Genomic DNA, 288358 nt, shown 5'->3' on the forward strand with positions numbered 1-288358 from the left:
GAAAGAAGGCACGGTGGGTTTGCAGTACCCAGACCCCACTGTGACCGCCACGCAAAGTACGAGATAGCAAATAGAAAGCGACAAGGTCAAGGGAAAGAGATAACAAGTGGCAAGAGGCCACCACAACCAGCTCAGAGGAGCAAGAAGATCAGAGCTGGCACAAATCATCAAGTGAGGATGCAGTGGAAACACTATCATTCTCGAGTGGGTCCCAAGAGGGCAAGACTTCCAAGAAAAGGAATAGGGCGGAAGTACAGGGGGTGAATGGGGATGAGTTTGATACAGACTTGCTTATTCACCCCAGATCCTCAGAGTGGGAGCCTCCAGCAAAGATTGTGGCTTACTTAGAAAAGAGACTTTGAATGCCACTGTCCAAAGAGGCCAGGAATAAACTAAGAGCAGAATGTCCCAGGCCACATCTATCAGAGGGGGTAGCAGACACTCCCGAGATTGACGAGAGGATGCTCACATTTATGGGGCAATACACCAAAGATGTCAGAAAGGGCCTGGACAGATAGTGGAGGTTGTGCCAGGATGAGATATTAGATGTGGTGGGTCCACTGACAAGGATCCTTTAGCTAGTAGAGGAGGCGAAACAGAAGGGAGAGACAATAGATCTATTTTGGCAGGTAGGACGCAGAGGGCCATATGCCTTTTACGCAAAGCAAACAGCACCAACATGGCAGAGAGAAGATCTATTCTTGTGAAGATAGACCCAAAGTTGAGTGATTTGGTGACTTCAGAGGCTGCAGCAGCAGCCAAGGGAAAACTGTTTGAGGGCCCATTTCTAAAAGAGACGACAAAGCTCTGGATAAAGCCCAAGCATCACTTAAGAAGGTATTTGACAGGCAGGTTTCTGGGTGGACTGACAAAGGCAGACGCCGCTCAGTCAGCCGTTACTCCTCCATCAGGCCTTACAACGCAAATTGGAGAGACCAAGAGGACCGTAAACCCAATACTTTCTTCCCCTCACAGGGAAGAGGTAGGGGAAGAGGCTGGCGACAGGCTGCAAGGCAGCAGCATAACAATGCAGGTGAGTGTAAAAGCAGCGCAGCAAATTCTGCTAACAAGTGCAGAGATCCCTGTGGTAGGCAGAAGGGTAGCACAGTGCATAGAGAGTTGAAGTGAAATGTCTGGAGATCCATGGATTCTGGACACAGCCCAGGGTTTTCATTTAGATTTCTATAAAGAACCAGTCCAGTCGGGTCTCCCAAGACCAATTATGTTCAGCAAAGGAAACCAACAACTGCTAGATGCAGAAATCAGAGAGCCAGGGTGGAAGAAATCCATTGCACAAGCGTCAGATGCCACAGACGGGTTTATAAGCAATATGTTCCTAGTAAAAGGCAGACGCAAGCTGAGGCCAGTGATGAATCTCAGGGAATTTAATGGTTTCATAGTTCACACACTTCAAGATGGAAGTAATCCATCTCCTAAGAGACTTGCCTGCAGCAGGGAGACTGGCTAGCTAGGGTAGACTTCAGAGATGCGCATCTGACAGTACCTATTGCAACAGAACATCAAACGTTCCTGCGATTTATCTAGCGAGGACAGACGTGGACGTTCACAAGTCTGCCTTTCGGACTAGCATTAGCTCCCTGGTGTTTCACCAAGCTGATGAAGTTGATAGTCAGTCAGCTAAGGGAACAAGGTATTCGACTCATTATATACCTGGATGACATATATCTGATGTGTCAAGACATGGCACTGCTTCAGAAATAAGTGTCAGTTGCGACAGCTGTGATTACTAGTAAATTGGGCATTTCAGTTAAGTCCAGAGCAGTCTATTTAATTCCTGGGATTTGTGGAAGACACGACACAGGGTAATCTCAATTTACTATTGGACAAGATAAACAGGATTAAAAAAAAGAGATCAAGACGACCCTGACAAGGGAAGTGATATCTCTGAGGCAGTTGGCCAAACTGGTGGGTTGACTGGCATCCTCAATCCAGGCTACATTGCCCCGGCCTCTCCATTAAAGAGCCTTACAGCGGTTCAATATTCAGCATCTCAGAAGGGGCCTGTCTAACAAACAGAGGATTCCGATATCAAGAAGCGACGTCGGACTTGGAGTGGTGGTTCCACCATATGGAGGCGTGGAACGGGAAAGCCATATTTGGGTCCTCCCTCAACCTAGTAATAGAGTCAGATGCCAGACAGTGGGGCTGGGAAGCATGATCCGGGGAAATGGTAATGGGAGGAAGATGGTTGGGACAGGAGCTTGATCTTCTCATCAACTGCCAAGAATTACTAGCGAATTCCTTTGTAGTGAAATGCTGAACCCAGGAGAGAGTTTGATGTTGTGTGCTCCTCAAGAGGGACAACGTGTCCTCGGCCAGATATATCAACTGACTGGGCAGAACGAGGACCAGAATGCTTGCTGAGCATTTTTGGCATTTATACCTACAAAGGAAGGTCACAGTGATGGCAGAATACCTGCCAGGGATACAGGACGAAGTAGCGCACTGGAATTTCGAGGGATTGCAGGGATGTCAGCGATTGGCAACTGAACTCAGAGGTATTCCAGGAACTGATGGGGTCCCTGTCAGACAGATCTATTTGCATCAAGGCTGAACAAACAGCTGCCTCATTTCCTCAGTTGGAGATCTGAGGCAGAGGCGTTGGATGCGTTCCTCCAGTCCTGGTGGCCATACAGACAATATAAGTGTCTCCCAATCACAATGATTCTGAGGACTCAGTTGAGAAGGTAAAGAGTCTCTCTGGTTTTGATAACGCCAGACTGGAAGTGGCAAGCATGGTTCCCAAGACTTTTGGAGATGGCATGGGACAAGTTGATCGCTCTGCCGAGGCGGGATGGGATTGTGCTGGGCCAGCAGGGGAGAGCCATCCCTTGGTGCACTCAGGCAACCTGAACTTAATAGTGTGACTGATTTACGGGGATCCTGGGTTATGCCAGGTCTTTCAGGAGAAGCTGAACGCATCATCGAGGTGTTGCAAACTCCAGGAACCAGGAATGCTTACAAATCAGCGTGGGCACAGTGGCATAGCTAGTGTCTGGAGAGGAATATGCATCCCACTCGAACAGATGTGGTTCACGCAGTGAATTTCCTGGCGCAGTTGGCGGCACAAGAAAAGGCCTATAGGACAATTAATTGGGCACACTCTGGAATACAGTGGGGCACCCGCATGTCGAGGGAAATTAGGAGAACATCCCTTGGTATGTACGCTGCTGAGAGGCATGAAGGGTTTGAAGCCAAATACACCAAAGTCCACACAGCTATTGGATGTGACTGAGGTGTTAAGGCTTTTTAGAGATTGGCCAGACAATGCAGTACTTTCCAGAAAAGCCCCATTGGCTAAGGTGACAATGGTGCTATGTCTAGTATCTTGCAAAAGAGTATCGGACGTGACAGTGTTAGAGATTACTAGAAAAACGGTGTTCCCAACAGTGGTTACATTCTCTGTCTCTAAGAGGACAAAGACAGGTTTAAGGATAGTGTCCTATGCATCCTTCCCAGATCAGCCAAAACTTTGTCCAGTCAGATGTCTGGCTGCTTACGAGGCCATGACAGAACACCTTAGACCTGCAGGTGAGTCTCAGCTGCTCATAGCATTATGTAAACCTTATGTGGCAGTAACACCGGCTTCCCTGGGGGGATGGTGTATGCAGGAAGCGGCTATTGATGTGGACATCTATGGTGCACACCCAGTGTGGGGGGGCTATTGCCTCTAAAGCATACAACGTAGGTGATCGGCTGGAGGATATTCTGAAAACAGTTGACTGGTCGAAGGAGTCGACTTTTAAAATTTTTTATTTTAGAATAATTGAACAGATTTAAACATTGGTGGTAAGTAAGCTTTGAACAAGCTCCTCTGAGCCTCCGATCTTGACATAGAATTCTGATTTCCAACACTAACGTTATAGACAGTCATAATTCTATTAAAGACACGGAGGTGAAGGATTATCCCACCCTTGCAGTCGTCAATATAGTCATAATTGTTTGTTTGTTTACTTATTTCTAATGCGCACCAAACCCGTAGGTAACAGGGCGCAGCAGTAAGAAGGTACAAAGCTTACAAGGTTACAAATATGTGCAAGCTACAGAATAGTACATAGAAACACAGAATAAATTACAAATAATATTTACAGGCGATGTTACATTATTCAACTATTGTTCTAAGAATGCAGGTAATGTTATTATGTGATATACTGTAATGTGGTGATTTTTGGCTCAATTGCCCACCGAGTGAAGGTCACTTCTTAAGACATTGGGCCTCATTACGAGTCACCCGTAATGGAAATAACGGTGGCTGTAAATCCGCCGCCACCATTGTTTCCATACCGGGTGATCTCGAGTCATGCAGGCGGAGGTGTAATTCCCGCCAGGTCTGACCTGGCGGGTTTAACACCGGCTGCCTGCAGGCGGACGTGGAAACACCGGCACCATCACGAGATGGTGCCGGTGTTTCCATGGTCCCAATTCCCGTTGAGTCCTATAGGACTCAATGGGAATGGGGATTTACCGAATTCCGCCCCTGGAATTCCCAGGTCACCGGGGTTGTAATGCCCCGGTAATTCCGGGAATCACGGAGGCGGAATGGTGATACGAGTCTGGCGGTAACCGAGCCGGAAAAAACGTCAGGTTACCGCCAGACTCGTAATGAGGCCCATTGTTTGCTTTGTAGGTGCAGATTCAGAGAATAAGCCAGCAGGTTTATGAAAAGTGAGAAGTGGAACTCGAAGTTGGGGTCAACTGGTTGGCGCATACGTTAAACAGTCGAAGAGCAGCAAAAGAAAGAGGAGGAAATGACAGGGCATAGAGATGATAAGCACATGAAGGTCAAACGGTTTGGTCGTTGGGGTCTCGTGTCAGTGCACACCAATCATTTAGAGACTACAAAAACACTAAAATATCATAGGATTTGTTGTTTTTTCCATATTAGTTTCGTCATCATGTTATGGTTGTTACTATGCTGCTCGAGAAGAAAGGCGCCAAGCATAATCCTTTGTCTCAATGTCTTTAATAGAATTATAACTTTCTATAATGTTAGTATTGAAAATCAGAATTTTTGTGGGTTTTCTGTTTGGGAAAGCAGTCAGCCTTAATTTAGTAAGGACTATGACGAGTCAGGAGGACTAAGAGTAATGATGATTACTATTCATAATCTAGGATTACTGTGAAAAGGAGCTAAGCAGTGTTCTCACTAGTGCGCCTTAAGCACATGTGCTCATGCAGAGAACTTGCAAGCGGGGGAGGAGTGCATGTGCAAGGCACTATAGCGTGGGACACAGTAGCATCTGTAGCTAGCTTTCTTGGCTTCCTCACCACTAACCATTGAGAAACTAATGTACAGCAGCCCCCAGTCCGCAAATGACAGTTTACTCCTCACCTTCCACAGCTGGTCCAGCGAAGCCTTTACATCCTGTGTGCGTTTGTCCAGCCCCATCAGAGCCCACTTCCACTCTCCTTTGTTAAGGGCCTCCCGGAGTAGGCAGAAACACTTGTCTCCGGCTGAGCTATCCACCAGCTCCTGCATGGACATGGAGTTCGGAATGTTAGATTCCACTACCAGCCTGACAAATTCCTTGGCTTCCATCTCTCCATTCCCAGACTATGCTCAAGATTTCCCAGGAAGTCTGGACAGGTAATTAGTGGCGTTGTTTGCCTTGGCCGTTACACCAAACAGATTCCAACAAGGCAAGCATCCACTGCTCAATCCGAGCAAGTGGCGTCAATGACGATCCCACCATAATTGGTAACAATGGCTTATGGTCTGTCACCGTTCTTCCCAACACCTGGAGCCTGAAGAGCGTACACCCCGAGAGCACCACCAGTGCTCCAGTTCAATTTGGGAATACTACTGCTCTGTCTCCGTCAAGGCTCTGCTTGCGAACGCCACTGGCTGTACGTCACCCTTCGAGTTCTGCTGGGTCAGCACCGCTCCAAGTCCAAAAGGGCTTGCATCCACTACAGCAGGGTTGAAAAATACCATGGTGCTCTCAGCCGTCAAGGCCGTCTTGATCTCTTCAAATGCATTCTTTTCCAGTGGGCTCCACAGCCATTCACACTCTCTCTTCTTCAGATTTCGCTGTGGCTCAGACAGCGTCGCTAAATTCCAGATAAATCCTTAGACAGCGTCGCTAAATTCCAGATAAATCGCCAACAGTATGTCACCATACCGAGGAAGCTACTCACCTCCATGACCGACTTTGGTGGTTTTGTCTCTATGATGTCTCCCACTTTCCTGGGATCCGGCGACACTCCTCCTTGCTGAAATACAAATACAAAGAACTCGATCTTTTCCTTGAAGAATTCACATTTCTCCTTGTGGAGAGTGGTTCCAGTGACTGGATCATCTCTAGTATCTTCTCTAGCCTCTCCATGTGCTCAGTCTCGGACCCAGCAAACACCAAAATGTCATGACTCATGTTAATCACTCCAGCCAGGTCGGCCAGCACCCCGCGTATGATGTTTTGGAAAACCTCTGCAGCCAACAATACACCAAAACTGAGTTGCTTATACTTGAATAAGTGTCATGACCCTTGCCCCTTGCCCCTGGTCCTCACTGGCAAGTCAGCCTTCCAGTTAGGGCCAGGTCAAAGGCCTTAAAACCTCATCCAAGACCCTCTTGGAGTCAGTCCTGGCGCCTTGGCTCATAACCATCATGAAGACCAACAACTTGGGGGGGTTCAGCCAACATGGAGGCACACACATAGCTCAGTTACAAGGAACTGAGCTATGCGGTCTAGTCTTTTGGGTGTGGCAGGCCTGGGACTATTTTACCTGGACTACTTTACCTGAGACTATTTAAACCGCACCCAAACATCAGAACATGCTTTGCGTTATTCTGCTGTAGGCAGCGTAACGCTCACCGTGTCCAGTTCTTTGATGCCAAGGACCTGCAGAGAGAGAAAGAACACTACGAAACTTACCTGGAACAGTATCCATCGCTGACTTCAGTTCCACTCACCTGAAGGTACGAACTCCATCATCGGTCACTGCATGCATCCTAGAATACCATAACATGGAAAGAGGAGAAAGAAAGACAGCATTAGTAAGCGTTTACTCATGTTTGCTCCCGAATGAAGAAAGCCACACAATTCCTACCTGGGTAGTCATCTCCTGGTCAGTATCATTGCTGGAACATTACGGCACTCGGCGAGGAACATTGCAACCTGCAAGGAGAGAAAAGACACAGGTTAGCAATATAAAAGGCGAAACAGCGCCACGCATTACTCACCGGACAGCATTGCGCACACCGCGCTTTCACCTACTGGCCCATGCTCATCTTCAAACTGCACGACAACACCAAAATACCTTTCCATATCTAAAAGGAAAGAAGCAAGACATTATTATTCGAACTAAGAGAAACATAAGTACTGCACATAAAGACTGTAAAGCAGCAAACCTACAGAGTCGCAGCAGGCCTGGATTCCCACAGGGGGGCTTGCACCAGTGAAGTAACTTGGTTGCTGCTCGCCCCCCACATCTACGCGCCCCTGCCACGAGGAGCAGGACGGAGAATCCACCTTTTACAATATTAAGATGAGGAGAAGGCCCAAGGGGGAGGAAGGAGTTGAGGCCAAGGGAGGTGGGAAAACATAAAGACAATCTGGTATTGAATCAAGCTCTCCTATATTGCAGACCCATCTTTAACCAGAGGCCTTACCAAGGGACCGGGAGAGGGGTCGAGAGTGCAAATCATCCAACCAGGGCTGGGTGGCATCCCCGTGGATACCAGGTGAGCGTAACAATAAGCCCTTATGAGTTGTGATCTACCTGGACTTGGGGTGCAGGAGCACCTGATGATAGCTCGCCCAGAAGAACCTTGCCCCTTGTAATTCTGCAATGATGTCATTCAGTGTGGGCGCGAGGTGCCTTTCCCGCTTCATAGCCTTGTTGGGCAGATGCATGTCTACACAGATCTGAACTGACTCCGGCTGTTTCGGCTTCTGTGCCACCACTATAGGTGACACCCACGGAGTTGTCCTCTCTACAGTCTCAATGACGTCCATTTCTACTAGGCATTATATCTCCTTGTCTACCTGGTCCCTAAGATGAAATGGGACCCTCCTGTGCTTAAAGGCCAACGGGCAGATAGATTAATCAATATGCAGTTTCACTGGATCCCCTACCAGCTTTCCGACGTCCACAAACACCTCCTCAAACTTCTGCAGCAACTTGTGAATGTCCTCCATGTACACCCCATATGTGAAGCTGAAAATCTTGAGGGCCTTGGCCGCGGCACAGCTCAGCAGAGTGTCCTTGCTGACATTGGTTATGAAGAATCTCACTTTGATGGTGTTTGGGCCATGATCCACTCTCGAGACAAACGCCCCTTTTAGCGGCAGCGGATGTTTACCACTGAAGGTGAAGATTCTCACTCACCCAGGCCAGAGCTGGCAGGTCTGGCAGCCACTCATAATGTTCCAAGGCCATCACACTCACAGATGCCCCTGTATCTATCAGTACCCGATCTCACATCCATCCACCGACACTGCACATCTCGGCTGCCTCTTCTTCTTGCCTCTGGGGTCACTGAGACTGGAGAGGAAGAACATTTTTCCTCTTCATCAACTGGGTCAGGATCATGGTTCGGCTGGTCCTCTTCTTGATCAGCCTGGCCGAACCTCAGAAATACTCTTTGAGCAGACATGTTGTAACGCTCACCTGATTCCCATGGAGGCGCTGACCCAAACTGGACTGCTACAGTTGCTTCTATGACTGTGATGAGGCGTAGAACACGGAAGACGCTCTGGGCAGGACCTCCGAATATTTACTGTCTGGCTTGTAAGGTGAGTTTTCTTTGCTTTAGTAAAGCCGAGCTCTCCATCCTGCTTCTGGTGCAGGTTGCGTGGAATCCAGTTACGTCACTGGATGATTTCAGTGTTTAGGCTCAGTGTCCTTTTGTGGCTTGTAATAGTCCTTCAGGTGCCGAGGAGCTGTTGGCGACACCACCACTGCTGTGCAAGAAGAGGCTCGTGAGTATAGAATATCTGAGGCCGCTTCTGAAGGAGCACCCTTTTAAAATGTCCTTTTCTGTCTTTCAGGTGCCGAGATGCTGTGGGCGATGCCGCCGCTGTTGCACGTGCGGTGGCACGTAAGTATAACTGAATTGTGGCCGTTTCCAAATGGGCGCCTCTGATAATGTCTTTTCCTTCCTTTCAGGTGCCGAAATGCTGAGGGCGATGCTGCCGCTGCTGCACGTGAAGAAGCGCGTAATTATAACTGAGTTGCGAACCCTTCGGCTCGGACACCACTAACAATGTCTTTTGTCTTCCAGGTGCTGGGGTGCTGCCGAAGCGAAGGCCGCGGTGAACTCCGGTGTGATCACGGATGGATAAGGTAAGCGAGCGCAGCTGCGAGCGTGTTGCCCGTTTTCTAACCTTATGTCTTTATTTGCAGGTTGTCGGAGACTGGACTCTTGTGGCTGAATTCTGGTGAGTAGATGTTCCTGTGCCTTTTCTTCATCCACAGGTTGCTGCTCGAGAAGCTGAGGGTGTGTCTGGACCTAGAATGCAGGAGCCGACTCGGTGAGCGTCCTGCTGCTGTTGCAGAATAACGCGAAGCACGTGAATTCTATCGGGCGTGGTTTAAATAGTGGAGAAGTGCTTTGGTAAGTATTCTTCCGCCAGCCTCACCCAGGTAAGAAAAGAGTTCCAGTGTCAGAGGATTAGCATCAGCCCCACCCAGGTAAGAAAAGTGTTCCTGTAACAGAGGATTGGTCCCTCCCAGCCAGTGGCTGGGACTTCACCCAGCTTGGATTGTTCTAGGTGAGTATGCAGCATGGTCTGCCACAGGTAAGTCCACCCAATCACTACTGCACACTTTAAGAATATGAGCCCGGTGCCCATGGCGCCGGGACTGTGGTTCCTTATGAGCCTGGCGCCAGGACATGGTCCAAAGGGCCCCTGTAGGGGTCAGCTGGAACCGGGGGTGTGGGTGATGAGCCTGCTTCCGGGGACGCTGGGCCAGTCTTGGCTCCTCGGGAGTAGCGCTCATGACACATGTCCATCTTGGCAGGGCCTCTTGTTGTAACGAAAGGCCCCGGGGCTTTGCACATGCGTGCAAAATGATCGACTGCCCCAGTGTCAAGTCTGTTTGTTTGTTTGTTTTATTATTTATAATGCGCGATCATACCCTCAGGTAACAGGGCGCAGCAGTTACATGTATATGCGAAGCTTAGTTACAACAATGAGAATATATACATACACACAGTAATAGCAGGATTATATACAAATATACACATGTGGGTACAATATATGTAAAGAGGTGGAGTACGAAAGACTTAACACCAAATTGCATTTAAGAGCCTACGTTTTCAACCATAGTACAACCTTAGATCGGAAGTTGTGGTAGGGCAGGTCCATTCTAAGAGTAGGGGGTAGGGAATTCCACAATTTAACTGCTTTCACTGCGAAGCTGTTGCCCCCTATGGTGGAGCGTTTAAAGTTAGGGACAGAATGGCAATCTTTGTAAACTGTTCTTGTGGGTCTCAGACTTGAGTCTCAAGACTTGAAGGTTGCGAGGAACAAGAATACCTCGGTCCCTAAGCAACCAACAGCAAGACAGTAAACACTTGCTGTTCGAGGATTAATGCCACAGGTAGTAGAAACAGGATACCCAGGTGGTCTGGATGACTGCTGTCAGGCAAAGGACAGTCACCTACCACGGACCAGTAGATGGAAAGCAGGAATGGTGGGGTAATACCTGTTCCCTCAGTGGGCTAAGAGCAGGGAAGCCAGGGAGGAGAGGGGAGTTGCCACACTGGATGCACCTGAGAAGAATGCTCCTGGAGAGTGGAACTAGGAGCACCAAGATGCCAATAGAAAGTTCCGGTTTCAACTGAGCCAAAGGAGGTAACAGTAGCTTATCCAAAAACAGTCCGTGGTCAAAATCCAGGAGAATCAGAAAGTCCATGCACAGTACTAAAGGGGAAAGCAAAGAAGTCCTTAAGATGTAATCCGAGGGTCGAAGATAGGACAAGGCAACGTGAACGTGGAATCGAACTCCAAACGCTGTCAGCGAACAGCTGAGATGCGCCGTCTGCTGTCCAGGAGATTGTTATATGCTGTGAGGTAGATCACGTGAGTTCTGAGGATGCGTTACGCGTCATGTGAACATTTCTTTGGTTGCTAGGAGCCTGAGGGTTGTTGAGTCCAGTGTCCAATGGAGACGCTGTTTCCAAAAGGGGTGTGGCGGTTGCCACAGCGACACGCAACACTGTGCTGCGGTGAACAGGTGAGCAATTCCGATGCTGTACATTAAAGGCAGCAGGCGCCGTTTTCTGGGATGTGGCGATGATCCGGGCGCCGTGCAAAGTTGGAGCCTGCATGTGCTGTCTATCAGAAGCAGCTCTACTCCTCAGCGTATGCACACGCCAGGGGAGTCGCCATCTGTGGTGATGGCTCCTCTCATAATGTACTCTCCAATGGCTTCCCCAACCCCTCCCAATAGCGGGAAACCTAGCCTGTATATGGAAGTGGGACGTGAATGGGTACGGATACTAATACATGGTCTGGGGCGAGGCCGGGAAAGGTCTCCTGAGCGTGTAGGCATGACACCCAGATCTCCCACACACTTGTCCTTTTGCAGGGCATTCAACCGCATGCGGGAGGCCGTATCCGCACAGCATGCACTGAGCCTGCGTTTCTGGTTTCCTATCTGTTCTAAGGCCCATTCCGCACCGACCGCCGCTGACGCCTTTCTGGCGCCCTATCACGCAGACATGCTCCAGCTTCACCATCTTCATGGCCTTGTCCATTCTGGAAGCCCTCGTGTCCGCCAGCTCATAGGATCACCCCAATTCCAGAATCCACACCAGGGTGAGCCCCAGTTCCCTCAGGATCTGTCGCTGCAATTTTCCTGCGGCCCATCCCTGAATTAACTAATTGCGCACCATCTCATCATTACTGATCCAAGCGCACTTGGCCGGCCACCAGTTGCCCGAGTCTGCCATGGAATGAATCCAGTGAGTCATCATCCTTCTGATTGGCTGCGCACAATATGAACCTCTCGTAATCCAAGTTCACCAACGGGATGAAATGGACCCTCAAAGAGTCCTTGGCCGCCCCATAGGAGTCATCCACGGGCTGCAAAGTCTAAAAAAGCGTCAACACTGCTGGTCCCGCAGCATACAGAAGGATTGTCTTCTTTGCCTGGTCATTCACCTCCCCAACCACTGCGAGATACACCTCTATGCGCTTCAACCACAAGTTACAACTGGGGCTCAGAGCCGCTGGGGCCCCAGATACATCAAATCCTGGAATGGGAGCCAATGCCACTTGCTGACAATGTGCATGGGCCACCGCTGTGGTCCCCTCGGCCGCCACCTGGTCATCCGCTATGCTGGCACAGCACACTACGCGGCAGCGTCACACTGTGCGCACAGGCACACCCAATAAACCGGGGTCCGCAACCCAGTGTGACTGCCTACAGGATCCTTGCAGGAGTGTCTCCAAAGACCAAGCAGCAGGTACAAGGCTTCCAAAAATTCAGGAAGGGGGAGACAAATTTTTTAAAAAATCATAAAACTCCAGAACAGGAGAAAAGAGAATAAAAACTGCTTTTTGAAGTTGTGCACTTCCAAGTGCTCCAAAAATTGTCCTGGAGCCACAACCTCCTTGCTGGTGTGTCGCACCTTCCCCTCGTGTGCCGATACAGCTGCCGAGTGGATTGAGCATTCCATGATACCCACATCAGCTCAGCTGATCCAGTACGTGGGTCCGGGGCGAGTGACCTCCTCGTCGCCATTGTTATAAGGCCTTGCATTGCGGTAGCCCAAGGCACATTCACGGGACTTCCTCATTTATTCCCTGCAATGGACTTGCGTCACTCCGTCACAGACGTAACGTGACCACGTCACTACACTGTAGACTTTTTATTATTATGGAACATTGCCAAGAATCAATACTTGGGCAGCACCACATGCATCTCTGCTTCATTGTACATAACTGTTATATCGGCCTTGCGTCCCGCTACGCGGTGCCGCAAGGCGTCCAAATAAAGGCCCCGCCCCGCGCCGCAGAGGCAGTTCCGGGGTAGGACAGCAACACGAAAGGTGTCCGTGTCTTTACTGCTCCTGCCGGAGCCGCGCAGCGCGGCCCATCCACGCGGGCCTACTCCTCCTGCTTCCCGCCGACGCATCTGCCGGAATCAGGGACCTAACAATAACAAAAGTATTTTGGGGAGGACATTTGTGGTGTCTTCAATTCGGTTTACTTTGCACAAATCTCCCAAAATGATAGTTCCGAATTATTTTTATTAGCAGTGTGCAAGTTTGTGATTATACCTTTTTTAAAGAAGAGAACAATTATAAAGAACTATATTTTGAACGTTCTTCTTGTGCATGGGAGTGGGGTAAAGATGGCTCAACTATTCACGCAGTACTAGCATTTAGCGGGGCACTAGCGTCCTCTACGTGTAACACACAAAAGAACATGGAGCTTATTCAGCATTCTTCAAAGTTTCTCGTTTTAAGGCTTGGCTAATTCTTTTCCTACGGTCTGCTTCTGGAGAACAAGCTATTTGACTAAACAATCTGTTCGTTCATACATTTCTTTTATCGTTGTTTTTATTTCCTAAAAGCAGTCTGCTGTGAATAAAACTTATTTTCAATGCAGAAAGTTACACTATCTAATATCTACCTGTGGATAGGTTAATAGATTACTGGGTAGAAAACGTAATTGGGGCAATTGAGGAAATCCCTTTTTTTTATAAACAATAACTTCCGCAGCAACATCACTGCTGTACATTCAGTACAAACATTCACATTTTGGTTTGGAAGGGGTGCTTATTGCACACCACTCCTTTTCATCAACAAACAACCCTGTTATAAAAGGCAGTTTTTTGGTTTCTCTTTTGATGTAGAAAGGAATGCCACCTCCTTACGAGAAAAAAAAACCCTCTGCCCAGCAACACTGGGAGTGCGTCGGCAGAGGCAGCAGCCAGAGCCATTGGTTATGCAAATGAGGAGAAGGGGAGCGTCTTTCCACCAGAACAAGTCCCCTCCACGCCTCTTTAAAGAGATACTTTCTTTTCCCCCTCCGGTGGTCACCACGAGGGTCTGATCGCCTCCGCGCTGGTAAACCCTGCTACTTCACAAAGTGAAACTGGTTCAACAAACCCCAGCCTGGGACGCTAACCCTCAGTGACGCCAGACTACAAGTCACCCTAACCCCGGGAATCCTGTGGCAGGACTGCACGTGGCTGCAGCAGAGCATTGCCAAACATGTACAGCATCTGGAGGGGACGCTAGCGCGGTGTTAAGATCTTCAAGCAACCCCCCCACCCCCTATGTTAATGAACTCCCAGACTATGATTGATCGCCGGGGGGCTACAGGAGGACGGGGTGTCGCAGCAGGCGCGTGTGGCTGCTGAACGTCCCCTCTCCGCTGCCTGCCTTTCCTAGAAAGCACTATCAGCCTGCAGCAGAAGCCGGCTCCGGCAGCCTGTCACCGAGAGGCCCGTCCCAGGAAGTGCCTTCGTGTTTGTGGCCGCTATACAGAGACTTGTCGGAGTCGTCGAGTAGGGTGGACCGTGAAGCCCGCACGACAATTTACTCTCTCCACTTTTTGCAGCGGAGCCTAGCTGATCTTGGACTCCTGTTCAAAAGAAGTATTTTGGAGCAGTTTCTTTCTACCCTGAGAACAAGAAAATATCCGAGCAGGAAGAAGCTCGTACTGATTAACACTTTATTGGCACCCGTTTTTCTGGATTTTCACGTCGAAGTTAAAAGCAGCCTCTCTCCAAGCATGTAGGCTACAGGACCCAGAACAGTGGATGGCGTGAACTGGTGTGTTTTTTTTCTTCTGTTGCTTTTGCCTTTCGGTCGCTGGGAGTTAACGCTGCCCCAGCACCCTTTTCCGGGGCCTCCTAGAGGGACGGATCGAACGAACGCACGTCTGGGCTGCTCTCTACAGCGCACGGCTGCGGAGACCTGCCCCGTACAGCCTGCGTCATTGCCTCCGAACTCCTCACAGGGCTAGAGAAGCTGTCGTCGGGCCCCAGGAGACACCCCGAAGCCCGGAGCCGCACGGGGGCCCTTCATGGAGCTGCTATGCTGCGAGGCGCAGGCGGTGCGGCGTGCCCGGGCCGACCCCGCGCTACTCCGGGACGAGCGTGTCCTGCATAACCTGCTCAAGATTGAGGAGCTCTACCTGCCCCGCTGCTCCTACTTCAAGTGTGTGCAGAAGGACGTGGAGCCCTACATGCGCAGGATGCTGGCCACATGGATGCTCGAGGTTTGTTCCGAAGGGGGCGGCGGACACCCGCGGCTACAGACCCGACCCTATCCTCTTCCTCCTCCGGGTGTGCCTGTACCGCCCCAACGTGCACGTTTTGTCTCCTCAGGATTGGACATGCCCTTCCGGGCTAACAACTGGTTATGCTTTTCTGACTAGAAACGTTGCTAAAAGTCCCCTATAAGGGAGTGAGTTTGTGTGGGGCTCACTAATTGCACCCCAGGCCTGCAACGCAATGGCCGTGGTACACGTTGTTATGTACTGCGAAGCTACACTGTTTATTAATAAAGTGTGTGTGTGCCCACGTATGCAGGACGTGCTATGTTTCGCCATGTTGATTTGAGGGGGGAGGGTTCCTTGGTGTATTAAGATCTGCGTGTTGTGCCCCTTGGCCTACCTTGAAGCAGCCCCGGGACCTGTGTCGACCCCCTCCCGCGCCCCCCCTTTTCTTCACCGGCAGCCGGCTTGGTGTGTGGGCCAGGCGGCTCTCTTCTCAACGGCCCCTTCCTCCCCGACCCCTCCGACCGCGGTTCTCTGCTGGGCCCCCTCCCCTCTCACCTGCCAGTGAGTGGTACCCCCTCGTGGCCCACAGCCCTAGCTGCATTTTCGTGTGTGGGACGTGCCGCTGCGACGCCCCCCTGATTTTTAACGAATTTTCCAAAGTGAACGTTGACTGGAGTGCACGAGGCGCCCGCGTGCCCGGCCTGGCAGAGCGGCCCCTCGTCGGCTCTTTTCACCCCCACACACCATCCGGGGACTTTTTACAATTGTCGGGAATTGTAGGGAACATAGTTAGGATGCAGCGGGCACAAAAAACAACTCCCCGTGGCCTTTTAATATATTTTAAAATATTTTTTGAAAACCCGACGGAAGAGGGGAAAATGGCTGTCCGTGAATAACGAAATCGAGTCACACGACGGAGCCTCTCTGTTTTGTAACCGGAATTCGTTTGCTACAGCATGAACCCTTTGAGTGCGAGCCGTCTGCCAACCCCTTTCTAGTGCAGTACACATTTTACTTGTCTGTTTTTATCTTCATACCTGTAAGACTCCTTATTTTAACACTACGTCTCTCTCTTCTGCCCCTCGATCCCACAGGTCTGTGAAGAGCAGAAGTGTGAAGAGGAGGTGTTTCCCCTGGCAATGAATTACCTGGATAGGTTTTTAGCTGTGGTGCCCACCAGGAAGTCCCACCTGCAGCTGCTGGGAGCCGTGTGCATGTTTCTGGCATCCAAGTTGAAGGAGACCATTCCCCTCACTGCAGAAAAACTTTGTATATACACTGACAATTCCGTCAGGCCACAGGAGCTGCTGGTAAGCAGCCTTCTTTCACATATAAAATTGTGGACTGTTTTCTTTGGGTATGGTTGCATGGAAATAATGTGCTTTCATGATGTGCGAAAAACGAAATGCAGTTTGCTCGGTGCCTTATTGCACACTATTTGAAAACTCACATAGAAGTTGTGATTATGCAATTTAGTCAATTGCCAAACTGTTATTTCGATAGTTCTCATAGATGTCGGGTTCCTCATTTTACACATGTTTTTTTCCTTTGTGCTTAAAAAAAATCCTTTGTTTTGTTGCCATTCCAGAATATCAATTTAGTCCTGTGCATTTCAATAGTAGTTAAAGTTGGCTCAGCCTTTTACTTTTATAGGACCCTCATTAAAATTGATGTTAGACAGCCAAAATTCCAATTTTGTGACAGTATATATTTTTTCTAGTTGAATCATTTTTTTTCACAGTTAACCCAATTTGTTGGAGGAGTTCCATTAGCCACCCCATACGTATAATACTAGGATGTTTGTGCGTTAGGGACTGGGCATATGCACAGCCCATGCACACAGACATCTTTACTTGGACATCCCACTTTTCACCATAGCCCCCTTTTCTTTACATTTCTGATGGGTTCCTAGTTCTGGGGAGAGGAAACTTGATCTTTGGAATAAGCAACAGATGTGGCTTATTTATCACCCAGTTCAAATCTTGAGGCTTTGCAAATGTGTATGAGTGGTTCCAAACACTTTAATGTTAGGGTGAGTAATGAAATGAGCACCAAGCCCAGTATTCAACCCTTTTATCACTGACAAAATCGTCAAATCTGAAGAAATGTGCTTGGTTGTATGTTTCCAAAATGCTCTTTGATCTTATGCAAAGCGACCAGGACCCTTCGTTTATGCCATTTGTCCTCTTCCACTTTCTGAACAGGGAATTTTAAAAGAGGACAATAGGAGTGTTCCTAACTGTTAATCTTGGAATTATCACCTTCAGTCATAACAAAATATGTATGGTTATTCTAGGTTTTGGTAAACCTGCTTTGCTCAATATGACACATGTAACGTTCCTAGTAGTACAGTATACACTTAAGCAGTTATTATAAACCAACCTTGCAACATATTAAAAAGAACCAGTGCACAACCCAAAACCTCATTTCCTTTTTCATAGATTCTTTTGCTGAAAATACACCCAACTGTTTCTCTCAAAATGCCTTTCTTCGAAAAATGTGTGCTCGTATTAAAAACACTTATCTGTTTCTTCGGTGAGCCAGAAGACACTGTTTAATTTTTCATGCTTGCCATTAATTGATTAGTAGTACTGCTACAGTGTGCACACACTCTAATAATGAACAACACCTAGACAATAACAGCAGTTAAACACCCTGCAACCTGATGTTTTTCTCTGATTGCTTGACTGTCTTCAACGGCTGGGATGGCTTTACCAAAAGCGCCCCCCAGACAATGCGACTCTCACCCACATGGAGAAAAAGGGCACCCACGAGAGCAGCGTTTTATATGCTGTGGCTAGGTACAGCAAGATGTGTGCCATACTATTATATCAATTGATTGGCAAATAACTCCCAACACAACAATAGCGTTAAATGCATACGAGTGGCGAGTTCTCTCAACTGCATACATTGAACGTGACACACTGGCACACATCGTATTCATTTTCATGCAACCCCTTTTCTGCAGAACCTTTTATTTTAAGGATATATTTCAACTCTCGAACACCATTTCTTTTAGATGAATATGATGTCGTTACCTTCTTGCTGTGTATTACGGGACATTAAAAAGTTGTAACGATTGGGGAAAAAGTACATGGGTAGGGGTTTCGGGGGGTGGGGGGGTGGTTGTATTTAACCACTTTTGGCTTGCTAAAATCTAACTTCCTTAGGCTCAGTTTTGAAATGTTTGGGCGGCCATTGCCATCTTGTGGCCGCTTATTGTCTGCAGCACTTCACTTTTGAGCAAATGCATGTCATTTTCTGAATTTGCATTTACTTAAGTGTTAACACAAACATGTTCAACCAAAACACACTTTAACACGATACAAATAGTGATTTATCTTGCAGTAAATTCTTCATATTTATTTATATATGCTGCCCAATTAATGCAATTATTTACTTTTTTTTGCCATTTAAACCTTGACAGATTTTCAATGTTAATGCTGACCCTGACGTGGACATAGTTAAAAAGACACATGCCACACTTTTTGAAACATGATTATTCCCTTACCGGTTGGACCCTCCTGGAGGTAGACACATAAGAACTTATCCTTCATACAGATGTATTTTTCTTTGGTATGTGTTATAATCACATGGCCTTGTTATATGCATTCATTGAGTTAACTGTGTTTCTTTAAGGGTGTACTCCCTGCTGGTTAATTCTGTTTTTCACAGATGCATTGTTCTTGCCTGGTTTATTTAGGGGAGATAATATAGTTCGTTTACACTTAGTTAAACTTGTCTTGTCTACATACATTTTAGATATTCAAATCCATCACTGCGAGTACTTTAGGTTAATGGGACTTGTGTAGCACAGGATCGGCTATTTTTATATTTGTTATGGCCTACTGGCTTCGTGACCTGTGCTAGAGAGTTGTATGGTAAGTTTGTATAGCGCACATTACCCCCACGGCCCTCTTCCTCATTCTAGTACTTGCTCAATTAAGGCCATATGCCATCTTTACTTCAACCACCTCCTTCCTGTAAGGGAGGTTGCTTACCTTCAATCATCCTGTTGTGTTTCCTGCTGAAATCTGAGATTGCTGGAAGGCCTTGTTTATCTTCAAGTCTCCTCTTGTTTCTGATAATTATATTATTCCTCGTTTTCAATCTGATTTCCGATTTATGCACTCTGCTCTTCTCTCAGTTTTAAACTCGCTACTTACAAATCGCTACTCTAAACATTCCTCTATTCTTATTTTACTAGATCTTTCTGCCGCTTTTGATATTGTCGGTCACCAACTCCTTCTAGCCACCCTATCTTTTTTTTGGTTTCTCTGGCTCTGTTCTTTCCTGGTTTAAATCCTACCTATGCCATCGGACTTTCTTGGTCTCTTGGGGTGGGACAACCTCTTATTGCTACTCTCTTGCTCATCTTGTTCCACAAGGGTCAGTCTTGGGGCCTTTCCTTTTTTCCCTTTACACTTCTCCCCTCACTAATATTATCTCTTCTTTTGATATATTTCACAATTTGTACGCTGACGACACCCAGGTTTTTCTGTCTTTCTCCTCCTTTTCTTCTGATATTGACACTCTGCTTTCCTCTTGTTTAACGGCCATCAAATCATGGATGTCCTCTCTTTACTTGACACCACAAAAACTGAATTACTTTTTTTCCCCTCTACTACTACCCCTCCTATTTCTCTGCCTTTATTTCATTTCCCCCCTCTCAACTTTTCTTCGTATCCACTGCTCGCAATCTGGTACTCTACTTTGATTCTGCTTTAGCTTTTAAACATCAAATCTCTATCGCTTCTCGAGCTTGCTGCTATTACCTATTTAACATCAAAAAAGTTTGTTCCTTCTTAACTTTTGACGCAACTAAATTACTCATATCCTCTAATCTTTTCATGTCTCTTCTATTTCTCTTCCGCACTCTTTGGTCATCCGGTGTCTCGACTTGCTCCTCTTAAATCTGTTTTTACTGTTCCTTGCGAACTATGGCGGAAACTAGAGGCCTACATATGGAAGTCCCTTTTAGGTCTGCCAAATGCGATTCCCATAGAAGCGATCAGACGAGAGTTGGGCCTTTTGTCTCTAAACGCCACCGTCAGCGGGGCTGCGCTTGCCCTATTCAGGAAAACCCTAATTAAAGATAGCCTGCCGATCTTTAAAATAATTGGGCAGGAACTTGAATCAACCACTACTAAGTCGGTCCAAAAGTGGGTTTCTCTGCAAAAAACCAAACTGGAAGCCCTACAATGCTCACTCAATGATTTAATAACGAACCCACAAAGAGTAAGTGAAAAACTAAAATTGGAGGACTGGATCACCACCATGGACAAAGCAGCTTCCACCAAGTGCTTAAACCATTTACCTCCAACTTATAACAAATTGAATCGTCCCATGATGTACTGTCTGCGATTTCCAGATAAAAAACTGCGCTCAACTTTCTTGAGGGCTCGCTTAAATCTGCTCCACACCCGTGAAATCTTAGGAAGAAGACTGCAGGCCAGTTCAATTACATGCAGATTGTGTGAAGACCCTGGCTCGGTGGAGAACATCCGCCACCTGCTCTTAAACTGCCCGGCTTTGAACGACATTCGCGCTCCATTTTTGACTCCGCTTTGGCTTGACTCGGTCTTGATCGAGGAGCACACGTGGTGGTGCCGTTTAATATCTGGCGAGAAGCCTCGATGGGCGGTAGCCACGGCCAAAATATTGGAAGCAGCCTTCATTAAAATCGGTGGCTTAGCCAGTGATCTGCCGGTGCAACTCTGAAAACTTCCGTGAAGTTTAGTCGCTAAGCTTTACATTGGCGAACTCTTCTCTTGATTTTCTTTTTGATTTACACCTACTGTATTCATCAACTTCTTTTAAAAATCAATTTTTCCTTTGATTGTACACAAGTAAATAAATAAATAAAATCTGTTTTTAATGCTGTTATTCGGGTGCTCTTTCGTTTGACCTCACGTGAATCCATATCATCTGCACTCCACACTCTGGGTTGGTTTCCTTTTTCAAGCACAGCTCAATTTTTTTTTTTGCTTGATATCCAAATCTCTTAAAGGCCTTACTCATGATATCCATCTTCATTAGTATCATTCTACACTCCTTCTCGTTCTCTTCGTTGTAATACTCAGTTTCGACTGGCAGTTCCAGCCCCTCCTCGTGCACAATCACGCTTTTGTACACTTGCACACCTTGCTCCCTTGCACTGCAATCTCCTTCCTCTTTCTATCCGCTCTATCACCTCTTAGTCTTTATTTCGCAAAGCATTGAAATTGCACCTGACCCAACAGGGCTGATTCTGTGTGTTTTGTGCCTCATGGACACCACTTTAATTATTATATTTTCATCAAACAATGACAGGAGTCAGCCTGCATGTCTGAACTCCTTTATTCCCATATCATAACTGACTCCTTTCCATTCCTTCCCAAGTTCTACCCACAAAACATTCCACATTCTATTCGGCTACAACACCTCCCCCTTGCTTATCATAGAAGATTTAGCCATCCAAGATTCAGCTACAACACCTCCCTCTGGCTTATCATAGTAGTTCACTCTCACCGTCAGTCTGACAGGGTCACCTCTACATTTGTTCAATGAGACGTACATGCTTACGTATAGTCCTTTGAGGGCGCCCACTGCCGGTCAAATAAGGTGGCAAATGTCCAGAGTCTTTAAGGGACAATAGACTAACAGGTTCTTCACTCCTCCTTTCCCCATACAGTTCTCCATTTGAGACATCATGTGACATAAGCCTAACAGGTTCCACATTTCTCCCTGTTTCTTCTTCCAACTCCTCCTGGAACATTGCATGAAAGAGTGAAGCATCTTCTATCTTCCCTGTTACTAGACCATTCTCTCTCACAACAGTTGCTATTGGCCTTTTGACAGCCATGGCTGTTACTGAATCCGGGTCACGACTGGATCCCACCTTCCTTTGTTGTTTTTGCCTGCTGAGTATAAATTCACCTTCATTCACTGATATCTGATCTTCTTCCATTCTCCTCTTGCGATTCATCCAATCCACATTGGCCTGCAGTCTTCCTTCTTCCATGTCCCCCCCCCCCTAACCCCCATTTCCAAAATGCTTTGTGTCCAGATCTTTCCTTTGGTTTGATGTTACTGCTCTGGCACATCTCAGCTGGGACTGACCCATTTTTACATATCCATTCGCACTAGGTTGTTTGCTCTCCTTATCAGGAAATCTCACTATGCCACGCCTCCTCCTTGGTAGCAATTGTGTGCTAGATCTCCATGTTGCTGATACTGGGGTCTCTTCTTTGCACATGATCCAGAAATTATTCCTTTGCCCACATCTCATGCATATCCGACCAAAAGCTGGACATCTACCTCTGTGTGGAAAATCCAATCCACATCTATAGCACTTCTTCTCCAGCTGACTCCTGCCTGTGCCATACCATGCACTGCCGGGTGTACAGATTTGAACATCGAGATTGCCTCTGTCTGTTATCTCTGATACCGTAAATGGTATTAAACTCACTTCTGTTTTCCATCTTGGCTACCTGCCTTTCAGTTCTTTCATACACTCGTGCCAACTCCAGGACTTCCTTTAATGAGAGAGGCACTCTTAGAAGATGTCTTCGAAGTTGTGATGACGTACACCCTTCAATGATTCTCAGCCTAATCGCCTCATCATCGCTAAAGCTTGCAAATTCACAATATTCTGCCCTTCGCTTTAATCGTAATACAAATTGGTCAATTGTTTCATGTGGATTCTGTGTGCACTGATTAAATGCATATCGTTCATAGTCCCGATTGGGAGGGACAACCAAACGTTCACCAATCGCAGCAACCAATTGTTGATAGGTTGTTCTTTCCTGAGCCAGAATGCTCATTACCACATTTCTCACCTCCTTTCCTACCAAATTAACAAATATGCCCATTTTGTTGGAGACATCCCGATTCCCTGCTGCGCTCAAGAAGCCCTCAAACTCCTCCATCCATTATTGCCATCGTTGCCCCTGACTTTCCTGTGTCCCAACTACAAATGGGTCCGGGAAATGTAGATAGTTCACCAGAATCCCCTCATTCTGGACTAATCTTGTATTCCCACTTGTGATATTCAGGAACATGGTTACTCACTTCTGGCACAGTTGCTTCGCTCTTTCTTTCATGAGCAGTAGTTGCCTTTGTTGCTTGATTGCATAATGTTGTTTCCTTTATTGGTCAATATTATTTCATCTGTGCAACTTCCATTTGTCCAGTTCTATCTTGTTTTGTTGCTCTCCCACCAGGATAACCATAAATGAAATGATGATCTCTTTCTGAACAGTGTTACAGTATAAAGTTGCTCAGGCTGTTACAGTATAAGGTTGCTCTATGCACCCGTGTTAGTGCAAATGAGGCGCACCTTACAATTTAACACAATTCTTTTTTTTTTTTTATGCCAATCCCTTGCTGGTTCACCTATGAAGTGTACTGTCAAAGGTCCTACAGCAGCACAATTGTGATTATATACAGGGAGATAGCAGACCTTATGTCACTAGCTCATACGTGTAGCATTCTACTTGTTAACTTTCATGCAGATTCCCAGATTCACCTGCCGTGGTGTGGGCTGTTCACTGGTATCTTTCTTTGCCACCTTAATTTTGTTATATTTTCCGTTCTGCAGCCAGTACGGAAAACAATTTCCCATTGTGGGCACTTCTTGTGTTGTTGCAGTCTATGCCTTACCACTGTGCTCTTTATTCCACACTTTGATTTAATTGAACTTTCATAGTTTCCATTTTGCACTCATGACACATTTTAGTTAATTTCAATGTTTGTTTTATTTAGTTACTGTCTCGATCTTATGTTCCTTATTTGACACTTTGTGCAATCACTCATGAGATGGCAGCATTTTATTCTTTGCTCAATGTCCTTCATTTGGTTGCACTCACACCACATCACTTTCTTTTCAATGCCGTCCTTTAGTTTTGCTTCATAGAGTACCAGCCAGTGACTAACGCCTCCAACAGTCTTAGACCTCGCACACCCGTGAATATCACAGTTCCAGCTTCTCCATTTTTTTTTTTGAAAAATGCATTTCCTGCTGAACAGCCTGTTGACAATCTTCTCCTTCATGTATGCCATATTAGCAAGTCACGCCAGTCAATTCCACACAGCGTTGCTCCTCTGTTCGTACTCTTTCCTTCCTTTTGGCTTCTGTTTCCTTTATCTTTTATTTCTGTCACCTCATTAGCCACTTCCACTGTATTTTTTCAAATAGTTTCACAGGCTACTTTCTCTTGACCATCTCTATAGCTCATCCGTGTTTCAGTGGGTCAATCACTACCTCGTCGCCAATTGTTGTGTGCCTCATGGACACCACTTTAATTATTATATCTTCATCAAATAATGACAGGAGTCAGCCTGCATGTCTGAACTCCTTTATTCCCATATCATATCTGACTCCTCTCCATTCCTTCCCAAGTTCTACCCACCAAACATTCCACATTCTATTCAGCTACAACACTGCATCTAATGTCAATTTTCACCTGCTTAATATTGTACTGTTTTCACTAACTTGCTCTGTAAAATCTTTTTGAATTAAGGCGCTAAACAAATACAAAGGCCTTCTGGGCTTGTGGGGTAAGGTGCCTTACTGGTGTGCCCAGGGGACAGGAAGCAGGATTGATCTCCTACTCCCTGAACAGGGATTTTGTGGGCAGTGGAGGTCAGGGGTAGGGGAGGAACCGAGCCCAGGTAAATTAGATACCCTTCCTGACTTCTAAGCGGTCCAGGGTTGTAGGGTTCAGGTCTCCCTTAGGGGTGCGGCGCCAGCACGGGTGTGGTGTCAATCCCTCATTGTAGGGCCTCTCTTGGTAGAGATGGCTCTGGGGGCTTGCGTGTGTGTCTGCTCCCACCACAATGGACTAGACCGGAAACGCAGGGGTGCTTAGATGCAACAGTGTCTTCTTCCATTCAGGCCCAGTGGGGTGCCAGTTGGGTTCTTCAGAGAACCCTGGCGCAGGGTAAGCAAAGTGGAACCATCATGGCTAGACTGATTGGATACCTTTCTCCTTCCTGGGAACTGTCTAGGATATTGAAGTCTTTACAGAATCCCTCTGTGCCTTTGCATGGCACGTACCTTACATTTCCTAGCTGGAAGATGGCCTTCTTGGAGGCCATCTCTTCAGTTAGGTGACTCGGTGAGCTCTCCTCTGCTCTCCTCATTTGCTGAAATCTCCCGAGGCGATTTTGCACTACAGTGTGACCCGACCTTAAGAACAAAGGTGGTCTCTGCGTGTCATGTCCCAGGAGATGTCATTCCTTCATTGCCGGAGAGCCTTTCCCCCAGACAAAACCATTGCCTTGGCTTATTTAGTAATGATGTAAAGGAAATACTTTTGTATTCCCTGGAAAGAACTGTGTCCTTCAGTAGGCCCGACAGTTATTTACCTTTGGTGCCTGGGGGGAAGGTAGGAAGGGCCTGTTGTTAACCATCGGCTGATGGTTACGGGATACAATCTCAGGATTATTGCCGGGAGGGTTCCACCGCCTCTGGGAATACCAGGATGCTCTACTAGGGGCATGGCAGCTTCTTAGGCTAAGGCGCTGCAGCTTTGGGCATCTGTTGAGCTGCCCATCCTTATGGATTGCACTTACCTGGGCAAAGGGAGGGGGGGAAGCTTGCTTGTCCTGTCTATTACACTGTGTCTGGCTGATTGCTTGCATATGTTTAATATGTTTCACTCGGTGTGCTGCAAGTTGCTTGTGTCTGGTCGCCTAACCAGCTCTTCTTGGGTATGCTTCATTTAGTAAGCACTGGGATGAAGAAGAGGGACGTAGGAGTAATGTCACAATTACATATCGTTAATCTTTATTCACCTAGTCCTACTCTCTCGTCCCAGTGCAGGTGCCTTCCTTCCCCGGTACTGGGGACCTGGATTCGACATGTTGATATGTTAGGGTGACTGAAAAGAAGCAGTCTCCTTTATAGAAAGGAGGGGTTGAAGCAAAAAGATGGAGATGATTTGGAAGGAGATAAGTTCACAGACGGGGAGCCAGTGGGCGGATCTCTTCGCTTCAGAAATATGGTTGTGCTTGCTCAAGGATAGGGTGGCATGGAGAGCATTGCTTTGTAAGGCTTGTAATTTGGACAGTTTTTTTTCTGAGGGGCTGCAGTGTAACATGTTGCAATAGTCTAGCTTCGATAGAACAGCCCATGCGACTGTGAGGCGGTTTTCTGTGAGGAGGTAATGTTTGCAGGCGGTGATGAGCTTCGTGGCGTAGGCCGAGGCAATATGATTGACATGGCGTGTCATGGTCCGGGATGTGTTGAGGTAGAAACCCATTATTTTTGCAGAGGTGGGGCCCGGGATAATGTGGCCATCAATGTTAAAGTAACTGAAGACTACATCAGCTTGGTGAGACGGGCAGAGTATCCAATCAGCAATTGTTCAGTCTTACCGCTTCAGACAAATTGTGTGAGGCCTTCCAGATTTGGGTGGTTTCATATATGCTGTTTACTTTGGCAGTGTCGTGTGTGACTCCCAAAGGGGAATTAGGAGTTGGGTATCCTCTACATAGTTGGTCTAGGTGATACCCAAAGAGTATAGATGGTCGAATGGGGGCCTTAGTGTAAACATTATAGAGGGTGGGAGATGCACAGGAGCCTTGTGGGACACCAGAGGAGATGGGAGTGGGCGAGGCAGCTGCGTCCCCAACAAAGAATCTGGAGGACCTGTTGGCTCTGAGGGCTGTGATCCATTTGGTTGCATTGGAGAAGTGAGCTGACGAGGTGAGGTGGTGGCATAGGGTTTGGTGGTCAACAAGGTCAAACACGGCCAAGAGGTCGAGGAGTAGGAGAGAAAGGTTGCTGGCATGAATGGCATCATCAAATTGTTTTTTAGGTCACCGAGTTCCATGTTTGGGGCAGAAGCCGGATTGTCAGGGGCTCAGGATGTGGTGTGATTCGAGGAATTCCTGGATTCCAAGATGAGCAGCATTGTCAATGATTTTCAGGAGAAACGGGACAGTAGTGACGGGCCAGTAATTGCTGGGAGGGGCTGGGTCGAGGATAGGTTTCTTGAGGGGAGATCCATGACTCTTTGAGGGCAGAAGGTAAAGGAAGAATTGATTATGGCCGTGATGAGGGGCAGTAGGGATTCCTACACATCCCGCACATTCCTTCACGAGGGGAACAGGACAGGAGTCGGTTTGAAGCCTTTGATTAGGGCCGCTACGTCAGAAGTTGAGACTGGGGGAAGTGGGTTTACCATTGGCCTGGGGGGTGGATGGTTTGGCTTCAGCTATGCTGGTGAGTTTCTTGCTGATTTTAGACTGTAGTTGTGTGATTTTTCCAGTGAGTGCATCTTGGATCTGGCTACATCAGAGGTTCTCTTTCACTATGGAGGCAGGAGGGTAGCCGGGGTTTCAAGCTCTCGGAGGATAGCAAAGAGTTCTCTGGGGCTGCAGGAAGCGTTGTAGGTAGAGGTGTTAGCCGAGTGAATAGCGTGTTTGTACTGGAGGGAGATCTTGTTGAAGTGGGCTTTGTTGGTGGTTATAGGGTCTTTCTACCAGGCAGCTTCTGCTGCTTTTGTTTGTGCGAATTGTTCGACGGTCGGTGTTGAACCATGTGTTGCGATGAATAGTGTTTTTAGCTTTTCAGGCTTTGAAGGGTGGCGGGGGGGCTAGAGTGTCAACTGCGTTTTCTAATTGTAGTGGTTCACAGGGGCATGGGTGTCCTGAAGAGGAGGAAGGGGGCGATTGTGTAGGGGACTGAGGTGCAATGGGGTGCTTGCTTTTGCTGTTTTGAGAAGGCAATAATGTGGTGGTCTGACCAAGGGCAGGGCAGATTGGAGGTGATGGAGGCATTGCAGCTATGGTCCAAGAGCCAGTCTAGAACGCGGCCACACATGTGTGGGCTTGAATGTTTTTGGAGCCGCCCAGGGCACTGGTGGATTTAGTAAGTGTAAATTCATCTGGAGTGTCGTTGAAGCCTAAGTTGATGTTGCCCAGGATAATAAGTTGGGTCACAGGATTGAGATAGCGTTGTGGAATGTGACTTGGCTCAAATGGATCATCCTACTTATTTTAAGTAAGGTCCACTTTAAATGGTGCATAGAAGTAGAGTGCATGAAACGGTTCCTATGTCCCAAAGAGGATGGCTCTGTTTTGGCCCCCGTTAGGTTGAAGGGAGCAGGTCTGTCTGTATGAATTGAAATTGGAAATGCAGCTGCTTAGAGGAAGAAGTTCCCCTTGTGCCCCCACACCGGAACATATAATTGGATGTCTTTTGCGTAGGAATCCACTCCCATCGGAAAATCTTTGCGTATGTCAAGCAAGGAGGCAAAACGGACAGTGAATAGGATAGGGTAAAGGGAAACTCCTGCAGAGTAATATGAACATTTGCACTGGATTGGGATTTCTGTGTGGAAGGTATGATCTGATATTGCATTTATAACGTGCCTATACACAAGTGTTTCAAGGCGCGAAGAGGCATGGGAGGGGGAAAAGAGGGGGAAGACAGACCACAATCTTACTAAGCCAGCTGACATTGAGATCACGTGTGCAGGGGAAGGAGGAAGGGGAAAAGTGCAGAGGGGGGGGAGGCAGTGCATGGGGGAGGGGGGCAGTGCATGGGATCGACTTTAAAGATAAATAGAATAAATAAAAGCAATAAAAGGTGCGGCCAGCTGGTGGCAAGTGCAAGGGTGAGTGTAGACATCAGGTGTCAAGTTCTGGTAGGGGACTGTCTTGATGCAGAAAACAGTCCTCAACGCAGGGGTTGCCAGGGAGGCAGTGCAGGTGTGCAACTGGTGGAAGAGGGGACATGGGCCCAAGATCACAGGGTAGGCAGGTGACCAGTGCAGTTTCAGTTTCAGCCAGGAGTTCAGCAGGGGAGAGAAGGAGAGCAAGCAGAAGCCAAGAGGAATGGTTTAACGTGCTTACGGAACCGGAGATGGGTCTCCTCAATTTCCAGGGAGGCTGTTCCAGAGGGAGGCCCCAGCCATAGAGCGAGATCTACCACTAAATCGTTGCTTGGAGAAGCGACTGATCCTGAGGGAGTTGGAGGTGGATGACCGAAGAGCTTGAGAAGGAAGATATTTAGGAAGAGAAAGTTGAAGGTATTGAGGCCCAAGCCCCAGAAGGCCTTGTGGACAATGCAGAGGGATTTGAATGTGTTCCTCGCAGCCACTGGGAACCAGTGCAGAGATTTCCGTCCTGGAGAGATTCGATCCCTGGACTTGAGGCCAAGGACGAGTCTTGCAGTCCTGTTGAGTTGCAGAGGGCGGAGAGTAGAAACGGGCACATTTAGAAAGAGGCTGTTGCAGTAGTCAAGCCTAGAGAGAACCAGAACTCTGGAGACAGTGAGCTTCTGGGGGGAGGAGAGGAAAGGAAGAATACCTCTGAGGAGGTGCAGCTGGTAGTGTAACTTCTTGGAGATGTCAGAGATGTGAGGCGAAAAGGAGAGTGTGGAGTCAAAGATGACCCCAAGGTTTTTAGCCTCACAGGTGGGAGCTGGAAGAGGGCCAAGAGAGGCCGGGCAGAGAGTAACGGGAACGGTGAGAGTGTGTGAGCCGATGAGGAGATTCTCGGCCTTACTGGCATTAAGGCAGAGATCATTTGCGGCACACCACTCCTGGATAGCAGACAAGAGATGAGAAGTGGCGGAAGGGAGCCTGAAAATGAGTTGTCATCCGCATAGCATTGAACGTTGGGGCATAGAGCGGCAATGCGGTGGGCAGAAAGTGCCAGGTATTGGTTGAAAAGCCAGGGAGAGAGGTTGGGCCCCTGGGGAACACCACAGGTAGAGATAGAGGAAAGGAAGGACCCAAGTTTGTGCTGGGAGGGTCGATCATAGAGGAAGTCAGCCAAGCCAGGGCCTGATCAGTGATGTCCAGGTTATCACGGAGACGGTTGAGCAGGATGGCATGGTTGACTGTGTCAAAGGCAGAAGAGCGAAGTAAGATGAGGAGACACGGGGTGTTGGAATCGAGGTTGGAGAGCAGGTCTTTACAGATGTTCAGGAGAGCAGTTTCCATACTTCTGGCAGCTCTGAAGCCAGACTGATGGTCATGGAGACTACCAACCGATTCAGTGTGAAGATTAAGCTGAGAGATGGCCAGCTTTTCCAGGAGTTTGCCCAGATGAGAGAGGGCGATTTTTAGCCGGGCAGGACGGGTCTGCAGAGGGTTTCTTAAAGGGGTGCACAAGGGAGTGCTTCAGGGGGTAAGGGGAGACTCCAATGGCGAAGGAGTGGTTGCAGAAGTCAGCCAGAGCAGGGGCCAAGGTGTAAATGTGGTCCTTGATGGTTTTTGAGGAACAGGGGTGACTTGACGAGTCTTTCATAGATCGGACTCGTCTAGAAACCTCGTCTGGGGAGAACAGGGGAAAGGCAGAGAAGGAGGCAGGGGAGGTGGCCAAAGAAGGGCCAGACGAAGAGCAGGAAGTAGAGGGAGGAGGAGGAGTAGGAAGAGGGGAAGAGAGAGAGGGCAGGAGATGAGCGGGAGGGCGAGCAGAACGAAGTTGATATTAGTGTTGTGTTGATGCATGCAGATTGGGCTGTGTTCATGGTTATAGGTACCATGTGTAGGTCCCAAAAAGGTAATTTGAGGGACTGCTCAAGGGTATCTGGTATAGAGTCTGTGTCGCAGGGGTGCGGCATTGGGTATGTTTTTTGGTATCCTGTCTAGGATTGTGTGGTTACTCGGTCTGATTTCGTGTAGTATATCAGTTGGCTACAATAGCAACATCCTACCAGTTCTATTTTGCAACATGTCGATGGTAGGTCGCTTTTTTTTTTGTTTAAGCTCATAGGGGTTATTGTCATGAGGGCTGGAGGCTGGAAGCTTTGGTCCCAATGGAAGCACCATTAACATACACATTACGGCGCCTCCTGCGCTGTTCTAGTAGTTACGTTTTGTGGCATTCATAACGAGGTTAGCCACGCCCCCTCAGTGCGTTGCAACAATCTTCGTTTCCTCGCTCCACTGAAGCCGTGTACTTCAGTGCTCCTAGCGTTTCCAGCCTCGGATTCTCCTTCCCTCCTGTGTCTCCTTTCCCATCTGATTCTTTCCCACTTTGCCTACCAGACTTTCAGCTCCATTCGTTCCTCTATATTTTTCTGTGTTGCCTTCTGTTTTTTTTTTTCCAGGCTTGCGTTTGGTCTATCCCTATAGCTTTTCTTTTCTACCGGCATCTTTCTGCCATCTTTACCACCTCCTATTTTTTCCCCCTGCTCTCTCTCCTTTGCTTAAGTATTTCACGACATTCGTTTTTCACTCTTATCTCTAAAGGCTCCGGTTTCATCACGGCTCGGTGAGTTTTTTCCGTGGAGATTGGGGGTATCCTTTCTCTTAGTCAGTTTTGTTTCCTTATTCATTTCTTTCCTCTTCTGCTTACGCAATTTCTTCTGTTATACTCGTTTCGCCTGTTTGCTTACCTGAAGCCCCTCCTCCTAAGCTTCCTGTGTCACCAGCTTGCCTTCCATCTGGATACCGAGTGGTTTTTGAATGCTTCAGCTCCTGGTAATACAGTCTGCATACTTGGGAGACTCCTGCCCAGCCTCTGCTTAAGGACATTCTTGGAAATCTCCGGCCCAACCTTTGTTTAAGTACTATTTGCGGAATCTCAACACCAAGACTTCGGACATCCCTCTTCCTTCGGTCTCGGAGTTGAATACTACTGGGGTTTTTTATGCCACTGGCGTTTTCCCCCATATTGGGCTGTAGAGGAATTATTGCAGTTTGTTTCCTAATGGCAACCATTGTGGCGCATTCCCGAAACAGACCCTATCTCTTCTCTAAAAAAGGAATTACCGAAGAGACAACAGAACTATCTGGATCGGAATTATCCTCCAGTGAATCAGACACCGAGATACAGGTGAGCTCCACTCCTGATAGTTATACTGGAGGAAATATTTGCGTCATTAATTCCCCCTCACCCCCTATAACATTCTGATTTGCTTAAAGGTGAACATTATTTCTCTGCTTTGCTTGCAATTTGTTTGGAGGTAATTGAAGATTATCACATTCATGTTTAGAATGATCAGCCTGTTTTGTGAGGAGTGCTGTCAGGGTTCGAAATTAAGAATCATTGAGCTGGAGCTAAAACCAGCTCATGGATATCGGACATCACCCAGTCGACAGGAGCTACCACTATGGAACTAGGAACGAGCACACAACGCACTGCAAATCTAACTTCCACAGGAGAGGCCAACCTTAACATTTTGGCAATTAGGTTTGATCCGTTATTTTTAACATGTCTAATAGGTGTGTCCTAATTCTTCGCTACAGATGGCCCGAAGAGCCAAAAGTAGCTCAAGAGTAGCTCCTGGTAGCTGTTGGCTTCAAGCAACCCAGGCTTTCCTGGGGTACAATCGGGAGCGAAGTGGCTCCCAGCTATTTCGAACCCTGTGCTACGATTATCACTTAATATGAACTGTATTGCTGCCCTTTTGTCATAGAGAAGTAATCGGTGGTTTTTTTGTTTACCTTAATTTTGTCTTGGAATGTCCCCCCTGATGTAGCTTAGTTTAGTACTTTTTGTTGGTGGAAAAGGTTTACTAGTAATTATTTTACAGTATTGGCGAAAACTCCACTCGAGCAGTAAAAAGCTTAATTCTTACTCCTTCTTCCATATGTGAAAATACCTTATGTAGGATTGCTTTTGAGGTTGCCTTTAAAATATGTTAGCAGAACCTGGCCATGTGGGACCATCATTCCTTACACATGGCCCCTAAGCCAGGTTTATGATGGTAGTATTTGGGTATTCATTTTTGCACTCCACAATCCGGTAGTTGCCCATATGGCTAACCTGCCCGGTCTGTACCAACCACAAACAACCTAGAGATTTTCATATCGACATTGGGGTACGTCTGACCTGTAACCATCAACCGCAAAGGTTTCTGCATCTACGTTTCACCACTCCTGCCCTCCTTTCTTGCAAAGCCATGCACAGTGGGGTCAACAGCATTGGTACAACGGCGCTATATAAGACCACTTTACATTCGAGGCTACACACACCTGCAAAGATATACATTACATACAGTGACTATACCGGACCTCTAATGGCATTATAAGGCCTTTTGAGGCTGGACTTTGCATACGACGAGCAGCACCTACAAGTCTTGGTTATAGCGTGGCATATGTTGCTATACTAGGAACATGATGCCATTGTTCTGGTATTTGAGTCTGCCCTTGACATACAATGCCCAATATCTTTGCCAGTGCTTGTTTGGTGGGCAACCTTAACACAATGATGCAAAATGTAAACCCTGGAAAGGCCAATTTGGCCTGTTTCTCTTCAATGGAGGTTGCTGCAGAATTGAAACTAGAGAGTGGTTCCAAAGCAGTGGGGAAGGCTCAGAGAATTCGGGGAACGCAATGTTGAAATAGTCAAATAGTGTGAAAGCATGTTGCACTGATTAACGACTCGTGTCAAACGTTCTTTTAAAGTTGTTAATTTATTTTTAAATGTTTATTTACCCTCCTTCATCCTCCAGGAGTGGGAGCTTGTCGTTTTAGGAAAGTTGAAGTGGAACCTTGCTGCAGTTACTCCGCATGATTTCGTTGAACACATATTAAGAAAGCTGACCCTACCTAAAGACAAGTTGCTTTTGATCCGGAAGCATGCACAAACATTCATTGCTCTTTGTGCCACAGGTATGACAGTATTTGTGTCCGTGCCTCGCTTGTACTTGTGGATGCAACTTGTTGGAAGCTTTCTTTTGGCAGCTAATGGACTTTTTATCGCAATTGGGTAAAGAATAAATATGTACGATTTACATGGTCCATTTGAGTCTAATTAGGCTATGTGAACTAAAAAATATTACTTCGAGTGCCCCAAGTTAGTTGAGTGTGTGGGTGCCTTTGGTAAGGACACCATAGACAACTCTGTAATTTAAAACCAACAACGTTTGAAATGAGGGTTCGTTTGGTTGGGGACACTTTGTATTTGAATTTGAAAAGGGGTATCCAGTGATTTTTGGAACTAAAAATTGTGGTGCAATTGAAAGCATCATAACATGACCGTGCCGCAAAAACATCTATTGGCTTTACCCCAATATGATTATCTCAAAATTGAAACGGCATCGTTGAGCCAAAAGCTACAATTGCATTAACGTATTGTCGAAGTGGTTGTCATAGATGACTTTTTCAAATGAGTTGCTTCAATGTTGATCTAATAAATGCCCAAAGAAGTTATTTTCTGTGCCTCGTTGGGTGTATTTTTACATTGGCATTATCAGCCTGCTGCAAAACCTCTGTTTTTATAGCATGAGTTGCCGGTTTTCCAACTGAACAGTGCTGGATGGAAAAGAGTTTAAATAATTTTCACCACCGACAATTGCTCTAGGCAGCCTTTCTTGCAAGCCATCGTTGTTGGCTGTGTTATAAAGAAGGTGAGATTCTTTATAGGTGAGAAATAGTCAGGTGAGATTTTCTCCCAAAAGAGGCAGTTTACCCCAGAAGTGCTATGGCTTTTCCTTTTTGCATGAGACCACAAGCAACTCCATGCATGTTCAAAATTATTGGGCCTAATCAGTGAGGATTATCTGACAACCCTAAACACAGTAAGTTAGCAACCACATTTGGGCATATCTTTGCCACTTGCGTCAACACGCCCCCTTTTTTAATTTTGGTCCTGTGCGACGTGATGAAGTTGCATGAGAGGGCAGTCTTGATTTCAGTGAGGTTTAAACATTTGGAGCGTTAAGTGTGGTCATATTAATAAATACGTGGGCTCGTTATGCCCTTCAGGTTGCAAGCAAGTGGTGGGCGTAGGGTTGCCTATGAGACTGGTACTGAATTTCTAGTTTGCAAAGTCATCTATCCCTTGTAGTGATTCCGGCAAAGAAGGTACTTAAATGCGTAATTGGTGAGTGGCCACCGCTGCTTCTTCTATTGTCACGTACAGGTAATTACTCTTCTTGGGTTCTGGAATTAATGTGAGTGGGGTGCAAACCTATTAATTAGTGCCTCCGTGATGGGCCCAAACGTGTAACTGGGGAAAAAGACCAAGGCGAGCTAGCCTTCGGTGTGGGCTGTACTCCCTAACATCACAAATTGGTTTTATTAAACGCTGGAATGCAGTTGCTCGTATTGCTTCAAAGCCCGCTTGCTTTCGTAAAAATAGTCAATACTGTTCAATTCCAAAAGATTTCCTTTCGGTTTATTAATTAAATAGTTGCTGCAGATGCTACGATTGCCGATGCATTTTGAACTTTAACCAGTGCTTCATCAGGGCATGATTCAATCATCTGCATCGCTATGGTATTTGAGCTAATGGCTATCCCTGTGCCAAACAGGTGTTGCGGTAACAAGCTTGGTCTTGTGCGGTATGGAAATGCAGCACAGGAGAGATTCTAACTGGCTTGTGCTTCAAGATCCGATCGGGTCCGTCACAGTCTGGGTGAGCCGCGCTGAAAATGTTGTGAAAATGAGGCACGAGTGCGTGGAGGAACCCTTCATTGGACCTGGCATGGTCCAATCTAGGTGGGGTGTCAGCAGAAGCGTTTTCTGGGTAGAAGCGTGGATGTTGAGTGATTGTGTAGAGTTTGTGGGGTTGGCGACAGATCTATGCCCGCTCTTGCCTTCTGGATGGGGTGCTGCCATCACCACTGCCTCCCTGGTGTTTCAGCCACCCTTTCCTGACAAGGGTTTCCTTCAGCTTTCAGGGTTGTGCTTGGCATGTGCCCCACTTGGTGAAGATATTATTTAACTGGAGGGTGGGCCCCTACTGTCTGAGACTGGGGTATAAAGCTAAGACCGAAAGGGGCCTTGTGTCAACAGGAAAATCTGTGTAGTATGACAGTGGGATGAGTTACTGTAGACCGGTTCAATGAATGGCTGTGGAAGGGAGACATTCGATACACTAGGGGTCATTACGACCCTGGCGTTAGGGGGGGTTAATGGGGCCGGCCCCGTTAACCCCCTACCACCTCATTACGAGGTCTCCTCGCAGGACCCGCTAAGGACGCCTGGTTTTACTAGGCGTCCTTAGCGGGTTTCACGAGCAAACCAGCATGCTAACAACGGGCCCGTCATTAACCCGCCCGTTCGCATGCTCCCCATTACCATTGATCCCTATGGGGGCTTGAATGGGGATGGGTTCCTGGAATGGGGAAATACTGGGCCCTCGAAGGTCGGAATGGCCCGGTATTTCCCCATTCCAGGAACCCAGACCCGGTACCCGGAATGGGGGTAGCCATGCCGCAAATAGCGGCATGGCTACCTCCAGGGTCGTAATGACTTAAACCGAGAGTGGTGTCCTTGTGTTGACTCTCAGAAAGGAGAGCTAGAACTCTGTTAATGATGAACACCTAATGTTATGTCCTCCTATTGGCTCTCAAAATAAAGGAGCTATGATGAACTGTGCTGAATCTTTCTTATTTGTGTAAGTTTAATATTTATTCTTTGTAATAAACTCATAATAACTCATTTTATATGCATAAATTGATGCAAAAACTCCTAAAGAGGAAGTTTTGAAATGAAAGCATAGAAGTCAGGGAAATCAAGACAGTATAAGCTAACACTCAAAGCAAAATTATTAGAGAAGCGCAAATTGTACAGCATGGTCTGCACATTTAGTTCGATAACATATTCTGACCAAAACCGCGTCCGTAGACAAAGTTTCTGGTTGAATCTGTAAGGGTTTTCAACTTGTAAAGCGGTAGACTGTCCTCGTGTAAAGCTGTTTTAATTTTCTCAGCATTCCTTGTTCTACTGTTATCAGCCAAAGAGGACAGTCTCACGCTTTTTTTCCATTTGACATGCATTTAAAAAAATTATATAATTTCTCATGGAACGAAGTAGGGCTAACAGAATAGAGAAACAATTTAAAGTAAACTTTCATGAATATCTAATATTCCTGCTGACTTACAGTGATGGTAGCCTAGTTTGATAGCCAATTCCCAATTGTAAAGAGGTTTGGAGAGCAAAGTATATAACTGGAAACCTCCCGCTTTGATGATATGTAATGGACGTGGAGTGTTTACTTTGTCTTTGGTAATTTTATGAGGTGGACTGAAATTGTGTACCTGCAGTCCACTGTGTGCAATTTTGATCCTTTTTGATAGAAGATGTAATTGCAACAAGAAATAGGCAGACCTGGGTTTCCATGTTGATTTTATTTCACTATCAAGAACGGATCGTAAATGTCTCCCACCATGTATTTGCATGGCAGGAGGCATTTACATGGTCTTCCAACTTAACCTCCCAGCTTTGATCTGGGGTGACAATTTAGCAAATTCTTAAGATACAATGCGGTTTATAGTGATAATGTAGAAAATCAAAATGTAGAAAAAAAAATGTCGAATTTTATTTTGACGTTTTTTATTCGAAATGGGGGGGTTCCCCCCACCCCCTTTTTTCTTTTTTTTTACCATTTTTTTTTTTATTCCCGGACCCAAAAATAAATATATAATTTTTTTAAAAAAGGGAATTTGACTTTTTTTTGTTTTTTTCTACGTTTATTTTTCGACATTGTCATTCTACATTTTATTTTCGACATTTTGACTGACCACCATACGATGCATTATCTCTTGCATCAAAATCCGAATACTATACTTGCGGAATTGCATTCAAATTTTCATAGAAGAGCTGGTGGGAATGGCAAAATTGGTGGTTACTATGTGTCCATAAAAAGCCACTAAAATAATGTAGCATAAAAACATGCACAAAACGTTTTGTATACATGCTTTTTAAGCCCTACATTAGCGAAAATGACACCCCATTGTAGCAAAAGAGTACATCTGACTGGATGCTGAATGCATCATGCATAAATGTCACATATTTTAGGGGCATTTGTCTTAAAGATGAAGAACCAAGGCAATCCCTTAACATACACATTCATATCTGTAGTGGCACGCCTATATATACTAATCCTTTTTAATGTAGTGAACAATTGCATACTAAGCAGAATCCTCCAAAATAATGCATCATAAATTAAACTTTTATTCCACGATTGACAACCACTACTTACGATTGTTGCACCTTCCCTTCATTCAGTTGAGTATTTTCCAAGCACACACCTTTTGATATCTGAAATCACCAACATTTCTTCAGTTTGAACAGTGTACGGTAAATGCTGAATCAATGAAACTATCAAAAGCCTAACCTGGGTACGTTCTTCCAGGTGTCGCATAATGGACCTCACAAATGTAATTCTTTTAATTCCTCAAACTTAAAACAAGCTCTTGCAATGTCGGTATGTAAACACTGAAAGTATTAAGTAAAAGGTCGGTTGATAATTGGATTATTAATCCAAGCCGCACAAATGCTTAATTTCATGTGCATTTGTTTTATGAGGGGCGGGGCACTACCATGTAATCTCTGCATCTTCTGCAATATTCTTCTCTGCCATATCTAAATGCCTAGGGCCGTCCCCAGCCTTCCATATTAATCCTCCATATGCCAAACAGGAATGTTTTGAAGTGGTATGCTTCAGATGCCAACAAATAGTTACCATTTTTGTCAATGCTTGATTAACTCCTTATTATAGATTTAGAAACATTTGTTAAGCAAGAATTTTCCACATTTGGCTTTCTTCACACCTTCAACTCAGTCATTTTAACACCATTTTCCGAAACAAATCGTCTAATTTCCATTTACCAAAGATCATGATCTTAGTCTTTCTTTGCATTTTTTCGATCAGTTCGGGAATAAGCAGAGGATGCCACACTCCGATTAACTTCCATTTTATAATTTTCACATCTGCCCTGGAGCCAGGTGGAGAGATGACAACCAACGTTTCCCCTACGAGCCCAGTTGGTCACATCTTTAAGTAGCAAGAACACAGCCGTCTAAGGGAGTGTACAACATGTCGGTTTGTTAGCTACCAGCCTGCAACTCTTGCCACACTCCACTATTTGTCAATGAGTTTCACACAGCTAGTGTCGAACTTTTGCAGCGGGAAGTTAAGAGTAGAGCTTTTGCAATGCTGTCTTCAGGTATGCAGGCAGGAAGGAGGTGAGGGGTAATCGCACAGAGTACAAAAATCACCACTGAAAATTTCTTCATGGCTTTTTAGGAGATGATAAAAAAACTAGAAGAAACCTGGTCCAATTTCCACCAGAGCACTTGGGATTAAAGTAAAATAAAAAAAGAGACCTGGTTACAGCAGTTTTTGGATATCCCAAGTGGTTCACGTCCGTTGAGAGTAAGCATTGCTAGCAAATCCAGTTGACATTTTACAAATGGTTTCCACAGGGGACTATGGAGATGCTAGTCAAGATGACTGCAGTTGTGCTAGTTGGGTAAAAGTGGGCATTTCCCCCTGACCTTAAGCCTTGATCTAGTGCCTTCACGAACCCGGGTATGTGAAGTCAACTGATGGAGAGGATATTGGCAGAAAACAGTTTCCTGTAAGAACCTATAGCCCAGAGGCCCTCTTGTATGGCTTGTATGAAACTGAGGTAGCTGACTGCTCCCATCAGAGGCTTGCCTGCTCCCTCGTGTATAATGCCGAACTCTGCGCAGTCACACCACAGCCATAAGGACTGCTGGCTAATGGAGAGGGCAAGAGGAGCGAGCACACTGTCGGTGCGGGACATCCGGGGTAGAGGACGGCTGACGGGAGCCATTTCAAAACTTAACCCAACGTGAGACACAGCTTGGATGAATGCTACAGGCATACACCCAGTGAGGATTGACGGGTGCCAGTGATGGCTGTTCTTACTATGACCGCATGGTTGCACAGGGCTTGGAAGTAGCCATGATGGTGTCTGGCCCATATTGATAGTTAAATACTGATTAGGCAATCCACGTCACTCATGACCCGTAGAAGTGAATGTTTCCACCGGCAATAAAGGCAATGCTAGAGCTGCTGCACATGGGCATTTCTGCCCCATATGGAAAGGTGTTCTGAGACTGGAAAAGGCTATTTTCTCCTTAAAGTGAACTCTGCTGTATCACAATGGTATTTCAAGCAATATCGGTGCACACCAGTATTGTTCAGCCCTTTTCACTTGATGTTAATTGCGGCTCAGTGGTTTGTTTGCCCGTCATGGAATTTTGCTGGTCAGACGAAGTAAGGATGCCAGAATTTCTGGAAGCGGTGCTAGCCACATGGGACACTGGAGTGAACATGTAAGTTATCTTTGACTAGGCATCCCTGGAAAGGATGTGACTTTCATAAGCAAAACATTGTCCCCTTGCCAAGGTTCTGATCACTGAATGCATCCATTTTGAAAACAGACCATACATGAGTCTAAACGTCTAAATAAGTAAGCATCTGCGGATGGTGATGGCTCTGCCTTAATAGTCACTAAGCTGAACGGACATGGGGCAGGCTTTTCCATGACTGTCTGCTGTGTTTGCTGGAAGGAGGAAAGTGAAAGGATGTGAAGTCTCACCATGTGTTCGTGCTTAATGGTTTAAAAGCACTCCAATCGCTGCATGTGCAGCGAACGTGGGGTGGGCTGTTCCCTGCTGTTCAGCTGTCTGTGGCAGCTGAGCTTCCTGGGTGAAGCTAGTTCATGAATAGCACGTTTATAATAAGGTTGTACTGTGCTCCACGCAGTGGTTCTGAGCAGCACTTTTCTTTGATGTTAACCTGGGCACTTGGCCACTTCTAGTACCATAAACCCATACTTAGCATGTGTCCCATCACCTTCATTATAGCGTTATAGAGAATGTCAGTTTACTCTGTTGGCTTAAAAGGCTGCAGGTTTATTACATTTACACAACAATCGTAATTCAAATCTACTTCATGATTGTCACCACTGCAAAACCCATTTTGTCAAAACAGTTATTCCTGTGTGACGATCAGCAGACTAAATCACACATTCCTTGCTTTGCCCCTTGTTTCCAACCAACTCCAAATGTATTTTCTAGGCCAAAGCTCCCCAATTGAAAATGTTCTCGATCTGCCTGCCCTCTAAGGAGATCCAGGGCTGGAGGATTGCTGTTCATGACTGGGATAACGGAGCTATCTTTCTTTCCTGAAGCCCCCACGCCCCTGGGCATTAGAGGCAGCCTGGGCGTGCGAGAAGCGAAAACCCCTCCTGGTTTTATACCAAGCTCACTTTATAGTCCAACCAGTCGCTTGCATACTACCACACCACAGAGGGGTCTACGCCCATCTATTCCCCCCCCTATGGTAACATATCATGATTCCATACATTTTGTGCTTGTTGGTGCACCCCATCCCCTTCATAATCTTGTTTCTTTAAATTAATCAGCTCGTGGCGGATCTGCGTGAACACCATGCCCTTGTGAAACTTTACCATTGCTCCATTCAGTTTTCTTCGAGACTTCTCGATCGCCTGATGCGACTCAGCCCCTCTCCATAACCTCCCTGGTATAATCTCTGACCACATCATTTCTGTGTCTCCCAGGCAGGCCCCCAAATTGTGCAAGGTTCCCATTGTTTCTCTGAGCAACATTCCTTTCCCAAGGCTTGTTGGGTTGTTGCGTACAAGCAGGACCTCAGGTTTGGGGTACCTCTATAATAGCCTCTCAACATGCTCTTCACGCTGTGCCCATCTCATACCTGGAATTCCCCACCATTCAACCTTGAAGTACTTTGTGATAATTTCCTCCCTTTGTGTTATCCACCTCCCGTCACAAACGAGTGACCCACTACCCACACTTCTTCTGTCTCTTCTAAATATTGGGGAGATGGGAGGGCAGAACAATGAACTCTGTTCAATCACATTTTTTTTTACAGCCTCTCCTACCTTGACTTCAACCCCCAATTCTCTTAATGGCTACCGGGGGCATGCCTGCCGCTGATGTGGCTGCTCCAATCCTAAAGGAGTGGGTGCCAAAGACCCCCTATCAGTCTCGGCGCCAAATCCACCACACCCTTAAACTGAAACGTGCTCAATGCTGAGCGTCTGCGTGTTTTAATAGTGGGGCCCCGTTGCTGCTGCAGGGTCACCTTGTTAAGTATCCCGTGAGGCGGCACACAGGGCAGCATGGTCTGTCCTTCATGCCTTACGGCACTGTTGTCACCTCTCTTTTTCCATGCCATTTGGGTCTGTTTTTGATCTTTGCAGGTGCAGTTGCACTGTTTCGCCTGAAACCTATTCCTTCCCCTTCCTTGTTGCATGGGACCAGCTTGCTGATCCTGAGGGCCAGAAGAATGGCAAGGAAAATGCTGATCCAAACACTGTTGCTTCAAAGCTGTCTCTGCATATTCCTCCCAGCCCTTTGAGCATGACTTGCAGTTTTATGTCTATGGGGTGCCTTGCGTCCTTTCTTGTTTTCCTGCCCATCCCTTCATTGCTATCCTTGCATAATGCTCTTTCGTTGGATCGGTTCTCCCCCCCCCCCCCCCCCCTAACTAATCGCTACCAAATTGTATGCGACCCAGGCTCTGGTCTTGTGATTGCACCAAACCCACCCGATGAATGATCTCACTGGTGCCTTTCTCTGCTCCTCTTACAGTCCTTCCCTGAAATGAACAAACATGTCCCAACAGGCCTTGTACCTATTCGCTGTGTTTGGAGCTAGAGCTTTTTTGACGAGGAAGGTCAAATCTTGCCAATTGCTCCCCACAGCTGATCTCTGAATGGGGTCATCCCCTCGCTGGCATCTGGCCTCGTCTCTCTGAACTTTTCAAACTGTAAACGAGAGTGTGTTGGGCGCTATGTTCCTAACCCCGGGGATGTGCTGAGCCTGCACCTCCATGTTTAATGAGAGTAGGCTTGCTGCCAGTTCCCTAAATAAGCGCAATACTCTACCACTGCTTGTGCGTCCTTTGTTTATCACCTGCACAACCGCTAGGTTGTCCACCCATAAAATCACCCTTTTTGTTGCTAAGCTGGTCCTCCCATAATTGAAAGGCTACTACGATGGTGAACAGTTCCAGCAGCTTGATGTCTGTGACCCCCCCCATGCCAATTATCTGACCATCGATGTGCACACCACTCGATACCCAAAATTACCCCAAAATCTTCCTTGACAGATGCTTTCGCTTCTTGCCCACTGATCTCTCCACAGAAGTTCATTGTTACATTACTCCAGGAACATGTCCCACATTTTAAATTCTCCTTTGTCTATGCCCAGCTGTACATGCTGTGCTGCATGTTTCAATCCTGCTGTTTTGATAGGTATGCTCCCTGCAAACACCCTTCTGGCTGGCATAACCTTTCCTGCGAAATTCAATTTTCCCGCTAATGGCTGTAGTTCCCTCAGCGTTGCTTTGTTCCTGCACCGAAATATACATATTGCTTCCTTTTAGTCTGTGACCTCCACTGTTTTAGTCTTGCCCTCGACCGTATCTATTTCTATCCCCAGAAATGTTAACCTGTGAAAGGGACCTACCGTCTTCCCTTGTGCTAGTGGCACTCCCAGTTACTTAATCAATAGCACAAACTGTTCCATTGGCTCTCTTCACTCCTCTGTACCCTCTTTACCGAAGTCATCTAGATAATGCACCACTCTTGCCCCATTTGCTCTCTGCTTCAGTGCCCATTCCAAGAAGGTGCAACATTTTTCAAACGGTGCACAAGATATCGAACCTCCCATTGGCAGGCATTTATCATAATAGTACCTACCCTCAAATTTGAAACCCAGCAGAGAGCCGCCTTCCTGGCGGCCCTGACCATTTCCACAGCATCGTCAATGATGTGTAGTTTAGCCTACGTAACTCTTCATCCAGGCCATCATTTACTGACTCTCCAACCGGGAATGAGAGGTGGTGGATGAGGCAAAAACTGCCCTTCTTCCTTTTTTCGGTACTATGCCTTGAGGAAAAACCTATACGTTATTCATGGGAGGGACAGAAAATGGGCCAGCTGCTCTCGCTAGTAGCGATTCTTTGTCAATGTTTTGTCTCACAGCTGGTGTTTGTGCTCTTACAGACAAGGTTCTCAGCCTCTCTGGGTCCATTGGTCCCTGAGTAAGGAATATTAAAACCTCTGGAGTATTCTGTTCAATATTATTGTGAGGGCAATCTCCTCGTATTCCCTAACAGGACCTCTTTTTAATAGCACTTGAGTGACTCCTTTTGCTTTGTTCAAGAGGTCTTTCCCGCCCAGTGGTGGTTGTTCTGTGTGCTCCTGAACACTTGGAACATGCTTGTTTAAATCTGCACGTTAAATCTGCACGTTTTGCCAAAAGGTCAAGGTCCTTGTTTGACTTTCAAACATGTTGATTGCTTCCCCTGTTGATAGCTGGACCTATTATTCCAGGAGAAGCGCTCACGAAAGGACCCTTTCTCCTATCACCATATGCCCATGTCTCCTTTCTATAAAAGGGTTTCTCAGACTGTGCTCTGCTCCCAAATTCTTTAGCGGCCACCATTTATTCTATGAAGCCTGTGACATCCACCTCGTCCCAGGCCATCGTGGGTCAAATCTGCAGTTTTAACCTGAACCCCCTATCGTATTTGAGCCATGCATCGCCGCTGTATGTTAAATAGGTATCCTGTGTATATATCTCATAAGTCCATAGTTCTCTAGTGCCCCTAAGGTATTTTTCCACAATGATGGATGCCATCATCCTGCAACCCGCTAGCCAGTTATGTATGGTTTCTTCCTTTACGCTGTGCCTCTCCTTCTCATTATCCTTTTCCGACAACTGTTTTATATCTACACCGTTTGTTCTAGCTCAAGCATGGTAAAAATGTCTATGTACTCTTTCCTTTATGTGAATCGGGATGTGCCAAATCAACGTGTTTCCTTTCGCCCTTAAGGGTGCAAATCCGGCATGCTCCTCCCATAAGCTGTGTCGCTGCTTTTACCCCACCCCTGATACTGGCTGCTGTCTGACATCTGCTGCAGTGTCTGCAGATGTGCAACTTCCAACTGTGCCAATGCACTTCCCAGTTTAGATGTAGTGGTGCTGCCCCCCAGGTTGGCCCTGTTCTTGCCCTCTCCCAATGACGTGTCCCCCTGCTGGTTAACTGTCACTGTGCTTTCCCCTAAGTGATTAAAAGCATTATCATTGTCACACATCAGCTGACCATGCCCCACGCTTGCATATGATAACTTTCATTTGCTCCAAGGAAGCAGGTCCCTCTGCTGCCATAATGGCTGCAGGCGTGCTGGGCTCACGTGGTGGCTGCAGCCTTTTCGTCCCGTTTTATTCCCAGCTTCTTTCTTTTCGTCTGCTTCTGTTTGCTGCATTATTGCCATAGCCTTTGTAGTGAAAGTGTGCCTCATTTTGGCCACTGGCTCTTCTTCCCCCAGCAAAATCAATTAATCCAAATCCTGTTCCTCTGATCCTGGAAAAAAGGAGTGGGGTTTGCATTCATCCTTCTGCTTCTGTCTTCCAAACAGCAGCCACTCGTCAAACACGCCAATTAGCGATGTTCACTTGTCCCCCCCTGAGCTCTCAAAGCAGCTTGATGTCTAGGTTTACTGCCCTCAGGTTTTACAGTTACAAGGGGGAAGTGTTTGTGGATTTTCTTTTCCAAAACGCTGCTGTGATTGTCCTTTTGCTGTAGCTCGATGCTCTGGTTCAACTTCCCTGGGGGGTTTGCGATTTTAAAAAGATGCTGTCCCTGGTACTGGTCCCGGTCAAGGGTCGGGAGTAGGGTCAACTGGAACCGATCCCTGCTGTAGTTGGTACTGGTGACATTTTGTCCTTGGTGCGTTGAGCTAGGACTTCGAGTAAGGGCTCAGAAAGCATAGTTTCCAGCACAGTTTTAGTGATGTCATTTGGGAAGGGCTAGGTAAAGGTTCCTTCTCCTATCAAGCGGTTGGCTAGGATTGAAAATGGTCAACACCACCGGTCCATGTACATGAATGTTGGTTAGAACCAGTTGGGGTGTAGGTTATGATGGCCCCCATGCAGGTTGGCCCAAATTGTCCTCGGACTGAGGGAAAAATTGAGGCAAAATGTGAGAGCTCTCACAGGAGTGCTGAACAGTTGTTTTGGTGGAACAGTAAAAAATGTGAAGAGTCAGAAATTAAAGTTGAATTTTTTTTCTGGCTCTCCGGTACCAATCCCAACAGAAGACAAGGGAGATTCCTTCTGTTTTCGCAGAGAATTTCGTACCTGACTAGCTCTTGAATGGGAGTACTTATGCCTCTTATGAGAGGATTTATGAGATTTCATTGCTACCAAGGAGCTTGCAGCTTAATTGTGGTAGCTGAGGGTAAAACCTTTACTTTCGGTACCAGAAGTTATGTGCAGAAGCCGACTTGGCTTTGTTCGGTACAGGGGAATGGGAATGGACTGAATCAACCCCAGAGACGCAAGCCTCTTTGCGCGTACCTTTGCCTGTTCGCTGTACCGAGGCAATAGAGGGTTTTGCCGGTACCGTTTTCTTTTATCCTGAGTAAATAACTCTTCCGGTACTGGGTGCCTCTTCTTTGACCCTTTCCCCCCTGGAGGTAATAGTGCTTTCCCACACAGAGGTACTTTCAGGTGAATGGGCCCTGGGGGTTTGAGGAGGCAGTCTTCCCTTGGAGACCGACAGCAGTTGCCGAAACTAGTCCCCATCTTACCGATATCATCCTCCCTCCTACTCTGGATGAAGTCCTCGGCCGCCTTCGGTAGCGGTCCCAGCTTGGACATGGAGAGAAGGCAAGTCCGCAGAGACATCGGGTGAATTTCACAGCAAAATATGCAGGTACTCGCTGGGTAATCTATACCCAAACGGCAGACACAGGCATGGTGGGGATCAGCCGCTGAAAAAAATGCTTCCGGCAACGGATGCACTGCTTGAAGCCTGTCGCATATGGCATGTGTAGAGGGAGGCACTACAAATAGAAAAAAATAAAATAAATAACCAATCCCTAGGGAAAAAAGGAATGGACAGCCAAGGGAACGCCCAGAAAAGGGAGTCGCAGCACAGCAAAAAATTCCGACCCGCCCAGTAGGCGGAAAAACAGGAACTGGGTGTGAACAGTTTGCGACGTGAGGGTAAGGTGTGGCCCTGGCGCGCGGAGGGGCGCACGCGTGGCGTAGGCCCTTCCTCTTCTAAAACTCTTAAGTGACAGCTATCTTTTTCAGCCAGTTTTTCTAGCCCGCCTGCTAATGCAGGCATTCCAAACGGAAGCGTACCAACATGTCGCCCTCATTTGTGCGCCCCTGAAGTCATCGCGACTTTGGGGGTGCACAAAATAAAGACTCCCATTACTGCCCTCAAGCAGGTGTCCCCAGCTTACCATTCCGGTAACCTGGGGACAAGAAAGTTGGGGGGGAAAAAAGAAAAGTACCCTGCGGTGTGAGCTCGGCTCACGTTAGTGGGAAGAACTGGCGCTGCAGGGATAGAGGCTGGTGGGGGGTGGGGTCGGGAAGGAGAATGCGGGTCGGGGGATGTGGGCGAAGTCATCTATTTGATCACTGCGCCATGCCATTATTGGCGTCGACATTTATGTCGGCGCAGTTTCGGGCGGCTCATTGATCACATAGATTCTTCCCAATCAATTGTGAAGGAGGGAGAGCCTAGACTAGGAGAACCTGAATCACCATGAAGGTAATTTCTCATATCTTTATGGGTACTTCCCCCTATTTCTCTGTTGCAGAGGGACCTTCAATTGGGGACTCTACACAGAAAACTGGTTAGCCCTCCCTAACTCTTCAACACGCATGTGTTCACACAATTACTTGTATTGCTGTTTTTCACATTTCTAAGTATACCACTGGAGAGAGAAAACAGCTAGATCATCTAGTAAATCTTTTTATTTTGAACATTTTTAAAAAAAGGCAAAAAGATTGTTCAAAAATCCGAACAGAATCATTGACTGGGTGTCAGTACTTATGACTTTTGCAGAACAAAAAAGTATATACAGTATACTACACAGAAAAGACTTAACAGTTTGTACTACTGCCTTGTTGTGATTGGGCTTTTTTTTGTAGCTAAACATACACAACCTGCCATTATTGGAGTATTCTAATGTGTTTTCCTCCCACAGATGAAAACAACACAAATAGTAGTGAAATAAGCTGTACCGGCTAAATCAAATGTAGTTTTTTTTCCTAGAGGGCACTGAATCATTACACCTTAAGATGGGCCTAAATGCAGAGTCTACTCTAAATCTCTTGCTCGTATATCGCACACCATCGTGTAATGTGCAGTTAGCCGAGGCTCTTAGTTCATATATTTTACCACAACTCAAATCTACCTCTAGATTTATTCTTTTAGGTGACTTTGGGCCTCATTACACGGACGGCGGTAAGGGTTTACTGGTATTTTACCGGTAAAACCTTACCGCCTTACTACGAGGTCCCTTTGCGGGTTGGAGAATTTAACGCCTGCTTTTTGCAGGCGTTAAAAACCAACCCGCAAAGGGACCAGGGAGCTAATTACGGTACTGCAATTTTTGTGGTGCCGTAATTAGCACCTTCCCCATTCCCATTATGCCCTATGGTGCAGGAATGGGGAAGGGCAATAGGGGAAGGGGGAATTACCGCCCCACCAACCTTGGAATAGGGCGGTAATTCCCCTTTCCGCCAAGGTGGTGCCGGTATTTTACCGGCATGGACCAAGATGCTAATGGCACCTTGGTCCACCGCCGTCTGTGTAATGAGGCCCTTTAACTATTGGCTGGGCGTCGACTCGGATTGCCTTGTGACCGACTTCAAACAAGCCTTGGATAATTTGGGATTCTCTCAATTAATGCACTCCCCTACACATGCATCTGGTCACACCTTAGACTGGTTATGCGCTCATAACGTTAATTGTAAAAATATTAACGCAAGTCTGTGTCCCTGGTCTGACCATTCTTTAGTGCATTTTACGTTGGACTTACCTTTTCCCATGAAGTTGCCAATCATGCCACTTCAATTGGAAACACAGAATTTAAAAAAGATCACGTTGGCTAACATTGAGCCGTTGTTAAAGGACAGTCTGGCAAACTTTCACACTGAGATGTCTCCACAAGATATGGCTATAGTATTGATAGATAATCTGGCATGTATCTCCGATAAACTAACACCACTGAAATTGAAAAAAATCAAGGTTAATTAGCATAAAAGTAAGGCCTGGTTCACGGATGACCTTAGAACCAAGAAAGCTGAAGTCAGTAAAGCTTACTTTGCTTGGAAAATGGAGCATCACTCAGAGTTACTGGTTAAGTATAAGAACACCGTTCTTGGATATAAAAAGTCGATTCTGGAAGCAAGACTTTCCATAAGTAAAGCTAAATCGAATACAAGGGACATCTTTAAGATATTAAAGGAACAGGAAACTACTCAGGTCCCTCCTGATTCACTAGTTAAAACGAACGAGGAATGGTGCCAAAAGATACAAAAAGGTTTACATAATAAACTTCTTAAAATTAGGGCAACCATGCTTGAAAAAAGGAAATTAACCATTCACACTGGTAGGGCTGTTACTGAAGGTTTCACGCGTGACCCGTCAGTCCCCCAGTTTAACTTCCACTCAATCACGGAAAGTGAGCTGTTAAAAATTATAGAGCACATGAAACCATCACAATGTAGAGGTGATGCCTGCTCCTCTACGATTATAAAAACATGTCCACCGCAGCTCATTAAAGCAGTTTGTAATTTTACAAATGCCTCTCTCAAGGCAAGTAGTGTTCCAAACGAATTAAAAGCAACTATGGTCACCCTTATCTTAAAAAAACCAGGACTGCCAATGGATAACTCGTTAAATTTCTAACGCACCCTTCTTACTTAAGATTTTGGATAGAGTGGCCTACAGTCAAATTGCAGAGCATCTGCATCTTCATTACATTCTTCATCCAAATCAGTCAGGTTTTAGGAAGAAATACGGGACGGAAACTTCTCTACTGGAACTGAAATCCAAATTAATGGGGGAAATGGATAGAAGTGGTCTCTCCTTGATAATCTCTTTTAGATCAATCGGCGGCTTTTGATTTGGTTGAGCACTCGATCCTTATTCCAAGGTTACAGGAGGTGGCTAATCTCTCAGAATCGGCAGCATTGTGGATTGCCTCTTTCTTGGAGAACAGAACAAGTAGGGTCTGCTCAGCTACCGCTGAAGCCAGTCCACTTTCCGTTCTGTATGGGGTCCCACAAGGGGCAAGCTTGTCCCCATGTCTGCATAATTTGTTCATGGCCCCATTCTTCTTTGTTACAGGAGGAGGGGGTCGTGTTCTCTAATTATGCAGACGACACCCAATGTGTCATTAATTTATCAGGACATCACAAAAAGGATGAGGCGGAGGCGAATAGAGTATTTGCCCTTATTGAAAAATGGATGCTGGATAACTTCTTAGCTCTTAATCGCAGCAAGACAGAGCTGCTGATAGTCGGCAGCTCCAAGGCGATTAGTAAGTTAAGTCAAGACTATAGCACCTTTAAACTGGGGGAGGACACCATCACTCCCTTATCAAAAACCAAAATATTAGGAGTCATTCTGGACTCGGCATTGAGCATGAAAGCTCATGTCTCATCAGTGGTGGCAGGGATAGTCTATTGCATCAGACTTCTGGCCCATCTGAGGCCCATGATTTCGCAGGAAAATGCGGAGACTATAGCCAGGGCAATTGTAAGGTGCCAAATTAGACTATTGTTGCAGCCTCCTGCTTGGCATTAATCAAAGTGAGCTGCACAGACTGCAGGTAGCCCAGAATTGGGCGGTTAGAGTAGTGCTCAGACTTCCAAGGCATAGTCATGTAACTGCGGCCAGACGCTCATTACAGTGGCTACCTATTGAAGCCAGGATTAATTTTAGAGTATTAGTTAATCTTTAAATGCCGACTCCAAGTAATGCCGGAATACCTACAACAGTACATAACTGCAAAGAGTAACTCGAGATCTTTGAGATCTGATTTCTCAAACCAAATCATACAGCCAAGATGTAAAACATCAAAGGCGGAAAAGGGAGCATTCAAGGTGAAGGCCCCTTCACTGTGGAATAACCTTCCTACAAGTTTGAGGAGTCCCTCTTCCCGCTTATCTTTTAAGAAGGAATTGAAGACTTTTCTGTTTGTTTGACCTATTGAAAATTCCGGATCTCTCCACTAGGGCTGTATTATCTTATGGGGGATAGCGAAATAACCTCCGTTGAGCCTTATGACCCTTCATCTTAAAGGACGTTCCTCAATTGTTGCTGTATGTCTTTCTGTTGTCTGCGCCTTTATGCCTAAGGGTCACTAGTGCGCATAACAATTGAAATGTAATGTAATGTTTGGCTACAAAAAAAGTCTATTCTGTGTTTTACACATTTTTTGTTCCGCAAATGTCACCAAGTACTAACCCCCAGTCACTGATTCTGTTAGGTTTTTTGAACAATCTTTTTGCCTTTTTTTTAAATGTACAAAATAAGTGACTGTATGATTCGCTGTTTTCTCCCTCCAGTGGTGTGCTTAAAAATGTGATAACCCATTTTCAGTGTAGACCTTTCACAAGAAGGCAGAGATTTTCGTAAACATGCCATGAAGGCATCATTCAGTGTTGCAGACTCTGGGTTCCCCAATATGAATAAGCACCACATTGTTGGGAGACAGTCTTCGTTGAAATGCACTAGTTCCAGACATAATGTGCAGCCATACCCTTAAGTGCTGAAATTTGGCAAGGAAATGGTTACTGATGCAGCTAAAGCGACGGTGCAGTCATGCAACTCTTCCCTATTCCTCTAGCTCTTTATGAGGAACATAATTTGGGACCAGATATTCGTCCACAGCCAAGTTATGTCATCAGTCGCAACAGTACTATTGCCAACAGAAAGCCCCAGTGAGGGGTTACCAAAGCTAAAGGTCTGCATAGAGGCCAATGGGAGAAGGTAACCAACAGCTTAGTTTGCAGCAGAAGCGCGTCTCACTCTCTTCCTGGACTGCCCCTTCTCTGCATCAGCCCCCAAAACCCACCTCTGTATGGCAGGATAAAACATTTGGCTTTGGAATGTAAAATGTTGCTTTGTTCCAATGTGTCCTTCCAACACTGCCTATGAGGGATGCTATAAAAGTTTCATAACACAAGCACTACATCTGCGGCAAGCAATGAGGCACAAAACCACTCATCTGTTCGTGTTCAGCAGTGAAGTCATGCACTTGATGGGGTGGACCAGGTTGCTAAGGAACAGGAGGAGGGCATGTACTCATTTATTTCATTATAACAAAGCTAAAGGCATGAGGCTATTTCTAAGATCACGGGGCTCTCCACAAGTCCATCAGACAACAATTATTTAGAATGATCACATTGGCAGAAATACTCACAGTAGCAAGCCAGATGTTCAGTGCTCCCTAGACTTTGGTTCCTGGTGGTAGAGGACAAGTGGCTAAGGTACTTCCATTTGTATTGCACTCAGTGCTCCTAGTATTCGCCACAGTTCTTGCCCCGGTTACAGTGCTTTTCAAGTTGGGCGCAGAGGCTCATCACCAAACTGCATTTACACTTGACAATCATGCATTGTTTGTGTGATTTACAGTTGGCTCTGCCATGTTGGTTGGTTTTGGGGTCAACTGCTTATGTGGAATGACAGTCCTCTTTGATTTTAAAAGCACCCAACACTGCCAGGTAATTTAAGACAGTTAGCCTGATGTCTTCCTCCATTGTTTTTATTACATTGTACATACTGAAAAGGCGGACACTTCAAGGGGATCTCCACAAAGAACGGGTTCAGGTCACTGGACAGTGGGAGGATGTTCTGCATATTACGTGTGGAAATGTGGCAAGCATTGGTCAGATGGGGACAATCTCACCAGGGACATGCTGTTGCAATGGACAACCGCCATCTGTAGTGTAGGTGACAGACGCATAGCTGGGCGTTTGGGAAGCCTCACTGGCTCTGTAACCCACAGGCCTGTGGTCAGGTGTGGAAAGGAATTTGCACATAAACGTCCTTGAGACGAAAGCTGTAAAATTTGCTTTATGGGATTTCTCATCACAAACATGAGAGAAACCTGTTTTGGCACACAGCCAGTGTCATGGACTAGGTAAACAAATAGTATTTCCCCATTTGATCAATTTTAATTGATCGAATGGTACATCTGGACGAATCAGCCAGTACCAAAAATCGATCACATTGGGCAATCCCTACTGAACCGGTATTGATGGCTTTGAGGGTTTGAGGGGGGTGGCAGGGGTGTGCTCTGCTTCCTACGGATTAGAGGCATGGGACGGGGAAAATTTAAATAGAAAAGCAGATGCTGCGGCGTCAGATCTGACCAGCGTAAGAGGGATGTAACTGATGCTGCAGGGTCAGAAGGAAGCGGATGCGCAAAAGGTACGTGGGGGGAGGGTGGGGATGTATTGTGTGGGGTATAGCTATATGGATTCTGGCCACAGCAAAATTGGTTTTGTGGCAAAATTTACTACAGTCAATTTTGCCGCGGCCAAAATCACACAGATCCAAACAAGAAGGAACAAGGTTAACACTCCAAAGAAGCATAAGATTTGTGAAAAGTGGGCTGCCAAACATCAGATAATGACAATTGAGGAGCCCCAATAAAGGTTAAAGAGCATTTAGGCTGATCACCATAGAAAACACATACGTGGGAACTGAATCACGCCGTAGTGGATTGGCAGTTTCGGCAATGAGGGATGATTAATATAGACCTTCTGTACAACCACAGACTAATTCCTGGCGTTGCGTTGTGATTCTCTCACAAAGGGGTACCTGGGGGGCGGAAGTGTTTTCAATGTACTTGAACAATGAGATTGTTTACACATTCCCTCTGCCACAAGTCCTTCTGGAGTTAAAGACCAGAGCATGCAGGGTTATCTTGATAGCGAGAACGTGATTTAACTGGGTGCTGACAACAGTATTTAAAATTGCATTGTGAAACCTATGCCTTTTCCTCCCCTTACAGGGCTCTCGGATTTGGGTGTGTTTCTCCAGTATCTAAATATCACTGTGATAGTAGTGCCATTCTGTGGTCGACTTCTTAACTAAGCACTCTTCTAGCAACTGCCTACCATTGTTGGAGTGCCTGTCGTGTTATCCAATTGTTCAACTTGTCTTGTCTCTCTGTCTCGTCTGCTTGCACCCCGCCCTGTGTCCTCCCCTAGTATTCTCCCCTACCCTTTCTCTTCTCTCCTCTCCCTACCTACTCTATGGCGCTCTCTCTCCTATCTTTTCTAATTGATTCTCTATTGACTATCCTGCTCTCCTCCGTAAATCTGGTATGAAGTTTTAAAAGGATATCCTTCGCTCCAACACGGGCCTCCCAGTGCCGCCTCTAGGCAAACCTTCACCAACATCCTCTTTGTCGTTCCCCTCGCCAGACCTATGGACTCTTCATATGGTCTGTGCTTTCTCCTGTCTCTTCTTCTCCCATCAATGGTGGCACCTGGTTGGAGGTCCTCCTGGCCTCCTTCCACTCCTCTAAGGTCATCATTAATTTTTACTTGAATGGTACCGTCTTGGTCCAATGCCCTCAGGCCAATCTTCTTCTCCAGCATGGGGTCTGGCATGGATTCACATGCTCATGAATATTCCCCGTCGTCAGGCTGGGAATCCTCGGTAAAGAAAAAACCAGTATCAGTTTCGTTTCTGATCTGTCTTTCGTAGTAATAACCAATCACTGGTCTCTGCGTCATACTGACCACAGCCAATGACTGCCCTCTACCTAAGCACCGCCTCTGGCAGCCATCTTCAGATTTTTACCGCACGTTCATGTGTTGGGATCCTCGTGCTATTGCTCTCGAGCGTTAGTGCTATTTTTCGCGCTTTTTCACAAAAAACTTCGATTCTTTCGGTCAAAAGAGCCTCAAGCTCCACCGATCCTACATCCGATCAACGGGGACCCGTGTCGGATTCATCTGTGCCCCTCAAGGGTGAAGATTTCGTCGAGCTACACTTCGGAGGACTCCAGAAGCTTCTCAGGCCAGGTCTCGGAGATGGCCCAGGAGAAGGGAAGCTCGACGCCCGGAAAGCTGTTCAGGGTCTGCCCTGGATGCCAGCTGCAGAACGTCTTCAAGGAGGACGAACACTCTTTCTGCCTTTACTGCCTTCATGAGGACAAGACGCACGTGGAGAAGGACTGTGCGTTTTGCGGCAACATGTCGGAACGGACCATGAAGGACCGCCATCAACGTCTCGCCAACTGGCTGGAGGGTAAGAGCCCGTCTGGCGAGAAGAAGAAGAAATCCGAGCGGTCTTCTAAGACCTTTGAGGGCGCCCCAGCGACGGGGGCCCAACATAAGGCCAAGCACCGCGAGTCCGCTGGCACCGGGAGCGCCGAACGGTCGGGCTCTACGGGCGCCAGGCAGGGCGCACCCTCCCCGGCACCATCAACCACGAGCCAACGCTCTGGGTCGGGTAAGAGGAAGGCCGAGCACCCGGCGAAGCTCCTGGAGAGGCCCCGGTCGAGCTCTAAGGCAGAGGAGGAGCGTGGCAGTGTCCCCTCCCTCAAGGATAAGGCGGTGAGCGCACCTAAGGTGGTGAAGGCCTTGATCCATCCGACCAAGCCCTCTATCGAAACGGTCGCGGCGGCCCTGGCTCAGCCTGTGGTGGCTGCACCAGTGGTGGCGACCTCAGGGCCCAGAATCTCCCTGCCTCCTCGGAGGGAGTCTTCCTTTGTGCCCATCGATAGGACCCCCGTGAAACCCTCCGTGGGGAAGAAGAAGGGGGGGCAGGGCGTCGTCGTAGATTCGGCCTCAACCTCAGAAGAGGAGCTGATCGAGGTCTTAAGCCACGGCCTAGGCGTGGAAGAAGGCCAGCCCGTCGGAATGGACCCCGACGCAGGTGACGACGACGACATCGTCGAGGATACCGACGGGGCCCCTGCTCGCCCGTCGGATTCCCCTCTGCCAGCGCCGCAAGACAACTCGGCGGCCATTTTGTTGGCCATACAGTCCTTATGCTCCGAGATAAGGACGAGGCTACCGTTACCGACGGAGGAACCTCTCCCGTCGGGGGATCCAGAACCGGGACCTTCTGGTGTTCCCCCTACCAAGAAAAGAAGGATCCATCCACCACCTCCTTTTCAACCGTCGCGCCCCGTCCAGCCCTCCTCCCCGTCCACCCGAGGGGATGATACGGGGACTGACACAGCAGCGACGGGTACGGACGACGAGGCATACGACGAGGATTTTCCGTCGTCGCCTCCCACCAGGGCTTCTCCGCCCGACGAGATCGGATCTTTCCACTCCATGATCTCCAGGGCTTCCGAGCTTTTCCAACTCTGCCCTGAAGAGAAGAAAAAGGAAGGCTTCCTTTATCAGCGGCGCGAGGCCAAGAGGAAGACGGTCCTCGCAGTGCCTCTGTTGGACGACATTTGGGATGAGGGCCTTTCCCTCCTCAAGAACCCTTCCACGACGCCAGCTAGAAGAGACCGGTACGAGAAAAAGTACCGGGTCCCGGACACGGCCCCCCTATGCCTCCGGGCGCAGCCTACCCCGGACTCCGTCGTCTCCGCGGCAGCCAGGAAGAAAGCGGGGGGGGGGTGCGGCCTCCACATCGACTTCCCCGCCGGACGGCGAGGGAAAGAAATTGGATGCTATGGGACGTAGAGTCATCTCGTCGGCAGCGACGACGATTAAAGCGGCCAACGCCTTGGCTATCGTGGCCCGCTACGACAGGGAGCTCTGGTACAAGATAGCTCCCCTGCTGGATTTTCTGCCGGACGACAAGAGGGCGGAGGCCCTTGAGATCCTGCAGGAAGGTGAGGTGGCTTCGGACCACGCCATCACCGTGGCGACGGACATTGCCGACACTGGGTTCCGCCAGCTGGGCAACGGCGTTTGCCTTCGACGTCGTGGATGGCTCAAAGCTACGGACTTTCGGCAGGACGTCCAGACCAGAGTCCTGGACATGCCCTTCGACGGGAACAACCTGTTTGGGAAGACAGTGGACGATTCCCTTCAGGCCATCAAGGCGGATACTGAGACGGCCCGGGCCCTTGGAGTCCTGCAGCAACGACGGACGCCCTTTCGGAGCGGCGGAGGCAAGGGCGCCTCCAAAGGTTCCGGCGGCGGTTTCGCTTCCTACCGTCAAGCGGCCCGCTCGTCGTCGCAAGAGGCCTACAGAGGACGAGGCAAGTCTAGCGGACCCCGCCGTCGTCGCCAAGGAGGTCAAGGCGGCAAGGCCGCGTCCAAGCAGGATTGAACCGGCCGTGGGGTCGGGCCCCCACCGAAGCACCCCGGTGGGAGGCCGGCTGGCGGGCTTCGTCAGCGTGTGGGAGTCCATCTCCACCGACCGTTGGGTGCTGGACGCCCTGGCCCGGGGCCACGCGCTCGAGTTTCAAAGAAGGTGCCCGCGCGTCCCCCCCGTGGCCAGGAAAGAACTTCACGTCCCTCAACTTCTCCTGGAGGTAAAGGCGATGCTCAGAAAGGGCGCCATCGAACTCGTCCCAAAGAGGCTTCGGGGCTCCGGAGTCTACTCGCGATACTTCCTCGTGAAGAAGAAGACGGGAGGATGGCGCCCCATCCTAGACCTGCGACGTCTGAACAAGTTCATCAAGGCGCAGAAGTTCCGGATGGTCACCCTCCAGCACGTCCTGGGTCAGCTGGAGGAAGGAGACTTCCTATCGTCGTTGGATTTGGAGGATGCCTACTTCCACATTCCCATCCTAAAGGGGCACCGAAAATTCCTCAGATTCGTGGTCCAAGGGCGTCATTACCAGTTCAAAGCCCTTCCCTTCGGACTACGGTCGGCACCCAGGGTTTTCACCAAGTGCCTCGCACCGGGGGCGGCGCAGCTGCGCCGCGAGGGGATTCACGTCTACCCCTACCTGGACGACTGGCTCATCCGCGCCAAGACGAGGGAGCTCGCCGTGGTCCACACGGCAAGGACCGTCCAACTCCTCACGGACCTGGGATTCTCCGTGAACTACGCCAAATCCCACCTGGTGCCCGCGCAAGTCGCACTGTTTCTGGGAGCGAGGCTCGACAGTGTCCCTTCTGGCCTCCCCGTCGGAGGAGAGGACCAGGACCATCTTGGGCAAGGTGCAACGGATGTTGGTGGCCGACGCGGCCAAAGTGAGGTCCATCAAGTCCCTCCTCGGGATGATGTCTTCCTGCATCTACCTCATTCCCATGTGCAGGCTCCGGATGCGCCTGTTGCAAGAATTCCCGGATGCGCGCTGGATCCAGACGACGGGCAGCTTCGAGGAAAGGATCAAGCTCGACGAGAGTTTCCGACGAGCGATACGGTGGTGGGGCACCCGCGCGCATCTGACGGCGGGCATGGACTTCCAGACCCCAGCCCACCAGGAGACTGTGACCACGGATGCCTCCCTGGAAGGGTGGGGAGCGCACACCGAAAATCTGCACGCAAGGGGACTCTGGCTCCCGACGGAGAAGTCCCTGCATATCAACGTCCTGGAGCGCCGTGCAGTGTTTTGGGCCCTCAGGTCCTTCCTTCCGTCCCTCAAGGGCAAGGTGGTGAGGATCTTCACCGACAACACCACCACCATGTTTTACATCAGGAAACAGGGCGGAACCAGGTCCCCAGCGCTGTCCAAGGAGGCGCAGGACCTGTGGCATTGGGCCGTCGCCCAAGGGATTTTTCTGGTGCCGTTTCATCTGGCAGGGATAAAAAACACCATCGCCGACTCACTCAGCAGGGAGCTGCGCTCGTGCCACGAGTGGGAACTACGGCAGGATCTGGTGGATCGCCTCTTCCGACGGTGGGGCACACCCCAGATCGACCTGTTCGCGACGGCGACGAACACCAAGTGCCGGAGGTTCGCCAGCAGGTTTCCCCAGACGAGGAGCATGGGCGATGCTTTCTCGTTCCCCTGGGAGGGCCTGTTCCTCTACGCGTTCCCTCCCTTGCCTCTGCTAATCCGGCTCGTCAACCAGCTCAAGAGGTCACGGTTCAGGATGATCCTCGTCGCACCTGCGTGGCCGAGGCAGATATGGTTCCCGGACCTTCTGGACTTGTCAGCGTCCCCGCCGATCAAGCTGCCGGCGGACGCGGATCTACTCTCCAGGGAAGGAGGCGCCATCCTCCACCACGACCCGAAGTCGCTGAACTTGCAGGCCTGGCTCCTGCAGCGCTAGAGTTTGGAGGATACGACATACCGGCCGATTGCAGAGAGGTTCTTGCAAAGGCCAGGGCGTCCTCGACTCTTAAATGCTACGGACACAAATGGAAGAGGTTCTCTGTCTGGTGCCACGCACAGAAGATTAACCCTCTACGGATTACGGCTCCCCAAGTACTGCCGTACCTGCTGACGCTGGCCAAAGCTGGTCTGGCACACGCGTCCATCAAGATTCATCTTGCTGCGATCTCCCGATACACCAGAACCACGGGGCGGACGTCCTTGTGGTCTCATCGTCTGGTGAAAGAGTTCATGAAGGGACTGTTCAGATCGTTCCCGCCGGTGAAGGCTCCGGCCCCGGCGTGGGAGCTCAACGTGGTGCTGACCAAGCTCATGGGACCTCCGTTCGAGCCTCTGCACTCGGCCCCGTTGTCGTGGAAAACAGCTTTTCTTGTGGCCATCACCTCCGCACGACGAGTGGGAGAGATCCAGGCCCTTTCCTGCAAGGCCCCGTACTTGACTTTCCACGACACGAGGGTAGTGCTCAGGACGCACCCCTCCTTCATGCCCAAGGTACCGTCGGACTTCCATCTCAACGAACCCTTGGTGTTACCTGTGTTCTTCCCGTCGCCTTCATCGCCGGCTGAGAGGACTTTGCACTCGCTGGATGTAGCTAGAGCGCTGAAGTTCTACGTGGACCGCACGAAGGGTTTTCGGAAGACGTCACAACTCTTTGTGAACTTTGGACCTGTCAATCAGGGGAAGGCTCTCTCGAAGGCTTCCATCTCCAGATGGCTCTCCGGCTGTATCATGTGCTGTCACCGGTTGGCAAACCGACCGCTGCCTGGCCGTCCGAGAGCCCATTCCACCAGAGCGATCGCAGCTACCACGGCGTTCCTATCTGGTGTGCCCCTGCTGGACATATGCAGGGCTGCTACGTGGAGGTCGACGCACACCTTCACGAAATTCTACTGCGTCGGCCGGGATTCCAGGGAGGAGTCCAGGGTCGGCCAAGCAGTGCTGCGCAACCTGTTCGCCTGAGGTGAGCCTGGTGAGGAGGTAAGATGCTTAATGTTGAGTTGATGTGATGCTTAATGTTGAGCCTTTGCCACCTCCCGTGGTTGTGCATGTGTGTACTGCTATGTATTCCTTATTCATGAGCATGTGAATCCATGCCAGACCCCATGCTGGAGAAGGAACAAGTTACTTACCTGTAACTGTTGTTCTCCAGCATGGGTCTGGCATGGATTCACATGCGAACCCTCCCGCCTACCCCTCTGCGGCTCTTCACTTGGTCATACTGCCACTTCACGTGCTTCCAAATCTGAAGATGGCTGCCAGAGGCGGTGCTTAGGTAGAGGGCAGTCATTGGCTGTGGTCAGTATGACGCAGAGACCAGTGATTGGTTATTACTACGAAAGACAGATCAGAAACGAAACTGATACTGGTTTTTTCTTTACCGAGGATTCCCAGCCTGACGACGGGGAATATTCATGAGCATGTGAATCCATGCCAGACCCATGCTGGAGAACAACAGTTACAGGTAAGTAACTTGTTCCTTCTCTTTGATTGATAGATGCTTCCCACGCCTCATCAATTTCCTTCCTTCCCCTGCTGTCCCCTCTTCCCTCCAAGGCTTCCTTGTCTTCCCCTGTTGTCTCCTCCTTGGCTACCATGCCCTCTCTTCCTTCCTCTTCTACACCTCCGCAGGGCGTACCTCTGATTTGCACCCCCTCCTCTGAAGTCTTTCAAGGACGGCAACCATCGTCATATTGCCACTCTTCACTGTTGCTCAACTGTCAAACATTCCTCTGTCCTCTCCTCCTTCTTCTCCTCTCTCTCTCTCCCTCCTTCTTCTCCTCTCTCTCTCTCTCTCTCTCTCTGTCTCTGTCTCTGTCTCTGTCTCTGTCTCTGTCTCTCTCTCTCTGTCCCCCCCCTCCTCCTTCTTCTCCTCTCTCTCTCCTCTCCCCAGGCTAAGCCAATTCCAGCACTGCCACCCACCTTCTCGGTTATCTGACCCATTTAGCGTGTGTCAGTTGAGGCTTTCACCACCACCTTCTTCCCCCTTTGGCTGACTCACACCCTGACACAGCCCTTTTGATGCTCCACTCTGCTATATCTGATACTCTCAATGTTCTTGCCCCTGTCATGAGGATCCGCCTGAAGCCCAAAGCCAAGTGCAATTGGGCGTTGCAACCTCAATACCTTTTAACTCTCGCTTCCTAAATATCTTCCTTCTCGAGCTCTTCGCTCATCCATTTCCACTCCCTCAGGGTCAGTCGCTTCTCCAAGCAACGAGTTGGTGGTAGATCTTTCTTAGGCTGGGGCCTCCCTCTGGAAGAACCTCCCTGCCTCCCTGAAACTTGAGGAGAACCATCTCCGGTTCCGGCAGCACCTCAAAACCTTCCTCTTTGCTTCTGCTTTCTCTCTTCCTCTCCCCTGCTGAATTCCTGGCTGAAACTGTACTGGTTACCTGGCCACCCTCTGATCTCGTGCCCAGGGCCCTTCCCCTGCCAGTTACACACCTGCACTGGACTGTTTTCTGTATCCCTACAGTCCCCCACCAACACTTGACACATGCTGTCTGCACTTACCCTTGCACTTGCCACCAGCTGACCCTATTTCTTATTGTTTTTATTTATTCTATTACCCCATTTACTGCACTGTCCCCACCCCCTCCCACTCCACACTTTTCCTACCCCTCCCCATCCCCCCTTGCACTTGCGTGATCTGAATGACACTTGGCCTAGTAGGATTGTTGTCTTTGTCTTCCCTCTGTTCCCCCTCCCTTCCTGCGTCGTGCCTTGAAACACTTGTGTATAGGCGCGTTATAAATGCCATATCATCATACCCACCAACATAAGATGGTGCAGTCCTCCACCTCAGTCCAGCCTCCCTCCATTTAGCCACCTACCCTGTGAGGTACCACAGTATGGTCTCCTATTTTTTAAAGTGCTTGGAAATGTTGATTTACTTAAGAGAAGACTACCATCATAACAAGCTTCCAAAAGTGTAGAAGGTTCTGCTTTTGGGTAGTGCTGTGAATTTGATCCCACCTCCAATGGAGTGGGGGCGGTGGGTACAGCACTCTTCGGTAAGGGTTCACCTGGTGGTAGCATCACAATACAAAAGCATGAGCAAAGTAGCTTTTTGTTCAACCCAATTTTCATGGATTCCAAGAGGCTTAGTGTTCTGTCTGACCTATTTCAAATTACCAAGGCCTGACGGTCTTGCATCCCATCTTAGTATTGCGTTAAATCTGTGGACTTGTTCAGGAAACTCTGTTCTGTTTAGCATTGTAATATTCAAGCTTTCATGAACATATAAGGCCTGCTTTGTTTGCATGTTTATTTTTAAAACCTGACCTACAAGCCGCTGCCTTGTTGAATATCAAACAGCCATTGCGCCTTTTACCAAATAGAATCTTCTCCAGCATTGGGTCTGGCATGGATTCGCATGCTCATGAATATTCCCCGTCAGACTGGGAATCCTCAGTAAAAGAAAAAACACTTTCACTTTCGTTTTATAAACTGTCTTACTCCTAAGAAGCAATCACTGAGCTCTGGGTCATACTGCCCCCAGCCAAAGACTGCCCTCTCCCTAAACCCCTCCTCTGGCAGCCATCTTCAGATTTTTACCGCACATTCAATTGTTGGGAGTCCTCGCATTTTGCTCTTCGAGCTTTCTGCGGTTTTTCTGTGCTTTTTCGGTAGGAAAACAGTTTTGTTCAATCGAGCCTGTGTGCTCCATCGCATATTCATTTAACAGGGACCCGTTTTTCGGATTTTTTTAATTTTTATTATTTTTTTATTTTTTTCCCCCCCAACACCCCTCAAGGGCTTAAATCGAGTGTTTCTTATTGGAGGCTTCTAGAGGACCATCAGGCCTACACCGTGCTGGATCATGTCAGAGGAGACGGTCAGGGCTTCCCTCTTCAAGCTCTGCGCCAGCTGGGGATTCCGGAATGTTTTCATGCAAGCATTCCCAGCGCCTATACTGTCTACACCCGATGCACCAGGAGGAAGATTGTGAGATTTGCTGTGGCTTCTCCAAGCGCACGATGAAGGACTGGCACGCCCATCTGGCAACGTGGCTCAAGGCTAAGGTCTCTACCCCAGTTGCACCGCAGGGACAGGCCTAGTTGGGATCCAGCCAACCTGAACAGGCTTCTGAGTCCTTTGAGGGTGCTCTTCCTTTGGGGCCCAAGACTAGGCCAAGCACTGCGAGTCCGCTTCCATCAGGGTAACCACGCAAGCGGGTCCCGTGACAGTCTGGGTGTGCTCATCGTCTCCATCCGCCACAATCTCCAGCCATCGCTCCAGTTCTTTGTTCAGAAGGAAGCCAGCTACCCCGGAAAAGCTGCGGGAGAAGCCAGAGAAGGCCAGGCAGGACAAGGGAAGCTCCTGGTGATCCAGGCCAAGACCTCTTCGATCAAGATGCTTGCGGCCGCCCTCTCGCCCAGAGTGGCCCTTCCTCCCAGGCAGGAGGCTTAGGCCAGGCCAGCGGAGAAGACTCAGAAAAGAGGATGCCGGACCTCAGCCCAAGGCCGACCCCCTCAGGACCCAAACAAGTGGAAGAGCTACAGGGCACGAACATTTCATCGTTTGAGGGAGATGTTATTTCTGTCCACACCATCCCAGAGGAGATGGGTGACGACGAGAACGTCGGGGAGTCACCCTCCAGATGCAGCAACAAAGATGACGGGGCAGGGGGTGACTACTCACTCAGGTGACGTGTCGGATTCAGAAGAGGGTGCCGATGGCACTGCCAGCAGCTCCAACGGCAGGGACCGTGTTGTCAGCGGGGCCACCCACGAAGAAGAGGAGGCACCTTACGCCTCTGCTCCAGCCGTCGCTGCCTTCACCCCCCCACCCCCTGGGGGACGGACACTGCGACAACTGACACAGCCACAACGGTGGACTCTCTCTGTCACCGAGGGCGTCTCATCCATATGAAGTGGGATCTTTAAATTTCATGAATGCCCGCAGCGTCTGATCTTTTTCAGCTCACCCCGGAGGAGAAGTAAAACTAGGGTTTCCCGTACTACTGCCGGGAGGCGAGAGGATGACCATTCTGTCGATTCAACTCCTGGATGACGTATGGGATGAGGAGCTGGGGCTCCTGAAGAACCTCTCCTCAGCACTGGCTAAGAGATCCGCTTGAAGAAGTATCAGGTGCCTGAGTCAGCACCCAAGTGTCTGCTGTCGCAGCCTTTGCCAGACTCAGTGGTTTCAGCTGCGGCAAGGAAGAAGTCGTCCAAACCCGTCGCCATCTGTTCCCCCAGACGGCGAGGGGAAGAAGCTGGATGCTGTGAAACTGAAGGTTATTTACTCTGTGGCGAGGACGGTCAAGGCGACCAACGCCCTAGCGATCATGGCCAGGTTTGTTCGTACAAGAGCTTTGGTACAAGATGGCCCTGATCCTGGATTTCCTCCCAGGGTACAAGCTGGTAGAGGCAATAGATCTTCAGGAAGGTGAGGTGGCGTCGGACCACGCCATCACCGTGGCCCTGGACATTGTGGCAGGGGGTTCCGCCAGATGGGTAACAGAATTTGCCTTTGTCGTCGTGGCTGGCTGAAGGCCACCAACTTGACAAGACGTCCAGACGAGGGTCTTGGAAATGCCGTTCGGAGACAACCTCTTCGGCAAGGTAGTTGACAAGTTTCTCCAGGCCATCAAGACGGAGACAGCCCGTGCCCTTGGCACACTGCAGCAACATCGCCTGTCCTTTTGCCCATCAGGAGGAAAGTTGGGGAGGTCTTTGAGAGAGTTTTGGCCGTGGATCGTCCTCTTACCGCCAGCCCTCCCGCTCCATGACCCAGGAAGCCTACAGGGGTTGTTCCAAGGCCTTCAGATGTGGCCGCCGCCGTCGTCAAGGCTACCAGAGCAGTGCGATGGTCACCAAGCAGGACTGAATCTGCCAAGACGTTGGGCCTCCACACTTGCACCCTGGTGGGAGGGCGGCTGGCGAACTTCGTCAGTGTGTGGGAAAACATCTCCACTGATTGATGGGTGCTGGACTCTCTCGCCCACGGACACACTTTGGAGTTTCAGCAAAGGTGTCCTCGAATACCACCAGTGGCCTGGCAGGAACACATCCATCAGCTGCTGCTGGAGGTGCGGGCACTGTTATGAAAAGGGGATATAAATCTGGCTCCGAAGCGACTGCGGGGCTCCTGAATTTACTTGAGATACTTTCTGGTAATCAAGAAGAGCGGGGGCCGGATGCTTATCTTTAACCTACGACGACTCAAGTACATCATGTCCCAAAAATTCAGGATGCTCATGTTGCAGCACGTGCTCTGCCAATTGAAGGAGGGAGACTTTCTGTTGCTGTTGGAACTGGAGGACATGTACTTCCACGTCCCCATTCACTCAAAACATTGCAAGTTCCTGTGCTTCGTCGTACAAGGGCAGCACTATCAGTTCAAGGCTCTCCCTTTCGGACTGATGTCGGTCCCCAGAGTCTTTACGAAGTGCCTGGCTCCGGTGGCGGCCCTTCTACGGCTACAGGGGATTCATGTATACACTTACCTCGACGACTGGCTCATCCAGGCCAAGTCGAAGGAAATCTCTGTTGATTACACAGAGAAGACCATCCGGCTGCTGACAGAACCGGGGTTCTATGTGAACTATGCAAGATCCTGCTTAACTGCATCTCAGAACGCACTGTTCCTGGGATCCAAACTCAACAAGTGTCCTGTCTAGCGGCTCCGTCCGAGGAGCAGAGAACGGCCATTTTGGGCAAGGTGCAATGGCTGTTGGCACTTAAGATCGCCACAGTGAGGACCATCAAGTCGCTGCTCAGCACGATGTTGTGCATCTACCTGGTCTAACTCTGCAGGTTGCGGATTGGACTACTTCAGGAGTTCCCGGACGCCCGTTGGATCCAAGTGTCCAGAAGTTTCAAAGATAGGATCGTCCTCGATGAGGATTTCCATCGGGCGATAAGGTGGTGGGGCGTGTGCTCCCAAATCGCCGGGGGCACAGACTTCCAGAGCCCTTCATACCAGGAGACGGTCATAACAGACGCTTCCCTGAAAGGGTGGGGAGCACACACCGGTCATCTACCATGCCGGAGGAGAAGGCGCTACACATCACGTACAGGAACTACGGGCTGTGTTTTAGGCCCTCAAATCATTTCTTCCGTCCCTCAAGGGCAAGGTGGTGAGGGTCTTCACGGACAATACCACCTCAATGTTTTCCATCCGGAAGCAGGGGGGCACCGGATCCCTGGCACTCTACAGGGAGGCGCAGGAGCTGTGGCACTGGGCCGTCGCCCAGGTGATGTTCCACCTAGCAGGGATCAAGTACACCGTTGCCGACTCCCTCAGCAGGGATCTGCACACTTGTCACGAGTGGTAGCTCTGCCAGGATTAAGTGGACAACCTTTTTCTCAGTTGGGGCAGACCCCAGATCTATTTGTTTGCGATGGCGATGAACACCAAGTGCTGGAGGTTCGCCAGCAGGCTTCCCCAGCCGGGGAGCATGGGGGACACATTTGCCTTCCCTTGGGAAGGCCCGTTCTTGTATGCGTTCCCTCCGCTGCTGCTACTACGAGTCATCAATCCACTCAGACGGTACCGGTGCAGGATGATCCTCGTTGGGCCATCGTGGCCGTGGCAGATCTGGTATCCGGACCTTCTCAGCTTGTCGGTGTCCCCACTGGTCAAGCTGCCAGTGATCATGGATCTTCTCGCCAGGGAAGGAGGTTCAATCCTGCACCACGACCCAGGATTGCTGAACCTCAGGGCCTGGTTCCTGCAGCCTTAAGAGTTGGTTACAAGCTGCCTGCGTACTACAATGAAGTCCTTGCCAAGGCCAGGGCTTCGTCAGCCAAAGTGCTACGTACTCCCTCCCCTCCTCCCCCCAAGTCCTGTTATCGTTGGCTTAATCGGGGCTGGCTCACGCCTCCATCAAAGTGCACCTGGCAGCTATTTCCCGCTACATCAGATCTCCGGGACAATCTTCTCTCTGGTCACACCGTCTAGTGAAGGAGTTCACCAAAGGACTAATCCGTTCTTTCCTGCCGGTGAAGGTGCCTGCCCCGGCATGGGAACTCAACGTGGTGCTAACTTGGCTCATGGGTGTGGGGGGAGGACCGTGGGTGGGGGCCCATTCAAGCCGATGTCTTGGAAGACTGCTTTCCTCGTGGCCATCACCTCTGCCAGGAGGGTAGGTGACAACCAGGCCCTGTCCTGTATGCTGCCTTACTTAACTTTCCCCGAGACAAGGGTCGTACTACGGACGCACCCATCCTTCATGCCCAGGGTTTAGTCTGAATTTAATTTCAACAAGCCCTTGGTGTTACCTGTGTTTTTTCTTTCCGATGCCTTTTTTGCCGGCTGAGAGGACTTTGCACTTGATAGATGTGAGCGCTGAAGTTTTATGTGGTCTGCACGAAGAGTTTCCGAAAGACTTCGAGGCTTTTTGTGAACTTTTGTCCTCTGAAGCATGGGAAGGCCCTGTTCCAGGCTTCCTTTTCCAAGTGGCTCTCCGGCTGCATCACCCATTGTCACCTGTTGGCAAACCGACCGCTGCCCGGCCGTCCGCGAGCCCATTCTACCAGAGCTATCGCTGCTACGATGGCTGCTGGACATCTGCAGGGCTGCTTCGTGGAGGTCCACTCACATCTTCACAAAATTCTACTGCGTCGACAGGGATTCCAGAGAGGAGTCCAGAGTCTGCCATGCAGTGCTACGCAACCTGTTCGCTTGAAGATGAGCCTCCCGTGGTTGTATGTACTGCTTTGGATTCTTTATTCATGAGCATGTGAATCCATGCCAGACCCCATGCTGGAGAAGGAGCAAGTTACTTACCTGTAACTGTTGTTCTCCAGCATGAGTCTGTGGTGGATTCACATGCGAACCCTCCCTCCTGCCCCTCTGCAGCTCTTCTTGGTCGTACTACCACTTTATGTGCTACCAAATCTGAAGATCCCTGCCAGAGGAGGGGTTTAGGGTGAGGGCAGTCATTTGCTGGGGTCAGTATGAGCCAGAGCTCAGTGATTGGTTTTCAGGAGAAAGAAAGTTTATAAACTGTCTTTCTCCTAAAAACCAAAGTGAAACTGTTTTTCTTTTACCGATTTATTCCCAGCCTGACAGAGAATATTCATGACTCCATGCCAGACCCATGCTGGAGAACAGTTACAGGTAGGTAACTTGTTCCATCTTGAATTTTAAAGCATTCATTTTTAGGTGTCTGTTCTCCAGCATGGGGTCTGGCATGGATTCACATGCTCATGAATATTCCCAGTCTTCAGCCGGGAATCCTCGGTAAAAGAAAAGTTTCACTTTAACGTACAAACTCTTTCTCCTATAAACCAATCACTGAGCTCTGGGCCATACTGCCCCAGCCAACGATGGCTCCCTAAGCCCATCCTATGGCAGCCATCTTTAGATTTTTACCGCACATTCAAGTTTTGGGAGTCCTCGTGTTTAGCTCCCAGAATTTTTCTATGTTTTTACGCTTTTTCAATAAGTTTCCATTTTTGTCATCTAGAGCCTATGTGCTCTTTCGTCTCTTTGACCGGCAATCAGGGATCTGTTTGTCAGTGTCTTCAATGTCCCTCAAGGGCAAGAATCGTCGGGAGTTTCATCCAAGAGTCCAGAAGGCCATTGGGCCTGCACCGTACGCCCAACCATGTCGTCGGAGAAGGAGGGAGGCTCCCTCTTCAAGCGCTGCTCCAACTGCGGATTGAGACTGTGTTTGTGGAAGACCAACGCTCCCAGTGCTTTGTCTCCATCCGGACCACAGGGAAGCAGATTGTGAGATTTGCCTTTGTTTCTCCAAGCGCACCATCAAGGATCGTCACAGTAGGTTGGCGGCGTGGCTCAACACCAAGGCCTCTACCCCATGTGGCAAGCAGGGGCTTGCTTCGCCCAGGACCGGCTGGTCTGAGTCATTTTAGGGCGCTCCATCCATGGGGGGGGGGCCCAAGAGAAGGCCAAGCACGGCAAGTCCGTTTCTGTCGGTCGCCTCACATGTAGTTCCCACGACGAGCAGGGCCCGCTCGTCTTCACTATCTGCCTACTTCTCCAGCATGGGGTCTGGCATGGATTCACATGCTCATGAATATTCCCCGTCGTCAGGCCGGGAATCCTCGGTATAGAAAAAATCAGTATCAGTTTCGTTTCTGATCTGTCTTTCTTAATAGTAACCAATCACTGGTCTCTGGGTCATACTGCCCCCAGCCAATGACTGCCCTCTCCCTAAGCCCCGGCTCTGGCAGCCATCCTCAGATTTGGTAGCACGTAAAGTGGCAGTATGACCAAGTGAAGAGCTGCAGAGGAGTAGGTGGGAGGGTTCGCATGTGAATCCATGCCAGATCCATGCTGGAGGTAAGTAACTTGTTCCTTCTCCAGCATGGGGTCTGGCATGGATTCACATGCTCATGAATATAAGAATACATAGCAGTATACACCTGCGCAACCACGGGAGGTGGCAACAGGCTCAACATTAAGCAATACAAAAAACTCATTAAGAATCTCTTACCTCCTCACCAGGCTCACCTTAAGCGAACAGGTTGCGCAGCACTGCTTGGCCGACCCTGGACTCCTCCCTGGAGTCCCGATCGACGCAGTAGAATCTCGTGAAGGTGTGCGTCGACCTCCACGTCGCAGCCCTGCAGATGTCGAGCAGGGGCACACCAGATAGGAACGCCGTGGTAGCAGTGATCGCTCTGGTCGAGTGGGCTCTCGGACGGCCGGGCAGCGGTCGGTTTGCCAACCGGTGACAGTGCGTGATGCAGCCGGAGAGCCATCTGGAAATGGAAGCCTTCGAGAGAGCCTTCCCTTGATTCACAGGTCTAAAGTTTACAAACAGCTGTGATGTCCTCCGGAAACTCTTCGTGCGGTCCACGTAGAACTTCAGCGCTCTAGCTACGTCCAGCGAGTGCAGAGTCCTCTTAGCCAGCGACGAAGGCGACGGGAAGAAAACTGGCAACACTAAGGGTTCGTTGAGGTGGAAGTCCGAAGGCACCTTGGGCATGAAGGAGGGGTGCGTCCTCAGCACCACCCTCGTGTCGTGAAAAGTCAAGTATGGTGGCTTGCAAGATAGGGCCTGGATCTCTCCCACTCGTCGTGCGGAGGTGATGGCCACGAGAAATGCCGCCTTCCACGACAAACTTCAACGGTGCCGAATGCATAGGCTCAAATGGGGCCTCCCATGAGCCTGGTCAGCACCACGTTGAGCTCCCACGCCGCGGCAGGGGCCTTCACCGGCGGGAATGATCGGAACAATCCTTTCATAAATTCCTTCACCAGCCGGTGAGACCACAAGGACGCCCGTCCTGTAGTTCTGGGGTATCGTGAGATGGCGGCCAGATGTATCTTGATGGAAGCGTGAGCTAGTCCAGCCTTGGCCAATGAAAGTAGGTACGGCAATACTTGAGGGGCCGTAATCCGCAGAGGGTTAATCTTCTGTACACGGCACCAGACAGAGAACCTCTTCCATTTATGTCCGTAGCACTTGAGAGTTGCGGACGCCCTGGCCTTTGCAAGAACCTCTCTGCAGTCGGCTGGGATGTCGTACCCTCCAAACTCTAGTGCTGCAGGAGCCAGGCCTGCAAGTTCAGCGACTCTGGGTTGTGATGAAGAATGGCGCCGCCTCCTCTGGAGAGAAGATCCGCGTCCGACGGCAGCTTGACTGGTGTGGACGCTGAATCCATGCCAGACCCATGCTGGAGAACAACAGTTACAGGTAAGTAACTTGTTCCATCTCCAGTCATCACTCCAGCTCCTCCTCGAAGAGTAAATTGGCTAACCCTGGTAAGCTGCGGGAGAAGCCGGAGAAGACCAAGGTGCAGGGTAAGGTGTCTGACCTGTCCCTGAAGGCTCAGGTGGTCCAGGCAAAGTCATCCTCGGTTATCGAACTGGTGGCATCCGCCTTCTTGAAGGAGAAAGTAGCTGACCCAGTCCAGGGCACCCCGACAGCTCCCAGAGTGGCCAACCGCCCGACGGGGGAGGCCTCGGCCAAGCTGGTGGAGAAAAGGCCAGAGAAGAGGATGCCATCCCTAAGCCGGAGAACGACCAGTCAGGATGCAAGAAAGGTGGGGGGGGGGAAGTATACCTCAACCATGCTCAGGCCATGGATATTTCTTCCTCGGAAAGTCTCAGAGGACATGGGGAACGACAACAGCGGAAACGCAGAAGACGATGACGGCTGATGCTGAGGGGGATGACGATAGCAGGAATGCCAACGTGGACGCTGGGCCCAGCAAGCCCCCAAACACACCTCCCAGGGACGTATCGCAGGACCTCCTTTCTACTCTCCACACACTGGTGTCGGAGATCAGGAGGATGCTGCTGGCCCCAGTGGCACCGGGCCTGCTGCTGGCGAAGAAGAGAAAACTGCAACCTATGCCGCCTCATGAACTGCCGCACATTCCACCCACCCCCCTCTCTAGGGATATGGGGACGGGACACTGCGACTACTGACAGACTAAGTGGGGTCGTTCCACTCCATGGTCGCGCGTGTCTGAGCTCTTCCATCTGACGCCAGAAGAGACCAAGAAGGAAGGTTTCCTTTACCAATGCCATGAAACCAAGAGGAAGACCATTCTAGCGGTGCCTCTCCTGGATGATGTTTGGGATGAGGGCCTGGCGCTGATGAGTAACCCAGCCTCAGCCCTGGCGAAGAGCGACAGACTGGCAAAGTACTGGGTGGCGTAGTCTGCGCCCAAGTGCCTACAGTCGCAGCCATCCCTACACTCGGTGGTCTCTGCTGCTGCGAGGAAGATGTCTTCTAATCCCTCATCTTCAGCCTTCATTCTACTGGACAGGGAGGGGAAGAAGTTGGACGCCATTGGTAAGAAAGTGATATACTTGGCAACTACTTTCAAGGCAATGAATGCACTTGCGATCCTGGCCAGATACGACAGGGAGCTGTGGTATAAAATGGGCCCCGCTGCTGGAATTTCTCCTGGACAACAAACTGGTCAAGGCGCTTGAGATCCTCCAGGAGGGCTAGGTGGCATCGGACCATGCCATCACCGTGGCCCTGGACATCGCGGACATGGGGTTCCGACAGATGGGGAACAGTGTCTGCCTCCGTCATCATGGCTGGTTGAAAGCCACCAACTTTCCAGGAAGTCCAGACGAGGGTTCTAGACATGCCCTTCGATGGGGACAATCTCTTTGGGAAGGCTGTCGACATCGTTGCAAGCCACTAAGACGACACAGACGACAGACGGCCCGGGCCCTTGGCACACTTCAGCAACATCGTCCTTCCATTCGTGCCTCAGCAGGGAAATCCAGCAGGTCGTCTAAGGATTTCGGCAGTGGATCATCTTCGTACCACAAGCCCTCCCGTTCCACGACCCAGGAGGCCTACAAGGGCCGTTGCAAAGGCTTTCAGAGGTGGCCGTTGTCACTCCCAAGATGGCATGCAGGCCCCGAAGCAAGATTGAACCGGCAGAGACGTTGGGTGGCCCCCGCCCCCATTGCATCCCAGTGGGAGGCTGGCTGGCGGGCTCCGTCAGCGAGTTGGAAAATATAGCCACTCTTGCCCACGCACACACAGCTGAATTGTCTGCGGATACCAGCGGTGGCTCGGCAGGAGCAGCACATCCCTCGGCTCCTGCAGGAAGTAACGGGCCATGTTAGAAAAGAGGGCGATGGAGACTCTGAGGCACCGGTGTCTACTCCAGATACTTGGTAAAGATGATGATTGGGGGCTAGAGGCCCATTCTAGTCCTGCGGCCCCTCAACAAAATCCCCCAAGTCCCAAAAATTCAGAATGGTCACGTTGCAGCACGTTCTCGGCCAACTGGAGGGAGGAGACTTCTTGAAGTCGCTGGACCTGGAGGACGCGTACTTCCAAGTCCCGATTCACGAGAAGCATTGGAAGTTGCTGTGCTTCGTTGTACAGGGAAGCCACTACCAGTTCAAGGCCCTTCCCTGCGGACTGAATTCGGCACCCAGGGTGTTCATGAAGTGCCTGGTGCCAGTGGCGGCCCATCTGCATCTAAAAAAGGCATACTTGAGTACCCGTACCTGGACGACCGGCTCATCCGTGCCAAGTCCAGGGATGTAGCCGTCGAACACACAGGATTGTCCGGCTGCTGACAGATCTGCACAATGCAGTCTCCTGCCTGGCAGCCTCCTCAGAAGAGAAGATGGCGGTCATGCTGGGCAAGGTGCAACGGCTGTTGGCCCTGAAGACCTCCACGGTGCGGACCATCAAGTCGCTGCTCGGCATGATGTTGTCGTGCATTTACCTGATTTGACTGTGCAGGTTGCGGATGCGACCCCTGCAGGAATTCGTGGACACTCAGTGGATCCAGGTGTCCGGAAGCTTTGCAGACAAGATTGTTCTCGACGAGGAGCAGATGAGACGCGGGCACATCTCAGTCACACTGCGCCAAGAGAGTGCAATATGGGCATGTTACAAGTAATTAAGAAGAGATATAATAAGTCCAACAGATTTATTCACGAAATAGCCTGACACGTGTTTCAAGTCTTAACTGACTCTTCATCCGAGGCTAAACATAATGACGATACAAAATGATAAACAGAATGTGCACCATTAAATAAGTAATTACAATTGCAAAACCATTCATTGTACAATTGAAACCAAAGTAGGAGGTATAAAGCACAGGAGCAGAAAAAGAAAGGATGTTGGTAGATAATTATGTAATTTATCATGATATCAGATATATAAAAAAAAACAAATGGTAAAGAATAAAGAAACAATACCACATTCGGATGATGTTGGATTGGATGGGAATTCCATGGAGCCAAAACACGAAGTACAGGGGGAACAAAGCAAACAAAAGTGCAATAGTTAACATACATCCATGAGAATTACTGTATCAGCGCATTCAAAGAAGCAAAGCTGACCATTAAAACCCAATAATGGAGGCTTGTTGATTGTATGTATGAGCCCTTTTCAATTGAGAACAAAATAAAGAAACCAAAAAGAAAGTACCTTAGATTAGAGATGGGACCTAAAAATTGGATATATGTGGGACAGTGCCAAGACACCTCTCTGAAAAAGTAAAGAAGAGAAAAAATAATATATGAAGATATGCCAAAAGTGTAATTGAATGAGCGAGAAAGTAATTAAGGATGGAAATGTACCTCAAGGCTTCGCAATTGCCGAAGTTCTGTAAAAGGCACAAAAAGATCTAATCGTGAGGGAATATCAGAACAATTATAACGTACCTATTAAGTTTTGAATTGACAACGTTAATGGAAACTAATTCCGCGCGATCAAACAACACTAATTAGTTAACTGGTAAGGATGAGGGTCATGAGTAAGTTAACTGATAAGGATGAGGGTCATGAGTAACTTGATTACAAAGTGCTAATTATCAGAAAAGCAGAGGGGCCGTAGAAAAACATCTTACCAGGAAGGCATGTAAGTGAAAGTGAACAGAAGGAAACGGCCCGGGCCGCGAGAATAGAAGTAGGACTATATAGAAAGAGCCTCAGAGGAGGAGAAATGATTGAATAGTCCAGAGCCTCAGACTCCCTCGTCATCTAATCTTGATAATGTTACTCCCTCTGTTTCTATTTCACATGACGCTGATCAAGATGATTTAGTGGACTCTGAATCCACTCCTTCGGTTCCAAGAGGCCAATCGCCTTTTTTGGAGCAGCTCAGGCGCATCAAAAAGGGGAATCGAATTGCAGCAGCAAAAAAAAGTGTGTTTTCAAACGCCAGTTTGAAATTAAAACATGACTTTCAAGTTCAAAAAGTAAAACGGCACCACCTAGTGGTCAAAAAATAAGTTTCTAATACGTTTGTTTGCATGTTGCAATGCATTAGATATATTTAATTATTTAGTAAAAAAAGCAAATTTATATATATTTAAAAATGTTAACTGACTTCATATATATTTAAAAAATGATAAACTACATGTATATAAAAAAACGTTTTAAATTAAACAAATATGTTCAACAATAAGTATGTCAAATAAAATACATTAAATGCAAAAATAAGTGTATGTCATTATTACATTTCGAACAATTTCGAATATATATCGACCCTTTGACCAATCGACCCTATTGTTTTTCGAGACAATGTAGTCGATCCCTTTGCATTCGATCCTTTTACAGTCGATACTTTAAGTGGACACCGTGTCAGGCTATTTCGTGAATAAATCCGTTGGAGTTAAGATTATATCTCTTCTTAATTACTTGTAACACATGCCCATATTGCACTCTTTTGGCGCAGTGTGACTGAGATTTGCCTGCGTTTCATCTGTATCTACAACAGAGGGACTGTACTTGGCAGTACTCCCACACCTCTCAAACACCTGCAGCCTTTGTGCTTACTGATCATTCATTTATACAAGCGCTGTGGTCTGACTTTTTCTGCCAAACTCGTGTCTTTCTTGACGAGGAGTTCCATCGAGCGAAAGCGTGGTGGGGCATGCGCTTCAACATCGCCAGAGGCACGGGAGCCCACGCCGGACGTCTCCACGCCAGAGGCCTGTGGCTGCCTGAGGAGAGGGATTTTCCACGTCAATGTCCTGGAGCTCTGGGTAGTGTGCTAGGCCCTCAAGTCGTTCCTCTCTCCCTTTCCCTCAAGGGCAAGGTGGTGAGGGTCTTCACAGACAATACTACCACACTGTTATACATCAGGAAGAAGGGGAGAACCAGATCCCCAGCGCTCTCCGGAGAGGCGCCGGACTTGTGGCAATGGGGCATCGCCCAGGAAATGTTCCTCATTCCTTTCCACCTGCGGGGGTCATGAACACCATTGTCTCCTCCATCAGCAAGGAGCTGCGCTCTTGCCACGAGTGGGAGCTTCGACAGGATCAAGTGGACAGCCACTTCCTCAGATGAGCAGACCCCAGATTGATCTGTTTGCAACGGCGTCTAATTCCAAATGTCAGAAATTCGCCAGCAGGTTCTACCAGCCGGCGGCCATGGGGGACGCAGTTTCCTTCCCATGCGAAGGCCTGTTCCTGTACACGTTCCCTCTGTACACTCTCCTACTACGAGTCCTTAATCAACTGAAAGGTGCCGATGCAGGATGATCCTGATTAGGTACCCGGACCTTCTCGGCCTGTCAGCGTCGCCTCCGGTCAAACTGCCAGTGGTCCCGGATCTTCTCACCGGAAAAGGAGGCGCAATCGTTTCGCTACGTGGTGCCGGTTGCAGAAGATCACCTGTCTGAGGATCGCTGCCCTGCAGAATCTCCCGTACTTGTTATCCTTGGCCAGGCTGGCGAACGCCTCTTTCAATGTGCATTTGACGGCTATCTTCTGCTACACCAGGTCTCCAGAAAGATCTTCTCTTTGGTCTCACTGTCTCATTAAGGAGTTCCTCAAAGGGCTGTTTCGATCTTTCCTGCTGGAGAAGGCTCCTGCCCCGGCGTGGGAACTCAATGTGGTGCTGATTAGTCTCATGTGGGGGGGCCTTCGGGCCTATGCATCAGGCCCCTTTCGTTTTCTAGTGGAAAACTGTATTCCTTGTGGCCATCGCCTCTGCCAGGAGGGTGGGTGAGATCCAGGCTCTATCCTGCAAACTGCCATATCTTTCCACTAGGCGTAGGGTGGTGCTGCGGACGCACCCCTCTTTCATGCCGAAGGTTCCGTCGGAATTCCACCTCAACGAGCCTTTGGTGTTACCTGTGTTTTTCCTGAAGCCTTTGTCACGGGCTGAAAGGGGCTTGCACTCGCTGGACATTGCTCGTGTCCCGAAGTTCTGAAAACTTTGTGCGTGCCACGTAGAAGACTTCTCAACTGTTCGTGAGCTTTAGTCCTGTGAACCATCCAATCCAGGGCTTCCATCTCAAAGTGGCTCTCCGGCTGCATCACGCACTGTCATCAGTTGGCAAACTGAACGCTGCCCGGCTGTCAGAACCCACTCCACCAGAGCGATCGCTGCAATGACGGCATTCCTGTCTGGTGTACCCCTGCAGTGATTCCAGGGAGTCCAATGTCGGCCAAGCAGTGCTACACAACCTGTTCGTTTGAGGTGAGCCTATTCCAGAGGTAAGAGTTAATTGCTTCTGTTGAGCCCTGCCACCTCACATGGTTATGTAATGTTGTACTGCTATGTATTTGTTATTCGTGAGCATGTGACTCCATGCCAGACCCAAAGCTGCAAAATGAACAAGTTACTTGTCTGCAGCTATTCTCCAGCATTGTATGGCATGGATTCTCATGCAAACCCTCCCTTCACCTCTGCGGTTCTTCTTGATCATACTTCCCCTTTATGTGTTTACCAAATCTGAAGATGACTTCCAGAGGAGGGGCTTAGTGACAGGGTTGCCATTGGCTGGGGGCAATATGACCCAGAGGACAGTGATTGGTTTAGAGGAGAAATACAGTTTGTAAGTGAAACTGTTTTTCTTTTACCGAGGATTCCCGGCATGACGACGGGGAATATTCACGAGCATTACAAACTCATGCTTGAGAACAATAGTTCTGTGCTGTGGTTTGTACCCCATTACAACATTTCAGGGGAGCAGGGATTGCGGGGTTGTCCCCCGCTCCTCTTAAATGGTATAATGGATTTGGGGTTTGCGGGGGTATCCCCTGCATCCTTTACATGGATTGCGGCGTCAAAACCACACCATTTTTGCCGCGATATTTTGTGTTCACGGCCATTTTTGCCACAATTTTAACACATGGAACCCTTTTATACTTTGCCAGTATATTTATTGGAACATTTCCTCTGTCGGGTTATTTTTCTGGTGTTCATTACTTTTTAAAAGTTCAGTGCTGTTTGTTTTGCGCACTTTCTTCTAAGGAGAAGGTCAATGAACTACATTTGTATATTTCACTTTAAGATATATTTTCACTTAACTGTGCATAACTTCATGGGTCTCAGCTTTTGATTTTCAGTATGGGGGCAAAAGTACGACTGTTATTCTTGCAGCCGGTCCCTTTTTTTTTTTTTTTAACCTTTTCAGTGCTGCTTAAATGCAGTTGGCTGAGGTTGTGTGATGTATCGCAGCAATCACCAAGAGACCAGCCATAAAACAGGCTTGTAGCAGGCTGCTTAACCAATGTTTGTGAACCTCTGCAAGTAATGTAATCCCACTGCGCTTTGCCTAAAAACAATGAGTTCTCAAAGTCTGCAATATTTTATACATACATGATACACTGTCAAAACAGGTATCAGTTTGTGATTGACGAACATCTTTGAGTGATGGGTAGCAAATGTTTTAAAATATTGAGTGGCTGTGCCCACTGGACATGGCCGGGCCATGGCTAGTGGTCTGGTAGGTATTAGGACAGTGGGCACAGCCGAAGACTGTGGCCTACTGGCCATGTGCGGAAAAAAATCTATGGAATAATAAAAGCCTTGAAATGCAAGGAAAACACTTTAGTTGCAGGGACGTTAAGGTGGACAATACATTGTAACAAAACCTTTTGAAATTCACTGAAAAAAACTTCAATTGTAGGGACCTTGAGGTGAGAACTTAATGCAACAAAACCCGTGAAATGCAGCTAAAGCCACCTTAACTTCGTCACTCTTACGCGCACCATGACCACAACAATGATGACCTCAATGGTGACATCACTAATGACCTCTATGACATACACAGAGGTCCATGTATTAAAAATTGGATGCCATTTAAAGATTATTTTGTACAATGTGTGCAATTTTAACATGTTAATTTACAAAAGAGACACAGAAATAACATCTATATACATGTTTTCAAGCTAATGTTTCATTTTAAAACTTCATTTCATATTTAGAGTAATAATCACTTTCTTTTTAATACCCATGTATGCAAATTGTTCAAATATATCCTAATACTTAGTAGTTCCTTGTTTGAAAGCACTTCTCATGTCATTTAGAAAATGATACGGGTACACATTTTTCCTACAATTAAACCATTGAGTATTTGTAAATAATTAAGTTTGAACATGTGCCGGTTTCTATTTATTTCTACTAATTTCTTTTGTATATGTGTATACAGGTTATATTATAGTGAACATGTCTTGGATATATTTTGCACAAATGGAACTTTCTAAGCAGTGTACTATTTTATAATTCAGATATCATCTTTTACCAACGTACTGCAAAGGCAAGCTTCACTAGTAGTGATATGATGCATGTGTAGCTGTTTACTGTTTTATACAAGATACACCTAGTTATTAACTGTTCTTAAAGGCTAATATCACATCTGTAGAAAAGTAAGAGTGGACTAAATATGGGCAAATATGTAGTGATCTTAAGTCCGATGCCATTAGTTAAATAATCATTGATGTCATATATGATGCGATTAGCGATGTTACCAGTGCAGTCATAGGCTGCACAACAGTGGGCGTAGTTAAGGTGGCTTTAGCTGAATTTCGCAGGTTTTATTGCATTACACTCTCACCTTTACGTCCCTGCAACTGTTTTTTCCTTTACGTCCCTGCAACTGTTTTTTCCTTGAATATATATAAACTCCAATTCTGCAGAGGCCCCAAAGTGGCACTTGCTTTCTATGATCAAATCTGGTAAACTATAATTACCTCTGACTGGCCTTCCTTTTTAGCATTATAAAAATGGAGTCATGTATGAAGACTGGATAGTGAAATTACATGTGAGGGATTGTGCGATTTGGCTTTTTGTCTTGGCAATATCTGATGGATGGACTATCTTGTGTCCTAAATCTTATTTGACTTGGTTAAATCCTCGTAAGAGATCTTTTGTAAAATAAATATTTGAAAAGGTTGCCTTTATGTTCTGTGACTGTTATATTGCATCAAACTGGTCATGTAAATGCTACTGTTGTACGGATGCTCTTCATTCGGAAGTTCACGTTATGCCATGAATATAGTAGGGTTAAGAAACTGATTTTACCATGCATGGTTTTAAATGATTACAACAGTGCTCCGGGCACAATGATATTTTAAAAAAATGGCAAATCAAGCCAAAGTGTGTTTAGCAATTGCTCGTTACTTGGATTGTGTATGGTATCTACGATCAATATTTTTGTACGAACCATTATTGAACTGATATTAGGGCACATTTTGATTCAACTTTTATTGATGTAATTGCACTTCGTTTATTTGAAATGTCCTGTGATTTTCTTTCTTTTTTTAAAAAATTGTATACGTGAGATTTTAATTTGTTTAAACCAGAATGCAATATTTTGGAATAAAATGGGGGTAAGGGGAGCAATTCAAATGGTTCTTTATACAAGGTTGTCTATAACAGTGTTTCCGAGGTTTACACACCGTTTGGGCAGCCTTGCTTGTCCATAGTGTCTTGCTTGGACACTGAATTCCTTCTTCATTAATATTTCTTGGTCTTTGACATGTATCGCACAGTGGCCAGTGCATGGTTTTAATTAATCTGCCGCTTTATGGGAAGTCAGTCCAGTGTTTGGGCTTATTAGTTCCTATGTTTGTTCTTTATAGTAGTCTTGCTGCATCTTTCTTATGCTCTCTAGAGGCTAAAGGTTCCTACCTATGTTAAGGCTATTTGGTGTAATCCAACCTTGATCGTATTAGCACACTTTATTACATTTATATAGCGCACGCAGCCCACGGGCATTGAGGCGCTGTTACTCGCAAAAGCTTAGTTACAGAGTTGGTAGCAGTTGTAAGACACTTTGCGAATCAGTACATAAAATACATTAGTACAGTTTTATGCAATGGGTCGGGTTAGTCATTTATAGCTGATCGAGGGGACCTTATGTAAAGAGAATAGTTTTGATCGCTTAACGGAAGGAGGTGAGGGAAGCCCAATGCCCAGTGGGCACAAGGGTTCTGTGCTTGAAAGACCGATCAGAAATGATAGTGTAGAACCTGTATGGAACAAGCAATGGTTTGATTTGTAGTTTCAGAAAGAGGACATAGTTAATAATCCAGAAAATGATGTAATTAGTTTGGTAATGGTTCCTATCTCATCTGACCAAGGGAAATTGAAGGGATGCAGGATCTTGGTCTGGCCGATCGTACGGCCCGATTACGAGTTTGCTTGTATTAGCAGTGTTAATACCGACTCAAATTAATTACATTGAACACCAGCCATAATGATAACTTGCTACCTAATATTGTGGTTTTATTACTTCCCATACCAAAGTCCTAATAGACTTAATTGAGGAGTGTTGTATTACTGCATGCAGTAATACCACCTTCATCATTACCTCAATTGTGAGTGAAGATGTTACTGCCATTCAGAAGGAAGTGGTTTTCATGCTATATGGGTTTCCGAAACTGTAGTCTGGAGTTGAAAAACCAGCTGAATTTAAAAATTCTGTTTGTGATACGGCCATATTCCTAATGGGATATTTAATTTAAAAACGGCGAACTCATAATCGAGCCGTAACTCGGCAAACTCAGTTATCACATGTAGTAATTACGGGGTCCCCAGAAATGTCCACATGATTGCATGCCAGACCTTTCTGTCGATTCTCCATTTTGATGTCCCATACGACTCTGTGGGGCCCATCAATAACTGCATGCAGTGTTTACTGCATGCAGCACTGCTTTTGTGTGGAGGTAGCTACTCCTCCACACAAAAACAATAAGTGAGAGTTTCAGAAAATAAGCTTGGAATTTGGCTCAGGGGTAAATGAAAATGACTAGATGTTCCACTACTGACAAACTGTTTTATCAGGCCCATAGTCTTTTCTTTGTCACCCAATAGTCGATTAGGGTTAAGATCTTCTTGAGATCCAGTTGGCGCATTGTTGCGTTTTTTGCAAGTTTGCATACAGTTATGAGTGTTCTGTCACAGATTACGTTAATGACTCCCAGATACCGAAATGCGGTTCAATGGGTCCCGCATCCCTAACTTGGGGGTACCTACCACCAGGTTTGAAGTTAAAGACTGGCCTTTCGAGCAAAGCTGGCGGAGAGAAGGGTGCGAATGGCTGCTTGTCCCAGATTTAAGTTTTTCAGTTCATTCACTGCTGCCCAATGTTCCAGACTTGTTCTCATGTGGACCAATACATTGCACATGTAGAAGGAAGGATTTATTTTGCCATGAGCACTTGCGTCGTTACAATGAGTAACATGTTCCTTCCCACAATCTGCCACATGCTCTTAAATATTCTGTCTTCAGGCTGGGAATCCTTGCTAGATTGTACAGCAGGGTTACTTTACAGATAACAAACATTACAGACTTTGGTCCTCCAACCACCTGAAAGCTTCATCCCCTTATTTTCCTCATACATTCAATATCTTAGTTGAGTAACTCCACTCTAAATTTTAAGGTCTACATTTTATTTCATTTACCAGATAAGGGCTTTCATAGTGAAGGGATTTAAGAAAGGGTAAACTTGCACCCTGCTCTCGAGGGAACGGTTGGCCTCTTGGTTATTGTGTGGAGAGTTTTTGGTTAAATTACTTTTACCTACTGGACTTTACAGATATAAGTTACTAACACTGAGGAACGAGCCGTAAAGAAATCTCTCAAGGAGGTACACTTTGGACCATTTATAAAATGTTTGCATGCAGTATAGACTTGAGTGCCTCTATCCTGATCACTACATGCACAGTAGACTGGACGGAGAATGGGAAGGTTACTACCTCAGGAGAATTGGACGGAGAATGGGAAGGTTACTACCTCAGGTGTAGGCCTCCCAAACAGTGCAGCCTCTGGCAGACAAGGTAGAACTTTGGGCAAACTGCCAGCAAGTATGGAAACTAGCTTTTGGGAGCATAGTGAGCCCAGGGAGAAATGGTTGAAAGCTGCACACCTGAACTGGTAACCTAAGGACAGGCATGTGCCCTTCCTAGTGTTCAATAACATCCAGAGATGCTAAGTGTATGCCTGTTGTCTCTCCATTCGCAGACAAGCGTGACCCCCCCTTCTCCACATAAGGCTTGTCTCCGAAGTGGCACCCATTAACTATGGCTTAGTGAACTTTGACGAGGCCATCACCATATAGACCACTGTCAGAGACCAGAACAATCCTGATCTTCAAAAAGTGTCTTCATCCAAAAAGCAGTTAATGTCCTCAGCAATAGTTACTAGACCTCGGAGTCACCTTAAAACGAAACAGTTGATGAACACACCCACCCCCATCATTGAAAGCACTTTCCTCTTTAACAAAACGCTTGTCCATCGAGGCGCTGCCAACAGGCAAGCTCTTTATTGGTTTCACTAGGAAGTGCTAAGCATGTCCTATCGGATTTGCAAAAGCATTCACATCAAGGGGCATATTGTGCTCGATTTATGTAATTCCTAACAAACCCCATGGTGCTGCTGGAAGAGATCTTGGGAAATCAAATTGCCTCAAATTTTTTGGGCCCTGATTGAGAGTTCTTTGAGGGGTGGGGGGGGCATTACCTCTGCGTTGCTCCTCATGCCACTCCATGGCAAGTCAGTCTCAACCTAAACCATAGGTGGATTAGCTGTCAGTGAACATTCTGTCATCAAAGAAGTAGCTGTTAATGGAAGTGAAGAGTAGGGTATCAGATTTGCCTTTAGGTTTGGGCGCACAATCTCTGACCCTCTCCCATTTGGCATCTGGTTTTCAACCAGAGCAGTTGATATGTACATAGTATAACTTAACAGGGGGTGCACAATGCTGCACCTGGGATCTAGACATTCTCCAGAGTCTGAGACCCTTTCTGCCTCCACCGCCTCACATTTACAGGTTCCACCACAGAGAAATGGAAGATGAGCTTTCTCCTCTAATGGATATGGGCCATTCCAATTCAGAGGATTAGGATGTGCCTAAACTTGATCGATCCATTCGTCACATAGATGTATGGCATGTGTTTGTGTGTATTTATGCATTTCTAGGGCTTGTGTATCTGCATAGATCACATGCTATGCAAAGGCCGACATCTAGTGGTAGTCGCAGAGTAGTGCATGACTTGTTTTCGAAACTCAACGTCAACTGGGTGTGCTTGTAAATCAATCCCTATTGTGACATCTACAGTACCCGTGGTCCTTCATGCATTGAGGTCCCTCAGATTGATTTTTTTTTCTCCGTAATAGTCTGTCTCATGTTGCAGAGTTTACTTGCTATATGCCTTGATTAGTCCAAAGTTTCATATATTGGTCGTCCAATCGCTCTTTGTCTCCCACATTCAAGCAATATTTGGCAATGCTTGATGGGCAACACCAGTTACCTACGTGGAAGAAAAATCCTTTTTTCAACAGACACTGACTACGGCCTACACATGCCCTTGCCAGCCTTTGGCCCCTAACAGTAGGGAGAGTGTGGGGAGCACATATACACCTTTTTCTAGAGAATACCTATTTTCATCTCATCACCTCCCGTTATCGCTGAGCTGCCTTTCCCTTCCATTATGGAAAACATAAATGTTGCCCTGCTTGTGTTCCCTGGAAGGACAACCATTGTCTTCCACAGTATCATGACGAAAAGCATTGGAAATCTTGCAAGCTTTTCAAACCCAAGACCCTAAAATCGACCCACGAAACATTGGGTCGACCACACCATTCAGGCTGAGGCCTCTAACGTGGCTGGTAAATCTGACGAAGGCATCGACTGCGCTCACAGTAACACGACGGAATCGACGGAACCCCAAGTGCTAGGCCCGACTCCAATAAGCAGGCCGGCGGTCCTATGATGGAGAAGATACCCGGCGGCAAACGCACACATTCTCACAAACGCACTAAAATCACAAACCTGGCCACACAGCGTCGAGGGAGAAGGAAACATCTAAACGCCTGCTTTTCTCTGGGTCTTCGAGCTTGCTATCGCCACACGATAGGTCTCCAAAACATAGTCCCGTTTCCGACACTGCACCTATAAAGTCCCTCCTTTCACGCAACGAAGAGTATCGAAGGAGAAATCTTCAAAACGCTCTTCAGGCACGTCGAAAATGCAACAACTTCTACAAAAACACATACACCCAAGGCTCTGCTTAAGGACAAAATGTTGAAAACCTCTAGTATTTTGACTCCTAAATCACATGTACACAAATCGCAAGAAAAAGACTACACACCCCCTGAAGACACCTTATCCTAGGCTTTACTCCATAAGAGAGCGGCTTCTCGCCAAGAACCCTCTCCCTCTGGACCAAACTCTTTCTCAAAGTCCACTTAGTGGACCATGGAAGATTTCGAAAAAGTGACTTTTTGGACAGGCATCCAGAAGAATTCACTCACCCTCTAACTCACCCTCAGGGTACTGCACAGGGTAGTGGGGGAAACTAGTGGGGTACCACCTGCAAAGGTACAAAGACTGGACAATTCCCAGCCCAGCACTTCCACACACTAACAATTTACTAGTCTGTCAGGACACCTCAGATGACCTGTACATTGTTGACCCTTCCTAAGGTGATCAGGTTTCACATGACCAATTTACACAAAATCAGGATCATTTCTACGTCGATGATCCAGACGTTTACATTATGCAGTCCCCAGAAGAGCAAGATCAGCCTATTGCTGACTCCCCCATTGACAATCCGCTCCAATACAACAAGCTACTCATTAAGGCTGCACAACTCCACAAGATGGTTAAGGGGGCCCAACACGACTGACTTTGTGAATGACGTCCTAGTGTATAGAAAATCTGTAACCCAGTTTATCCCAATTCTCCAGTCAGTGCAGAAACTCATTCAACCATCTTTACATACACCCTTCCTACCAAGAGCGGTTAACTGGCACAACCTGACCCCCTTATATTAGGTCAGCTAAAACCTGACTCCTTAGTAGTTACTACAACCAGAAAGAGGGCAGGCAACCCACTGGCTTCCACAGAGTTGTCTCCAAACAAGGAGAGTAAAAAGATCTATACTCTAGGCAGGAAGGTAGCGTCCTCTGCTGCATACCAAACCCGGATTGCCAGTAAAACCACCCTACTTGCCAGTTACAAATGCCATGTCTGGGATACAACCCAACAGCAAATTGACACTGTCCCTGGACCCTTAAAATCTCATTTCATTAAAACTATCTCAGAGGGGAAACAGGTTGCCAGCTGCATCCTAAAAAATAAATGGGATGCAACAGATAATGCGGGACGCATTATAGCAGAAGGCATCCTGATTAAGACAGGCTTGGCTACGACGGTCAGGTTTCAAGCTAAAAACCCAGACCACACTTATAAATATGCCAATAGAACCTAATGTGCTATTTGGTAAGGCTGGTGATGTTGCATTAAAGAGTGCAAAGGAAGTGCATGATACTCTAAAGTCTTTAGGCTAGATAACAAACGGGCCCTTTGACCAAAGAGCGGTGTTCAACACCAGACGCTCCTTTAATGGCAAAGATACCCACGATCTATGGGTTAATACCAAGGCAAATCCTCATCCAAGGGCAACACACAATGTCAGTCCACCGGTTACCAGCCCAACTTTCAAATAGTGTATAAAAGAACTAGAAGTAGAGGTAGATATGTTGACACCAGAGGCTCCCTTGCCTCTAAGCAATGACACCCCGACACAGGTTCCCTCCCATGCATTTCTAGTTGGAGGTTGCATTTGCCAATTCACCATGCGCGGGTGGGATCAGTGGATGTTAGCCACAGCGGCAAGAGGAGAGGTGTGGGGGTACTGCATCCTAGAAAGACCTCAAAACATCGGAAGATGTCACCACAAGAGAAGCTTATTCTTCAAGGGGAAATAAGTCCCTGCTACAAACAGGCGCAATCAAGATAGTCTCAGCATAACAGGTAAACAAGGGCATCTATTCAACGTACTTCTTTGTGCCAAAGAGGGACTTACTATGCGCCCTGTACTAGACTTGCATCCAGCAAACGCGCATGTCAAACCTCAAAAGTTTCACATGACAATGCTGCAGGAGGTAATCCATCTGTTAAAACCGGGGGATTTCATGGCACTATTGGATATGAAAGATGTATACTTTCATATTTCAACGTTGCCAGCACACACAAAATACCTGCACACTGTTCTCAAAGGTATTAGCAGTAGTAGCAGCACACCTATGCAGAGAATCAATGCCAGTGTACCCTTATCTAGACGACTGGCTCGTAACAGGGGAGACACCACAAATTTGCAAACACAACACCCAATGGACAATTGGGGTTCTCCAACTACAAAACATCAAGTCTTGTCCCCAGTTCAAATCAAACACTTCCTGGGAGCAATTATAAAAACACGAACAATTGGGGTTCTCCTCAAACGACAGTACACAAAACATCCTATTTCAAGTACCACACTGCATAGCTGGTCGTCCGATAACCGTGCATAATGAAATGCACCTACTTGGGAGGATGACTTCATGCATTTATCTTGTTCCACACGAGCGGCTGCGTATGCGCGTGATGCAAGAGTGGCTAGCGAAGCATTGGTCTCAGGCAAGCAGTCAGTTGGACGATCTAGTGGTGGTTTTGCTAACCTTAGTACAAGGTCTACCTTGGTGGACAAAAGACATGTTAAAAGGGAAACCTTTTCGCAAACCAACTAGTTCAAGCCACTCTCACAACAGACGCCTCACTGTGAGGATGGGGAGCTCATTACCTTCATACTGCACACTGTGTGTCGACACAAAAAGCAAAAAACATAAACCTACTAGAGTTGCTAGCAGTCCTCAAAGCCCTGCAAGCTTTTTAAAAAAATCTAGTAGAGCAAACCGTGTTAGTCCTCACAGACCGTACTAATGCCATGTTTTATCTAAACAAACAGGGAGGGACACAGGCTGTCCAAATTATCCCAACAGATTTGGAAGTAGTCACTCAAACGAAACATGTTCCTAGTGTCACATCACGTTCCAGTAGAACACAATTCACTTCCAGACAAATAAAGCAGAAATCTTCAACTACCCGTAGAACACCAGCAGCAAATGCACAAGGATATTGTTATCAATATCTTCACCCGCTGGGGGTGTCCACCACCTAGACTTGTTTGCAACAAGGCAAAACGCACAATGCCCAGACTTCGCATTCAGGTTTCCCCAACCGGGATCCAAGGGGAATGCCCTGTGGATGAGTTGGTCAGGGAAATTTGCTTACACTTTTCCACCAACACCACTCCTGGAAAAGTTGCTGCACAAGAGAGGAACCAGCCACACTGATCCTAATAGCTCCAATGTGGGCCAAACAACCATGGTTTCCACACTTACTCAAACTAGCAATGTGCAAACCAATCAAGCTTCCATGCTCTTTCAACATGCTGTCCCAACACAAGGAGATTACATTCCATCCATACATCAGACTCTGAACTTGGCAGCTTGGTTCCTGAGTTATGATCACATATGATGGTACCTACTGCATATGATTGTATTACTTGGATTCAGTTATTGGAAACATTAGAACCTTGGTGGTGGCCTACATCGAGGCAATCGCTACTTCTTTTGTGAATCGAGAAGTTTCTTGTTCAGAACACCATTGGGTTGTTGGTGACATTGATGTGATTTTAAATTACAGTACCTTTTTTGTATTCTTCTCACACCATATCTATGTAACTTTTCTTTATTCCTCCCTCCCTTTTCTGTATCTTATGTGTTGTATGCTAATTTTGTTAACCAATTGTTTTTAACATGTTTGTGTAGAAGCCAGCGATCTGTAGCAAATTAGATTTTTTTGATCTTTTATTTATGATACCTACCCTGTTGGGTTAATATGTATTTGGCCCAGGAATTGAGCGATAAAGGCCCTGCCTACCCTTTTGTTTCAAAAGCTTGGTTCCTGGGGTCATAGAATTTGGGCATTTAAATTTTCCACAAAGGAGTTTGGATATCCTTAAAGATGCACGGAAGCCTAACACGAGACCCTGTTATTTCAACAAATGGAAGAAATGTGTCTTTTGGTGTAGCTCATGCAAAATAAGTCCAATTGACTGTTCTCCATCGCACATACTTCACTACATGCTTTACCTACTTGACTTGGGTTTAGCCTTTAATTCAATCAAAGTACACTTAGATGCTCTGTCTACATACACTACTTCCTGAAACAAGGTATTGTGGAAAATACATACCTGTTACCAAAGCATTCACGGAGGGAGTAAAAATAGTATAACCTCCCATTTCAAATCCACCACCAGGTTGGGACCTCAATGTTGTATTTACAAAACTCATGGGTCCACCTTTTTAACGTATGCACAAAGCCAGTCCAAAGCATTTAAATTACAAGACTGTTTTTCTGGTGGCTATCACTACCATAAAACGAGTCAGTGTACTACAAGCACTTTCAGTGGAAGACTGTTCATGATCATCCACAAAGACAAGGTGGTTCTTAGATTTTCGGCAAAATTCATATCCAAGTTCCATGTTAATCTATTGAACTTCTACTTTTTTCCAACATCCTACTAATTCAGCAGACAAAAGCCCCCATGCCGTAGATGTAAGGAGGGTTGGCCTTGTACTACATAAACAAAATTAAGCCACTAAGGAAAACAGATCAGGTCTTTGTTTTCATAGCAATTGGCAGAGAAGGAGATCATGTTTCTAAAAACGCAGTCTCAAGATGAATAGTCCAATGCATCCAGCTTTGCTACTCACTATCAAAATAGACATTAACTTTTACACCACGAGCCCACTCTACACGAGGCATAGGGTCTACTTTACCTTTTACTGCAATTGTTCCTTTAAATGTAATTTGCAAGGCTACTACTTGGAGTTCCAGCCATACCTTTACTCAACATTACTGCCTAGATGCACACTCTAAAGCAGATTCTCAGGTAGGACAGTCGGTTCTAAATCATCTATTTGCCACTGTAGGACAACCCTCCTCGAGGTACTGCTCGCTAATCTATGCATAGCATGTGATCTAAGCAGGTCCACAAGCCTCAGAAGGCATACATTACTCACTGTAATTATATTTCAGATGCTTGTTAATCTTCTTAGATTCACATGCTGTGCATATAGTCCGACATCCAGTGGTAACCGCGCAGTATTGCATCTTGTCTTTCGAGAATCGAAAGAGGATGTCGATATAACGTGACGTGGTGTACCCACAATCCCTCACACGTCGAGGTCCCATTAGATGGTTTTTTTCCACCCAGTTTACTGGTCTCCTTATGCAGAGCTCTTCGAGAGACATTGCGATATTGGTATACTTCACAACCTTTGGTCGTTTCTTCTTACCGTCACTTCCCTCGACGGTTGATTCCTGAACCACCGCCGAAGCCTGCTGACTACGGATCTTCGACGCTGGTTCATCCAGTCGGCGCTGCCGACCACGTGGCCGGGCCTTCTGGCTGGCCTACACAGTAGGGAGAGTAGGGTCTCGGTGGACATTTTCTGTTTAAGAATGCCTTTCCTTTTCCCCTTTCGTTGTTCCCTTGGTCTTGTCACTACCTCATTCCTGCGCTATGGACAGGACTCCATTTAGATTTTGTCCTTCTTGCAAGGCAAAATTCTTGTGAAAAGGCAAACATCCGAAGTGTAATAGGTGTCTTCCCCTCGACCACAATGACGCGGCCTGTGCAGCTTGTAAGCTCCTACGCCTCAAGACCTTAAAGGAGCGTCGTGTGAAGCGGTGGGGGGCCTACGGGATGTCGCAGGCTGAGAGTAATTCCCCCACTGCCGAGTGTGACAAAGTGATTAGTGACGACCAAGGCTCCAATTCGGAAGCTATTGACCTTGGACCGGAGCACCCTCACTCCGCGGCGTCCGTCCCCGGCCCCGATATGCACAACAAGAGTCCTGCCAAGGGGACTGACATCCTGGCGACAAGTGTGTACAACGCACATTCTTCCCACACAAAGCACACAATCCCTGGGACGGCTTCAGCAGTACAGTCGAAGCATCCCAAAGCACCAACGGGCAAGTCGGATAGATCGGCGGTGCCCGCTGATCCTCATGATTGGCAGCCCTCCCTGCAACCACAGCAGCGGCATGCGTCCAGGCAATCGGAAAAAGTCGCTACCGCCAAAATTCACGAGACCGTCGAGACGCATCAGAAGAAGGCACCAGTGCCTCACAAGGCCCCGGTTGAGCCGAAAACCACTGCACAGCTGCCGGCCCAGTCAAAACACCTCCCTGTGACCCCGAGTATAACGGAGTATCGCAAAGATCGTTATGGCGGTGAGACAGAAAGCACAGTCGAAAGATACTTAGAGACCAAAAAAAAAAGGCATAAAGACACGTCCAAAGCCACGTCACAACGACTGTGAAGCCTCAAAGATTTGTCAGAGAGCCCAGTGTCTCGATCTTCGTTAAGGGAGAAATCTCAGCGTTTTAGTGAGGAAAATCAGCAGGAGGAGCCCTTTTCTCTCCTGTACTCTGCTGGTTCCTCATCATGGACCAGAGAGAAGTTTGAGAGATGCATGAACAGACTGGAAAAGTTTGTGGAATTCTCTGAAATGTTTGCTCCCAAGAGGCCTCGTGAAGACAGCCCTTATATTCCTATTGCCAAATTTCAGAGGACCTTTGATGCCCCTCACGATGAAGACATTTATGACTTCACTGATGAGGTTCCTCTAGATCAATATATTCAGGATGAATACCTCTTTTGGAAACCCTGCTGATCCCACAGAGGGTTGGGAAGACTACCAGCCAGTCGAAATGCAACCTTGGGCGTCACCTACCCTACCCCGGACCCTGGCACATTGTGCATGGACTCCCCTCCTTCCAACCAGCCAGTCGGGTTTCTCCAGTCGACGCCCAGATGGCGTTTAACGCTATCTTTAAGAAGGCAGCAGAACACTTCCAAATTGCCACACAGGCGGCTGTGCCAGATTCAGACTTTGTCGAAGACATCCTAAAGGAAAAGCCAACTGCCAGCCAGGCTATCCCGTTGCTGAATTCTATCAAAAGACTCCTGGCTCCTTCATTGTTGACACCCGCTCTGATCAGGGCTGTCAATCCCAAAGTCGAGAAACAGTTTTGCCCTTCCCCTTACTACTCTAGATTCCCTGGGGGTAACGACAACCAGGAAAAGGGCGGGGGTGCCCCTGTCCACAGTGGAAGCACCGCCTGAAAAGGAGTGCAAAAGATAGTACGCACCGGGGGAAAAGGGTCACGACTGCCGCAGCATTCTCCACTCGCATAGCGAACAACACAACACTGTTGGCTAGCTATTCAGGCGTTCAAAGGAACCTGCTGCAAGAGGGTCTTCAAGAGGTCCCTGAACCGGTGCAGGCTTGCCGGCTTTCCATTGTAGCAGAGGGCAAACAAGTCAATCACAGTATTCTCAAGAATACTTTAGACGCTGCAGAAACGGCTGGCAGGACTTTAGCCCAGGGTACCCTACTAAAACGGCACGCCTAGTTGAGAAAACCAGAAACCCAAGGATCATTAATAAATAAGCAGGTGGAAGAGACCAACTTGTTCAGGAAAGCCGTTGATGAGGCGCTTGAGACAGCTAAAAAGGAACAACACTCTCGACCTTGGATCAGATTACCCAGAGGCTTTTCCAGAAAAGAGAGGGTGGTTCTCTGTGTTCCTTTCATGGTCAGTCTCACTCCCCTCACAACCAGTATGGCTCAGGAAACAACTGGTCCGCTGGACAGGCATCCAGCTCCACCACCCTGTATCCACCCAGAGGACAACGACGTGGAGTGGGAAGGGGCCCGAATTCCACCCCAGCGGCTCCCCGGCAGAAATGACAGCAGTTTGGTCCTCCCCCCCCATCCCCCCATGCCTCTCCGGTCGGGGGGACGTCTAACATCATTCCTTCAAGCATGGGAGGGGATAACAGACCAGTAGGTGCTCAAGACCGTCTGCCACAGGTAGTGCGTAGAGTTTTGCCGAACACCTCAATTCAGACCTCCAAGATCAATTCGCTTGATGCCAAAACACCTATGCATCCTGCTGCAAGAGGTTGAGATCCTGCAGGAAAAGGGTGCCATAGAAGTTGTCCCTCTTTTACAGGTAAACAAGGGTATTTATTCAATGTACTTCCTTGTACCCAAAAAGGATCTCAACATGCGCCCTGTGCTTATCAGTTCAAAGTACTCCCCTTCAGCATTGCCTCAGCACCAAGGGTATTTACGAAAGTACTGGTAGTGGCAGCAGCACACCTGCGCAGGCTGTCCATCCCAGTTAATCCTTACCTCGATGACTGGCTCATAACGGGGGATTCCTACGGAACATACCTGTCGAACACTCAAAGGACGATAGACCTCTTATTCACTGTGGGATTCTCCAACGAGAAGAAATCCAGCCTAGACCCCAGCCAAGTCAAACAGTTTCTGGGGGCTCTAATTCGGACAGAAGACTGCCTCGTCTTCCCCCTCCGAGAGGGTTCAAAACATGCTGTTTCAAAGCCCTCAATATGTAGCTAGTCAAGAGGTGACGGTACGCAAGGCTATGCGACTGTTAGGAATGATGGCGTCCTGAATTTACATGGTTCCTCACGCATGTCTGCGCATGCGTCCCAATGCAAGAGTGGCTCAACAGCCAGTGGTGTGAGGCCAGAGGACAATGGGACGATATAGTGTTTGTTTCGCAAGCCCTCATTCGAATGGATTGTGACCTCCCGCGTATTCCTCATCTTCTGATAAATCGTTATCTCCAGCTTTGCTGCTTCGGAAAAGAAAATTCTCGGCAGAGGGCGCTGTGCTCGAGGTCGTGGCGTCGATTGTCCCTTGACGGACTCTGTACTCTGTCGACGTCACAGATGGTATAAATAGCTCGAGCCGCGCCCGTTGCTTCAGTTCCGTTTTTCCGATCGCTTCGCTATCGAGAACGGCAAGCTTGAGATTTTCTGTGAAGAAAATGTCGTCGTCTTCGACTCCTTCGACACCCAAGACTGGGTTCAAGAAGTGCGTGGATTGTGGATCGAAAATGTCGATCACGGATCCCCACCGAGTTGTCTCTGGTGTCTCGGTTCCAGTCACCGGACCGACGACTGCGGTTCCTGCCAATCCATGGCCGAGAAAGCTCTTCGTGAGAGGAGAGGTAAACTGTCGGTGGGGAGGGAAGCCTCTAAGAAGGCTACGTCCAAAAAACATAAGAAAGCGACTGATTCGAAGGAATCTGATCGCCATAGGCATTCAAAGAGATCCCGATCTAGGAGTAGATCGAGACATACTTCTTCCTCGTCCAAAAAAATGAAGGAGACGTAGATCTTCATCATCCTCTTCCGAGTCGACTGAAAAAATTCGATGTCGGACAAAATAGGATTCTCCCAGAAAATGGGAAGAATTTCGTAAAAAGATGAGGGAGGTATTCGCGAATGCGGCTTGACCCCCTCAAATGAACCTCAGAAGAGCCATACCCCTTAGGTCACTCCATTGGACGACAAAGGGAAGTCTAAGACTACCTTGGTAAAAACCGGTAGTGTCGAGGATACTCAAAACTCGAGTCGACGACAATTCGTCGAGGACTCTTCGAGAGTCGAGCACCTCTCCGGTGCCATATAAAAAACATAAGTCGTCGAAGGCTTCGACGACTTAATCTACGCCATAGGCGTCAACCGTTTTGGCATCGAAACCAAAAATAACCTCAACGCCTGTATCAAAGTCCTCTTCGAAGTCATCGAAGATTCCTTCGACAACTTCGAAGGATTTTTCTATTCCTTCGACGCGTATAGTAGAGGAAGAAAGAAGATGTACTCCGTTACCCAGGTCAGACTTTTTTGAAGTCATGTCCTCAATTTAGGAATCTGGCTCGGAGGAAGAGGAAGTTACTCCCTTTGGAGTTTCATATGGCACGAAACAAGTTCCTGAGGAACTCCTTGATCAAGAGTCCAAAATGAGAGACCTGAGTGACACTCTACATTCTGCCAGTGGAATTGACACCTCCCCAGAATTAGTTTGCCAGACCTGATCCTGCAGAACATGCAGACTCGGGGTACAGGAGTCTTATGGGCAGAGTAATTGAGTATATGGGTTGGGGTAACACTTCACCCGTTTTTGAACAAGATGAAATGACTGATATAATTATCAGAGGTCCTCAAAAAGATCCAGTTCTCCCCTTTCACAGGGCTCTTCAGAGGAGGGTGGAGAAAAACTGGGAAAAGCCTGAGAGCATTGCTGCTGCAGATAGTAATTTCCCCAAGAAATACAGACCAGCTGGTACGGATCCTGAATACTTAAACAGGCATCCGACTCCAGAAAGTCTAGTTATTCAGGCAGCATCCACATCAAAGCAAACTGCATATCCCACTATCCCTCCAGATAGAGAGGACAACAAAGTTGATGCCTGGGCACGTAAAGTTTTCACTTCAGGCAGTATGGCCCTTAAATCGACAAATGTCACCTGTACCCTGGCCAGGTTTACCCATACCCTATGGGACTGTATCTTGGCGGCGGCTGAGCATATTCCGGAAGGCGAGGAAAGGGAAGGCTTCCTGAATATAGTCAAAGACGGGAAGGAGGCAATGGGGGAATGCCTCCAGTCTGGACTGGATACTGCTGATAGTATCAGCAGATCCATGGCTGCAAGCATTGTGCTACGCAGATTTGCGTGGTTGAGGAAGTCGGGTTTGCACCAGACGTGCAAGCCAGACTCCTCAACATGCCCTTTGATGGCTCGAGGCTGTTTGGCAGTAAGGCTGATGAAAGCCTAGAAAAACTTCAGACCTGAAAGCGGCAGCTAAATCGCTTAGTGCCTCCATGTGCCAGCCTCTAAAACCCTATTCCGGCTCATCTTCCTGGAGGGGTCGTTCTTTTCGTTACTACTCCTCATTTGGCAGAGAGGAAGAGGACAGGCTTCTCAAAGGGGCAAAAGAATCTTCCTTCGTGGAGCACGAGGAAGAGGTGCAAAATCAGCCTCAAGAGCGGCATCTGTACACTCAGCCACTCCTGCAGCCACCTCCAAATCCCTCTGAGACCTTGTTGCACAAAACACCAGTGGGAGGTCTGCAGCATCTGATCTCTCAGCATCTGAAGGAATGGCAAGGCATTACCTCAGATGGTTGGGCACTGGGAACAGTAGCTCAAGGTGACCGTCTCCCCTTCCAAAAAAGGCCTCAATCATCCACCGGGAGCCAACTCCGTAAAAACTCCAGACCCTCTCCTGTTGCAGGAAATTTTAACCCTGCTAGAGAAAGGTGCCATAGAAGGTACCTGTAGCGGAGAGGAACAGGGGTTGGTACTCCCCATATTTTCTCATCCCAAAAAAGGACAGAGGACTGAGACTCATCTTGGACTTGAACAAGTTCCTCAGGAAGGACAAGTTCAAGATGGTCACTCTTTCTCAGATCCTTCAGGCTCTCCAACTCCAAGATTGGTTGGTATCATTGGACCTTCAGGATGCTTACTTTTATGTGCCAATCCATCCAAAGCACAGAAAGTACCTGAGGTTCGCGATTGGCAACTCTCATTATCAGTTTCGGGTTGACCTCCTCCCCGAGGGTTTTCACCAAACTGTTGGCAGTTGTGGCAGCGAGTCTCAGGAGAGGGGTATTCACATCTACTCCTACCTGGACGACTGGTTGATCAGAGCAAGTTCTCCAAAACAAGCTCAGGAACATCTTTCGATCACTTGCCACTTCCTCCACAAATTGGGCTTCTCCCTCAATTTCAAGAAGTCTCATATGATACCATCCCAAAAGCTCCAGTTTATCGGAGCAGTCTTGGATACTTCCTCAGGAAAAGCCTCGCCTCCCAAAGTGAGGGCTCTCCACATCCAGCAGATGGTAACGAAGTTCCAGAATGCCCAACGTCTACCGGCCTTCGATTCGCCCAGGTTGCTCGGCCTCATGGCATCCTGCATTTTCCTAGTACCAGAGGCCAGGTTGAGAATGAGATCCCTTCAATGGGCACTCAGAACTCAGTGGTCCCAGTTCTCAGGGAATATGTCGGATCTTCTGCAAGTCCCGAGCGCAGTTGCTCAGGATCTTCTATGGGGGGCTTGCAACGACCACATTCTCAAGGGAGAATCTTTTTGGCAACCATGGCCGGAGATAACAGTAGTGACGGACGCCTCACTCACGGGGTGGGGAGCACACACCAACGATCTGACAATCGGCGGTCGTTGGTCTCATCGGAGTCCAAACTACACATCAACCTTTTGGAGCTGAGGGCAATCAGACTAGCGAAGGCCTTTCTGCCCTCTGTACAGGGAAAGAATGTCCTGATAATGACGGACAACACGGTGGCCATGTACTACCTCAACAAAAGAGGAGTAGGGTCACTACCACTGTGCAGAGAGGCAATGCAGCTATGGTTCTGGGCAATACGAGAAGGAATCTCTCTATCGGCAATTCACCTAGCCGGAGAGAAGAACACGGCGGAAGACGCCCTGAGCAGGCAGAGCACGGTCTATCACGAGTGGGAGCTGGCTCAGGAAGTCTTTCTGGAGATCTTCGCCCTTTGGGGAACCCCTCAAGTGGATCTGTTCGCCACTGCGATCAACCGGAAGTGCATTCAGTACTGCTCAAGGGAATTTCCTCAGAGGAGCTCTGGGAGACGCATTCGTAGTGGAGTGGAAGTTTACACTACTGTACGCGTTTTCCTCAAGTAATCAGGAGGTTGAGAAGGTTCAGGAAAACCATGATCCTAATTGCCCCGGATTGGGCCAGGCGGACGTGGTACCCGGACCTTCTAGACATGTCCATCTGCCCTCCAATACGTCTTCCACAAAGAGGGGATCTTCTCTCGCAAGAGGAAGGTCGGGTTCTCCATCCAGAGGTCAAGACACTCAACCTTCACGCATGGTTTCTGAGAGGTTGAGATACAAGGATTGGGATCTTCCGGATGACGTAATGGAAGTCTTGCTTTCGGCCAGAAGACCAGCAACAAAATGTTTGTACAGATGTTGCTGGAACAGGTTTAGTAACTGGTGCAAAGATAAGGATGTGGACCCTTTACAATGTGGCACTCAAATGGTGCTCTCTTTTCTGTTACATCTAGCCAATCTGGGGCTCCAGACTGGAACAATAAAAGGATACCTTGCTGCGCTGTCCATTTTCAAGCGCACCTCGGAAGAGGTTTAATATGTCAAAATACCATTAATCATTCAATTCTTAAAAGGGCTTAATAACGTATACCCTCCAGTACCTTTTCATGTCCCAACTTGGGATTTAAATTTAGTACTAACATTTTTGACGTGCATACCTTTTGAGCATCTGCACTCCTGTCCATTGAGGCTACTAACAACTGTCCTTCTTGTGGCCCAATCATCAGCCCGCAGGGTTAGTGAACTTCAGGCTCTCTCATGCAAACCAACATATACTGTTTTATAAGGATAAGGTAGTCCTTAAGGTTAACCTTCGTTTTTACCAACGGTAGTTTCGGACTTCCATTTGTCACAAAAAATAATGCTACCAACATTTTATCATCCTCCTCATTTGGGCAAGGAAGAGGAGAGACTGCACAGACTAGATCCCAAGAGGGCCCTTAGTTTTTACATTTCAAGGATGTCTAAATTACGACAAGATGACCAACTGTTTGTGGGTTATACTGGTCATAAACTGGGCTTATCAGTAACAAAACAGACCATATCCCGCTGGATCATTTTGGCCATAATTGAATGCTACAGATTGTCGGGGAAAAGACCCACGAGATGGGCTTCGAGCCCATTCTACAAGGGGAATGGCTACTTCTGCGGCTCTAAAGAGGGGAGTTCCGGCAGCAGATATTTGTTCAGCTGCAACTTGGAAAACAATGCATACTTTTATCCAGCATTACTGCTTGGATACTACCTCCTCCCTCCTCCAATGAGGGGTTATTTGCCAAGGCAGTTCTGCATTCTGTCCATGAAAACTGTAATTAGTACTCCCACCTCCAAATCCAAAATTGCCACTGCTGTGGGAATCTATCATAAGATGAGGAAAACGTGGAAGGACACAATCCATTCGAAGACCAAGTTACTTACCAACTGTAACCTTCTTTCGACTGGATGTTCCTCCCACGTATTCCTCATCGATCCTCCCATCCTACCCCGCAGTACAGTTTTCGTTTTCTTACACTTTCCTCTCACGAATAATGTATCTGTCACGGGGCACGCCTGGGTGCTCCTCCTATATTTTCATCGAAAAAACAGAACTGAAGCAACGGGCACGGCTCAAGCTATTTATACCATCGGTGACGTCGACAGAGTACGGAGTCCGTCGAGGGACAATCAACGCCACGACCTCGAGCACAGCGCCCTCTGGCGAGAATTTTTTTCCGAAGCAGTGAAGCTGGAGATAACGATTTATCACAAGATGAGGAATACGTGGGAGGAACATCCAGTCGAAAGAACGTTACAGTTGGTAAGTAACTTGTTCTTCTCTGTGCAGTGGTGGTCAAGGGAGAACATCCTGAAGGGAAAGTCCTTCACCAACCCCACAGTAGAAGCCACTCTAACGACAGACGCATCTCTCACATGGTGGGGAGGCTCACCTGCTTCAGCAGAAGGCGCACAGCGTTTAGTCCTTAGGTAGCACCCAACCACATAAATCTGTTGGAACTGTTAGCAGTGTTCAAAGCACTGAAAGCTTTTCAGACACAGCTGCATGGGAAGACGGTCCCCATGCTCGCAGAGAGCACCACAGCCATGTACTATCTGAACAAACAAGGGGACACTCATTCTCCAGGGCTGTCCAAACTGTCTCAGAACATTTGGAAATGGGCTTTCAAACACATGAAGTTTCTGTTTTCACAACATGTTCCAGGGGAACTCAATCTTCTGGCAGACATGCTCAGCAGAGATTTTCCACTGCCCGTGGAGTACGAAATGGCGATTACACGAAGACATTGTCTCCAAAGTTTTTGCAGAATGGGGCTTCCCAGAGATCGACTTGTTCGCAACTCAAGTACCCCCAGACCCGATCCAAGGGGAACGGTCTCTGTATCACATGGTCAGGGAAATTTGTTTACGCTCTCACCCCCCTGCCACTCCCCTGACTACCCTACTCAACAAGATGCATCAGGAACCAGTCACCATGATATTGGTGGCCCATATGTGGGCCCGCCAACCCTGGTTCTCCAACTAATTGAGATGTTGCTCTCTCCTCCTTGCCCATACAACATGTTGTCTCGGGACAAGGGGGAGATTCTGAACTTAGCGGCCTGGCTCCTGAAGTCATAGAGTTCAGGCACCTCCAACTTCCTCAGAGATGCATAGGCATACTCGGGGAGGCAAGGAAACCTAACACCTGATATTGCTACTCGCTATGTCATCTGGTGCAATTCCAAGGGCGTCAACCCCGTTGACTGCTCTCCTACTCACATTGTATTGTACCTGACTCACTTACTAGACTCGTTTTCAATTCACTAAAGGTTCACTTAACTGCTCTCCCAGCCTACACTACGTCGCAACAGAAGGTTTTGTGGTGGAAGATACCAGTTATTAATGGTTTCATTGAAGGGGTAAAGAGGATTCACCCCCCCTCCGCACCCCCAATTTCTAACCCGGCTCCCGGATGGGACCTAAATGTGGTGTTGACTAGACTTATGGGGTCTCCTTTTGATCCCATGCATAAGGCAAGTCTCAAGGATCTTACCTATAAGACTGCCTTCTTAATAGCTCTCACTTTCATAAGAATCAGTGAACTACAGGCCCTTTCTGTTCTAGACCCTTTTGTTACAGTTCAGAGATAAGGTGGTTCTGCGCACTCACCCTAGGTTTGCGCCTACATTTATTTCTAAGTTTCATGTGAACCTGTCCATAGTACTGCCAACCTTCTTCCAGAACCCCTCTAACGTGGCTGAAAGAACCCTGCACACACTAGATGCACGCTGGGCAGTCATGTATTACCGCGAAAGAACGCGACCACTAAGGAAGACAAACCAGTTTTTCGTATCAGTGGTGGCTGGTAGAGGAGGAGATCTTGTCTCTAAATCGGCTATCTCAAAGTGGATTGTCAATTGCATCACTCTTGCTAAGGGAGAACTGCCCTTCAAGCCGAGAGCACACTCTACGCGAGCCACTGGGGCTTCCATAGGGGAACATGTGCAATGAATGCTAGAGTCCATCTGCAAAGCGGCAACCTGGAGTTCTGTACACACCTTTACGAAACACTATTGCCTAGACAGTCATTCTAGGTCTGATTCTCAGGTGGGACAAGCACCATCCATTCTATCCATCCATTCTATCCATCCAGTCCATCCATACATTCCACATACATCCATTCGATCCATCCATTCCATATCCATCCATTCCATCTTTTCACTACTGTTCCTTCTCACAACCCACCTCCAACTCTGGGTACTGCTTGCTAGTCTATGCACAGCATGTGATTCTAAGCAGATTAAGAAGCATCAAAAGACATGCATTCTCCAGCATGGGGTCTGGCATGGATTCACATGCTCATGAATATTCCCCGTCGTCAGGCTGGGAATCCTCGTTAAAGAAAAAATCAGTATCAGTTTTGTTTCTGATCTGTCTTTCGTAGTCGTAACCAATCACTGATCTCTGCGTCATACTGACCACAGCCAATGACTGCCCTCTACCTAAGCCCCGCCTCTGGCAGCCATCTTCAGATTTTTACCGCACGTTCAAGTGTTGGGAGTCCTCGTGCTTAGCTCTCGAGCTTTTACTGCGTGTTTCGTGCTTTTTCAGGTGAATTTTCACATTTTTTCGGTTAATCGAGCCTCAAGCTCCACCGTTTCTACTCCCGTTAACGGCTACCCGTTGCGGGATTTTCCTACGCCCCTCAAGGGTGAAGATTTCGTCGAATCAACTTCTTGGAGGATTCCAGAAGATTCGCGGCCTACTTCGAGATGGCCCAGGATGCGAGTTCGTCGGCCGGAACCAAGCTGTTTCGCAGCTGCCCTGGATGCGGGCTGCAGAATGTGTTTAAGGAAGACGAACATTCACGATGCCTCTACTGTCTTCATGGGGACAAGACTCATGTAGAGAAGGACTGCCAGTTCTGCAAGAACTTGTCGGAGCGGACCATGAGGGACCGTCGATCCCCTCTCGCCAGCTGGTTGGAGAAGGGCTTAACGGGTGAGAAGAAGAAGAAAGGGTCCGAGCGGGCTTCTAAATCCTGTGCGGGCGCCCCGGCGACGGGGGCCCAACACCAGGCCAAGCGCCGCAAGCCCGCTGGCTCCGGGAGCGCCGAAAGGTCGGGCTCTTCGGTCGCCAGGCAGGGCGCACCTTCCCCGGCACAGTCAACCACGAGCCAGCGCTCCGGTTCGGGGAAGAGGAAGTCCGAGACCCCGGGTAAGCTTCGGGAGAAGCCCCGTCCGATCTCGGAAGAGGGGGAGCGAGGCGTCGCCCCTCCACCGAAGGAGAAGGCCCGGGACGCACCTAAGGTGGTGAAGGCCCCTACCCAGCAGGCAAAGGCCTCTATCGAGCTGATCGCGGCGACTCTGGCCAAGCCGGCAGAGACCCCACCAGCGGAGACTGCCTCCGGGACTAGAGTTTCCCTGCCGCCAAGGAGGGAATCCTCTTTTCAGCCCATCGTCGTGGCCGCCATGATGGAAGAAGCGAGGGGGGGCACGGTAGCCTCCTCGAGCTCGGAGTCAGCCTCGGAGGAGGAGCTGACCGAGGCCGTGAGGAACCTCGAAGTCCAATTCGAGAAGGTTCGATCCCGTAAGGAAGATCCTCGGGAGATAACCGAGGAAGACGACGATGGCGAGGAAGAGCAGTCTTCCCTTCCGGCGCGGCATGAACCTAGGCCTCAGGATGGCTCGGCGGCCATTTTGTCTGCGATCCAGTCCTTATGCTCTGAGATAAGGACGAGGTTCCCACGGCCCAGGCCGGAGGACCCGCAGCCTGGCCCGTCGGGAAGTCCTCAGAACAAACAACGGAGGACCCAACCCTCTCCTCCGCTCGGCCCCGTAAGGCCTACAGTTCCCTCCTCATCCTCCCACGAGTCGGGAAATGACGGTGCGTTGGGGCTCGACGGCGGGTTCTGAGGGCGACGGAACGGGTCTCCCGTCGCACGGGCCTCGCCGCCCGACGAGATTGGCTCATTCCACGCCATGATCGCCAGGGTGTCCGAATTGTTCCAGCCCATGCCCGGAGGAGCAGAAAAAGGAAGGTTTCCTCTATCAGCGCCAGGAGGCCAAGAGGAAGACTGTCATCGCGGTGCCTCTAATCGATGACATCTGGGAGGAGGGCCTGTCGGTTCTCAAAAAACCCTCCACGCACCAGCCAAACGGGACCGGTACCCTGTGCCTCAGGGCCCAGCCAACGCCAGACTTGGTCATCTCGGTGGCGGCAAAGAAGAAAGCGGCGTGGTCAGGAGCCTCGACGTCGAATTCCCCGCCGGACGGCGAGGGAAAGAAGTTGGACGCCATGGGGCGGCGGGTCATTTCGTTGGCGGCGACGACGATCAAAGCGGCCAACGCCCTGGCGATCGTAGCCCGTTACGACAGGGAGCTCTGGTTTAAGCTGGCCCCCATATTGGACTTCCTGCCGGACGACAAGCGGTCCGAGGCCCTGGAAATACTGCAAGAGGGCGAGGTAGTGTCGGACCACGCCATAACGGTGGCAACCGATATTGCCGATACCGGGTTCCGCCAGCTGGGCAACGGTGTTTGCCTACGACGGTGGGGTTGGCTCCGGGCGACCGACTTCCGTCAGGACGTCCAGACCAGGGTGTTGGACATGCCGTTCGACGGCAGCAACTTGTTCGGGAAGGCGGTGGACGAATCTCTCCAAGCCATAAAAACAGACGGCCCGCACCCTAGGAGCCCTTCAGCAACGACGGCCCTTTCGGAGCTCCGGAGGCAGACAGGGTGCCTCCAAGGGATCCAGCGGTGGCTCGTCCTACCGCCAGGCGGCACGCTCCTCGTCTCAGGAGGCCTACAGGGGTCGCGGCAAGCAGGGAGCGCCTCGCCGCCGTCGGCAAGGTGGCCAGGGCGGCAAGGCCACCACCTCCAAGCAGGACTGAACCGGCCGTGGTCTCGGGCCCCCACCGAGGCACCCCGGTGGGAGGCCGGCTGACGAATTTCGTCGGCGTGTGGAAGTCCATCTCCACCGACCGTTGGGTGCTGGATACCCTAGCAAGAGGACACTCTATCGAATTCCTGAAGAAGTGCCCTCACGTTACACCTGTGGCCAGGAAGGAAAATCACATCCTGCAACTGCTGTTGGAAGTACGGGCGATGCTCAGGAAAGGCGCCATCAAGCTTGTCCCGAAGAGGCTCCGTGGCTCCGGGGTGTACTCAAGGTACTTCTTCGTCAGGAAGAAGACGGGCGGCTGGCGCCCCATCCTGGACCTTCGTCGTTTGAACAAATACATCAGATCACAAAAGTTCAGGATGGTCACCCTCCAGCACGTACTGGGACAGCTGGAGGAAGGCGACTTTCTATCGTCGTTGGACCTGGAGGATGCATACTTCCACGTTCCCATCCTCAAGTCACCGAAAGTTCCTCAGGTTCGTCGTCCAGGGACGCCACTACCAATTCAGAACACTGCCATTCGGATTGAAGTCGGCCCCCAGGGTCTTTACCAAGTGCCTAGCACCAGTGGCGGCGCGGCTGTGCCGGCAGGGGATTCACGTCTACCCCTACCTGGACGACTGGCTCATCCGCTCAAGGACGAGGGAACTCGCCGTCTAACACACTGCGAGGACCGTCCAGCTACTCAGACCTGGGATTCGCCATAAACTACCCAAAGTCCCACCTGGCGCCGTCTCAGGTGGCCCTGTTTCTGGGAGCGAAGCTCGATACAGTGAGGCGCCTGGCGGCCCCGTCGGAAGAACGGACAAAGACCATTCTAGGCAAAGTGCAGCGCCTGCTAGCCACGAACGTGGCCAGTGTGAGGTCCATCAAGTCCCTCCTGGGGATGATGTCCTCCTGCATCTACCTGGTGCGCCTCTGCAGACTGCGGATGCGCCCTCTTCAAGAATTTCTCGACGCCCGTTGGATGCAGGCGACGGGCACCTCCGAAGACAGGGTCCCCCTCAACGAGGTGTTCCGGCGGGCGATTCAGTGGTGGGGCGTTCGAGCGCACCTCACGGCGGGCAAGGACTTGCAGACGCCGGCGTACCAGGAGACGGTGACGACAGACGCCTCCCTGGAAGGTTGGGGCGCCCACACCGGAGATCTCCACGCAAGAGGCCTCTGGCTCCTGGAGGAGAGGCTCCTGCACATCAACATCCTGGAACTCCGAGCTGTGTTCTGGGCTCTCAAATCGTTCCTCCCGTCGCTCAAGGGCAAGGTGGTGCGGATCTTCACGAACAACACCACGACAATGTTTTACATACGGAAGCAGGGAGGCGCCAGATCCCCAGCCCTATCCAAGGAGGCATAGGATCTGTGGCACTGGGCGGTCGCCCAGGGCATGTTCCTGGTTCCCTTCCACCTGGCAGGAGAAAGCAACACCATCGCCGACTCGCTCAGCAGGGTGCTGCGCGCGTGTCACAAGTGGGAACTGCGCCAGGATCAGGTGGATCAACTCTTCCGACGATGGGGCAAACCCCAAATCGACCTGTTCGCAACAGCGACGAACTCGAAGTGCAAGAGATTCGCCAGCAGGTTTCCCCAGCCGAGAAGCATGGGCGATGCGTTCTCGTTCCCCTGGGACGGCCTATACCTGTATGCGTTCCCTCCGTTGCCGTTGCTGCTTTGACTCATCAGCCAGCTCAAGAGGTCCCGGTGCAGGATGATCCTCGTTGCACCGGCGTGGCCGAGGCAGATCTGGTTCCCGGACCTTCTGGACTTGTCAACATCCCCTCCCATCAAGCTGTCAGCGGACGCGGACCTTCTCTCCAGAGAAGGAGGCGCCATCTTCCACCACGACCCGGCGTCGCTGAACCTGGAGGCTTGGCTCCTGCAGCGCTAGAGTTTGGAGGCTACGATATACCGGCCGATTGCAGAGAGGTTCTTGCAAAGGCCAGGGCATCCTCGACTCTCAAATGCTACGGTCATAAGTGGAAGAGGTTCTCTATCTGGTGCCGAGCACAGAAGATCAACCCCCTACGGATTACGGCCCCTCAAGTGCTGCCGTACCTGCTATCGCTGGCAAAGGCTGGGCTAGCCCATGCCTCCATTAAGATTCATCTGGCGGCGATCTCCAGATATACCAGAACCACAGGACGGACGTCCCTGTGGTCCCATCGACTGGTAAAAGAGTTTATGAAAGGACTGTTCCGGTCGTTCCCGCTGGTGAAGGCCCCGGCCCCGTCGTGGGAACTTAACGTGGTGCTGACCAGGCTCATGGGGCCCCCATTCGAGCCGATGCACTCCGCACCGATGAAGTTTGTGTCGTGGAAGACTGCATTCCTGGTGGCCATTACCTCCGCACGACGAGTGGGAGAGATCCAGGCCCTATCCTGCAAAGCACCGTACTTGACTTTCCATGCCTCGAGGGTGGTGCTTAGGACGCACCCCTCCTTTATGCCCAAGGTGCCGTCGGACTTCCATCTTAACGAGCCCTTGGTGTTACCTGTTTTCTTCCCGTCTCCTTCGTCGCCGGCCGAGAGGACTTTGCACTCGCTGGATGTGGCTAGAGCGCTGAAGTTCTACGTGGACCGCACGAAGAGTTTCCGGAGGACATCACAGCTGTTTGTGAACTTTGGACCTGTGAATCAAGGGAAGGCTCTCTCGAAGTCTTCTTTTTCCAGATGGCTCTCCGGCTGCATCATGCACTGCCACCGGTTGGCTAACCGACCGCTGCCAGGCCGTCCGAGAGACCATTCGACCAGAGCGATCGCTGCTACTACGGCGTTCTTATCTGGTGTGCCCCTGCTGGACATCTGCAGGGCTGCTATGTGGAGGTCGACGCACACCTTCACAAGATTCTACTGCGTCGATCGGGATTCCAGGGAGGAGTCCAGGGTCGGCCAAGCAGTGCTGTGCAACCTGTTCGCCTAAGGTGAGCCTGGTGAGGAGGTAAGAGATGCTTTTTTGTATTGCTTAATGTTGAGCCTTTTGCCACCTCCCGTGGTTGTGCATGTGTGTACTGCTATTTATTCTTATATTCATGAGCATGTGAATCCATGCCAGACCCCATGCTGGAGAAGGAACAAGTTACTTACCTGTAACTGTTGTTCTCCAGCATGGGTCTGGCATGGATTCACATGCGAACCCTCCCACCTACCCCTCTGCGGCTCTTCACTTGGTCATACTGCCTCTTCACGTGCTACCAAATCTGAGGATGGCTGCCAAGGGCGGGGCGTAGGGAGAGGGCAGTCATTGGCTTGGGGCAGTATGACCCAGAGACCAGTGATTGGTTACTACTAAGAAAAGACAGATCAGAAACGAAACTGATACTGATTTGTTTCTTTACCGAGGATTCCCAGCCTGACGGGGAATATTCATGAGCATGTGAATCCATGCCAGACCCATGCTGAACTTGTTCCTTCTGCTTATAACACATGCTGTGCATATAGTGCGACATCTAGTGGTAATCGTGGAGTAGTGCATCTTTTTATTTTCTTTGAAGATCAAAAAGGAACTTCGACCTTAGCGTGCTGTAACGTAACACTATCACTATCGTGAAATGTAGTATACCCAAGATTCCTCACGCGTTGAGGTCCCACAGATGTTTTTTTTTCGACCATTCTGGTTGGTGGCTTTCATGAGCAGCTCGTTTTCATGTATTGTGGTTCCGTGCCTCTTTGACGTATCAATCAACAATTTCTTCGACAACTATTCCCATTTGCCGTCCTGTGTATCTTCGTTTGACTTCTCGATGACTGTCGCTGGCCATTGCCTCCTTATTCTTGACATTTCTCTTTGGCGAATACCTTTTCTTACCTTTCCTTCCTTTTCCTTTGCTTGTCTAGCTGTTAATTTTCCACTTTACGATGGAGAGAACTCAATTTAAATGTTGCCTTTCTGTAACAGGATGTTCGTGGAAGGGCAGTAATGGAAAGCGTAATAACTGTCTATTTTGAGACCCCGACGAGCGGGGTTGCTAAGCGCAGGCTGCTCTTCAGGCCCAAGATGCTTAAAGTAAGGCACACAAAGCGGTGGGTGGCCTATGCCATGCAGGTAGTCACATTCTCCCACTGTCACCTCGGACGAGGATTCCTCTAGCAGCTTCAGCTCCAGTATGGAGGCTGAAGCGATTGTTGCAGAGTCGGCTGACTCCCACGTGCCAGTCCCCAGCCCTACTAGGCATGCCGAATGCATTGCTACGGGGACATCATACCCTGGCGACAAGGGCACATATTCTTACTCCAAGACCAAACACATTAAACCCTCTGCCTTCTTCAATGGGACCGCCGTAAAAGCCTCCGGCACTCGCAGGCCCAAGGGGGCCTGGTGAATCTGAGGGTTCAGGGCCCGCTGTGCCTCGAATGTCGCGGATTCAGCGCCTGTTTCCAATGCATCGGAAACAGCGTCAAAACAAGCGTCTTTAGGCAAAACTCGCCCCAAATTGATCTAAGGCCCCTCCGCATGGTTCTGAACACCAGAAAGCCCCTTGCCTGCCCGTAGGATATGCACATGCCTCTTCACCTTTGTCCCAGTCCCAATAAGGGCCCAAAAGCCCTGCTCAAGCTGAGTTGGCTTTTCCACTTCTAGAAACGCCAGTCTCCGCTTCCTGGATTAGAGAAAGGTTTGAACAATGCTTGGAGAAGATATCTGAATTTATTGGGTTTTCAGATTGTGGTTGAAATCCTTAAAAGGTCCCATTCCTTTGAGGAGGGTCCTAGGCCCAGCAAGTCTTCTAGGCTTCAGTCCCATGAGGCTCGCCTTGCTTCTCCTGGACTAATAATGCCTGATCCCTCTGAAGACATGTTTCTGTATGGTGTTCCAGATCGTGGCGATTGCTCCCAAGACCCTATTACTCACGACCCAGATGCTTGACTTAGTACATATGACCAGGGGAATTGGCTCACTACCCTTGCTTATGAGGCAGACCCTGATAACATCTTTTTGGACGGCCTTCCTGTGTCCCAAACTAGGGAGCTTCCGTCTATTGATGACCAGCTGTTTTTCAATAATAATCTTTGAAAAGCAGCAAACCATTTTAAAATTGTCACTCCTGGAGGCGGTACCTGGCTCAGACTTTGTGGAAGATATCCTCAAGGAAAAAGTTCTGGTCAGCCAGGCTATCCCACTTCTTAACTCCATTAAGAAACACATTCTCTTCCTTGCTTATGCCCTCCTTCCTCTGGTGGTGAATCGGAGCGTTGAAAAGATGTTTCATCCTGCATCTTCTGATCCGCTTTATATTCAGGGTCACCCTGTCCCAGATTTCCTGGTCGTCACCACGACTAGAAAACGTGCAGGCGTTCCTCTATCGTCATTTGAGTCTACCCTGATAAAGACGGCAAGAAACTCTGGGCAAAAGAATTACTACTTATGCGGCCTACAGTACCTGCATTGTGAACAATACCACTCTGCGTACCAGCTTCAGTGATGTTCAGTGGGGCCTGGCACAACAGGGGCTCCAAAATGTGCCTCAACCAACAAAGCTGCAACTGTTTGCAATTGTGCAGGAAGGACGTCCGGTCACACAACATCCTGAAAAACATGCTTGATGCCACAGAGGCAGCAGTCAGAGTGTTGGCAGAGGGCACTCTTTTGAAATGCCATGCATGGTTTAAGCATTCCAGTTTTAAACCCGAGCAGCAGGCCTCGCTCAGCAAACTTATTGAGGAGTCGGCTCTCTTTGGCAAAGCAGTGGATGACCCACTTGAGATGGCAAAGAAAGAGCATGAGACATTAAAATCTCTTAACCAAATCTCTACCAGGATATACGTGCAGCACAGGATATTTAATACCTGCCACTCATTTTGCAGGCACTCCTTCTCCTGCACTGCTTGGTGTGTCTACCGTACAAGCAGATCAGCCTGGGATTCTGGCCAAGGAACGTCCAGTCGTCATCAGACCCACTCAACAGTGGGGATTTCGGTGAGGCAAAGAAAAGAGGTAGAAATGCAGCAGTCGGGCTCCCCTGCGCCTGCCAGCAAATTACTCTATGATTCAGGTCCCCTCCCATGCCTCTCCAATAGGAGGTGGTATAACATGCTTCACCCATGCATCGGAGGTTATCACTTCAGTCAAGTGGGTGCTCAAGACTGTAGGCGATTGTTAGTGTATTGAGTTTCTTCAAACGCCTCTATACCACCCACCAAAGAACAGACAACTGTCTCCAGACCATCTCCTCTTCCTTTTGGAACGAAGTGGAGGCCCTGCAGCAAAATGAAGCGATCAAATTCGTCCCCCCCCAGATCATCAGGTAAACAATGGTATTTTTTTCAATAAACTTCTTTTAACCAGAAAGGATCTAACCATGCACCTTATATTATACCTGCGTCCTGCAAACAAGTATGTCAAGCCTCAGCTTCAGGATGCCCTCTCTGCAGGATGTAATTCTGTTGCTGAAGCACATGGATTACATGGCCACCTTGAAAAATGAAAGTAAGCATCTTTCATATCCAAGGTTGCTAGCGCACAGGAAGGGCCCTAAGATTCAAGATGGCGAACACTCGCCATCAGTTCAAAGTATTCCCCTTCGGCAATTGGCTCAGCCCCAAGGGTTTTTACCAAGGGTATTGGCAGTGGCAGCAGCTCACCTGCCCAGACAGTTTGTTCCGGTGTACCCTTATCTAGATGACTGGCTCATAACTGGAGACTCGCACCAAGCATGTCCAGAGAATACCCAAAAGACTAAAGACCTTCTTTTTCAGCTAAGGTTCTCCATGAAAGGAACAAGTCAAGTCTTCTCCCCAACCAAGTCAATTTCTGGGGGCCTTCTTCCCCTCCAAAGATAACTTATTTCAGATCACTCAGTATGTAGCCAGTCATCTGATTACCGCATGGAAAGCCATGCGTCTTTTGGGAGTTATGGCATCCAGCATTTGCCTTCTTCCACACCCCTGTTGGGGCATGCATCGTATGCAGGAGTGACTCTCGAGCCAATGGTGTCCAGCAAGTCAGTGGGACAATCTAGTGGTTGTCCCGAAAGCCCTCGTTCTATCCCTGCAGTGGTCGTCGAAGGAAAACTTTCTGAAGGGAAAATCCTTCACCACCCTGCAGTGGAAGCCACTCGCCAAGGACGCATCCCTGTCAGGGTGGGGAGCTCACCTTCTACACCAGACAGCACATGGCAAGTGGCCACAGTCAGTAGCGAACAAACCGATCAACCTGTTAGAGCAACTTGCTGTATTGAAAGCCTTTCAGGCGCAACTGCAAAGCAAGACCGCTCTGGTCCTTGCAGACGGCACCAAGGCCATGTATTACTTGAACAAACAGGGAGGCACTCACTCTGCAGAGCTGTCCAAACTATCACAGAGCATTTGGAAATGTGCACACAAACACATGTTCCTCCTGTCATACTGTGTTCCAGGGGAACACAATCTCTGAGCAGACGTGATCAGCAGAGATGTGCAGCTACCCGTAGAACACGTGGTGCTTTCACAAACACATTTTGCACATCGTCTTTGCATAATGGGGACATCCGACATCGACCTTTTTGCAACACGGGAGAAGGCACAATGCCCAGACTATGCCTCCATGTATCCCCAAAGAATTTGCACGAAAGTTATCCTGAGTGATGGTGCAGAGAGTGTGTCACTAGAGGATTTGGTGCAGGCAATCCCCACCCAAAAATGGGGCAAGGCAGCTCCCAGCGGACTTATTAAAGGACGAAGTAACCATCTGGGCCTCAGTGCTGTGCAGGATATTTAACTCGATCCTCAGGAGGGTGTGATTCCCAGAGTCCTGGCTTAGGGCCACTATAATCCCTATCTGTAGAAAAGGTGGGAGGGAAAGTATGGCAACTATTGCCAATTCATCCTAACGAAACTGCAACTCTGGGCCGACAATAAGTGACCCCCTTGTTTTTCCAAAATCCTGCCTGGAGAACAATGGAGCATTGTTTTGTTATTTTGCATTTATATACCATTGGTATCGTCTGAAGGCGCTGGTAGGTTGAACGCCCTTGGGAACCGAAGTTCAGATCAGTAGATAGAGTAAAAAGTGCACACATACTTTTTACTCTTATCAGTGTAATAGCTGTTTCTTAGCCGTAGGTGTGGTGGTTGAGAGATCAGGAGTATGTGTTCGTTTTGGCAGGCTTTATCCAGACCGGATGTGGCTGCGTTAGGCCTGAGGAGAACGCCTGGCTGGGGGGGTGAGTAACCAGCAGTGTTTACTTAGAATGATGTGGAGTGAGCGGCGGATGTTGGTATGAAAACAGTTATACCAAATGGTGTCATAGTATCTCTGTGTTCTAGTTGAGTGATGATGTAAAGGAGAGAGTAAGCGTGGTGATGTGATATGATGGGTTGTATGGTCTTTCAAACGTTCTCTGCATTCCAAACCATACTATATACGTCACGCAGTTCTATGCGCTCCAGTCTGTTCCATGCACTCCTATCCACTCCATGCATCCCCGTCTGCTCCATACACTCTGGTCCGTTCAACGCACTCATGCATTCCGGCTCGTCCATCACGCTTGAGTCCGCTCTGCTTTCTCTAGTCTGCCCCACGCATGTACTCTTGTCTGCCTGCCCCATGCATGTACTCTTGCCTGCCCCATGCATGTACTCTTGCCTGCCCCATGCATGTACTCTTGTCTGCCCCACGCATGTACTCTTGTCTGCCCCACGCATGTACTCTTGTCTGCCCCACGCATGTACTCTTGTCAGCCCCACGTGTGTATTCTTGTCTGCGTCACGCATGCACTCTTGTCCCACGCAAGCGCTTCTGTCTGCTCCATGCATGCATTCCTGTCTGTCCTATGCCCTAGGCATTCTGCAGCTCTACGTATTCATCCATTCTACGCACTCGTCAGTATTGGATGCAATCTGTGCTTGTTCGTTCTACGATCTTGTCCGCTCTACGTAGCACATCCGTTTACTCTGGCACTCGTTCGTTCCGGCATTCATCTGCTTTATGTCCTCACATGCACTATGCATTCACCTGTTTTACGCACTCGTCCCCTCTGCGCACGCATATCCGCTTTAGGCACTCGTCCCCTCTGCGCACTCGTCCCCGCTTTAGGCACTTGTCTGCTCCCCGTACTTTACACGCATGTAACAGCATTATGCTGTTCCATATATTCATCTCTACACATCTGTTCTATACCTTCAACCATTCTGTACACTCATCTTCACTGTACACTTATCCACTCATCCGCTCTGTCCATTCATCCACTCTATCTACTCATCCGTTCTAATCAACTAATCAATCATCTACTCTATCTACTCGTCCGCTCTATACATTCATTCCCTCTATACACTCATCCGCGCTGTCCACTCGTCCGCTCTGGCCACACCTCCGCTCTTTCCACTCGTCCCCTCTATCTCGTCCGCTCTATATATTTATCCGCCATATACAGTCATCAGCTCTATAAACTCATTTGTTCTATATACTCATCCGCTTTGTACATTAGCCAGGTCTGTACATTCATCTGCTCCAGCGATCTACACACTCTCTGTACTTCCATATTCATCCGTTATCAATACTCGTGTGCTCTACATACTCATCCGCTTCACATACTCGTCTGTTCTACACACTCATCCATTGTATGCTCATCCGTTCGGATATTCATCTGTTTTACGCTGTTCTTTCACTCATGCATTCTTCCACTCAGCGCATTCTTTTGTTCTACCTGATGTATCCATTCTAACTAATTCCTCTGCGCTATTCATTTTGTTCACTCCGCATGCATTCTTTTCATTTCTGGAGTTTAAATCACTTTACTGTTTCCGTATGATTTGCTCTTATTAATCCTTTCACTGCTTTGATCTACTTTATTCGTTTAATTCTGTTTGCTCTTCTAGTTTATATTAGGGGTTGTTAGCTGTTAGTTTCTCTCATCAGGTGGTTTGATGGATTGGTGTCCTTGAGTTGCTGTTGGTCTGTTTGGGTTAGTTTAGTACGGGTTGGTTTTAGGGGAAGAGCCAGGTTTTCAGCAGTTTGCGGAAAGACATTAAATCCTCAGTTAGGTGGATGTGGGGTGGGAGTCAGTTCCATAGCGTGGGGGCCAAGGCTGAGAATGATGATCCGCCTAACCTGATTGAGTTTGTCTTCGGTATGACTAGAAGACCGGCTGAGCTTGATCTTAGGGTGCGTGGGGGGTGGTAGGGTTTTAGCTTGTCTTGAAGATATTGAGGTCCGGTTTTATGCAGTGCTTGATGGGAGATGTACAAGGTTTTGAAGGTCGCTCTTCGGGCTACTGGAAGCCAGTGCAGCGTCTTAAGTGCTGGGGGGGATGTGGTCCCTTGGGCTGAGCGCAAGTAGCAATTTCGCAGCCGCGTTTTGTGCTCTTTGGAGTTTATTCAGTTGGTACGTGTGAACTCCAAGGTATAGGGGTTTTGCGTAGTCCAGTCTTGATATAACGATTGATTGGACAGCAGAGAGTCTGTTGGTAAAGGAGAGATAGGGAACGATGCGCCTGAGGGTTTTAAGGTGGTAGTGGCAGGACTTTGAGACGTTGTTGACTTGGCGCGAGAGTGTTAGGTCAGAGTCTAGGGTGCATCCAAGATTTTTCACTGAGTTGGAGGGGGTCGGTGAGTTGCCCATGGCGGATGGCCAGGGTAGTGGGTGCGGAAGGAGTTCGGAGCTGCCACATATCATGATTTCCGTCTTGGAGGGGTTTAACAGGAGGTGGCTTTGGGTCATCCAGAGATCTAGGTCGACGAGGCAGGAGGCTAGGTCAGGTCGGGAGTTGGGTTTTGAGTTCAGGAGTTTTAGAATTAGTTGAGTGGCGTTGTCGTAGTTGTAGCACAGCATGTTGTGTGAACAAATTATTGGTGGGAGGGTGATCAAGTAGAGATTGAACAGGAGGGCGGATATGCATGCTCCTTGTGGGACTCCGGTGTCGACTGGTCGGGCTTGGGAGGTATAGGTGGAGAGTATCGTTGTTTGGTACCGATCTTTGAGGAATGAGGCTATCCATTTAAGAGCGGTTCCACGAATTCCTAGGGAGTGGAGGTGGTCTCGGAGGATTGAGTGATTGATTATGTCAAAGGCGGCGGATAGGTCAAGAAGGATTAGTGGTGCGCATCCCGCAGAGTCTGCAGTCATTTTAAGGTCATCCCAAATAGAGGTTAGGGTGGTTTTAGTTCCTTGACGGGCTCTGAAACCTGATTGAGCGGGGTCTAGGAGATTGTTGGCTTCGACAAAGGCATTTAGTTGGGAGTAGGCAGTACGGTCAATGAGTTTGGCAAGGAATCTGGTGTTTGAGAAGGGGCGGATATTTTTGGGCTCGAGAGGGTCGAGCGAAGGTTTTTTAATTAGAGGTTTGACGTGAACCGTTTTCAATGCGTCGGGAAAGATACCAGAGGAAAGGGAGGTATTTATGATGGATCTTGCATGTTCTCCTGCGCAGGTCGAAGCGAAAATTTCTTTGAGGGTTGTGGCTGGGCAAGGGTCTAGCGGCGAGCCAGATGGTTTGCGGGCAGATAAGAGTTTGCGAAATTGTTCTGATGATATTGGACTAAAGGATTTGAACTTTGGTTGCATAGTGGTAGCAACTGGTGGGCTGGGTGGTATGGGGGGAGAGTTGCTTGGATGTAAGAGAGCCAATCTGGTGGCTGGAGTATTTGTTCTTTCGAGAGCTGTGGTGTAAAAGTGGAGGGAGAGTGAGTCGCACAGTGATTGTGAGGGGGTCGGGACGGTCGTGTTGCAAGTCGGATTGGTGAATTCGGAGATGATTTTGTGGAGTTCTTTGCTTGGGTTTTTGCAGTTTAGGATTCGGGAGTTGTAGTGAGCTTTTTGTTTTTGCTTTCCGGATTTCGGCCTTGTACTGATAAAGGTGTCGGGCCAAGGTGGCCCTGTTCTCCTGGGTTTTGTCTTTCTGCCATTTGCGTTCTAGATATTTATATAGTTGTTTAGTGATCTTCAACTCAGGAGTGAACCATCTGGGGAAGAGGCCATGGCGGGTTGATGGTTTGCAGGAGGGTGTGAGCCGCATCAGAGGTGCGTTGAGCCATGCGTCAAAGGCGTCGGGGGAGGGCGGGTGTAGTTGTTTGTTGAGTTGGCAGGTAGGTAGGTGGAGACTGGAGGAGTGCGTCGGCTAGGTCCGGGACAATTATTAGTTGTTTCCAGGATTTGCGTAGATTCAGGGGTTCAGGTTAGAGTACGGGAAGTGGTGCAGGTGAGTGAATCGCAAATGAGAGAAAAGTGATCGGACCAGAGGATAGGGGTGGGGGGGCTTTAAATGAATCAGGGTGTTAAGCTAAAGATGGCATCAAGAGTGTGTCCTTTATAGTGAGTCGGGCCATTTATGTGGGGTTGGAGGTTAAGTGTGTCTAAACCGTCAACCAGAGAGTGTGTCATAGGGTTGGTGGGGATGTCGAGCCATATGCTGAGGTCTCTGAGAAGGGTGAGGTTGGGATGGTTTAGTTGGAGGGTGGCAATATAGTCGCAGAGGTTGTTTGCGAATTGTCTATCGAAGCCAGGGGGCCTGTAAATTAGGAAGGTGTGTGAGAGCGACGGGGAGAGGGATAGTCTAACCAGGAGAGATTCGCAGGAAGGAATGGAAGGTTGGTTGTCGATGATTGAGGCGTGGAAGAGGGACTTGAAGACGAATGCTACTCCCACTCCTCTGGAGGGACGGTTCAGTGGGACGAGGGAGTAGTCAGGTGGGAAGGCTTCATTAGCGATCGGGGCGAAGTCGTCAGAGAACCATGTTTCGGTGATAAAGACCAGGTCTGGTTTGTCAGAGGCGAGGAGGTCAAAGATGCAGTGTATGTTTTTCGCTACGGATCGGGTATTAAATAGGATGCAGTTTACATCGGCAGGCGAGGTTGGTCCTGGGGCTGGAGCGGAAGGTGGTGGTGGCAGAGAGTGGAGAATGGGGAAGGGGAGCGGTAGGGGGGGTGATGCTCGCTGGGAATAGTGGGCGAGCAGAGGGATTGGCAGGCTTCGGGCGGGATTGGATAGCTGTGTGTGTTAGGATGATCGGGTTTGGTTCGGGGGATTTGAAGGTGGGATGTGGGCGGTTAGGAGTTGCAGTTGATGAGAAATCGAGGGAGAGGGGTTTTAGGAAGGGTGAAGCCACGGGGGAAGGAGGTGATTGCGGGAGTGAGGTGATGGGTCGAGACAGGGGAGGTGAGGAGTGCTGAGAGATTGAGGGGGACCATGTACGTTTCCTCTTTAGATTCTTTGTGGCGATTGGAGTATGAGAGAGGGTAGGGGGAATGGAGGGGGAGAGGGATGCAGCCTCGGTTCTTGCTAGGGCTAGGCATGCAGTATTTAGAGAGGGGAAAGGGTGCGGTCAGGGGAAGGTGGCGGTTTGTGGCAAGGCGGGGGGGTGATGATTGCAGGGTGCGGGGTACCTGTTGTGATAGTGAGGGGAGCGGGCATGGTTAACATTGGCTGGTCTGTGGAGGGGCTCGGGGGAGGAATGGTCTTAGGGTGGTTGGCTCGCCATCGTGCCCCTCTGGCTTGGTGTTTGGAGAGGGGTATGGTAGGGAATGCAAAGGGGGGTGGAATGGTTTGGGCAGTGGGGGACGGCGGGAAGGCAGAAAGGGGGTTGGGGCGGTCCACAGTGGTAGTTTCCGACACTCTGGTGGAGTGGGTGTACTCATGCTTGGTACAAGCTTTTAGGTGGGTTTTCGGAGGGCTTTCTAATTGTAGTTCAAGTTCAGTGGGGGCACACTTTTAGGCTCACTTCCAACATCAATTTGCATCGGGATGATATTAGACTATTCGGTGCACGTCTCGGTTCGACTGTACACAGAGGAGTTATTGGGTTTTTAGGTGCTGTTGGGTACACTTCTAGGTGCAACTTTACACAGAGATGATATTAGGGTATTAGGTACTATTAGGTACACTTCTAAATTCAAGTGCACACAGAGATGGTGTTAGGTCTACCCAATTTTGCACAGAGGGGATATTAGCCTATTGTCGCAGTTCTAAATTGAACTGAAAATTGGGATGATATTAGGTCTACCTCAAGATTTAATTTTGTATAGAGTTATTAGGTCTATCTCTAGATTCAATTTTGTGTAGAGGAAATATTAGACTATTAGGCACACTTCTCACAATTCGACTTTATATCGGGAGGGTATTGGGCATGGTTCTAAAGTCAGCTTTGTACAGAGAGGTTAATAGGGAGATTAGTCAATTCAACCAGGGACAGTCATAGGCTTATAGGATATTGGGCCCACTTCCAATTCAACTTTCACAAAGGCAATTGGGACACTTCTAGATCCACAAAGGTTATTGGGCACACTTCTAAGTTTAACTTCTAATGCGCTTCTAAATTCAACTTTCACAGAGAAGCTATTGGTCGCATTTCTACATTCAGCTTACACAAAGAGGCTATTGGGCACACTTCTAGATTTAACTTTCACCGGGATGCTCTTGGGGGTACTTCTAAATTCAGCTTTGCACAGAGGTGTTACAAGGCACACATTCTAAATTCGCAGATGGGTTATTGGGCACACTTCTAAATACAACTTTCAATGAGTGGCTATTGGTACACTTCTAAATTCTACTTTCTCAGAGGCGACATTTCTAAATTCATAGAGAGGTTATTGGGCACACTTTTAAATTCAACTTCTAATGCACTTCAGATTCGACTTTCACAGACAGTCATTGGGTACACTTTAAATTTGACTTCTAATGTACATCTAAATTCAACTTTCAGAGGGTCTATTGAGCACACTTCTAAATTCAACTTTCACGGGGAGGCTATTGGGGACTCCTCTAGCTTCAGCTTTCACAGAGATGCTATTGGGTACACTTCTAAAATCGACTTCTGATTGCGCTTCTAAATTCAACTTTCACATAGTCTATTGGGCGCACTTTTAAATCAATTTTCACAGAGGGTGTATTGGGCATACTTCTAATTCAACTTCTAAATGCACTTCTAAATCCAACTTTCACCTAAAGGCTATTGAGCACACTTCTAACTTCAACTTCTAGTACAGCTCTAAATTCAGCTTTCATCGAGAATCTATTGGGCACAGTTGTAAATCAACTTTCACTCGGAGTCTATTGTGCCCACAGGGGTGTTCTAGGGCATACTTCAAGTTCACAGAGGGGCTATTGGACACACTTCTAATACAACTTTCAATGAGCGGGAATTGGCCACACTTCTAAATTCAACTTTGCACAGAGGTGTTACAGGGCAGACTTCTAAATTCAACTTCTAAGTGCACTTTTAATTCCAACTTTCGTGTAAAAGCTATTGGGCACACTCAGGACACGTCTAAATTCACTTCTAATTGAAGTTCTAAATGCACTTCTAGGTCCTGCTTTCACCTAGAAGCTATTGGGCATATTTCTAAATTCAACTTTTAGTACACTTCTAAATTCAAATTTCACAGAGAGTCTATTGGGTACCCTTTAAGTTCAGCTTTCAGAGAGATGCTATTGGGTACACTTATAGATTCAGCTTCCAGATGCACTTCTAAATCCAGCTTTCACCCAGAAGCTATTGGGTATCCTTCTAAATACAACTTTCTATGAGAGGCTATTGGGCACACTTCTAAATTCAACTTTCAAAGAGCAGCTATTGGGCACACTTCAAATACACAGAGGGGCTATTGAGTACACTTTTAAGTTCAACTTTCTACAGAGAGGCCATTGGGCACGCTTCTAAATTCAACTTTCAAAAAGCAGTTATTGGGCACACTTCTAAATCAACTTTCAAAGAGCAGCTAATGGGCACACTTCTAAATCAACTTTCCACAGAGAGGCTATTGGGGACTTCTAAATTCAACTTTCAAAAATCGGCTGGGCACACTTCTAAATCAACTTTCAAAGAGCAGCTAATGGGCACACTTCTAAATCAACTTTCCACAGAGAGGCTATTGGGGACTTCTAAATTCAACTTTCAAAAATCGGCTGGGCACACTTCTAAATCAACTTTCCACAGAGGGGCTATTGGGCACACTTCTAAATTCAACTTTCAAAAGGTGGTTATTGGGCACACTTCTAAATTCAACTTTCCACAGAGGCTATTGGGCACACTTCTAAATTCAACTTTCAAAGAGCAGCAGTTGTACACACTTCTAAATCAACTTTCTACAGAGAGGCTATTGGGCACACTTCTAAGTTCAACTTTCCACAGAGAGGATATTGGGCACACTTCTAAATTCAACTTTCCACAGAGAGGCTAATGGGCACACTTCTAAATTCAACTTTCAAAGAGCAGCTATTGGGCACACTTCAAATACACAGAGGGGCTATTGAGTACACTTCTAAATTCAACTTTCAAAAGGTGGTTATTGGGCACACTTCTAAATTCAACTTTCCACGGAGAGGCTATTGGGCACACTTCTAAATTCAACTTTCCACGGAGAGGCTATTGGGCACACTTCTAAATTCAACTTTCAAAAGGTGGTTATTGGGCACACTTCTAAATTCAACTTTCCACGGAGAGGCTATTGGGCACACTTCTAAATTCAACTTTCCACGGAGAGGCTATTGGGCACACTTCTAAATTCAACTTTCCACGGAGAGGCTATTGGGCACACTTCTAAATTCAACTTTCCACAGAGAGGCTATTGGGCACACTTCTAAATTCAACTTTCAAAGAGCAGCAGTTGTACACACTTCTAAATCAACTTTCTACAGAGAGGCTATTGGGCACACTTCTAAATTCAACTTTCCACAGAGAGGATATTGGGCACACTTCTAAATTCAACTTTCCACAGAGAGGCTAATGGGCACACTTCTAAATTCAACTTTCAAAGAGCAGCTATTGGGCACACTTCAAATACACAGAGGGGCTATTGAGTACACTTTTAAGTTCAACTTTCTACAGAGAGGCCATTGGGCATGCTTCTAAATTCAACTTTCAAAAAGCAGTTATTGGGCACACTTCTAAATCAACTTTCAAAGAGCAGCTATTGGGCACACTTCAAATACACAGAGGGGCTATTGAGTACACTTTTAAGTTCAACTTTCTACAGAGAGACCATTGGGCACACTTCTAAGTTGAGTGGTAGGGTAGCATGGCGTGAAGAAGTTGCTTCAGACCCCGCCTTTGCCACACTTACACATTGTTGGCTTCTTGCTTCTCCTGCAGATACCCTCAGATACCTTCTGGAGTCATCTCTATAGGAGTCGTCCTTAGCCGATGGGCTGCCGGGCAGGGGGCTGCCCTGGGAGAATTGGTAATGGAGGGGAGTCCGCTGGCTGGACCAATCAAAAGCTGGATGGGCGGGTCGGGAGGCGGGAGGGAGTGAAATCAGGAAGAGGGAGTAGGGTGGGAACGGGGATGCAGGCAGGAAACGAGAGGGACTGGGGGGGCCTATTGTATATGCTTATCAGAAATACACAGTGCTGAAGCACTTGAAATTGTATGCCGTGTTCCTCGATCTGAGGACTGCTTTTGACCCAGTTTCCAGAGGAAAACTGGAAGATACTTTCCCTACGTAAAGCCCCGGCCCACCTGATTACTCGTTAGGCTCCTTTATACAGATAATAAAGCCCCAGTGCGCTATGTGTTAGGAGGGGAACTGACCAAGGATTTTAATGTTACAAGGGGGGGGTGTCGGGGTTGCCCAATGGCACCCAACCTATTAATCTATATATCCAGGAAATTATAGATCCTCTCCTCACAGAATGCCAGGACTGCCCCAAACTAGATGAGGATGAAATACCTGTCCTATTCTATGCCGATTACGCAGTTATTCTGTCAAAAACCCTGCAAGGGTTGGCAAAATCATTGGCATTTTGTGTACACAAGTGTGATGAATTGGAGCGGCACCTAAACATTGATGAGACTAAATCAATGTTTAGGCCCAGGTTTGCAAAAAATAGATCTATAAATCTGGGGGTGAAGAGAACCCAAATAGAGCATATTAAAGATTTTGACTGTTTGGGGATCTGGTTCCAAGAGACTGAGGGGTGGGTTGCCCAAGTGAACCGTTCCACAACCACGCTCAACAGTTTGGGGGGTCCATAGTTGCATTCCACGCAAGGCACGGTCATGGTGCTATCTCCCCTGCGCTAGACCTGCATGGGAAACGGGCAGTTGCTGCCGCCCTATGTAGGACAAACTATGGGGGCATGGTAACTTGGAAACACTGTCCTGAGGCCAAATTTCTGAAAATACTTGTCCTTCTACCCCAACTGCATTGTTTCTCCTGGAGATAGAGGTAACCCTGTGGCTTCTCTTGCATCACTAGGCCCAATTCTTTTCTGGCTGAGACTCTAGAATTGAGGGTCTGATGAAATAAAGAAGCATTGTGCCGTGTAATGTTCTTGGAGGGAGGGAAATCCCTAGAGTGGGTTCGCCATGTAAACGCTCCGGGAATTGAATGGTGTTAACCTATGGGAGAACCCTCAAAATCAGTTGCTTGGCATTAGAAAGGAACTAAGGTTACGTGCTATTGAAAAAGCTAGGGAAATATTGCTGGTTAGCGCGAGGTTGTTAAAAATGGGCCTGGCGTAGCCGATCTTTGGTACCCGGGTAGGAAACTCTACCAAGATTATCACCCTGATTCATGGAATTATTTGCGCGTAAAACACACATTTGCACCCCATTCTGCCCGAAAATCCCTGTTTGAAGTATGGGGATATTCGGGCAGAATGGCGCACAAATGTGCGTTTTACACGCAAATAATTCCATGAATCGGGGCATATATCTCTCCGCCTTTTGAGAAATCACTCTATGTGCAAGTGAGATTGGGGACCCTCCAAGTGGTTTTACCAGCAACTGGAAAGAATTGAATTCTGGTAAGAGTATACTGTGCCGGGGCAGAGGGGAGTAGAAACTATGACACACTTTATGTTGCTTTGCGAGCAAACAAAATATTTGAGGAAAGCGTATTTGAAGCCTGTGCTGAGAGAAGCTGGAATGAGAGGTACCATAACAGCAATGAGATTCCTAAGACAAAGTACTCAGCAAGCTACAGTTTTTGCAGTGGCTAGATACGCCCGCAGATCTTGGCTGTTAAAGAGGAAGCTAATCAAATTTCACTTAGAATATAATTGAATTGATAGAGGCTGCGAACAGGGAGCTCTCCTCTTTGGGATGCATTTTTAAAGTTGTGTAATATGTTTTTTATTTCGCCACCAAAACTGAATTGCCTGAAATACTACTCTTGAATATGATGCCTTTTATATTGGGGTATTTTATAGTACTTGGATTAATGTTTTTATGCAATGACTTGAAGATTATTTTTTTTAATGTCTGTAAGGGGGAATTCTCAGAAATGTGCTAATTCCTCTCTACCTTAGAGAACCTCAGCTCTTTTGCTGGACTGTGTACTTAATTCTTTGTGTTTTTCTGTGTTTGGTTTGGTTTTTGGAATCTGACAAACTCCATTGGCATCTTTTTACATTGTGACACTGAGCACCTTCAGTTCAGTGGCACAGAAGTTTTTCAGATTTCCCAAAGGTTTAAATACCTTCTCTTGGATGAATTACTGTTTCCAAGAGCAGTAAAGTGAAATTGAATTTACTTAAATTTGTAGCTTTCTAGACCCAGTACACCCTATCTTGCAATAGGGTGCTGGAGGGGTTACTCAGTATCCCCTTTGTCTAGCTTCTCATGTAACATTTTTATGTTGCCCTTTCTACAAATAATGGCTTGTGGCAGTGGTTTACTTTTTACTACCATTGTGCATTTTTACCGAGGGCTGCGTTCGCAGCTGCAATAAAGCACCTTTGGGTGCCATTTTTGTCAAAAATGGCCCCAGTCTTTTTTTTCACGATTTCTCTGTGGAAAGGTCCTTCTTGAGATTTACCCTGTGCACCAAACCAGGTTTGTCCCTTTGTTCGTTTTTGTCTTTGGTGGGATTCACGAGTGAAGTCCGCCTCTGGCTCCAGAGTGTCTAGCAAGGGCAGGAAGTGAGGGAGGTGCATGAAACACCCTTTGCTTAATCCCCTTGGTTACAGGAATGCACCCGAAGGTGATTTGCCGGCTGGCTGTCCAGGAAGGACAGCCACCCTACTTTTTGACTGGCAGCTGGGCTGGAATGAATGGGAGAAACCTGCATTACAGGTGAGGCTTTTTGGCTTGGAAGGCAGTTGATCACTGGACGAAGGAATCCGAAGAAGAACTTGGAAGAGACGCCTGCTGCAACTCCTGGACCATTGGATTGCCCGGTGAAGCCCTGCTGCTGTGCTGAAGCTCAAAATTCGCCTTGACTAGAGAAACCCTGCAAGGACGACTTCTCTCCTTCAGTTGGTGGGACCAATCAACTCCAAAGTACGCCACCTGCACATCCTCGCGAACCTGGTTGTGTTCCCACTGCAGTCGCTGATGGAACCGAAGATCCAGGGAGAGGAACACCAGGTGCATTGCTTTTAAGTTGGCCAAGAGTTCCAGGAAGATCCTCCGGACTCCCAGGAAGCAGGACTGACCGAGCCTGAGTCACCTCAACAGAGTGCTGGAGCCCAGATGCAAGGAAAGCCCATCTCGACAGCCAGAAACCACAGTGGTGCTATTTGCGGTAAACGCGAGGAGCTGAAACACTAAGTGCCACTTGTTTGAAGCTTGCCAGTTACTGTTGGTGACCGTCCCATTGCACTGCAGGAGTTCCCAGAAGTCATCCCTCTTGTCCCCACAACTGAAGCCCAGGAACACCAGGATCTGCAGAGCTGCACAGGAACAGAAGTTGGCTGCTTCTTTTCTTTTAACTAAAGGTACTGTACAGTCTAAGAAAACGTAACTCTTGTTGTATAGTTGCTTGCACCGTCTACTACTCACAAGTCTAACGGCTTGTGGCCCTACATTGATTCTTCTTTTTCTTCAGACTTCTAAAACATTGTGCAAAGACTTTTCTTTCTTAACTGCAGAAGTGCTTCAGCTCACATAGACTTTTGTCCAATTGACATTGGCCTAGCCTGGTTTACTGAATGACTCTTCTCTCCTCTGACATTGTGTTGCACCTATCCCTCCAGGAAGGGGGTTCACTTAGTCTGCATTTGGGGGATGGGGTCCAGAAGTATTTGCCTGCTTAAGAAAATGTGTGATCTCTTGTTTGTTCTAATAACCCTTTTCTTTGACCCTCATCTAGTATGGCTCTAAATATCAACAGTTATATATTAATGTCCAGTGTCCAGCTATTTAAGTCCCCTGAGGGTGTAGGAAGTGTCTGCGGGCCATCCCCAATGGGTGTTTGCTTATTTAGAGAAACTGAGTGTATTTTGAAGTATATCTGTGTGTTGCTATTATATTCTCATATTATGATGACTGGTAAATAAATTAATATTTGTTTAATCAAGAAACCTTGTGTTTGTTTGGATACCTGTCACTGTGAATGAAGGTTAAGGTTGTTGTAATGTACCCAAACGGTACTATCCCAAATCTTTATGTAACAATGTTGAATAAAAGTATCTGCAAGTGGTGTTGTCCGGTGTTCAGACTGACTTCTGCCCCTTTAATAATTTTGGAGGAGGTGCTGCTGTGGACCTGTGACCAGTGCTGCAACCACTTTAAAACCACTTAGCCCCACAAAAGTGGAGCGAAAGTGGTGTGCAAGAGGTGTTGGCCGGTGTTTGCGGGGGTTTGCGAGAATCCAGCGAGTACAGCAGAGGAGCTGCACGACGTTGCGCGAATCCAGCGAGTACAGCAGAGGAGCTGCAAGACGATGAAGAAGCCGACATCGGAATGGACCTAGGCTGCGGGGGAGCAAACGGGCACTAGAACCAGATTACAGGTGAGACAGCGCAGAACTACGTTCACGCCTCCCCCACGCGTTAATGCAGCCCAAAAACTGCTCCGTAATGCACCTAACACTTGTGAGTCGGCCGTGGCGCTAGCTCGACCGAAAGACAGTGCAGAAGCAATAGAGATCTTGACACTAACGCTCAAAAATATAACACTAGTTACACGTGTCATTTGAGGACCAATCATTGAATGCTCGGGTCCCCATCTGCCTGTTGGAGGAAATGGAGGCGGGGCCGTCAGGGAACGAACATCTGTTTGAAACAATTCTTTCCCAACAGGAGAGATCAGAAACCTCTACCTCCTCCCCTGCACAAACGGCACTAGTGGACGGGCGGTAAGACTCAAAAGGACAGAGGAGGAGCACAATGGTTTAGCCATGAGTAACAAGGACACTTAACATGGGGGGGGGGGGGGCGAGTGCCCCGACAGGGTGTATTATATCAGAATATGCTGAGAAAGCGAGGGAAGGACAGGAGAGAGAAAATGATCACACCAATATCGAGTCCACGTGTAACTCCCAGGACTGAGGGAGAAACATCAGACTCCCATGAAAAGATGGGGTAGAGAAAAGAGAGTGAAATTGGTGGGGACGACTCTCCACCCTGGGGTGGATAAGGTATTAGACGTGCAATTCCCCACTTACGAATCCAACCTCCAATTAACGATCCAGAATGTGGGGAGGATAAAGATCAACATCCTGACGCACTGAAGGAAGGGAAGAGTCCAGATGCTCAATTCATGGAAGATGAGCGCGAAAAGAGCAAATTGGTACAGAATTAAAGACAGATGTGGAAGCAATACCGAAACTGACCCCAAGTGTCTAGATGAAACATAACCACACTTGGGAAGATCTGGAAGAACTGAACAAAATGGAGAAGGCAACCTGGAAATCGGCAGGGAATCAATCCAGCCTTGGAGGCTGGTAAGTTGATCTTCCTCTCCCCAACCCAGAAGGACCAGGAAAAGATGGGTAGGGAGACAGACCTAAATGAACACTTACTAAACGGTGGTAGGAATAAAGGTAGGGGAGGAGGAAGCCCAATAAGAGACAAAGGTGACTACACCGAGAACGAAAACTCTCAGAAGTCAAATGATCCAAGTAGTGCAGTCCTGGCAGAGAAACAAATTCACGACATATCAGCATTGACAGGGAGAATAGTGAGAGAGAAGCAAAAAAGTTTGTTGTTTATTAGATAAGATAGCATCTCTGGACTTTGAAACAGTACCAACAATGAGAAAGTGGGAAGAAAAAGGACAAAGCCCTGAATGCTTTCTAACTAGTCTACTAGTGGACAGCAACACTATTACAGCTGAGAACCAAAGGAGAGAGGGCTCCAATAGAGAGCAGAGGAGCCCGGAAAAGAGAAGCCCTCAGAATAAAAATGTGGAAGAGGTGGTGAATGAAAGGAGGAAGGAGAAGGAAAGATCAGATGATTTCGTCCATATTCAAAATACAGTGATGGCAGTTCTAACCATCACAGTTGCTCCTTCCTAAAATTATACGAGAGCATTAGCACCTCAATACAAGACCTTCACTCGATGCACGAAAAGAGATCTACTCAGATGCTAGGAATTGAAAGTTTCATGAAGTGAAAGGAACAGACTGAATAAAGAATCTGAATTATCTGAAATAAAGAATCTGAATTATCCATCTCATGGCAAAATCGCCTATGTGACATGCCCAGAAGAGAGGCTAATGACCAAGTCCTTATTAATGGAGGCAGTATTAGAGGACTGCAAGTGGATGAGAAGCTGGTATAAAAAGGAGGAAGCGGATAAAGGCATACAAAGCGTTTCGGAAACAGCAACCGCTCCTAAAATCCCAAAAGATAAGGTAGTTTCAAACCCAGAGGTAATTCAGAACATAAATGAAAAGAGGCTGATTATAGAGCCGAAGATTACGTACAAAGAGAATGAAAGTATGCTACCACTTACAAGGGGAACAGAAGATCCCAGTAAAAATAACTTCCCACTTTTTGGAGCAATACCTACAATAGAAAAAATAAGAAACTCCAAGAAGAAAGAAGTACCCTGGATTGGAAAAACATGAAACTGATGCCGAAACGGAAAACAAATGGATCAAGAGCCATATATAAAAAATATAAGAACCCCACCAAGATTGGAAATGGCGCAAACCCTCTAAGAGGGCAAGAAGAGAAATCATGATACCAGAGGAGTCCCCAGTAATACCAGTAGTGGATGACACGCTAAGAGAAACAGGAAATCTAGAGGAGTGGGCGTCACAAGATGCAGAATCGGAAGCTGGCCTAAGTGACATAATAGAGCCCCTGGATAAAAACCAAGGTGAGGAGGAATGGGAAAATCTGAGTTCCTCAGAGTAGAAATAAATAGAACAGGTGCAAGGCCTGACAGTAAAGCCAAGTGTAGAATTACTGCAATTCAACAATAAAAGATTTGGCTGGACAGGGAAGAAATTAAAAGAGTAAAATGATTGGGTAAGCAAAATCGCGTCCCCCGAGTGAGGAAAACGTTGCCAGATTTATAACGTTGAAGGAAAAAAGAAAGGAGTATACAAGGCAAACAGGAAGAAAGGCAAATCCAAAGGAAGAGGCACCAAGATCTGTAATTGAAAATAGGTCTGAGAGAAAAACAATCTAAAATCCAAGAGCGAGTGACTGAAAAGAAGGTCCAGAGAGAGGGTAAGGGATAAAAAGTAAGACTAGAGAAGATAAGCAAATACTCTGACAGAACCCTCCTAAATAGAGAAAGTGATGAAACTTTCACCAAATCCCTGCGATGAGGTACATAAATTTGGATGATATTCTGATAGTGGAATTTGTAATCGAATGGAGAATGGATTGGGTGACTCTTCATCTTAAGTCCTCTATAATCAAAGAGACCTTGTTGGAGGCAAGAAACCGTGTCCCTGCTAGGCTATGACCTGAGCAAATTTAAAGACTGGGATACACAGCCCAGGTGGACCTCAAAGGTATCGAAGAAGAGAGGATCTGTAAAGAAGGATAATGCCTCTGCAAATCCCAGAAGGGAGGCTAATAAAATATAGAAGGATGGAAGACCCTCTTGTGTTACAGAGATGGAGAATAAAAGGAACGACCAGATGACATCTGCAATTAAAAAAGCGGTAACAATTAAAGTGAATAGTGAAGATAATTCAAAAAAATATATTGCGCTAGATCGGCAGGATAAAAAACGAAGATTTACCATTGACAACTCGAGAAAGTGAGTGAAAGCACCAAAATTGAAACATCAAGATGGAGAAAAGAAAACAGACTGGTCTTGGATCTCTGTGACTAGAAGGAAGAACTGGAGAAACTCACCTATACCTCGTGTACCACACAAGGTTTTAAACAACTATACACAGGGGATGTAGACTTTCTTGGATTATGATATTCTAGCTCTACAGGAAACGTGGATAAGAAAGAAACCAGTATGTGAAGGGTATGAGATTTATATGAATCCAGCTAAGAAAGGAGAAAAGGAAGACTTGACCATGATCAGAATTGACAGTGGTTTAAGGGTACTGGACACTCAAACCCTAACCCCTTAATTCAAATTGAGTAAATGGCTGGATATCTGAGAAATTAAAATATTACTAATCAACACATATTGGAGTGTTAACATGTGCTCAACTGGGAACTATAATGGTGTTATAATGCAAGAAGTAGATAAGTCGATGTCAGAGAAAAGAAACCAACTAATTATGATATGTGGAGATCTAAACATCAATTTTATTAAGAGTATGGCAAACCAAAAGATGTTGCGCAACTAGAGGGGAGAGCCCTTAGATGGCTGTACGAAATGGGAGTGCGTAACATGAGGATGCTGAATGGACAAACAAAAGGAGACCTGCACGGAGCAGATACATGGTCAATGGGTGTGAGCCGTGCCTGTCTAGATTACTGTTTCATATCTGCAAACACCTTACAACTGATTAAATCGTTTGAAGTAAAAAAAACTATCAATAAGTGATCATGACCTTTTGGCAATTGAAATGGAACTCCCTGTGATAAAGCTGGGAAGAGGGAAGATGGGCCAGTTGAAGTAACTTGCAGGGACAACAGATTGAAAATAAAGCAAAAAGAAATCCCGAAATTAACGCTACATACGAAAACCATCTCCACAATAATCCAGAAATTGTTGAGTGTAGATGGTTACTGAAAGAATTTGAAGTGAAATAAGACTCTGGTAGGAAAATCATGATAAATGGGGAAACCTGCTTACGATTTATGGAACTGGTGGCAAAAAAGAAACTATATCGAGCGGTAGTTGGAGTTAAAAATTAAAAAAAGAGAAGAACAGATTAGAACTGGTAAGGAAATGTAAACAAAAATATACTGGATCCGGTCTACTCGAGCAATGAGCCCAAGGGGACGCAGAAAAAATGTTGGCTGCAGTGCGTGCACAGAAAGCTAGACATCTATCGCAAATCATCAATGAGGGAGAAGATTTACAAGCTGCAGTTACAATGGGACAGGTATCAGAAGAACTATGGGTAGAACACTACACTTCACTATTTAGAAAGAAGAATGGCAACAAGGAGATTGGGAGAAGTAAAGAAAAGAAACCCTTTGTAGGTGGAATTTGATAGAGCAGACACACGAGCGATTGATTAAAAAACTGAGCTCATCAAGGGCGGCAGGCCCGGACGGCATTTCAAACCACATACTGAAGGAAAATGAGAGCAGTTGGGGAGACTTAATTACTATACTATTTAAACAAATATTAAAGACCCAGACCGTACCATCATCGTGGAAGGAGGCCATTGTAGACCCGATCTACAGAAAAGCAGATTGTGGGGACCTGACAAATTATAGACCAATTGCCTTATTAGACTCTATGCAAATTGTTTGCATCCATTCTCTTGTGAGACCTAAAAGGCTGGGCGAAGGAGGCTGGTATACTCTATCCACGGCAAACTGATTTTATAGGTGGTGTGGGAACCTCGCTAAACCTATTCATTTTGAACCTGCTGAAACAATGAGCCCTGGAAACAAACACAAAAATATATTTGGGGTTCATCGACCTAGAACAAGTATTCGACGGAGTAAACCGCGAGCGCTTGTGGGAATAATTGAGGCGATGGAAGTGTCCGAATATCTAATAGAAGCAATCCAAGCTCTTTACACGAATACATCGATCCAGGTGAGATTGACTAGAGATGGCTCACTCTCAAAGATCTGTACATTTACTGGGATAAAAAACAAGGTTGTGCGCTAGCCCCGTTTCTGTTCAGCCTATATATGGCTAATACAGGAATCGCAGAGGAGCATTGGAGTGCTCCCCGCCAACCCCCCTCACCCCCCCTCTAAAATGGAAGCAGGAGTGATACTGCGCGGACAATCTGGTCTTCATAGACCAGATGGAAATTGGGCTGCAGAGATCGCTCAGTGCATTTAAAGACTATCTGGATGAAAGCAAACATGGACAAATAAAAAATCATGGTAATAACATTGGCGCGTTTCATAGGGAAAAAAGAAAATATGGACCATCAATAACCAGAAGTTAGAAATTGTGAACTCAATAATATATCTAGGAGTTTGGATAAATAAGAGTGTGAGTGAACAAGGTCAATACCTTCTGATTAAGAAAAACTAATGACGCTAACAAATCAGGGAACAGTACTACATAGATATGGAACCTTCCCAATGATTCCATACCTTTTACAAGCAAAAGGTGGAACCTTCCCAATGATTCCAGTGTATACCTTTTACAAGCAAAAGATGGTAGCGGTACTGATGTATTGGGCAGAGTCACTGCTAAACCTGTCTTGGAAAACATGGGACTTCTGTGAAGGTTTCTTTTGGAGAAGGGTACTGAAGCTCCTGAATGCTTTGCCAGTAATTACGCTAAGACATGAGTTGAGGCTGCAGTCATTGACATTGACGGTTTTATGGAAAACCACCTCTTTATCAAAATTGTGTTATGGAGAACACTTCAGTACCTTTTGACATTCTGAATAACTGAAATGAAATAAAAGACAAAAGTCTGGAAAGATGGTAAACTCGATGTAAAAAATACCTGGAAGCTAGTAATATCAAGATGGATGTGCTGGAAAGGAACCCTACTAAGGCAAAGATGTTGCAGGAAAAAGACTGGATGGAAACTATAGAAACCAGAACTTATAGTAAATCTGCCCACATCATCACTTGGGAATTGAAGAAACTAAATGAACTACCAAACTATCTAAAAAAAAAAAAAAAAGTTTCCATCTGCTCACTATAGAGATCTACTAATGCGATGTAGATTAAACCTCCTAACCACAGTTGAAGTCCGGTTAGCAAGAAAACAGATAAAAATCCAAGAGTCGTCTCTGCTGCTACTGTAAAGATCCAGAGAAAGCAGAGACAATAAGACACTTTATGCTCAATTGTGTTCCTCTCATGGAAATAAGAATGAGATTCCTGGGGAAGCATATCCACGCATGATACTTGGCATCAGGAGAGGTGTGGTGGGAAAGAATACTGATGGCGGAGAAAGTTGGACTAACAATCGATGCACTGAAATTGGTGGAGACAATCCTGAAGGAGCAAGGGACATGAGAGACTGGGACTATTTACCGACCGACTAATGGGGAACGTTTTATCTTATCTGAGGTATTTACGAGAATGTTGATCAAAAGTACATGGAGAAATGCTAAAGGTACCAACTGTGTTAACCAATAAAATATTAAATACATTTTTTTTAAAAAGTATGTCGACTGACTGAAGGTCCACGAGGAACTGTCTGTGGATCACATGGTCAGGCAGATTTGCCTGTGTTTTTCCGCCCGGTTCTTCTCAACGGACTAATTTACAAGATGCACCAGGAACAAGTTACTCTAATTCTGATGGCACCAATGTGGGCTCTGCAGCTGTGGTTCTCAAATCTCATGTGAATGTCCCTTTGCCCTCCGGTGCAGCTGCCTTGCCCCTAGAACATGCTGTCCCAAGATCGGGGAACACTGCACCCATGCCCTTAAAATCACAATTTAGCAGCATGGCTCCTGAGGTCATAGAGTTCGGGCATCTCCAGCTGCATCAAAGGTGTCTGGACATTCTTTGGAAGGCATGGACACCTAATACTAGGCACTGTTATTCCAGTAAGTGGAAACTGTCATTTGGTGCAGTACTTCCAACCCCATTGACTGTTCACCCACACATATAGACCTTTATCTAACTTAACTCTTTCTCTTTAACTCGGGACTAGTTTTTAACTCAACTGAAGGGCCACCTTGCTCCTCTTTCTACTTTTTTTTTGTTGCAAAAACATTTTATTAATTTTCCACACACAAATAACATCAGCGAAAGTAACAATGTTTCACAATATGCAGAACGAAACAAATATACAAAATAATATAAGCATCTGAAATATTCCCACCAAGAAATGACCTTGGTGAAACAAATTCAACAAATTATCATGAAAATACAAAAGACAACACAAACACAAGACAATGCAAAGGACACCACAAATGGAAGGAAGAGAAAAAAAAGTAAAAAAACACAACAAAAAAAACACCCCACCAACCTTACTATAAATACTGCCATCAAGACAATCCACTCTTCGCTTTAATCATAAAGAGTCATAAATGGACCCCAGTTTTGTATAATCCTTATTACGAAAGGAACCCTTATAGAATTGTGCCAAAATATGCAAGTCTGCCAACCAATCATCTACATTGGGCTTTTTTCTCGTTTTCCAGTTTCTGAGTATCAACTTAATCGCTAACATTATGGCCCTATCAATCCAGCAAGAATGTCTCCTAGCCCTACCACACCTATCCTTACGGGAAAGCAAAATTACATTTCTCCCTGATCTCCGCAAAACAATACCAAAAATCAAATCAATCCCATCAATGACCTCCTTCCAAAACGTCCGTACTCTCGGGCAATCCCACAAAAAAAACAAAGTACCCCTATCAACATCACAACTCCAACATAAATCATTAGGTCTCAATCCCAATTTAAACATCCTAACTGGCGTCCAATACAACTGCCCAATAACCTTCTGTCTAATTGAGCGTAAACCCATATCCGGACCCAAATTCAAAGCAACCTTCAGAACCTTCTTCCAATCCTCCTCAGAAATGTCATCTTGAACATCATCCGACCAAATACCTCTCAATCTAGACCACGCAAATCTGAGTTTCTCATCAATAGGCATGAATTGCATATAAGTACTCACACAGTATCCCTGACCCTCTAACAACCTACAAAGCTCTGTTTTTTCCCCAATAGAACCATCAGCCATCTCCATCCTCCTATTAATCATAGAAACTAAAGCCAAATATCTATCCCTTTCACTCCGTCTCAAACCATATCTATCCCGTAACTCCCCGAAACTCAATAACCGGTCTCCATCCATCAAATCTGCCAATCTCAGAACACCTATATTTATCCAACTCATGCAATGCAGACATTTATTATCTATCTAACGCTTCATTAAACTATATCGAAGCATCAGGGCTGAAACCATAACTCTGTCCATTCTCTCGAAACCACGCCCCCACCACCTGTCTAGTTGCCACTATCGGAATAAACCTCAATATCTTATTCGGTAATTTATCCATACTTTAGACTTCCTAAATCAAAAGGCGCACAAATGTCCCTTTACATGTGCAGCCGAATTGGGTCATTTGCATTCTGTTCACCAAAATATGAGCTTTTTTTCAATATAAAAGGGTTTGTAATATTTCATCAAATCAGGGAACCCAAATCCCCCATCCTCAACCTTTTGCAGCAGTATGTACTTCAGAATACGAGGCCGCTTCCCAGGGCCCCACAAAAAAGAAGAGTTTTTCAATCTTGACTAATTGGTTTTTTTATACAACAACGGGACAGATTGTAGAACGTATAAAAGCTTCGGTAAGAGGTCCATTTTGATCGCATTAATCTTTGCCCATAAATTCAAAGGAAACTTCTCCCACCTCTTAATCAGTAATGACAAATGCTACTAAGTCCAAATTAAACTGCAGCAATTTCTTTAAATCCCCAATAATATGTATATGTATAACATTTTTAGATCTACATTCAACATTGATAGGCCTGTAGTTCCCACACCTGGTATGATCTCTATTAGGTTTTGGAATAACAACAATCAATGCCTCCTTCATTGATTCACACATCTGCCATGATGCCATAAATTCATTATAAAGTATGCACAGAATGGGTGCCAACTGAGCATTACATTTTTTATAAAATTCCGAGACTCAGGACCCGGCGATTTCCCATCTTTCAATTGAGATATGGCAGCAGTAACCTCAACATCAATTGCAGAGTCCAGTAAAGTCTGCCTCTCCACAGTTAGTTTGCAGAGGGAAATCTTCCAAAAAAATGTTTCTAAACAATCAACAGTGGGATCACAGTCGTCCCTATACAGTGTTTCATAAAAATTCTTGAAATTCACAGATGCCACTACTCTTATGTAAAATAGTGCACTCGTCAGTTCGAATAGAAGAAACACATGTCAGACACCAGTCCCCTAAGCTTAAATGCCAGTACCTTAACATTCCGATCCCCGGATTCCCAAAATCGTTGCTTCGAATAAAACAACCCTTTACTTGCCAAATTTTGAATGTGCTGTCAATTCTGCCTCTGTATTATGCAATTTCTGTTTGTTTAGACCTGAATCATCAACAGCAAAAACCTTCTGCAAATCATTGACCTGCGCCTCTAACTTTCTAACCGCTTCCCGATTATTCTTTTTCGCATGGGTAACCCTACTTATCAATTCTCCCTGCAATACCGCCTTAATACAGTCCCAAACAGACTTAATGCCAACCAAATTCATATTTTCTTCAAAGTAGCACCCAATAAATGTATCCAAGCCCTCCTAAAATATTGTTGAGTGTGGCAGCTTGCATTCTCCACCTTCTTGTTTTATCACCCACAGTGCCCAAAAGCAGTTGTAGATCTTACAAAGCATGATCAGAAATACCCCTTTCCAGTATATTCGCGGCGACCGTCTGACTACACAAGGTGTCACTAACAAAGAAATAATCAATTCTCGAGTATGAGGCATGAACTGGTGAATAAAAGGAGAATTCAATCTCATCAGCATGAAGCACCCTCCATATATCTACAAGTTTGTACTTAAACGAAAATACCCTCAATTCCTCACTAATCCTTTCATTTTAATACCTACATTCCGACTTCCGGTCCTTCTTACTATTCATCACAATGTTAAAGTCACCCCCTAACACCAACTATTCACCCTCCATACCATCCTGCAGGAGGCCCACTTGACTGAGAAAAGATGCAGCCAGCGAGCACAGTGCATACACAGTGCCAATTGTCAATTTCTTGCCATCGTAAAGTACATCAAGTAATATGATTCTACCTTCCTCATCCATAACCGTCTTCTCAACCTTAATAGGAAGGCCTCTATTAAACAATATACACAGTTCTCTAGATCTAGAATCATAACAATTCGAGATTACCCTTGAGTATTTGGAATTGGACAAATATAGCTCATTCTGCTCATCCAAATGAGTTTCTTTGAAGAAAAATCACATCAGCTCTACTTCTTCACAATCTTGCCAAAACCTTGCACCTTTTAACAGCATTACCAATCCCCTTAACATTCCATGAAACAAATGTCAAAGCAACCATAATGCAAAATCCTGTTCCAGCACAATTATGCAGTATCTCTCGAATTCAAAAAACAGGGCCCGAAAAATGAAAAAAAAACAAGTGAGGAAAAAGTCAACACAACGACGAAAGACACACAGACAAACAAAAAGCAAAAGTCTTGCATAACGTTTCCAGTCCAGTAAACACCAGACTCAAAATAAGCATAATTATATATATCAAAAACAACATTCTGAACTATACCCACCAGAAACGAAACCCCATGCCCAAACAATATAAGTGTAACAATCAATATAATTCCTATGATAAGCAAGATCATTTGAACTCCCATATCATTTCTAATCCCACATGTCAGCATCCATTGTATTATACATGCATTTCGATGTTTACACTAATCCCAACCCTTACCTCCACAAAATGTACTATCTGGAAGCATTTAATCGTTGCAACAATTCCATTCCTTTACCAGCCAAAATGGAGAAGGACCATTCACCACCCACCAAGCAACGAGCATAAGCACTCCAGAAACGGTCACCGACAAATACCTACAACAAACCACAAGTATATAGAATAACAACCCCTAACTAACTTATCAACTAGAGGAAAAAAGAAAAACCCCCAACACCACACCCCAGAGCATTTCACCCCATCTCAGCAAACCCTCACCCACTCCCCCATCTACGCATCACAACGAAGTTTAACTATGCAAATGCGATGTAAAACATACCTATTTATACTGAGAAGTACCACAACATACTAACATAGATCCCTGAGGACCACCATAAGAGTGGAAACATGCAAAGGTAGCCCAAAACATGTCATCATGCATTACCAAAGGAAAGTACATCACAGCCTATGTATAAAGAAAAGCAGGAGCTGATGGTGCGTGCCTACGTCTGACAGAACAACCCTCCCCACAGTAGATCATATCGCCTAAAAAAAAGTACAAGAAAGCATAATGAACTACTAATATTCAATCACAGTAAGAATCAGCATAAACTAACTTAAAATACTCCAAATTTCATCATTCAAAGAAGGCCTCGCTTTTAAATACCACTCTATATATAAATTTAAGGGAGACTCACTCGAGCCAAACCCCGATCCAGAGCCATTCTCCAACTTCCGCAGCATACATATGTAAACCCATTGAAAAGTATGTATTCAAGTGCAAGTGGTGAACCCATTACTGCAACCACAGTATGCGACATAATATACCCTCCAGCATTGTACTCATCAGCATCCCAATTATCAACAGAGATGTGTAGCCAGTACGATTCCCTTTAAAATTATGTCAAGCAATAAATAGTCAGAAAAAAACCATGGGGTATGACTTTAAAACAGCATCACTGGACCCAGACCCACATCCATCCATCAACCCCCACCCACAATCCAATGAGCCGAAGCCTCGAGGCAGCAGTATCACAGCATATTGCAGTACAATCATCAGAAGTCAAGTAGGAGGAGGCAGTAGGCAAGCATAAAGGTATTAAGTCCGCCAATCATCACCACAGCCTTCATCACGGCTCCCGGAAAGCAGGCAGAACAATACGGAAGCAAGCGGGGGTACAGCATCTACAAAGGGCCAAGTATGTCACTTCTGCAACACATACTCCCATCCAATAGAGGAAACCCAAACCTCGTTGCCGCTAGCCGTTAAGGTCAACATCCACGGCAGTAATGCTGTTCAATTTCCATTTCGATGAACTCGCATTGCATTAACTCTGGATCCACAGTAATTTGGAAATGACGTACAGTTGCAGTTCTCCGCAATTACGTCCGCCCCGATGTCAGTGAGCCGGCAAGAATGCTTAGCGCACACCGACATCTAACGGAGCCGGATCAGGGCGGAAAGAGGAAAAAAAAAATGTTTAACCATCGATGCTAGTGACGACTGATCCGGATCCATAATGGGAATATGTGCAGAGGCGAATCAAACCAAACGACCGCCGGAGCACAAACCAGCATCCAGATAGTTTGTGAAACGTATATTCACAACAGCATGGAAAAGTAGATGAGGAGCCCAAAATGTCACACATGTGGAAACTAATCGTGTCGGGAATGTCAGATTTGGGGCTGCAATCACAAGCAACGGAGCCAGAGCAGTCCACAGAGCCAGCCACGGGCCAAGAATGAAAAGTACAACAAAACTGGAGGCTGCCTCACCGAAACAGCAAGCTTACCTAAAGCATAGCAATCTGTAGAAGCGCCAGCTGAGCTGTCATGAAGTGCATTCATCGCATAGTCGGACGAAGCAGTGGACATTTCAAAGGCATCAAACAGTGCGAATCATCATCTCAGCAAATAATGAACCGTTTTATGCACGCACCCGCCACAGACAATGGTGCAAGTGCACGGGAGGAACCCAGCATGACCCACCGCAGGCTCTCCGTTTCAGTTAAAGGCACAGCAAAGGGGCGTGGTATAAAGGAGGAAGTAAACATAAAGGCAGGATCGTCTTCATCACGCCGTACGTAATGGAGCCCCAGAACAAGGTGGTTTACTTTACAATTCATAACCCGGAAGGTCAAGGCAATCGCAGTGTATTTTCAATGAGGCAAACGTTCCAATCCCGTTTTGAACAAGGGGAAAAAAAAAACGGCAGCCATCTTCTCCAATGCAAAAACACTTGCAAATGTATTACATGATTTATCCGGCAATTTTGAAAATAGTGGTGGAAGGTCGTTTGCATTCTTTCACGGAGAGCAATTTGGCAGAGGCTTTTCTGAGAGATTTGGATTTGGATCCAATGGAAGGGACATCATCAGCTCTGGAGCCTAATGCTAGGATGAAGAGAAAAAAGGAAGACCTAATTTGCATTAAGTCGTGGTTCTGTGAAATTACTTTGTTATGACAGTTCTTTTTATTTGTTGTTTTGCTGCTCTTTCTACTTAAACCACCTCTCAAAGCAAAGTTTTCTGGTGGAAAGTCCCTATAATCAAGGCTTTTGTGCTAGGGGTAAAAAGCTTCACCCTCCTATTTCTAATCCAACTCCGGGATGGTACTTGAATGTTGCCCTCACTAAATTTATGGCCCCTCCTTTAGAGCCAATGCATAAAGCTAGTTACCTAGAAGCAGCTGTTCTGGTGGCTAGATGTTAGGAGATCAGTGGTGTATTGTCTTGATAAGACAAAACCACTATGGAAGACAGATCAATTCCTTGTTCCTGTTGCCGCTGGTAGACGGGAACTCTGTCTCCAAGTCGGTAATCTCTAGATGGATCGTTAAATGCATCCAAATGTGTTACTCTCTGGCCAAGAGCGAGTTACCCTTTTCACATATTCTACTCTAGGCGCAGGAGCTACTATAACTTGCATTGCAAATGTTCCTCTTGATTCTATTTGCAAAGCAGCTACCTGGGGTTCTGTTCACACCTTCATTTGACTACTGCTTAGATACAGTCTAAGACCGATTCTCAGGTGGGTCGAGCAGTGTTAAGACCTCTTTGCTGCTGTTCCTTCTCACCTCCCACCACCATCTCCTGGTACTGCTCGCTAGTCTATGCACAGCATGTGATTTTAAGCAGCTTAACGAGCATCAGAAGACCTACCTTACTCGCCATAATTGTATTTCTGGTGCTTGTATCTGCTTAGGTACACATGCACCCACCCTTCCTCCCCTCTTGGAGTTGAAGGAACATGGACCTCTTATACCTTCTTTTCTTCTGTACTCATTCTCTTCAGGCTTCCTCATGGCAGAACAAAAACAACCAGGGGGACCTTGACACGTGAGGGATCTTGGGTGCACTGCAAATCATGATGGGGATAGTGTTAGACACGCTGAGGTCGATGTCCCTTTTCGATTTTTGAAGAAAAAAAAATACAATACTCCATTTAACATTAGATGTTGGTCTGTATGCACAGCATGTGAATCTAAGCAGAGACCAGCACCAGAAATATGATTACGTTGAGTAATGTACGATATATAATACTCGTACGGCCTGTCCCCTTGCCTCAATCCTTGTGCGCTTCCCCCAACCTGGGGACTATACCAGCACCGTTGGCAGCAAAAAATTGCGCTTCGCCTTGTAATTTAGTATAGCGTGCAAGGCTGCAGCCTTGGGAATGCCCCGCCCTCTGGTGCCTCACCTCAGTCCCTTTTTACAGATTGACGGTGTCAGACCTGGCAGCCAGCGCAGAGACTTTTTCTTTTTAGCTTTCCGCTTGCTCCCCGTTTTGTTTTTTCCAATTCTTATTTCACTTCCGTTCGGTGCCTCGCCTCCTCGGCGCATGTCGACCGCAGGAGGGTTCACGAGATGTACCTCATGTAACCATTCGTTCCGGGCCTCAGACCCCCATGCACTTGTCTTGAGTGCTTGGAGCTTGACCACCGCTGGGACTCATGTTCCGCCTGCAGCACTCTCGGTCACAGGGCATTGGAGATCTTCCACATTTTTCCTCCACCTCACCTTAAGGACTTCGTCTCCAAGACCTCCTGTCAAGACAAGGTAGGCCGTCTGTTCAGCATGGCTCCACAGCGCAGCGACTCCTTAGCAGGGTTCCCACAGATCGGGGTTCCTCTGATTCAGGTTCTGGCAGGCCTGAGGTCTCTAAGTCTAGCGGCTCCCAAGCTGAGGGCCCAAGGGGCCCTACCAGGCTGTCCTCGCAAGGAGGATCAGGCCAGTCCTCTACTACTACCTCAGGGGGTAAGGGATAGTCGAGTGCCACCTCCAAGAGTCTGTCCACAGCTTGATCCAGCACAGCTACCGGCACAGGTGCTGAGGGCTCCCAACCTACCGGAGCTCGTTCTGATGTCGTGAATAAGGGCGTAACAACTACTGGGCGAAGGCACATCGCCTACCAGAGGGATTTCGAAGCTCGACGCTTCTGCTTTGGGTGCAAGACCCAAGCTGTATCCTCTCGTGTCTGATGCCTCTCTTGGCTCAGGGCCTTCGCACCCTCCGGCCTAGGACGTGGCGCAAGGCTTCAAAATGGCAGAGAGGCACGTGACGGAGCCTGCCAGATAAGTGGCCATCTTGGAGCCGGCTCGGGACTTGCCAGTGCTTTCACCCATCGAATGGGCTTTGCAGGATGATCACGCCCCCTTCCCTCTGGAAGTGGCAGCGGATTCTACGGTTCAGGTTTCTAGTCCCCTCCAGGCTACATCTACCCATCACAGCCGTAAGGCTACACACACCATGCACCTTGGCGCTTTGACCAGGAGTGGAGGCCCAGCGCCACGGAGGACAGGGCTTCTAGGGATACAGCGGCATGTGAGGACCACTTCTTCGAGCCCTTCCACCTCAACGGTTCCCTTCAGATGAATGGGCTCTTGAAGGACATTGTGAATTGGGTCATCCTGCAGGTGGCGCCACCCCAGCCCCCTCCTCTGGGCACTTCTTCCGTTCCTCCTGTGCTCCGGTTCCTGTCCTTCCCGGTTGTTCTGACCCCCACATCTCCTCCTGTACCACAAACTCCTCCCCTTCAACAGCCGTTGGACCTGTCTGCGGCTCCGGATCTGGTGGGAACTCCACCGGCACATGTGTCCCAGGGCCCAGATTCCGCCTTGGTATGTAAAAAAAAAAATAAAATGGGGGTGGGGAGGAGGGGTGGACGATGACTATGGTGACGCACAGGACGATGAACCCTCGACATACGTTAAGGGCCTTCATGACCACCTTCTCGGCCTGGCAGAGATCTTGGGGGTGTTGGTGGGCCTCTTCCCCAGGAAACCCCCCAGGAGTCTGGTGCGCTAGCAGAGATCTTGGGCAAATGCACCACTATCTGGACTGGCATTCCCCTCAGAAGGATGTCGAAGCCCAGGGCCAACACCCAGAATAGGAAGAAGTTGGACAGCAGGTTTAGGGTGACTGGCATGGAGCCGATCCCCCTTGCCTCCCACCTCCAGCCCTATTCCTCTGTGGTGGCTGTGGCCTTGTTGTATTCTAAACCATCTTTGTTGTCTTCCTCCATGGGAGCCACCTCCATTTGCCTCTCCAAGGAGGACAAAGTCATCGAGTCCTTGGGAAAGTTATTCCATCTCGGGGCTGTATCTGCGACAAGCCAATGCAGGTGCCTCTTGGCTGCAGCTAACCAGAAGCTGTAGCGGGAGCTCAGGGAATTTCGTCCCGATCTCCCTTCGGACAACAAGCCTCTCCTTCAAGGCCGGTCTGGCAGATGCCTGGGCCACTGCATAGGACCTCATGGAGTCTTCGGTCTCCCACATCGACACCGCCAGCAGAGGGCTGTGCCTAGGGGTTGAGATGAGAATAACAGCGTGGATGCACTCCCCTAAGTTTTCATCTGGCTTGCAGGAGTGGATACTGGATCTGACCTTTGAGGGTGTGGACCTTTTTCATTTATCCACCGATGACGAATTGACAAAAAAGAAAACCTCCACTTAAACAGCCTAGTTCTTGGCCATACTGACAAAACCAGGTCAAAAATCCTTCCCTCAATCCCAGGGTAGGGCTGAGTTCAAGCCCCACACTTTCTGTCTTCAAGGGGTTCTAAGACCACGGTATGCAGAGACTTGACAGGTCGCACAGCGGCAACCGGAGGAAGCAGTGGACGTTGTGCAGGTTTTTTCGCTCCCACTTCTCTGCCCCTACCTCTGACACCAAGAAACAGTGACGTTGCGGTCTGGAACACAGCTCGCCTGGGGGGGGGGGGTGAGGGAGGCGTTTGACTCTGTTTCTGGGCATCTGGAAGCGTGACTTATGAAACCCATGGATCTAGCCTCCAGAGGCTTCAGTCTTCCTAAACTACCTCCATCCTCTCCTGTTCGTCAGATCGGGTCCCCGGCTCTTTTACAGGAGGTCCTTTTGCTCTAGGAGATGCAGGCTATAGTATCTGTTCCTCTTGTAGACACGAGGTTTGGTTACTATACCAGGATATTTCCGGTACCCAAGAACAATCAGCCTGGCCTGCGGGTAGTCCTGGACCTGTCATTTCTAAATCTGTCTTTACTGCTGGAATGCTACAAGATGATTACTCCCACACACATAGCCAAGTCTGTGTGCAAGGGACTGGATGTGTTCCCTAGACCTCAAGGATGCATACCTGCATGTACCCATATTTCAACCGCATCAGACGTTTCTGCCATTTACTACTTTCAGTACAAGGTGCTGCCCTTCAGCCTGAGCCCGACCTCTTGTGTCTTCACAAAGTTGTTGAATGCAGTGGCAGGCTTCTCCGCTTGGAGGGCCATCATCTATATCCTTACTTTGACGACTTGCTGGTGAGGGTGGGGTCACCCAAAGGGCTGGTGTACTCTTGCCAGAGACTGGCTGATACACTTCATCAGCTGGGGTTTTCCCTCAACAGGCTAAAGTCAGTTGTGCCCATCTCAGGAGCTTATCTTTTTTGGGATGCGTTGGAACACTACCGTTCAGCTGATGTTTTCTACGCCTGAGAGGCTTCTGTCCCTCCGCAAAGCAGTGGGGCACTTTCTGGCCAACACGACCACCTCTGCATGGTGGTTCCCAGCACATTCTGGGCCAAATGGTCTCCTGCTGCTCTCTATACAGCACGCCAGCCTCAAGATGAGGTGCCTCCAGCTCCACCTGGCGGCCAATTGGGATCAGGAGGCGGGGTCTGTCGGACAGGATCCATATACTGTTGCTCCTTCTGCCCGATCTTCGCTGTTGGCTGATGCATGGCAGTGTTTCAGTTGGAGCCCCCTTCACGCCACCAGAGCCTACCCTGGTGGAGGCGACATGCTACTCTTTCAGGCTGGGGAGCTACTTTGGAGGGCTATGCAATTCATGGAGCATGGTCAAGGACAGAAGTCCTCCTACATATCGATCTGCTCTAGCTCAGGGCAGTGGGCCTGGCCTTCAAGGCCATCGTGGACAAGGCAGTTCTGGTCAGGACGGACCATTCTATGTTTTACCTGAACAAGCAGGGTGGCACCTGTCACCCCCTCCCCACCACCCTCAGGCCCTCTCCCCTCTGCATGGATGCAGGTTCAATCTGGAAATGGGCCCTGCGGAGGGGATTTGGATTTCGGCAGTCCACCTGCCGGGGGTGCGAGGGGCAGCAATGCAGAAGCCGATGAGCTGAGTCTCTTGGGTTTCAACACCTGTGAGTGGGAGTTGCACAACTCCTCCTTGTTGCCCCTGATCCAGCGGTGGGGGGGTTTGCGGACCTGGGTTTGTTCCTATCTCCCCCTGAATGACAAGTTTCCCCAGTTTGCCTCATAGGTAGGGCGGGGTCGCTTTCCGGATCTGTTGGCATGGCCACAGGTGTTGTTCACACCCACTCCTCTGCTTAAATGGACCCTTCGCAAGTTCTGGGCCTATGTGGGCTGCAGCCTCATCCTGGTTGCCCACCATTGGCTATCGAGACACTGGTTTTCGGATCTGCTGCAGTTGTGCTCCCATCCATCTTCCGATCCCCAGTAGGGGTTTCCTTACGCAGCAGTGAGGAGCAGTCGAACATCCAGACCCTGCCAAATTGGCCCTGGTTCCAGATCAGCTAAGGCTTCAGTATGCTCAATCTTCTGATGACAACTGCCCTCGACTCGGTCCCAGTATAAGAGTAAATGGACTAGGTTCTGACATTGGGCTTGCAACAAAGGTCTGGGCCCTGTCACCTGTCCTCTGGGTGACATACTGGCCATTTCAGCACACCTGGCTCGCTCTGGAGTTCAGGTGGATACTTGCTGCACATATTTGGCGACCATTGGGGTTTTTTCGGCAGCTGACCCGGTGGTTAAGGCCCACCTTAAGGGTTGTCTAGGCTTTTTCCTCCAGTGCATAGGCCGTGTCCGATGTGGGACCTCAATGCGGTTCTTGCAGCTTTGCAACACAAACCTTTCGAGCTGATGGTCTCTGTGGATATCAGCTTGGTGACTCTAAAAACTGTTCTGCTGGTGGCTCTCGCCTCTGCGCGCAGGGTTAGTGAGCTACAGGTGTCTTCGTGTGAGTCCATCATCACGTTTCACAAAGACAAGGTCGTCTTGCATACTCGCCCAAACCTCTTGCCAAATTGGTCTCTGCGTTCCATCTGAGTAAAGAAATCTGCATGCTGGTGTTCTTCACAAACCCACACAGTCTAAGGCAGAGCGAGCCCTACATTCCTCCGACCTCAAAAGGGTTCCCAGGTTTTCTCTCGGACAAAATCCTTCAGGAAGTCTGAGGCATGGTTTGTGACTTTGTGGGCTCCTTTTGCTACATGGGCCACTCTGACCTTCTGTAGGCACTACTCACTGGACACCAGCTCCATGCGCTATGCAGAGTTTGGTCAGGCGGTTCTAGATATGAGGCAGGTTGTGAAAGTGCCACTCTGTTCTTGTTTGGAAAGGATGGAGGAAAGGGGACAGGCCTTATGAGTAATTGGCTACTCACCATAAGGACTAGAGTACTCTTAGTCCATAGACACCTTTCCTCCATACGGCCCACCTACCTCTCCCGCCCCCCCCCCCGCCTCCACTCCCCCCCACTAGTATGCCAAGGGATCAAATGTACTAAGAGTAGCCAGGTATCCAAGCGTCCAATTTGTTCAAAGGGGACTGAGGTGAGATGCCGGAGGCCGCATACTATAGTAAATTTAATGGGGAATCTCAATTTTCTGCTGCCAAAGTTTCCGGTACCCTCCCACCTTGTGCGATTGCCCACGCGGAAGGAGGAAAGGGGACTATGGACTAGGAGTACTCTAATTAGGATGGTGAGTAACTCTAATGATGTTTCCAATTAGGCACCAACAGAATGCCTATTGAGGGATTCCCAGATAATAAAACTGCAGGTCCCTTCCAAGCGACAATGGCAAAGATAGTGCCATAGTGAAAAAAAGTTTTCTTCAATAGAGAAGGGAAAAGTACTACAAGACAGTTATGCCAATCCCATACTATCTTGAAAAACAAATGGAAGAAGGGGCTACATTTGGTGAGAAACCTATCCCCAACCTCAAAAAGAAGTGAATTCTAGATGCCACATAAAGCTCAATGTAGTTTCCTGCTCAGTTAAGTCAGTAATGTTCTCTTGTCATTGACAATCTATATGCTCTGTGACCTCTGATAAGGAGAGAAAACAGGTGGACGCTTTAGGGAGAACATTTCTTGCCATAGGAGCACTATGTGAAGACTGCTAATTCTCTTGCCATACTGACATATTAGGATGGTGAAATGTTGTAATACATGGGTACTGGTGTGTGTTTCCCCGACAATAGCGAAGAAGCGATGCCAAAGATGAAAGATGTCAGGCAGCCTTTGACCATGCTATTTCTGTTGGTCAACGTGGCTGAACTTGACTTTCATTGAATGGTGCTGCACTGAGTCACCAGGGATTGCTTAAATGTACCGATTTTTAGCCAGCTATCCAAGATATGATGGTGGATATGCTGTTTGATTGTTAAGCGTTGTTTTCTTTGTTTAGTTACCTTTTGTGTAATGGCCACCCATACTAGTTCTGGTTGAATTGCCTTAGGTGAGCTTTTCTTTCATCCTAAGATCATTTTTAGGTATGAGCCTCAGGGGTGTGAGAGCTTGGTCACAACCAGCTTCCGGGCCCAGATAAACAAGAGTTTCCACCACTCCTGCCTGGAGACCGTGCCTTGGTTCCAATGCATGTCCACTATGCCACCTAATACCTTCCTCACTCTCCAATCTGGGTGGTGGAGTCATCCAAAAAGGGTTGTTTGATTTGCCTGTCTTGCTTCTGATCTCTCTCTGCCTCCTTTCCCGCTCAGACTCGCTGTCTGAGCTCTCTGACCTCCCAACCTCCTCTCAGATTCTCTTCTTTTACTGGTCTGGTATTTTCTCCTTCTCATCCCTCCACTGCATGAGTGGTTCTCTTTCCACCTAACCATTCCTCCACCCTGATGGTACGTCTTTCCTCCTCCTCCTCCTCCTCCTCCTCACAGATGGTTTCCTGTAAGGCTGCCTCCTCGCATGCTCCTGATGTTCTCCTCGGTCCTTCCTCCGTTGAGTAATTTTCTGTCCCTTCAGCAACCCTTCTTTACTTTTTCTTTACTCCTTCCACCCCTCCTCTTCTCTATTGCCCCTCCAGCTTATTCAACTCCCTGCTCTCACTGTCTGAACTTTCCTGATCACTATTGGCTTACAACGTCCCACATTCCCTTATCTCGTATTCCCCTTGGGTCTTAATTGGAGTTTGATGGAGAAAGTACAGCCACCTATGCACAGTGGAGGAATGGGCCTACGGAAGGGCACATACAATGTAAGACTGCCATCCTTTAGTTTGGTGGGGTGCAATGTTTATCCCTCAAGCTACTCGACTTCCTCATGTTGCAGCTGTAGACTTGTAATGTGTGGCTGTGCTGCCCTGGGAATCTTCACATTACTTTCTGGCCTGCCACCCTCCCTTTGCTTCTGCTGGTAAACTTTGTGTTTTGCCCCAAAACTGTCTGTGTCCCTCCTCTACATAACGTGGATGCTGGGTGTGAGACACCTGAAGGCGTCTCACCCGCTAGTCCCTGTGGATCCGTCATTCAGGTGGCCAGGACATGCCATCGCATTTGGATCCAGTTCCCTGGGGGTGGACCAGTGCGGGAGGATCACCTGCGTCAGGGGTCCTCAGGGAGTGGAAGTAGGACACCGGCTGGTGAGACGCGGTGTCCCCTTCCCTTTAACATCTTTACCCCATCTTACCAAGTCGGACACTTAGGTACTCAAGCCCCCCAACCCTCCTTTTCCAACACCAACACTTTCTCACGGACCGCTCACTGTGGAAGAAAAAGCACTAACACCCGAGCGGTATACCTGACGTGCCAATACAATGGTCAGGCAATCACTGAGCATTACACACACCTGACTTCATCACACTTGCCCACACGAATAAAAGGTGCAGCACAAAAGCACACTCTGAGCAAGGCAAAGCACACTAGGAAGCAGAGGTTCGAAGATGGTAGTTTTAATACAAGGTGAAATACAGTGGAACATAGGATTGCAAGGAGAAAAGTGCCCTTGTCCTTTTCAACGAAAGACCTTTATTTTCAAGAACCTTGGAGAATGGGAAGCGTAAGACCAGGAATCGAGCCTGGAGAACAAGGCATTGCGTGTCGAAGGTACTCGGGACTCTCCTGCGTCATCAAGGCTGGGAGAATCGGTACTGTCCTTGGCTCCTTCAACAAAGGAGCGCCACTGAAGTCAGCCCAGCCGGTGAGTTGGGGGGTGGTCAGTCAAAAGGCCGAAAACATAATACCGAATGACAAAAATCTCAAACAAAATCTCGAAAAAAAAATATCGAATTATTTATTTGTGTTTTTGGGGTCAGGTAAGTAAAAAAAAAGGGTTAAAATAAAAAAAATAGAAAAAAGGGGGGTTGGGGTGGGAACCCCCCCATTTCGAAAAAAAAAGCGTCATTAAAAAAAATTCGTTTTTTTTTTTTTTTCGGCCTTTTTTTTCGAGATTTTTGTTTTCGAGATTTTTTTTATTCGGTATTATCACCATGAACCGAGTTGGGGAGACTGATACCAGACTGTTCTGTGTTGAAGCCAAGGTTGCAAGCGGCAACATTGTATAATGAAAACTGAAGAGAACAGTGTATGAAGTGTATGTGTTAAGCGCGTGAACATAAGTAATCAGGGGATGAGTGATTGTCTACTGTATCATATCTCAGCTTTAAAGTTTGTTTTTTTAGAGTGGTCCGGCACCACGTGCACGTGGGTGCTTCTGTTAGTATCCAGCTGAAAGGTGGCAAATGTGAAGAGTGATAAAGAATTGTGAAATCGAAGTGGTTTGCAACTGGTGAAGCAAAAACCCTGTGCGCATACGAAAAGTCTTAGTTGATGAAATAATATAGGAAGTTGGTCCAAGCCCAACGGAGGGAGATCAGCTAAAAACTTTTGGTTAACGCAAGTTGTGTGAAGTTATCAACATTGTATTAAAAAGAATCTGAGCCCGACCGAGGGGGATTTGACATCTGAGCCCGACTAATGGAGGACCGGGGTGAACTTTTAGTGACCCTAAAAAGAATACCCAATGAGGAATCAGATGCATGAATAATGTACAAACATTGTGGTGAAAGGATCTGAGCCCAGCGGAGAGGGATCTGAGGTGAATAGCGAATCGCCTAAGAATTTGAGTATTTGTGATAATCTGAAAGATTAAAAGAATTTATAGTTTGTGTCTCATCAGGCCCTCTGAATGCAAAGACTTTGAAAGGTAAAAAGACTTTGGCACGGAAGGCCCTGATGCCAATGATTGAACTATATCCTCGTGCTAGAGAAGCCAGAGACTCTGCTAAGCTTGAGTTTACCGCCTTTTCCCATGCTGAAAACGTGGGGAAGGGAGGCCAAGGGCCTGAGCATCCTGACATATCATTTTGTGAACACTAATTGTATTTAGAGGTAAGGATTGGCAATAGTTTTAGTATAGGCCCTTTTATGTTGACAAGACACTACGAGGACTGCGTTATTATTTAATGGTCGTAGCTTGCTCCCATCGGTAGATGTAGGTTTAGATAGGCATTTTTCAAACCCTTTTTGAAGTTCAATAAACACCCTTGAACTGTGTGGTCACTTGTGTCCGTCTTAATGTTGATGCCATGCCTTCCTTACATGGGGCCCCATGACTCACTAATTTGCTAAGTAAATCTGTTTTTGGGAATATTGCCTGCTCTAATGCTTTGGGGGAACAGGAGGCGGGAGATGGGCCTGCAGGATTCACAGTATGCCACCTCTGTGTAGACTGTACAAAGTGAATGGGTGGTCATGCCTGGCCCCCAAAATCCCCTGACCCCCTTTAGCTGGGCCAATGTTAAGGACCCGTCGCAATGCCTACGTCCAAATTCCCATTCAAGACAGGAGGTTCTGCTTAATCATGGTACGAAAATAACGGTTAAAGGTCCTCCCGTTGGCCTAAAAATTGTGCTGGGCTCTGCTGGGAAGTCAAGGTCTCCACGTGTACCTTGTGAGGTGTCAAAAATGTGAGGCGTACAGCTTGGTAAAGGTTTTTCACAAGAAGCCATTTTATTAACTCAAAGGGGTTTGATAAACGCCTAACTATCCCTAACCTAACGAGGATTCCCCTACCTATCAAAATAACTAAAGGAAATCAAACTAGCGGAAGGACTCTGTCCCTCACACTTGTACATACATCAAACTCATAAATGCAATCATGGCAATTCAAAAAATGTAAAAGAAATAAGTTAATTTCACCATAGACTAAACTGTATATCCTTGCAATCTTGGTTTGCTTCCCTTCCCCAGATTCAAAGCTGGATTTTAACTCAAAAGTTCAAATTAAGCAAGTTCATTTTTGTAGCCAGGTTTAGATCACAAAGTTCTCCTTGCTACAAAGGTCTTTCACTAGGAATTCAATCAAGTCGGTTAAATGACAGATCTTTGTCTCTCTGCTTTATAACAAAAGTTCAACACAGCTTCTTGTTCTTAGGAAATATAACACTTTCACAATTCTTCTGTATCTGATTCCACAACACTCTCCTCTCATTGCAAAAGAGTCTAATACAGCTTCTTTCTTTTAAGAAGCACTTTAATACTGCTTTTGCTTCAACAGTAAAGTTTTATCAGGATGATGCCACAATAATGTATAAAAGACTTTAGTGGTCTTGTTCTTAGTCACAATCCTCAACCACCATACAGTACTTCATTTATTTCTTCCTGTTCCACTAACCTGCCAGGACTAACACTAAAAGGTTCCTGCCCTGGTACACTCCCCTTCCAGGACTAAAAGCTCCTACTACTACTAAAAATACTTTGTGGTGGGTTTCAAACGTCAGAACATCACTATTAACAACTTCTTCTGGGAAGACCTGAGACACATTGGTGCTGTTTATTCCACTATTGAATTTGCCACATGCAATGCAGGTTATGCTTCTCTCCTCCTTGATGCTCTCTATTAGGAGGGCATCCTTCCTGCAACTCTAGTTTTCCCACTTTCACATCAGATAACCGCTGACAACTTTTCTTTAGCACACTTGCTCTTCTTTGGCTTTGGCAATGTTTCCTAGTTGCCTCTACCTCACTCTGGCAACAATGGTTACAAATCTCTCTGTAACATTGCTCTTATCATTGAGTCAATATGGTTTACATGCTGTTTAAAGTATTGCCCCTTCTTTATTTTGGCAATGGGGTTTATAGTTAGCATGCTTATGTATTGCCTGCTCTTTGTCTTGGCCATTATATTGGCTTAAATAGCAATGCTTGTAACATTTTCTTTCGTGTCCGTTTAACAAGTTCTGATTATGCCAGTATGACTTCCTTGTTTTAGCTCGGTATTCAAAAGTGCTTTCAGTAGTCTTCCTTCTCCAGCATGGGGTCTGGCATAGATTCACATGCTCATGAATATTCCCCATCGTCAGGCTGGGAATCCTCAGTAACAAAGTCTGTTTCAGGTCCATTTCTGAACTGTATTTCTCCCAATAACCAATCACTGAGCTCTAGGTCATACTGCCCCTAGCCAATGACTGCCCTCTACCGAAGCCCCTCCACTGGCAGCCATCTTCAGATTTTTACTACACGTTCAAGTGTTGGGGGTCCTTGTGCTTGGCTCTCGAGCTTTTACTGTGTTTTTCGCTTTTTTGGAAGAGTTTTACTCTATTTTTCGGTCAATCGAGCCCTTGTGCTCCATCGATCAACCCTCCGATTAACGGGGACCCCTTTTTCAGAATCTTCAGCGCCCCTCAAGGGCGATTTCGTCGAGTTTCTTCGTGGAGGTTTCCAGAAGATTCTTCAAGGCCTACACCCTGTCTTGGATCATGGCACTCGAAGGATTATTCCTCTTTTCAAGGTCTACACCGACTGCGGTCTACAAAATATTTATATGGACGATCAACATTCCCAGTGCCTTTACTGCCTGTACCCGGCGCACAAGGCGGAAGATTGTACATTTTGCCGTGAAATCTCAATTTGCAAAATGAAGGATCGACCTGGACGGCTGAAAGTGGCTGCAGGCCAAGGTCTCTGCACTGTGGGTCCCAGGAGCATGCATCTCCCGGTTCCGGGAAAGCTGAGAAGGCTTTTAAGTCCTTTGAGGGCGCCCCTCCTGCAGGGGTCCAACATAAGCACTGCAAGTCCACTGCCACCAGGAGCGCCGTTGCTGTGGGCTCCTCAGCGGCCAGGGCATGTCCGACGTCTCCAGCAACTTCAGTCAACGCTCAGGATCTTCAACCAAGCGGAAGTCTGACCATCTGGGCAAACTCAAAGTGGCCTCGGAGACGGCCAAGGAGAAGTCCAAAGCCAGCCCGCCCCTGACGGAGAAGGCCAAAGGGGACCCTCCCTCTAAAGAGAAGGTCAAGCAGAGCAAGGGTTCCCGGACAACCTCAAAACCCAAGCAGGACAAGGGACGGTCCTGACCATGAAGGTCCAGGTACACCCGGCGAAGACTCTGCCTTCCATGAAGGTGGTGGTGGCATTCCTTTCGAAAGCCACGGAGGCGGACTCGCAGGGCGAACTTCCGAATGCAAGAGTGTCCCTCCCTGCCAGGAGGGAGTCTTCATTCCAAACCATTGAGACGACTCCTGAGAAGAAGATGCCGGTCATCTGCCTGAGACTGTCCCCTCTGGATGCGAAGAAAGGGGGGGGTGGCGGAGGTCCTCCAGGGCACAGATATCTCCTCAGACGAGGAGCTCACCTACCTTCAGACCATCCAGGAGGGCGATGGCAAAGAGAGAAATGATGATCGCACCTTACAACGAGGACGCCGACGAGGGTGACGATGAAGATGATGACGATGAGGATAACGTTGAGTAAGGCAACAGAGGGCCTCAGGACGATGAGGGCCATGGCCCTCTTCCGGCGCCCCAGCCTCCCATTTGCCCTCCAGCTCAACTGTCCCCTAGAGACCTCTTAGTGGACATTCTCTCTACTCTGCATACATTGGTCTCCGAGATAAAGAGGATGCAGATTCCGCCGACGGCCCCACCCGCGGCTTTGGTACCGGCCAACCCTCTGGCAACGGGGAACCCCCATCCAAGAAGAGGAAGAGGCACCCATTGCCTCCTTGCCACCCTTCACCGCCATCTCCTCACCCGAGGGATGAGACGGATCCTGACACGACTGGCTCAGACGACAACAGTGGGATGGGAGACCTCCCGTCGCCTCTGCCCAGATCCGCCTCGCTGGACGAGATGGGCTTGTTCCACACGATGACCTCCAGATCGTCAGAGCTCTTCCAGCTCGCGCCAGAGTAGGAGGGTTTCTTATACCAGTGTTAGTCCCACTCTTGGATGACATTTGGGACGAAGGCCAGTCTCTCACTAAGAACTACTCTACGGCCCTAGCGAAGAGGGACCGCCTAGAGAAGAAATGCAGGGTGCCGGACTCTGCGCCCAAGTGCTTGCAGGCCCAACCATCACCGGACTCGGTCTCTGCAGCGGCCTAGAAGTTGTGCTACGACCGAGCTGTGGTTCAAGCTCACGCCTCTGTTGGACTTCCTCCCCGACAACAAGAGGTTGGAAGCGTTGGAGATTCTACAAGAAGGCGAGGTGGCATCCGACCACGTCGACGCAGGATTGCACCTTATGGGCAACAGCGTTTGCCTTCGTCGCGTGGCTGACTCAAGGCCACCAACCTTCGACAGGAGGTCTAGATGAGGGTGCTGGACATGCCCTTTGATGGAGATAATCTTTTTGGGAAGGCTGTAGAGTAATCTCTACAGGCCATCAAGGCAGACACTGAGACGGCACATATCTTGGGCATGCTACTGCAGCAACGGCCATCCTTTTGGTCGGGAGGTAAGACTCCCGGTTCTTCGAAGGGTTACGGCAGAGGCTCCTCTTACCGCCAACCCCCTGCTCCTCGGCCCAGGAGACCAACAGGGGCCGCTCCAAGACCTTCGGAGGAGGAAGCCGTCATTGCCAAGGACCACAAGGTGGCCTGTCTACCTCCAAACAAGAATGAACCGCCCAGGATGTCGGGCCCCCACCCGAGCACCCTGGTGGGAGGCCAGCTGGTGAACTTCGTAAGCGTGTGGAAGTCAATCTCCACCGACCGTTGGGTGCTGGTCTCCATCGCCCACGGACACTCTAGAATTTCAACGGAAGTGTCCCCGAATACCACCGGTGGCCCGGCAGGAAAACCACGTCCCTCAACTGCTGTTGGAGGTCCGGGCCATGCTAAAAAAAAAGGGGGCGATAGTTCCAAAGTGACTCCGGGACTCTGAGTGTACTCAAGGTACTTCCTGGTCCGAAAGAAGACATGGGGCTGGAGGCCCATTCTCGACCTGCGACGGCTTAACAAATACATAGTCTCAGAAATTCTGAATGGTCACTCTTCAGCACATGACAACTGGAAGATGGAGGCTTTCGGTCGTCGCTGGACCTGGAGGATGTGTACTTACACATCACCATTCACAAGGGACACTGCGTGTTTCTGCGCTTCGTCGTTCAAGGGGTGCATTACCAATTCAAGGTCCTTCAGCACCCAGGGTCTTAAAGTGCCTGGCTTCGGTGGGAGCCCTCCTACGACTACAATGGGATTCACATCTACCCGTATTGGGCGACTGGCTCATCCAGGCCAGATCAAAGGAAGTCTGTCGACCACACAGCGAGGACCAATCGCCTTCTGACAGATCTGAGGTCCTCCGTGAACTATGCAAAGCCCTGCTTGACTCCATTGCCTGACGCGCTCTACCTGGGGTCCCGTCTCAACACGGTGTTGTGCCTCGTGTCACTGTCGGAGAGGATACGGGCCCTCCTAGGCAAGGTGAAATGGCTTTTAGCACTGAAGATCACCACAGTGAGGACCATCCAGTCTCTGCTCGGCATGATGTTGTCGTGCATCTACCCCATCTGACTCTGCAGGCTACGGATGTGCCCTCTGCAGGAGTTCCTTGACGCACGTTGGATCCAAGTGTCTGGAAGCTTCCAGGACAGGATCACGCTCAACGAGAGCTTCTGTCGAGCGATAAGGTGGTGGGGCGTGCGTTCTCATCTGTCCGGAGGTGTGGATTTCCAGACCCTACCACAGCAGGTGACAGTGACGATGGACGCCTCTCTGAAAGGATGTGAAGCCCACACTGGAAGTCTTCATGACAGAGGCCTGTGGCTATCGGAGAAGAAGATATTGCACATCAATGTTCTGGAGCTACAGGCGGGGTTTTGGGCCCTCAAATCATTCCTCCCGTCCCTCAAGGACAAGGTGGTGCAGGTCTTCACAGACAAGACCACCACAATGTTTCGCATCCGAAGCAAGGAGCACCAGATCCCCAGCGCTCCAAGGAAGCGCAGGACCTATGGTACTGGGCTGTCGCCCAGGGGATGTTCCTCATTCCGTTTCATCTGGCAGGAGTAAAGAACACAGCCGCCAACTCCCTCAGCAGGGAGCTTCGTTCTTGCCACGAATGGGAGCCTCGGCAGGACCAAGTGAACCACCTATTCCGCAGATGGGGCAATCCCCAAATCGATCTGTTTGTGATGGCGCCTAACACCAAGTACTGGAGGTTCGCCATCAGGTTTCCCCAGCCGGGGAGTATTGGAGACGCATTCTCATTCCCCTGGGATGGCCTGTTCCTGTATGTTCCCTCTGTTGCTTCTTCGACTCATCAATCAACTCGGTCCTGGTGCAGGATGACCCTCGTCGTGCCAGCGTGGCCGAGGCAGATCTGGTACCTGGACCTTCTCAACTTGTCAGCGTCCTGTCCAGTCAAGCTTTCAGTGGTGGCAGATCATCTCGCATGGGAAGGAGGCGCAATACTGCCCCATGACCCAGGATCGCTGAACCTGAAGGCCTGGCTCCTGCAGTGTTAGAATTCGGGGGTTACGACCTCCCAGCGGACTGCAAGGGGGTGCTTGCCAAGGCCAGGGCATAGTCTACTCTTAAAATGCTATGGTCATAAATGGAAGAAGTGCAATCGAACCTCTATAAGTCACGGCTCCGCAGGTGCTACCTTATTTGCTGTCGTTGGCCAAAGTGGGGCTGGCTCATGCCTACATCAAGGTTCATCTGGCGGCTATCTCCCACTACACCAGATCTCCGAGACGGTCATCGTTGTGGTCACACCGAATGGTTAAGGAGTACATCAAAGGACTGTTCCGCTCGTTCCCGCCGGTGAAGGCTCCAGCCCCGGCATGGGAGCTCAATGTGGTACGGACTATGCTCATGGGAGCTCAATGTGGTACGGACTATGCTCATGGGCCCTCCGTTTGAACCTGTGCAGACAGTACCACTGAAGTTCTTGTCGTGTAAGACAGTGTTCCTCGTGGCTATCACCTCTGCACGACGCATGGCTGAGATTCAGGCCCACACGGGCCTAACCCTGTCCTGCAAGCCACCTTACTTGACTTTTCACGAGACGAGTGTGGTGCTGCGGACACACCCCTCCTTAATTCCCAAGGTGCCGTCGTACTTTCTTCTAAACAAGCCCTTTGTGTTACTTGTGTTTTTTCCAACGCCTTCGTTGCCGGCTGAAAGGACTTGCACTCGCTGGATGTGGCTAGAGCGCTGAAGTTCTATGTGGACCGCTCAGAGTTTCCGGAAGACATCTCGACTCTTGTGAACTTTGGCCCAGTGATCCATGGCAAGGCCCTTTCCAAAGCTTCCATTTCGAGGTTGCTCTCCGGCTGCATCACCCACTGTCACTGGTTGGCAAACCGACCGTTGCCTGGCCGTCTGAGAGCCCATTTGACCAGAGCGATCGCTGCTACTACAGCGTTTCTGTCTGGTATGCCTTTGCTGGACATCTGCAGGGCTGCTACGTGGAGGTCGACTGACACCTTCACGAGATTCTACTGTGTTGGTGGGGATTCCAGGTAGGAGTGCAGAGTTAGCCAAACAGTGCTGTGCAACCTGTTCGCTTGAAGGTGAGCCTGGTGAAAGCTGCTTATGTTGAGCCTTGCCACCTCCCGTGGTTGTGTATGTTTGTACTGCTATGTATTCTTTATTCAGGAGCATGTGAATCCATGCCAGACCCCATGCTGGAGAAGGAACAAGTTACTAACCTGTAATTGTTGTTCTCCAGCATGGGTCTGGCATGATTTCACATGCAACCGTCCCGCCTGCCCCTCTGCGGCTCTTGACCGAAAAATAGAGAAACTCTTCCAAAAAAGCGAAAAACCCAGTAAAAGCTTGAGAGCCAAGCACGAGGACCCCAACACTTGAACGTGTAGTAAAAATCTGAATATGGCTGCCAGAGGAGGGGCTTAGGTAGAGGGCAATCCTTGGTTAGGGGCGGTATGACCCAGAGCTTAGTGATTGGTTATTGGGAGAAATGCAGTTCAGAAATGAAACTGATTTTTTTTTTTCTGTTACAAGGATTCCCAGCCTGACGGGGAATATTCATGAGCATTTGAATCCATGCTGGAGAACAGTTACAGGTAAGTAACTTGTTCCTTACATTAGTGCTTTCATTATTCCATCGATCACGGAGCATACCGGGATTACCTTTCAATGGTAAACTGACTGGTATCTGCAAACGTGTTCACTAGATCCGCCGCCATGCTTCATTCTGCTTCTGCCTTCCACACAGCAGCAGCATGCTTAGTGTTTCATGTGGCCCGCACGGACCAGGAAAGGAGCGCCTCTTGCTCCCAGCGCACTGCAGTGCACTGTGGCACAGTGCACAATTAGGAGAGCCTCGATCTCCTGGGGGAAAGCTCATTACCATGCTGCATTCCGCTGTGCAGCCTCTGCACTCAAGGACTTCAGGTTTTGAAACTCTCTCAGGACCAACACCCGCATTAGCAATAGCGGCGGCTCCGGCGCCTCTTCTTCCTCCACTGCAGCTGCTGCTGGCGACTTCTACAACTCGTCCTGGCTGTTCTAACGGCCTGCAGCCGAGGGTACCTTCTATATTCAAAAGGTCCACTCTGGTGTGGGTCATTAGAACCACTAGACTGCATCTTGTAGTTCAGAGCATCTGAGCCCTCCTTCCTCGTCCAAGTACTTTGGGCATTGTGAGACTCAAAATCCCCAATGTTCTGATTACCTTTTCTTCTAGAAATACCAATTTCAACTTTATTGGATTTATTCTGGGTATTAAATAGTCCTCTAAAGAAGGATTTTAGAGAGGTTAAGGGCTGGCCCCTATTTAAGGGAGAATTATGCTCATAAATCTGGGTATTCAAGTTCTGATTTCAATGTACATTGTTCTCTTGTTGCATACAAGAACTTCCATCACCATGAACGCAGGTAACTGGATGAAGGGGAGTCTTACTCTGGCAACAAGAAGCCATTACATAGTCAACAGTGAAAAAGCTGTGAAGATGGGGGGTGAACTGATGCAGGAGAGACCCCACGACTCTTTTGAACAGAGATTGATGAATCAGTGTTTCCCAGGTCATTGGTCTGATCCAAAAAAAGCTGAAGCTTTGGATTCTGACTGTGCTTTGGTAGCATCCATGCATAAAAAGCGGTAACCAATGGAGCCTTTTCTCTCATTTCAGGGACAGACATTAAGGACCCGAAACTCCTGCAGTAAGGGAGATCCAGCCTGAGGGTTGGAGACCGAGGCCTGCGTTGGAGCGCAGTAGAAGGGGCATTGCCTTTCCCGGGTGAGCCTGGAGACGGGGCCATGCAGATGGTGTGATGGGCAGATGAAACTACTAGAGGCCAGCGGAAAGCTGCAGAGTCCAGGAAGGCAGAGAGCCTGAGGAGCTCAGAGCCCCCAAGAGACCATGAGACTGAGCTCCTACAGATGTGGCACACAAGTGTCCAGCAGGTCCGACGCTGAAGTCCTGTTGGTCGCAGACAGGAGGAATCAATGCAGGAGACTGACCACAAAGAAGTCTGAGTCAGAGTTCAGAACGGAGAAGCTGCCTCGCCCGAAGAATAATGCTGCCGAGAACCAGTTACACAACTGACGGAGGAGCGTGAGGAGGGTGGTGTGGCACTGAGAGGGCAGATAGCCCACGATGGGCTGAGCAATGGGGGTGACGGGGAATAAATAGAATCCACTAAGGGCCTAAAGTTCTCCGGGCCTATGCATGGCTGAGAGTCCAGGCGTCCCACGAAAGGGTGACCGATGTGACAAGTTGAGCGGGCCTGAAATGCCAGGAAGCCCACGTGCAGCTAAAACCTATAATAACCTGTAAGGAATTCTGACACCCAGCAGGGGTGAACTTCAGACAGATTCCAAAAGCACCAAGATACCAGAGACCCCGAGCTGGGGCAAAAGACAATTCTAGGTGGACAAAAGGAAACCGGACGGACTCGCAAAGTCTGCTGTATCAGAGAAAAGGCAGTCTGACCATGCCAGTTATTCTATTTAAGATTTGAACTGCCAAGAACATTTGCTTTGGGGTCTCGAGCAACTGGCTCTAGGAAGAGAGAACGAATCTAGAACCCATTATGAAGTGTAGCAGTGAGCCGGGGGCCTGAGGGATAAAGAACCTCAGGCACAATTGGGTGGGAGTAGACACCAGCCGCTACAAGCCAAGAAAATGGGATAAATCTTACGTAGACATATATTTTTTTTTTCATTGGTGGTAGGGACAGACGATCGGTTAGAATAGGTTTGGACAGAGTCAGTTTCTATAAGACATTCTGACGAGCACTGGTTTGTCTTTCTTTGAAGATTAGGGAATCCATCCTCTTAGAGCTAGGGATAAACCAGGCTTTCATTCTTTTAATTAAATCACGTTGTTGCAAAACATGCCACCTTGTCCATCTCCTATGTCTGAATTACCACAGCAGTCAGTGCATTACCATTATCTCAAGATGACCTGTGGGCAGAGATTACAGCCTAGCCACCTCAGTGGACAAGGGGTGAAAGGCACACAACTAAGTGGTGTATGGATCAACAATGTGTGTGCAGTTTTGTCGGCTATTGTAAAACTGCATTGTATTTTGTCGGCTATTGTAAAACTGCATTGTAATACACAGGATTCCCAGCCTGTGACCGGGAACATTCAGGAGTATATGAATCTAGGAAGTTCTCATCGCTGGAGAACTGTTGTTGCAGGTAAATACCTTCAGTTTCAAACTATATTTCCGATTTTATGTAGTGTTCTTTGTCGGTTTGGCACATCGCTGCACTTTTGTATTGTCTGGTCACACAAACTCTCATCATTGTGAACACATTGATTGGTGAACCTAGTCTGTCACTGTCTCAACTGACCTACCAACAGTATGGTGGCAGCATGTACATGTTTAATCTGCCATTAAAGCAAGGCCTTCTTCTGGATAGGAACACACATGTTCTTGCTTTTGTCCTAGTTTTAGCTTAACATATTTGATGAGGCATTATCCTTCCTTCTTTTCAACCATTGGTATTCCGTCTGAGTTTGGGATGGCATTAAGGGTAACTGTGTACTGTGGTAACTTAGCATATCTGAAAACCTTATTTCTGTTCCTGCAGATTTTAATTTTGCCATGTACCCCCCATCAATGATAGCTACAGGAAGTGTTGGAGCAGCAATATGTGGTCTACAGTTAGATGATGGAGGAAGCTTGTTATATGGCGATGGTCTAACAGAATTTCTAGCGAAGATCACAAACATAGATGTGGTAAGTGAGTTCCCTATGCTCTTCTTATGACACATGCAGGCTTAAAGCAGTAATACACTGCATGGGGTAGAGTGGCATTGTCAATAGCAAAACCTTTTGACTTTTTGTTTTCGCTGTTGTGCCTGCGCCAAGAATGTTTTTTTTTTTTCCTGTTGCCTTTTTTATTTTTAAAAATCACATTGTCTAGTGCATTCACAGTTTGAAAGAGTTTAACAGTAAAAGAATGGTCACCGCTGTCACGGTTTCTCCATAAATGGCCAGGCACCTTCTCTGCACCTGTGTTGTATTGTAACTCTTTTCTGCTGAGCATTGCTTACTTTAGCATGCACATGCATTGTTCGGCACAGCCATATTTTGGTAAGGGAAAGTTGACACTGGGCGAGTTCAACTCAACTGCACAAAGCATAGCGCACGCACCTCCTCTTGATGCGTGTGACCGCTGGAGGAAAATGCTTTAAACACTTTTCTCAATCCTGCGTCACCAATGGAAAGGTAGAAGACGCTCTCGCCTCCAATACATTTAATCACAGCCTTAGTTTCTTATAGAGCCTTTTTGCTTTTAAATATATTTGTTCTAAATGAAAACAGTCAACACAGAAATGTTAATATTTCTATGAACACCAGATATTGCAGAAATGTAACCCTGTTATTAAATCGCCAGCATTCGAGAGCAGTAATGCAGTTTGTAAATCGGCATAGGTAAAAACATCAAAGATAGCTGCTAACTTTTTGAGAGTCCAATGTGGATGAATTCAGTTGTGTGTCAGGTGACCCTATTCAAATCATGTGAAAGTCTATGGTGGCTTTTCTAAGTGATCTGTTGACGTCAAAGGGGAAAATAGTCCTTAACGTGGTGGTGAGAATGATCCTGGAGCGATTCACATTCCAATTGAGGCTAATCTTCAAAATATACTTCACTTAATTGGTTTCAATTTGGAGTAATACCAAACGTGAGTTATCCACAAAACCACAACAGTACAACCCACTTCTTTCTCGGAGATCGGCAGCATCAGGAGGGGGCTGTAATTCAATTTTCTCTTTGAATGTTGAGCAATTCTTCGTCCTGTGTTGAATTCAGGGTTTTTCCAGAATTGCTGCCTTCAAATTCTCTCAGACAACCTCTCTTAAATATTCTAGACTTGTATTTGCCAACAACAGCGTCTGCGCCAACCCTTTGAGCCCATGACATACCTTTTCACTTTGGCCACTGCAGATATTTCTGGCTCTTCAGTCCATTGGGACTTCTCTTCATGCAGTGCCATCCTTGACCAAACTTGCTGCTGCTTGAGTAAATAACCTTATGTTACTGACGTTGCGTCAGCAAAGCAATGTGTCCCTTTCTCAATCTTCACTCTAGCAACGTTCCATGGCCACGAATACTGCTGATAGTGACACCTTCTCTACGCTGTATGCATCGCCATTACCCCCTGCATTGTGGTGCAACATCACTGGGATCCCCCCCAGTCTCATTGCAACTTGGCACACCTACTCTAAATATTTAACCTCACCCAAAATGAGAGCACACAACACCCACTGAGAATTAATCTCCGTAACGTGTCACATTGGCACCACTACTACTACACCACTTGACACCAACTTATCTTACATATAGGCCTAACAAAATGAAGGCCCAATTTTTATTTTATTTTTGTTTCAACACCAAACCTCACCATACACCGCACAGGCACACTGAGTCACCATACTGAGTCACACACAATCCACCACCACATTCAGACTAGCGAATTGAACTTAAACATGGGTAATAAATAACAACATTGCACGAAAGATCTCCATCATTTAAGTCCGCAGAGTTGAACTGAAAGTGTAACTGTGGAAAGAATGTTAGAAAAAAATACGAAATGCATCATAACAAAGTTTGATCATGGTATAATGCGGTATCAACCAAGACACCACTCGTGACTCTTCTGACTCGCACACATCAACCGCACATGTGCGACAACCTAGGCCCAATTGACAGAACGCAAGAACCTCCAGGTGTGAAGGTAACATTTTGTTACTATGAAATAGTTAACATTACACAACCATTTATGCAACTGCCCTCCCAGTGGGGGGACACAATCTATCAAACACATTAATATCAACCACAATAGTCATAATAGTCACCGATTAACAAAGGCCACGTCAGATAAAACTCATAGCCTCATCACCAGACGCACAACCACTGCCACTGAACACTGAAGCCACTGAAACACTCCTACAACAACTGAAGCCTATGGCATATTACTAAAATAACATGCCTCACATGACATCTACCACACTACAGAAACGTATTCCTTGCAATGTATCTCTTTGCTCAACTCGACAGTGCATCTCCAAAACAGGAAAAAATGACGGAAGCAAAAAAAAAACTTTTGATGGTATAGATAGCCCATCACACAAATGGCGCCTTGCCAGTGAACCCAACCTTGGACAAAACCTTTAAATTCTATCAGTACTCTGGACCAAGCGCATTCCGTTTGATATTCTGTCGTAAATGCTGTCCATTATGTGATAATAGTTCAGGCACCGACAGATTTCCAACCTCTGTCACATCCGCTTTTCCCTTAGGCTGCTCCTTTACATGAGCGCTCTAACCTTGCAACAGTTTCCCACTTTCCGTCTCACATGTTGACCTCCATATCACGCCGATCAATGATGATGCATCGTGTGTGTATATATATTTCTGATGTTTGTTAATCTGCTTAGAATCACATGCTGTGCATAGGTCCGACATCCAGTGGTCACTGCAGAGTATTGCATTTTGTTTTTCGTAGTCGAAAAGGGGACGTCGACAAGGCGTGTCTGTAACACTATCCCTATAGTGACGTGCGTTGTACCCACAATCCCTCACGCGTCGAGGTCCCTCGGATTGTTTTTTTCCGCCCAGCTACTGGTCGCCTTTATGCGGAGCTCCTCGAGAGACATTGCCAAATAGTTTCTTCGACCTTTGGTCGTTTGTTATTAATATCAATAACGTAGATCCCTCCCTCGACGCAGAGCCGTTCCTCCGCCGAGCAAGATCTTCGACGGAAGGACGAGCGGAGGAGATCCTTCGGCGCTGCCGAACACGTGGCCTGGCCTCGCCGGCCATACACAGTAGGGAGAGTGGGGTTTTGTGGTCTTTCTTTCTTTTCTTTAAGAATGCCTTTCTCTTTTCCCCTCCCTCTCTTTCGAGGTCGTAGTCACACTCATTACCCTCAGCTATGGAGAGGACGCCATTTAGGTTTTGCCTGCTTTGCAAGGGTAAATATACCTGGAAGGATAAGCACAAACGGTGCAACCGTTGCTTACCCCTCGATCACCAAGAGGACGGCTGTGCCGCCTGTAAATTACTAAAGCCAAAAACTATAAAAGACCGCAGGGTCAAAAGGTGGGCGGCCTACGCCATGTCTAGGCCTGACTCCTCGCCCACTGCCGCCGCCGCCGAGTGTGACGAGGACAGTGACTACACGGCCCCCGTAACGGAGGCTGTAGACACTCTCAAAGGAGTGTTCACGCTCGTCCGTCCCCGGCCCCGACAAGCCCGGCTCACGCCCAGCTTATGGGGATGAACACCCCGGCGTCAAGGACGCACACAAAAAAACACCAAAGCACATGCCCCCAGGCACACATTCGTCGAAGACGAAGGTAGCCATAGCGCCAACGGGGACGCCGGGCCCACCGACGACTTCTGCCGAACGTAAGGGTCGTCAGCCCTCCCCGCCACCGCGACAGGCGACTGGGCACTCTAAAAATAAGGGCGCTAACACCAAAATTTCCGGCGACGTTTATCGCAAGGACTCGACGAGCAAGGACTCGACGAGCAAGGACTCGACGAGCAAAGGCTCGACTTTTCATAGCACGACGGGGACCGATCCCTCGGAAGAGAGTATGATCGCCGAAAGCCTCGTGCGCATAGCATCTAAGGACGGCCAAAGACGTACGGCGAGTGCAACGCTGAAAACCACGCACAAGGCCAAAGATACGCCAAAGGCGCCGGAAAACAGATCAGGCCTGTTCCCGACGCCGACAGAAGGCCCTAGAAATCAAGGATGATACTCAGAAGGCGAAGGCTCTCTTTCTTCGACATTATGGGACAGAACCTGACTATTACAGGAGGAAGAAACCCCCTTTTCTTTCCCAGACCGTCCTGGCCGACCTCAGTGGACCTTTGTCCATACAGGTCTGGAACCTTTCAAACTAGATGGGTGCCCTGTCTTCTGGGATGGACATGAACCTAAGAGACCAAGGGAGGCACCCCTGGAGAGTCCAAGGGCTAAATACCAGAAGTTTTATAACCCCATACAGGAGGACATAGACTCTTACAATCCCACTGAGGAAGACACCTTCTTCCAAGAGGAAGATGAGTTCACCTATGTTGAGGACCAACAAGAAGAGGAAGGTTTTCACGAGGGAACTATCCTATGTGAGGAAGGATTCCAGGAAGACACAGGCGAGTGTGACCCAAATCCCTGGCAGTCACCGCTAGGTCGACTGACACAGGCAGTAGCAGTATAGTCATCAGGTCTACTGAAACTACACTAGTCAGGAACCCTTTGCCTGTCAATGATCAACCCACCTTCAATGCACTGCTGAAGAAGGCAGCAGCACATTTCGAGATCGAAACTGGGGAGGTCACCCCAGACACCGATTTTGTGGAGAGGATTATCAAAGAAAAACCCCCCACTAGCCAGGTTATACCCATCCTCGCCTCAGTTAAGAGACGTATTACACCTTCTCTTTCCACTCCGGCATTGGTGAGAGGGGTCAATCCAAGGATTGAGAAACTGTTCCCTCCCTCTCAATCAGACCCATTATATATTAAGGGTCACTCAATCCCAGACTCCCTGGTTGTGACCAACACCAGGAAAAGGGCAGGAGTCCCACTATCTACTAGCGAGGCACTCCCAGACAAAGAGGGGAAGAAGCTGTATGCCCTAGCCAAGAGAATCGCCACCTCTGCAGCATTCTCTACCAGAAAACCCAATAATACCCTATTGGCAAGCTACGCCGATGCTCAATGGGCTAAGCTCAGTCAGGACATCGAAGAAGCTCCCGAACCCCTAAGGACTCGTTTACTGACTACAGTTAACGAGGGCTCTCTGGTCAATCAAAGCATCGTCAAGAATACCCTCGATGCAGCAGAGACAGCTGGCCGCACTTTGGTACAAGGAATTTTACTGAAGCATCACTTCTGGCTTTGCAATTCCGGATTTAAGGCGGAAACACAAGCGTCCCTTATTAATAAACCCATAGAGGAGTCCAACCTCTTTGGGAGAGCAGTGGATGACGCGCTGGAGAACGCGAAGAAAGAATTTGATACAATAAAGACCTTAGACCAAATTTCAAAACCCCCTAACAGGCGGGGATTTGGTAATAAGCGCTTTCTTTCGTGGACAACGCCAGCAACAAAATCAATAACAGTACTCTGCCAGCAACTACCAAAGTTATAGCGGCCAGTACAATCAGAGGGGGTCAACGTTGTGGCAAGGGAAGAGGCCGGGGTTCCACCCCCAGAGGCTCCCAAGCCAACAACACCACCAAGTGATGCGAAGATTCGCGTCCCCTCCCATGCAACGCCGGTCGGGGGCCGGTTAACATCCTTTCTTCCAGCATGGGAGAGAATAACATCGGACCGCTGGATACTTTCCACCGTAGCCCGCGGCTACTGTATAGAGTTCAACAGTTCCCCAACATACAGACCCCCGAGGGGACGCCGCATGACACCAGAACACCTCGCCATCCTTCTCCAAGAAGTGGACCAACTACTGGAAAAAGGAGCCATAGAGGTCGTGCTTCTATCTCAGGTAATGGAAGGTATTTATTCAGTGTACTTCCTTGTACCCAAAAAGGATCTAACCATGCGCCCTGTATTAGATCTGCGCCCAGCGAACAAGTTTGTCAAACCCCAAAAGTTTTGTATGGTGACCTTACAGGAAGTGATCCCACTGCTATCACAGGGAGATTACATGACAACACTGGACATGAATGATGCATACTTTCATATTTTAATGTTGCCAGCGCACAGAAAATACCTCAGGTTCATGATAGAGGGCAAACACTACCAGTTCAGAGTGCTACCCTTCGGCATAGCATCGGCACCAAGGGTATTCACGAAAGTAGTGGCAGCGGCCCACCTGCGCAGGTTGTCCATCCCAGTTTACCCTTACCTCGACGACTGGCTCATAACAGGGGTTTCTTACGAAACATGCTTCTCCAATACCCAAAAGACGGTAGACCTTTTGTTCCAGTTGGGCTTCTCCATCAACGAGAAGAAGTCCAGCTTAGACCCCAGCCAAGTCGAGCAAATTCCTAGGGGCTCTAATTCGAACAAAGGACGGCCTCGTCTTCCCCTCCAACGAGAGGGTCCAAAACATGCTGTTTCAGATCCCCCAATATGTGGCAGGTCGAGAGGTGACGGTACGCAAAGCAATGCGATTGCTAGGAATGATGGCGTTGTGTATTTATTTGGTACCTCACGCGAGCCTGCGCATGCGCCCTATGCAAGAGTGGCTCAACAGCCAGTGGTGTCAGGCCAGCGGACTATGGGACGATCTAGTGGTGGTCTCGTAGGCCTTCGTTCTCTCGCTACGGTGGTGGACAAAGGAAAACCTGGAAAGAGGGAAACCCTTTGCCACACCCGCGGCGGAAACCACTCTAACCACAGATTCATCCCTCACAGGATGGGGGGCTCACCTATACCATCAGACTGCTCACGGAGTGTGGACTCCGAACGTAGCTTCCAAACACATACATCTACTGGAGCTACTAGCTGTGTTCAAGGCGCTAAAAGCCTTCCAGGAACACCTACAAGGCAAGACTGTGTTGGTCCTTACAGACAGCACCACAGCCATGTACTACATCAACAAGCAGGGGGGCACCCACTCTCCAGGACTGTCCAAACTGGCCCAAAATATATGGAAGTGGGCTCTCAAACAAAACATGTTCCTACTGTCACAACATGTACCAGGGGAACTCAATCTGCTGGCAGACAAACTCAGCAGAGATTTCCCCCTGCCCGAAGAGTACGAATAGCGACTGCACGAAGACATCGTCTTCGACGTCTTCACACAATGGGGATTCCCAGAAATAGACCTGTTCGCAACCCTGGAGAAATCACAATGCCAAAGTTACGCCTCCAGGTACCCCCAGAACCAATCCAAGGGGAACGGTCTGTCGATGCAATGGTCAGGGAAATTTGTTTACGCTTTTCCCCCCGACTCCCCTTCTCAACAAGGTGGTGCACAAGATGCACCAGGAACAAGTGACCATGATACTGGTGGCCCCAATGTGGGCCCGACAGCCATGGTTCGCTCACTTGATGGAGATGTCTCTATCTCTCCCAGTGAAACTCTCCTGCCCGTACAACATGCTGTCACAAGACAAGGGCAGGACTCTGCATCCATGCCCCCAGAACATGAACTTAGCGGCTTGGCTCCTGAGATCATAGAATTCGGACATCTACAGCTCCTGCAGAGATGCATGGACATCCTCAGGGAAGCCAGAAAACCTAACACTCGCAACTGCTATTCTAGCAAGTGGAAGAGATTTGTCATCTGGTGGAAAGGAAAAAGCATCAACCCGATTGACTGCTCTCCCACACATATTGTTCTATACCTGACCCACTTATTGGATTCAGGTCTAGTGTTCAATTCCATTAAAGTCCACCTAGCGGCACTTTCTGCATACACCACTTCCCAGCTCAGTGTCGTGGTGGAAGATCCCTGTTATAAAGGCCTTCATGGAGGGAGTAAAGAGAATACACCCCCCGATAGCTGACCCAGCTCCCGGATGGGACCTTAACGTGGTACTTACCAGACTCATGGGCTCACCATTTGAACCCATGCACAAAGCATCTCTTAAACACCTCACTCTTAAGACTGCTTTTCTAATAGCTATCACCTCCATCAGGAGAGTAAGTGAACTACAGGCTCTTTCTGTTCTAGACCCCTTCGTTACAGTTCAGAGATAAGGTGGTTCTACGCACGCACCCAAGGTTTGCTCCGAAATTCATCTCGAAATTCCACGTAAACCAGTCTATAGAATTGCCAACTTTCTTTCAAAATCCTTCCAACTTGGGAGAAAAAACTCTGCACACACTAGATGTGCACAGAGCGGTCATGTTCTACATGGAAAGAACCAGACCACTGAGGAAGACTAATCAGTTCTTCGTCTCGGTGGCAGCAGGAAGAGAAGGGGATGCAGTTTCAAAGTCCACTATTTCTAGATGAATTGTTCAATGCATCACTCTCTGCTATACTCTTGCTAAGAGAGAACTGCCCTTTAAGCCAAGAGCACACTACTCGAGGCACGGGGGCGTCCATAGCATTCATTGCAAATGTTCCCCTTGAGTCCATCTGCAAAGCGGCTACCTGGAGTTCTGTGCACACCTTTACAAAACACTACTGTCTAGATGCACACTCGAGATCTGACTACCAGGTGGGACAGGCAGTATTAAGACATCTTTTCTCTATTGTTCCTTCTCATAACCCACCGCCAACTCCGGGTACTGCTCGCTAGTCTATGCGCAGCATGTGATTCTAAGCAGATTAACAAACATCAGAAGACAATGCATTACTTACCGTAAAAGCATTTCTGATGGTTGTATCTGCTTAGATTCACATGCGCCCACCCTTCCTCCCCGCTCGGATGGAAGGAACATAGACTTCCTTTTATATCTCTTTTCTGTACTCACTCACGTCTAGAAGGCTCCCTCAGGGCAGAAAAATACAAACAGAGGGACCTCGACGCGTGAGGGATTGTGGGTACAACGCACGTCACTATAGGGATAGTATTTCAGACACGCCTTGTCGACGTCCCTTTTCGACTACGAAAAACAAAATGCAATACTCCGCAGTGACCACTGGATGTCGGACCTATGCACAGCATGTGAATCTAAGCAGATACAACCATCAGAAATGCTTTTACGGTAAGTAATGCATTGTCATATATATATATATATATATATATATATATATATATATATATATATATATATATATATATATATATATATATATATGTTAATATGCTTGGAATCACATGCTGTGCATAGTCCGACATCCACTGGTCACTGCGGAGTATTGCATCTGTTTTTCAAAAGTTGAAAAGGGGACGTCGACATAGGCGTGTCTGTAATACTATCCCTATAGTGACGTGTAGTGTACCCAAAATCCCTCATGCGTCGAGGTTCCTCATAGTTTTTTTTCCGCCCAGAATACTGGCCGCCTTAATGCGGAGCTCATAAGAGACCTTGTCATTTACCATTTACTCGACCCTTGGTCGATTTGTCAGTTATTAACTTGTACCACCTCCAGCCCTCTTTCGACAGCCATCAGTTTCCCCACCGAGGCAAGATCTTCGACGGCGTTGGTTTCGCCGGAGGTGTTCCTTTCGGCGCTGCCGAACACGTGGCCCGGCCTCGCCGGCCTACACAGTATGGAGAGTGGGGGTTTGGTGTGGACATATCTGTCTCTTCTAGAATGCCTTTCCTTTTCTCCCCCCTTTCCTTCCAGGTCGTTCTCACTGGTTATATCCTACGCTATGGAGTGGACTCCTTTTAGATTTTGCCCACGTTGTAAGGGCAAATTTCCGTGGAGGGACAAGCATAAGCAGTGTAACGCTGCTTACCCCTCGACCAAAACGAGGCCGGGTGTGCGGCCTGTAAGCTCCTTCGTCCAAAAACTTTGAAGGAACGCAGGGTCAAAAGATGGGCAGCCTACGACATGTCGAAGGCTGATTCCTCACCCGCGGCCGCCGCCTCTGAGTGTGACGAGGGGGATAGTGATAACGCTACCTCCATAATGGAGGTTGTTGAACTTTCATTGGAGTGCTCCTGCTCCATCGCGTCTGTCCCCGGCCCCGAAAAGCTCTGCTCCAGCTCTACTTATAGGGATGCACACCCCGGCGATGCTGACGCACACCAAAGAAATCACTCAACACACAACCCACGGCCCATTGTCGAGTAAATCGAAGAAGGCCTCAGCACCGATAGAGACGCCGAATCAACTGGCTGCCTCTGCCGACCGTAAGGGTCAGCAGCCCTCCCCGCAGCCGCATGTGAGCCTAGTGACTGGGCCATCTACAACTAAGGGCGCTACCACCAAAACATCTGTCGAAACGCCTCAGAAGAGGGCGTCTGTCGACGGTAAGGTTCCGGCTCCGCCGAAAACTATTCACGACCAGCCCTCGACGGATAAGCTAGTAGTGGAAAGTTTGGCTAGAATAGTCTCCAAAGACTCGCAGAAACGGCTGGTGAAGGAAACACCTAAGCCCGCTCAGAAGGGCAGGGAGATGCCGCAATCTACGGAGGGTACATCGGAACCTCCCCCCACGTCGAAGGGAAGGCCCAGAGATACGTCCCCATTGTCGGGCCCACGTGAAGGTTTCTCAGAGGGCGACGGGGGTATAGCCTCCACTCTAGGCGTAGAGATCTTTCCCATAGAGGCGGAGGAACAAACCTTTCTGGCCCTAGACCGTTCGGGGTCATCCCAATGGACTAGGGAAAAATTTGAATCGGGTATGGACAGGCTAGATAGGTTTGTGTCCACTTCTGAACACATTTCACATAAAAGGCCAAGGGAGGTACTCCCTGAAGATCCTAGAGCCAAATTCCCAAGACTTTTTGACCCACTTGAGGAAGAAATAGATACATTTGACCTCCCTGAAGAGGATCCACATTTTCAGGAAGAGGAAGAATTCCTAAATACTGAGGATTTACAAGACCCTGTAGGGGACTTTGAGGAAGACCCAGACATTTGTGAACCACAGCCCTGGCAGTCTCCAGGGGCGTCGACAGACCCTGATGTTTTAGAACTGCCCTCTCCTCAGACCACACCGGTCAGAGATTCTTCGCCTGTGGATGATCAACCCACATTTAATGCAATGCTTCGCAAGGCGGCAGCACATTTTCAAATTGATACGGGGGATATTACCCCAGAAGTGAACTTTGTTTAAAAGATAATCAAGGAAAAGCCACCTGCTAGCCAAGCCATACCCCTCCTCGCCTCAATCAAGAGACGCCTCATTCCCTCTTTATCTACACCTGCATTAGTTAGGTGTCAATCCAAGAATTGAGAAGCTTTTTAGCCCCTCACCCTCTGATCCCTTTTATATTAGGGGTCATTCCATACCAGATTCCCTGGTATTAACTACCATGTGGAAAAGGGTGGGGGTGCCGCTCTCTATTAGCGAAGCACCTCCGGACAAGGCGAGTTTGTTGGCGAGTTACACAGATGCCCAATGGGGAGTGTTACGCGAATGGCTACAAGAATTCCCTGAACCCTTGCAAACCTGCTTATTAGCCACCATGACAGAAGGTGCTCAGGTAAACCCAAGCATCATCAAGAACACCTTAGATGCTGCAGAAACGGTTGGCTGTTCCCTAGTCCAGGGCGTACTCCTTAAGTGACATGCTTGGCTCAAACTCCGGTTTCAAGCCAGAAACACGGGCGTCCCTCATCAACAAACCCCTTGAAGACACAAACTTGTTTGGTAAGGCGGTTGATGACACTCTGGAAACAGCTAAGAAGGAACACAACACATTAAAAACCCTGGACCAAATCACAAGACCTCCTAATAAGCGTGGTTATGGCAACAGGTCCTTTTTTTCGTGGCCAACGACAAACTCAACAATAATACACCTCTGCCAGCAACTGGTCCTCCCCTCAGGGAACCAGTGGACAGTATGCACAAAGAGGACAACGTTGTGGCAAGGGAAGAGGTTGGGGGCCCCACTCCTAGAGGCTCCCTGGCTACCACTACCAAATGACCCGAAAGTTCGGGTCCCCTCCCATGCATCTCCGGTCGGGGGGACGGTTAACATAACTTCTGCAAGCATTGGAGGGAATTACCACAGACCGTTGGGTACTGTCAACAATAGCCCACGGTTACTGTATCAAATTCAGTTGGTCCCCAACATTCAGACCCCCAAGGGGAAGAAGTCTATTACCAGAACACCTCTCCATCCTTCTTCAGGAAGTCGAACTGCTGCTGGAAAAGGGAGCCATAGAGGTTGTGCCTCTATCACAGGTAAAGGAGGGTATTTATTCAGTGTACTTCCTTGTACCCAAAAAGGACCTAACCATGTGCCCTCTGTTAGATCTGTGCGTAACGAACAAATTTGTAAAACCTCAAAAATTCCATATAGTGACCTTGCAGGAAGTAATCCCCCTGCTCACAACACTGGACATGAAAGATGCATACTTTCGTATTTCAATGTTGCCAGCGCACAGGAAATACCTCTGGTTCATGATAGAGGGCAAACACTATCAGTTCAATGTGCTACCCTTCGGCATAGCCTCAGTGCCAAGGGTGTTCACAAAGGTACTGGCAGTGGCAGCGGCACACCTGCGTAGATATTCCATTCCAGTCTATCCTTACCTCGACGACTGGCTCATAACAGGGGATTCTTACGAAACATGCTTCTCAAATACCCAAAAGACTGTGGACCTCTTGTTTCCCCTGGGCTTCTCTATCAACAAAAAGGTCCAGTTTAGACGCCAGCCAAGTCGAGCAATTCCTAGGGGCTCTAATTCGAACAAAGGATGGCCTCGTCTTCCCCCTCCAACGAGAGGGTCCAAAACATGCTGTTTCAGATCCCACAATATGTAGAGATGCCGGTACGCAAAGCCATGCGGTTGCTAGGAATGATGGCGACATGTATTTACTTGGTCCCTCACGCGCGCTTGCGCATGCGCCCTATGCAAGAGTGGCTCATCAGCCAGTGGGGTCAGGCTAGCGGACAATGGAACGATCTAGTGTTTGTCTCGCAAGCCTTGGTTCTCTCGCTGCGGTGGTGGTCGAGGGAAAACCTCGTGTTGGGGAAATCCTTTGCCACCCCTGCAGTGGACTCCACTCTAACCACCTACGCATCCCTCACAGAATGGGGGGCTCACCTATTCCATCACAATGCACACAGAGTTTGGACTCCGTCCAAACACATAATCCTGCTGGAATTGTTGGCGGTCTTCAAAGCATTGAAGGCTTTCCAGACACACCTACAAGGAAAAACAGTGCTGATCCTCACGGACAGCACCATGGCCATGTACTACCTGAACAAGCAAGGGGGCACACACTCTCCAGGACTGTCCAAGCTGTCCCAAAACATCTGGAAGTGGGCTCTCAAACACAATATGTTCCTGTTATCTCAACATGTACCAGGGGAACTCAATCTTCTGGCAGACGGACTCCGCAGAGACTTCCCTCTACCCGCAGAGTACGAATGGCGATTACACGAAGACATCGTCTCCAACGTTTTTGCAGAATGGGGCTTCCCAGAGATCGACCTGTTCGCAACTCTGGAGAACACCCAATGCCAAGATTACGCCTCCAGGTACCCCCAGAACCGCTGCAGGGGGAACGGTCTCTGGATGACATGGTCAGGGAAATTTGTCTACACTCCCCTCCTCCCCCGACTCCCCTTCTCAACAAGATAGTGCACAAGATGCACCAGGAACCTGTTTCCATGATACTGGTGGCCTGCCAACCCTAGTTTGCTCATCTGATGGAGATGTTGCTGTCTCCTCCAGTGAAACTACCCTGCCCGTACAACATGTTGTCACAGGACAGGGGCCAAATGTTGCATCCATGCCCACAGACCCTGAACTTGGCAGCCTGGCTCCTGAGGTCATAGAATTTGGACATTTGCAGCTCCCTCAGAGATGCATGGACATTCTCAGAGGGGCAAGGAAACCAAACACTCGTTACTGCTACTCTAGTTAGTGGAAGCGGTTCGTCATCTGGTGTAACTCAAAGAGCACCAACCCCGTTGACTGCTCTCCCGCACATATTTTTCTGTACCGGACTCACTTGCTGGACTCGGGGTTGGTCTTTAATTCTATTAAAGTTCCCCTTGCTGCACTCTCCGCCTACACTACGTCTCAACATAAGGTGTCATGGTGGAAGGTTCCAGTTATTAAAGCCTTCATGGAAGGAGTGAAAAAAGAATTCACCCTCCTATATCTAACCCAGCTCCAGGATGGGACCTGAACATTGTCTTAACCAAGCTAATGGGCTCCCCCTTCAAGCCCATGCATAAAGCGACCCTTCAGGATCTCACTCTTAAGACTGCTTTCTTGATAGCTATCACCTCCATTAGGAGAGTGAGTGAACTACAAACGTTCTCTTTATTCTCCAGCATGGGGTCTGGCATGTATTCACATGCTCATGAATATTCCCCATCGTCAGGCTGGGAATCCTCGGTAATGAAAAAATCAGTATCAGTTTTGTTTCTGATCTGTCTTTCTTAGTAGTAACCAATCACTGATCTCTGGGTCATACTGCCCCCAGCCAAAGACTGCCCTCTACCTAAGCCCCTCCCCTGGCAGCCATCCTCAGATTTTTACCGCACGTTCACGTGTTGGGAGTCCTCGTGTTTTAGCTCTCGAGCTTTTTTTCGGTTAATCGAGCCTCAAGCTCCACCGTTTCTACTTCCGATAACGGAGACCTGTCTCGGAGTTCTTCTACGCCCCTCAAGGGTGAAGTTTTCGTCGAGTTGCGCTTCTTGGAGTATTCCAGAAGATCTTTGGCCTACCTCAACGGACATGGCCCATGACGCCCGAATCCAAGCTGTTCAGGAGCTGCCCAGGATGCGGATTGCAAAATGTTTTCAAGGAGGACGAGCATTCGAGATGTCTCTAGTGCCTTCATGAGGACAAGACGCACGTGGAGAAGGACTGTGCGTTCTGCAAGAACCTGTCGGAACGGACCAAGCAAGATCGTCGTTCCCGCCTCACCGCCTGGCTGGAGAAGGGCACAGCAGGTGAGAAGGCGAAGAAAAAGTCTGAGCGGTCTTTTAAATCCTGTGAAGGGGGCCTAACAGAAGGCCAAGCACCGCAAGTCCGCGGGGACCGGGAGCACCGAAAGGCCCGGCACTATCAACCATGAACCAGCGCTCTGGTTTGGGGAAGAGGAAGTTCGAGAGCCTGTGTAAGCTTCTGGAGAGGCCCCGGTCGATCTCGAAGGGAGCCGAGGGGGAGCGAGGCGATGACCCTCCCCCAAAGCGAAGGCCCAGGATGCACCTAAGGTGGTGAGGGCCTTGATCCACCCGGCAAAGGCCTCTATCGAGGTTGTCGCAGCGGCCCTGGCGAAGCCGGCAGAGGCTACGCCAGTGGAGGCGGCCTCGGGGCCCAGAGTTTCCCTGCCGCCACGGAGGGAATCCTCTTTCCAGACAATCGTTAAGACCCCCGTGAAGACCCCGGCGGAAAAAGGGGGGGGGGGCGGTGGCCATTACGGACTCGGATTCAGCCTCCGAGGAGGATCCGGTGGAAACTGTGAAAGGCCTCAACGAGAGGTTCATAGGCCTCAACAAGAGGTTCGAGAAGGTTCGATCCCAGGGGACGCTTCCTGCTGATGTGATCGAAGATAGCGACGACGAGGGCCCAGTGGAGCAGCCATCCCGTCCGTCGCAGCCATTACCCGAGCCCCAGGAAAGCTCGGTGGCCATTTTGTTGGCGATCCAATCCTTATATACTGAGAAGGACGAGGTTACCACGGACCCCGACGGAGGATCCACAGCCAGGCCCGTCGGGTAGCCCTCCGAAGAAGCGGAGGAGAGTCCACCCCGCTCTGCCCTTCGTGCCCGTGAGGCCTATGGACCCCTCATCCCCCCTCGCCGGACCCTAGAGAGGATACAGCGACGGACGATGACGGCGGCGATGACACAACGGACATCCCGTCATCACCCCCCCCCCTTCGGGCTTCTCCACCCGACGGAATTGGCTCTTTTCACGCCATGATAACCAGGGCATCCGAGCTCTTCCAACTCTGCCCTGAGGAACAAAAAAGGAAGGGTTTCTTTACCAACGACGAGAGGCCAAGAGAAAGACGGTCCACGCTGTGCCGTTGCTCGACGACATCTGGGACGAGGGGCTGGCTATCCTCAAGAACCCTTCCACGACACCCACCAAGAGGGAGAGGTACGAGAAGTAGTACCGGGTCCCCGATGCCGCCCGTGCTTCAGGGCCCAGCCCTGTCGTCTCGGCAGCGGCCAACAAGAAAGCAGCGGATGCGGCGGCTTCCACTTCCCCGCCGGACAGCGAGGGCAAGAAGTTGGACTCCATGGGACGACGAGTCATCTCGTCGGCGACGACGATTAAGGCGGCCAATGCCTTAGCGATTGTGGCCCGTTACGACAGGGAGCATTGGTTCAAGATAGCTCCTATGCGAGACTTCCTACCGGACGACAAGAGGGCGGAGGCCCTACAGGTTCTGCAGGAAGGAGAGGTGGCGTCGGATCATGCCATAACGGTGGCAACTGACCTTGCCGATACCGGATTTCGCCAACTGGGCAACGGGGTTTGCCTCCGACGAGGATGGCTCAAGGCGACGGACTTTCGCCAGGACGTCCAGACCAGAGTGTTGGACATGCCATTCGACAGCAACAACCTGTTTGGAAAGACGGTGGATGAGTCCCTCCAGACCATCAAGACAGACACGGAAACAACCCGAGCCCTAGGAGTCCTTCAGCAACGGCGGCCCTTTCAGAGCTCTGGAGGCAGACAGGGATCCAGCGGCAGCTCTTCTACTTACCGCCAGGCGGCCCGCTCCTCGTCCCAGGAGGCCTACAGAGGCCGCGGCAAGCAAGGAGGGTCTCGTCGCCGTCGGCAAGGAGGCAAAGTCGGCAAGGCTTCTTCCAAGCAGGACTGAACCGGCCGTTGCGTCGGGCCCCCACCAAAGCACCTCGGTGGGAGGCCGGCTGACGAAGTTAGTCAACGTGTTGGAGTCCACCTCCACCGACCGTTTGGTGCTGGACACCCTGGCCCGCGGACACTCGCTGGAATTTCAAAAGCAGTGAGCTCGCATTCCTCCTGTGGCCAGGAAGGAGAATCACGTCCCTCAACTGCTGTTGGAGGTAAGGGTGATGCTCAGGAAGGTTGCCATCGAGCTAGTTCCCAAGGGGCTCCGGAGTATACTCAAGATGCTTCCCCGTCTGAAAGAAGACAGGCGGTTGGCGCCCCATCCTGGACCTGCGTCGGTTGAACAAGTACATCAAGGCACATAAATTCAGTATGGTCACCTTCCAGCATGTGCTGGGACAGCTGGAGGAGGGCGACTTCCTATCGTCACTGGACCTGGAGGATGCTTACTTCCACATCCCCTCTCTAAAAGGCCACAGAAAGTTCCTCAGATTCGTAGTCCAGGGGCGTCACTACCAATTCAGAGCCCTGCCGTTCGGATTAAAGTCGGCACCCAGGGTGTTCCCCAAGTGCCTCGCACTGGTGGCGGCGCGGCTGCGCCTGCAAAGAATCCACGTCTACCCCTACCTGGATGACTGGCTAATCCGTGCAAGGTCAAGAATACTCGCCGTCGAACACACAGCGAGGACCGTCCGCCTGCTCACGGAGCTGGGATTTGCCATCAACTACCCCAAATCCCATCTGGTCCCGTCAAAGGTGGCACTGTTTCTGGGAGCGAAGCTCGATACAGTGAAGCGATTGGCATCTCCGTCGGAAGAAAGGACGAAGGCCATTTTGGGCAAGGTGCAGCGCCTGTTAGCCACAGAGGTGGTCAGAGTGAGCTCTATCAAGTCCCTCCTCGGGATGATGTCCTCGTGCATCTACCTTGTGCCCCTTTGCAGACTTCGGATGCGTCCGCTACAAGAGTTCCTCAACGCCCGCTGGATTAAAGCGGCAGGCTGCTTCGTAGACAGGATCCCGCTCGACGAGGAGTTCCGTTGGGCAATTCTATGGTGGGGTGCCCGTGCACACCTCTCGACAGGCATGGACTTTCAGGCCCCAGCGTATCAGGAGACGGTAACGACGGACGCCTCCCTGGAAGGATGGGGGGCCCACACCGGAGATCTCCACACAAGAGGCCTCTGGCTCCCGGAGGAGAGGTCTCTTCACATCAACATCCTGGAGCTACGAGCCGTGTTCTGGGCGCTCAAATCGTTCCTTCTGTCCCTCAAGGACAAAGTGGTGAGGATCTTCACCGACAACACCACCACGATGTTCTACATCCGGAAGCAGGGAGGCACCAGATCCCAAGACCTATACAAGGTTGCCCAGGATCTGTGGCACTGGGCCGTCGCCCAGGGGATGTTTCTGGTTCCCTTCCACCTGGCAGGAATAAAAAACACCATCGCTGACTCACTCAGCAGGGAGCTGCGTTCGTGCCACGAGTGGGAACTATGCCAGGACCAGGTGGTTCGGCTCTTTCAACGATGGGGCAAACCCCGCATCGACCTGTTTGCGACAGCGACGAACTCCAAGTGCCAGAGGTTCGCCAGCAGGTTCGCCCAGCCGAGGAGCATGGGCGATGCTTTCTCGTTCCCTTGGGACGACCTGTTCCTGAACGCGTTCCCTCCGTTGCCGTTGCTGCTCCGTCTCATCAACCAGCTCAAGAGGTCCAGGTGCAGGATGATCCTCGTCGCACCGGCGTGGACGAGACAGATCTGGTTCCTGGACCTTCTGGACTTGTCAGCGTCCCCACCTATCAAGCTGGCGACGGACACGGATCTTCTCTCCAGAGAAGGAGGCGCCATTCTCCATCACGACCCGGTGTCGCTGAACTTGCAGGCTTGGCTCCTGCAGCGCTAGAGTTTGGAGGATACAATATCGCGGCTGACTGCAGAGAGGTTCTTGCAAAAGCCAGGGCGTCCTCAACTCTCAAATGTTATGGACATAAGTGGAAGAGGTTCTCTGTCTGGTGCCGTGCACAGAAGTTTAACCCTCTGCGGATTACAGCCCCTCAAGTATTGCCATACCTACTGTCACTGTCCAAAGCTGGACTGGCGCACGCCTCCATCAAAAAACATCTGGCTGCCATTTCCCGATAACACCAGAACTACAGGACTGGCATCCTTGTGGTCTCATCGCCTGGTGAAGGAATTTATGAAGGGACTATTCCGATCATTCCCGCCGGTGAAGGCCCCTGTCCCGGCGTGGGAGCTCAACGTGGTGCTGACCATGCTCATGGGGGCCCCATTCGAGCCTATGCACTCGGCGCCGTTGAAGTTCCTGTCGTGGAAGACAGCATTTCTCGTGGCCATCACCTCCGCACGTCGAGTGGGAGAGATCCAGGCCCTATCCTGCAAGCCTCCATACTTGACTTTTCACGACACGAGGGTGGTGCTGAGGACGCACCCCTCCTTTATGCCCAAGATGCCGTCGGACTTCCACCTCAACGAGCCCTTGGTGTTGCCAGTTTTCTTCCCTTCGTCTCCGGCCGAGAGGACTTTGCACTCGCTGGATGTGGCTAGAGCGCTGAAGTTCTACGTGGACCGCACGAAGAGTTTTCGGAAGACGTCACAGCTGTTTGTTAACTTTGGACCTGTGAATCAAGGGAAGGCTCTCTCGAAGGCCTCCATTTCCAGATGGCTCTCCGGCTGCATCATGCACTGTTACCGGTTGGCAAACCGACCGCTGTCCGGCCGTCCGAGAGCCCATTCGACCAGAGCGATCGCTGCTACCACGGCATTCCTGTCTGGTGTGCCCCTGCTGGACATCTGCAGGGCTGCTACGTGGAGGTCGAGGCACACCTTCACGAGATTCTACTGTGTCGATCGGGACTCCAGGGAGGAGTCCAGGGTCAGCCAAGCAGTGCTGCGCAACCTGTTCGCTTAAGGTGAGCCTGGTGAGGAGGTAAGAGATGCTTAATGTTGAACCTGTTGCCACATCCCGTGGTTGTGCATGTGTATACTGCTATGTATTCTTATATTCATGAGCATGTGAATCCATGCTGGATAAGGAACAAGTTACTTACCTGTAACTGTTGTTCTCCAACATGGGTCTGGCATGGATTCACATACGAACCCTCCCTCCTTTCCCCTCTGCGGCTCTTCACTTGGTCATACTGCCACTTTACGTGCTACCAAATCTGAGGATGGCTGCCAGGGGAGGGGCTTAGGTAGAGGGCAGTCATTGGCAGATCAGTGATTGGTTACTACTAAGAAAGACAGATCAGAAACAAAACTGATACTGATTTTTTCTTTACCGAGGATTCCCGGCCTGACGACGGGGAATATTCATGAGCATGTGAATCCATGCCAGACCCATGCTGGAGAACAACAGTTACAGGTAAGTAAGTTGTTCCTTAGATCCCTTTGTAACAGTTCACAAAGATAAGGTGGTTCTACGCGCACACCCTAGGTTTGCACCGAAATTTATTTCGAAGTTTCATGTCAACCAGTCTATAGAACTACCAACGTTCTTTCAAAACCCATCAAACTTGGGGGCGAAGAGCCTGCACACACTTGATGTGCCCAGGGCTGTCATGTTTTATATGGAAAGCACTAGACCACTAAGAGACTAATCAGTTCTTTGCATCAGTGGCAGCAGGAAGAGAAGGAGATGCAGTTTCCAAATCCACTATATCTAGATGGATTGTCTTGCTAGAGAGAACTGCCCTAGAGCACGTTCTACACGAGGCACTGGGGCATCCATAGCATTCATTAAAAATGTTCCCCTCAAGTCCATTTGCAAGACGGCAACCTGGAGTTCTGTACACACCTTTACAAAACACTATTGTCTAGATGCCCAGTCTAGATCTGATTCCCAGGTGGGACAAGCAGTACTAAGACATCTTTTCTCTACTGTTCCTTCTCACAACCCAACTCAAACTCCGGGTACTGCTCGCTAATCTATGCACAGCATGTCATACTAAGCAGATTAACAAACATCAGAAGACATGCTTTACTTGCTGTAAAAGCATTTCTGATGGTTGTATCTGCTTAGATTCAAATGCGCCCACCCTGCCTCCCGCTCGGATGGAAGGAACATAGACGTCTTATTACTTTCTCTCTTTTTCTGTACTCACTCAAGTTGGGCATAAGGCTCCCTCATGGCAGAAAAAATACCAACAGAGGGACCTCGACGCGCGAGGGATTTTGGGTACACTACACATCACTATACGGATAGTATTACAGACACACCTATGTCGACGTCCCCTTTTTGACTTTCGAAAAATAAGATGCAATACTCTGCAGTGACCACTGGATGTTGGACTATGCACAGCATGACCCTAGGTCATGGGCGTTTTAACTGGCCCTCTAACCAGGGTAACACCCAGTTCAGTCAAAGAGGCCAACGCCGTGGCAGGGGAAGAGGTCGCGGCTCCAGCCCCAAAGGTTCCACGCCCAATACCAACAAATGACCCGAAGATTCGGGTCCCCTCCCATGCATCACCGGTCGGGGGCCGGCTAACATCGTTCCTTTCAGCATGGGATGGAATATCGTCAGACCGCTGGGTATTATCCACCATAGCCCACGGATACTGCATCGAATTCAACGGTTCCCCGAAGTACAGACCCCCACGGAACCGACGCATGACACCGGAACACCTCACCATTCTTCTACAAGAAGTAGAAGAGCTACTGAAAAAAGAAGCTATAGAGGCTGTCCCCCTATCTCAGGTAACAGAAGGTATGTATTCAGTGTACTTCCTTGTACCCAAAAAGGACTTAACCATGCGCCCTGTATTAGATCTGCGCCCAGCGAACAAGTTTGTCAAACCCCAAAAGTTTCGTATGGTGACCTTGCAGGAAGTAATCCCACTGTTATCACAGGGGGATTACATGACAACACTGGACATGAAAGATGCATACTTTCATATTTTAATGTTGCCAGCGCAAAGAAAATACCTCAGGTTCAAGATAGAGAACAAACACTACCAGTTCAGAGTACTACCCTTCGGGATAGCATCTGCACCAAGGGTATTCACGAAGGTACTGGCAGTGGCAGCGGCCCAACTGCGCAGGTTATCCATCCCGGTATACCCTTACCTCGACGACTGGCTCATAACAGGGGATTCTTACGAAACATGCTTCTCCAATACCCAAAAGACCGTAGACCTTTTGTTCCAACTGGGCTTCTCCATCAACGAAAAGAAGTCCAGCTTAGACCCCAGCCAAATCAAACAATTCCTAGGGGCTCTAATTCGAACAAAGGACGGTCTCGTCTTCCCCTCCAACGAGAGGGTCCAAAACATGATGTTTCAGATCCCTCATTATGTGGCAGGTAGAGAGGTGACGGTACGCAAAGCAATGCGCTTGTTAGGAATGATGGCGTCATGTATTTATTTGGTACCTCACGCGCGCCTGCGCATGCGCCCAATGCAAGAGTGGCTCAACAGCCAGTGGTGTCAGGCCAGCGGAAAATGGGACGATCTAGTGGTGGTCTCGCAGGCCTTGGTTCTCTCGCTACGGTGGTGGACAAAAGAAAACCTGTTATTGGGGAAAACTTTTGCCACACCCGCAGTGGAAGCCACTCTAACCACAGACGCATCCCTTACAGGATGGGGGGCTCACCTATCCCATCAGACTGCTCACGGAGCGTGGACTCCGAGCTTAGCATCCAAGCATATAAACCTGCTGGAACTACTAGCGGTGTTCAAAGCACTGAAAACCTTTCAGGAACACCTACAAGGAAAGACAGTGATGGTCCTCGCAGACAGCACCACAGCCATGTACTACCTCAACAAGCAAGGGGGCACTCACCTCTCAGGACTGTCCAAGCTGTCCCAGAACATCTGGAAGTGGGCTCTCAAACACAACATGTTCCTACTATCACAACATGTACCAGGGGAACTCAATCTGCTAGCAGACAAACTCAGCAGAGACTTCCCCCTTCCCTTAGAGTACGAATGGCGGTTACAAGAAGACATCGTCTTCGACGTCTTCACACAGTGGGGTTTCCCAGAAATAGACCTGTTCGCAACTCTGGAAAACTCTCAATGCCAAGATTACGCCTCCAGGTACCCCCAGAACCAGTCCAAGGGGAACGGTCTATCGATTCCATGGTCAGGGAAATTTGTTTACGCTTTTCCCCCCCGACTCCCCTTCTCAACAAGATAGTGCACAAGATGCACCAGGAACAAGTTACCATGATACTGGTGGCCCCTATGTGGGCCCGACAGCCATGGTTCGCTCACTTGTTGAAGATGTCTCTATCTCCTCCAGTGAAACTGCCCTGCCCGTACAACATGCTGTCACAAGACGGGGGCAGGACACTGCACCCATGCCCTCAGACCATGAACTTAGCAGCCTGGCTCCTGAGGTCATAGAATTTGGACATTTACAACTTCCACAGAGGTGCATGGACATCCTCAGAGAGGCCAGAAAGCCTAACACTCGTCACTGCTATTCTAGCAAATGGAAAAGATTTGTCATCTGGTGTAGAGGGAAGAGTATCAACCCCGTTGACTGCTCTCCCACACAAATTATTCTGTACCTGACCCATTTACTGGACTCTGGTCTAGTATTCAATTCTATTAAAGTACACCTGGCAGCGCTTTCGGCTTACACCACTTCACAACTCAAAGTATCGTGGTGGAAGATCCCAGTAATCAAAGCCTTCATGGAAGGGGTAAAGAGAATACACCCTCCAATAGCAAACCCAGCTCCTGGCTGGGATCTAAATGTGGTACTCGCCAGGCTCATGGGGTCACCCTTTGAACCCAGCACAAGGCAACTCTTAAAGATCTCACTCTTAAGACTGCTTTCCTAATCACTATTACCTCCATTAGGAGAGTAAGTGAACTACAGGCCCTTTCGGTTTTAGACCCCTTTGTAACAGTTCACAAAGATAAAGTGGTTCTACGCACACACCCAAGGTTCGCACCGAAATTCATCTCCAAATTCCATGTCAACCAGTCTATAGAACTACCAACGTTCTTTCAAAATCTTTCAAATCTAGGAGAAAAAAGCCTGCATACACTTGATGTGCGCAGAGCTGTCATGTTTTACATGGAAAGAACTAGTCCACTGAGAAAGACTAATCAGTTCTTTGTCTCGGTGGCAGCAGGAAGAGAAGGAGATGCAGTTTCAAAATCCACTATAACTAGATGGATTGTACAATGCATCACTCTGTTTCTCTCTTGCTAAGAGAGAACTACCCTTCAAGCCAAGAGCACACTCTACACGAGGCACTGGGGCATCCATAGCATTCATTGCAAATGTTCCCCTTGAGTCCATCTGCAAAGCGGCAACCTGGAGTTCCGTACACACCTTTACAAAACACTACTGTCTAGATGCCCACTCTAGATCTGATTCCCTGGTGGGACAAGCAGTATTAAGACATCTTTTCTCTACTGTTCCTTCTCACAACCCACCTCCAACTCCGGGTACTGCTCGCTAGTCTATGCACAGCATGTGATTCTAAGCAGATTAACAAACATCAGAAGACAATGCATTACTTACCGTAAAAGCATTTCTGATGGTTGTATCTGCTTAGATTCACATGCGCCCACCCTTCCTCCCCGCTCGGATGGAAGGAACATAGACATCCTTTTCTATATCTCTCTCTTTTCTGTACTCACTCACGTCTAGAAGGCTCCCTCAGGGCAGAAAAATACAAACGGGGACCTCGACGCGTGAGGGATTATTGGTACAACGCACGTCACTATAGGGATAGTGTTACAGACACGCCTTGTCGAAGTCCCCTTTTCGACTACGAAAAACAAAATGCAATACTCCGCAGTGACCACTGGATGTCGGACCTATGCACAGCATGTGAATCTAAGCAGATACAACCATCAGAAATGCTTTTACGGTAAGTAATGCATTGTCATATATTCAGTAAAAAAAACTTTGTTAAAGGGACGTTATGGTTCCAAGTAAAACCGAAAACCCCCTGAAATTCGGCAGTTACGGTAAGCTAAGCAACCATAACTCGCGCCACCACCGTGCACTGCTAAGACTAACACCAAGGACATCACAATTGTCATTGATGACATCACTGATAACATCACATGTCTAACTCGCTGTTTTTTTTCTTTAGTGATATATCTTACAGTAAGTTAGGAACAAAAAATCAAAAAGTACTATGTTTGTAGACTTCTACTTTAAATATGTTATTACAATAATTCACTTAGGGTCCACTCACAACATATAAAACAAATACATGGGAAAAATACACAATCAGTAAGGTTATCAACACTTTCTTATTGTTTTGCTGTTTTTTATTTATTACTGTACTTTCTCTGGATGTGCTCATATTTGCATTTGCATTAGTTTCTTTAGGGTGTAGTCACATTGTGTGATATTTGTACATGGGGAAGTAGTAGGTTTGAAGCAGAGCATCCCTTTCTGTGCATAAAGATAATCAGTTAGGTTTTGAACACTTTCTGCTTCTACTGCTGCTTTTTTGCATACTTCACTTTCTCTATAAATACTCATATTTGTATGTTGTCTTTGTGTTTTGTATGTAATTAAATTATGTAGTAAGTCGTTTTATTAGCTACTTATTAAATGTTGCACAGTACACAAAACTCTATTGAAAGCATTTATCATTTCACTATTCAACATGGTAAGATTATGAATATTGCACCTCCATGAGGTATACTGCACACAATGCTTATATTTATACTTTAGTAGCCTAGTATACTGTAAAGAACTTTATAATAGTATGCTATTTATATCAATGCATTACCTAATGCACTACATAGCTCAAGATATCTCTTCCAATTATCCTTCACACTTTTTCTGTCAACATTATAATAAAAATCCCTTGTACAGAGTTTTCATGAAAAGTAAATGCACATGTGATATCAGTGATGTCATCAATGACATTTTTGATGTCATCTTTGATGTCCTGGGTTAGTCTTAGCAGTGCACAGTGGTGGCACGAGTTATGGTTGCTTAGCTTACCATAACTGCCGAATTTCAGGGGGTTTTCGGTTTTACTTGGAACCATAACGTCCCTTTAACAAAGTTTTTTTTTTTTATTTTTCTTTTTTTCTTTTTTTTACTGAATTTCATAGGTTTTTAGTAGCGCAACTTAACCATAACCTCCCTTCTTATCAATTTTTTTTTACTGAATATACATTTTCATAGTGTGAATTTGATAGATGTTTACTAGGATTCCCTTACTTTATGTACATATAACATAGAACATACTGAACCGTCTGCTAATGATTTTGATGTCCCCGGACTGTGCGTATGTCCGCAAAAGGCCGCGGACAACATCAACACTACCCAAACACTCAAGGGGTATCTTAAAATGTTCTATCATGCCATATAAACAAAGCACAAATTCAAAAAGGGGCACATAAACACATTATATGTAATAATAAATAAGAAGTGGAACCTATATATCCAACACATCAACCATACTTTAAATACCATATATACTAAAATGGAATATACATACCAAAACCAAAAAGATATGCCTCCAACATAATTACCTCACAGATACTGCACAGCTAGGAGCAACAGTAGACCTACGCAACAGTAAGAATACAACTTACCCGAAACTAGTAAGTAAACTTCATTTTTCTTATATATTTCTAAACTTTTTATATTGGGTACACAAAAATTAAGTGTTTTTTTACACAGAAATGTGCAGTACTTTGGAATGGCTTGAGAAATTTCCCACGGGAGGAAATGTCTGAAGACAGTAATACTAATGGTAGACACACTTCTCTTTAAAAATCATTACTTTATGTGCACTTTATATATATATATATGATCTTTTTTTAACAGACAATACAAACATTGAAAATAATACACAAAAGACACATCGGAAAATACGCTGCAGCGCATGGAACAAAAAATGGACATGCTCATGAGAAATTTCAATCTTTTGAAACATTTTGTGGAGGACCACATAAAAGAAAAACTTAAATACCATTCTCCCACATGTACCTGTCCCCCCCTCTCCATGTCCCAGTTAACTATCCCCAAACCCTCAACACCAAGAAAAACGTTTTGATGAGCCTTCCATCCCTTCATTCCCCTCCCAACCATCCTCTCCAAACCCCTAATTCCCCTGTATTTGTATCAGTTTCTGCTTCCCCCCTCTCTTTCATAAATTGTGTATCTGTATATAATACAAAAAAAATGTCTTTTCAATCCTTTGTGTCTTATTTTTTTAAAAACTCAGTTGGGGTGTCCGTGGACAGTGCGCCTGTCCGGAATGTCTAACAAAATGGAGGTGTCCTAAGGACACTGTACTTGTCCGTTCGCAACCAAGATGGAACTGTCCTTAGAACACACCCGGTGTCCGGGATGTCCGTAGTCAAACAAAATGGAGGTGTCCTAAGGACACTATACCTGTCCGTACAGTCTGCACAACATCGACACACATGTGCACCACACCAGTAAGTCCTGCAAACATCGCGCCTGTCCGTAACTGTCCGTCTCACTTGTGCCGCCCTTTTAATTTGTTTGAGGACCCGAACAATGTCCCTAGAACACCTATGCGCATGCGCACGACGGTTCCCGTGCATTTGGTGTCCTGCGGACACACGTTCCCTTTGCGGACATGTTGCCCACGTCATCATGTGACCGCACCCACGCTCGGCGTGTGTCCTCATTTGCGGACACTGTCCAGTTGCCCAACATTTTAAAAAACTTTTTCAGACAATCCAAATTATTTTACAGTAAAAATTCACCATTGCACAGGTCCCAGACAATGACCCTGGCTTTCCACATACTTTCTGGAACTTTTTGAACCTTTTTGGGGTGTCCGATCTGTCCACGAAGCGCACCCCTCCACCCCTATAAAAGGCCACACCACACAGCTGATCTTCATTGTACTTCTGGCTATTGCAGATTGACTCTTGCTGCCTTTGCTGCTCTTGCTGAGATTATCTCATCAACCCTGTTGGCATCCATGGCTGCTGCTACATCTGCCTCAGCACCACCCCCAAACCCTCCACCACCACCCCAAGGGCCTGCAGAGGGGAACAGGCGTGAGGATGTAGAGGATGTAGAGAACGAGGATGAAGAGGATGAGGTAGAGGAACTCCCTACTACCAGCACTCACAGGGAGTCTTTGGTGTGGCGGTTGTTTACCATTCATGGTAACGTACCAAAAGCATGTGCGAACAATGTCACCTGCAAACAGTGCAAAATGGTACTGAGTCGTGGGAGACGTGGTTCGTACAGCTTTGGTACGACATCCATGAAGTGACACCAAACGTCGTTCCGCAGTGGGGCCATTCGCAAGGTTGTACCTTGTGATCAACGTTGTAGGTTGAGTTCCTCTACCACATCCTCCGTTTCCGCTCCTCTCACCACAAGAGACACTCCTGTGGGAGAGCGCATCCCTCCAGCTGCCTCACAGGCCATTAACAATGCTGTTGACCCTTACCTTTCGAGGGTCACAATATTGTGTATGTACTGCGACGCTGTACTCTGCACGGGGGAGAGTCTTCAAAGTGCTTTCGAGACTACGGTCACGTAGCACTAGAAGACCTGCTACCTACCTAAGGCCCACCCTACATCTTCCTTTCGCCACCTGCCCTTTCTTATCCCTATGGTTGGTGTCCTTTCCCCTCCCCTCCTCTCCTAGTGTGTCGTGTATAAAAAAAAAAGGCTCTTTTCAGAGACGCCTTTCACAGTTTAAAAATAGAAGTGGCAAATAAACAGTGCAGGGCTCTGTGCATTTTTTGAAAGTCTGCGGACAGTCCTAGGACATATAAAGTTTTAGGGTGCTGCCCTAGCAAAACCAATGCACTTTTTTCTGGGAGGAAGTGGTGGCTCTGAAAAGAGCCTTTTAGTGGTGGATTTGCGTGTTTGAAAAACTTGAAATCGTCAACATCTACTGCAAAAAATAGATGACTGTAATTCCAAAAAAGGTTGCAATGCATTTTGTACATTTCTCAGAAAAATCTGATTGCCAGCATAAGTAAGATGGACTCCATCTCTGCGAAAAATGTATGTGCTATAAGATAATATTTTCATTGTGAAAAGAGGACATGCCAACATCTCTTAGAAAGGCACAAACCACCTTATTGACATTGTGCCTCTCTTTCTCCACTTGTGGACCAAATGAAGAAGAACGCAGCCAAGTTCGTCTTTGCGCAATACGAGAAAAAATTACTTGGGAATTTGGAACCATTTCCATGACCTTCCCAAGCCCTTTAATTACAAAGAAATTACAGACACATGTCCTAAACTGTTTCCTCCACAATGAATTATAATTATGTCTGGATGATGCTCTGTCCCCAAAGTAGCACAGGGAGATACCAAGTCCAGCCACTTCATTCCACGCACTCCATGCCGGTGCACTTCCACATAAGGGAATCCAAGATCTGCAGCTACTCCACCGCGTTCTGCATGCACCTCCAACCAATGTATCCATGAGTCTCCCAAAATCCAGATAATCTGTTTTCGGAAACACACAGCCATAGCTATCTGTTCTTCTCTCAGGAAAAAGATGTTCTGACAAACTCTCTCATTACACAACACACCCAGTAAACTTTACTGACCAATCCCTAGCTCTGCTCATTCTCATTTGCATGCCTCTCCACCCCAAAACCCCTGTATGTACCATGCGTTGTCCGCGGACTACCGTCATGTCCGCAGACATATCGAAAAATCTGAGCATGGTGAATGTAAATTTAAATACTGTGCCCCATTTCCCCTTTGAGGTTGGCTCTGAAAAGAGCCTTTTTATTTATTTATTTATTTTTTTGCAGATGCTTGACACACCTGTTTTGTATATTTTTGGTTTTCTTTTCTTCTTACTTTACTACTAAAATCTTCACATAACCTTCTCCAAAGCAATCCTTCTATTCCAAAACAGCATGGCATTTCCCAAAAAAGATAAGGAAATGTCATCTTCAAAATAAACACCATTACTGGAATCAATACTCTCATTATTACAGAAAAACATACCAGCTCTAAGCATGAAACCACACATGCCTCGGTTGATTGCACACCTACCAATGTTTTGCTGAGGACAAAAAACAGAACTATTGTCCCATGTTGCCCTAGGTAGTAATTCAGAAAAATTACTTTGGTATTTGGAAGGATGTTCATTACTGCTTCAACCAAGTATTCCAACTCTGCTAACAAAGTAGCGGCACTGACGTACCCCAAATGGAAATCGCCATAGTGCAAAACTACCAGAAGCGGACTGTTCATCCTGCCCATATCTTCACAAACTTGTACAATTGCGTGTACATTGCAATCAGGCACAGTGCTCCAAACAACCTCCACTCCTTTAACATCGAAATTGTTTGCCACATGCCTGCATTGAGCATACTGTAGTAACAATGCACAAACATATCTCCATGCACCAACACCCTGACTTTCTCCACCTCTGCCATCTTCACTACACGCAGTTTCTCAACACAAATCCACAACCTCAACATCTGATTGGCTGATCCCTACAGTCCCCTTTCCATGCTGTATTTGCTGGAAAACCCTGGATGTGGTACGCCCTATCTGCAGATAGCCACGGTGTCCACGAAGTGCGTAACTCTTAGCCAGCCATTCTACCCTTTTCACATCACTCTCGGTGCCATTCCCTCATTGGATACAGCTAAGCAGTCACACAACCATCCACCAATCACATCAGAGTTCCGAACTTCAAATGTACTGTTGATCACTCTGAGTACAAGTCTCATATCATTGGAAAGCACGTACTACAAAAACTACTGTACAAGTCTCCAAGATTTCTACTTACAGCTGCATGCATATCCACATGCATGAATACAAACTACAGGTATGCATATTCTATTCACAGTACACGTACAACTCTTATGAATGCATATAAACAGAGTGATGCCACTAAATCTGCAGAACCTATACAATGACCTTATTTCAATGTTTCCCATCTACTGTCACTTCGAAACCAGTCTGATATCTACAACACAACTTTAAAAAAACCAAGTGAATTTCATACAATTCTACTCATTAGCAAACCATGTTGAACTAACCTATTTTAAATAAAATATAAAGGCTGCACATAGTCAAATGAAATGCATTCATACACTATGTTCAGATATCAAACAAGAATACTACTGTAAAAACATAAAAATCAACATCTAAATTAACATCAGTGCTATAAACACACAAAATTACTAACTTTCCTTTACAATTGCAGTGAAGACCATGCTCCTGAAAATCAGCAGCATCTGAACTACCAACAACATATCCGAAGAAACCTGCTCATTCCACAAAAAAGTTAGTACAATACTACTTTAATATTCTTACTGTTACTCAAAGACACTATGTAGTTCATTCATGTAATTTGCGCACCAAAAAAACAGATTTCTGAACCATTCTGCCCACAAATCCCCATTTATTAAACTAGGATTAGCAGGCAGAATGGCACACAAATCCCCGTTTTTTTGGAACACAAATAACATAAGCCAACCCCTAGCATGGTAGTACTACAAAACAAAGAACTGTTTTAATTTTATACCATTAGATTTACTATTGGTGCTTTTCCTCACCATTAGCTCAGTTTCTACTGTCATCTGAAACACAGTAGCACACAAATAGAAGAATAGCCTTCCCAACTAATTGTAGCTGCCCAATGCACAATCACACACCACCACATCTTTACCATCATAGTCAGACACTCATGCACACATACATTGCACAACGGCCCAAGCCATACCTTCTTTTTTTTTTTTCAACAGACCGCAAAGAATGCCTACCAAAAAGCAAGTCCGTACAAAGCAACGCAGAAATAGAGCAAATGAAAAGAAGTGTCCAAAATAAGCAACCATTTCTAGCAGAGTTTGTACAAAAAGTTCAAACAAAACAGCTAATGCAGTCATTTAGCGAAACAAAACAAGCTTCCAGTACAGAAACTTTGCCTCCTACATCAAAATGTAAAACGAAACAGAAAAAGATTAACAAGAATTCAGCAACCACTACTGCTAAAACTGCTCCTATAAATCTTGATATACTAACAAGTAACCTTACCAAAAAAAGTATTTTAGCAAAAATGTTCCGCCACAGAGTCCTTCAGAATCTTGTAAAAACAGAAGAAAAATCATGCACAACCCTTAAAACCTACCGTAGAAAATTAATCTTAGAAGCTTTGATGGACATTGCAATCCTTCTCAAAAGAAGTTATTTATTTTAGTGTTAAACAGAATGAAACGACTAACAAAACTACCTACTAAATTACAAAAAACACTTCTCAATAAACGGAATGTCAACAAAAATAACTTCTCAAATATCTGTGGAGGTGAATGGAGTCACACCATGAGCACAGAAGCATATTTTAATGAAGAAGCATATAAACAAAACCAAACAAACACAATTGCCATACATAGCAGTGGACGAGGCTTTGAAAAACTTAATAATACCATAATGCAACAAGAAATACTGCTTACAAAAATATCCCCTGAAAACTCAGAATTACCTCTCCATTCGACTAAACCAGAACATCCAGTATACAAATGGCCATGCACGTCAATGTGTAACATTCCCAAAAAATATTTCAAATCTTTACACCAGTTCCTCAATCGGTATGTGAAAGGCAAAGACAAAATCAAAATGTGCTGCAAAATATGGATACCTGTCCAGTGCGCAAATACACAGGACTACAAGGACATTCATTAGCCTGCATTTCAGGACCTATTTGCAAAATCACCTTACATCATATCAAAATGATATCAACACATCATTCAACTATAAGAAATCTAGTCTATAAACTGTACTATGCTAAAAGTCCTGCTTTAGCACTAGCCAATTTAAGTAACGTTCTTCTACATGGTACAGCGAAAGACCTACTTGAAGAAATAGACCGTATCCAGAAAAATATTTTGGAAGTGAAAGCCTCTTACACAATGAAATAGCTTTACAACAGACTAGCAACAATTCTACACATGGCAACCTTCTACTACACACATACAAAAAAGAAATACTAAAATTTAAAAGTACATCCGCTGAAGTACCAAACTATGTGTGTTGCCGCAGAACTTTTTTATAAAAGTAACACAAAAACTATAGACGTAACATACAAAATAGAAGACAATGAAGATTCCAAATGGTTTGAATTAGCCCTCTACCTTATAGCAGAAAACAAATACGAAATAACTGACCCCCTTAATACTTTGCAGTTACTGCACTACAAAACTTGACAACAACCAAACTCCTTCAGGTGCTATCACAAGTAACTTGGAATTATTCCCACTACCAAAACCTTGCAACAACTCAATTTATATGAGAGCATCATAATTCAAACAGTGCACCCATTTCAAGCAATAAAACGCCTTCAACCAAAAACAGCAAAATTACTTCCCTCTGAATTGGTGAAAGGCATTCGTGGCAAAGTAGTTTTATTCACCATTAGAAAGAAAATGTGCACACTCTGGGAGTGCAACATCCAATAGAGCAATCTTTAATTGTATTAGTAAATGGTGTACCTGCAAAAGACAAAACAAATTGGCAACAACTCGTAGACTTACATAAAGTTAGTCAAGCCTTGCAATATCTAAAAGACTATAATGAATACTACAAAGAAATAAATATTGAAGAAAACTTAAGGGAAACAACTGAAATAATTGAAGTCACCAGAAACTGGTCAATTTGAACTTCTAGATAATACTACAGTATCCATTATTTTAGACCATTATACAATTCATCCATTACACTCTAATGACACCATAGATGATGCACTAGAAACGTACCAAATGCAACAAACCAAAGGTTCACCAATCAGCATATGGGGGAAAAAAAGTATAGAAGCACATACTTTTCCTCTGCTGTTTCCTACTGGCAAAGGAGGAAGGTACGATGATAGACCTATTCAGATAACAGCATCAGAATAACGCTCGCTACGTGTATTCTGAACATCCCAGATTTAGACAAAATGTGGAATGCATATTCCACCTACCCTTTGAAAGTGAACTAGCAACTCTTGTTACGGAGTTGCGCACACACATTGAAATCAGGAACCCACTTTCAAAATAGGTCAGCTAGGCAATTAATACAAAAAGTGCAGCAAGAAAAAGATGAGGTTTTACAATCCAGCATTGCAAATCTGTTAGCAAAAATGTGTGGTACGAAAGAGCACTGGTTCCGAAGTCCCGGAGATGTACGTTGTATGATAAGAAACCTTGGCCCACCCAGTTGGTTTGTGACATTAAGTTGTGCAGAATATGCATGGGAAGATTTACATGATTTCCTACGCATATCAAACAAAAACAAAACAAACATAGATATACTAACACCTGGAGAACTTTGCTCTCTAGATCCTGTTAATGTTTCAAGATATTTCCATCCTCCTTTCATTGCTATGCTACACTTTATTTGTAATAAAACTGTTCCTCACCTCGGAGAGGTGCAACACTTCTTTTGGAGAAAAGAATACCAAGCCAGAGGAGTACCACATATCCACATGCTTTTATGCATTAAAGATGCTCCTAAATTTGGTCAAGACAGTGATGCCACTGTTTTACAGATTATCGAAAAATGTCACTTGTGAAATTCCATCGTAAGCAACAAATGGTGATCTTCATGCACAAATTGTACAATTTCAAAGACACAACTGTGGCATATATTATCGTTGCAAATGCAAAAACAAAGGGAAATACTACACCAAATGCCGCTTTGGTTTCCCTAGACCAGTTACAGAAACAGGTGAAGTGAACAACTTCATGTCTTCTGTTAGACATAGTGTTAAAGGTAAATCACCTATATTACATAAAGAACAGAAGAAGCAAAATATATCAATGATTACAATGCAATCATTGCCCTCTTATGGAATGCAAACATAGATGTGCAGTATATTGCAGACAATTCCACTGCAGTTGTACGATATGTTACAGCCTACTTGACAAAAGCAGAAAAAACAGAGCTTCAAGACCTCTGGAATGACCTATCATCGGACAAAATACTATCTCAGAAATTGTACAGCTTAGGCATAAAAATGCTCTTAAAGAAGGTGGCTCCTATGTAGCTGCAGATCGTTTAACCGGTACTGCTTTGTATGGAAAATCTGAAAATATAGTATGGCTAAGTCTTGGTCCTGCTAAATCTAGAAAGAGTTTTCAAATCATAAGACGACATAGAAACAATGGCCAAAAATGATCCAAACTACCAAGACATTTTGAAAAACAATTTACTAGACACATACTACCCAAACATGAGTACCACTTTGGAAACCATGTGTCTATACCACTTAGCCCAAAACGTCACATAGAAAAATAATATAAAACCCGATGGAAAAATAAGGTTGCTATAGAGTGACAAACTGTGAAGGCAGCTTAGTGAAGCTTACCAAACAAAGCTTAATTAATCATATCAAATTGTCATTAAAAACTCATCAACATAACGAACTATATTACATGTCCCTGCTACAGGTTTTTAAACCATGGAGAAAAGGAGATGCTAGAAAACTGACTCCTATGAAGAGGCTCTCAAAGCAAATGAAAGCACCATCACCGATGTGAACTTTACACAGTACAAAACAATGTTGCACAATGAACAGCAACACAACGAACTACTCTTAAGCCCAACTAGATAAGGACACTCCCGACAGTAGTCAACCTTCTGTACCAGGAAGCCAAGAACCACTGGACAGCCACTAATAGCAAATGAGGCAGTATTAGCTATGACAGAAGTAGAGAACACCATGTGTCACTATGAAGAAGATACAGAAGACTTAACTGTACTACAATCAAAATTGAACAAAGAGCAGCACACCATTTTTCAAGAAATAACAAAACAAATTGCACATGGTGTACACCATGAAAATAAAGAATGTACCTGCCAAAATTACAAACCTATACTACTATACATCAGTGGTGAAGCTGCTTCAGGCAAAACATTCTTAATCAAAATCAAGTTCCTTCAACAATTGACAGACAAACTGTCAGCTGTTGTAACTGCCCCCACAGGTTTAGCTGCCTACAACATAGGCAGTGTCACTTTACACCGATTACTACTCCTTCCAGTAGAACACCAAAACAAATTAGAATATTACAAACTTTCTACAGAAGCTGCAATGGAACTACGCAGAGTGTTAAAACAAATGAAAATGCTACTAATTGATGAAGTGAGCAGGGTCTCCAACCTAATGTTGCAAACAGTACTTAACTACGAAGAGCTCTTTGGAGGAAAACATTGTTTTCGGAGATCTTCTTCAATTGACACCAGTGAAAGGTGAACCTATTTTTTAAAACCTTTGGACACAAACTCTGCCGTAAAACTGTTGGCAGCATAGGAAATGTCAACCTTTGGCAACATTTCGAATACAGAGAATTAACAGAAAACGTATTAGAGTTGGTGTACTATCTCAAGAAGCACAAGCAATATTAAAAACCCGGCACATCCATGCACTTTATAGCCATAACTCATTTGCTACTGATGTCATGAAACAATTAACACACAGAAATGTCAATTGTATGTCCTTAATGCCAACTCTTGCAAGCTGTTCCAAATTCAATGAAGCAATGTTGAAAAAAGAAATGCAACCAATAATTGAAATTTGCTCCACAGACAAACTGGACGTACATGGTATGACACTAGCCATGTGTCAACAAGCCCCACAACAAGACTAAATACCTTAGAAATTCCATCTCCAACACTGCGGGTTTGGAGAAAATATTAAAATTATCCTTAAACTGTAGAATAATGCTTACACATAACCTTGACGTGGAGCAAGGACTAGTTGATGGAGCACTGGGTACAGTTGTTGGCTTTCAAACATACCCAGGTGACAACAACATTCAGTTTGTCAATATTCTCTTTGACAAACTTTCAGAAGTAAAAAGGATAGGGCGCTCAACAGCTGGATTCCTTCTCTTCAAAGACATTTATGTACGCAGAGAACAATTTTCTCTAACTCTAGCATACGCATTCACAAATCACAAGGTCTTAACCCTAGACAAAGCATTGCTAGATATTGGGAACGCAGTCTTTAAAGAAGGCATGAGCTACGTAGCACTACATACACTTGACGGTCTATTTCTAATCAAATTTGATGCCAGTAAAGTAAACGCTGATATTCCTTGCATTTTAGAATACAATAGACTACGTTCACTATACACCCCCATCTAAAAACATTTCTTGTTCCACAAAAAGGAAAACGTTGTAAAAGAAAACTAATTCAAACAGAAATGCAACAGGATCTCACTGCAAATCCTCCAAAGAGAGTAAAAGAATCAAATACTTCATCAATTACCACAACCAAAGAAGAACCTATTACTCAAAGTAACTCTGGTACTTCTTCAAAGAAGCAACACACACTCTGAAAAAATGACTTGGACACAGGACTATCTGGTCCATTCAAATGTTCAAATATAACTGGTGTAAGTTGCTACGCTACATGTAAGTTGCTACGCAAATGTAGCAATGAATATTCTATTTCAATTGCCATCAATTGTTGACAAATTTAGATACACAGTACAGACCAATTGTGTTTGCAAATGTTAGTCCTTCATAGAGACGCAGCAAACAATCCTGACAACACATATAGTGTTCACGGAATAAGACAATAATTAGACTACTGTGCTGGAATGGTGAAATTCACTATAAACTCACAAGAAGATCCACAAGAATTTCTAATATACTTACTACAGGTACTGGAAAACAAAAACATACCTATAAATGAAATCTTACAGATTTCATACATGTGGAATCATACATGCACTCTCTGTCACAATGTGGCACAGGAACAAATCCCTAATGCGCGCTTCGTGTATGTATCCATACCTAATTGTGAATCTGTTCCATTTCAGCAACTTGTACACAATGCAAACCATGGTAGATTATGTACTACCTGCAATTCAGATAATCGCTCCACCTAACTAATACAAACACATAGTAAATACGTAATACTAATGCTTCTACGTCACAATGCAGATGGTACCAAAAACAACTGCAAGCTGACTGGAATCACACATGGTCAAGTATCACTTGGTAAGAAAACCTTCGCAACAATGGGTATAATCTACCACGCAGGAGCCACAACCAATGCAGGTCACTACACTGCATATATAAAAATCATGCCCTGGCAGCACCTCTTCAGTGCGCATTACAGCGCCACTGCCCTCCCAGCATCACTTCACTACCTCCAGCAGCACCTCTTCACTGCCTCATGTAGCACCTCTTAACTGTAACTGCCATGGCTGCTCTCTGATTCAAGTGCCTTCGCAGCACCTCTGTCTGGGCCTTTCTTGCCCCCTCTGCCTCTGTAGCACCACTGTCTGGGCACACTTGCTCTCACTGCGCCTGCAGCGACACACCAATCCAGCGCTCTTACCTGAGAGGATCACTTCTGTTAGGGGGCGGTGGGTGTCTCCCTTTGGTGCTATCCCACCCACCCCCCGCACAGCCAGCTTCATCCTCGTCACCAGTGTTGAATTCAGGGTCTGGCCACATATGACTGACACTCCAGTGAACTGATAAGTTATTTACTTAGGTTCAGGTACATCAAATACAGTTCTTGGAGTCCGGTAAGTGAAAGGGGACATAGGACACCCACCGGCATCCTCTCTCAGGGCTTACATCCTTACAACTGGCAAACCTGGAACACTCTTATAGGTAAACATTCTAAGCCCTGTATTCCATCTCAAGATTCTAGTCACTTGCACCAGATGTATGCAAAGTTAATCACAGCACCCTGTCACAGAGATTTGTAGGGTATTGCTGAAAATTAACATCACAGCATGTGGTCAATTGTGATCGAGGGTTTGGCTATTAGCATGAACTGTTAACTACTTGATGGTGACTTCCCATTGTTTAGTAAAGTCAGTCTGACACGAGCATGCTTGCATGCATTGCCTGTCACAGGTGATATATGTTCATTTTTAAATTCAGATATTAAAACTAACTGAAACTAAGCTCAACAATAACTTCTTAGAGGTTCAGCAGGGGTGTTGCACCACTCTTATCAGAAACGATCTAAGCACACACCACAATATAACTGTTTTACAGGAGGCACTGTACAAATCAACAATAATTAGTCCATATTTTGCAGAAATGTATTATCACTTTGGCCCCTCCACCCAAAAAAAACAACCCTCAACCCCAAGAATAACCCCTCCTTTCTACATGTAAACTGCATTAATTCAATCACATTTTTGCACCAATGATTGTATGTATAGTCCACATTCCAACCGCTACCTTCCCCGTGCTGTCAGTTTCCATAGGGTATACTTTTTCGCAAACGTAAAATCCTTATGACGCTGCGTTAAACATCAGTTTGCCTACAATGCAATCATTTGTATAATTAGACTACTTAAACTATTTCCTGCTTCTGAGTTCACATATAAAGCAAAGTACATATCACATTTTTTCTAATATTGAGAGGAAAACAACCTCATCTGAAAGTGAAAAGGAGGTGTTTGTGGATTATTTAGGTAGTAATTTAACAAGGTCCTTCGAGTTCCAATAGCGGATGGAATATCGAGGACTGTAGGACTCCCTTTAGTGTGAGTATTTACGAAGCCACGACTATAGGTTTTAAAAATAATCGGTGACTAGCAACTGCAAATTTTCCTTTAGCCGATGGAAAGCATAATTGGGGCAGTGCAAATTTCTTTAATTCCAAATTAAAAAATATAATGCTGTTTTAAAAATATTCAATTAAAAGTATGAATGATGGGTGTTACGATTCCTTTAACCCATTTCATTTTTAGTGTCTCCCAATTCAGTAGGTGTTTACCTAGTTAATGGCTGAAGACAAGGGTTGAACCCTAGTTCACAATTTATTCTGAGTGAAGTAGGGAAGACCTCAGCCATGCTCATCAGAGCTGCAGCAGATAATTTAGCGCATTTCAATATTTTTGTTCTTAAATAGATGCCCATGTCAAACTCTCTCCACGGTACCCTTCTTGCAAGACCACAAAGATGCACCCATGTGCTGCAAGCACCATGTACCTAACTGTCTTTTCAATTAATGTGGTGGATGTGAACTTTTTTTTATCTTTCAAAGAAAAGTGAATGGCTGAGTGCCCTGCCAGGATTTGGATTTGAGATCTGGCCCTATTGGTGTAGACCCGCAATATCATGAGGGCCAAGGACCTTCCTCTTTTCTTCATAGCCAAACCTTCTCCTTTATATATTTGAGGGGGAGGCATGTTTTGCAGGCCATTGTTAACGGCTCAGTTTGCAGATATGTGAACACCCTTAAAATTAACAAGCAATGTTGGCCAAAATAACACAGTATAGCATGTGAACCAGACCTAAAACCACCATCAGTCACAACTTTGATTCCTCCATTACAAAATAAATTCTGAACACTGATTTTTATTTTGTGTGCGTCTTCCTCACGTTGAATCCAGCACACACAGATTAATAAAGAGACATTTATTTTATTGGGGATGTAGTTTCGTTCTGAGTGCGGGATGATACATGGGTCGATTACAATTTATACATGCAGATAGTAGCTAAACATCCTACACAGAGCACTTTCCAATAAAGTCAATCACTAGTTGCACCTGGCAGTAGATGCAAAACATGAGGTTCATTGATAACTAGATATGCCTGCCTCGTCCGCTGCACTGTGACTGTAGAGCGGGGGACGGGATACTTTGTCCTCTACACTGCTTACCTCTGGGACGGGGATGGGGGGGCTTGGGGCGCTGCTTTCCCCAACCCCCAGACTGTGAAGGAGAAGACCTCACCTGCGGTGCGCGCGGGTAGGGGTACAGCCGTGATGATGTTGGTGCAGGCAGTGTGCGCCAACGTCATCAGGAAATAAAATTCACATGCTGAAGCCAAAAGGCTTCAGCTTGTAAATTACGCAGACACGCTTTTGCGTACTGCAAGGGCATTTTCTTTTTCCTGGTTTCGTTGAATGAGGGCTTGTTGGAAAGGGGAGACTCTTCCCCTTGCCAATGAGCCCTCAGTCAACTAGCTTGCTGGTCGAGGCTCAAATGATCCTATTTGCAGTTGATCCTATTTGCAGTTGACACAGAAACAGCTCTTTTTGTGGGTGTGATCCCACTATGTGTTGTTGTTCAAGCTACATCTGCATATATTAGTGTTTTATGTTTTATGTGAGCACATTGTTTGATATATATGAATTAAAATGTTTGTTCCGATATAATGCCTGTGGTTGAATATAATTTGATGATATAAAATACCATCCTGTGAGTAGGTTTTCTACTACTGGTGTGTGGTAGAGGCGGGTAGCTAGTGGTATGCTTCGCTGTTTTTTCGATATAGACTCCTCAAATATCACAGCCCCCTTCAAAAAGAGGAACCCCTTGTTTGCTCAAAACTTTTTTTCACACACTTCTGTTGAGCCTTGCCACCTCCTGTATTTGTTTAACGTTGTACTGCTGTGTATTTGTTATTCATGAGCATATGAATCCATGCCAGACCCCATTCTGGAGAAGGTTTAAGTTGCTTACCTGCAATGATTGTTCTCCAGCATGGGTCTGGCAAGGATTCAAATGTGAACCCTCCCTCCGGCCCCCATGCTGCTCTACTTGGTCATACTGCTACTTTACATGCTTACCAAATATGAAGATGGCTGCCAGAAGAGGGGCTTCGGGAGAGGACTGTCACTGGAGGAGGGCAGTATGACCTAGAGGACAGTGATTGGTTTAGAGGAGAAATACAGTTTTCTGGTGAAATTGAAACAGTTTTTTTTTTCTTTTACCGAGGATTCCCAGCCTGACGGAATATTCATGAGCATGTGAATCCATGCCAGACCCGTGCTGGAAAACAATTACAGGCTAGTAACTTAATATCTTTGTTGCCTGTTGTCATGATGCAGAGTGGCATAAACATAAGGTGGACACCAGAGTTATGGGTAAAACCAGTTGATTTATTAGTTTGTTACAAAAGTGAGCCAACTAATAGGAATGTAATTTAACAATCTGATGTCCTTTCATTGAAGTTCAAACTGTATATGTGCAACAAAAGAGCTCTGGGTTATGTAGTCCTCAATCTCTGGATCATTTTCCAAGTTATATTGTCAATTACCAATAAAAAGTTTGAGTGCCCCAACAATTCTTTGTTTGCATTCTAGATTAAGACCCCTTAATCTGTGCCTCAGGGCCTTGCATGCAGCTGCACGTTAGGTTGAGCGGTGATGTAAACTTGGTGTGAGAATTGGAAATGAGCCCCTGAGCTTTCACCAAGAGGTTGGCCACGTGTGCTTGTGTACAGATTGGTCATGGTGCCTTATTTAGCTCCCGGACCGGAGTTCTGAGATCAGTCCAAACGCCCTTATCTTCTCCCCTCCTTGATGCCTCACCACATGCTTAGACCTCCACCGCTCCCCTGCTCACACATCTCAACGTCTGGGTGTGTCTGCTCCTCCCCAACAACCATAAGTCTCGCTTAATCTTTCCCAACCTTTCGGTGAATATATTCCTCCTGTCAGTGAATATATTTTTCCCTTTAGTGTTTTCTACAACTCTTACTCCTTTTATATTCCTCTTCCCTCTACATCAGACTCCTTTGGATACCTATAATCTCTACCTCCTTTTTTTACCTTCATCAACACCCCAGACCTGAAATGTCTCCCCTCCACCTCTTTCACTTTTGCCACCTCCTCACCCCTGCTCCTGCCCTTTAGCACCCTCTTTCAAACCTCCTTCCTGCTCAGTCTTGTTCGCTTACCTCTCGAGTTCTCTCCAACACTTCTTGATCTCGCCAGCTCTGCACTCCTGAACTCACTTTCACTTCTTTGCTGGCACTTATATGTGGCTTGTTTTAATGTCTCTTTCCTGATTGGTGTTGTCAGATAACTTGCTTGAGCATGCTCGGTCACTGGCATTGCTTATAATTCAGACTCTTGAAAGAAAGGCTTCAAGTAGGCCAGCTGCCTTGTTGAATCTTTCCAGTATGATGATCTTGGTCGAATGTCTGAAGCCCTTCCACTCCCACTGCCTTTCCCCGTCATTCACCCTACCCCTCTTGTTTGTTCCTGAATGGTTCCCCACGCCCTCCACCCTCCTAATTTTTCTTTTTTTTTTTTTTTTTTTTTGCCTCTTCCCCTGTCGCCAGCGTGGCAATCTTTGGGCTGGGAGCTCATGTAGGGATGTGAAAAAGCAAGTGAAATTGTTTTCTTGACACGTGTTCTGATGGCGTTTATTTCTTCCATTGATAGTCTATTGACATTGTTACACGAATTGCCTTTTTAAAGCATGCTTATTTAAAACTGGATGGTATTTAAATAATAATTATGTATAACTGAAACCGTGAGTTTAGGTGTTACTTGGCTATTTGTATTTACGAATGTCATTGCTACAGCTCTACAGCTCACATTTACCCCTCTTGAGATAGGCCTGGCTGCTCAGTCACACTACCAACTTGTATAGTACAGACGTGGACCAAAAGGTGGGTTATGTAATACCAAGAAGATAAGTGTTGTGTACTCTCACACAGTGTGACTGCATCAATTCTTACCCAACACTGTCCTTATTCCATCAATCACTTGAGTCCTTGAATTGGCTTTTGTCCATGGTAATTGTACCTTTTTTTTCATTTTCTAGTTTTTCTTACCATTTCATTTACTTACTTTCTAACTATAATATAAACATAATGTTTAACAACACAGAAAGCTGAGGTGTACCAGGTGAATAGCGCGTGAGCAGTTAGATTTTACAGCGTCAACTTAATTGAACCTGAAAGGTGAGGCTGCAGCACCCTGAGGGAAAAGCGGGCACCTCAAACCCACTTAAAAAGACAAATGGAACATGGGGTGTTCCCACATTATGGATGCACTGCCAGCATGAACAATTATACAATAGAAAAGTACTCTTGCACACTTCCTGTACAATGTATTAAACTGAATTAACACAAAATTAAAAGTTTTGAAAGTTTAATCTTCAACACAACCGATGTGGGTTGTGACGTGACAGAGTAATGTGCCAACACGTGTTTCGACCTCTCGCGGTCTTTCTCAAGGCAAAACTCTGTACAATAAATGAAATATACAATTTAAGTAATGCATAAACGGTCCCCATTAATAAACCGTGACATGAAATACAGTTAGCACAGCAAACAAGGATAATAACAAATACATATATACATTACCAGCAGATGAGTATAGCAACAATTCCGAGGCAGCACATGAAAAATATTTCAAGAAAAAAAGGGGAATACCAATTGAAATTAAATAAATTACATGTATATATAGGCATGAGTAAAATAACATGTACCAACATTCTAAACTCATATCAATACACAAATAGTATAGTGGAAGGGCTGCCCAGTGCTTGTCCACATGTTGTGTAATTATTATACATGTGGATATCCATGCAACAAATTATCAGTGTATGTATTTTGTGAATTTCAATTCGTGTAAGTCATCACCAGGTGCCACAGAACCGACAAACCCGCACACATCACCGAACCCATTGGGTCAAAGCTTAGATTGAATCAAACATCTACCATGCAATGTCAAAATGAAGAAACCAGTTAAAACTGGTGAACACCGGAAAATTCAAAACCCCCACCCTGTGTGGGTGACAAATCTCCAAAATCGAATTCAACATATTACCGTGGTATGTAATACTAATGTTGGAAATCTCGTGTCTATTCTCACGTCCTACAAATCTGAAAAAATATGTAATGGTTAAGTCCAGGTGGTGAAACCATTAGAAACCAGTAAAGGTATTAAAAATAAGCCATTACCTTCTTTTACCAAAGTTGGAAAAATATCAATGCAACCTTCAATCATTCTGATTCAGAATACACGTCCTGCCTGAAATGGCATGTCTGTTAAGATCAACCAAAACGTCCATTAATATAACACAATTCTCAAGAAACAGATTTCTATTGCATAATGGAGCCTTGAAAGTTAAAATTGTAAGCACCCCTTACCATCAATAATCTCTCGTCTGCGTTGAATCCTATTGTGCCGTTATGTAACTGAACCCGATACAGTCCGCGTACCCAGTTTAAAAAGAAACTGAAAGAAATTAGAAAAAAGCACCCTACGAACACGTGATAGCGAATCACGTGTGCGACGTCGTGCGTGAATAACGAATCAGAAAAGTCAAAGTCGCGATCACATGATATTGGATCACGTGTGAAAACACACGGATCTCGTGCATTAATAGCAAAACACAAGCGAGTATGAATTCAAGAAAAACTCATGGGAATGCATGAAATAAAAAGGAAAAGGTGTATACCAATGCACATAGTATGTAGAAAATGAAATGAGTGTAAAAGCAAATTAGCCGAAAAAATATCCAAATTGACCCATGGGCGTTGCGATAGTGCTATTGCCGGTCCAATTGACTCCCGCAACGACACACACGAACAGAGATTCCCCTGTGTGCCACACATACCCTCACCATCTACAAGAACACATGCAATTCCGTGTCACTGTTGAGTCCCAGGGTAGTACAGCGTAACCTACAAATCATACGTGCTTCTAATTGGCGCAATAATGCTGAGCGGTCTCCACCTCTAGGATGAGGTCTTGCCTGCATCAGGCCTATGAACCTAATATCACTCACATTTTCCATTTGATGCCATTCCTGCCAGTGTATGGCTAAAGGTAATTTAGAATCAAACTTCCTCAAGCTCGCAAAATGTTCCCTGATACGTATACGTAATTCCCTAATAGTCGAGCCCACATACACTTTACCACATATACACAAAATAGCATAGACCACATATTTAGTCTTACAATTCAAGAAGTCACGTATTTGGACTGTTAAGCCGTTGTGACAGACAAAATTATCACCTGTAATGGCAAATTGACAAAAATTACATGAACCACATTTAAAGAAACCCTTTGGTTTGGGTGGTAACCATGATCTGGAATTGGCCGAGTGGATTCTGTGGCACCTGGCGATGACTTACACGAATTGAAATTCACAAAATACATACACTGATAATTTGTTGCATGGATATCCACATGTATAATAATTACACAACATGTGGACAAGCACTGGGCAGCCCTTCCACTATACTATTTGTGTATTGATATGAGTTTAGAATGTTGGTACATGTTATTTTACTCATGCCTATATATACATGTAATTTATTTAATTTCAATTGGTATTCCCCTTTTTTCTTGAAATATTTTTCATGTGCTGCCTCGGAATTGTTGCTATACTCATCTGCTGGTAATGTATATATGTATTTGTTATTATCCTTGTTTGCTGTGCTAACTGTATTTCATGTCACGGTTTATTAATGGGGACCGTTTATGCATTACTTAAATTGTATATTTCATTTATTGTACAGAGTTTTGCCTTGAGAAAGACCGCGAGAGGTCGAAACACGTGTTGGCACATTACTCTGTCACGTCACAACCCACATCGGTTGTGTTGAAGATTAAACTTTCAAAACTTTTAATTTTGTGTTAATTCAGTTTAATACATTGTACAGGAAGTGTGCAAGAGTACTTTTCTATTGTATAATTGTTCATGCTGGCAGCGCATCCATAATGTGGGAACACCCCATGTTCCATAAACATAATGTTTGTTAGTTTTATTTAGCTATGTAAGACCTTAGCATTAAAATGTACAATGATATTGATCAATTCTCTGTGCTGTGTCCACTTCAAATATGTGAATGTTTAACTAATTGTTTGTCTTGCAATGTGTATTCATTTAACAAAAATATTACAAACCTTTCACTATTTCTAAATTTCTTTATTTTAGGATTGCCTTAAATCTTGCCAAGAACAGATCGAGTCTGTACTTATAAACAACCTTGGACAAGGCAGACATCCGCAGCAACAAAGCAATCTGCCCAAGACAGTGGAAGAACTGGACCAAGCCAGCACTCCAACAGATGTTAGGGACATCAACCTGTGAGGATGGCTGCAGAAGTCACCCCCTTTTCATCACTTTTTTTTAATGAAATCCTTTATCTCCACGCACATAGAAAATATTTAAAGCTATTTTAGTTTAAAAAAAAAAAAAGGAATTATTGAAAGCATGTGTTGCCTGCGATTTTCTATGAAAGGAAATCTCACAATATGTTTCTTACTTTCTGTTTGATTATATATTGGTGAGATCCATTACTTATGTAAAACCATACAAAGTAGCTAGAATCTGTAGGATATCTTTGTGGGAAAAGCACAAGTTTTGTTTTGTTCAATGTTCTAAATGTGCCCTATTTCATTTTAGAGAAATTTGGGTGCTTTTAATGGCATTGATCACAAAACAGTATAATATGTTAAGGGAACTAATCTGGGACGAGGTCCCAAAATCAAATATTTGAGAAGTACAAGAGGCATGGTTTATGTACCTCTTTTTAGTTTGTTAAATGTTCGGGTTGGTTCTGTTTATAAAATGTTGACTCGTGTGCTGTCAATGATAGCTGCTACCTAAGAAAGAACATTCCTAATTGTTGGCAGTTTGAAACATGTGCTTTGTGTTCCACTTCCTGCATAGCTTCCATACATCATTCGGTCTAATGACTAGAGTATAACTGGCAAAATGGTATTTCTTCATATACAATTGAGGACAAAGTCGACATATTAAGCATTCCTTAACAGGGCTGAGGAAAGATAACTTTGCATTTGCCATATATTTACATGCTCTAGCGGACGTAAATGCTACAACTGTCCGTAAGGAGTATGTATAGGTCCAGGAACACTATTAAAAAGTTTGACATTGTCATTCAGATCAGATGTTTTCCTCTGCTTCGTCTCTGAATCCTTTATTCATGAGACCGTGTCAGTCTTTTGAACAATACTGCCTCTCTAACATGGTTTTTTAACAGTATTTTTGCTTATTTGCCAGAAATCATTAAATGGAGTCTTCTGTGTCGCCAGGAAACCATTTTCTTTACATAGAAGTCTCATTCGCTTTTACTAGTCCCCTAAACCTTTTGATTAATCATCCTCCATTGCTGCTATTATTAAGGAGATTTAATGTCTTTATTCTAAGTTTCTTCAGTGATTTATTTGGGGGCAAGATGGGGGACAGTTCAACTTTTCCAAATATACAAAGAGGGCTTCACCAATGACAATCATGACATTGGCATGTTGCACATGACACTAACCATGATTCATCTAGTTGTGATGCCTGCAAGATCTTTGAGCCAAGATGTTTTGACTTCAGTATAATAGTTTAAGCGATACACAGGTACAATGAGATATGACTGCATATCTTGTGCTCAGACTTGCTTATCAATCCACAGTGACTTACATGCACACTCTGGACTCATTCTGTTAAATATACTCATTTATATCTCCCATATATTCTGTTAACAAGTTTCCGTCCTTGAGGTCAATCCCAGGCTTTCATCAGAGGACTAATTATACTTGACGGTAATAGTTTTCCAAGGGAAATGCATTATTTTTACTCCAGTGATTCCTGGCAATAAGCACCTGGTGGGTTGAAATTATAAAATACAATTTACTAGTAATTAATTTGGTGGTAATGCTCATAATTAAGTACTTATGTTCTTAACTCTGCTCTCTGCCACACACGCATACTCTTGTACCTGCTTATGTTCTTAACTCTGCTCTCTGCCACACACGCATACTCTTGTACCTGCGTATTAGATATGGCGACAGTTCTCTCCTGGTCTGCTTCTGCTTTTAAATTGTGACCCATAGTTACAGATACATATCCTCTTTAACAAAGTTACAGGAGGAGTGTTGCACGTCTTTTAAAAATTCCCCAGTCGTAATTAGGGAGTGGGTCCCTTTCCTATGGAATGAGTAATGCAGGGCCCCTCCCTAATAGCACTTAAGTAACTTCACTCTTTCTGTGAACACATGGACGTTCACCTGATTAGCTGTAAGGACTAAACATGAAAGTGTATTAATACTGTGTCCTTTTGATTATAATTTGAACACAGCACATCTGGAAGCGATAACATTTTTTCCTTTTCACAAATGCTCCTCTGTTTATTGAATCATGCCTTACGTCTCTGGTGTGTGGCTCCTAAATCAGGCTTGACATCTACTTTCCATTCTATTAGTTTTTCTGTGTGAGAACTTAGTAAAGGGAACGCTGCAAACATGTAGCTGAATGTACAATATGGCCACTGTTACCATCGTCTCTGTTCACGTAGGCTTTTAGTAAATGGTCAAAACCGATGTTCCCCACTATGTCCTCTGATTTCTGGCCCTCATCCAGGACTTATGTTCTGACGAGCCTTTGCAAACAGTTGGTCCCTGACCACCCTCCTATATGAGGAAAAATTGCATAATGCTGTCTCTCAGTTCAAGTATTATTCCTTATAAGATTTAACTTAAAAATAGCCCTACTGATTAATAAATTAATATATTATAGCTGTATCCTCACTACAGTTTCAGCCACCAGGTTATAGACTTAAGGGGAAGAGCTGCAGTTAGCCTATTTCCACAGAGGGGCCATTACTATTCTACTTTCTCATTATAGTGCATTATGATTCCTTGTCGAGGGAAATTGGGGTTTGGTCTGTTTCAGCTTTTTCTTTATCTGAGCTTTGTTGTCCTGTCGTTTAATTTTTGGATGATTGTCCATGTGCAGCTTTCACTACCGTGGCATTTTTCAAATACATTCTATACCATGGAGCTGCTAATACATTACTTCTATTGCAGTCTGTTCCTTTATTCTCTTTATATTTATGATGGTTTCTCGCGCATCTTGGATTGCAAGGGCAAGCGATCATATTAACCATCTGACTGATCCACTTTGTGAAATTTTTTGACATAGGAATGAAGATCAAATTGGATCAATCTCTTTGGATCTCGTGGTAAGATGGTATGTTAAAGATGACATATGAGGAGTGAATCGTGCAGGGGTGTTTATAGATCCAGTCTTTGTTGAGGTCTTTTCTTGGAAATTGTTGCGGATCACTATATCTCTAATCTTAGAGCCGCTTTTGTATTTTAACATTGGGGTGGTGAGGCTCCATTTTTGTCCCACATCTCAGAAAAGGTTGTTCAGGGTAATGTTGAAAAGATTTTGATTTGATAACCAAGACTGCTTTATGAAGCCTTCAATACTGTTTTAAATTGTATTTTCAGAAGTTTTTTCTCTATTGGATTTGCCTTGATTTCCAAATAGCTGCCTGTGTATAGCGTGTTTGTTTCAATTGTAAGGTATGAATTTGGTCTAGAATGTGTTCTTCAGCTTTATCTGCCTTCCTTATCACTAGGGCTTTGTTGTTAAAACAGTTTCTAAACCTGCCTGTTCCTTTTTTCTTCAATTATGGAAAAGGTAAATGGAATCAAATTGTTTTGTTTAGAAGTGCTAATTAAGTGTGTACACAAGAGGCAATTTAGTCTGGGTTCTCTCTTTTTTTTAAGACAAGAGGACGGTGATGCTTGATCTTAATGTGTGCCAGTTTATGTTGGCAGCAAAGTTGTCTTTGATGCCAACACATCGATTTTACTGTGAAAGATCCTGCAATGTTAAGTTCCATCAGCAGCAAAGTACCACTTACAGTTGACCGCAGGGTGATTCATGTTCTTGTTACCTGGACAATAGGGTGAGAGAACTGTTTGCAAAATCGCTGTAAGCCCTAAGGTTTGGAATTGGAGCCTAACCTAGAATGGGATGCCCCATCAACAAAGTGTAACTACAGCTGGTCTCCCCAGACAGTTATTCAATTGTTAGTTCTCGTCACACGTGTGGATAGCAGAGAATCTTTTGTTTAATTGGGGCTTATGTCTGTCTACTCCATACTTTTTAATCTTTTTTTTCTTCTTGACATCATCGAAGTTTAGAAATTATAAACCAAGCCCCATTCCCAATCACGGGTCAGAAAGTATTGTAAACGATCAACTTTCCATCCTTGACTTTTTGGAACTTTTAAGCTCTACCATAGTAGTTAATTTTCAAAAACAGAGCGGGTTGACTTCATGCCTGGATAAGCCATCGCATGCCTTACCATTCCATGTTTAACTGCCTCTGTTCTCGTTTTAACTTAGGCATTAGGATTTAAAAACTCTTTGTTGGTTTTCATCTTTTCCACAACCTGGTACTTGCTCTTCTGCCTCAGTAAATCCCCTCGGCATAGAGGAAAAGCTGCTAAGCTCAATAGGAAAAAGATTTATGAAAGTGCATCACTGTATCTATGACAACCTAACTGATGGTATCATGGCTGCAGTAAATCGGACGCTCTCAAAGCAGCTTGCTTAATCATCTTTAGTTGTCTGATGCAGACAAGGCAGGTTGATGGACAGTCAATGCGCCACATTCACACAGCTGCAAGAGGAATGCACCACGGCCTGGACTCAAGAAGCAGACCTGGATGAGAGCTGCAACATTCAAGCAGTATTAGATTGCTTTTTCCCTTTTGAGCGTGATGACCTGTTCCATTCTGTTAAGTTTACCAAATGGCAAACCTAATGGTTTCAGCATCTCCTGAGCCTGATGTCCTTGTGTGTTCTAGCACTTCTGTTTGCTAGGATCCGGTTGCTGAGACTTTGTTACTCGGCCCAGATCAGGAATATGGTTAGATACTCTGCGCCTCTATCAAGTGGGCTCTCCTCTGTTGGTTGGAGTGAACGACTTTCCGCTAGTGAATTAATTTTCAGTTCCTGCTCAACCTCACTCTGTCACTCGCAATCCAAGTACACAACCTTTGCTTGCCTCTGGACTTAGATCTACATACGTTCTCGACCTGAAAGTCATTGGCTAGCATTGAAAGGTTTCTTCCCATCCTTCTCTCATTCCACATAAACACCACGAACATGTAATCTAAAAACAAACTGGATGGAACATAAAATCTGTACCCCGTCATCTAGCTCTGCAAATTTGAAGTTGCTTTTTTTTCTGCTGGGGCCTTCCCATTAAAGCCTCTCACCTAGTAGCTGTTGAGAAGAAAATCTCAGCTGTGTTTACTACATCATGAGTGGAAACCGTCACAATGTAATGATTTTCAGCGGCTTGGGATCTGTTCACCACAATACTTAAAACTACGTCCCACTGGAAACACATTAAACTGTAAAGTCCAGACAGCTGATGCCTTTCCTTTTGCTTCTAGTGATTCCCAAGGTCCTAGCGAAGTACACAGGGTCTAAGAACTGCAACCTTATTATGATAGCACCTTACTGGCCAGCCGGGTCATAGATTTCAGACCTCATTCGCCTGGTGTCATTCCGTGGACTATCTTGTCTTTTGTCGCATTCTGGCTTGCTCAAGAGTACTGGAAGATTCATACAGGTCTTACCTGGAGTTGATCAAGGCCCATACATATTGTGATTGTGTTCTTTTCCTGCTCTAATTCTATAGTGGGGCATCAATTTGGGGGGTGGAGTGTTGTACCTCTGTCCTCATCTAAGGCTCCTCGCCCTTTTTGGGATCTTCACGTGATCCCATCAGCTTTTTCCTAATAGTGTTCAAGACTAGGACCCCTGCTGAAATAACACAAGGCCACAGAAAGCAGCTTTTATGTGCACTCCGACCTAGATTCACGTAGCAAGCAAACTAAAGACTTTAATTATTTTTTGGTGGGTGAGTCCTATACTCCTTTTCATTAGAACCAGTTTCCAGAATAGCGGGGCTTTACCCTGCTACGAACACCCTGAGATTAACTCATGTAACATGTGGTAACAGCGCCTTGATGCCCTTAGTTTAGCATGCTTTATAAATGTGAAAAATAAATACATTTTACTCAGGGTCAGAGGACAAAGGACAACGCCATTCCAATTTTTGTACCAGGGACACCATGCTTCTTTCTTGCCTACAATATTGTCTGGTTTATAAATTTAGAAATGGCCGCTAGCCTGTTTTGCTAACTCCTGTGACTTAAAAATATTTGATCCACCATTTGGACAAAATAAGTGACCCTCTCAAATAGAGGAGGTTGATAAATTAATCTAGTTCCCAGTGTAAAGAATGAACCAGTTTTCTAGCATGTTTTCAGAGATAACATGAACTTGCGTGAGTCCTTGGTCATCCATATCTATTATTGCCCGTGGAGTCTGCATGGATAGATTAGCCCCTTCGGACTTCCTTTGTAAACTGCATTTGGTTTTTCTTCAACCATTTCTTCGATCACAGTATTACTAGCTGCTTGGTAATCGGACTATAGCCTAGAAACCTTATACTGTCTGAGTAATGGCATCCGGGAAACAACACACTATCAGATGTGTATTGGGTGGAGTCTGGTTCACTGTATTTTATGTTTTGTCTTGGAACACTGGCAGGGCTGAGAAAGGTCTCCTGTGCATAAAATGTATGGTCTGGTAAAGTAAGGAAGATTGTGAAGTTAAGCTCTCCTGGTAGGTTCGAAAGTGCAAAAATTAAAGTATACTGTAATCCCTCAGAATGTACCTCTTTCTCTACAATAAAAAATGTCCCTAGTCCTTGTCAACAGCCCTTTCTATAATTGCCCTTAATATATTTAGGGTGACTATTTTGTGTTCTTTTCACATCCTAACATGCAGAATTAGTAATTGGTACTCCCAAAGAGGTATTCCTCTGTGCCATATCTTTAATTCCCACAAGTTAAATCTATATATTTTACAACGTTGAGCAGTGCCTTGGTACCAACAGATAAAACCTCTATTGGACTTCCTCATGAATTCCTAGGAAATTACATGCTGGCCCCCTTCTTGTCTAAAAACATTGACCTACCACCTTTTGTAGACCACGTCCAATGTTGAAATGTTGTCTTGGATGATGAAGTCTTTGGTGACGTTGATGTACCGTTCCTTTTTTCTAAGAGTTTTTATATTTTGACCTTTGACGGTGGTACCGAGCCAGCTTGATATTGACTTTTTGGGGACAGCTCTTGTGTTTCAAAATAGATGTTGTCATCGCCTGACTCGTCTGTGTTATGAAGTGCATAGGACATTTCCTCTTCTTCCCTCAGTGCTAATTTTTCTTCCTTATATGGACAAGCCATATAGCGGTTGCACCACAAACCGAATTGACTTGCAGTTGTTTACTCAACATACCCCAGCACTATTACTGCAAAACCAACTTGTTGCACCTTTCTTTGTGTCAGAGATGATCCAAGCTGAATTCCAAAGTCCTATTATCTCAGCATTGGGGTTCTGCTTTTTTGTGTGACCGAACCAATGACGGAAAGAAACCCATGAGAGGTGAGCATAAAGTAGCGGTAATGTGGGGTGTACTTAGCCATTATATTACTGATCCATCCAAGTTGACGCCTAACTAAAAATTTAGTAAACCCATGTGTTTTACTTTGGACCAACTACTGGATAGCCGAATATGTAAAGCCTGCAAATTTAAAACTGGTATAAGCTGAAAAATGGTGTTCTAGGCAAGTAATATTTTTCTTGTTTCACATAGGAGTGGGCGCTCCAGAAGCTCTTGAACCATGACAATGCATGCACATCTCAAGATCATTGCATTAGTCATCGTGAAAAATCAGATGCAAACCCCTATTTTCTAATTAATTTATGTTAGAAAATATAAAAATTACCAAATTAACCAAAGTTGGCTTGATATTTTATATGGGGCACACCTAATTCACACCTTGCTTCAATAAGATGTGCTACCATTAAATAAACATACGGTAAGAGTAATTAGGATGGGCTACCCAAAACCAGCCAAGCAGTGGGATAATGCTGTATTTCCGTTGCCTTGATAAAATTGTGAACTTTATTTTTTTTTTTTTGTCTTTTTTTTAATTTTATTTTTTAACTACTAGCAACATTGTAATTTTAAGGCAGGGTAGAGAGGCCAGAATTTTGTACACTGTTTCACCTGCCCAGTCTATATTCCGGATGGTATCTTCTAAATAAGCACCAGACCTTAAGGCCGTAGAAGCCATGACACACCTAGCAGAATGTGCCCCACATACCATGGTAACTATCCCTGCCTAGAACATTACCCATAAAACAGATTTGCCTAGGTTGCAGAAGACTGTCAAAAGGGACTTCTAAAGAAAATAGTTGTGAAGAATAACCCCTCTTGTACTGTCCGCATCGGCTTAAAGACTGCAAACCACACCAAGTTGAGGAAAAGCTGCTTCTTAATCATGGGTTGGTCATTCAATTTGTCGGCACTGAATAGCTCCACCCATGTTCACACTTAAACAATGGCGGTAAAACTCTTTCTTGAATAACAATAAATAAAGCTGAATACTAATGTCTTTCTAATTGCCCCCCACTCCTAGAATACATCTGTATCTGTGTGCCTACATGAGGTATTGCTACACTAGAGATGTCTAACTGAGAACAGTTTTGAGGCTAATGGGTCTGCTTACACAAAGTGAAGTGGTCCACTTCAAGGCAGATTGTTCCTGATTTTTCATCATGTTCTGCGTTGGCAGTTGGAAGCCGTTCTTTTTCCCTGTCCTGTGAGGAGGATCTCGGAACACGTGTACTGTTTGTAAAAACTGCTTTTGAGAGAATTTAAGTTTTTTTCCTTCTTGAATTTTGCTTCACTCAGCGTCCTTTGCTTTTTACCATCTAGCTTGTCCTTCTTTTTTATTTTCTTTTTTAGCTGACGGCAGGTGTTCCTCTTTGCTGTGCATTTTTCCCTACAGATTGGCACTTTGACACATATGCCTTCTTTGGAAGCTAAAGATCCAGTAAGGACAACCATGCTTTCTTTATTGGTTGCATTCCAGACTTGCACCTTGGTGGAATGCCTAATTTGCCAAAATGTCATTAGATGCTCATGGCCTAGAGCCCTAAAGTGTAAGACTTGGGCGGTAGCTTCTTCTCTGGGCTTATCCGCCTCAAAATCATAAAGGCAGGAGGTCTATGGGTGTGCCAGTACCAGAAGGGCTCATTCTGATACCCCCAAGGGTAACTGAGCATCTCACCAGAAACTTCACTGTGACTGTGGGCAGAGGTCAAAGTCGCTATTCGGTTGTTGAAGGCTAATCCAGTGACCCGTTCAACATCAGCACAGGTCTCACACCATTGACACTGCCCGCACCATCATCGATGACAGAAGGCTTGTGGTCAAGAGGCGCCCCATCTCTTTTTAAGGTTGACGGTCAACAAAACCTTTATCACAATGTCGAGACCATAATCTTTGACCTAACGGCATGACCGGTCACACTGAATCTGAAAAACGCAGAGCAGCCAAGGAAGCCTTCGCCATAACCTACAATTCCAGTATATAACTTTACCACCTTATTATCTCTGAGGCAATCTCCTATACCTTTTTGAATACTGATTCTTCATTTGAATGCTGCAACTGGTATCTTGAGCCACCTGAATCGCTTCCAAAGAAAATCTTATCAACAGTTGATATTGTGAACTTCACAGCGGTCCATAAAAGGGTGGTCCTAAAAGTAAACCTTCTGGTTTCCATTCCAAGAGCAGAAACATATGTACATGTTTAATACCTACAGCCTAGAGAAGCTGTGAAGCAGTTGATGCATCTGGTCCCTGGGCAGCTGGCTAATTATGCAGACTTACAGCACTCTCAAAAGTTGTACAGAAAGGTGGGAGGAAACAAATGGGGCTCCTGATTAAAGCAACCTTTTCCCTTAGAATGATCCACAGCAGATTCTTTAATCGCTTCAGCTTCTAAAAATACATTTTTACCCTCCCAATCTTCCTCGCCGCCGCCACCATAGGAGAGTAGAAGAATGGACACAGCAGGGTAAAGTGTTTACTCCACGACTGCCACTACAATCGGCTGAAGATATTCTGGCTGGGTTTCTGCCATCGGATAAATGGGAGCTGCTAGAGATGGTGAAAGAGGGGCCTACTGTATCAACCCAGGTCATAAGTACAGCCAAGTATTTGGCTGAAAGATCTACCAACAACTGCTGTCATGGGCTGCCGATTAAAATATCTTCGTGGTCTAGGCTAATGGATCTGAAGGTAGATTTGCAGATGCAAATCAACAGACACTCATTGTCATGGTTCTCTTTTCCAGTCATGTGCTGACTATGTTAAGCGAATGAAAACCGAATCTGAGATTTTGAAATCCATTGATCGTGACCCTAAAACAGGAGATTTTAGGTCCTCCCTATAAATCCAGGAGGTATTCCTAGCAACAGGCTCCATTATCCTTCTTACAACAGCTGAGCTTTCAAGGCCACATTACTAGGAGTACCAACCGAAAGGGGCTAGCAACACCCTTCAGCAGCAGCAGTAAAACTCCTTGATACCTAGAAGCAGAATCATTTGGACTAGCCCTATGTCTCAGCACCTTCATGGAAAGAGCGGGGTGGGTGAGGTGGATCGATGATCAAGGATGGCCAAAATCCACCAAAGACCATATGGTGTTCAAACATTTACAGAATGGTTACTTTTAAATGTTCTCAAAACCACCTCCTTCTATCACCCCTAACCCTGGAACCAATCTCGTCAACACCAGCACAGACTGGTTCTGTGAACAAAACATGCCAAGACTGCAGCAGGAAAAGGGAATCTAGTCATGTTATTTCCTAGAGAAGAAAAAAATGCCCAAATCATATTAGGCCCATTTATGACTGTCAAGTGGCAAATATATCAAAATAGAAGACAATCTTCCCGGACCTAATGAAAGGGGATTGAATGTGTGCAGTAGACCTGCAGGGTGCCTATTTCAATATTACGGTGATAGAAAAACGCAATGTTTGAGTTTTAGGGTGCAGATCACCATTACCAGTACAAGGTCCTCACTTTCAACCTAAAAAAGCCTAAAAAAAGGACCCAAGGGTATTCTCAAAATGCATGGCAGTGGTGGCTGCTCAGCAGAGGACGGTGAAAAAGATCCATCCCTGACAACTGGTTGATCAAGACAAACTCCCACAAAAAGATAGGGACGGACTTGAGCACAGTGGTGAACTCCCTTGCAAGTTTGGGGTTGCAAGTCAGTCTGAAAAAACATTGACACCTGCATCAAAAGAAGCAATACATTTTCTGGATTCCACTGTAGACACTGCAAAAGCAAAGTTGCTCCTGTCAGAGAAGAATGTGCTATCAAGCAGACATGTCTAGCACTGAGGGAGCCCAACTCTTTCAGGCCGATTTCTTCCCCCATAGGGTTAAAGACCTATTGCATTTTTACTCTGATTTGCAACTTCAATTGTGTATCTTGTACTTCCGTGATTTATCCCGACCGGATAGTCAACTGCAATTATTTTGTGTGCATCTCGGCCTCAAGAGCAGCAAAATTGATTAATCAATATACACAGTGATTTTCGAGGAATGCTTAAAATAATACCTGGTTCACTTGGAAGATTATTAAAGATGGCTTATGATATTGCCAGCCATCTAGTGACATGTAGGCCAGCATTTAGAAATCATTGTTGCATATGATCAAGGGATCTATTGATCCCAGGAAATAGGACAGGAGATAATCTTTCGTACAACATTGCATAATAAAGCTCTGGTATTTTCTTGAAGTTTTGGCACATTGACTATTTTCCCATTGATCCACACGTATAAGTGTCTGTCAAAGGGATGGGACTGGAGCATTTTGCACGCCAAAAATATAATATCCAACTTCCCCTTTTAAACGTTTTGTTGCATGGCTGCAGAGTTGTTTGTGGCTAGTCCCGCTGACCCCACCCACCTGCAACAGTCAATCCCGTCCTCCGCCTTCAGCAGTGCTGCATGCTTATGCGTAGCGTATTGGGCTATTAATTTTTTTTGCTAACTTTTTCCCTTACTTTTTTCTGATTGCCCTTGCAAACACTAGCCTCTTCTTTTATATAAGGTATAACCGGTTTCTCTGCATGCTTTTTCTTTATGGGTCCTACACAAAGGCTCCTTTGTTGGGAGGAAACCTTCAGAAAAATGCCTCCTATGCACATCACCAAATTCATTTAAAGAAAAGAATGGTCACTCGCAGGTAAATTGTATTTTTCTTGGCAAGGCACCCTGCTCAGGTGCACCTCTCGGCTGATCGTTGCAAGACTTGTTGCGGCTAGCCAATATGCTACTGGGGCTTTCCCTGATGTCCCAGCTGCTTCTACTGGTGCTCGCCCTGAAGTCCCTTTTGAGGGGGGAGGGCTGAGGACTGAACATTGGACCCAAGGTGATGCCTGCGCTTGGGACATCGACCAGGCTCCATGAGACCGATGTTCATAGACCTTCTTAATGTTTTCTTTGAGGGTTCTGTTTCAGTGACCAGGGTGTAGCTCGAGGACCCACCCAGGTATAGTGTACCAAGCTCCGCATTGAGTACATTTCCTCGCATCTCTATTAGGTTGGATACAGCGACTATTTTTAGAGGCCTAGTACAGACAGTTCACACTCCTTAAGCAAAGTGCATCACAGCACTCCCAATCATGGGGCCCAGCATCTGAACAAACGGAAGGACGCCTAGGTGATGAGACAAACCACAAAGGCAATATCTTAGGTCTCCTCACCAGAGTCATTTTCATCACATCAACGCTCTACTCCAATTACTGTGGCTCCAACAGTAGCAAAGAATCCTTTGTTGTGGTTTATTGATCTCCTATAACTACTGTTTTGTCAATCTTCTATCCAAATCATCCTCTTCTGTGAGGTATGGTGCACCGCCTCCTCACAGACACCCAACCGGCTACCTCTCCAAAACATGGACTTTGACATCAGCAACATAAACCGTTTCTTCGGAATGTAGGTTTTTGACGGATTAATGTATTCAGAAGCCCTGGTAAATTTTTATTTAAAATACCTTATTAAGGGGGTTGTCTGTATCTGTTTAGCCTACACAGCCTCACAGGCCTGCACTAGCCTCCTCCAATTCCTCAGCCTTCCTCTCCTGCTTTTCCAGTTTCTTAACCTTATTCCATTTCCCTTGTCTGGTTTGAGGGGTGGCAGTGATGCCGAAGTCCAATCAGTCCCATCACTGTTCCAATCGCTAATTAATTCTGATCCTATGGGCATGGATGTTTCAGCGGCCAATAGATGACCATGCTAATACTGAAGAGGATGTGCCTTTTTATCTGTGAAAGCTTTTCACATCAGAATGTGGGGCATACAAGAGGCCATCATGTTCCAGAAGATGTTTCATCTGATCCCGGGCATTTGCCTGGTGTATCTTTCACTACAAACCACAAACAAGTCCGGAACGGAAATGCAGCAATATGTTTTTACTGTAGCAACAACCCACCAACAAGAAAATTGATGCCGCTCAATTTGAGACAATTTTTCTTCGAGTCCTCGGCCTCAATCTTCTGTGACGGCAGCTGGCACTTTATTGTTCTCTTTTCTTCAGTTGTGGAGCAGTCATCCTCTCACTCTCCAAGGAGGATAAACTACTAAATTCTTAAGGCAAGACGTTTTATTTGTATGGCGCACTTCATCTTCGTCAGGCGAATTCAGAAGTCAGGCATGCCGCAGCTAATCGATGCTTATGGAAATACATTTGTGATTTGACAGTTTCTGCTTTTGGATAAAGTAGTGACTTTCAAGTTCGGTCTAGAAGAAACAAGGCTAATAGGTCATGACATCATAATTTCCCATGCACCAGCCATCATGAGATACAGTATATAAGGGTATGTGTCTAAGGACACTACATGTGTTGCTCTGCTTGGGTGAGAACTTCCCATTTCAAAAAGGACATTCAGGCAAAAATCCATCTACCCTTTGAGGGTACGGATTGATTTCATTCATCTACAGATGATGATTGAAGATAGAAGATCTCCAATTTGATGGCTACGTTTTTTACAGTGTTTACAGAACCTCCACAAAGGACTTTTGCAACATCAAGGCCGTCCTGCTAAAATGTTTAGATCCCATGGTTTTGGCTGATTTTGTGGGTATCACGAAAGAAATTGACAGCCTGACTGATCCCCTAGCGGGCAAAGGCATAAGCAACCAAGAACAACCACTAAGGGTTTTTTCCCTTCTGTCATTACAACCACTCAGTCCTAAAAATATCAATGAAGCACTGTCGTCCAAATCCATTCAGAGTTCAAAGACAGCTAGTGTGCTGTTTCAGAAGATTTGTGGGCCTGCTCTGATTCCTTTTGGCTACCACCAGGCCATTCACCCCTCTCCAACATCATCTCCTCCATTCCTTGAAATCTGATTGGTGGTTCTTTTTCAGGAGGACAGTATTGGATCTTTTTCTTCTCAATCTTCTTTCACTTGAAAAATCAAAGATGGTTACAACAGCTTCAATTTGAACTGACCTTTACCAGTGAGATTGGTTACACTCTGTAGATCTCATGGGCACATACTAATACATTCCTATTGCAACAATGCACAAGAATGTGTTGAATCTCTCGAGCGGGATGCTATTTTTTAATACTGAGTGCTCCCAATCGGTGTGAATTTTCAAAGCAGATGAGTCCAGTAGCTTGTTGTTTGTCTCTAGGAGTACATGTCCAGCCATACCGGCGATTGGCTGATCCATGCAGAATTGTCTAATCTCACCCAGGGGGCTCTCGAACGCATGTTAGATCTACTGTACAAGTTAGGCTTTTCTGTCGATCAGAAATAGTCATGTCTCTCCCCCAATTAGAACCTCAGCTTTTGATGGATATCAGAGATCAGAGAATTGTTCCGACTCTCGAGAGGTTTCAGGGCCTCAAAATATCTAATAATCACTTTGTGTTGCCAACAAACATCTGCCTTGTGTTTTCAGTTCAAAAAAGTTTTATTCGTTGTAGGCCATAAAACGAACATTTACAAGTGACCAATTTACATTAAACAAAATACAATTTAATCATAATTCATTGCTACAAAATTGATCAAGTGCATTGATCGCATTTAAAATTAAATCGCAGGATAACATGCTATCTTCAGGGACTCTATACACTTGGGTTGCAGAGACGTGCTTGTGCAAGTCCAATGGCGTATATGCTATTCAAAGTCTATATGGAATCTTTCAGCTCATTCTATTGAATTACAAGGCCTTCCCGAGTAAACCTTTTTACAAGGGCACAAATGGGCTGTGCAAAATGGGCAAAAGGTGCAATATCAAATAAGGTTGTGTACATTATTGTTCTCTGTACACTTGCGGCCTTCAAATGGCCGTCTCTACGTAACCAAGATCGATGTATATATTTAGCCGCCAGTCTCACTACCAGTAATTCAGTTGTATTTTTACAACATTCCATTGTTTCTCTGGTACTAATAATGCCTCTTGCCTTCAAATACTGTGCCCTTAGTGATTGCAATTGGCCACAGAGAAGCAGAAAATGTGTGATTGGTTCTTCGCAGGTTTTGCACAGTGGGCTTAATTTCATATTACCTTCCCGGAAAGTGCTTGTGAAACTTGCAAGCTTGAGTGTGCCCATTCTAAACTGCAGCTGGTGATCTCACAAGGGCAAAGTGATGGTATCCAAATATTCCTCATAACCAAAATCCCCCTTTGTCTCACGGTAACAGAAACCCAGACTCGGCCCACGCCATTTGTTCCACATGGACCTCCTGGTTTCTTGTAAAATGGCATCTTTGAGCCTTTTCCCTGACGCATTGAGCAATCCTTCTGAATGAACCTACATCCCCCTTGTTTGAGCCAAACTGATGGTTTCAGCTCCTACTAGGACTCCTAACCTCTTGCACATAGGCTATTCCTTTTACTCAATGGCAGATGAGGCACCCTCCGTTTCAGCTTGCCGCTTGTTGGACAAAGTTCCCAATGGGCAGGAGTTTGGGTCAGGTCTTGAATGGTGGAATAACCATCAGAATCTACTAATCAGGACTCCTTTTCAGGAGCCTCCTTTCAACATGTAATAACTTTGGATTTGTGCCTTAAAGGCTGAGGTGAGACACTGAAGCATTCAGATACTCTCAGAACGAGAGTCCTCCACATAAATGTTCTTGAGAGAATGGCTACAAACAGGTCTTTAGAAGCATGTTTACGAGTCCTCAGTATTAAGAACCAACAGCATAACTATGTTTTATATAAAGAAACGGGGCGGAACACGGTCTGCTCCCCTCTGTTATTCCTACCATTCAAATGTGGGAGTGGGCAATTCTCCATCACGTGACACTTCAGGCTGTTCATCTCACATGGGAGTCCAGTGAGAAAGCCAACCGGCCCCTTTGCCTCTCGCATTCCAGCCATGAGTTGGAGCTCAAGTTTTAAGTTCTGCAGGAAAAGCTTTGGTGGGCTCCAGAAGTGTTTATTTGCAACCAGTCAGAACCTCAAACGTCACCTCTGCTCATCCTTGATGGGACAGGCTCTGGAACCTCTGGGTGACTACCTACACATTCCTTAGGACGACAAAGTTTTTTTGTACAGTCCCTCCCATTCTTCTAATTAACAGGGTTCTGTCAAAATATCGGAGCACTCCTTGATGCTCACTAATCTTGATGATTCCAAATTGGCCAATTGCTACTAAAGCAGGATGGGCTGTTTCTTCTCTCGTTGTCCCCGAGCCTTCTTAGTCAACAGAGGGGACAGGTTTTATACCCCACCCCTTGCTCTGTGTGCTTAGAAGCCTGGTTCCTGAAATGTTAGTTTATGTTGGCCTTGGGTTTTCTAACAAGAATTTGGCTGTTTTCCAAGTAGCTAGAAAACGGATCTACTCAGCAACAATAACAAAGGAAATGAATGTGTTTGTCACTAGATGCTTGAAAGTTGGCCTGATCCTTGGCCTTCCTCATTAGAAGATGTCCTATTCTATACAGCATACCTGCTTCAGGGATCAAGGCCGCATTTTTTAACACTTGTTTATAGGAGCTTACAGAACCTCCAATTAGCTTCTTTTGTCCACAAGCAAATCTGGTCATCAAAAGATATTTTGACGGTCTTTTGCAATTAGTCCACATATTTCATGGGATCTTAAAGTGGTTTTGGGTGCTCTCGCTCACAAAACATTTGACCCATTAGCTTCAATTAATATTGAGCTAGTGGCATAGGAAACTGACTGATTTTCTGGTCATCGTTGCATCAGCCAGAAGGATTAGTAAAATTCAACCCCTTTCCTCCTCTGAGCCTTTTACGACCTTTCACAAAGACAAAGTTGTTCTTAAAACGAATACAGCCTTCCACCCCCATAGTGGTTTTGCCCTTCCATATCAGTCTGGAGATTGTTTTGCCCTTGTTCTTTCCCTCTCTACAATCACAGGGAGAGACAGTACTGCTCAATGTCTTGAGGTCAGAAGAGCGTGCAAATTCTAAATAGATCGTTCAAAATCATTAAGAAAACCTGATAGCCATTTCAGCACTTCTGGCAGACAAAGGACAGGATAAAAGGCTTTGAAAGCTATGATCTCAGGATGGGTCGGTGCCCTGTATCCTGGAAGCTTCCAGAACTCGAACTGCCTTCTCCCAAAGCATTTCACGCACAAGCATTAAGGGCAAAGGTGCAACGGTAACATTTCAATGGAATGTTCTAGGATTTGGTCAGTAAAGCGGCTACATGGCCTCTCCCTTGGACCTCTGCAAGCATGGGAACAGGTTCCAGAGCAAATGCAAAAATGTGGTCCAATTGTGTTACAGAACCTTTTGGGTTAGGGTGCTAGATCCACGTCCCTGAGCTATTTATGGTTCTCCAGCTCCCATAGCATGGAGGAAAGGAATGTATGTAGAAGTAAGAAAAGCATACCTAGTCCATAGTCCCTTTTGGCCACACACACCCTGCCCTCTATCCCCCCCATAAAAAGGTTAGTGTACATGGGTAGATGCAAGAACATCACAGCCTACTGCTGTGCCCTGTAGCCCAACACGACATTTAAAGGGAAAGTTCTGTAGTTTTGCTGTGCAAAAGGCTCTGGTCCCTTCCCTATAGATACCCAAAACTATGGGGGCTATGGACCATGAGTACAGAAATCCCTGCAATGAATAGCTTTGTCTTTTCTTTATATGGGTTAGAAAATATGCCTTTCACTAGAAACCTGCAAAATTCTGGAGCACCAATTTGCTACCATTTTGTAGGAATGTAGTAGAAATTGCATGGGCCTTAATTTGGTATGGATGGTACAGGTCCCAAAATATCTGTATCACCTTTTGAAAGAGACCTTGATTGTGGTGTTCCACGTCTATTGATGTAGAACACAGCTGATGCTTGTCAGTGCGAAGTAAGATGGAACAATAGAACTTTTATTTCACTTGTACTGCAAGAAACTAATGTATACGAGTGTTCGATTCATTTGGAGAACATGGCACTCTGGTGAAGGGTTCTTGCCACCAGAGTGACCATCCCTTCCTGGCCGACTTGCATCAGGTTCTAAGTGTATATCTGGGGATAAACCAAAAACTGCTCTGCCATTCCATTACTTTATTTGAGTAAGAAATAACTTAGTTTGTACTTCTAATATCAAAGATATTCTATCTGTATATGACCTACCATGATAGTAAATAATTGACCTTCACTCTCTGTTGATCTCGGTAATAAAGTGTGCCCTGCAATATCACCTTTATTTAAGTACAGTAAGTTATTTTATCTGGGCCCAATGTTGGGAGTGGGGGGTTAATTAGTAAAGGTGGCGCCCTCCTCCATTCTCTTTTTATGAAATGGAACTTTGGCACATGAAGGCATAGTCAGAAATTGCATTTGTTGTGTAGGGAACATTCCTGATTTATGGCAATCCTTAATTCCTGGGGTAGAATAAAGGGCCTCTGAAGGTGACCCTCTGCTTCCATGCAGGGGGGAGAGGGGGCATTATGAGAATATATGCCTCATCTCCTCCAGTGACAGGGAATTAGGGACTTGTTCGTAAATGGATGGTCCATGCTTACCATCATGAGGTCCTCGGATCCTCGAAGGACTCTCACAGCCTGTCCTCTGATTATAGATGACCATATGCCTCCAAAACCTCTGGACTTCTTTTCCCACTGTTAAACTCTTGGGGAACAGCTGGCATCCAGCACTATGAGGTCTTGCCTGAGCCTTTCATGACCCTGCTTGACCGCAGACGTACTTCCCTTGAAACTGGAGATCGGATCCCTAGCACTTTTGTCATTACTTCGATCAGGGTATATGGGTTCTGCACCAAGTAGCCCACATGGATTATGGATAGGTTCTGCACCAAGGAGCCCAAATGGATTGTGGATTAACCAGAAAAGAAACCTTTTATGGCTCCTTTCTTCAACTGGCTCTGAATTTCCTGTGATATGAGCTGGTTGCCTAACACTGAAAACTGAATCTGCCTCAGGAGAGTATGCTTATAAGGAAGAGTCATGAACACTATATGGAATCCTTGAACGGTTCTGCAAGCCCCTTACGTTCAGTGATATTACTTATCTAAAAGTATTTTGTGACCCTTACCCAAACCACTCAAACTGGTAAAAACGATGAGCAGGACTTGCCATCTAAGCCTATCATAAATAAACCTTCTCTTGAAAAGGTGCCCCTGTCAAACTGGCCTATTTTTGGTAAAGAAGATCCATTGGTGTCAGACGCACACAGGGCTATCACCAGAACCTGTTTCGTGCATATACTGGCCACATGGCCCCTGCTTTGACCAGTCCTGGAAAGGAACTTGGAGTCAAAAATATTCTTAAGGGTTGATTGGGCCTGTCAAGCGAAACTATGTATTGTCCATCCGTTACACTCTTCTCAAAACAGAAACTTACATGTGCCAAGTGATTGGGATTCTGCTAGATTGCTTAACATTGGGGTTGTCTTAAGTAGGATACCCTCGGTACTAGAAGCATTGGCATTACCCAAGAAGCTGTTTGCTCCCTGCACCCAACCATAAAAGATTTTAGGGTGAATATGTGAGTCATCTTTTTCTTTGTTGAAGTTTGTTAAATGCAGAGTTTTCACCAAGGGACAAGTAAAATGTAGATGGTTTTCCTGCCATTCATACCATGCTTCATCCACACCCTTGCAAGTGTCGACCCTTGTTTAGAAAAGGAAGTGTTCTATCGCTGTGTCAACTGTTGGAGTAACTGAGCTCGTCCCAGGTAAAGAGGGCCTTGCACATTCAGTACACATCCCCTGTGGAAGTACTGACCAGTTTACAGTTTAGAGGGTCACAGTAGGCAATCGCAACCTCATTCAGTGCACCATATTAAATTGGGGGTAGGGGGCTGAGAAGACCCACTACCAAGGTCGATAGGCTGTGTGATTGGAGCTAGAGATAGCCATGCTCTTATGGCTAGCACTGGGTCAGCTCGTGGCCAGAGGATAACAATATAAAGTCAGAGCAATTTCCACGGGGTCAGAAGGCTTAGGTGTGATGATTCTGCACCCCTTTCCTGTGCATTCCAGGCGTTTCCTCCAGTTGTTTGATTTGTAGGGCTAGGATGAGCACACCTCATACATAGCCCATCACAATGGAAAAGCCTCGTGGAAAATTGTTTTAGGATAGTAGGAGATGGAAGATGGCTGTATCTGGGCAAAACCTGAAGTAATGGAGCACCCAGTCTCTGCTCAAAAGCTGGACAATGAGGACTCTGCTTCCTTGCCCAACCGAGGTAAATGTGTCTAGGAATGACCAAAAAGTCCATGTCCAAATGCAGTCGGAGTTATTTTTCCCCAAAGATCGTATTTTAACTCAGTTGATAATAGGCTCTCCGATAGGGCCTGCAAACTCCGACTTTCCAGATGTTTTGAAATATAGCTCACATGATTCCTCCCCATGACTATGCTGTGGCTTGGGTTGAGTTGTTTTCGAAAACATACGGAGCTCCAAATGGTGCAAGCCCCTAATCTATATGAAAAGTAGATGAGCAATAGCCAAAAGACGTTTGTTCTCAAATAAACGTAAAGCTGCTTCCCTGTTCATGGTATGCAGTGAAATGTTACAAAAAATACATGTTATGTGGATGTCGCTCAGATGGGGTTTGGCCTGAACAAATCCATGTCAAACATCCGTTCCCTAGGGAATGCGATAATGCCTATGCAATAGTTTGGGGTTCACCACACTGATGCAGAGTAGTACTTTGTCATATGCACATGTTTTCAACTCCAATCACAATCTCTAACTGCAGTACCAGAAAAAGAGGACTTTCTCTTTCAACATGGCACTTGCCAGTCAAGGTTTATTGGGATAAAATCATAAGAGGCAGTCATTAAAATCACATTTCATCAAGTTTTAAATGTTAAATAATGTAATGTCTAACTAGGTCATCAAAGGTTGACGCACATTATATTTCAGTCACAGATGATCCTAAAACCTATCGATATGCGTTAAAGGTTGAGTGCACTCGATGGCTGAAATCCCTTTTTGATTTACTCACCTTTCGGCATTTGTACAATGTAGTCCGTGGTGAATTATTAGTTTTTCAGGTGGTGTTGATTAACATGCATGTTTTTGATTAGAGCACCAAGATCACCTTAAGGCTCCAGAAGTGATCATTTTACACCTCCGGTGTTAAAGTTGCTGTTAAAAAGCATTACATGCCCAAGATGTTGCTTTGTCAAAAGCGCCACGTTTAAGTGCAAGCCTTTCTCCATCTCCGTATGGTACCTAACTGTCAATTTATGATTCTAGAGGATTATGGCAGTTGGACTCCCTATCGAAAAGATGTTTTGTTTCTTGCTGCTGATAAAATAAATTAAGAGTGCATAATAGGAAGCTTTCGTGCCCTACCTCAAAATAATGGTTTGAATAAAAGTGTTTTAAAACTACATAAAATAGTGGATAGAAAACTGAACCTCTGAAAAGAAAAACGCTGTTTATCCGCTGCCTTTTTATTTATTTTTTTTGTTTGTCCTAGTTCGTAAAATCCTCGAGCACCTTCTCTGGTCGTGGGATCTATGTAAGCTGATTGCATAAATAAAATGAATATAAAACTTTGAAATTAGTAAAATCATCCCAATTAATCAACACTGAAGAAATGTGCATCTTGTTTGGAGAAAACCTTGTTGCATGAAAAAACGGAATAAAACTCGGATTGCCTCTTTGGTGTAAAAAGCAATATCCATAACTAGTGCATGAGTTTTCCAGAATTTCACAAGAATGTACTCGTGCAAGCTAATAAAACCAAGGGGGAGCTGTAACGGTGAAACGTTTTTATAAACCATTTTATTCAAAAAACACTTTTAATTATTTTGATATGTTGATAGGAATAGTTTAACACAACATTGCTGGACTTTTTACAAAATAAGGTGGTCTTTGCTAGAGCTCTTTTCACCATTAGGAGTATACATGAATCTTCCACTCCTGATGTGGAACTCCCTTATCAAGTGAAGCATATTGTTAGTTTCCCAGTATACATCAATGCGAAGGTTGGTAAATGGCATTGCCCCACCCATTCAATTTCTCAAACCTTTTTTAGGAATAAAGCCCATTTGAATTATTATGAACATGTCTTCAGATATACTGAACACAAGCAGTTTTAGCCTTTACGGAATTCCTTCACAGTACATTGACTAGCAGTCTGCAGAAAATGTGCTCCTATCATGCTCTGGATCTATGATATGGCTTTTTTTTTTTGGTTGCCAAATTACACTTTTGCCGAATTTTGCCTGTGCCGATTTCAGCACTGTTATTTACTGCAACAATTAAGACCCCACAGCTCCCCTTACACTGCAACCCTTTCCTATATGTGCCCTTACTATATATGCCCCATCCAAAGTTGTAGGTTTGTGGTTACAAAAAGTGAAAAAATATATTCTGCGATTGTAATTCAGCAATTTTCCTTCTGCTTCCACATCCCTGAAGAGGAATCCAAGAAACCGGCCTTGGGTCCAAACGTTAGATGTGGTAGTGGTGGACTTTTATCTAAAATGTAATGTTGGTAAACTATTGTATTACTTGCGCTTATTCAATGTTCATTCTTACATATTATCCTCATAATTTGGAGGGGATTAAATCTATTTTGCAACTAGGGCTGTAAGGGTCAAAGCAGTAAAATTAAATCGGAACCTTGCCGGCTGTAGATATTGGCGAATGACCATTTGTTTCTGCTACTTCATGGACCTTTGCTGCACTCTCTTTAAACAAAAGGTGCCCACACATGTTTTCCTTCCCTTACAAGAGTTGGTGGTAAGCTAAGTGTGCACAGAGGACAGACATTTATTTACGTAGTTCTTTTCCAAAATCACTGTAAATAGAACGTTTTATATACAGTTATTACTCGAATGAAGTTAGTACTCCTTTAACACCCTCAAAAAAATTAATGATTGAGTTGGCCTTGCCTGAATTCAAACCTGCAGCTCAAACACAGATCTCAGCGGTGAGCACAAACCCCACTGAGCCATCTTATTCGATTCTATACACCATAGCCAGGTTTTCGAAGTCCCAGAATACCGGTAAATGAAAGCTTCTATCCAGGGTTTGGCGTCCAATGATCTACAGATGACCTTGAGACTGGCTCATTCTTTTGGCCAGCCAGTAAAGCAGAAGGAAGTGTTCATAGATTATTCTGTAGATCTGATGAGCACTTTTGAATCACCACCTTTTTATGAATGTAGCACAGTATACAGATCAGTTGCATGTAAACATTTGAAGCATGTACATATACCCTGCCTTTTAAATATTTGAAATAAAACTTAGTACTGGTCCATTAAGTTTGAATTTCCTGTCAGATAGTATTTGACTCAAATCTGTTGAATGAAAAATAACCATGAGCTAAAGCATTTTTAACCAAACCTGCAAGAGTCACACTGCTTTGTTCAGCAGTGCCTGGAATATCAGCATGGCGCTGCTCTTCAGCTAAGTCCGAGAGAAGCAAGTGTGCTGAAACTCTTATTCAAATGCTTTGGATCCCAAAATGATGGGTGTATGCTGATTTTATTCTCCGCTACACCAATTTCCTAGTCCATCTCTAGATGATTTCTGGATGTCTGCGAGGCTAGAGAGTCTGTTTGGGTAAACATGTTTTACATTTCATTCAAACATATATATATATATATATATATATATATATATATATATATATATATATATATATATATATTCCTCTATTGGGAAAAGGGTGCTGTGTGAGTTGCATATGAAGAGAAGTATTACTAAGAGAGAATTGGGTCTATGGCAGGCCATACACCATTTTATAAAAGCAAAGGTGTCTACGTTCATTTTGCTTGATATTCTTTTGAAATGGATGAATTTGGAAACTGGTCCAAGATGGCTAACTCAGTGGCTGTTTTTTCAGTATTAGTATTTACCAAGAGCATCCTAATCCGAGAAATCTGCAAGTGTAGTTGCTGGTGCCTGGGCAACGGTATTAACATTCACAAAGCACAGTAACCCCTGTGCTGATCCCATACTTGACATAGGATTTACTTTTGCACCCCGTTTCCCCAGAAAAATCACTGCTTTTGATGTTTATTCAATGAGTGGGCTCATGTGCATTTCTTATGGTAAAGGCTAGAGGAGTTTACATGTTTTAATTTTAGCATTCTTTACACCCCCTAGCTTAGATTGCTTACTATCCTACTGTGATAGAATTCAATAACTGCAGGAAAAGCACTGGTGGCATTGGGAAGAGTAACGTCATCCGGGGACTGAGGACGCGTGCTGAGGAAATGTGGGGAACAAATATGCATTTTTTCAAGGGACTACAGTCTATGGCAGGATCCAGCTTCTCCATAAAATCACTGCTTTTGATGTTTATTCAATGAGTGGGCTCATGTGCATTTCTTATGGTAAAGGCTAGAGGAGTTTACATGTTTTAATTTTAGCATTCTTTACACCCCCTAGCTTAGATTGCTTACTATCCTACTGTGATAGAATTCAATAACTGCAGGAAAAGCACTGGTGGCATTGGGAAGAGTAACGTCATCCGGGGACTGAGGACGCGTGCTGAGGAAATGTGGGGAACAAATATGCATTTTTTCAAGGGACTACAGTCTATGGCAGGATCCAGCTTCTCCATTAAGGAAATGCCTTGGTTTAAGCGTTATCAGGCACAGATGTGTTTAGAACAAATGTATGGCGTTTTCCATTCTGGAACAACGAACAGTCTCTACAGAGTAACACAGCTTATATAAGCAGTTTTCACAAAATTATTACATTCAACCAATGTATATGAAGCCTTGAGGAAGAGCTAGTATGCTTGAAACACATGTTGACTGAAGGCAAACAAGACATTCTAAGTACATAAAGGAAAATCAGACTTTTTTGTATTAGTTACATCTGTTTGCATTTTTTTATGTGGCTTGTTAGTTGGAGCAAATATATTTGGCCCAGCAGTATAATTGATTGTAAATGTGTCAATTTGTGGGAAGCCAGAATATGTGCAGGATCAGATATGGAAGGGTGCCCTGTATATTCGTCTGGGATTTGGGATCAATAAAAACAGGTAAGTAATTTGTTATTTTGATTTTATGGTGTTGACGGCATTATGAGCACCGGTTTTAAATAAAATTTCTGTCGCAACATTCCAGACAAAAAGCATATGAAAAGTATTTTATTTGATTTCCACTTAAACTGAACACCACCAACACGCATACGTTTTAAACCGAATGATTGCCGCAAAGACAGATGGTCAAATGGTGATTTAAAAAAATGTGTCTGCTCCATTTAGATGTTCGGTTAATACTAGCAGCATGCATTTTATTGCACAAATAGATTTTGAATTGGCATATGCTGTTCATTACAAATATTTGCATATCTTAGAACAAAAAAATGCAACCCAGAAAATATTCTCCTTTTGAAGAACATTTTATGTGTAGGCAATGCAAAGTTGGGCCAGAAGAGGTTAGAAAAAGAATTCATTTTGTATTATTTTGTACTTTCTGCGCTGCTAAAATGCTATGATTTGTTTCATTCCTTATCACATTAACAGTGCCTAGCTGTATTGTGTCACGTGTGCTGCTATTTTATAAACATTTTATAATATATTATTTTACTGCTTAAGATTTAAAATCCTGAAGTAGATGGTTAATGTTGAATACTTGATTTACTGGAAATGCCTTGTATTGTTGTTTTTTTCTGATACTGTATTTCATTTTCTGATCACAACCTGCACAGTTGGTATGCTTACCTCAGGTTTACTGGACATAAATACATGGTTACCATTGTCACAATACCTCACCATTTTACAGTTTCTGCAGGGAGCCTTATTTAATGGTTTGCAAGTAGGCAGCAGATGTGTTTTCATGACTCAAAAAAGCTGCTTAATCCATTGACGAGTTGTATTTCATGGAAATCGGACTCCCTCTTTGGCTCATCAATCCTTACCATAGTGGAAAATAACATCTAAAGCTGATATTAAAAGTGGCAGAATGTGTTTGAATTTGTATCCTTATAATGCTAGTAAGCATTTTAGTAAATGTTGTCTGCAGCGGAGTGCTGCCATTACAATGGCAGTTCTGCCTCCTTGACTAGTAGGTCTGTGGTGAAGGAAGGCTAGTCCTTAACTCAATGTTTTTGACATGGTTCATTTTAGCAAAAGTGGGATAGTTATGTTGTGTGAGTGGACTTGGGTAATAACCATGTTAAGCACTCTTTAAATACATGGTTGCCTTTGCAATATTTGCTTATTAAAAAATAGTCCCCCGTCAATTTTGTGACTCCACAAATACATGTGAAAGTAATTTTCAGCAACATGAGACATGGTCTTTTTACCTCTGCCCATATGAACTGTTAAAAATAAGTGGTGTTCTGTCGGTCATTTAAACAATCTATTCAGTTCACACCATGTTATGAAAATCATTATTTAAAAAAGAAAATGACCTTCCTTCTGAGAGCTCAACATTTAGAATGTTTAACATTTAAGTGACGTGGCACAGTTTGATTATGAAGAAAGTGTCCTAGTGCACTACTTTCTAAAAACCAAAATGTTAGCAAAAGTGTGTCTTCCTTTACCAGATAGCGCCTGTAACCTGCTTTTACCTAATATTTGTGATTATATGTCACATTTCATTGTTAATTATCAGTCACACAGTTACTGTTCACACAAAGCCCCTTTTTATTGAAATACAATTTGGTTTTGCCCAGTACATTAAATTTAACTGCAATGTTCAGGTACTCAACAGATCACCTGGCCACTAGATTTGTTTTCCACTATGTTCATTATACCTCAATAAATTCCAGTTGCACATTGTTTTCTCCTAGTTTGTTTGCTATATCATGTGTGATGCCATATCAAGCCCATGCTGTTCACTCACAATGTCTTCTTTAAAAGGAGTGCATGTTTTATTTGGTCAAGGATGTGTAGGTAATGTAGTGCAAATCAATGTTATGCAAAAAGATTTAGAAAGTGAACATATTGGGGGTAAATGGGACTCTCCTAGCTGTTGTTAATTGAATGTCCCATCTGCTCAGTTCTATCGTTAATTAACCAATTTGAATCAAATTAAAGATGGTATGTTGCATCGCGGTCTGGCAGAAATAGGTTACAGAACGCATAATAAAGCTACCTTGACCAAACAATCTTGTCTGATTTATGAGGTTTTGATTTTCTAAATAAAAAATGGTTTATGAAATTCTTCATTCTTTAACTTGAGGTGTTTCTCATCGATCATAATATCCCAGCCTCTAAAATGTATGGCAAACGTTTCCCAAATGAACAATGTTTCTTTTTTCCAACCAAACGTCACTCTATTCTAGACTGCAATATGTTGGGAAATTGCTTGTTATTTGGGGAAAAAATGAACGTTATCCTTTTGCAACGTTGGGTTGGTGTGCTGCAATCACATCACCTTTTATATACAGAGAAACCTGCCTATTCCTTGTCATTTATCCTCCATATGTTAGTGTTCTCAGTTGATGGAAGCGGGATCAACTCGCCCATTGTGCAGTGTTTAATTAAAAAACAACCCCAGTACTTTTCTCTGCTTTGACCAGACAAGTTTTACTCGCAGGGTCGACGTCTGTTGCACTGCAAACAGTAGGCAAGCACTGCTTTTCTGTGAGCATATTTTTTATTTTAGGCTGAAACAATCTCGCTCTCCTGCGTGACTTAATACTTGAACCAGCTTAGACCCTTTTTGTATGATTTGCTTCCTTTTAGGAATTTCACAGGTAGTTTTTCTGCTGAGGTGTCATCTTTGTGCAGAGGACTTATTCCTCGACAAGAGCTGGGTAAGTACAACTCCCTTTTTTTACTCACTGCCTGAACTGGCAACTATTTCCGTCAGACTGCATAAAACGAGAGGGGCTCTTTTAGACTTGGTGTATCCATACACTGCAACAGGGTCAACACTGAAGTGAACTCGGGGCCTGATAGGACTTCTAGGACTTGCCGAGGATCCGTTAGGAGCTAGCAAATTGTTCTCGAAGACCATTCCCAGATATATTTCTGTGCTGCTGTAGGCGAGAAGTGCAGAAGTAATTGGACGATGGGGGAATGCAGAGATACTTCAATACCTACAGACCCTAGGCTTTGCACGGCAGAGCAACAATGGTCTTTTCTGCTTCTTGAGCTCAGTCTACCTAATCTTGGTTCACATCCAACTTTTCTTCCCATGCCCATTCACCAGTGGGATTATTTGGACCGCTTACAAGTAGGCATGCCACGATTTTCATTTTGCAGCGGTATAACCTGCTGTCAAGGTAATGGTCTACCACGGCTATCACGATATTGAGCAAGTATTTAAAATTCTCATTAAGGTAACACAGCATGTTGGTAAAAACAGCTCTACAATGTCAAGGATTCTGTCGGATATACAAATGACCAGGTTATTGTTTAGGGTTTATTCACCCTAGAAGTAGTTTGTTTTGCTTTAACTATATTACGAGACAGAAAAATGTTTCGAGGGGATTGTGTCCTCCAACCTATTCCACATCTATGACAGGTAATGACCGCAGCTGTGTCTGCGGTCATTACCTGTCATAGATGTGGAATACGTCGGAGGAACATCCCATCGAAAGAACGTTACCGGATACGGTAAGTAACTTGTTCTTCTATATTTTGGGGGTCCCAATTATAAAAACGGAGCATATGATAAATGCTGTTCTCCAGCATGGGGTCTGGCATGGATTCACATGCTCATGAATATTCCCCGTCGTCGGCTGGGAATCCTCGGTAAAGAAAAAATCAGTTTCGTTTCTGATCTGTCTTTCTTAGTAGTAACCAATCACTGATCTCTGGGTCATACTGCCCCCAGCCAATGACTGCCTTCTCCCTAAGCCCCTCCCCTGGCAGCCATCCTCAGATTTTTACCGCACGTTCATGTGTTGGGAGTCCTTGTGCTTTAGCTCTCAAGCTTTTACTGCGTTTTTGTGATTTTTTTTTTTTCAGGAGATTTTCTCATTTTTTTGGTTTAATCGAGCCTCAAGCTCCACCGTTTCCACTTCCGATAATGGGGACCCGTTTCGGAATTCTTATACGCCCCTCAAGGGTGATGTTTTCATCGAATTACGCTTCTTGGAGGTTCCAGAAGATCTGAAGCCTACCTCAACGGACATGGCCCAGGACAAGGGAAGCTCGACTCCCGGATCCAAGCTGTTCAGGAGCTGCCCAGGATGCGGATTGCAAAATGTTTTCAAGGAGGACGAGCATTCGAGATGTCTACTGCCTTCATGAGGACAAGACGCACGTGGAAAAGGACTTTGCGTTCTGCAAGAACCTGTCGGAACGGACCAAGCAAGATCGTCGTTCCCGCCTCGCCGCCTGGCTGGAGAAGGGCACAGCAGGTGAGAAGGCGAAGAAAAAGTCTGAGCGGTCTTCTAAGTCCTGTGAGGGCGTCCCGACGACGGGGGCCCAACAGAAGGCAAAGCACTGCGAGTCCGTGGGCACTGGGAGTGCCGAAAGGTCGGTCTCTTCGGCCGCTAAGCAGGGCACGACTTCCCCGGCACGATCAACCGCGAGCCAGCGCTCTGGTTCGGGGAAGAGGAAGTCCGAGAACCCGGGTAAGCTTCTGGAGAGGCCCTGGTCGATCTTGAATGGAGCCGAGGGGGAGCGAGGCGATGACCCTCCCCCCAAAGCGAAGGCCCAGGACGCACCTAAGGTGGTGAGGGCCTTGATCCACCCGGCAAAGGCCTCTATCGAGGTTGTTGCAGCGGCCCTGGCGAAGCCGGCAGAGACTACGCCAGTGGAGGCGGCCTCGGGGCCCAGAGTTTCCCTGCCACCGCGGAGGGAATCCGCTTTCCAGCCCATCGTTAAGACCCCAGTGGAAAAAGAGGGGGGGGGCGGTGGCCATTACGGACTCGGATTCAGCCTCTGAGGAGGATCTGATGGAAACCGTGAAAGGCCTCAACAAAAGGTTTGAGAAGGTTCGATCCCAGGGGAAAGATCCTGCTAAGGTGATCGAAGATAGCGACGATGGCGACGACGAGGGCTCAGTGGAGCAGCCATCCTGCCCGTCGCAGCCATTGCCCGAGGCCCAGGATAGCTCGGCGGCCATTTTGTTGCAATCCAATCCTTATGTACTGAGATAAGGACGAGGTTACCACGGACCCCGACGGAGGATCCAGAACCTGGACCGTCGGGAAGCCCTCCGAACAAGCGCAGGAGAGTCCACCCCACACCGCCCTTCGTGCCCACAAGGCCTGTGGACCCCTCATCCCCCTCGCTTGACCCTCGGGATGATACAGCGACGGGACGGACGACAATGGTGGCGATGATACAACGGACATTCCTTCATCACACCCCCCTCCCACCTCTTCCTCCCCCTTGGGCCTCTCCGCCCAACGAAATTGGCTCTTTTCACGCCATGATAGCCAGGGCATCGGAGCTCTTCCAGCTCTGCCCTGAGGAACAGAAAAAGGAAGGCTTTCTTTACCAACGACGGGAGGCCAAGAGAAAGACGGTCCTCGGGGTACCGTTGCTCAATGACATCTGGGACGAAGGGCTGGCTATCCTGAAGAACCCTTCCATGACACCCGCCAAAAGGGACAGGTACGAGAAGAAGTACTGGGTCCCCGACGCCGCCCCCTTTTGCCTCAGAGCCCAGCCTACGCCGGATTTGCTCATCTCGGCAGCGGCCAAGAAGAAAGCGGCGGGTGTGGCAACTTCCACTTCCCCGCCAGACAGCGAGGGCAAGAAGTTGGACTCCATGGGACGACGAGTCATCTCGGCGACGACGATTAAGGCGGCCAATGCCTTAGCGATTGTGGCCCGTCACAACAGGGAGCTCTGGTTCAAGATAGCTCCCCTGCTAGACTTCCTACCGGACGACAAGAGGGCGGAGGCCCTACAGATTCTGCAGGAAGGTGAGGTGGCGTCGGATCACGCCATAACGGGTGCAACGGACATTGCCGATACTGGATTTCGGCAGCTGGGTAACAGGGTTTGCCTTCGACGAGGATGGCTCAGGGCTACGGACTTTCGCCAGGACGTCCAGACCAGAGTGTTGGATATGCCGTTCGACGGCAACAACCTGTTTGGGAAGACGGTGGAGGAGTCCCTCCAGGCAATCAAGACAGACGCAGAGACAGCCCGAGCCCTAGGAGGCCTTCAGCAAGGGCGGCCCTTTCGGAGCTCCGAAGGCAGACGGGGAGCCTCCAAGGGATCAAGCGGTGGCTCTTCTACGTACCGCCAGGCGGACCGTTCCTCGTCCCAGGAGGCCTACAGAGGTCGCGGCAAGCAAGGAGGGTCTCGCCGCCGTCGTCGAGGAGGGCAAGGCCTCTTCCAAGCAGGACTGAATCGGCCGTAGCGTCGGGCCCCCACCGAAGCACCCCGGTGGGAGGCCGGCTGGCGAAGTTCATCAGCGTGTGGGAGTCCATCTCCACCGACCGATGGGTGCTGGACTCCCTGACCCGCGGACACTCGCTAGAATTTCAAAAGAAGTGTCCTCACATTCCTCCCGTGGCCAGGAAGGAGAATCACGTCCCTCAACTGCTGTTGGAAGTAAGGGCGATGCTCAAGAAAGGTGCCATCGAGCTCATCCCCAAGAGGCTCCGGGGCTCTCGAGTATACTCGAGGTACTTCCTCGTCAGAAAGAAGACAGGCGGTTGGCACCCCATCCTGGACCTGCGTCGGTTAAACAAGTACATCAAGGCACAGAAATTCAGGATGGTCCCCTCCAGCACGTGCTGGGACAGCTGGAGGATGGCGACTTCCTATCGTGGTTGGACCTGGAGGATGCTTACTTCCACATCCCCATTCTAAAAGGACACAGAGTTCCTCAGATTCGTAGTCCAGGGGCGTCACTACCAATTCAGAGCCCTGCCGTTCGGATTAAAGTCGGCACCCAGGGTGTTCACCAAGTGCCTCGCACCAGTGGCAGCGTGGCTGCGCCTGCAGGGGAACCACGTCTACCCCTACCTGGATGACTGGCTAATCCGTGCAAGGTCAAGAGAACTCACCGTCGAACACACAGCGAGGACCGTCCACCTGCTCACGGAACTGGGATTCGCCATCACCTACCCCAAATCCCACCTGGTTCCGTCGCAGGTAGCACTGTTTCTGGGAGCAAAGCTCGATACAGTCGAGCGATTGGCATCTCTGTTGGAAGAAAGGACGAAGGCCATTTTGAGCAAGGGGCAGCGCCTGTTAGCCACGGATGTGGCCAGGGTGAGGTCCATCAAGTCCCTCCTCGGGATGATTTCCTCATGCATATACCTTGTGCCCCTTTGCAGACTTCGGGTGCGTCCGCTGCAAGAGTTCCTTGACACCCGCTGGATTCAACCGGCGAGCAGCTTCGAAGACAGGATCCCGCTAGACGAGGAGTTCCGTCGGGCGATTCTATGGTGGGGTACCCGTGCGCACCTTACTTTCAGACCTTGGCGTATCAGGAGACGGTGACGACGGATGCCTCCCTGGAGGGATGAGGGGCCCACACCGGAGATCTCCACGCAAGAGGCCTCTGGCTCCCGGAGGAGAGGTGTCTCCACATCAACATCCTGGCGCTACGAGCCGTGCTCTGGGTGCTCAAATCGTTCCTTCCGTCCCTCAAGGACAAAGTGGTGAGGATCTTCACCGACTACACCACCACAATGTTCTACATCCGGAAGCAGGGAGGCACAAGATCCCCAGCCCTATCCAAGGAGGCCCAGGATCTGTGGCACTGGGCCGTCGCCCAGGGGATGTTTCCGGTTCCCTTCCACTTGGCAGGAATAAAAAACACCATCGCCGACTCACTCAGCAGGGAGCTGCGCTCATGCCACAAGTGGGAACTACGCCAGGACCAGGTGGATCGGCTCTTTCAACGATGGGGCAAACCCCAGATGGACCTATTTGAGACGGCGACGAACTCAAAGTGCCAGAGGTTCGCCAGCAGGTTCACACAGCCGAGGAGCATGGGCAATGCTTTCTCGTTCCCTTGGGAAGGCCAGTTCCTGTACGCGTTGCCTCCGTTGCCGTTGCTGCTCTGTCTCATCAACCAGCTCAAGAGGTCCAGGTGCAGGATGATCCTCGTCGCACCGGCGTGGCCGAGACCGATCTGGTTCCCGGCCCTTCTGGACTTGTCAATGTCACCACCTATCAAGCTGGCAACGGACGCGGATCTTCTCTCCAGAGAAGGAGGCGCCATTCTTCATCACGACCCGGAGTCGCTGAACTTGCAGGCTTGGCTCCTGCAGCACTAGAGTTTGGAGGATACGATATCCCGGCTGACTGCAGAGAGGTTCTTGCAAAAGCCAGGGCGTCCTCAACTCTCAAGTGCTATGGGCATAAGTGGAAGAGGTTCTCTGTCTGGTGCCGTGCACAGAAGATTAACCCTCTGCGGATTACGGCCCCTCAAGTATTGCCGAACCTACTGTCGCTGGCCAAAGCTGGACTGGCTCACGCCTCCATCAAGATGCATCTGGCTGTCATCTGCCGATACACCAGAACTACAGGACGGGCGTCCTTGTGGTCTCGCCTGGTGAAGGAATTTATGAAGGGACTATTCCGATCGTTCCCGCCGGTGAAGGCCCCTGACCCGCGTGGGAGCTCAACGTGGTGCTGACCATGCTCATGGGGGGCCCCATTCGAGCCTATGCATTCGGTGCCGTTGAAGTTCCTGTCGTGGAAGACAGCATTTCTCGTGGCCATCACCTCCGCACGACGAGTGGGAGAGATCCAGGCCCTATCTTGCAAGCCTCCATACTTTTCACGACACGAGGGTGGTGCTGAGGACGCACCCCTCCTTTATGCCCAAGGTGCCATCGGACTTCCACCTCAACGAGCCCTTGGTGTTGCCAGTTTTCTTCCCGTCGCCTTCGTCGCAGGCCGAGAGGACTCTGCACTCGCTGGACGTAGCTAGAGTGCTGAAGTTCTACGTGGACCGCACGAAGAGTTTTCGGAAGACATCACAGCTGTTTGTGAACTTTGGACCTGTGAATCAAGGGAAGGCATCATGCACTGTCACCGGTTGGCAAACGACCGCTGCCCGGCCGTCCGAGAGCCCATTCGACCAGAGCGATCCCTGCTACCACGGCGTTCCGGTCTCGTGTGCCCCTGTTCGGCAGAAACCTGTGCAGTTCCCTCTGGGACCACTGCAAAAGATTTAAGACTACAGGTGTTTGGCAGTAAACCCACTTAGTAGCAGTCTGTACCACACAGATTCACTTGGTAGCTGTGGCTGAGCAGTCAGACCTCCCTCAAGAAGAGTTAGGCAGTATACAGAGTATTCACAATAGGTCAAGAGGACACAATAGAACAAGTAAACACTGACCAGGGCTTGGTGTAAGAGAGATATAATTATTTATTTAAAACCACATCTAGAAAAACACACAGGCAATAATAGTAAGCAATTCAGAAACACGGTCACTAAAAGATATACACTCCCTTAAAAGAATATTAGTCTTAAGTAAAGCCCCACTTATTTTCAGACAGCGGTGAGCGCTTAACGTAGATGGCACTCTAATAGTTCGTTTTAAAAAGGGAGAGAAAAGCAGAGAACAAATTGAACAGATCCCAACACTTTTACAAGAACATAACAAGAGAGGAAGGCAAAGTAAAACCGTGAATTCAGAGTCAGTAGGCTGGATCCGCTTTAAGAGGATCGAAACGAAATGTGTCCACGGTCACACGGTTGCAGTGCACAAAAAGTCTTGTAATGGTTCAAAAAGGAGTTGGACCAAAGAAAGGGACCAGTTTGAGGGTCAAGGCGGCCAGCCCAGTCCAGAAGGTTAAGGAGTTATTACCTTGTAGCAATCTTTAGAAAGGGAGGCCTGGCGGACACGGTACCTTAAAGTGGTGAGAACACTCCAGCTGGGGCAGTTGTTCCTGGCAGCGGATGCAAGTCGGTGCTTTGTCCGGGGGAAGAGAGGATCTCGTTGTGGAGGAGACAGGAGTCAGTTGCACTGCCAGCAGGGAAGAAACCAGCTGCAGAGTTTTTCAGGTACAAGGAGCGGTCCGTTGATTCACGGTTCAGTGGTGAGTGGCTTTCCGGCCGCTGGGGTGCTTGGCACGGGCAGTTCGACCACAAACCGGTCTGGGGTGCGAAGAAAAGAAGGTAAACTGATTGTGCCCACCAGTCGGGGGAAGAAGCCTCTCCAGCCGGGAGATCTTCTCTGTCGTCGGGAAGTGGTGAGTCGGTTCTGCAGGGCTCCACCGGTGGTGTCGTCGTGGTAGGTCGGCTCAGCTTCTCCCTCGTCGGATTCTCAGGTCCTGTGGCGACTTCTGAAGTTCCAGTCAACAAAGCCCTGCTTTTATGCAGCATACGCCCATTCACTCAGCCTAGCTGTCAATCAAATATGCTAAGTGGTGAGCCGGCTGGCTCACCACTTGGGCAGTGGTGAGCCGGCTGGCTCACCACTTGGGCCAATCACACAAGAGTGCGACTTGAGTTACCAAGGTAACTCAGTCGAGGGTTCCTAAACCCCCTCCCACACCCCCTGTGGTACCCAGACAGAGTGGCACCACTTTTGGAGGCTTCTGTGGAGAAGCCTGCCAAAATGTCGAACAAAGGGCTAGACTTGGGTTGGAGTCACAGAAGAGAACACCAATGCCATTTTTGAATCGAGTCCTGGCAAAAAATACCAACCGGCGAATTAATATTAATTAAATAAACGGGCGGTATGTTCGAGGCTATGAGAATTAAATAATTAAAGTTGGTAGCCTCGAACAATGGGAAAATTCCATAGGAAAATATTTGCGGTCGAATATAAAAAGTAGTTTCCATTGCCACCAGCCAAAACTCGATCAGGGGGGACGGAGACGTGCCCCCTCGACTAACAGACCCCGGGCAATCGTATTGCCCCGACCAGTACGTCCACAATATGATGGTTTGTACTGGTTTCTGTTAATAATTTGTGACTAGTAAAGCCAATGGTGACTTTACATGCCCTGGGAGACAGTAGTCAGTCCCAGGGTATGGAGTCTATGGTGGGGTGTCACTATGACACCCCTGTGTTACTGCACGGAGGGTGCTGTGTAAGAGGGAGAGGGCAGGCATTGGCTGGTGGCAGTATGACCCAGAGATCAGTGATTGGTTACTACTAAGAAACAGATCAGAAACAAAACTGATACTGATTTTTTCTTTACCGAGGATTCCCAGCCTGACGACGGGGAATATTCATGAGCATGTGAATCCATGCCAGACCCATGCTGGAGAACAACAGTTACAGGCAAGTAACTTGTTCCTTTTGTTTCATTGGATTCCTGCTTAGGACCAGTCCATTTTTAGGGATACACCTTTTATATCAATGTAAACAGTAGCATGTTTGTACCCATTACAATTGATTAATCATTTCACTGCAGCTTTTGAACGCTTTAGATATAAAAGGTTTGTATTGACCAACTCGGAAAGGAAAGGGAAACGTGGCTTTCCTTAAACATGATTTTTTCTTTCACATTATCTCTGGAGGGCATACGGGATCCTGGCCTAGCAACATCAGGTGTCATCTTTCTGAAGGAAAGTACTACACCGCAGCAACTCCTTCAACCTGCCAGTGATGATTGACTTGCTTCTCACGAACGCAAAAGCTCAGAATATATTGTGCGTCCAATATCGCCCATCCTGACGCTGAAATGCAACACAACATTTTTCTCATAAAGTTGAGGCTCCGAGAGGTATTGCACTCAAGCCTAGATCAACTATCAAATTAGGGTAGTACTGTTTTTGGAGGTTTCTTAAAGGTGCATTGCTCCACTTTGCAATGCATGTTGATTAGTCACTGTCATGTTCCATGATCAACTTGTGTCGAGCAATATCATAATTACAAAATCAAAAATGACTTGGTTTTATAAATATTTATAATTATTGCTAATTGAAAATAACGCAATAGCCACTTTATTTGGAACCATAGCCACGTACCACTAACCTTTTGCTTGAGTTTGAGGCCTGCTTCAGAATACTTGACTGGCCCAAATCTTCAAACAATACTATTAGCACTGAGAGGTGACCAAACCGCATTTGGTGCTGTACAAAACATAATGAAGAGTAGATGTGTGGTTGCTAATGTTGGCCAGCAATGCTAAGACATTATGACTAAAAAACATAATTGAGCAAACTTTCTTTTACAATGGGTAACAGGTGTGAAGAGAGGAATAGTGAATTAGTGGAACTTCGATTCCTGTGTTTCAAATAGTTCTAAAGCGGTTTTTATTTTTATTGAAAAACTACACTTTGAATTCAAGAAACAAACTTTTGTTTCAAACAAGACCTCAATTCTCACTTATGATGAGTAATCAAAATCCATCAAAAACATGAGAAAGGAAGAAAGCAAGCAAGCAAGAAACAGGATGCAGAATTACAAGCAAAAAATGCAGATGAAAGCATACAGTTGCCAGCACCATCAAAGTTCCACACTGTCCTTCCACCTGATAACAAAATTTAGCTTTGGCTCTCCTCTTTCAGAATCGAGTCAAAATAATTCACAGTGGCACATACAAGTTTTATATTGTGTCCAGTGATGATCCGCACCCACCATCGCTCCATGTCTCCATCTATCGGTGCAAAATTAACCAGATGTAGTGTGTGTTGAGTAATCGTCTTGGTGCATTCAATTAACAGATGTTTAGCTTATTCGATCGACTGATTACAGAAGCAACAAAGATTGTCTTTGATGGAATTGTCCTTTCTTTGCCAAAGAGTTTCTTTGGTCTTTAGAGCATTAATTCGAAACCTAAGAAATTGAGCTTGATGATGCCTTGAGGGACAGTGCAGTAGATAACGTGCTGGTTCATTTAGCTTCCTATGCACCCCTTCCATTAGTTTCATCGATTTTAATTTAATCTCGCATCGTTGTTGGTAATCCAAGCCCAGTTATCAAATTTCATTTTTGCATATTGTGGGCGGTCTATCAGCTCCTTGTTGGTAATATTTGCTGCAGAGAGGAAGGCCGACAATTTACAAAACCATATGCTGAGAAGATCATGATTGTTCGGAATCTGATTGTTGGCAAAGAGTTTGTAGGCTGGGGCCGTGATGATAGTGCCATTTTCCTCATTGTTGCGATAGAGTTCCAAACCATTTTCATATGCAGCTAGTAGATCGCTAGTTCATGTCGCAGTACGGTAATTGGCGTTGCTTGCGGCACCCGCAGGACTTTCCACCAAAAGTGGCCTTCCAAGATATGCCACTTTTTGGACACTTATATTCCAACCTGCCTCAGCCCCAAATATTATGATTGGAGTCACTTTTTGTAGATAAAATTTGAGGACAGGTTCTAATGAAAATTTTCCAAAATTCCTGTTGATTTTTGCAGCTTGTAGAGATAACTTCTTCATTTTGGATGTTAGTTCAGCCACCCATTGTTGCTCGCAGATGGAATTATTAACCTGTATGCCCAGATATCTTATCGAGTCAACAGTTGTTAGGTTGGTTTTGTCAATTCTCCACCTGAAAGCTTTGTCTTTTTTACTTCTGATGTTTTCAATAGACATGATTTTGGTTTGCAAGGTGTTTATTGACAATTGATTTGAGTCCATGTATGATTTCAGGCCCGATAGGAGACGTTGTAGCCGAGTTTGGGTTTTATCCATCGGGACCAGGTCGTCCGCATATACTATACATTTAATTGGTGTTTGGTTTATCTTGGGTGGGAAACAAGGAATTTTGTTCAGGTGGATTGGAAGGTCAGCCAAGAATAATTTGAATAGTTCTGCGGCTAGGGGGCAGCCTTGCTTGACGCCCTTATGGATAGAGATGGCTTTAGACAATACACCGCTGTGATGTAACCGTACTTTGACATATTTTCGTGCATAACAATAATTGGTTCTAGAATTGCAGGGGGACAACCCCATTTTGCCAATTTTGCCCATAAAAAGCTTCGATTCACTCCGTCGAACGCTTGTTTTAAGTCGATGAATGCAAAATGCATCTTGCCATTCTTATATAAAGTTTCCAATTTTAAGATCGTCAGGATAAGCAGATTTACGTCTACTCCAGTCCCTTTCGTGAAGCCGGTTTGCCGTATGTCGCTTATCTGTGCCATTTCAGCCCATTTTGCGAGTTTAAGGCGCAGGTTTGCCCCATAGATTTTACCGATCGTATCTAGCAAAGCAATTGGGCGATAGTTGTTGGGATCGTCCCAACTGCCTCGCTTATGAATTGGCACTACAATTGCGGACTTCCAAGAATCAGGCAATTTCTTCATAAGACTAATTTTTAGAAATAGTTTCCTAATGAAATCTGCCCACTCACATGGATGTTTTTTTAAGTCTATGTTCGATCAAGTCAGGACCAGCAGCTCGTGAGCACTTGAGGACTTTAATTGCTCGAATTATTTCTTCATGTTCCATCTGCACGTCCCACTTGGTGTCATTTGTGCTCACTGGTAACGTAACCTCGGAATCTGGACTTTTGAAGACCGAAGAGAAATGCCTATTCCATACATCATTTGTTATGTTGTTGATTATAAGTGGGGCGCCGTTTACTGACTCCGTGTTCAATAATTTCCAAATCTCGCGTGTATTCTTGTTCAGAATGAATTGCAACATGTGCTCAGCGCGCTCTTGCTCAATTATGGCTGCGTGGGACTTTAGCCAATTTCGATATCTCGCGCGCCTATCTTGTAAAGCTTTTTGAGTTTCCATACTAGGACTAAGTTTCTTTTGGCTTCTCAGATCTTTTCGCAAGTCCTTTTTGGCAGCATGTAGCACCTTGCAATATATATGTCGATGAATCCGCCCTAGGTTTTGGAATGTATTTCCCGACATGATGAAATCAGTCAAGAGTGGAATGTAATTTAGGCACATATGAGGCTGACTTATTCAAAAGCTTTACACCAAGTCCTTCAATTTGTTTCCCGCTTACTCGTATACGATTTCCGCGACAGTTGGTTTCTAGATTTGTCTTACACAGCCTCATCGGCAAATTCGTGTCTAACATGATGCGTAAGTGAACAAGACAATGGTCACTGTAATTCATTTTCTTTATTTTCAGGTCGACTACCTTAAATACCAAGTTTCTTGAAATCCATATATAATCAAGAATGCTGTGTGTGAAGTCTCGATTCCATGTTGGATTTGCTGGAGCATCTCCTTTCACATTTCCATTTAACATTTGAAAGTCACATACCTCCATGGGAGTTTCCCATCTTTTCGCTCTTTCATCAAGCGCTTCCTTAGGGATTGGCTGGTAGCTTTTCAGAGATTGATTGAAGTGGAACCATGTACAGTTCAAGTCTCTACAACAAATAACTGAAATATTATTATAAGCTAACATCGGTTCATCAATTAAGTGTGAGACTGCAGAGAGGATGCTGTCTGTACTGATCTTTATTGGGTTCCAGTAAATGTTTATGATTAGTAGATATTGTCGCTCTATGATCTTTTTTCCATTGTGTGCATGATGGTTCCTTGCACATATGGGTTTGGATTTATTGGAATCGGCAGTGACCAAGGTTGAGTAATCCTCACCATTGTTATAAGGCCCGAACTCGGGCGACCCTTGATGTTTTGGACCGCGGCATTCAATAAGACCGAGAATCCATCACAAATGGGAGCCAGGTTTCTTGCAGGCATATTACAAAAACGTTTTCTAGTGGTGTCTCAAACTCGTTGAATAGATGTTTATATCCACGTGTGTTCCAGGAGATGAGTTCAGATGGATTTCCTCCTGTGGTTAGTCATGGCTAGCGCTGCTTCCCATAATGCTTTGGATTCTGTTTTTTGAATGACACATTTTTTTGTGACAGTTGGACTGGACTGAAGGACGAAGAAATTCTCATGGACTGTCTTAATACATCTGCATCAACCGGTTTGCTTGAGGAGCTTTTTCCCACGGTGGTTCTTTCTAAACGGCTACACTCTTCCTGATCTGGTTCGGGCAAGAGTTTGAAGCCAAAGAACAGCAATTCATCACAGGCTTTTAAGAGTGTACCACAAACACTTGCTGAATTAATGTACAATAACCCCTTGATCAAAGGGTTTTTCAGTTGCATACTCAACTATGCGTATATCCTCAGAGACAATTGTGCGTAGCGACGGCACGCATTGAAAGAGTTTCATAATGTTTGCCCTATTCAGGTTTACTTCTACGTCGTCGCTTTGAATGTTTTGCAAATGTAGTTTTTGACAGTTACGGGTGTTTTGGGAGTAAGTATTCTCATGAACTCTGCTTTTGAGTTTGACACCCTGTGTTCGCTGTTTCTGTGTGAATTTCGGATTCAACTGAATATCCGCAGACCTGTCCTGGGTGAATTTTCCAGCACCCATATTACAAGCTTGCGATTCTTGACTTTGTGATTTCACATCTTTTGCAGATCGTTTGTTTACTATATCTGCAAAGGTCTGGATAGATGTCTCTCTGTTGTCATTTTGATTGCTTTCGGCATCTTGAACCTCATCAATTGAATAAGTGGATAGATCGCAGAGGTCTATAGAAGTGGATGCAGTTGTAGTCGAGCTGCTGTCAGAATCAGAAATGATTCTTCTCCATTTTAAAGATGGTTTATGCAACGCTCGAGTCAAGGGCATGCGAGATGCTAGCTTTGAAGCAGCCTCGGGTTTGGTCTTATTCTGGCCGTTTTTACGTTTGAATGTACTCAAACGTGGCGGAGTTGATAAGTTTCTTAAACACTTTTTTCTTAGAGGCTTCAGTTTGTTTGGTGTCCTTTGCAGGGTTTATTACAAGGTTTTTAGTTTTCCCACTTGCCTTTTTGTGTACAGCTTTATTTTCGTCTGTTTTTATAGCAGGTGTCGTTGTTTTTGCGGCACCAGAAAAGATGCCAAAAGAGGAGAAATGACATCCTGGTAAGGCCACTTTTACTTGTGTGGCAGCCTGATGAAGGACATTAATATCCTCTTCTGGGTCATTTTCCCTTAATTGGGGTCCATGGATGTCGTTACAGATTGTAGTCCTAGACATGGTCGCGACCTCCAAGCAGATCGGCTAAGACATCAATTTTTACGCCATGGCCGGATTGTTGGAGTTTAGTCGGCCCCCTTTTGTCTCAGGTAGGATCACACAATCCTCAGTCATTTAGTCAGCATTATTTTTTGCTGAGATTACAACCTCTTTTGCCTTAACGAAATCCGTATTCTGCGACATGTTCTTAGCGCTGTCATTTTTGCATGTCATACAACAATGACATTTTTGCGTTAAGTTAACCAAGCCACCAACTAATTTCTCCTGGTGACAGTTGTTTCGAGTAGCCATGTCGTCTTGCCTTCTTTGCCATGTTGCCATGCGTTCTGTGGCAACATGAATTTTTTCAATTAGATGGATGTTAGACTTTTCTAGTTCCGTCGTTTTCTGAATGAGGTTCGAAAGTAGAGCCCCCTTGATCCTGTAGCCGTTCGCTTAATGCTTCATATAATTTCACAAAATGAATCATTGCCAGGGAGGATGCTGCCAAAACGTTATGAATTTGCATAGCTGCGGCTGACGAAATGCTGGCTTTTGCTGGCGTTTGTCCAGTGTTCTCTCCTCCACTAATTGAAAGGCATGAAGAGTCTTTGTTATGAGCATTTGTTTCAGTCATTAAATCAGATTTTCGGGCCGCCTCTGGCCCTTTGTTGTTTCTGCTTTTTCGTGTTGGCATCACAGGGGTACTTGTAGTTGGTTTGTTTAATTTGAACGTTGAGTCCGCAATTACACCTTTCAAGGAGCTCTTGTTCATCGTCTGAGTGATCTTAGAAATGCTATTTTCTTGATTTGGAGACATAGGAGTTCCATTAGATGTCAATGCTATGCTTTCCAACATGGGCATGCGAAGAATTTCATCCACGGAAGATGTAGGCAGAGATGAAACGATGGAACTATAATTTGGCCCTTTGTCAAATCGCTTTGCATTTGGCATGGGATAATGGCGTATCACGTTGCCTCCGGTTGGAGTTAAACCCCCGTGAGTTCCATGAAGTTGAACTCGATGCAAATTACACCTTGTTACGTCTAGAGACTCATAAACTGGCTCTTTTAAGCTTTCGGCTTTGCCATTTTTCGACTCTCACTTCTCTCAATTCTCTCACGTCAACATTGTTTTTAGTATTAAACTGATTGCACATCCGATTTGCATTTTCTGGCACAGCGGTTTGGACTTCTATTTGCTTGCCGACTAACAATTGAGTTCTCCAGCATGGGGTCTGGCATGGATTCACATGCTCATGAATATTGCCCATCGTCAGGCCGGGAATCCTCGGTATAGAAAAAAATCAGTATCAGTTTCATTTCTGGTCTGTCTTTCTTAGTAGTAACCAATCACTGGTCTCTGGGTCATACTGCCCCCAGCCAATGACTGCCCTCTCCCTAAGCCCCGCCTCCGGCAGCCATCCTCCGATTTTTACCGCATGTTCAAGTGTTGGGAGTCCTCGTGCTGTAGCTCTTGAGCTTTTGCTGCGTTTTCGCGATTTTTCAGGAGATTATTCTCATTTTTCGGTTAAATAGAGCCCCAAGCTCCACCGTTTCTACATCCGATGAACGGGGATCCGCTTCGGAGTTTTCTGCGCCCCTCAAGGGTGAAGATTTCGTCGAGTTATGCTTTTGGAGGATTCCAGAAGTTCAGAGGCCTACCCCGGACATGCCCAGCAAAAAGGAAGCTCGACGCCCAGGAAGCTGTTCAGGGCCTGCCCTGGATGCCAGCTTCAGAATGTTTTTTCAAGGAGGAGGAGCATTCGTTATGCCTCTACTGTCTCCATGAGGACAAGACGCACAAGGAGAAGGACTGTACGTTTTGTGGGAACATGTCGGAGCGGACCATGAAGGATCGCCACCTCCATCTCGCCAGCTGGCTGGAAGGGAAGAGCCCGTCAGGCGAGAAGAAGAAAAAGAAGTCCGAGCGGTCTTCTAAGTCCTGTGAGGGTGCCGCGGCAACGGGGGCCCAACAAAAGGCTAAGCACCACGAGTCCGGGAGCGCCGAAAGGTCGAGCTCCTTGGCTGCCAGGCAGGGCGCTTCCTCCCCGGCACCATCAACCATGAGCTTACGCTCTGGCTCGGGTAAGAGGAAGTCCGAGAACCCGGCGAAGCTTCTGGAGAGGCCCCGGTCGATCTCAAAGATTCCGGCAGAAGGGAAGCGAGGCGCGGACCCTCCCCCCATGGTGAAGGCCCCAGGCATCCAGAAGGTGATGATGGCCTCAATTCACCCTGCTAAGACCTCGATTGAGGATGTCGCCTCGGCCCTGGCTCAGCCTGTGGAGACTACACCAGTGGAGGCGCCCTCAGGATCCAGAGTCTCCCTGCCACCGCAGAGGGAGTCGTCTTTCAGGCCCATTGAGAAGACCCCCACGAAGTCCGCGTTGGAAAAGGTGGGGGAGGGGCTGGTGGCCATCGTGGATATGGACACTACCTCTGTAGAAGAGCTCATCGAAGTCGTGGAAGAGGCCCAGCCCATCGGGAGGGATCCCGACGAGGTCGCCGACAAGGCTCAAGAGCCCTCGCGCCTGTCGTTTCCGGCGCCGCAGGACTCCTCGGCGGCCATTTTGTCAGCGATTCAGTCCTTATGCTCGGAGATAAGGACAAGGTTGCCCCCCCCCCCCCGACGGAGGTACCTGAGCCAGACCTGACGGGGGAACCGGAGCCAGGACCTTCGGAGAGTCCACCGCATAAGTGGAGGAGGACGCATCCTACGCCACCTCTCCCACCTCTGCGGCCTGCTCTGCCTTCCCCCCGGTCTACTACCCACGGGGACGATACAGGCACAGACACGGCTACGACAGGTACAGATGACGACGGAGGCGACGACGGGACGTGTCCCCCGTCGCCCCCTGCTCGGGCGTCCCCGCCCGACGAGATTGGATCCTTTCACGCCATGATTTCCAGGCATCCAAGCTTTTTCAGCTCTGCCCAGAAGGAAAGAAGGGTTCCTTTAACAACGGCGCGAGGCTAAAAGGAAGACGGTCCTCGCCGTACCGCTTCTTGATGACATCGGGGATGAGGGGCTCGCCCTCCTCAAGAACCCTGCCACGGCTCCGGCAAAGAGGGATCGGTACGAGAAGAAGTACCGGGTCCCCGACGCTGCCCCCTTGTGCCTTCGGGCACAACCTACCCCGGACTCGGTCGTCTCGCCGGCGGCAAAGAAGAAAGCTGGGGGGGGGGGCATCGGCCTCGACATCAACTTCCCCGCCGGACGGCGAGGGCAGGAAGTTGGACACGATGGGACGACGGATCATCTCATCCACAGTGACAACTATCAAGGCGGCCAACGCCCTGGCTATCGTAGCCCGCTACGACAGGGAGTTGTGGTTCAAAATGGCCCCTCTGTTAGACTTCCTTCCGGACGCCAAAAGGGTTGAGGCCCTTGAAATCCTACAGGAGGGGGAAATTGCTTCGGACCACGCCATCACGGTGGCAACGGACATCGCCGACACCGGTTTCCGTCAGTTGGGCAACAGCGTTTGCTTGAGACGACGAGGATGGCTCAAGGCCACGGATTTCCGCCAGGACGTACAAACCAAGTTTTTGGACATGCCCTTCGACGGGAACAACCTGTTTGGGAAGGCGGTTGATGAGTCCCTTCAGGCCATCAAGACAGACACAGAGACGGCCCGGGCACTGGGAGTGCTCCAACGACGACGGCCATCCTTTCGGAGCTCCGGAGGTTCAGATTCCTCAAGGCTACACATTTTTGATAAAGCAGAAAAATCCTGAAGGCTTGATCTATTGTACTGAAGCAGAGTTAAAAAAAAACTGCTTGATGGTGGATAATTACAGATGACTCCTTTGCCTATGATACCAGATGTTACAAAAGTATGCGTGGAAATATTTTCCCAGATGCATCGAGCAATGATGTTGTCTTGTAGTTTGCAGGGTTGTCCCTCCCACCTTTCTTATACACCGGGATAATGATAGCCTCTGTCCATGATTTAGGGCCTCTGCTGGATTCCGTGACTGCATTAAAGATGTAACAAAGAGCGGGTGCCCATATATCAACTTACTTCTTAAAGAGGTTCACAGGTATTAAGTCAGGTCAGGGGTCTTTAACTGGCCCTCTGGACTATAATGGCCTCTTTAACATCACAAAGGGTAAGGCATAGGTCGGCAACAGAGGAACCAAGGAGATCTGAAACAATGGGTAACGTAGCATGTGGGTGTGCAACATCAGATGCATACAAATCAGCAAAGTGGTTTACCCATACTTATTCGGGAATACTCCTGTGATTGCTGCTGGATTTCTCAATGGTAGTTCTGCTACCTTTTTCCTAAAGGTCTCACTATCCCCGCTATTTAAAGCAACCAATAGCTCATGGCACTAATTCTTCATGAAGTCAAACTTCCTATTAACCTATTTCTTATAAGAAGATCTCAATTCAATCAGCCTTATATTGTCTGAAGTTGGATTCTTCACTACCCTAATAATTTCTACCTTGGTATGGCGACACACACTATCGTACCATTTTGTGTGTTTCACAGTTCCATTGTGGACCACTTTGCTGGGGTGAGTGACAAAGGGTGTTATTTTGCTCATGTGTTCAAAAGTGCTTTGTCCTTAGGGTGTTGCTAAGCACCTGCTCCAGTTGTGGCAGCAAAGCATGATAAATCTGCGCCTACATCCCCTTGATCAAAACATTCTCTCATTTAACTTTTTGTGGAGTTGCCAGTGATTGATACCAGATTAGTATAGGGGTCCTTTCTAGCTCCTTGTGCTACCTTGAGCCTGGCTACCAGTGGTCGCTCTCTGTACGATCGTTTACATGCATGTCGGCCAATTGATGCCAATCCTTGGCAGAAATGAGAATGTAATCAATGTGAGATTGGTACGAACCGGCTAAGAAATTAAGTGAAACTGGTTGATCAACTGCTTACGCGCATTAGCTGCCCTAAACTCTAAATTCACTAATGCATAATAATAATAATTTGGCACTTGTATAGCGCTACGAACCCTCAGGTATCTGAGCGCTGCTTATTATTACCCACGGTGTGTGGTGCTCATTTATCGACCTCGGAAGGATGAAAGGCTGAGTTTGGCCCTGCCGGGAGTAGAACCTGCGTTAACAGGCTCTGCACGGATGTCAAAGCGAGCGCTCTACTTGCTGTGCCACTTGACCGGCATGTGCCATCCTTGTGGCAAACCTATGTGTTTTAACAGTGTGGCTTGCCACTACGTCTGGGATCCCAGGCCATGTCGTCCTCCCCTTGGTTTTCAAGGCTGCATTGGCTCCCTATTAGAAGCTGGATCGCTCTTCCTCTCAAACCTTGCTATGTATTCCAAGATCCCATCAGACTCTGGCAGGGGGGAGAACTTTTTCGGTGTTAGCCCCCATGCATTAGGACTCCTTTGCCGATGCATCTTCGTAACAACTCTGAATACCTTCAGTTTCGTAAGAACCTGAAGACTTATCTGTTTTATCCTGCTCTGAATCATTCTTCACATATCTCTTAGTAGCACCTAGATGTTTTCTGGCCTTAGCTCGTGCTCCACAAATACATATACTAGTTATTATGTAACCTAGCTTTATCCAGTAAAACTTTACACACATGCATTAATGTACAACATTATACATTCTTTTAAAACCAACAACATTAATACAAGTTACAAAATTCATTGCAATCACAAATTGCTTGCTAGGTTCTACGAGTAGAGTGCACCACAAATGTTCATAAGTAAAAAAGGGCCTATTTCTAAAATATGGTTCAAGCATCTCCTTACAGAGGTCCGTTTCCTTCCCCATCATGCAGTACAGACAAGATCGATCTACATTAGTCAGCTTGCTATGGGTCCCCAAGACATCCTTCGTCAAGAAAAGATTTAGTTTCAAGCGTACCCAAAAAGTTCTACTTTTCTTTGCGCTGTGTCGAATCAAACATTTCTGCACTCTGTTATATGTCAAGTATGATGATTGGAAAGTGTACGATTCTAAGCGAGATCTGTTCGAAATCCAATCGTTTTCGTACATTTTCTTTTTAACCTTAGTGGGAGTGTATTCCAGGTCACACAATGATAGGTCGTTAAGCTCAAGGATATTCATGGAGCCATTCATCCATTGAGTCAGAGTAGTAGTCTCCTCGAGTAACAGAAGTATTGTTTGTTTCAGTACCAACTGCGCAAATTGAATACTTCTTAACTGTAGTCTTCGCCAAGAGACCATGGCCTCCAGTGAAACCAGGCCCAGATTGTCGACTCGCGGCCAATGGAATACACAGAGGGAGGGATAGAAGACGCTTCCATTTTTACCCAGCCCACGCTATGCCCTCCTACTGTACCTTAGCTTCGTAGATCAATATGGGGACCAGAATTCGATTGTACATTTTAATCACTGGGGCAAGAGAAAATCAGCTGTATTTTTTAATCAAAAACTCTAAGTTGGATTGCGGCTGAGATGTCTTTTAGTTCAAGGGCCTGGCTTGCCAAGACCAATGATTTCCTGGTTTTGAAAACTAAACCCAATTATTTAAATTAAGTGACCTCCATTTTTGGCCATCAATGAACCAGCAGAAATGGGTCTCTTCCCCCCCCCCCCCCCCCCCCCCCACCGACAGCGGCTTACGCTGATTCATAATCAGGACCTTGGATTTGGAAATCAATGTGCAGATCAAGGTCCTTAAAGTATTCACCCAGCACAGTCGAGGAAGTTTGCAAACCCACTGCGGTGTAGTCTAGTAAGACAGAATTGTCTGCATAAAGAAGGTACTGCAATTTAATGGACCCCCGTTTCGGTGGCTGGTGCCGCTCCTAATCCTAGTATGTATAAATTAAATCGGAACGGCGCAAACAGGCAGCCCTGTCGAAGACCATGTGCCACATAGATCCATTCCATGTAATTCCCCCTTTGATCCAGTCTGACCTTCAAAAGGATATCTGCGTGTAGCTGCTCCAAGATACTGATTAGCTATTCAGGACAGCCCCAATCCCTTAAAATCTTTCATAGCCGTAAGCAATCTACACAATCACATGCCTTTGTAATGTCTAGAAAGGCCACATAAAAACTGCACTTTGGCTGGAGCCCTTGTTTTGATAGCAGGCGTGTCAAAAAACAATTAAGGAATGTACTAGCCCCCTTACTGAAGCCAGATTGATTAATGTCAAATTTCCCTTAATACTCCGCTCAATGCTCAAGAGCACGCAGCAGAAATCTCGAGAAAATCTTGTAAGAGGAGTCCAATAGAGAGACGGCAGATACTGCAAATTACTGCCCTACCTCCCTTTTTAATGATCACTACAATTATTGCCTCCTTCCAAGTCGGTGGGAATTGATGGCACACAAAACATTATGGTACAATTGCAATAGCACAGCCGCCCATATCAGTGGAGCAGATTTTAACGTGAGATTTGTGAGCCCGTCCGGCCCGGAGCATTAGACTTTTTTTGCCTTATTGATTGCCCACACTATATCTTCTGTATCGATTTTCAGCTCCTCCCAAGAGGAGAATGGCACCAATGCGACGTGGGAAGCCACATCTGGATTTTTCACCACGTTCACAGAGCCATGTAAGGTGTTAAAATGAGCCCTCCATACGGGCACCGAAATTGGCAGTGCTTGCAATGATACCTGAGCGACTTTTACTCAAATTGCCACCAGAAATGTAACAAATCTATTGCTTAATAGCCAATTTGTATAAGTTTGTGTTAGATTCCTTATCAATGTAAATGCTGCAAGGTCAAACCTTTTAGCTTTTCTGATGTCCTGTCTTAATTTTCTTTTTCTTAGACTCACAGATATGTTGTATTTATGTGAGAAATCGGGACATATTGACCTTTGACTCAACATAGGCGGGCGTATTAAACCCTGCAAATGGTGGGGGGTCCAAACATGTCCCGGGGCATATAAACGAAGGTTCCCTCCAGTAAATGTTGTTCTACTTTAACGTTAATGTTCTACTTTAACGTTCAAGCGTTCAGCTATTTTGGGACGCCACAGGACCACTTTATCTCAGGGTCTGATCTCAAGGGCTGAAGACTGTTGTGGACCCCACACTGTTGATCCCTAACCATAACGTCAGAAGCTGCAAGTGGTCATTCCCCAGGCTGCATCTCGCCTTCAAACCATGAAAACTACTTACCATGAACTCCCAGGTAAACATGTAGTCCAATGTTGACCGATGGCTACCGCTAGACCAGGTGTGTTTTGGCAGAATGTCACCCTTTATTCTACCACTTAATGGTTTTAAATCACATTTGTCAAAAAACAGCATATCAATCCCCCCCTAAACTCTAGCATTCTGTGAGCGTTGCTGGGCAGACCCTTGATTGTACCAGACAGCATCTAGACGTTCTGAATTAATGTCACCCATGATGATGAGTCTGCCTTTTTTGGAGGCACAGTAAGGTTCTATACACTTAATAATTGCTGACAAAAAGTCAACTAGACATGTTGAGGCAGGATTGTAGTAGACATTTAAAGGAATGGTTCGGTAAAACATATTTATTGCCCCTATGGGTCGGCCATGTGTTTTTAAGCGTAAGTAGCTCGATTTTAGAAAAATTTCCTATGGACCTTACCCGAGTTTTCGTCCATTAAACGCACGCGAAAACTGGCATCAGGGAGCTGCCATTTTGTGATAATCCTATCACTTGCCGCATCAGCCTTGCTGGCCTGCTTTTGCAGCACTAAATCATATCCCCCGCCCCTGAGCCGGACATTATCAAAACATTCATATTCCCCGCCTCTCTCCGTGATGTTTCTGTGCTGCGTAGGCGAACGCGCCCAGTCGTCTTCTACGCGACTTCACACAGAACCCGGAAACCAACACAGATCAACTCACAACACAGCGTGCCACAATTCGGAATATGAAACTGTACTTTAAAATCAAACAGCAACACGGTACATTTGGTAAAGTACATTTATTTGACATTAAATGTTTATAGAATATTCAGCAATTGCCATATTAACTCGAATGCCATTTATTTTCTTTTATCTCTATCTGCAAAAACTGTTCCGTTTTATCGTGAGTCACGCGCTGTTCCTTTATGGTGCACAGGGTGTTGGTTTTTGTTAAAAGAAGCACTTTGGTCGCACGGTTAACCGCAAGGCTGTTCCATCAAGTAGGCACTAAGCCAGCGTAATGGTTGATATGTTGCTTCTAGCCGCTAGTACCGCGTAAGGGCATATGGGCCCTTGGCGATCGTCCCATAAGATTGTCAAAGTGGTGCAGTTGTTGACATGAAGCTGCAGCTGGCGGTTGAAGAAGCCGTCTGCCGGGGTCTGAAACTGGTGGCAGCCGCAGTAGGGAAGGATATACCTGTTTTGAAAACATACAAATTATAATTAGTCTCGCCAGCCGATCTTTATTAATATTATTCATTTTATTTATTACGGCCGAGCTGAAACTATTTGCTTTCAAGGATAGTGCAATGGAGTATGTTAGGCTCTAAAATCAATGCGAAAAGTAACTAAATAAATCGAGGTTAGCACACAATGAGAAACGACTGTTTGTCTACATGCGTGTGGAATGTGGACTTGCATGCCCATGTGCCCGCTACAAGGACGATCCCACAAACGTTTTCCTAGCTCTTCATTCATTCATTTATTCATGCATCCATTCATTAATTCTTCATTCCGGTATAAAAGCGTCTAAAGAGTTACTTACATTATATTTGCAATTTCCATTGTGTCTCTGCGTAATGCAGTCCGTAAACCCCACTGTGCTCTTGACCACGATTTTTCGTATACTGAACTAACATGAAACTCGGTCTAGTTTCAGAATTTTCTGCCTTATCGTCTCTTACGTTATTGCACCCCCCCCCTTCAAATGAAGTTCTTTCGGCATGGTCCCTGTCTCTCAAGGTCAAAAAACAATAGAACCTTATACTGCCAGTGCGAGTTGTGGGCCTCTTCAGGCCGCGAGCTGAAAATCAAAGCCGCTGACCATCACTAGAAATGAGCATACATTCTTTCTTTGCAACATCCCGTAGTAAAGCCATCTGTGAGAACTTGAAGTTTCGAATCCATCTATGTACTGCGCCGCAATGTGCTAATGCGAACTGGCTTCTCTCCCATCTGCAACGGCTCGCTTGGCGCGTTCTAAGGCCCCCAATTTTGTCCTCGTTGTCTGCGAGCTTTGCAGCACCAAGGAACCATAACTATTGAGACTTTTAATTTTTTTGGGGAAGGTCAGGGAAAGTATAAAGTACCCGAGGAGTTGAGTTGAAAGTGACATTTATTGTTTGTTTTATTATTTGCAATACACAAGCCTCCCCTTGGTTAACAGTGCGCAGCATTTACATGAGATTAAGAAAATCAACAAAAATATATACATACACATATAGACAAGGTCCGCAATATGAGGTGAATAGAGAGAGAATTCAAAGATGACACCCAGGTTGTTCGCCACCCAGGATGGTGAAGGTAGGGGTTAGGGTTAGCATACTTTGTATGTACACTGTACAATAACATTTATTTACAAAAAGACAATCGTATTACAATTATTTAAACCGGGATTTGTACTTCACAACCAGCTCTCCTTTGGGTGGACATGGCACAGTGGCAATGTTTGGTGGCAATGGATCAGTGCTCAGCACAGAAACGTTCAAAATCCCATATCTGTGCTTCTCTAATACAGCAACAATAAGGCTTTTGACAAAGTCGAACTCCATTTCCTCATAGACTGGTTTGATCACCCATTGCTTACTTCTTTTTGAAAAGGCCTTAGTGTAGCGAGGCATCCATACATTACCAGTAGTCCTAGATTGTTCACGGCCGAGATTATCGTTATGGGACAAGACGGCAAGTACAGTCCTATGTCTCATGCCCTGTATGCTGCAATGCAAGCGCTTTGGCCTGTACTATAGGCACATATTGTGGAACACCTCCAAACCTCCTGTGTGACCGAATTCTGTCAGTCGCCTCAAATCTCTTGATAGTTTTATCGAAAACAATCTTCTCAATGGCTTTGTGTGTCAGTGAAGATGGAATCAACCACTTCTTCTTCCGTGCCTCCACTGGGGACAAAGGGCCATGTTCACATTGGTGGAAATGTAGGTTTTCTGACCAGCGGTGCACGTTGGTACAGTGGTGCATCAGTGACCGCCATTTTTCAAGTAGTATTTCCACTGACCCTTCACAAGTTTTGGAGCTCCACCAAAGATGGTTGCTGATAGACTGGGACCACTCTGAAATACTTTCCAAACCTTTTTTTTTCCCTGTAGCCGAGATTTTCTTATTGATTGATTTAGCAAGATGCCATAGGTCAAATTGATGTTTAATATGTGGGAACTGCTCTCTCATTGTCATGGCAATTGAAACGTGTCTGTCCGTGGCCATGAGGTCGATGTGCATTCCCCTCGATTGTAGATATTCCACTGATTTTATAAATCCTAGTTTCTCCACGGCCACTGAGGATGTACATTGTGTCTTACTATCCATGTCCTAAAAATGTTAGGTGCAGTACTTGGCAGAAAATCTAGGGCTGTCGCACTGTCCATCGCCGGCTAGCCTGAATCGTTTGCTTTCGAATGTACTTGCTAGAGACAATTGTTCAATTTTCCAAGCATCACTAATGGCTGGAAACAGATAATCATGTTGGTATTTGTAGTACTGCGTTTTTTAAATGAAATTGAGTCCCACAAACTGAAAGAAAGACTCTAACTTTCTAAAACTGGACCCACTAAAAAGTGATGCAGCTGCACACAGTAGATTGCCTGCTGGCAGTTTCCCCAGCATCGGTTGTGCAGACCATGAGAATGTATGATTTAATCTACAGGTGGCATTTATTTTGACGTTACTGCCTTTTTTTTGACGAGTGACATGAATCAATGGCTTCCCACATACTTTTTTCGTACATGTTCGAGGAAAAGTGCCGGCTGCAGATGCGGTATCGATCACCCCTCTTGTCCTCAAAGACTTGTTGGACTCTACTTTCCAGCTCATCCAGTGGATATCCGCAATGTCTGACCCATTCTCTTATTCGATCAACAGTTTTCGGGAATACATGCATTGTAGTGCCTTCAGATTTAGCATGGGTCTTCGAAGGGCAACCGCTAATCGAACAGGCAGGCATTGTTGAAAATTCTGAAAAGTAAATATCAAGATTATTATAAAACCTTGATGAATAAAAATGTCATAAAAAGTAAATTAACCATACCATGCTCAATGCAAGGTTTGTTTTGGTCGCCGGAACTATACCAGTTCATCATGTGTGGCTTAGTATTTGCATAAATTACAGAAATGTTTTAAATTATGTGACTAAACTCTGAACATGTGACTCGTCCCTTGGATGTTCTGTCTTGCACGAAAAGGAAACATGCTTACATTATAGACTGGACCCCCGAAGGATGCAATTCGATGACAATTGACACAGATGAAAATAAATAGATCTATTGATAGCATAACAATTGAAACTCAAGTCAATAGCAATGAGACCAATGACCATAGCTCTATTGGGTACTGTAATCGCAAATAGATAGAAATGTAAAAATGACTGAAATATGACTAGGATACATGGCCTTACCTTGACCAACAAACAGTTGGATTCAGCAGGCCGAGCAGTATGTTGCAGGAGAACAGGTAGATGGCCACAGGTAGCACACTGACGAGTTTGCTCGAAGCGGTCACAGATAGCACGACGACGAGCAGATTAGCAAAGATCTCAGTGCTTCTCAGGTAGAAGGTTCAGGAGTTGACTTGCAAAGCACAAAGATGTTCTCATGAGACATATCAAGTGGTTTATAAAGTATTAGAAACGGGTGTGTTTGTGAATGAATGAGGTGTGTATGTCATGGTATTATGTGGATTGCAGGGGGGCGGCCTGCCTCAGGGGAGGCCTGCCTGGAGACACGGGGTCTGAGGAGGCCATGTGAGCGATGGCCCCTGGGCGTGGGATACCTTTTGAAGTGTACATGCTGTTTGGCACCTTGGCCGTTTGCGCCGTGACAGCCCCCCATGCCAGTACTCATCCCCGCCTTTGATAGAGGGGGGGTGGGATGGATGGGCCGGTGGGCATGCAGACAAGTGTGTGGGAGCGAGGGGCCATCAGGCCCCTCTCATCCTTTACTTCTCAGTAGAAACTCGGACCAAGTGCCTCCAGTAGTGGGTTCGCCTCTTGCCCTTATGTGATGTGAACTTTGGTTGACATTCTCGTAGATGGGACCACTGAGCAGGACACGGGGCATCCATTTTTGTACCCCTTTCCAATCCATCTTGGTGACCAGGCCTCACTGCGCACAGCACATGGCCCCCACCCTCATTCCCACTCTGACTGGAAAACTCCAGAGGTATTTGCAACAGCTAATAAATGTAACATATCACTCTTCCTCTTCGATCACTGTCCTGCACGTGAACCAGCCTGAACTAAGCACATAGCTCGTTCATCTCCACAAACGTGTCCTCAATACCTGCATGCATTATTGAGAATATATTATGTTAGCTTAGATAGTGACCACCATGCTTCACAGTGACCTGACCTTCACCCATTCGGAGCACAGATGTCTGACGTCCATCCTTGAATGGAGACACACTTGATTCATTAAAAAAATCGAAACAACCGTTGTTAAAATATATGTGGTGTTTTATTTTGTATCTTATTTTGATGACACAAAAATACAAGACTTTACACATTGTGCAGGTCAGGTTGCAGCACAGGGAGAGAAAATCCCCTGTACTGACCGCTGTCACTCGGGAACGTTTCTCTTATGGCACGAACGATACAGGCGGGTATTACTCTTCGAACTCGGTGTCCGGGCCTCCCGTGAAGCCACCATGTAAAGGAACGATAGGCCACCAGCCTGTACCACCTGTGAAAAGGAATGAAACAAATGGTTTTTAAATAACCAAGATAAGTTTAATAAACTTTTGTTGTCAATGACAATTCTTATAACTAATGGCATTCTGCTCGGACAAATGCTATCTAGACACTGCACACTATTGAACGACTTTCATGCGTTACAATGATATGTATATGTAATTTTGGATATAGTGGAAGACCTGAAATAGGAGTGGCATGACAAGCAGAGTATACTTACTTGTATTACGAGGACGAACAGTTGCGCGAAGTCCGTGCATAAGCACCATCATTATCCTCAACACTGACCATGTGAGGCAGGCTGCTCTGAAGTCCGGCAACTCAGTGATGCATTGCGGTCGTGGCTCGCCTTCGGAAATGTAGGCCACGCATCCCGAGTTTTCACAGCACAGCAGTTCTCATCCTCGGTTGACATTAGCTCGCACCGATTGCATGTGCACCAGGTGGAAACACCGTTCATGCGACTAGGTCCAGGCTCTTCAGCTGTTGAATTGTCCTCCCAACTGTCGTCCGAAGACCCATCGTTTTCGCGTGTTTCCCTTTTCAGTAGTTCCTCCTCGGTATACTTGGGCTCGTACATGTAGGGCATTATTGTAGCCATTGTGTGTTAAACAAACTAAAATAATTTATAGCGGTGGTACTGGTATCTGTTCACACGGGCTACAAGGAACGAAGGTAGCTGACCAGAGCACAGAAACGAGTCACAGAATACTCAAAGTAACACAGAGAGTGGAATGGAATCGAAAATCTGCTGCTGTGTGTTGTGAAACGGTTTGTTTATACTTATTGAGGAAAGAGGCGTCCTGCCATTTCCATGGCGACACGTCATTAGCTGAAGCACAGCGAATGTTGACACGAGACGTGCTTTGGCGTTGTGAAATGGGCAGTACGCGTCTGCTGATGACAGGCTCAGGGGCGGGGGATATGATTTAGTGCCGCAAAAGCAGGTCAGCCAGGGCGATGGGGGAAATGATAGGATTATCACAAGATGGCAGCTCCCTGATGCCTATTTTCGCGTGCGTTTAATGGATGAAAACTCAGGTAAGGTCCATAGGAAATTTTTCTAAAATCGAGTGCCTTAGGCTTAAAAACAGATGGCCGACCCGTAGGGGCAATAAAAAATGTTTACCGAACCATTCCTTTAACACAATCAAAAGCTTCCAAACAACAGCATCCCACCAAATCTTCACATCCACGATGTCCCCACACCCCACGAGAGGATTTTCAACCCTAGAACCCAGCGACAGTCGCCAGGCACATAATAAGCCACCAAAGCGTCTTCTTTTTGCCCTTTTTGTGCCGGCTCATGTAAAACAACAAAGCCATCCACAACCAGGGTGTCCAACAAAAATGTTTTTTGCAAACAGATCAGATCGGCACATCCCAAAACTCCTCATTGCAACAAAGATGGTGGAACCCTTGTGTGTGCCAAGAAAGCAATCTAGTGGCTAAATTTCAAATGGAACCCTGTAGCCCCCAATTGGGCACTTCAAGGGACTTAATCGCATGAGCCCAGAAGATCCTGCACCCATGGTACTGATAGCGTCCACTTTAAAATGAACCACCAGGGACTCACATTGAATTGACTCGAGACCTGCACTGCAAGATTCCCTTTGAATAACAGGTAACACATATTGAGGTATCCTGTGTTGCCCAACCTCTCTGACTCATCAATAAACAGTGTTTTTATCCAGTGGGAATGAAAACCCACTTTTACTACGTCCACCCGTCTGAAATCCACAAAAGATATTCTAGCAATGTCTCTTGATGTCCATGAGTGTAAGGCTAGAATTTCTTTAAACAGAGCCAGAATATATTGGTGATTCAGCGGGTAAGCCCCATTTACCTTGAATGTACATTTAAGTGAGAGATAAGCTAAGCCCTCCCCCAACTTTGTTGTGTACTCCACCTGACTTGAGTGTGGAATCCCTTGTCAGCCTCCCCTATTACTGGGAGCTTGAAGGGTAGCAATCTAATTGGACCTTTAGGGCCCCGAAGAGCTTGGTCTAACGGGCTAGTGGGCACAACATGTGTCATAGCTCTAAGCCTATGTTCCTCCATCGTACTAAAGACGGAGGATGCATCCAAATCTCAACCTGGGGCAGGGGAACAGATGGTACGAAACTTGGGCCATTTGTTTTTAATGATAGTGGGGCATAAATGGCATTTGTTTTTAATGATAGTGGGGCATAAATCCTTTCAGCTGTGGAGGTATGGCTAGCCCTCTCACCACTTCCACCCACGGTCACAGGCCGAACCGTAGGTTCATGTACAGCAACTGATATCAGATCAGTTTCACACTGCAGAATCTATTGAAAAGGTGGAGAGCATCGAGAGGTTGACCACGTTTTCAGCCATGATTTTGTCTTTCAGTTTTAAATAGGCTGTGATTAAACCATTGAGCTTGTTGCCAGGTTCCAACAGTTTAGACTTTTTTTTATATATAAGCTGTTGGAACAGGCTATGTCTATTTCCCTCTTTCGTACAGACGTAAACTTTAGTTTTCGTGATAAATTGACCACTTTTAGGCTCCCAATCATGCAAACCCCCTAAAGCCTGCTCCTCCGGGAAAACTTCAATCTGCACTTTGACAGACCGCAAGAATTAAAGGAACCTTTTTTGTTATAGCCTAACATAGCACTTGCCTTTCTCACCTTTTTGGCTTTTTTTTCCCCCTTTTCTTTTTGGTGCCATCAGGCTGGAGGGGAGGGCAGAGATCTCCTTGCCAAATCAAGCTTAGCCATGGCCTCTGTCTCCCCAGGGGCGGTACTATGTATGGCAATATAGGTGCCTTCACAGTAGGACGTTTCACCCCCCTCGGGTTGCAACAGGGGTTCTACACCCAGGCTACTGCTGACCTATCCAACTCAACAGACACCCCACTAGCCACCACTGGCTCCAAGGGTGCCGTCGGTGAGGCTGTGGGCAAGTGATCAGTAATCTGATATGCCTCCCTGTGACCTTTCCCACCGTTCACATTGTAAATTCTGCAGATAGGTCTTTTAAATTTGAGCAAACTGTAGACTCTGATCGTGACCTCTCTCCATAGTGTCCAGTAGCCTGGAAAGGAAAACGCGTCAATTATGGGCTCCTCCTGACGCGAGGGCTAGTTATAGTGTTTCTTTAGTGGTGGAAACTGCTTGTCATGGTTCTGCACAGTGCCTGCACTCTTCAAAGGAGAAGAGCATTGTTAAGTCCTGGTTGATTAAAGAACAATCTTGCCTCTACTTGATTTGGGGAAAAACCCTGAGTCATCCCTATGAAGATGAGGCATAAACACCACCTTCCCTGTAGAATTGTGCAGAACCACCTCCTCCATGATTCCATGAGTGGTCCCTGGACAAGTATCCATGGGAGCTGCTGTATGGGACCCTAATGACACGTGGACCCGCACTACTGGAACCACCATTGATATGTCTGGGACTTTTGAGTAAACCCAATCCAAAAGGTCCTCCATGTCCGCATGACTCGGAGAACATGTGATCTCGATGGCGGCTTCCATGGTGTTGTATAGGCAAGTTCTGTTGTGGGGACTGAAGCTCCTCCTGTATTTAATAGCAACGCTGAGTTTTTCCGCAAAGTTAACTAACCTGGGGGGTGAACCCCTTGGTCACGTTCTCTGGTGTTGCACTATTATTAGTGCTTTCAGCGGAAGAAACCGACCCTCAGCATAGTCGTCGCAAGCCCCCTCAACCCAGTTTGTCTCCTGCTCCACAAAGCATTTCCCACTGTGTAGGCCATGCACCATGGGGGCACTGAGGAGGGACATGCCTAACACAGGAAAACCGCATAGACAAAAGGAGGCGAGTTCCACCAAACTGAGCTCTGCTGACCTGCCTGCACTGGTTCAGGGGAACACAGAACCACAAAGCGCACCCTGCATGTTCCGCTAGCGAAAACCTCTTTGAAGGCTGCCTCCCGCCGTAGAAAGGGAAAAGGAAAGAGATCTGGCACTGGCTCCGACTCAGCTCAACTCTGTTGTAAGAAATCCGGCGGAAACGCACACTGCGCACTCCGCTAGTGAAAGCCTCCTTGAAGTCTGAAATCGAAGTTGGCTCTAGATATGGAAACAGCCTGTGCTGAGCTCCTGTATTTGTCCGATGCTGGTATGTTATTTTGGTATTTGCAAGATCACATGAGGTTTTTTGGGGTTAAGCCAGTACCCCAATTTGTTGAGTAGAAAGAAGGAGGTTTTTCTCCTGGCTATCTTGCTTCAGCAGTTGCAATAATTTTTCTAACACTTTAGTTAGTGCGATACAGGATTCGCTTTTATTAGTGATAGTGTTGAATTGTTTCATCATATTACATCAGATAAGAGTTAGGTACACTTAAGGGCAGTAGTGCGCCTTGTTTTTCAGCCAACAAGTGTTTCGACCCGTGGGTCTTTATCAAGGCTATTGTCCACCTCTCACAGGACCCGTACGGACCAGGAACAGCTACACACGGGGCCCAAAAGGAGCCATGACTGCCAACAGGACAGCACCCATTACAGAAACAGGACCCCACAGGGGGCTCAAAACCTATTGACAATAGCCTTGATAAAGACCCACGGGTCGAAACACGTGTCGGCTGACAAACAAGGCGCACTACTGCCCTTAAGTGTGCCTAAGGCTTATCTGATGTAATATGATGAAACAATTCAACACTATCGCTAATAAAAGCGCATCCTGTATCGCACTAACTAAAGTGTTAGAAAAATTATTGCAGCTACTGAAGCAAGATAGCCAGGAGAAAAACCTCCTTCTTTCGCCTCCTTGAAGTCTGCCTCCGGTGTACAAAGTGAAAGAGGACTGGCTCTGACTCCAGCTCTGCTCAACTCTGTTGTATGAAACACTGCAGAAACGCACAGCTCATGTTTCTGTAAGTAATGTATCTATACATTACTTTGGTGTTGTTCAAAGTCTCAAACTGTGCTTGAAAATTACCTGCCAGTATGACCACATCCTCATTACGCACGCTTTGTTAATGAAGCTAATCTCTTGCACACCATGTGGAGGGCATTTCCAGTGTCTGGACTGTTCACTCTACTATAGATATTAAAAAGGATAATATATTTCGAGGTACTGTGTGCATGTATTTCCCAATTATATGGGGTGTTTAGGGAGCTATATCTACTTTTGCTAAAATAGTGTGAGTCTATCCTGGTGGTTAAGCCACTGAATGGATGGCCTTTAGGACCTTTTTGTGCAAGGGTTGATTATTTAGTGAATCCTTGTTGGGGACTAGGAGCACACACCCAGGTTTTCTGCAGACAGATACATTGGTGATGTGAGGTATCCATGTTATCACAAGTAGACACTGACACAAGAGCTGCACGTTTCAAAACCTTTATTGATGGTTTAAAAGGGGTATGAAAACTCCTGTTTTGCCCTATATCTAAGATGGGAGTATTCTCAGCCATCAAACAAAGACAATACAGTCCTAGTCAAAATAAAATGCCCATGTACTCAGATGTGGATTGAGCAATAGGAAAATCGAGAGGTAAAGATGTTTGAAGCAGTTGCTGTTGGAAAGACTTGGAATGCTCAGTGAACCCTTGAGTGACAAACCACAAATATGTATTCTGTTTGGTGCTGCTCCAAATGTAGTTTCCACATTTACTAAATTGATACCTGTACAGGAATGCATGCAGACTTCATGGGAGACATTGAGAATGAAATGGGTGACTGAGTTTGGGAGTGATTTATCGGAAAGGGATTGGGATACTGCTTGGAAGGTGACGGTGAGAGATAAAATGGATTTGAATTTAAGATGTACTCATCAGCGAATTTTAGGGCAGATTTATTGGACTCCAGTGAGGATGATGGCGAGGGGTTTAATAGATTCAGATTTGTGTTGGGGGTGTAATCATTTAAGAGGAACTTATGTACATATGTTGTGGGAGTGTGAAAGAGTGCTTGCTTTTTGGAAGGATATTCTGGATCGAGTAGATCTAGTGTTGGGTGATTCATTTCCTCGAACTTTTGAATTTGTGACTTTCCTCTCAAATGAAAGTGGAAGTCTGAGGATTTGTGGTGCTTCAGATTGGATAAATAGGGCCTTGGTGCTAGCTGTAAAACATATTATGAAGGTTTGGAAATCACAGAAAAAAACACATATTGTTGGTTGGTTGATATGCGCATATTATCAAGACATGAAAAATCTCGTGCTTATCGGCTTCATCGGGAGAGTGAATATTGTGAAAGTTGGGAATCCTTCAATAATTTATTTGGGTAAAGTGTACGTTTATCGATTTGGCTAAAAACAGGGTTAGGGTGGGAGTGGGTGTTGTTGTGTTTGTGTGTGTGTATATGTTGTGTGTATCTTTTATTATATGTTTTGGATTTAGGGTGGGAATTCTGGATGAGGTTTCTTTGCTATCTAGTTGATATCTTGTATTTTATGAATTGTTGGAATATTGTTACTGTTGTGATTCTCACTATTGTAGTTATTGTTATATAGCAGTTATAATTAAATAAAGATGATAAAAAAATGCCCTATACTAATCTACCTAATGCGTGTCCTCTTTCTAACACAATACATGTGTAAAGGAAATGTGTAATGCAAAAAGGAAAACCAGTGTTCAAAAGAAATATCAGTATGGCTGAGTAAACTCCCTTGCCCACATTTTCCAGCACAGGCTAAGGTGGCACACTTGGACCTTATGACACACTCTGGCTTCGGACACTAGGATGCAGTTTGTTTCGTGTACCAGGGCCCACTTGGCTTTCCACAGAAAGTCACTAGTTTATCCGCTTGACTTCTCTGCTTTCTCACTACAGCCCAGGTCACCTTTTAGCTTGTAATACGCTGGGCTCAAACCTTTCAATCACAATTCGTGGGGTTTCCCTTCGCCAAGCTTCAAACACACCTTCATAGACTTCTCTGTCAGGCTCAAGCCTCCTTTCACTGTCCTTCCTCTGTCGGAGGCTTTCTAAACGTGAGGATGTTGCTCTTATCTTGGCATGACCACTTCAACCTTCTTTCCTCAAACACTTTTTCTTTCCTACACCATGGCCTCTTGGTAAATGTAGTTTTGAGCACAGTACTTATTTCAAAGATATCTCTTGTACCCAGGTTTCCCTCGGCTAGGATCAAACCTAACCGTTCAAAAGAAGTGCTCAAAGTGTACTGTTGTGCTGAGACGCCGACCAAATTGGCTCTCTCCCTGCTTTTGTGCTGCAGGACATGTAAAGACAAGAGGAAGAGCTGCGGTCTCCCAAAGGCGAAACGCATGATTTTGGACACGGACTATAAGAACCAGATTAAATACACTTTGTGACTTTACACGATCTTTGATATGAGCTGGGACTGGCTCCGCACTAGGCTTCCTGTGTGGGCTGGGTTTCTCTAATGTGGGCTGGGTCTGGGTTTACGCAATTGTGCTAATACCAATCTGCAGTGAACGTGCTTCACGCTAACCTTCACGCCTTTCACTTGCAGATCCTTAGCGTGGACTGACTCTGCCCCCCAGCTCCCAGGATTCCTATTTAGATGTGCATGCTTCCGCATGCGGAAGTGCTGGAAGTGTACTGTTGTGCTGTTTGGCTGAAAGGGTGAGCAGGGGCCCTCTTTCTTTCTTTTGAGTAATTCTACTCTTTGAAAATACTTTCTATATTGTGACTCATAGCTTAGGTAAATTATTTACTGTCCCTACATTATTTTGTTAACCTCTTAGTGCAATGGCCAGTGGCCTACGCAGCGGACGTTGCGTCGAATCTATCATGCCGGGCTTGACATGTACCACTATCGATTCAACGGTCTGCTTGGGCAACTCCTATGTAGATCCTTTGCTTTCTGAGGGACCTATGTTCAAAACTCATAATAACTCTTTAGCGGCACTACCCGTCCACATGGCACAAGTGCATGCTTCTCTGAATGCGGACATCGTAGGTCCTCAAGATGATCTTGCTTCTCAGACTGCTAGCGTGCGGGGTGAAAATGTATTGCTCACGAACATATCTGAGCATGGAATTACCAACAAATCACGATTGAAATCCCCAAAAACCTGTCCCTCTGTGAATGACCCCCATCAATTAGGGCTTGAGATCATGGCTAACCTATATAGGCGGGTTTGCCGCTCTATAGGAATGCTAACCCCACTAATAGCACAGGCTCATGAGAGGGATTCGTACTCAACAATGCCTTCTACTACTGGCCTCTGGTCACCTTTTCGGCAACCTCTATCTTGCGACAAGGTTAATAATTGCTTGATGTTTGAGGACATTAATAAAGAAAACATCCCAGATCAACTCGCCTATTCGCCGGAGCTAACCCAGCCCTTGATGTATTCTAGACTACAAGAGTCTTTCTCAAAAAATCTGTCAACTGATAACCTTGAATGTTCTCAACCTCCAACTTTCCCAGTGATAATTAGGATCCTGGATCTCCTTGATAAGGGTCATGATCGATCACATCTTGAATTAAGGGAAATTAAACACTCTATGTAGCAAATTGACAGATTAGAAGGATTCATATTAGGATGGGAATCACTCATGGCACCAAAGCAATTATTGCCCAAAGACCCTATTACCCCGCGAATAATGGTCCTTTGTGATAAAAGCAGGCAAAGTTGTACAGTGGAAGGGCAAAATACCACTGTCCGACTCCCCTCCACTAATGATATTGAAATTACTGCTAAAAGATACTAGAACTTGCACATGCTGCATCAATGATGAATTGAAAGCCTTGAGGCTTACTATTGATGAACTGAAACACCCTTCACCATCTTCTGAACCCGTGAATACCATAGCGATTAGTGTTTCAGATCCTCCAGACAGTCCAACGCTCTTAAAGGTTATGAATCCGTTGGAACAAAACCAGTCTTTTGACGAAGATAGCCATGGGTCAGCTGGTTTTATGTCCCGTTGTTTAAAAAAAAAACTGCATTTACGCACTATTAAGCGTAAAGTCAAATGACAAAGGGAAGCTTTTCTAATATCAAAGAAGTGGAAAGACCTCAATAGTGCTGATATAGTTAACTGAATAAGAGAGAATGAATCTTCAATGATTAGTGAAGATGACCATATATATGTAGCGCAATTATCTAGTGAAAGTCTAAACAGACAGACTCTTCATTACAATCTGAGAGTCTGGAAAAAAATACCCTTCCTGTCGTTAAAACCCAGAATGTGTGTTGGTTACCCCCCACCTCCTCTCTTATCAAGGGCATTAAAGGTATGCACGAACCGACAAAGCCATCTTTTGTTTTACCTACTTCAACGGGGAAATTACCAAATATCCCAATTAGTGGAAGGAGCTGTACTACAGCTGCCTCAACACTGTCAGTGAAGGTATCTCCTGATAAGCCCACTTTACCTGCAATCCCACAACCTCAAGCCTTGACCAAGAAGAAGAAATCTTACCTTGAAGTATGCTCAAATACTCAACATACTTATAACGCCCCAGCCATCGCAATAATGAGAAATGTATCATAGTCAATGGCGGCAGTAAAATACAGACACTAGCTGAGAATTTCCTGCCAGCTCGGCCTTACAAGGGAAACCCCTGACAATTTCCTCTATATCTAATGTTTGTCACGATCTTTAGTCCAATAGGAGTGGTCCCTCTAAAAATTGTGTAGACCACCTAAGTGACTCTATTAACATCGACAATCGTGCTCAAATCTTGGGAACCCTTACGAAGGCCCTGGAAGAAGGTCTCATTACTTCTGAAGCAATAACAAACTAACTGGCAAGTAACTCTCGCGCCCAATCCACTGTATCTTCTTTAGCAGATACAAATCCTTCAAAAGTGGACTCTAGTGGTGGAAATATATTAAATCATAACATTGACACAAAATGCATGCCTGCCGATACTGGTATTAATCCACAATTAAGTCGTAACGAAGACAACATAGGGCTAGAAGGAACTCCAGCCTTTCTTGGTAAGGCCTGCATTCATTCTTGCGGTGCTAGCATGTATTCTGTAATAATTAAGGAATCTCACAAGCCAGGAAGGATTTCCCTGGCAAGAACCAATAACTATCGTATGATATGTTACCTTCCATCGGAAACCATTTTGAAATGTATCTGGTCATATCGGGTGAAACTAAATGAACAAGGCCTCTCCTTATCTACTTCGGTAATGAATAGAGTGCTCTTGAATTCTTATCATACTCCCACCAAGAAGCAGTTATCGTCCTGGCTAAAACTTGCGATTCTAATTCTATTCCCAACGAACAACTCCAAACATTTGCTCAATTGTTAAAACTAGCTGGGAACACCAAGGACATTATGTGGTTGGAACCGATGCTGAAAATTATTGTGAACTCTAAGATTGTTCCATCTGCTCCCTAGCCACTCATATTAAGGACGTTTACAATCACTTCCTGGAATTATTGTGGCTTTCACAACTTTCAACATTGGTTTCACTCTTTAACTCATAGCTTGCTGTCATTTATCATGATGGTACAAGAGACAATGAAAATGGATCCTCTTACTGTTGCAGGTTATAATACTTATTGTTCCACTGTAACTAGAGATAATGGTGGCCGCCCATCTGGTGGATTAGCGATTGCAGCGAACCACATTTCATGTCATACGCAACTTGTCTGGGAATCAAGCAATATTCAGTGTGTAATTCTGAGTCTGTTAAACAAGAAAATCAAATCTATTGCACTAATGAATCTATATTGGAATCCGGTGGTTATTCCCATAGAATCTGTTTGATGAAATAGACAATTGCATTGAAAATATCTTTTTACAAAAGGGTGACTGATATCATAATTGGTTGGGACCTTAATTCTGAATAGCACCAGAATCGGCTGGATTCCTGAGTTGTTAATGTCTCTATTTCAGCTAAGAAGGGAGGGATGATGTGGAAAGATTACTTTCATGATTGAGACATCGGTATAGTCAAATGTGATGATAATGGACCTCAATTTACTTGGATCTGTGGGGCTAAAACCTCCAAGATCGATTATGTAGGTCTATCCCATTGCATCATCCCCTTAGCAAGTGTCGTAACAATACACCCAATAATACACAGTGATCATGCTCCCTTATCAATTTGTTTGCAATTAGATCATTCATCCTTAGATGTTGCCCTTGCATTATCCTTCCCTGAGGTACACCGCGACAATATATCTCTTAGATGGAATCCAGGTCTATGCAAACAATTTGCGTCTTATTTATTTACCATCACAACAAAGAACAGAATAGATCATTATATGACTCTTGCAGAAAAGGAAGCCATTTGTTCAATCGCTACCAACAAGGCTCTAGTACATTTCCAAGTAAAATATGCTACAACTCCTATAACCCACTCATCATTTTGACCCAACATGTAAAATGCTAAAAAGGCAAAAAAATAAGGAGTTGAGGATCCTGAAATTTAATATACTTTGCACTCCTATCATATGTTGCGTAGAAGTATATTGATGAAATATAAAAATAAGATGAGGAACTTGCGCATATTGAACCATAATAACTAAACTGCACACTATCAGACAGGAGAAACGACGCTGTGAAAAAATCTGGAGGTCAGATCCTTCAGAAAACAATTGGAAAAACCTGAGCAACCTAGCCTCCCAGTACAAAAAAGAAATTATCGTGGCTAAACAAATTTCCTATAACCTTGAAATTTCTCAAGCCAAATCTAACCCTAAAGTGCTTTTTGTAATTCTGAAAGAGGTAGAATCCCCCATACAGACCCCCGACTCTTGCATCAAGGATAAAAACTGGTGCACAGGTATACAAAATGCTCTAGCTAATAAAATTACCTCCTTGCAAACTAAGATTAGTATAAAAAAAGACTCCCTTCTCTCCACCACCAAACCTAGCATCACTAGCTCCTCATTGTCAAAATCCAACCTGACGCCTCCTCCTGTGCTAATTCCCCGCTTCAACTTCCGTAAAGTATCCACCAAAGAGGTTGAAAATGTTATTCTTACTCTCAAACCTTCGAATTGCCATGGGGACCTATGCCCTGCACAATGGATAAAAGATGCAGCTTGTGAACTTGCACCATTTGTCACCAAACTAATAAATGCATCCTTCACATCAGGCACCATACCTAATAATCTGAAACAATCTTGGGTCCTCCCACTCCTTAAACCTAATCTAGATCCCTCCACCCCCACAAATTACCGTCCCATCACCACAGTGCCGTTCCTACTCAAAATCCTTGATAAAATAGCATACCAACAAATCCAACATTACCTTGAACACTACCACCTTCTAGGAGTCCGACAGTCAGGTTTCAGACCCCAGCACGGAACTGAGACTGCACTCATAGATCTTAAGGCACAGATAGATGAGCTGAGAGACGAGGGTAAAACAGCATTACTGTTACTCCTTGATCTCTCAGCTGCATTCAATCTGGTCAACCATGAGATCCTTTGCAATCACTTACAATCGGCAGCCCACTTTTCCCAAGAGGCAACCGACTGGATCCAATCCTTTCTTAACAACCGTACTATGCAAGTCTTTTCCCCACTAGCAGCTGCTGACCCAACGCCCATCACCTGCGGCGTGCCTCAGGGCTCTTGTGTCCCTCCCACCCTGTACAACATTTTTACGAAGCCCCTTTTCGATGATCTAGATGGTCTGGGTATCACCTACACAAATTATGCTGATGATACCCTGATCCTCATCCCGCTGACGGGGGATTATGACAAGGATTTGGCCTTTGTAAATAGAGTGTACCTCATCATCCTGGCATGGATGGCCCACACGGTCTATGCCTGAATGATGACAAAACAGAACTCCTCATATTAGGCACCACATCTAACCTTAATAAACTAGGCCAAAATTACTCTTCCTTTGTAATTAATAACAACAACAGCACCGTAGCCAAGGAGGTCAAAACCCTCGGCTTCTATTTAGACTCCACACTTACCTTCAAAAAACAAGTTACTGCTATGGTATCCGCCACATCTTAAACAGGCAAATTCATTAGAGCAGCCAAACCATTCCTTTCTCCCACTAACTGCATCACCCTAGCCAGAGCTTTGATCCTGTCCAAGTTGGATTATTAACGCTCTATATGTAGGCAGCAACAAATACATCACAAACAAAATTCTAATTTTACAAAATAATGCTTTAAGAGCTGCAGTAAGCCACATCTCAGAAACTAGAAGATCTGTCAACTGGCTCTCAACGAAAGACAAAATATTCCTTGAATCTGTCTCTTTGACTCAGACATGCCTCCACCAAGCTGCCCCTCAATACTTGATAACGAGATTCACTAGACCAGCATCCAGCCGCCCTTCCAGAAAGGTCAACTCTAACCCGCTTCAGGTGCCAAGATTCAAACACACTATGTCTGGAGGGAACAGCTTTCCTGTCAAAGCAGCACAATTCTGGAACTCCCTACCACCATCCATCAGGGAAGACCTTCCTTACCCTCAATTCAGATCCAATACCATCCCCTGGTTCAAGGAACATGACACCTAACGCTCCTCCTTGCCGCGTTATACTTAATTACTGTAAATTGTGTATAACTATGTACATCTACTGATCCTCTATGTTCAGACATATATAACCTGTAAATATTATTTGACGTATTGGCTTTCATTGTTCTTGATGTTGTCCAGCAATGTAACCTCAGTTGGACTCCATCTATTGCGCTCCCTGTAACCTAAGCTTTACAATCATCTTGTTGTTTTTGCGCCCTGCTACCCTTGGGTTAGGCGCGCACTACAAATAATAAACATAAACACTGATCAAAGCTATATATAAACACGATACAAGGCACTTGGCAGACCATTAAAGGTGTTAATGGTAAAAATAAAATCCATCTTTAAATCTCATCCCTGCAAAGACCTGGTGTGAAAATATTTCAGCTAAATTCACACTTCCAGACAAATTTGCAAATCAAATATTTTTTCCTGCATGTTACAAGCAATTGGGAAGGCTCCATTAGTCTCTTGATGTCATTATATGGGCAATAAGCAAATTGCCACTTTCTAAATCTGCTGGCACTGATGGGCTATGGCCTTGTCTCTATAAGTTTGATCCCACATTTGGGGAAAATATTCTGAAATTCAAATTTGATTCAATAATTCATACTGGTCAAGTACCACAGTCTTGGGCAATCTCTAATATCATTCCAATTTATAAAAAGGGTGATTCAATTCTACCAAATTATCGGCCTATTTTGTTAATAAATACGAAGCACCATTTTTTTTCTATTTTGCTTCTCCATGACTTAGAACATTATGTCGAAAAGTATAATATATATTCTGAATTTCAAACCGGCTTTAGGAAAGCTATGAGCACTACTTTGAATGGCACTGTGATGTCACACATACTATTTGGTGAAAACATCCTCCAAACGCATGTCCAGTTTACATAGCTTTGATCGACATGCTGGCAGCTTTTGACTGTGTTATTCGAAACATCTTGTGGTCCAAATTGGTGAAATTAAGAATTCCCCCACTATTGATTACTGGCTTGTCCAATTACATACGGACATAGTGTATAGAATAAGGGTCACTGGTGAAGGTGGTCTCACAGATCGGATAAAAACACGTCTCGGTCTTAAACAAGGTTGTAATCTAGCCGCTATTTTGGTTAACCCCTACATCGAAGACTTGGATCATTCTTGGAAGGAAGCAAACCTTTTCTCAACCAAACTTGGCTCACTTCGCCTTCAATGGCTAGCTTTTGCCGACGATAATATTATTTTTGACTCTTCTCCAGCAGGACTTCAATTAAAACTGAACTTATTTGAAAAATGTGCAAGCGATCATAATATGAGTCCAAATCCGTCTGAGGCGGCGATTATGACATTTGATTTAAAGAATAAGAAAAAACAATACCAATGGCAAATCGTTAATACTGCTATCCCTTTGATTACGGATATCATCAACCTGGGATACTTTCGAAGGGATTGTGTCCTTCCTTATCTTTGATAGACCATCTCCCAGCTTGCTGGCCTCGGAAAAAAATTTCAGTAGAGGGCGCTGCGCGTCGACGCCCCTCGAGCCGATGTCCCTCGACAGCCTCTGTATCGGCGCCGACGTCACCACGCGTATAAATAGTCACGCAGCGTCCGCTGCTCAGTTCCGTTTTTCCGCGCTTCGTGGGGCCTCGGAATATCGTTGCTCAGTTCTTCAGTCAAATATATCAATTATTCCTTGTGAATACCGACTCGTACTCAGTGGCTTTCTCACCCGAACCGACGACTCCACGGTCCGGCTTCAAAAAATGTCGAGACTGTGGAAAGAAAAGGTCGTTGACGGATCCTCACAGGATCTGTTTGTGGTGCCTGGGAATCGAGCACCATTGTTCGGAGTGCGAGGACTGCTTTTCCATGACGGCGAAAGCCTTGAAGGAGCGTAAGGGGAAGCTCGAGAGAGGTAAGGCAGTTAAAACATCTTTGAAAGTTTCCTCGGCAGAGTCGAGACATTCGTCTCCTCGCCATCACAAAGACATTCGCATTCTAGGTCTCGAAGCAGTTCCCATCACTCTTCGAGATCTAAGCATTCAAAAAAGAGACGTTGAAGATCCCCTTCCTCGTCTCCGTCTTCCGTTTCCCCAAAAAGGGTCTCCTGCCCCCCAAAACATAGCTCTCAGGCTGAGTGGGAGGAATTCAGGAAAAAGATGCTAAGCGTCTGCGAGAAAATGGCCTCGACCCCCTCGAAGACTGCTGAGGGTGATACCCTGGGTGAAAGACCCGAAAAATCAAAAAGCCGTGAGTCGCAGTACCCGGCGAAAGAAGCCACTCCAGAGCGTCACGAACCCTCGAGTAAAGGCAAAGTTGCGTCTTCGTCGTTGAAGATCCCTTCGACACATAGATCGGCATCGTCGATGCCGTTATCGAAGGGTTCTTCGACACACAGGTCAGTCGAGTCGACGCCGTCTTCGACACCGAGAAAGGACAAACACACGCCCACCTCATAGCCAGTGGCCATACCCAGAGCCTCGAGCACGAGAATGTCGTCAACAACCTCGAGTAGAATCCCGATACTCTCGAGTTCATCGAGGCCTCTACCACCTTTCTCGACGCCTTTTTCGATGGCTTCGAAGCCTTTAACATCCACGTTGACGACGTCGACGTTTTCTCAGCCAATCATGACGAATTTGGCTCCTTCTGCTCTGGAAATGGGATTTATACCATTTTTAAGACCTGATTACTCCAGAGTCTTATCTTCTATTTATGAAGAAGGGGAGGATTCGGATCAGGAAAGACCTTTTGAGTTGCAGGGATCTGCAACTCCTGCACCAGAGGAATTTACCTCTGAGGAAGGTAGGTTGAAAGACCTCCATGAATCCCCACAAGAAGCGGAATTTGCCACACCAGACCAAGGGGAACATGCTGAAACCCCTTATAGAACCTTGATGGCAAGGATAATAGAGTTTATGGGATGGTCCACACCCTGACCTGTTTTTCAGCAAGACGACCTCACAGACATCTTGGTCAAAGGTCCACAGGAGGATCCTGTGGTGCCATTTCATGCGGCATTACAAAGGAGAATATTGGCAAACTGGGAAACACCTAAGGTAATCCCGGCAGTTAACAAACAATTATCAGCTAAATATCGGGTGTCTTCTGCTGACCCTGAATATTTATCCAAACACCCATCTCCGGAGAGTCTGGTTGTTCAGGCAGCTACTTCAGCAGGTAGCAAATCAGCTTACCCTACTGTTCCACAGGACAGGGATGATAAGAGATATGACTCTTTGTCCAAAAAAGTCTTTTCCGCATTTAGCATGGCGTTGAAATCCATCAATGCTACTTGTACGCTCACAAGGTTCAGCCACACACTTTGGGAGTGTGCTTCATCACCGGCTGACTGCCTCCAAGAGGGAGAAGAAAGGGAAGTGTTTCTCAACATCATTAAGGATGGTAAGGACGCAATGTGCGAATCCCTTCAGACTGGCATCGATTCTGCTGATAGCATCAGCAGGGCCATGGCAGCAAGTACAACAACCAGGAGATTTGCTTGGTTGCGAAAGTCTGGTTTTGCTCCAGATGTGCAAAGCAGACTCTTGAATATGCCCTTTGACGGCTCTTCTTTGTTTGTAAGAAGGCGGATGACCATTTAGAAAAACTACAAACATCAAAGACAGCAGCAAAATCCCTAGGAGCTGCAATCCGTCAGACACCATATCGCCCCTCTGGAACCTCTTGGAGCGGTAACTCCTTCCGCTTTTATTCTGCATTCGGAAAAGGCAGAGGACAGCCAGTTCAAAGGGGTCAGAAAAAATTCACCCGAGGTGGACGGGTAAAAATACAAAAGCTGCAGCAGCAGCAGGTGCCTCTTTACCCTCGGCATCTGCATCACCCGCCTCCAAACCGCTCTGAGGACTCTCCTCACAATACACCAGTAGGGGGCAGGTTAACTTGACATCTGACGGAATGGCAGGCTATTACATCAGATGCTTGGGCATTGGAGACAGTTGCCCAAGGTTACTGCCTGCCTTTTCTACGCATCCCTCAGAGTCATCCACCGGGGAACAGCTCTCTGAAAGTTCCAGATCCGCTCCTCTTGCAGGAAATTGTAGACCTGCTAGAGAAAGGTGCCATAGAACCGGTACCTGTAGGGGAGAGGAACAAGGGCTGATACTCCCCCTACTTTCTCATACCGAAGAAAGACGGAGGACTGAGACCTATCTTTGACTTAGGAGAATTGAACAAGTTCCTCAGGAAGGACAAGTTCAAGATGGTAACTCTCTCTCAGATCCTTCAGGCCCTCCAGCTCCAGGACTGGCTGGTATCTCTGGACCTCCAGGATGCTTATTTCTATGTGCCAATCCATCTCAAACACAGGAAATACCTGAGATTTGCAATTGGCGGCTTTCATTATCAATTTCGAGTTCTGCCATTTGGGCTGACCTCCGCCCGAGGGTCTTCACCAAACTAATGTCGGCAGTGGCTGCAAGTCTAAGGCGGGAAGGGATCCACGTCTACCCCTACCTGGACGATTGGCTCATCAGAGCTGTATCTTCGGAACAAGCTCAGACCGAGCTAGATTATGTCTGCCACTTCCTTCAAAAAATGGGCTTCTCCCTCAATTTAAAGAAGTCACAGATGATACCATCACAGAGACTCCAGTTCATTGGAACGGTCCTGGACACTTCCCTGGGAAAAGCCTCGCCACCAGAGATGAGGGCTCATGATATTCTGCAGATGGTCACCAAGTTTCAAAATGCCCAACGTCTCCCAGCCTTCGACTTTTTGAGGTTGCTAGGCCTCATGGCACCCTGCATCTTCCTTGTGCCAGAGGCTCGCCTGAGAATGAGATCTCTTCAGTGGGCACTGAGAACTCGGTGGTCGCAGTTCTTGGGGAGAATGACAGACCTCCTTCAGGTTCCGGACAAGGTGGCTCAAGACCTTCAGTGGTGGGCCTGCCAGGAAAACATCTTGATGGGGGAACTGTTTTGGCAACCATGGCCAGAGATAACAGTAGTCACAGATGCCTCACTCACGGGGTAGGGAGCCCATACCAACGACTTCACCATCAGCGGTCGTTGGTCTCCATCGGAGTCCAGACTACATATCAACCTGTTAGAGCTGAGAGCAATCAGACTAGCGCTGAAAGCTTTTCTGCCATCTATACAGAGGAAAAATGTCCTGATAATGATGGACAACACAGTGGCCATGCACTACCTCAATAAAAGAGGAGGCGTAGGATCACTGCCACTGTGCAGAGAGGCAGTGCAGCTCTGGTTTTGGGCAATTCAAGAAGGAATCTCTCTATCGGCAGTTCACCTAGCTGGAGAGAAGAACTTGACGGCGGACGCTCTGAGCAGGCAGGGCACAGTCTCCCACAAGTGGGAACTAGCTCAGGAAGTCCTCCAGGAGATCTTCGCCCTTTGGGGAATCCCTCAAGTGGATCTGTTTGCCACCAGTACCAACAGAAAGTGCGATCTGTTTTGTTCAAGGGAAGTTCCCCCGAGAGGAGCTCTTGGGGACGTGTTCGTAGTGGACTGGGAGTTTCCACTCCTGTACGTGTTTCCACCAGTCCCTGTCATTCCTCAAATGATCAGGAGGTTGAGAAGATTCCGGAGGACCATGATCCTAATTGCCCCAGACTGGGCCAGGAGAACGTGGTACCCGGACCTTCTGGACATGTCCATCTGCCCACCAATTCGTCTTCCACTCGAGGAGAATCTTCTCTCACAGAAGGGAGGTCAGGTTCTCCATCCAGACATCAGAACCCTCAACCTTCACGCCTGGCTTCTGAAAGATTGAGATACAAGGATTGGGACCTCCCTGATGACGTCATGGAAGTGTTGCTTTTGGCCAGAAGGCCAGCAACAAAGTCTTTATACCGCTGCCGTTGGAACACATTTTGCAGCTGGTGTAGAGAAGAGAATATTGACCCCTTTTCATGTGGTACACCAACGATGTTATCCTTTCTACTCTACTTGACAAATTCAGGCCTTCAAGTTGGCACTATCAAGGGCTATCTCGCAGCACTATCGATCTTCAAGCGCACTGCAGAGGAGCCTTCGTATTTCAAATTACCCTTAGTAATACAATTTCTAAAGGGATTAACTAATGTCTACCCTCCAAGACCTTTCCAGGTTCCTTTATGGGACTTAAATTTAGTCTTAAATTTCCTGATTTCCTTTCGAACCACTCCACTCTTGTTCGCTAAGATTTCTCACCCTTAAAACTGTCTTATTAGTGGCTTTAACATCTGCTAGAAGGGTCCGTGAATTACAAGCTCTATCTTGTAAACCCCCTCGTACAATTTTTCATAAAGACAAGGTTGTCCTACAGGTGAAGCCTAATTTCCTCCCATAGGTGGTTTCTGAATTCCACATCACTCAGAAAATGACTTTACTTTCATTCTATCCGCCTCCCCATCAGGGGAAAGAGGAAGAAAGGCTACATGGGCTGGACCCAAGGCGGACTTTAAGCTTTTACATCAGCAGACTTGCTCGGATTAGGCAAGCAGACCAACTGTTCGTGGGTTACTCAGGGCACAAGTTGGGACTACCGATAACAAAACAAACCATTTCCAGATGGATTATTTTGGCCATACTGGAATGTTACAAACTGGCAGGGAAAGAGCCTCCTCAAAATCTTAGGGCTCATTCAACCAGGGGTATCGTAGCCTCCTCAGCCCTCCAAAGAGGGGTTGCGGTTCGAGACTTGTTTGGCTGCCACATGGTCGTCCGCACATACCTTCACAAGATTTTACAACCTGGATTCCTCCTCTAGTCAAGAGATTAGGTTTGGCAAAGCTGTATTACATTCGGTTCATTCCTAAAAGGAAACATGGCGTTTTACTCCCACCTCCAATTGCACACCACTGCTATGGGAGTCTATCAAAGATAAGGAATATGTCGGAGGACACAATCCCTTCGAAGAACAAGTTACTTCTTACCTTGTAACGTTCTTTTGATGGGATGTTCCTCCGACTTGTTCATCTCTCTGATAAAAACTCAATTAAGTCATGGGTTGAGCAATTAAATTCAAGAACAAAGCCCCTTCTTTCACAGCTTAAAATAATATATGGGAAATACTCAGTAGTCCCTGTACTTGATTTCTATAGCCTAAAGGTGGAAAGCGTCCTTCTATATTGTTTGGCTATATGTTTACTTAACATGTATACATTTTTAGATGCACTGCAAGGGCGGCTATTGAAATCAGCTATGCATCTGTCGATCGCCCTTCCAAATAGTATTATCAGACATGAGTTTGGTTTGATTGCCCTCTCGACACGAAGGAAATGGAGACAATTGTCGAATTATGGAAAGATGATCTGGCCTCCAATCAATTCTCTATACCGGATTTGCGAAACAATATTTCTTTGAACAATGTACACTCTCTTGATTTATATCAGCGAGAAATGCAGACACTATTGCTTGAACTCAGTCTAACAGCCGATGACTTGTGTCTTAGACCAGGGTATGCCAAAAAGAAATTATTCGAACACGACTGGTGTCAGACCTTGGAAGACATAAAAAAATATAAATCATACACTGAGTATACTAAAATTTTAAAAAAAGAACTCCGCAACATAGCTATCTGGAATCCTTCATGTGTAATCACACTAGGAATTACTACGTGAGGTTTAAATTCAACCAATTCCACACAAGGGAAAGGTCCGGATATTGGTACAAGAATAAAGGTGAATTAGTTCACTTGAAATGTTGCTTCCACGCCTGTGTAGATCCCATAGAAACACTGAAGCATTTAGTGTTATTCTGCCCTTACTTTAATAATCAACAAACTAATTTATTAATGATATTTGCTAATCCTCAATTTGAAGATTGTCTTGAAGCCCTGTGGGCAAGAATGATGAATGGTTCATATCGGCCGCTGATTTAAGTGAACTGGCTAAGACTATATGCTGTGATTGAATGGAAAATCCCAAAAACTGTAGTTAGGACCTACACGATTCGTTAGATTTGCTTTTACTTTTTCTTTGGAGTTTTTAATTATTAACTGTTGTATGTGTATTGAGTATTAGATTTGTTTTATTTTACATGTATGAGGTAAAATGCAGATATTTTATATATTGGCGATATGTGTTTTGTAAAGGTTCCTTTTGGAACCAATGACAAAACAAATCTTGCATCCGTTTCTTTCTCTTCCCGCCGCTTCTATGGAATCAGAAATTTCACAGAAACTTTTGATTGTGTAATCTTCTTTTGCCGGACCCTTTGTATCTTTAATTTACAGTGCTCTACAATGCTTTGCTTTCTCTTGCGGCTTATGGGCACATGTGCAACCTTCATTCGTCGGCTACTGTTGCCATCAAGTTTCATTTAACACAGACCGGACTTTCGTTGTGTTTATCCTACTCACCGGCTGTGTTAATTTTTTTTCATCTTTTGCGGCTTTGATCCTGAAGTCAAGGCTGATACCACAACTACCACTGTACCTCCCCAACTCTGCCGTTCACCCGGAAGGGTGGCTGGTATCCTTGAGACCCAAGAGGTTTGTCACTTCTCTCTAGCAGGGCTTTCTTGCACAACCTTCAAGGCCCTTCGGAGGCAACAATCTCTCGCTGGGGTGTCCAAGGTTTCTCCGTACCTTGGTTCCGTCCTTCGACCTGTCGCTCTGCTCCGCCTAGTTTTCCGTCGCCCTGGAAGAACTACTCCTTCTCGTACATCACCTTGCTCAGAGTGTGTCTCAGTTTTCCACCTTTTAACCATGTGGGGCGAGCTAATTGGTACCAGGTGCATGTAATTAAGGTCAAGTGCCTGACCCTGCCTGATCTTATTAGTGGGACATGTCCAATGTATTGCATGGGTGGTACTCCTTTCAGTCTCAGACCTCCTCTTCCTCTGCTCAGTGTTTGTGTAGGAAAGGGGTGGCGGGGATCTGGGAAGTTGGAATATCCTATAAAATAGGATGTGACGGCTATTTTGAAATGGGGATACCATGACCTGCCATTGGATGTTCCTCCCCCACAGGGGATGCCTTAAGGGCATCCCCTGTCTGTCCCTGGACCGCAGTCCTCACCGCCCCAGCAGCAGCCTCGGAGGGGCAGGAGCCTTCCTTGCTGCCTCCTCGTCAGCTTCTGGAGAAGCATTACCCTGCCTGGACACCTGATGCCCAGACTTCATCACCGACTCCAGCGACATCCACATTGATGCCAACCGGGGCTCTCGGGTAAGCAGCAAGCTTCCAGCCCTCCTTGCTGATATCCGCCTGAAGGTGCCTGTTGTGCACTTCCCTCGTGCTGGGCTGCCCAACCTACCCGCGCATCACACGAGTGCGGCGTTCCAAAATGGCGGCCTCCGCTCTTGTTGTGTGTTGCTAGGCAACATCTACGGCCTATTATAGGCTCAGGCCTCCCATATTTTTCGGAAGCACGTCACCGGATGATGATAGCCGGGGCCACTTCCTAAAGGGCTGCGCCTTAAGGGCATCCCCTGTCTGGCTCGGTACGGCGCCGAGGTGTGACCACTACCGCTGACAACCACTTTGCCGAACCTGGTAAGATCCCATCACCACTTTGCCTCCACACGCATCTGTGACTACGAGCAAAAAACTTCTTGTCAACACCTAGCACTGCAGACCATGTGCATGCACGTTGGCCTATGCATCCGGCACTCCCCCTCGGACCCAGTAAACTCCCATTTAACCCTAAACTCACCCATCCTGAACACTAAGACTCCACGCACCAGAGACTGCTGCACTTGAGGCCTAGTAATTGGTATATAAACCATCGATAATGTTTGCTTAACCTCTCAGTCTGACCTCACCTGTCAGGTCGTGTATGGCCAGTACTGCTACCCGCTAGTCATGCCTTGAACACATTGTTAACTAACTGTGAACATATGTCACATAACACTGCTGATTGACGGAACCATATATCTAGCCTATGTGGCAATACCGCGGTCATGCCCTTGCCGAGACACTGTATAGTATTTGATTTCATATGATTAATGATCACTCTGTGAACATAGCCTACTGCATCTGCCCATTCCTATGTGTTACCAGACTACCCCAATCTCACTTTCATATAACCATGTTAGACAAGTCTATTCTATCTGTATTTGATCACACCCATGTGGACTATCCTACTTTATTTGTATTAATCACGCCTATGTTGGACTAGCCAATTTTAATTGCATTTGCCCACGCTTATGTTGGACTAGCCTACTTCATTTGTATTTCCAATTGCAGTTGCCCACGCCTATGCTAGACTAGCCTATTCTAAATTGCATTTAGCCACGCTTATGGTGGACTAGCCCACTTCATTTGTATGTAATCATGCATATGTTGGACTAGCCTATTCTAATTGTATTTGTCCACGCCTATGTAGGACGAGCCCATTCTAATCTGGATTTCTACAGAACTATGTCCTCCATTAAGACTCTGATTACCTCTTTACAGTTCCTCTTAACTCCTAATCTACACAACCATGCCCCAAGCTATAGACTCTCACCTTGTACCCTCCTTGAGAGAAACAGGCTATGAGCCAGATTGCCCTGTCTCTACGAGCCTACACCCTCGACCTAGCTACAACTCCACTCCCCCACACCATGAGTTGGCACCCAGACCTTACCCTGAGGCCCAACCTAACACCCAGAACTCCACCTCACACCCCCTACCGACTCCTAATAAAAAAACCAACCAACCCAAACTGCTCGACACTGAACCTCAAAAGCCAACAAACATGACCACCATATCTGGAGCTCTAATTAATGTCAGATCATTAGTGGCACATGCCACGGAAATTGCAGACCTACTATCCTCTGATAATATTGACATCCTAGCCGTCACGGAATCTTGGCTGCATGATACAGCGGGCAAGCCCTTATGCTAGCCAGACCTAACAATTATCAAATAATTAGAATGGACATTGGAGTGGACAGACCCAGTGCTAGAGGGGGCGGCTTAGCCATCATAGCGAAAGCCAACCTCAGCATAAGACTTGTGACTCCACCCGCACTTAAATCTTGTGAACTACTCATTGCTAAATTGCCCCTCTCTAGCTGCCGCACCTTAAAAATCTACCTGTTTTACAGACCACCAGGACCTACAGTTACTTTCGAGGAGGACTTCTCCAGTCTCCTGGCCAACAACACTAAAGACTCCTTGCAAACATTACTATCGTCCTCAGTCGGCTGTGGCTGCTGCTGCACAATCGCAGCCTACAAGCTCTTATTCAGCTTCCTCCAGTTTTTCCGCAAGTCTTAGACCAATGGATGAAGCATTGCAGGTGCAAGACTTCTTAAGAGAAAAAGGGTCTACCTAAACCGTGCCCATGTGGTCAAAGTGCTGGGGTGATTTCTAATCCCTCAGCAATCCTGACCCATTCTGAGGAAACAGTCGAGGAATATTTCCTGGAGACTGTGAGTGTGTAACTTTGGCTTAAGAATCGGAACAAACTGTCAGTCAGTATGGTAATATTAGTGAGCTTAACATTTCCCCTCTTTGTTTAGATATTAACTGCAGCGCAAACAGAATTCTGTTATCAAAATTGCATATGGATTGTATCCTACTGAATGCCATCAAAATGTGAAGGTTAAACCAGGACTCTTCCATCGCAACCCCTTTCAATTGTAACCTACCTTTGCAAGGGAACAGAGCCTAGTTCTGTGGATGGTTCCACAGACTTGAGACGTTCACTGATTCTGCTGTTGAGAGATGCACAATGTGGAAATTCTTGTTTGAAAATGGCTTTGGCACTTACATCTCATGGCTACCTTCAAGTCTACTCGGCTAGGAATACTTGAAAAAAGAGGACATAGCTTAAATGAGTTACAATATGGTCTCTTGTCAAATCCATCAAATTTGTTGATGAACGACTCCTGCACAACACCATTGATGACCGCAGGCCCAACCAAGGCTATGGTCCCATTGACGAGGAACTGTTCATCAACGAAGCACTCCCCTAAAGCTGTCCATGATGCCATTGATGGCTGCTGTCAACTACCTTGTCCACGGCCGTGTTGACCACTATTTCATTCACAAATCCGGGAATTATCTAACAGTGTTTCAGTCTATGAAGTGACCAAAACAAACAATGTTTTTATGACGTAACCTTATTTCCTTCTAATGTACCTCCAGAAGACCAGAGACACTGATTTTGAAGGCCCATGGGGCGTCTTCTTCTAGGATAATGATCTACTAGGGGCACAACCATTGCAACCACTGCCTCTCCAATACTGATAAATCACGGCAAATGGAACATCCTAGTCCCCTCCGGTGAATTGAATTACCTGGTCCCTCCCAGCCAATGGAGTACCCTGCTTCCCCAGCACATTATTTGTCCATGGATCTTCTGAGCATCTTGCAGACTTTGGTTCCTCCTTCATCTTCCAATGAATTTGATGACCTGGTAACAGCTAACTGGGAACTTTAGGAACTGCCTCCATGGTATTCACCTCAAAATGAAATGTGTGCTTTTCATGGCAAAAGCTGCAAACATGTTTGATCTCTTGCCCACTGAACAACGGAAATGAGGTTTCCTATATTGATGGTGAGAGAGGTCAAGAAAGATGATAATGTCTGTTCCCATTTTAGATGATATCTGAGAGGATGACCTAGTAGTCGACAAGAATCTTTGCTGAGCCTAAAAAGGAAGGATCGGGTTGACAGACAATACAAGATACCTGACAATGCCCCAAAATGTTCATGGATACAGCGAAGCCCAGACTGTGGTGTCAGGTGCCAGCCGAAAGAGGTCTGCCAATCCTATTTCACCCTGGACTGTCATCACAGACAAGGAAGGTAGACTGCTCAATGCTTTCAGTAAGAGGGTCATCTCAACTGCTGCTGCTGCCTCCATTAAAGCAACTAATCTGCTAGCCATCCTAGCTCTATATGATGTGGAGTCATGGTTCAAAATTGTCCCTTAGATTTGAACTCCTGGAGGGAGAATCTGCTTCTGAACATGCCATTTCTGTACTCTTCGACTTTGTTGAAACTGATTTTTGCCAGATGGGCAACAGTCAGTTCTCTGCTTCGATGGATGGTTAAAAGAGCCTGATGTCCAAGCTAAAGTTATTGACCTGCCATTTGATGGTGAGTATGTTTTTGGAAAAAGGTTAACAACACTTTACAAGCATTCAAAACTGATAGTAACGCGGCCAAATCACGTGCACTCCACAGCAACAAATCCTTTTTCAGGCCTTTCGTTGTAGCGCTTCCCATGGCCTGGCAGGGATTACCACCATTCTTACTGCTCCTATTCATATAAAGGAGGCCCATATACCTCTGGCGATCAATACAAAGCTTGGTCGCAGTCATACCAAGGTGGCCACAGACAATCGGGAATGTCACAACCCAAGGGCCAATTCAGTAAGCAAGTTACT

At 46.4% G+C, this 288358-nt stretch overlaps 1 protein-coding gene across 2 annotated transcripts; it reads left to right on the plus strand.

Moving 5' to 3' along the window:
• Positions 1 to 13985: 13985 nt before the first annotated feature.
• CCND2 (cyclin D2) lies at positions 13986 to 233262 on the plus strand. Of its 2 annotated transcripts, none has more exons than XM_069628298.1 (5): positions 13986 to 15206; positions 16304 to 16519; positions 33610 to 33769; positions 159606 to 159754; positions 205949 to 233262. In XM_069628298.1, exons 1-5 carry the CDS (start codon positions 15012 to 15014, stop codon positions 206102 to 206104), a joined length of 876 nt encoding a protein of 291 aa, XP_069484399.1. In that variant the 5' UTR covers positions 13986 to 15011; the 3' UTR covers positions 206105 to 233262. The 2 variants fall into 2 exon arrangements, with proteins under 2 accessions (XP_069484399.1, XP_069484400.1); XM_069628299.1 differs by having other exon boundaries at positions 14028 to 14047.
• The last annotated feature ends 55096 nt before the right edge of the window (positions 233263 to 288358 follow it).

This window comes from Ambystoma mexicanum, chromosome 12 (genome assembly GCF_040938575.1).
Source record: "Ambystoma mexicanum isolate Mex_15411 chromosome 12, UKY_AmexF1_1, whole genome shotgun sequence".
Lineage (NCBI taxonomy): Eukaryota > Metazoa > Chordata > Amphibia > Caudata > Ambystomatidae > Ambystoma > Ambystoma mexicanum.

Excerpts from the sequence above, each read along its gene's own strand:
- CCND2 (XM_069628298.1), top strand. The coding sequence starts at position 15,012 with ATGGAGCTGCTATGCTGCGAGGCGCAGGCGGTGCGGCGTGCCCGGGCC. Across the intron at positions 15,207-16,303 it reads TGGCCACATGGATGCTCGAG|GTCTGTGAAGAGCAGAAGTG; the intron begins GTTTGTTCCGAA and ends TCGATCCCACAG. Across the intron at positions 159,755-205,948 it reads AGATCACAAACATAGATGTG|GATTGCCTTAAATCTTGCCA; the intron begins GTAAGTGAGTTC and ends TCTTTATTTTAG.